Source organism: Hypanus sabinus, chromosome 15 (genome assembly GCF_030144855.1).
Source record: "Hypanus sabinus isolate sHypSab1 chromosome 15, sHypSab1.hap1, whole genome shotgun sequence".
Taxonomy (NCBI): Eukaryota; Metazoa; Chordata; class Chondrichthyes; order Myliobatiformes; family Dasyatidae; genus Hypanus; species Hypanus sabinus.
This window is the reverse complement of record NC_082720.1, coordinates 22,143,104-22,390,348: the sequence shown is the minus strand read 5'-3', so window position 1 is coordinate 22,390,348 and position 247,245 is coordinate 22,143,104. Positions and strand designations below refer to the sequence as shown.

The 247,245-nt window shown below is 38.8% G+C and overlaps 1 protein-coding gene across 5 annotated transcripts; it reads right to left on the bottom strand.

The window, feature by feature from the left end:
- Positions 1 to 6,945: 6,945 nt before the first annotated feature.
- On the bottom strand, positions 6,946 to 222,837 carry LOC132405366 (histone-lysine N-methyltransferase NSD2-like). 5 transcript variants are annotated; one of them, XM_059990116.1, is made up of 25 exons: positions 222,788 to 222,837; positions 222,132 to 222,362; positions 178,959 to 179,662; positions 169,831 to 169,969; positions 151,010 to 151,179; positions 140,923 to 141,615; positions 121,740 to 121,890; positions 119,793 to 119,893; positions 118,090 to 118,969; positions 114,675 to 114,793; positions 109,664 to 109,751; positions 103,745 to 103,854; positions 98,809 to 98,925; positions 61,443 to 61,566; positions 58,857 to 59,057; positions 56,952 to 57,131; positions 54,641 to 54,797; positions 53,249 to 53,454; positions 52,089 to 52,201; positions 44,748 to 45,017; positions 37,503 to 37,619; positions 33,994 to 34,135; positions 33,201 to 33,307; positions 20,370 to 20,574; positions 6,947 to 16,637 (listed from the first exon to the last, which is right to left on the bottom strand). In XM_059990116.1, exons 3-25 carry the CDS (start codon positions 179,643 to 179,645, stop codon positions 16,372 to 16,374), a joined length of 5,343 nt encoding a protein of 1,780 aa, XP_059846099.1. In that variant the 5' UTR covers positions 179,646 to 179,662; positions 222,132 to 222,362; positions 222,788 to 222,837; the 3' UTR covers positions 6,947 to 16,371. The 5 variants fall into 5 exon arrangements, with proteins under 5 accessions (XP_059846100.1, XP_059846099.1, XP_059846098.1 ...); XM_059990115.1 differs by lacking the exon at positions 222,788 to 222,837 and adding an exon at positions 222,629 to 222,776; XM_059990117.1 differs by lacking the exon at positions 222,132 to 222,362 and having other exon boundaries at positions 6,946 to 16,637.
- Positions 222,838 to 247,245: the final 24,408 nt, after the last annotated feature.

The following is a 247,245-nucleotide window of genomic DNA, read 5'->3' as shown; positions in this document are numbered from 1 at the left end:
GTATGTTAATCAGGCATTCATTTGCAAAATGTGGCTTGGTTTTAAATGGAAAAGAGTTCAAGGAGCTTTAGGAAAGTTGTGAACATTCAGCTTTTGTGAGAATAAGAACCAGAGTTTACTCAGCATGTATTAAGGTTATTGCATAAACTTCAAATGAGAGACAAAAAGCTGCCTGTAAAAGTAGATGGCAAAGACCAAAGCACAGCTGGATAAATGGAAATTCAAAAAGAATGGAGTCCATGGGGGATATGAAAACAGGATTTGTCAAATGATTTTGTGGATGAGGAAACCAAGAGGAGAGATCAGATAGTAAAGGGAGCAATAGAAGAATTAACAACAGTGAACTAAATGGACTTTTCCAAGATCAAGATACACAAACTAGAAGAGAAAAGGATTGAAGTAGATCCAGCGAGAGAAAAGGAGAAGAAAGGTGTCCCGAGCCATCAGAAATCACTTCCTGCAACCACCATGGAGGAGGCCCTAGAAGCTGAGATTATTTCACAACCACAAATCTCACCTATCAAATGGATTGATCCCCCCATCAGGAAAGACCTTATCCCACAACAGTAAGAAATCCTTCACAGCAATTAAATCTTTAGGCCTAAAAGGAACCATTTAAAATTTACTATTCTGTGGTTATCTGTATATAGTATTTGTATTATATAGTATACTGTGTATATAGTTGAGATGCTTTCTAGACTGAGTAGGAGTTTATAGCTAAGCAGGCAGGAGTGTATTTTGATAATATTTGAGTAATCTTGTGTATGTGCATTCTTTATTAAAGTAATTCATGTATGTTTTCTGTATATGTATAAATCAGTGAATTGCATATGTCATCACACTACCACTATATGTGGGCACCTTACTTAAAGTAAACTCGAATTTCAGAGGTTTCAAAGGTACACTTAATATCAGAGAAATGTATACAATATACATCCTGAAATTCTTTTTCTTCGCAAATGTCCACGAAAACAGATGAGTGCTCCAAAGAATGAATGACAGTTTAATGTTGGAACCCCAACCCCCCCAACTGCCCCCTCCCACATGTAAGCAGCACAAAGCAATGATCCCCCTTCCCCCACCAGCAAGAAAAAGCATCAGCGCCCCCCACCAAGCACTCAAGCGTGCAGCAAAGCATCAATAAAGACACAGATTTGCAGCACCCCAAAGGCTACTCGTTCACCCAGTAATTTGCTCTCTCTCTCTCCCCCCAATAAAGGAAAAAGAGTTGTCTCCATTTCACAGCGAGAGGGGAGACGTAACAAGCAACTCGCTGATTTACGATGTTAAAAGTCCATTGTGTCGCTTTTTCCAAGCTCTGTGCCTAAAGAATCCGGGTCTCTGTGCACACAGCCAGCAGCCAGCTCCATCTCCCATGAAATGCCAACTTCCTGCGGAGGGACCAACCTCGAGTCCACCCACCTCCTGGAAACCTGAAGGGGGGCTAGTCTTCTAGGCCACGTCCTTGTATATCAAATAACTGCCAGTCGTGAGACCCCGCGAGTGGGTCTGATTCCCGCAAAGAACCGAAGTCACCGTGTAACACTAGGTCAGGGTTTTCAAAAGAACTCTGAAAGGGAAAAAGAGATATTAAAGATGGAAATGGAGCTGTTTCTGAAGATACAAGCAAAGGAATCGCCGTTAGGCACTGTCATCCTAAGCTCCGCCTGCATTCGAGACTCTCACGTCTTCCTTTGAATTAGTTTAATGTTTTGAAGTTACAAAACATAACACCCTCCACTTCAGATGCTGTACAGTTCCCACCTTCCTTGGAGGAGAGCCCAATAATTCAAAAATTTGAGACCCTCGCTCCTGTATCGTCTCCTTAGCCACATGTTAAACTGAATTATCTTATTTCTGGCCTAAAGATGATGCAAATATCTCTGCAGGGCCCCTTAAATTTCTTTCATAGCTTTCCAGACTTCTAGAAACACCTCTCCTGTGATATAGGTATGATCCAAGACATTACTGTTCATTTCCCTTAATTGCTGAGTTTCCAACAGATAATCACTTTGATCCTAAGGGAACATATTCTCCCTTTTAATACACCTATAAAGTCTCATTGGATTTTCTTCTACCTTATGTACTAGATCTATCTCATCCCCTTTTTTGTCCTCTTGACTTTTCTGTCTTGGATCTACCATTACATCATTTATACTTAAGGGATTTATTTCCTTGATGGCTATATATTTATACACACATATATATATATACACATAAACACACACACACACACACACACACACATATATATACACACACATACACACACACTCATATATATATATATATATATACACACATCTATAGCTCCTTTTTCCTGATGAAAACTTTAATATTCCTTGTCAGTCAGGAATATAATAATACCAATTCCTTAATAATATCAGCCTTGTCTTTCACTCTAACAGGAACATGCTGGCCCTGAATTCTCTCACTTTTAAAAGCCACCCTCTTGCCAGTCATCCTTTACCTACCAACAGCCCCTCTCAATCACCCTTTGCAAAGTTGTGTCTAATGTCTTAAAATTTTACCTTACCCCAATTAGGACTGGTCCATAAGTTCAAAAAATATGTCTAACTATTTTACAAAGAAAAGAATTATGGCCACTGGTCCAAGTGACAGGACAAACATCTACCCTATGCTATTTACCAATAGGTCCAGCGTCCTTCCCAGTCCCATGTCCCTCTCGTAAGGCCGGCTGTATGTTTTGAGAAAGCTCATCCAAGTCCTTAGCACTGCTACAATGAAGGAAGTTGAAATTACCCTTTACTTGCAGCTATCTGCCATCTCATACATTTGTTTCTCTAATTCCCACCATTGAATGGCCTACACTGCAGTCCCAGAGATTAATTTCTGAATTACACCCACATAGCCTCACTAGATTTTCTCCCAAGTACACCCTCCTCAAATACTGTCATCATGCAGCCCTTAATTGGAAACACCACCCCTCCCCTCTCCTCTTAATACCATGCCTACAACATTTGAACATTGGGCTGGTAGTCCTGCCCATCCCTTCAGGCTATGAAACCCAGTCCCTGCAAGCAGTCCATGCTGAGTTCCTCTGCTTTACCTGTCGGGCTTTCTGAATTAAAATCAATGCATTAAGTTTGAATGCCAGTGCTTATTCCATCTACTGAATGTGCTCACTTGTATGTTTATATTAGTCTCAATTTTCCTGTCTGCACACTACTGCCCTCCAACGCACTTGCCCTTGCCAGCTTAAATACTGAGTATCATTAAATAGCTCTCTCCACCGGGATATTGGATCCCCTCCAGTCTGGGTGCTAACCTGTCCCTCAAGTCCCACTGCCCTATGAGAGCCCAATGATTGATATTAAGGAACATTCTCTTCCGCACCAACTTCTCAGCCACACATTTAACTGCACTACCTTACGATACAGGGAGTAATCCTGAGATTGCAACCCTAGACGTCCTGTTTTTTTTTAAAAACAAAATCCCCCTATGTTCTGCTTGCACATTGTCATCTTCTTTCCTGCTTATGTTGTTGGGTTACCACAGATTCTAGCTGCTCATCCTCCCCTTTCAGAATGTTCTGCGCTTAATCCTCTGACCCTGGCACCAGACCATCTTAGAGCCTCACTTGCAGCTATCTGTGCCTCTGAGTACATTAAGACTGCTTTTCTGGCTAACCACCCTAGGGAGGCTATTACCCTCCATGCCCTCCAACCATAAAGCCCAAATACTGTTCAAAATGGTGTACTTGTTAGAGAGGGGAATGGCCACAGAATACTTCCATACTACCTGTGTACCTCTCTTGTAATAATGCATCTTATGTAGCGAGCCTTTGGTGTCAGCACTTCCCGGAAAATCCTCTCTATAGCACTCTATGCCATATACTTTGAGTCGGGGACTGATGAGAGCTCACCAATCTTTCCACAGGCCTGATGAAGGCCCTCAGCCCGAAATGTGGATTGTTTATTCATTTCCATAGAAACTGCTGACATGCTGAATTCCTTCAGCATTTTGTATGTGTTTCTCTGGATTTCCAGTAACTGCAGGATTATGTGTGCGTGTATTGAGTTGAGCATTACAGCATTTTATTGTATTTCAGATTAAATATCCAATGAATGCATCCTTTGGAATGTTTCTCAAAATACCCAAAATAATGAAATGAATTTTAGCATACCTTTTCAAACATGAAGATCCTAAACTTATTGGTCAGTCTCTTGTTGGCCGTTTCCTAGCTGCAGACATTGGATGAACATACAAATTAAGGACTGTAAAGCTGTAAATCTTCCAACAATATGAGAAGGTACATCTACTGAAAGAACACAAACATGTCCCCTTAAAATATTAACATCTTAACACATACAGTACTACATACTCCCAATTAATAATGCATTTCATGCTTTCAATCTACTAATTTTCAATTCTCTGACCCTGACTGCTTCATTTTCATCATGCATGTCCAATCCCTATGCACTTATATTCCCCAACAAAAATACTTTGATTCTCCAATTCTTTCTCAAGAAACAACCAGTTCCCTTCCTCCACCACCCTCCTGCATTTGGTAGAACTGGTCCTCACTCTCAACAGTTTTTCCTTCACCTCCTTCCACTTCCTCCAGACTCTTAAGGACATTGGTAAGGGCCCCAGCTATGCTTGCCTCTTCATTGGCTGCGTAAGAACAGTCCATGTTCTGAGCCTTTCTAGCAATGCTCCTCAACTCTTCTTTCACTACATTGACGACTGCATTGGTACTGCTTCATGCACCCATGCTGAGGTTGTCAATTTCATCCAATTTGCTTCCAACTTTCAACCTGCACTTAAATTCACTTGGTCCATTTCTATCACCCTTTCCCCTTTCTTACCCTATAAAGTCCAATTTCACTCAATCTCTGGAGACAAACTTAATGGGCAACTTTTATAAACCTACTGATTCCCATGACTATTTTCACTATACCTCTTTCCACCCTGTCTCCTGTATAATTGTTATTCCTTTTTCTCAGTTCCTTCATCTCCACTGCATCTACTCCCAGGATGTTCTCTTTCTTCAAAAAATGGTGTTCATTGCAAACACCAATGCCCTTGAATGGAAAATCCTACATAAAGTAATGGATGTGGCTGAGTCCATCATGGGTAAAGCGCTCCCCAACACTGAGCACGTCTATTTATGTTAAATGCTGTCACAGAAAGTAGCATGTATCATCAGGGACCCCCACCACCCAGGACACGCTCTCTTCTCACTGCTGCAGGAAGCAGATACAAGAGTCTCAAGACTCACACCACCGGTTTCAAACCATTAGGCTCTTGAACCTAAGGGGATAACTACTCGCCCAATCATTGAAATGTTTCCACAACCAATGGACCCAAGTTTCAAGGAATCTTCATCTCATGTTCTTGATACTTATTATTATTGTTTCTTCTTTTTGTACTTCCACAATTTGTTGTCTTCTGTATTCTGGTTGAACACCTTAGTTATGCATTCTTCCATTGAATTGGTTATAGATATTATTCTATAGATTTGTTGAGTATGCCCTCAAGAAAATGAATCGCAGGGTTGTATGTGTACCTTGATAAAGTTTACTTTGAACTTCCCCTCCTCCACCATTGATTCTGCCCTCACCCACATCTTCATTTCCCAAACATCTGCACTCACCCCATCTTCCATCACCTTAACAGTGATAGACTTCCTCTTCACCTTACTTACCACCCCATGCTCCTCCACATCCATCATTCTCTGCAACTTCTGCCATCTTCAAAGGGATCCTTCCACCAAACATATCTTCACCTCACCCCGTTTTCTGCAGGCATCGCTCCCTTTGTGATTCATTTACCCAAAAATTTTCCTGCAAGCAGCCAAAGTGAAACTCCTGCTCATTCACCTCCTATCTCCATTCATGGCCCTAAACCACAAGACTGTAACACGTAGGAGCAGAATTAGGCCACTTGGCCCATCGTGTCTGCCCTGCCATTCAATCATAGCTGATCCTTTTCTTTCCCCCTCCTTAACCCACTCCCCATAACATTTGATGCTGTGGCCAATCAAGAACCGATCAATCTCCACCTTGAATATGCCCAGTGACCTGGCCTTCACAGCTGTGCTCTCTAGCCCCAATTTCTCCTACCATGGGAAGCATCCTTTCCACATCTACTCTGTCCAGCCCTTCCAACATTCGAAAGGTTTCAATGAGATCACCCCCCATCCTTCAAGATTCTAGCAAGTACTGAACTAGAGCCATCAATCGCTTCTCATAGGATGAGCCTTTCATTCATCTAATCATCCCTGTGAACCTGCTCTGAACCTTCTCCAATGCCAGCACATCTTTTCTTAGATAAGGGCCTCATTACTCAAGGTGAGGCCTCACCAGTGCCTTATAACATCTCAGCATCACATACCTGCTTTATGTTCTCAGCCTCTTGAAGTGAATGCTAAACAGTCCTTCCAGGTCCTTCTACTTAGGTCAGCTATTGTGTCTGGTGCTCCCAATGTGGTCTCCCCTACAGTGCCACAATGAGGCCACCCTCAGGGTAGAGGAGCTACACCTTATATTCTGTCTGGGTAGCCTGGAAGCTGATGGCTCGAATAGTGATGTCTCTTTCCAGTAAAAAAAAATCCCCTCTTCCATTCCTCTCAGGCCTCCTACCTCTTATCTCTGCTTGGTGCCCTTCCACTTTTTCCTATGGCCCCTTCTTCTCTCCTATCAGATTCCCTTATCTTTAGTCCTTGCCTTTCCTACCCACCTATCACCTTTCAGCTAGCCCCCTTGCCCTCCCCTGCCCCCACCCTTTTATTCTGGCATCTTCCCTGTTTCCTGTCCAGTCTCTACTTAAACTGTTCTGTTCGTTTCCATAGATGCTGCCTGGCCTGCTGAGTTCCTCCTGCACCTTGTGTGTGTTATTTTTTATTTCCAGCATCTGCAGAATTTGCTGTGTACTTATTACTCTCCAGAACTGGATGAAGATTATGATGTGTAATCCAATAACTGACAAAAGTAGGTCCAACAGTAACTTGTAGTTCTAACAAGTGAAAAAAAATTGTCAAAAAGGAATATAGCAAATAGCATCAAACTTCTGAAATTTCAGTAAATGTAACTTTTATTCTCTGACTGCATTTTCACCATGTACAAATACATAAGATCTATGTTATTTTGGTTGTTTCACAGGACAGCCTTGCTTATGAACAGTTATTTAACCACAGAACACATCCCTCACTATGGAACATGATTTGGTTTAATGTATTTCTGGTAGACATCAAAATGAAAAAAATAATAAACAGGCTTGCCACCAAAGATCAGTTGGCCTTTAAAACAGGCCTTAAAGGCAGGGTGTAAAATTTGACTACAGAGCCATACAGTCACAATAAAGCAACAATTAAATGTATATTGAGCTTTAATTATTGTACAGCCAGAACAATAGAGCAAGTTGTGCAGACAATACAGCTCAAAAACACTGCATTCCAACAGGCAGTACTTCAGGTTGTTAAATGACCTTATTAGTCTACGATATCCAGCACATTAAGTCCAGTGCAATTTATTTTATAATCAATTAATGGGCTATTTGAACAGCGTAGGTTGTTGATCCATAGATAATGACAAATCCTATTTCATTTAATAATGCCCTCATAATTACTTCGCCCCCTTCTATCCTAAGTTCTATATAATTCCAAGTGTAACAGAAGTGAATTATACAATGTAACCCTGTAAAGATAAAACTTATGGAACAGTACTATTTATTAGATTTCCACTACAGTATATTCAAATGGCCAAAATAGTTTTAACAATCACAGCCAAGATGTTAAATCAAACAGTAATTTATACTTGAGTTGGCTCCCAATATTTTCAATGACTGATCTGATAATGTCTCAAGCTTCTATGGCATTATGCAATTCCTCTTCAGTGAGGCTAAATGTACAACTGTGGCTTTTTGCTTGTAACTAGTGCTTTAAAATCTTCAGACAGCAGCTACCAACATCTCAAGAGATGTTATGAGCAGTCAATGCACCAGTTCTAGTCAAAGGCAGGAAAGTTAGAAATTGTTTACTTAAAACTGAAATTTGCATATTACAAATTCCAGTAATACTGACCAGATATTCCCCATTATACAAATAATCCTCATTACAGTTCATCAAAATTCATAAATACTTTTAAGTATTTCAGCTTCCCATAGTAATTACTTTTCAAGTCACTGAATTACATTAAGATTATCTGCAGTCTATGACAGTATCTTGCAGTAAAATCACTTGGCTACCACTGGAAGTGTTGCAATTTATTCTTGTTCACAACTTTGAAAGAAAGCACAATATGCCTAAAACTAAAGCTATCTCAAATTCAACTCCATACAATGCTAGATATCAATCAGATAGAGGTTTTCTCCATTCCTTTCTCTTTGCTACTTTCTTTGTTTGGGTGCAAAACTATGAATGCTCTCTTTGAAAACTTGTCCATTCTTTAAAAAGCCACTTAAAAATGTCCCCTCTCTCTCTCTCAAACACACAAAACATACCTTATAGCATGCATCAATGGATAGTGATCAGGGCAAGGGCGTTGGCTATTGCCCATTCAAATCTAAATGTTCTAGTTTTTTAAAAACAAATTAAGTTTCATCATTTTAAAAAAAGTCAATTAGGCAGAATTCATGTGAACAGCTGAGCAAAACATCTTATAATAGTTTGCACGAGTCAAATAAAAGCAAATATAATCTGCATTTAATCCACTCATAATTAATGATGAGACAGTAAATGTGTTTTTTTTATAAAATATAACAATCCTATTCCAAAATAGCATCTGCAATATCACCAAAAGTAATATTATACTAATATATTCATAACTTTATGTTCAATTAAAAACCTGTTCAGCGATAGCCAAAAGCTGATGTTGCCTTTCCCCCATTCCACGATTTATACTCTAGTGAATTCCCTTAAAGGCAAAATATATATTTCAACTTCAATTAAACTTGTGAAACTCAATTTTGCTTCAAATAGTTGACTATCCTCACCATATGGATCATATTCATAAAAGCTTCTGAACCAAATGCAAATAGTTCAAACATTTTAAAATTTCATGTTTGCAAAAAACTGATAATGCGAGTTTGGGATGAGCTTGACCTAACAAATCAGTTGGCAGAGTTCCTGAAATGATTTTTTTTTTGCTTTCATTTGATATACAACAAATAGGAAATTGCAGGTCTCAGAGGCAACACACCCAAAATGCTGGAGGAACTCAGCAGGTCAAGCAGCATCTATGGAAAAAAGAGGTACAATCGACATTTCGGGCAGGTTCTGCTAAAGGGTCTTGGCCCAGAATGTCGACTGTACTTTTTCCATAGATGCTGCCTGGCCTGCTGAGTTCCTCCAGCATTTTGTGTGTATTGCTTGAATTTCAACATCTGCAGATTTTCTCATTTGAAATCTCAGGAGTGGTGGCTTGCACCATTGTGAAACTAGGCACAACTCAAAAAAAATCACTTACAGTACCGATTGTAGTACAAAATCCTGTCAACTAATTTAATTTATAATCTGTTAGTCTTTCACAACATTGGACCACTAACAAAGCAACATTAAGTAAATATTTAGATGTGAACTAATCCATATGATCTTTGAATTCATGAAACCAATAATAAACTATGTATCAGACTTATTAAAATAGATCATCCCATGTCTATGCAGTTTAATAATCACATTATTTCAAAAAGTCTTGTCCTTGACATTTAGCTTATTACACTCCATAAAAGGTTGGCATCACAATGTTAAAGTATTTATTTAAAAAGAAAATCCATTCATTTTAGTTAAATTTTTGTTCCTGTTACTCAGACATCTCACAGAGTGCTTTGTGCCCATAAAACTAAGAGCATCTTAATTTCACTAATGCAGAAACAAAACATTTCATTAGAAGTGCCTACTCTCTTACTAGAATAACAGGTGATTAGATTCTTAGGTTGATATTTGTATGTGAATTAGAAATATGGCATATATATTTCGATACCTCAAGTTTGCTTAGGGTAAAAGTAACTTGTGGTGGGGGGGAAGAGGATCTATTTTCAGTTATTAATTACAATATATTTACCTCATATCTTTGGATTCTAATGGTTATCACCAGAGCATCTTACAGGAAGCCATGGTGGTGCCAATGCTAATGTATGAAAAGCTTGATGGCATGATGAGAAATGAATAGAGTTGGTATTCTGGGAGGAAGAATCAAACAAATTTTTTTTTGCTAAAATGATCGTGTGTACTCCATCAGATTCTGATTAATGTAAAATCTACCTTCACAGTAGATTTTAAATCTGCCAAAATAATACTAAGATATAAATACATTGGTTCTCTGTAAACTCTATAAACTATAATGTTCCTTTTAATTGCATCTTTAATAGATCTCATGGAAACCATCTTTTCCATTATTATATTTTCATTTATTATTCTTCCCCATAACTGCCTAAAGTGATTGACCTTGTTATTTGGAAAGCCATTGAAAGCAAAAACATAATAATGCTTATTCACTGTAAATAAAATTTTGCGTAGCTATGTTATTAACTCTGTACTTCACTAACCTACACTAGCATTTTGAAAATAAATTACAATTGTTCAATTCCTGTTTTAAACCTGCTCAAACTCATTGAGCATACAACTGTAACATTCCCTCTTTTCAAAATAGAAAGGAAATTCTATCATGTGAACTATGTTTTATTTTACCTTTCAGAGTCAAATGCAACTGTACATTAAGATGCACTTCCACGTGAAACTGACAATGTTAATTTCTTGATTTCTCTATTTCTGAGAAAGAAATTAGAACAGGGAGGACCAAATTGATTTTCATTTGACTGTCACCTAGGAGCTCAAGCATTGAATCAAGGTGGTTCAGTGCACTGAAGGAAATAGGAGCATCATTTTATATAAACAATGTTCTATTATTGGATTAGGAAGTCTCAAAGTACCCCCTTTCCCTGAGTTAAAAGAATGCTGGATTCTCTTTTTTTTGCAGCTTCTGTTGCAAATGGCTGTGTGAGAATATCAATTCAGAACAGGAACAGAGAAGGACTCCACTTAGTGTGCTTACAAATATTGGAATGTCAGGTTTAATAGTGAATAATAATTACTTGCATAAATAAAAATAAATTGGAGGAACTGTCTCCAACAGTGAGGATATTATAACACTTAGGAAGTATGAAAGTTTAAAGCACTAAGAAAAAAAAGCAATAAATAATAAGACCAACTGGATAGTGAAAATGTGAAAGTTAGTGAATGGGACATCTCAGTGTAAATGGGAATGAACTCGAAAACAAAAAGCCAAATATTGCAGGTGCAAACTTAAAATTACACATCGGAACGGCTAACTCAGGCAGCAACTGAAGAAAGGAATGCAGAATATTTTTGTTTGAATACTTCTCATCATAATTGATTTAAGGCCAACACTAAATTAGTTTGCACGAGTGAATCTGCAGATGCTGGAAATAAATAAAAACACAAAATGCTGGCAGGACTCAGCAGGCCAGACATCATCTATGGGCGGAGGTAGTGAAGACGTTTTGGGACAACACTTCGTCACTACCTCCTCCCATACTCTCCTGATGAAGAGTTTCGGCCCGAAACGTCGTCACTATCTCCTCCCATAGATGCTGTCTGGCCTGCTGAGTTCTTCCAGCATTTTGTGACTAAATTAGTTTGTCTCAGTTGTCCTATATTCACACAATGGTCATTCCCAACCAAGAAGCGGGTACTGGCAGTGTTGTTTTTAATGCAAGGCGTTAATATCCAAGTCTTATCCTAATCTTAATATACCCTCACTTTTCAGTAACCAGAATCTAGAACCCTGAATAAAATTTACTTGCCCTCTTCTGAGGAAGCACTCTTTAATTGCACTTTTCTGTTGCAATCAATAGACCCAGTGTAGACAAAAGAATAAACTACGTCATACAGTATATACTGCAATTGTCATACTTGATATATCCTTTACACATTATAAGCAAGAACTGTTTTGCAGACTTAATAAAATTGAAGAAACATAGGGGGAGAAAATCCTTGATTTAAGCATCATTTACATAAAGATGATGCACAAGTACATCTAAATCACATGAACATTTATTGACAAGTGTAGCAATGTTTTAAAATTATGTCATCTTTTTAAGACCCCTGGTGTATGGATCCAGATTACCTGCTTTAAATAATTGCAATATAATTGATTATAATTTTTCTTTTCTATACAAGATTCCTGTTAATATTTGCCTAATAAATTCAAATTATTACTAACACTGAGAGACTCAAACATATTATGTATAATAGTTTTAGCATTCAGTGCTTAAGGCGGCCAAAAGAGATTTGATTCAGTTCAGTATGAAAATGCTAATACATCTTAAGAAATGACAATTCAGACAGTACAAAGTTCACAATTCCATTAACAAAGAACTAAATTATTTTCCACTAATAATATTACCATGAAATGGGTTTCAAAATATAAATGGAACTTCCAATGTATAAAAATTACAGGTTTCCAACTGTTTCTCAGATAGCCAACATAACCAGAATCAGTCCTTAAGCCATTTAAATGGAAATCAATCCATTGGTTACATATAGAAATAACATTTCAAGGGGGTTCTCTTGCTTACAATTTGTTGTCTTTACTTTCCATTTCAGTGTAGCTATTTAGGTCTCGGACAAAGAACTGTTAATTATTAACATGAATTACACTATTTGGCTGAAATAATGGCATTACATAATTATCTGGGATACCAATCAACATACAGATAAGCCACTTGGATCTTTAGAGAGTCACTGCATGATGTATTTGAACAAGGTGCAACAGTATATCCCAACTTAAACACTGAAATTTATAACATCATGTCATCAAATAGCTTGGGGTGCAGTTGACGTATAGGCTTTTTAAAAATATGTACATATTATATGTAATCATTGCCTCAAAGTTCTTTACTATTTCCTTAACAAAGGTTTAATTGGATACAATGAAGGAAAGGGAATGCATTTGGAGGCTGTCATGAAAATAGCTCCATATGAATAGTAACATTTAAGCCTTTTTGATTGGTCAGTTGAAAGCTTGTCAATAGAGAAACTACTTAAAATGAAGGGGGAGAAACAAGCACCTGTTCTCTTCCATCTGACAATGACCAGTCATTGAATGAATTGTATATTTCAGAACATCAAAGTTTGGTTTTGATTTATTGCATCAGCTGCCATGGTGTCTTACCACTACCACAGCAGCTGGTATCTCTTAATAAGAATTTATGGGTCAACTCTAGCAGTAGTTTTCATAAAGGGTTCTTTTGGAACATAAACCCTTTGTTAAATATTGGAGTAGTGGCAACTTCATTGCATACAAATTTTTACAATAAGAGCTGAATTGGGATAAAAATTTTATCCATCTTTATAAACTTGTGGTTTTTGCTTGATTTCAATTTACATGAGGCTCATGATTATCACCACAATTTGTCAGGCAATTTATGGATTAAATCATGGAAACAGGGTTTCTTTAGAAAGGAATTAATAAGACAAAGTGTTTTGACAAAATATTCCATTGCTTCTTGTTGGCTGTGGATTCGAGATCAATGTGTAATTGTGGCATTTGTAATTAAATTTAAGTGATAACCAAAGCAGAAAGTATACAATATTAATGACAGAAACTTCTTAAAAGAACTGATGAGCAATATCACTTTTGGAACTAAAGTACATCTCCAAATTGATCTGGGTTCAAAATTTAGAACATCTTAACTTAAATTTTTAATTGGCATCTTTAATGCAAGATAGTTTGCAACTATTATTTGGTGAGTAATTTCACTATTCCCCAATGCTAACTAATATATCCAAGAGAAATGTAGAAAAGCTATAAAGAAATACTCAGGACAATACCAAACACTAGGGGCAAGCATTTCACTGGTAGAATATATAAAGCTTATTTTAGTTGGGTGACCATTCTTCCAGTCAAGACCATCCGTAACATATAACATCCAACTGTCTTTGAAGGATGCTCATAAGAAAAAAAAAGAATTACAATTACTGCTGCACTGAGGACTGAATGCTAAATTATTTCCTTGAGCTTTAATAAAAACCTGAACACATATCCACCAATAAACAAGCCATTTTGCATTTGGACTAATTTAAGTACAGTGGAAATTATTAGTTACTGTTGTATTCATCAGAAAGTGCCAAGGAATGTGACATTTCCTATACTGGGGAGCATGCACTGATGATTTCCTGGTCGAGTTGATTAGTTGCAGAATAGCTGTTGCAATATCCGATATCCTACAGTTCAAAACTCAGGAATATTTATTTCATCACTATAACATTATTTTTAATCTTAGCCTCAAAGTAACAGACACCTTGTGCTGTATAAAGGTATGGGGAATAATAAGTCAGAGTACAAATGAGATATCCAAAGCTCAACCCATGTAAGCTGTATAACATTCAGTTGGTAGAAAAGATATTCATCCTTCAGACTAGAAAACATTTGAAATTTACTTTCAAAGGCATCTAATCCACTACATTATGTCATTAGCTTACTCTAATTTACAGGGTTAGCATGAGCACTGACTTGTGGAATGGTTAAATCTCAGGACTATGTCTCTCATGTCCAGAGACAATTCCTGATAATTAAATGTTCTGCAGGGAGGTAAATTAATGTAATAGCAATCATGTACGCATTCCCGCACTCCTGAGAATCAGTCTCCTTAGGATTGTGGAAATTTAGAATAAATACAAGTTTACACAATGCTGCAAAATATGAAAGACAAACTATTATTTTGAACGACCTTATGATTTACAATCAAAATATCTAATTGCACAGCAATTTCAAATGAAAAAGCAAGACCAGTCAAAAGTTTGAATGGCATTCACGTTCACTTAGGAAAGACTGCTCAACAAACAAAATGATTTTGACTTGGAACTGCTCTTAATACCCAATTTTTTTTTTTATTAGCAATTTAGATATATTTCCTTTTGTTAAAGGGATACTGGCAATTTTTTCCCAACTTTGTATCTTACTTCCAGGAGAAGAAGCATGTGAATAGAACGTAGCTATATTTTCATAAAATATGAACTTCTTTAAATACTGAATCATCTTAATCTAAATTTTTAAATAAAGTTCAAAAAAAAGAATTAAGTTGCTGTTGGATACTTTAAAACTTAACACTTCAAAATGCTGACAGCAAAATTCTCCAGTTACATCTGCCTTCACCATCGACTGCCTAGGTTGACTGAAGTTGGCAGAGACACCACATCTCAGTAAAATACACCAGACATTTAGCATGAAACTGGCAAAGAAATATCACCTCAGCAAACAGGTGATGTTATTTGAACACCAAGGCTGTGATTTTTGTCAGCATGTTGTAGCTCAGCTAAACTTTCCACCAATGCTTAAAAAAATAACTTCTGCTTTAATATTTATTTTGTAAATGTATGCTCACAATGAGGACCAAACACACTCATACAATTTTCTTGGTTTTTTTTGTTACACTGAGGCTTGGTATTATCCAGGGAAAATTCAAAACAGTATACCCAACTTTATTGTTCCATCAGCAATAAGTTCAATTCAGTGAGCAATATGATCAAGATTTAGTGCTGGATTCAGAGACAATTTAAACTTGGATCTTGATTGGTAAATGCTAATTCTGCACAGGTTGAAATAGAACTTTGCTTCCTGCATCTAAGCTAGTTTCATGACTACTTTCCAGAATAGATTGGACAAAGTTCTAAACCCTTGTTCTGAACAAGACATGGAGAATTTCGTTCTTCTGAAATGAAATAGATTTGAACTTGATTCTTGAAGTGAAATAAAAATGCCCCCTAACTTTGTACCATCCACTTCCCGGGCAACAAACTTGAGTGACAGATAATGATTTTCATTTATCAATTTAAATGAAGTGTTACTATGATGTCATTGTTGAACAAGTGCTAGGAGAAAGCAGATTTAATCAATTAATCAAATTTACTAGTCCACAAGATGCATTGATTACAGCACATGGCAACTACTGCTTTCAGTGATCACCTACTTCTAGGTATGGAACTAGAATAAGCATACAATTCAAAAACATGCTAGATGAATTTCCTGATCCTATGTTAAGTGAGCATTATAGTACATCACATTAAAAAGCTACACATAACTAGGTTCACTGGGGTCAAAAAAATAACTGGCCTTGCTGTTGGTTTAACCAAAATTCTTGTTTGACCTGAGTATGCCCGTTTTATGTCCCAGGTATAAATCCAAGTATAATTGTTCTGAGGATATTAGGAAGGTGAACATGTGGTTTAATTTTACATTGTCCAAGTTCATTTAACTCAGTACAAGTAACCTATAGCTAATGGAATTATGCATCTTGCATCTGCCAACTAAACTGACTCCATCCATATGTGTACACTGGCACAAATGCACACTCCAGCAAGAAGGACTGCATAAATGGGTACTCCATTCACCGAACATACAGTGATTCTGATGACTGTAAAGTCTGTAATAGATGGCTGTTAGGTGGTGGCATAATCTCTCTAATTTCTCCTGGTTCCAAAGGAACTGGGCCACATGGATCATGTTCATTACAGCTAAGTCGGCCATCTAGTTTGGAGATGAATAGTGCTCCGTCCCTATGATCCGTGCAGAAAGAACTGGGGCACAGCTCACAGAAAGAAACTGCCTCTTTCCCACACACGTCGCACTGATGCCACGGACATTCCCATTTACCTAATAACAAAACAGGAGAAGTGATCAGAAATTTTGTGTAGGCAGGAATATATGTCTACATAATGTGCACCAAAAGCACTAGAAATCATACAATAATAGAAATTGCTTTCTCCCCCACCCCTCGCTTCCTCACAAACTGACACAAGGATAATCTGTAAAACTTGTCATAACAATAATAAGCTAACTTAACTCACCAGCAGTCATCGCATCAAAAAATCAACCAATTTATGCACTTCACTACTTTACTCAACTTTAAAAATTAAAAAAAAAACTGCTACATCCAAATTAAAGCCACTGTCTCTAAGGAAACAGCATTTTCTTAGACTGACATTTTCAGTCAAGGATTCTAATTCATTATGTTATGTGCATCAAACAGGAATAAAAGTGAAAAATTTAATTTTCTGGCTTCTGGAAGGTCAAATTTGATCTACATAATAAGGAACCTGTTGTTGTTGTGGGAGGTAAGCTCTTAATTCAGTGACAATCCAAGGAGGAATTTAAATGCAGAATTAGTAAAAGCCTATAAGACTAATGATGTGAGAGCATTTAAGTTTAAAGAGCAAATCACAGTTTAGCACTTAAGTAATTTTATTTTAAGAGATTGGTTACATTTAGATGTTCAATCTGATCAAACTCTGGACCAGTTACTCTTTTTCCTTCACTGCATTTATAAATAATTGATTTGCAGATATTAAGCAGGTGTTGATGTGGTTCAATATCCTGATATGGATTCAGGAAGATAAAGAAAGACAAGGCCAAGCCAGGATAGAGAAAAGCGGGAAAATTAGGTAGTTAGTCTTTTTGAATGAATGAATGAATGAATGAATGAATGAAATTAATTCATCAATCTATTTATTTAGGTCAGTACAAACATAACAAAAAGCATCATTTACAATGATGATTTCATAATGATAATTTCATAGGCCAAAATTACAACAAAAAGCATAGATATTCTTTGAAACAGACCAAAAGGGTGTAGGCTGAAGCTACAGCTTATTACGCCTGCACTTCTTACTTATACAACATATTTGATGACAATCATCACATCAAAAACAAAGAATTTCATATAATCTTTTAACACAAAATCCAATTCCAAACATCATTTATTTACATTGCTCCCATTCATTTTAAATCATGTATATTTGTTCATTAAATAATTTTTTAAACTTAAGTGCAGTGTATGTTTAAATTCTTACAACTGTTCCATAGATTCACCCCTCTGACTGAAATACAATGATTTTTTACATTTGTTCTTGTCCTTTGTTTTTGAAATATACATGTTCTTCTCAAATCATGTTGACTTTCTCTCATTTTAAACAACATTTGGATACTCTGTGGTAGCTGTTTCTTTTACTATTTCTATAGCAAAACATACTGCTTAGACAATACAAATAAAAATCCAGAATATTAGAAGATAGGAAAATTAAAAGATGAGAAAAGAAAGATGTGATTGAGTTTTAAGAGATAACACCAGCATATCGTGGAAATTAGAGCATTACAAAATAAATATGTTCATCAATTTATAAAAGGGTTGCATCCCTGGAAAACATTTAAGCAAAAATTCTTCAATTGAGAAGGCTGGATGAAATCCAGTGTGAGAACAGTATACTACTTTGAAAGCGAGAAATTTTGTAATGGCTTTGCAAATCAATACTCTCTAAATAATTTTTAGTATTTTGATCTAACTTGATGAATTCCCATATTTAAAATAGCCAAGATTGTTCAGCTCCCATGGATAAGCAAATTTAGGCATTTACTTCCATCAGTAGAGAAAAACACAAAAGTTCAACAATAACAGGTGAGTAAGTTACCATTTATGGAATTACAAATAAAGATTGTCACAACATGAGGATAAAATTCAGCAACTATTAGGAATGAATTACTTAATTTTTTTGCATGGAGAGACCCATTTCAGATTAGAGCAGAGAAGATAACCCATATGACAAACTGGCTATATAGATGTTACAGCAGAATGGTAACAAATCATATCTGACACCACTTGCAAAATTGTACCACACTTTTCAGACCTCAAAGTAGGCGTCATTGAAAAGCTAAGGTTTATTTTGGCATCAAAGAGATAGATTCCATCTGGACCATTGTCGGGGTCCCTGTTGTAAAGTTCTTCCTCCGGGTTGATGTCTTTGTTATTACTTCACCAATGATGTTCTGAGTACCTACTCCACCAAGTTCAATCATACCTACACCAACAATGAATCTGTATGATCACTTCCAACCCTCTAACATAGTTTCTGAGATTCTCCTGCACTCCCTCTCTCATATTGGGTCTGCAATTCTGAATGTATCAGACTCCAGTCTGGTAGTGATACATTTTCTTTACATGACAACAAAATTGACGTTTCACTGTAATCAAATTTGATTAGCAACACCTACAATTGGAGAGTAAGGGTCAATCTAAGTGGATCCATAAGACCATAAGACATAGGAACAGAATTAGGCCATTCAGCCCATTGAATCTGCTCCACCATTTGATCATGGCTGATCCCTGATCCCATTCAACCCTATACACTTGCCGTCTCACCGCATCCCTTAATGCCCCGACCAATCGGGAATCTATCAACTTCCGCTTTAAATATACGCGTGGAATTGGCCTCAACCGCAGTCTGTGGCAGAGCATTCCACAGATTCACCACTTTTTGGCTAAAATAATTACTCTTTACTTCTGTTCTAAAAGGTCACCCCTCAATTCTGAGGCTGTGCCCTCTAGTTCTGGATACACCCATCAGAGGAAACATCCTCTTCACAACCACCTTATCTAGTCCTTTCAATATTTGGTAGGTTTCAATGATATCCCCATGCATTCTTCTAAATTCCAGTGAGTATAAGCCCATAGCTACCAAACACTTCTTATATGTTAACCACTTGATTCCTGGAATCATCCTTGTGAACCTTCTCTGGACTCTCTCCAATGACAATGCATCCTTTCTGGGATAAGGGGCCCAAAACTGTTAACAATACTCCAAGTTTGGCCCGACTGGTGTCTTATAAAGCTTCAGTATCATCTCCTTGTTTTTATATTCTACCTCCTGAGAGTCTTGCACAAAGATTCCGAAGTCCCTTTGCATCTCTTGGCTCCATGCTTCCCCCCCACCTTTGCAGAAACCTCATTCAAACACAAGTAACTATTATTTAGTAATAAACCCCAAGATCACTAATGGTGCAGCTAAGGAATAAGCACAAGGTATGAATCGGAGGACCATAAATATGCCAGGGTTGTTACAGAGATCAGCTTAAGTTCACAGAAAGATTTGAGCAAAGTGATGCTTTCAAATTTTACTTAAAGTTATAAGAGGCAAGAATTTTCCAATGGGACATTAAATTCAAGTGTTTCGAAAGTACAGTATCTAATTACTCAGAAATCTGAAGGTCTGGTGACTGGCTCACCAGGCTATGTTTATATTACCTCCTTTCCACTGCCTGATTATAATTATTGTAATTATAATGCATTATTTATAATAATGTTAACACTTGAATTCACATCTAAAAATGTGAATTCAAAGCGTGTTAGTGTAATCTATTAAATTTGTCGTTTGGCAGCAAAGTCTAGAGTATGCTGGATTCGTGGAATTTTAATGTACTGGTATTTTATTTAAAATTGCAAATAATTTCAATTAATTACTTTTAATCCTATCCTATGATTAATTATTGACTACTGAGTAGCAGCTTTATTTTTCATCTTTCGTGCAAAGTGGAGAGATGTGTTCAGTCACTCACCAGCAGGGCGCTTACTCAAGACCAGACAATCTGCATGGTACACCTTAGGACATCCAGGCTTCTTGCAGATGACCAGTTGCCCACCATCTCCACAACGGAAACATTCTTCCTCATGATCTCTCACTATTTCAGACTGCTGTTTGCGCTTTCTTGGAGGCATTTGCCTTTTCTTTACCTTCTTTTCATCTGCGGAGCTTGGTATATTCTAATCAGGTAAAAAGATGGGCAAGTTATTAAAAACATTGAGTCAGAAGTTTTTCCCAGAAACTCATTAGCTTCATTATAGAAATAGTAATTATTTTTACTAAATCAACTTATCTCAGGTAATTAATGACAAAAACAATAATTCAACATTCTAAGTACATTTTATGGGTAAATGTTTCATACACTCAGTGAACACTTTATTAGGTACAACACACCTTATTGTTAATATCCAATCAACCAATCCTGTGGCAGCAACATAATGCATAAAAGCATGGGGATATGGTCAAGAGATTTGGTTGTTGTTCAGAGGAAACATCAAAATGGGGAAGAAATACGACTGTGACTGTGGAATGATTGTTGATGCCAGATGGGTGGTTTAGGCACCTGAGGAACTGATCTGGGATTTTCCACACAAGTCTCTAGAGTTTATAGAGAATGCTACAAAAGAAAGGCAACAGTAACTCAAATGGCCACTTTACAACAATACTATGCAGAAAAGCATCTTGAAATGTACAGCAAAGTCAATCCTTGAAGTGGATGAGCTACAACAGCATATACTCAGTGGCCACTTTATTAGGTACAGGAGGCACCTAATAAAGGCCACTGAGTACATGTCAGAAGTGCAGGTCATGATACTTGCTCTGAATATCATGGAGGTTCAACCCTTCAAAAAGGGTCTTTACCAAAGTAACCTGACAGAAGCAAATAGATAGTACAGTTGCTATTTAAGATAGAGCAGGAAGGAAATGAGTAACTTCCCTTTTCACTACTCATAATCACCACCTTTGTTCATAAAATATATGATAAGAGTATGAAGCTATATACAAAGGAGTCACAAGGATTTGAAGACTAGAGTGAGAAGGTCATGGAAGTGTTGACCTCCAGGATTTAATTGGAGCAATTCAGGCAAGTTACCATGACTTCAATGATAGGACAGATCCAGCACTTAAATCTACCCTCCAAATACAAGGCCTCCTGTTCCAGCACTCTGTGACATACCCTTCCTTCTTGAACTCCCCCCCCCCCCGCAACCCAACACCCCATAACCATCACCTCATCCACACCAACACAATACATCCACACAACCATATATATTGAACTATTGAGATACAGCGCAGAACAGGCCCTTCTGGCTCACCAAGCCGCGCTCCAACTCACCTAGCCTAATCACAGGACAATTTTTAATGACCGATTAATTAACCTACCCACCAGTATGTTTTTGCACTGTGGGAGGAAAATGAAGCACCCAGGGGAAACTCATGCTCACAGAGGAAAAATGTACAAACTTTCTCACAGACAGCACAGGAGATGGACTCCATATTGTAATTCCCCCAACTGTAATAGATTTGTACTAACCGCTATGCTACCATGGTGCCTCAAATGCAGAGTTTCTCACTCATAACAAATACAAATATGTAGTTTTATGAATTTAGCAATGTCATTAGTTAATTACAATGACAGCAGTGAATTATTTCCTATGTATTTCAGACTAATGGTTTCAGTAAACATGGACCAATGAGAGAAGAAAGATCCTTCTATGCTCAGTGCCTGAAGGCTGAAGGGCAAGGTTTTCTCCCTCCTTAGTCAATGTGCAACCCAAGTGAAAGGTGAGGCTGAACACAGGACACTGCAAATCTACACAGTTAACACATGTTTATATCAGAATCAGAATCAGACCTTAATCGCCAAGTCCCTGTGCCATACAAGGAATACAAGGAATTTACTTCCGGCAGATGTTGTCTCTCTGTTCATAACAATAATAATGATAAATATAAATGAAAATATAGATTATACACACAAGTAGTGCAATCCAAGTAATAGTTAGCCGACAGTTAACCGACATATTACCTCTATTCACCCATCTATCCCATAATAAAATCTTTGTTCACTTTTGACACGCACTTACACTGTTGAATTTCCTAAGGAGTACCAGACACACACCTTTTAAATATGCTTGCCTTCATTGCAAGTGATCATGTCAGATCATATTAATTTCATATTAGTCCTAACAACCTCCCCACTATAAATCCCCTTAACTTTACTCCCCAATCCAAATGTATTGGGTCTGACACCTGGAGTAATATAGTCAAGCGCCCCTTGGCCCTCCACACTAATCCCAATCTTTTCGTCCACCTAATTTATTCTATTTGCCTGTATCCAGATTGTATCCTTCTATAGCGATATGAAGCAAGATGAATAAAGGACAGGTGGGGACTACATGGTTCCGGAATATTAAGTGTGTAGTACAGAAAGGTGAGGCGGAACAAGTGATAAGGAGGACAGATGTACAGAGGGATGGTCTGACGGAACATGGAGTTAAATGTGCAGAAAGAATAAGTAAATTTAGGAAGGACAACAAAATTCTAGGGGCGTATAGCCCAATGGGAGTTCGGGGAGCTGGGTTAAGCACAATAGGCAGAGATTCAAACAGAGAGAGGAGAAATGGGCTAAAAATTCTATATCTGAATGCACTAAGTGTCAGAAATAAGGCGGATGAGCTTGAAGCTCAAGTGCGAATGGGTAACTATGATGTTGTTGGGATAACGGAGACATGGCTGCAGGGAGATCAGACCTGGGAAATGAATGTACAAGGGTATACGTGCTATCGTAGGGACAGAAATGTGGGCAGAGGGGGTGGGGTGACCCTGTTGCTGAGGAATGAGATTCAGTCCTTTGCAAGGGGGGACATAGGATCAGGAGAAGTGGAGTCTGTGTGGATAGAACTGAGGAACAGTAAGGGCAAAAGGACCCCAATGGGTGTTGTCTATAGGCCACCAAACAGTAGCATGGATATTGAGTGCAAGTTGAATAGGGAGTTAACATTGGCATGTGGCAAAGGTAATGTTGCAGTAGTTATGGGGGATTTCTACATACAGGTGAACTGGGAGAATCAGGTTGGTGCTGGACCCCAGGATAGGGAGTTTGTAGAGTGCCTAAAGGGATGCATTCTTGGAACAGCTTGTACGAGAGCCGACCAGGGACAAGGCTATTCTGGATTTAGTGTTATGTAATGAACAGGATTTGATAAGCGATCTTGAAGTAAAGGAGCCATTAGGAGGTAGTGATCATAATATGATAAGTTTTTATCTGCAATTTGAGAAGGATAAGGGCAGCTCGGAGGTGTCAGTGTTGCAGTTGAACAAAGCAGACTATGGAGCCATGAGGGAGGAGCTGGCCAAAGCTAAATGGACGGATATCCTAGCAGAAAAGACAGTGGAACAGCAATGGCAGGTATTCTTGGGAATAATGCACAAGGTGCAAAATCAGTTCATCCCCCGGAGAAGGAAGAATTCAAAGGGGGAAAAGGGGTCACAGTGGTTGACAAAGGAAGTCAGAGATTGCATAGCATTAAAAAAAAAGGAAGTATGACAGAGCTAAGGTGAGTGGGAGGACAGATGATTGGGAAATTTTTAAGGAACAACAGAACTTAAATAAAAAGGCAATACGGGGAGAAAAAATGAGGTACAAACGCAAGCTAGCCAGCAATATAAAGGAGGATAGCAAAAGCTTTTTTTTTTATTAAGGTATGTGAAGAGAAGGAAGATAGTTAAGAACAATGTTGGGCCCTTGAAGAATGAATTGGGTGAAATTATTATGGGAAACAGAAATGGCAGAGGAATTTAATAAGTACTTTAGATCCATCTTCACTAAGGAAGACACAAGCAATCTCCCAGATGTATGGATGGGCCAAGGACATAGGGTAACAGAGGAAATGAAACAGATTGACAATAGGAAGGAAACGGTGATGAGTAGACTGATGGGACTGAAGGCTGACAAATCCCCAGGTCCAGATTGTCTGCTTCCTAGGGTACTAAAGGAGGTGGCCCTGGAAATTGCGGATGCATTGGTAATCATTTTCCAATGTTCCTTAGATTCAGTATCAGTTCCTTAGGATTGGAGAATGGCTAATGTTATCCCACATTTTAAGAAAGGAGGGAGGGAGAAAACAGAGAACTATCGACCTGTCAGCCTAACATCAGTAGTGGGGAAGATGCTGGAGTCCATTATTAAAGATGAAATAGTGCCATATCTAGATAGCAGTGATAGGATTGGGCCGAGCCAGCATGGATTTACCAAGGGTAAATCATGCTTGACTAAACTATTGGAGTTTTTCGAGGATGTAACCAGGAAGTTAGACAAGGGAGATCCAGTGGATGTAGTGTACATTGATTTTCATAAGGTATTTGATAAAGTCCCACATAGGAGAATGGTGGGTAAAATCAAAGCTCATGGCATTGGGGGTAAGACATTGACATGGATAGAAAACTGGTTGGCAGATAGAAAGCAAAGGGTAGCGGTGAATGGGTGTTTCTCGGAATGGCAGGTGGTGACTAGTGGGGTGCCACAGGGCTCGGTATTGGGACCACAGCTGTTTATGATTTACGTCAACGATTTAGATGAAGGCATTGAGAATAACATCAGCAAATTTGCTGATGATACTAAGCTGGGTGGCAGTGTGACACGTGATGAGGATGTTAGGAGAATTCAGGATGACTTGGATAGGCTGGGTGAGTGGGCAGATACTTGGCAGATGACGTTTAATGTGAATAAGTGTGAGGTTATCCACTTTGGGAGTAAGAACAGGAAGGCAGATTATTATCTGAACGGTGTAAAGTTAGGTTAAGGGAGAAATATAAAGAGATCTAGGAGTCCTTCTTCATCAGTCACTGAAGGTGAATGAGCAAGTGCAACAGGCAGTGAAGAAGGCTAATGGAATGTTGGCCTTTATTACAAAGGGAATTGAGTACAAGAACAAGGAAATCCTCTTGCATTTGTACAGGGCCCTGGTGAGACCACACCTGGAGTATTGTGCACAGTTTTGGTCTCCAGGGTTAAGGAAGGACATCCTGGCTGTAGAGGAAGTGCAGCGTAGATTCACAAGGTTAATTCCTGGGATGTCAGGACTGTCTTACGCAGAGAGGTTAGAGAGACTGGGCTTGTACATGCTGGAATTAAGGAGATTGAGAGGGGAATCTGATTGCAACATAGAAGATTATTAAGGGATTGGACAAGATAGAGGCAGGAAATATGTTCCAGATGCTGAGAGAGTCCAGTACCAGAGGGCATGGTTTGAGAATAAGGGGTAGGTCATTTAGGACAGAGTTAAGGAAAAACTTCTTCTCCCAGAGAGTTGCGGGGGTCTGGAATGCACTGCCTCGGAAGGCAGTGGAGGCCAATTCTCTGGATGCTTTCAAGAAGGAGCTAGATAGGTATCTTATGGATAGGGGAATCAAGGGATATGGGGACAAGGCAGGAACCGGGTATTGATAGTAGATGATCAGCCATGATCTCAAAATGGCAGTGCAGGCTCGAAGGGCCAAATGGTCTACTTCTGCATCTATTGTCTATACTCTGAATATTCAAGAGCCTAGCTCAGACACTGGCACTAAAAGGCAAAAAAGATAACAGGTTGGACTTGTGCAGTGAGGGAAGAGGTGAAAGATATCTGGTGAGAGGGATTGCATCTGTGCTCTTCAGGAAGAATGAAACAAGGAATATGCTAAGGAGGCAGTAGGTACGTGTTTACAATGATGATGAATCTGTTGTTACACCTACCTGGTTAAATCCATTCTCCAAGTCGTGTCCTGGTCCAAATGCATCAATTCACACTTATCAAAGCTGAAATCCATTCGCTAATCCCTCTCTCACCTGGACAGGGTCAGTGGTGCTGTGAGGATTACATCCCTGGACTTCTCTAGTGCCTTTAACACCATCCAGCCCAGGATCTTAAGGCACAAACTAACGGAGATGGGAGTAGACTCACACATGGTGGCTTGGATAACGGACTACTTGACAGACAGACCTCAGTATGTGCGGTTGGGAGACTGTAGGTCTGACACGGTGGTCAGCAGCACAGGAGTGCCGCCGGGGACCGTGCTCTCTCCGGTCCTGTTCACCCTGTAAACATCAGACTTCCAATATAACTCGGAGTCCTGCCATGTGCAGAAGTTCACTGATGACACGGCCAGAGTGGGGTGTGTCAGGAATGGTCAGGAGGAAGACTATAGGAAACTGATACAGGACTTTGTGATATGGTGCAACTCAAACTACCTGCGTCTCAATATCACCAAGACCAAGGAGATGGTGGTGGACTTTAGGAGACCTAGGCCTCATATGGAGCCAGTGATCATTAATGGAGAATGTGTGGAGCAGGTTAAGACCTACAAGTATCTGGGAGTGCAGTTAGACGAGAAGCTAGACTGGACTGCCAACACAGATGCCCTGTGCAGGAAAGCACAGAGTCGACTGTACTTCCTCAGAAGGCTGGCGTCATTCAATGTTTGTAGTGAAATGCTGAAGATGTTCTATCGGTCAGTTGTGGAGAGCGCCCTCTTCTTTGTGGTGGCGTGCTGGGGAGGCAGCATTAAGAAGAGGGATGCCTCACGTCTTAATAAGCTGGTAAGGAAGGCGGGCTCTGTCGTGGGCACAGAACTGGAGAGTATGACATCGGTGGCAGAGCGGAGGGTGCTGAGTAGGCTACGGTCAATCATGGAAAACCCTGAACATCCTCTGCACAGCACCATCCAGGGACAGAGAAGCAGCTTCAGCGGCAGGTTGCTGTCAATGCAATGCTCCTCAGACAAGATGAAGAGATCATTACTCCCCAACGCCATTCGGCTCTACAATTTAACCACCAGGGGCAAGACATGTTAAAGTGCCGGGGTTAGGACTGAGCTTAAGTTACCATTCAATGAATAAAGTATCTATCTATCTATCTAATTCATCCCCCTAACTGATTGTGATCTTTTTCTGGTTCATTGTAACCTGCAAGGCTTCCTAATTTAGTATCATCAGGAAGCTTGCTAATCATACCCTGTACATTCATATCCAAATCATTTAGATACATAAATAAGTAACAAAAATTCCAACACCCACCCCTAGGGTACTCCACTAGTCACAGGCCTCCAATCAGAGAATTAGCTTTCAACCATCACCCTCTTCTTCCTATCATTGAGACAATTCTGAATCAACCTTGCTAGCTTCTACTGAATCCCATGTGCAGTTCAGCCCATCACGTAGGATCATGTCAATGTTCAGCATTCAATACCATCATCCTCTCAGTATTAATCAACAAGCTTCTAAACCTGGATTTCTGTACTTCTCAAAAGCAATCCTCAACTTTCTCATTGGGACACCATGGATAAGGAAGTTGAGAATCGCTCACTTACAATCAACAAAGGTGCATCACAAAAACGTGCGCTTAGCTCATTGCTCTACTCTCTCTATACTGTGTGGCTATGCACAGCTCAAACAGCCTCTGTAAATTTGCAGATGACATCACTGCTGTTCACAGAATCTCAGATGTCAACGAGGCTGTGTTCAGGAATGAGTCAGATCGACTAAAGGAGTGGTGTCGTAACAACAATAAGTATTCAATGCCAACAAAACCAAGGAGCTGACTAAATGGCTTCAGAAACAGGAAGTCAGGAGAACACATGCCAGTCCTCACTGAAAATTTTCTTCACTGAAATGTGTGAATTGCTTTAAATTAGTGGGTGCCAACATCTTGGAGGATCTGTCCATTACCCAACACAAAGCTACATGCAATCACGAAAAAGTTACTTAAAAGCAGCTCTACTTCATTAAGACGTACAAACAAGATGGATGAACTCAGCAGGTCGGGCCAGCATCTGCTGAAATGAGCAGTCAATGTTTTGGGCCGAGACACACTGACTGCTCATTTCAACAGGTGCTGCCCGACCTGCTGAATTCATCCAGCTTGTTTGTACGTGTTGATTTGACTACAGCATCTGCAGTGTACTTTGTGTCTACTTCATTAAGTGTTTGAGAAGATTTGGTATATCACCAAAAGTTTCTTGCAGCTTCTATAGCTGTACAGTGGAGAGTGTTCTGACTGATTGCATCACCACCAGGTATGGAGGCTCCAATGCACAGGATTGCAAAAGGCTGTATAAGTTTGTAGACGCAGACTGCTGGATCACAAACAGAACCCTTCCCATCATGGACGACCTATTTAAGAAGTGGTGCCTCAAGAAGGCAGCACGCATCACCAAGGACCATTGCTCACCATCTGGGGACTTAAACCGCTTTTTATTACTACCATCAGACAGGTGGTACAGGAGCTTGAAAGACCATAGTTAATGATTCAGGAACAGTCTTTTCCCTTCCAACATCTGATTTCTGAATGTTATTACTTTTGTTTTGCACTATTTATTTTGTACCTTATAGTAATTACTAATTAATATGTGAGAGAGGTAATAAACCCGATTCTAACTCCAATGGTAGATGGTTCCAGATATCACCCACTCAACGTGCAAAAAAACTGTCCTTTGAAACTCTTTCCTCTTATCTTGACACCGTAACCATGGAAAATACATTCTAGCTACCTACCCTGTCAATTAATATGTACTGTGCCTAGAAAAAGTATTCAATGCCCTTAGAAAAGTTCATGCTTTATTGTTTTACAGTATTGAATCAGTGGATTTAACTTAGCTTTTCTTAACACTGATCAACAGAAAAACTTTTTTGTGTCAAAGTGAAAACAGATCTCTACAATGTGACCTTACTTAATTACAAATATAAAACACAAAATAACTGCTTACTTAGGTATTCATTCCCCCCTCCCCTTAATATGATACACCAAATCATCACTGGTGCAGCCACCTTTTTGAAGTCACATAATTAGTTAAATAGAAATCAGCTGCGTACAGTCAAGGTGTTTCAATTGATTGTAGTAAAAATACACCTCTAGCTGGAAGATCCAACTGCTGATAAGTCAGTATCCTGGCAAAAACGACACCAGGAAGGCAAAAGAACACTCCCAGCAACTTCGCAAAAAGGTTATCAAAAAGCATCAGTCAGGAGTGGGATACAAGAAAATATCCAAGTCACTGAATATCCCTTGGAGTACAGTTAAATTAAAAATCAAGAAATGGAAACAGAAACATAGGAAACCTACAGCACAATACAGGCCCTTCGGCCCACAAAGTTGTGCGGAACATGTCCCTACCTTAGAAATTACTAGGGTTACCCTTAGCCCTCTATTTTTCTAAGCTCCATGTACCTATCCAAAAGTCTCTTAAAAGACCCTATCATATCTGCCTCCACCACCATTGCCGGCAGCCCATTCCACTAAAGAAACTGAGTGACCATGCAAAAGGGGACTAGTGAGGGAGGCCACCAAGAGACCCATGACAACTCTGGAGGAATCACAAGCTTCAATAGCTGAGATGGGAGAGACTGTGCATGCAACAACTGTTGTCTGGGTGCTTCACCTGTTCCAGCTCTACGGAAGACTGGCAATGAGAAGCCACTTGGAAAAAAAACACTCACATGAAATCTTGGCTAGACGTTGCCAGAAGGCATGTGGGAGACTCTGAAGTCAGCTGGAAGAAGGTTCTATGGTCTGATGAAACCAAATTTGAGCTTTTTGGCCATCAGTCTAAACGCTATGCTTAGTGTCAAACAAGCCAAACACCACATATAATCAAAAACAAATCATCCCTATTGTAAAGCTTGCTGGTGGCTGCATCATGCTGTGGGGATACTTCACCGCAGCAGGCCCTGGCAGGCTTGTGAAGATAGAGGGCAAAATGAATACAACAAAATGCAGAAGGAAAGTTAAAAGTCCTGGAGTGGCCAAGTCAGAGACCAGACCTCAATCCAATTGAGAATTTGTGGCTGGACTTGAAAAGGGCTGTTCACTCATGATCCCCATGTAGTGTGACAGAGCTTGAGCAGTTTTGTAAAGAATGGAGAAAAATGCCATATCCAGGTGTACAAAGCTGATAGAGACCTATCCACACAGACTCAAGGCTATAAATGCTCCCGAAGGTGTATCTCCTAAATATTGACTTGAAGGTGAGTAATTATGCAATCAATTATTTTGTGTTTAATAACCATAACAAATTTAAACCAATTTGTAGAAACTTATTTTCACTTTGACAGAAAAGTGTCTTTTCTGTTGAACAGTCTCAAAAACGCCAAATTAAATCCAGTCTTTCAGTGCTGTAAAATATGAAAACTTCTTTGGGGGGGGGGGGGGGGGGGGAGAATACTTTTTACAGGCATTGTAACTTTTTCAGGTCTCCCCCCAGTCTCTTTTGTTTCAGGAAAAACACGCTGAGCCTATCCAATCTGGGATAATCCCATAACTGAAGTCCTTTTACCCAGCCTGTTAAATTTCCTCTACATTCTCTCCAGCACAACCACATCCTTGCTCTAGTGTGGAGACCAAAACTGTACACTATACAAGTGCAGTTTAATCAGTGTTTGATAAAGCTGCACTTTTCATCACTTTTCTATGCTTTCACCTGTAGAGATATATCATCACCCTATCTACAGGTGTTGCCACTTTCAGGGAACCCCCAAGGTCCCACTGTACATCAACCTCTTTAATGCTCTACCATTTGTTCATGCCTAGTAATTCTCTGTGCACCTACTTCGGAAGCAATTTATAGATGTTAATTAACATATACAGTGGATTCCAGTTCATTGGACCATTGGTTAATTGGGCAACCATTTATTTGGAACATTTCTTAAAGAACAATAACTAGTCGAGAAAAGAGCCTGCATTCCCCGTTTATTTGGAAAACTATTCTGCTTAATTGGGACAGAAGGCTGTTTCCAAACAATTTTGAACTAGCATCAGTCATGTACACTCTGTGGCCAGCAGACTATACCGTGCTCAGAGCAAACAGTTTTTAAAGTAGCATCAGCTGTGTGTATTTGTGATCAAAAAGCAGTGATTTTTGTCACTATATTGTTGGCAAGAAATAAGCAGTAAGACAACTCAGAACTGTTTTGTTCACCGTGACTTCAAGCATCTAGGCTTCGAGATTCCAGGAACAGCCATTAGAAAATACAAAGCAAACAGTTTTTAAACAGGGTCAGTTGCATGTGCTTTGGACTGAATGATGCAGACTCAAAAGCGATTCCTGATCATCTTGGGTTTTTTTTAATATCTACTTTATGCAGAAAGGAAAAGAAGGTAGTCCATTATCTGCACTAGGTGTCTGCACTGATTTTGCTCATTTTCAGTCAAAAGAACATCGCAGCAATTTCATTTAAATGCACAATTTGTAACTCAGTTAAACCATATTTTGTCTTTGTGATGCCTTTCAATTATTTCCATGAAATTCTGGATCATGGGGCAGTTGCTTAACTAGTGTCCCAATTAACCACAATCTGTATATTATAGAACTTGTTTGGGGGGGGGGGGTGGAGAAATGCTCACAATTACATGGATAAGGTGTAAGCTTCTCCACAGACAGCTCTGAAGATCGAAGCTATGGGGCAGCAGCACTCTCTCCTAATCAGATGCTTTTGTATTCTGTACAGATTATTCCAACACATTAATGCTTGGTTGAGCTGCTAAACCCAGCCATCTCCTCCTGTTCAAGAAACTGACATGAAATAAAGAAAAGGATCTCCTAGCGTTCAAGTTCAGATTAATTTTATAGCCTGTAACATCAAAAGCAGATTAACTGGCTACCTATCTATTTTCCATGTCCAAATTGGCTGCTATGTCTTTCTACTAAGTCAAGGTTCAAATTAAGTATTATTACCAAAGTATATGTAACTTGAGATTCACCTTCTTGTAGGTAGAAACAAAAGAAGCACAACAGAATCCACGAAAAAAAACATCCACACAACAAAGACCAACAAACATCCAATGTGCAATAAAAACAAAAAAATCCAGCAAGCAATATATTAAAAAAATAAACATACACAGAACATAAACTGCAGCCTCTCCAAAACTGAGGCAACAGCCATGGAGCCAGTTCAGTCCTGAACCAAATGAAGCCAGTTCAGGATAATGATGGCTGCCAGCCATTGCTGCAGAGTCTGTTCAGCACTGAGGTGAGTAAAGATGGTCCAGGAATCCAATGGCCACGTGACAATAACTATTCCTGAACCTGCTGGCATAGACCCAAGACTCTTGGCATCTCCTGCCTGATAACAGCAGCGAGTACGCAGGGATGGGTCAACCCCAGGCAGATGGGACAGGTTCAGGTGGGGAATTTTGGCTGATACAGAGAAATAAAGTGAATACCCGTTCAACTTCTGCCCACTGCACCTTAATCATTTAATCTGGCTCAGCGCTTAAATCAGCTTAACATCAGTTCATTTTTCACTTTTGGGCCCAATACTTCAATCCGGCCCGAAGTCTGCCCTGGTAACACCTGCCACAACAATGGTGTACCTGCATTCTCAAGAGTCCAAATTACTGAATCCTTCAGGAGACCACAAAAACACCAGATTGTTCAGACTGCTTAAAAGCACTCCCTCAAAAGAAAATACAGGCTGTGGAGTGCAGTGGTCACAGTTCATAAGTAGTATATTTAGTAAAATAGCTAGTAGTTTTGTAAGCTGCCTGCAAAACATTGCCATATTGCCAGTGTCATCTTGGATAGTATTCAGTTGGCTAGTAGGTACATTAGAACAATCTACAGAAGTGAAAAGCTGCGATGTGATTGCAGTGTTTTTGTATTCTTGTTCTAATTCATAGCTAAGTTTAACCTCTACCATATAGAAAGCTAAAGTGGACAACGAAGGAATAAGTATTCAAATTTGTCTTTAAGTCACTGTATTACGAAATACATCTAGCTTAGAAAGTGATGTACCTCAATAGTTATAGCAAGTATGAGGAACTGGACATCCTACCTTAGGCTGCACGCCTAAATAGCCACTGCAGTTTGGAGCTCCACATTTACATACTGTCTTTCCAGTGCCCAAACATTCCAAGTGATAATTAAACGTTAGCTCAGATCCTGCAAAAAGTATTAATGCCATTAGTTTTATACTTGGACTCGCTGCATAAGTGTTGATAAATAAACTCAAACAATAGCATCGAACTTCCTAAATGTTATAATTGTATTTTCTGATGAATTAGCTAAGTTGAAGGTACATGTTTGGATATTATTTTTCAGCATTAAACTCACATCACAGAAATAAGGTACACCTCAGAGATTATCACTTATTAAAATTAATTGAGATTTCTTATAATAAAATAGGAGACTATTTGGCCCATTAAGCCCATACTTGCTCTCAGGTTAACAATCTCAATTGAGTCACGATGTGCTTTCATTCTATTGTGAATATTCCACAGTGATCACATGCTGCAGTTAGCGAATCCAATTTATGCCGATAAGGCGTTTTGCACATATTATTTACTACCCTCAAAACAGAAAAAAAAACCATGTAAGTGCCATAAGTAGTTAGCAATTGGTTTAATTTCACTATTTCAATCAGAAAAATGTCTCCAGCACTATTTAAACTGGGTAATGCTGTAACTGGACAGTGTAGCACCCAAAAACAGATGCTATACTATTAAACTTCTCTTCTCTATTATTAGTTTGGGATCTTACTCCATCTATTTCTGTATTGAATTCAATTCCATGTATATTCTGCACGGATGTACGTCTTAAACCCTTAACCATATAACAATATTTCTTACCAACAGCAATATCACACAAAGCAAACAGTCCAACTCTAGTGTCACCATTCACTGTCCACTTCTGTGTCTCACAGTTTGGCTTGCAGCTGTGATTCATGAAGCGTGAATAATTTCCTTTTGGGCCTGCATCAATTATACGATCCTGTTAATAATAAATTTACAGGTAAACTTGGCCTCATTTTGTAGAATTTAGAAATTCACAATAGAAACTTGTCAAAAACTGTTTGGAAGTCTGTATTATAAAGAGTTTTTAAATGTCTCTAGTATAAACATAGTAATATATAAATACTTACAAAATCAATACCTCAAAGGGATAGCGACAGAACAGATATGAAAATGATTTTTCAATAACAGTTAATGATACACAACAGCTTGGTTACTGTGTGTAGTTTTAATCACAATACATGAAGGGTATAATTGAACAGGAAAGGCAGCAGAGGAACTTCGCCAGGATATTGCCTGGGATGGAGTGTTTCAGTCAAGAGAACAAACTGAATAGGCTGAGTTTACTTTCCTTGTGTTTGTTTGGGTAATATTCTATACAATGACCCTAATGTATTTTGGAAACCTTTGGTTTCAATAGGTTGAGGGATCTTAAATGCTGGCAAAATGGTTAACTGGAGCAGAGTATGGTGAGGATGGAGGAAAAAAAAATTCAACAATGAACTCATAATCCCGAAGACAGTAAAGGTACGTGTTGTGTGTTGATGCTTAGGATCAAAATTTTAAAAAAGAATGACAGCTCAGATACAGATGATTGCTTAAGGCAATATAGTTACAGTGAATGTCAGGCCATTTTATCCTTAACAGTAAATTATCTGATTTCCTTGAAAAAGCTTTCCTTCATAACTTTTGGCTTTGTAGCCTCTCAGCTTTACCCAGTAATTACCATAATGATGAATAAACTCTTCTTGAGCTTCCAGCTGGATACAGGTATCAATTATAACTGTCATTTTTACGACAAGCTCTGCCATCTTCTTCCAGGGATGATGCTTCGGCATGTGCTGGCCTGTGGTACTTACACCCCCATAGTCTGTCCCTCCTGATTGGACAGTCCTCATCCAATCAGGTTTCTGCTCTCCCACCTTGCTTATAATTGAATTCCAGTTCTTACTTAAAGCGAGACCTTTGTCTTTGTTAAAGTTCTTTTCTTCTAGTTTTATTTCAATGGCTTCCTTTACCAGGCAGTTACAAAAGCCATCTGCAAATGCAGATGGCAAGGGTTTGTCATTGAAAGTCAGTTATAATCAATTAACTATACCTAGCTGGAAGCCAGAGAAGAGTTTATTCATCATATATACCAGGAAAGCATTAGATCCTTTTTTTACTGTAATGATACACAAGCAGACTTTTCCCAGATTTCTTGTTTGACACTATTTACACAAACTTATTTCTTCCTAATTTGACTTCATCCTTTCTTTCCTACTCCAACCACTTCCCACTAAAGCCATTACATTTTTGATGGCCTCCTATTATTTTGATTACTATTCCCTGGCAGAATGTGGAGTGTGTTTGACTGGGTGGTACTGACTTTACACATATTTCGGGAACATTTGGTTTCAAGAAGCTGAAGGGTTATTTAACACTGGTGAAATGCCCAACTGCTTATTTAAGATTTGGAATATTCTCTCCGGGTGATATCAATCTCCGCAACTTCATACATAGCACAATCTTTCTGAAATTACTTCTTATTGTGATTGAGGAACAGCTTTATGCAATAGAAACAATTGTGTAGTATGTGTTTCCCAATCCTAATTGCCCATGGCAAACCATCTTCCTGAACAGCTGCAAAACATCTAGTTCATATTTTCAGACTGCTACTGGGAGCGAACTTCAAAATTTAGACCCAGCAAGGATGAAATGGCAAAAAAATTTCCAAAGTCATAATAATTGTGAATTGGGACTGGAACCTTCAGCTGGTTCTGTTCCTATCATTCCATTCCTCTTGAATTCTGGAAGTGTTGGGAGGTAAAGTAGCTTTGTGAGTAAATGTAGCAAATTTGTAGATAGTCATGATGTGCTTCTATCCATGGAGTGCAGATCACAGAAATTGCTTTCTCTGAATAAACTGTTCTTCAGTGCTGTTGGCGCAAGACATGTACTGTATGAGCAAGCTGCGGATACTACATCATAAGACCATAAGACAGAAGCAGAATTGGGCCATTTTGCCTATTGAGTCTGTTCACTCATTCCATCATGGCTGATCCCTCTCAACCTCATTTTCCTGCCTTCACCCTGTAACCTTTGATGCCCTTACCAATCAAAAATCTATCAACCTCTGTCGTAAATGTACTGTACTCAATGAATTGGCCTCCAAAGCTGTCTGTGACAATGAACTCCACAGAATCACCACCCCCGGCTAAAGAAATTCCTCCTCATCTCTGTTCTAAAAGGACATCCTTGTAATGTGAGCCTGTGCTCTTTGATCCTAGACATCCCCCCCACCAACCTATAGAAAACATACTCTACATGCTACTCTGTCTACGCCTTTCAATATTTGTTATGTATCAATGAGATCTGCCCTTACTCTTCTAAACTCCAGGTGCAGCCCCAGAGTCATCAAATACATCTTGCATGTTAACCCTTTCATTTCTGCAGTCATTCTAGGGAACCACATTTGGACTCCCTCCAAAGCCAGCACATCCTTTCTTAGATAAGTGGCCCAAAGCTGCTCACAATACTCCATGCGGTCTGACCAATGTCTTATAAAGCCTCAACATTACATTCTTGCTTTTATATTCTAATCCTCTTTAAATGAATGTTGACATTGCATTTGCCCTACTTACATTGTATTCCATCTACCACTTCTTTGCCTGTTTTCCTATTCCAAGCCCTTCTGCAGCCAACCTGCTTTCTCAACACTACTTGCCCCTCCATCTGCAAACTTGGACACAAAGCCATCTATTCTGTCATCCAAATCATTGACATGTAACATGAAGTGTTCCTAACATAGTCTCCAGCAGAACACCATTAGTCACCAGCAGCTAAACAGAAAAAGTCCCCCTCATTCTGCTACTTTGCCTCTTGGCAGTCAGCTAATCTTCTATCCATGCTAATATCTTTCCTGTAATATTAATGGCTCTTATTTTGTTTAGCAGCATCATATGCAGCACCTTATCAAACTAATGACTTGTGTCTTGTAGTAGGTGAAAAATTTTAGATTGTCAGGAGGCAAAATAAAAATTGTCACAGATTGCCTAGTTTTTGACTTGTTAGTATTGATGGTCAAATTGAGGTACTGATCAGTGCTAGCCTTCAGGATATTAATGATGGCTCAGCAATGATAACACCACTGCCTACAAAGAATATTCTCTGTTGTTTAAGATGGTTCCATAACACCCCTTAATTATGAATCTTTGTGGCAAACTAAGTTTGCATGGATTCATTCTTTCTCACCGAGAATTATTGATTTTCAAGACCCATCTTTCAGATTTTGCTTACTGATTAGTGTCCATCTGTGTGGGTCAACACGAGTTGAATTCATAGTTTTATTACTTTCAAGTTACTACCTTGTCAAGAGTTAGCATGTAGAAGTTGGTGATGTCATGTTCCTGTGCATATTTGATTCGAGCATAACACTCCTCTTCATCTATCACCTCACCAACATATTCATTCACAAATTGTCCCTGTAAAAGAGTTACATTTAACAATGAAAATAAACATGCAAGTTATCAACACTTAAAATCCAAACTAGAAATAGTGGTAGAACTCAGTCAGTCAACCACATGCTGAGAAAAGAGAAACCGTTTAACAACTTGGGTCACCAACCATTTCTTAGAACTATGGAAGATGATATAATTTCCACAGCTATCAAGAATTTTGTTATTGGAAGATGTTTTAAATAAAAATATAAATAACAAACTGCTAAAATATTGTCAAAATTATTCCTTTGAAATTTGCAGGTTCTTACAAACTTCAGATCAAAATAGTGTTAGTTTTAATTCAAACTTGAAAGGCTGGAGAAATTATACGAAGAATGATTACCTCATTCTAAAATACAATTTTTAAATGAAATGGATAGTTTGGTCCAAGATGAGAGTTTATACTTTACCTAAGCTTTCTTCCATATTTCCATTGCATTGCGTTTCATGTCTAGCTTTTGAAAGCTTACAAGATATTGGTCTCACCTACGCCCTTTACAGTAAACTAACTGCTCCAAGAAATGCTTCCAATTTGCCCATTATCTACAAACATCTTTTATTTATGCTTTGTTTTAGATTTACTCAAATTGAAATATTCTCTTCATATCTGATTTCCATCAAGATTTCTGAAAAGTTTCACTTCTAAACAAAAAACAATAATAAATTCCCAGCCTATTCATTATTTTCACCACCCCCTGAAATTCATAGAATAGAAACCAGAACCGTTGACTTTCATTCAATGTAAAACTATTACAAACATGCTCCAAATTCTGAAGGTTTTCAGGTAAGGGCATTACTGATGTAAACCACTTATGTTAGGATGTTGATTTTGGAAAGAGTGTAATTTCTACTCCCAAGTTCCTGATAGCTTTGCCATTACCACTACTACAAAGAGGCCTAAACTTCATTTTCCTGCCTGATCACTATAATCTCTTTAGAACAAATATCCATCTGTGAGGGAGAGGGAGGGGGAGAGAGGTGGGGAGGGGGAGAGAGGGGGGGAGGGGTAGAGACGGGGAGGGGTAGAGACGGGGAGGGGTAGAGACGGGGAGGGGTAGAGACGGGGAGGGGAGAGAGAGAGTGAGTGTGTGTGAGAGTGAGAGAGAGTGTGAGTGTGTGAGAGTGTGAGAGAGAGAGTGAGAGAGTGTGAGAGAGTGAGAGAGTGTGAGAGAGAGTGAGAGTGTGAGAGTGTGAGAGAGTGTGAGAGAGAGAGTGTGAGAGTGTGAGAGAGAGAGTGTGAGAGAGAGTGTGAGAGAGAGAGTGTGAGAGAGAGAGTGTGAGAGAGAGAATGTGAGAGAGAGAGTGTGAGAGAGTGAGTGAGAGAGAGTGAGTGAGAGAGAGTGAGAGAGAGAGTGAGAGAGAGAGTGAGAGAGAGTGTGAGAGAGAGTGTGAGAGAGTGTGTGAGAGTGGTGTGAGTGTGTGAGAGAGTGTGTGAGAGTGTGTGAGAGAGAGTGTGAGAGTGTGAGAGAGTGTGAGAGAGTGTGTGAGAGAGATTGTGAGAGTGTGTGAGAGAGTGTGAGAGTGTGTGAGAGAGAGTGTGAGAGTGTGTGAGAGAGTGTGAGTGTGAGAGAGAGTGTGAGATAGTGTGAGAGAGAGTGTGTGAGAGTGTGTGTGAGAGTGTGAGAGAGAGTGTGAGAGGGAGAGTGTGAGAGGGAGAGTGTGAGAGGGAGAGTGTGAGAGAGAGTGTGAGAGGGAGAGAGTGAGAGAGAGAGTGTGAGAGAGAGTGTGAGAGTGAGAGAGAGTGTGAGAGAGAGAGTGTGAGAGAGAGAGTGTGAGTGTGTGAGAGAGAGAGTGTGAGAGGGAGAGTGTGAGAGGGAGAGTGTGAGAGGGAGAGTGTGAGAGGGAGAGTGTGAGAGGGAGAGTGTGAGAGGGAGAGTGTGAGAGGGAGAGTGTGAGAGGGAGAGTGTGAGAGGGAGAGTGTGAGAGGGAGAGTGTGAGGGAGAGAGTGTGTGAGAGAGAGTGTGTGAGAGAGAGTGTGTGAGAGAGAGTGTGTGAGAGAGAGTGTGTGAGAGAGAGTGTGTGAGAGAGAGTGTGTGAGAGAGAGTGTGAGAGGGAGAGTGTGAGAGGGAGAGTGTGAGAGGGTGTGAGAGGGAGAGTGTGAGAGGGAGAGTGTGAGAGGGAGAGTGTGAGAGGGAGAGTGTGAGAGGGAGAGTGTGAGAGGGAGAGTGTGAGAGGGAGAGTGTGAGAGTGAGAGAGAGTGTGAGAGAGAGAGTGAGAGAGAGAGTGTGAGAGGGAGAGTGTGAGAGGGAGAGTGTGAGAGGGAGAGTGTGAGAGGGAGAGTGTGAGAGGGAGAGTGTGAGAGGGAGAGTGTGAGAGTGAGAGAGAGTGTGAGAGAGAGAGTGAGAGAGAGAGTGTGTGAGAGAGTGTGTGAGAGAGAGTGTGAGAGAGTGTGTGAGAGAGTGTGTGAGAGAGAGTGTGAGAGGGAGAGTGTGAGAGGGAGAGAGTGTGTGAGAGAGAGTGTGTGAGAGAGTGTGTGAGAGAGAGTGTGTGAGAGAGAGTGTGTGAGAGAGAGTGTGTGAGAGAGAGTGTGTGAGAGAGAGTGTGAGAGGGAGAGTGTGAGAGGGAGAGTGTGAGAGGGTGTGAGAGGGAGAGTGTGAGAGGGAGAGTGTGAGAGGGAGAGTGTGAGAGGGAGAGTGTGAGAGGGAGAGTGTGAGAGGGAGAGAGGGAGAGTGTGAGAGGGAGAGAGTGAGAGGGAGAGAGTGAGAGGGAGAGAGTGAGAGAGAGTGTGAGAGTGTGTGAGAGAGAGTGTGAGAGTGTGTGAGAGAGAGTGTGAGAGATTGTGAGTGTGTGAGAGAGAGATTGTGAGAGTGTGTGAGAGAGAGTGTGTGAGAGAGTGTGTGAGAGAGAGAGTGTGAGAGAGTGTGCGAGAGAGAGAGTGCGTGAGAGAGTGCGTGAGAGAGTGTGTGAGAGTGTGAGAGAGAGTGTGTGAGAGAGAGAGTGTGAGAGAGTGTGAGAGAGAGTGTGAGAGAGAGAGTGTGAGAGAGAGTGTGAGAGAGTGTGTGAGAGAGTGTGTGAGAGAGTGTGTGAGAGAGTGTGTGTGAGAGAGCGTGAGAGAGAGTGTGTGAGAGAGTGTGTGAGAGAGTGTGTGTGAGAGAGTGTGAGAGAGAGTGTGTGAGTGTGTGAGAGAGTGTGTAAGAGTGTGTGTGAGAGTGTGTGTGAGAGTGTGTGTGAGATTGTGTGAGAGAGTGTGTGAGAGATTGTGTGAGAGAGTGTGTGAGAGAGTGTGAGAGAGTGTGTGAGAGTGTGTGAGAGTGTGAGAGTGTGTGAGAGAGAGAGTGTGAGAGAGATTGTGAGAGTGCGTGAGAGTGTGTGTGAGTGTGTGAGAGAGTGTGTGAGTGTGTGTGAGAGAGTGTGTGAGAGTGTGTGAGAGAGTGTGTAAGAGAGTGTGTGAGAGTGTGTGAGAGAGTGTGTGTGAGAGAGTGTGTGAGTGTGTGAGAGAGTGTGTGAGTGTGTGAGAGTGTGTGCGAGAGTGTTTGTGTGTGTGTGCGTGTGCGCATATAAAAATAGAAGATTTAGCATGACATCTCAGCAGCACAAATTGATTCACAGTCCTCACTGAAGAACCTAATTTTTACCTCAACCTTAAATAGACCTTTTTTCCTGAGATCCTGAGACCCATAATCAAAGATTCTCCCACTCAGGGAAGCATCCTTACAGGATCTCATGGAACTTCATAGTTTATGCCCTTTGACCCACAGTGTGGTGGTGACTTTTTAAACCTACTCCAAGAAATGTTTCCCTCCTGCATAGTCCTCCAGCCTTCTTTCATCCATGTGCCTATTTAAGTCTCATAAATGTCCCTAAAGTATCTGCCTCTACCACTACCCCCAGCAGTATATTCCATGAACTTACAACTATTTTTTTTAAAACTACCTTTGACAACAATATCCTCCCCCATTCTTTCCTCTAATCACTTTAAAATCATGCCCTCTTATTTAAGCCAATTCCACCCTGAAGAAAGATGGCCTCTCATCATCTTATAAACTTCTATCAAGTCATTCTCATCCTCCTTAGCTCCAGAGAAAAACCCTTGCTCGCTCAATCTATCCTCATAGGGCATGTCTCTAATCCAGGCAGCATAATGGTAAATCTCCATTGCACCCCCTCTGAAGCTTCCACACCCTTCCTATAACGAGGAGACCAGAACTGAACACGCTATGCCATGTGTGGTCTAACCAGGGTTTTATAGAGCTGCAACATTACCTCGCAGCTCTTGAACACAATCCTCTGACTAATGAAAACCAACACGACATGCCTTCTTAACCACCCTATAAACGTGCAGCAATTTTGAGCAATCTATGGGTGTGGACCCCACCATCTCTCTGTTCATACACTTTGCTAAGAATCCTGCCATTAACCATGTACTCTGGCTTTAAAGTTGACCTTCCAAAGTGTATCACTTGACACTCCTCCAGGTTGAATTCCATCTGCCACTTCTCCACTCAATTCTGCATTCTATTAATGTCCTGTTGTAATCTACGACAACCTTTTACACTATTCACAACACAACCAACCTTTGCATTCATCTACAATTTTGATAATCCACCCTCCCACTTCCTCATTCAAGTTATTAAAAAAAAAATTCACAAAAAGTATCCCAGAGCAGATCCATGTGGAACACCACTGGTCAACAACCTCTATGCAGAATATTCTCCATCTACTACAAATCCACACAGTCAAGTTTCCCTAGATTCCATGCCATCTGAGTTTTTTGAATAAGTCTACCGTGGGGAGCCTTGTCAAGCACCTTACTAGAATCCATATACCACACACAATTCCTTTTAGAATTAAATCAGGCTTGTGAGGCACAACCTGCTCCTCACTGTGCTAACTATCTCTAATCATACCATGCTTCTCCAAATGCTATTAAATCCTGTTTCTAAAACTCCTCTCCTATTACTTTCCTTGAACAAAGGAATACTATTTGACATCCTCCAATCTTCTGATACTACTCCTGTGGCCAGTGAGAACACAAAGATCATTACCAGAAACACAATGATCTCTTCCCTCGCTTCCCATAGTAACTTGGGGTATAACCCGTCTGGCCCAGGGGACTGATCGATGATAATGTTTTCACAAGTCCCAGCACATCATGTTTCTTAACCTCAACAAGTTCCAGCACATTAGCCTGTTCAACAATGACCTCACATATGTGGTTAGTACACACTTTACAGTACCAGCGACTTGGGTTAAATTCCTAATGCTGCCTATAAGGTGTTTGTACATTCTCCCTGTGACTGCATGGATTTCTTCAGGGCTCTCCGGTTTCCTCCCACAGTCGGTTAGTAGGTCATTGTAAATTTTTCTGTAATTAGGCTAGGATTATTCAGGGGATTGCTGGGTGGCGTGACTCGAAGAATTGGAAGGGCCTGTTCTGTGCTGTATGTCAGTAAATTTCTCTATAAAAAGTAAAAAGATCCCTTTACTGGTGAATACTGAAGTATTCTCAAAGGACCTCACCTACTTCCTCTGACTTTAGGCATAATTCCTCTTATCTCTGATTGATCCTACCCTCACTCTAGTTATCTTCCTGTTCTTCATGTACATTTAGAAAGCCTTGAGGGTTTTCCTTAATTCTTCTTGCAAAGGCTTTCTTGTGCCTCCTCCTAGCTCTCCTAAGACACTTCTTAAGATCCTTCTTGGCTACCTTGTAACTCTCAAGAGCTCGGTCTGACTCTTGTTTTCTAAATCTTTACTCAATCTAACATCTTTTTGCAATCATTAATCCTATTTGTCTATATTCAATTGTGGGCAATGGCTTTTTCACAACCTGCGTCCTTACCTAACTTTGTGTTATATGCAAAGAAGTGCATATTTCTTAACATAGACTCTAAAATAGCAGGGGCCCGGCACCAATTCTCAAGATATCCCCTTAATCTTAACTTTCTTTCTTGACACTGATCCATTTTTCTCATCGTGTTTTCTGTCTGTTAATGAAACCTGACTCATAATTGCCCTCAACCTCAAGCATCTTTATCTTGTGCAGTAACTTCTCATTTGGGCCTATACTGAATACCATTTAGGAATAAAAAAATCTTCACAATCTTTAAATATTCTGCTATATACATCTTCAAAGAATTAATAACTTTTTTAAGTTCTTTATAAAAAGAATTTCTCTCTCAGATAAAGTTCAACAGTGTTTAAGCATGATGGGTTTCCTGGGAACTTTGTTATTTGATGGATTCTACCATTTTTGAACTACTGTTTCGCATTTTCTTTCTCCATTCTTTCTGTTGGACAATCACAATTACTACATCACATCCATAGACTCAGCAATTATTTTAAGAATATATCATATGGTCTAAGGGACTTATCTGTTTGTAAAACCTGTAATTTATCTGCCAAAAAAGCTGTAACTTTTGAAATTAAAACTACTTTTAGAACAATGATAATAAGGTAATTATAATTACCTTAAACATAACCATTTACAATATTCTGAAAATAAATCTTTTTTCCAACAAGACGTCACCCCACAAAGGAAGTTACTATCTTTAATTTAGGCAAAAGTGCTCATCCAATGGAAAGCAACTTGTTATGGCTCAACTCCAAATTATTTCAAGTCTCCTCGGAAACTATAACTACAAGTGAGATATGCAGTGGACTCCAGTTTCCAATTTGTATGGAAAACCATAAAATAGTGAACCACTCTAAGACCTCATCTCTCATGTAACAGTCTATTCTTTCCCAAATGCAATTTCTAATTGCTTTCAATATTCAGAAAGATGTGAAGGTACATAGCTTCCCACCCCCACCCCCCCAGGTGTGAGCTCCATGGTAACGTAGTTGTTAGCATGATGCTATTACAGCTCAGGGTGTTCCGGAGTTTAATTCTGGCACTGTTCTGTAAGGAGACTCTGTATAGAGCTGGATAGATATCTGATGGATAGGGGAATCAAGGGATATGGGGACAAGGCAGGGACTGGGTATTGATAGTGAATGATCAGCCATGATCTCAGAATGGCGGTGCAGACTCGAGGGGCCGAATGGTCTACTTCTGCACCTATTGTCTATTGTATGTCCTCCTCATGGAATGTGTGTGTTTTCTCTGGGTGCTCAGGTTTCCTCCCACAGTCCAGATACATTCCACGCTGTATTGCTAAATAAATATCTCACCTTCTTAATATTATATTTTGCAAGTAAACCCCATCCTCTCCCTGGAGTTCTTAAAATTTCCACTTCAGGATACTGCCGCTTGGTGAAGCACTGGTTTTGACATTTTTCTCCTGCAGGACATACAGCTGGATGGCATTCATACATTAACATTCTGTTCAGGCATTCAGAGTCTACCCCACAGGGATTCTCATCAGTTGGCTTACAATTACATCTTGGAATCTCAGAGAGATCAGCAGTGTAGATCTGAGCTTTACCCACGGCCTTGTTTACCTTGACAAAAAAGCAGATAGTTAAACCTTGAGGTCTTAATTGAGTATCTCTTCACATTTCCTATGAAAAGGAAGTTAGTTAAGTTGTAAAATATTGCAATGTGTCTTTACTCGGTCATTCACTAAAGTAAAAACCAGCTGCACACCAAGGTCTTATCTATATAAAAAAAATTGGATTCATCTATAAAAATAATCTGAAATATACACCAAACAATGATGCTTAAAACACCTAACTATGTGACTAGGGATGCTGTCTGGCCTACTGAGTTGCTCCAGCATTTTGTGTGTGTTGCTTGGGTTTCCAGAATCTGCAGATTTTCTCTTGTTTGTAAGTATGCGACTGTCAATCTATAGTAAATGGTGAGATTATCATCTTTTTTCTTTTTACAATATTTTTATTCAGAAGAAAAAAAACAAGATTTACAGAGTGCAACGCATAGATACATCTCAACATAAATTGTGTATATTCATATATTGTAATAAAATTGATCAAAATGTTATAGCATAACACATAAAGGTATACCACTCTGTAATCAAAAATTTAAAGATAGGTCATACATCATAAAATAAATTTTTTATATAAAAAAAGTCAACCCCCTACCAACTATCAAAGAAAAGAGCTGATGGATGATAATGGATAATTAGAAAAAAACATTCGCTTAAGAGGAGAAGATTAAAATATACATAAAAGTCTGTGCACTGCTAAACATAAATTGGAGGTAATTTAGGAAAGGTCCCCAGATATCATAAAAAAATTGTTTCAAATTTAAGACTGAGCAGCAGATCTTCTCTAAATTTAAATAAGACATAATATCACGTAGCCATTGAAGATGTGTAGGAGGGGTAGACTCCTTCCATTTAGGCAACATTGCTCTTCTTGCTAAAAGAGAGGTAAAAACTAAAACCTGTAGGTTAGGAGTATTTATTTATATCTTCATTTGCAATAATACCAAACAAGGCAGTAAGGGGATTTGGACCCTAAATAGTTGTGAGAAGGTATGGAATACTTCCCGCCAAAACTTTTCAATTTTAGGGCAAAACCAAAACATATGAATTAAAGAGGCATCAGCAGAGTTGCATTTATTACAAAGTGGAGAAACATTCAGATAAAAACTGGACAGCTTGTGTTTAGAAATGTAAGCTCTATGAACCACTTTAAATTGTAGAAGAGAATGACAAGCACAGAAAGATGATTTATAACCTGTTTAAGAATCTTATTCCATTTATCATCAGAAATCTGACTATTTAAGTCATCCTCCCAAACTTTTTTAATTTTATCTAAAAAGTCTTGTCTAGAATCAATCAACAAGTTATAGATACCGGTAATAGAACCATGAACAAAAGGTTTTAAATTTAACAGATCGTCCAGTAAATATTTATCAGGACCTATAGGAAAAGTAGTTAATTGGAAACGTAAGAAATCTCTAATTTGAAGATATCTGTAAAAATGTGCTTTTGGGAGTGCAAATTTAGTTGACAATTGGTCAAATGAAGCAAGAGATCCTGAGATAAACAGGTCCCAAAAACATTTAATACCTAGTTCATCCCAATCCTTAAAGACTTTGTCAGTCATGGAAGGGATAAAAAAAAATAATTAAGAAGAATGGGAGATGATAATGAAAAATACGCTAAGCCAAAACAATTTCCTAAATTGAGACCAAATCCTTAAAGTTTGCTTAACAATTATGTTATCTGTTATTTTATTTGCTGAAAAAGAGTATGATCCAAGAAGAGAGACAATAGAGGAATTTTTTTTTTTTTTTACAGAATTAACTTCTAAGGAGACCCATGATGGGCAATCTTTACGATAAATAGGACCAGAAAGTAATTTTCCTTATATTGGCAGCCCAATAGTAAAACCTAAATTTGTGTAGGGCTAATCCACCCATCTCTTTATTTCTTTGTAGGTAAACTTTATTTAAACGAGCTTGTTTATTATTCCAAATATAAGATGTTAAAATTGAATCTAAAGAATCAAAGTAGGTCTTAGGAATAAAAATAGGTAAGGCCTGAAAAAGATATAAAAATTTAGGAAGAATCTTCATTTTAATCGAATTAATTTGGCCAATTAAGGATAAAGAAAGAGGAGACGATTTAGAAAGCATCTTTTTCACATAGTTCAATAAGGGGTTTAAGTTTTCTTTAAATAAATTCTTGACGTCTTAGGTAATTGTTACACCTAGATATGTAAATTAACGTAACAACTTGGAACGGAAATTTGGCATTTGATGACATTAGGTCATTTAAAGGAAATAGCTCACTTTTATGTAAGTTCAGCTTATATCCTTAAAAAGAACTAAACTGGGAAATTAAAGAAAGAACCGAAGGTAAAGAAGTTTCAGTGTTAGAGATAAAAAGTAAAATATCATCAGCGTATAATGAAATTTTATGAGTCATACCTTCCCTTAGTATACCAGAAATGTCCTTGGATTCTCGAAATGCTATTGCTAAGGGTTCTATAGCTAAAGCAAAAGGTAAAGGACTAAGAGAGCAACCTTGTCTAGTTCCCCGCTGTAGTTTAAAGGGCTTAGAAATTTGAGAGTTTGTAATGACCTGCACGGTAGGAGACAAGTAAATTAATTTAACCCAATGAATAAAATTCGGCCCAAAATTAAACTTTTCTAAGATCTTAAAAAGATAATTCCACTCAATCCTATTGAAGGCTTTTTCTGCATCTAAGGATAATATACACTCTGATATTTTCTTGGATGGTGAATATATCACATTCAATAACCGACTTATATTAAAATGTGAGTAACGATTTTTAATAAATCCTGTCTGGTCATGTGATATAATAGATGGTAAAATATTTTCAAGTCTTCGAGCTAAGATTTTGGATAAAATTTTTGCATTAACATTTAATAAAGAAATCCATCCGTATGAATGACATTCAGCTGTACTTTTTTTTTAAGAATAAGAGAAATAAAAGCTTCATAAAAAGATTGAGGGAGTTTACCTGATTTAAAGGACTCTGATAAAACAGAGGATAAATAAGGTGTAAGTAACGTAGTGAAAGTTTTATAAAACTCCCCAGGAAAGCCATCAGGTCCTGGGATCTTACCAGAATGTAAAGCATGTATAGCCTCAGCCACTTCTTCATTGGAAATAAGCTGATCTAACTGTGTTAGACTATCAGCAGACAATGTAGGAATGTTGATATTACTGAAAAAAGCATTCGTATAGGTATCATCTGAAGAAGAGTCAGACTTTAAGGTAAAAGTCTTTAAATACGTTGTTAATTTCAGAATGGTCGGATATCTAAGTACCATTATCTTTAAAAATTTCTGTGATTTGACAATTAACTGTAAAAGATTTTAAGCGATTGGCTAATAACCTGTTCTATCCCCGTGAATGTAAAATTGAGTTTTATCTCTCAACAGCTGTCGTTCAATTGGGTAAGTCAGTAGAAGATTATACTTGGATTGGATTTCAATACGCTTATTGTACATACTTGGATCTGGAGATAGGGCATACTTTCGATCAAGATCTTTTAATATCACTGCTAGGTCAGACCTTTCTTTGTCAGCTTTTTTCTTTATATAGGTAGAGTAAGAGATAATTTCTCCATGAATATATGCTTTAAAAGTATCCCAGACTATAGTACCAGCAGTATCTCCTTTAAAATTTTCTTTAAAGAAAAAAGTAATATGGTTTTCCAAAAACTTTAGAAAATTTTTATCAGATAACAATGATAAGTTAAAACGCCAACTTCTATTTGGCACAGAGTAAACAGGTAATCTTAAACCCAGAAGCACAGGTGCATGATCAGACAAAGCAATCTCCTTATAATCACAGTAAGTACCAGTGGAAGCAAGTTTCTATCTATAAAAAAAGTAGTCAATCCGAGAATACATATGATGAACCTGAGAGAAATATGAATTTCTTGGGGGTGTAAAAAACGCAACACATCGAAAATACCACATTGAAATAGAAAAGATTTATAAAGTAGGACTGATTTATTAGTGACAGGGGTTTTACTTGAAGGGCGATCTAATATAGGGTCAAGCCAAAAATTAAAATCTCCACTCATCACTAAGGAATACCGATTCAAATCAGGCAAAAAAGAGAAAAGTCCAAAGAGAATATCATCTAACAAAAGAGGCCTCAAAACTGGTGCTCGAAGCATATAGGAAGGAGATTGAAAATCTGGCTGAGTGGTACCATAACAACAACCTCTTACTCAACGTCAGCAAGACCAAGGAGCTGATTATTGACTTAAGGAGAAGGAAATTTGAGGTGCATGAGCCAGTCCTCAATGGAGGATCAGAGATGGAGAGGGTCAGCAACTTTAAATTCTTTAGTGTTATTATTTTTTGGAGGATCTGTCCTGGACTGAGTACATAAGTGCAATTACGAAGAAAGCATGGCACGGCCTCTATCTACTTCCTTAGGAGCTTGTGAAAATTCAGCACGTCATCTAAAACTCTGACCATCTTCTATAGATATGTAGTAAACAGCATATTGATTGGCTGCATTACAGCCTGATATGGAAACACTAATGCCATTGAATGGAAATTCCTACAAAAAGTAGTGGATACAGCCCAGTCCATCACAGGTAAAGCCCTCCCCACCAATGAGCACATTTACATGCAACACTGTCACAGCATCCACCTTCATTATCACCAGGGACCCACCAAAACATGCTGTCTTGTTGCTGCTGCCATAAGGAAGGTACAAGAGCCTCAGGACTCACACTACCAGGCTTAGGAACAGTTATTATCCCTCAATCATCAGGCTCTTGAACCAAAGGGGATAACTTCACCCACCCAACTTCACTTGCCCCATCACTGAACTGCTCCCACAACCTATGGACTCACTTTCAAGGATGCTTCATCTCATGTTATATATTATATATATTTCTTTCTCTTTCTTTTTGTATTTGTTGTTTGTCTTTTGCACACTGGTTGAACGCATCCAAGTTCGTGTAGTCTTGCATGGATTCCACTATGGCCATTATTCTAATATGGACTTGTGGAGTATGCCTGCAAAAAATCCATCTCAGGATTGTATATGGTGTCATATATTTACTTTGATTCTTGCACCCAAGAGCTAACTATCCCAATTACAATAAACCTTGCACTGGGCTTTTCAAAAAAGCCTGACTTGCATCACTAATTCACCTCATAGTGAAGTACTACCATGTAAATTAACATTAGTATAGCAACAAGTTGTGCTCATTCCTTATCTTGTTAGCTTACGTCTAACTTCCATGCTTGAAACTTTGAAGTCAAGTTAAACTCCATAAGGGCCAGATACATCTTGTATTTGACCCCTCAGCTTTGAACAGACTTACTGCTCCAGCTTGGAAAGTTAAGTAATTATGTGGTTATTTATTTTTCTATTTTATCTTAATGCTTTATATTTCCAGAACTTCAAGATACTTTTAATTAAACATTTATAAATTAGCTGTCAAAAAGCCATCAGGACAGTCCAGGGTGGGACTTGACAACACTTGCTTGGTAAGCCTTCTGTATTCAGATCAAGTTAAGGTGGGCAGGCAGATGTTGGGTTGGATCCAATATGATCTGGCCCACTGACTCAAATTCAGCATTTCACTATAATAAGATTATGATCAGCAAACATTGTAAACATAATCAGATCAAAGGTCAAAGGGTTTCAAGTAGCTAGAAACAGAACAAAGAGTACAGTAGTCTTTGTTAATGTTTCAATTTATTAGAAAAGTAACTTAATATATAAATAATCTGCTTGTTAATAAAATTATTTAGCTTTTGTCAAGCTATTGGAAATTCCAAAAACTAGAGAGCTGCAGCAGGAAAGAATTTAATAAAGAACAAGAGAATTTTTCTCCCCTTTTTCATTCACTTAAATTCACACACCATTTACAGAGATATGCTAAAAGGTTTTGTTAAGAAGGACTGACAGAGACAACACACCTGCAGATATAACATTATGCAAACGTTAACAGGAAGAGAGGTATTTTAGAGTACACGAATGGAACTGGAAGGGTTGCATGCCATTTGTTATGATACATGTCAAAAACCCACCAAAGGATAGGGAAACCAATATCTGGTTCTCTCCCAGGGCAAAATTCTCAGCATTGGGTTCTGATCATATTCACTAAGTTGAGCATGTAATGAAAGAACTTTTCTGAGAGATATCCCAAGTTATCTCCTCTGCTCAAGTTCAAGGCATACACTATGTGTTTAGCATAAACCCATGAGGAATTTCTTAAATTAACTTCAGTTGTTCTGTCAATCAAAAGATCTAAACAATAACTTGATAATAATTTGTGAGAACCAAAATTAAAGCCAAATGAATATGAATGTAACCCTAAGAATCTAATTGCAAAACTTAAAAGAGAAATAGTGTTGTTTGACATAATGCATTCAGGACACCAATCTTTACTTTATAAACCTGATTATAACCATCATCAACAATAAGGTCTTTCATTACAACAGGTTTAAATATTGTTAACGTGGCAAATCCCACATGATGATATACAGATAGTGCATATCATTTCAGTAAATGTCTTTCAGGTAGTTTTCAGATTCTCATCCCAGGCACATGCAAAAGCCACTGGTATTAACATTTTGTTGATAACACAATGCTGACACATAGTGCAAACGTTGCAAAGAAGAACAAGATCCATTACATTAAATATTTTTAAATTTCTATCATTTACACCATCATAGCCTCTCCACATCCTCAGAGCTGGAAGTTCCAAAACCATGCCATTTCCCATTGACTTATGGGTCTATTTAGTATCTATAAGGTGAACTTCTGCTGTTTTCCCCAATTTCATGTGAGTGATTCTGAAAAGGGCAAGCCTGTTATTTTTACATGAGACTTGGAACTAAATGGCTCAGAAGATGTAACAACAAACCTGATACTTGCCCCAAACTCCAAATTAACCCATACTTAAAGTGGGGCTTGGGATGCCGGTTGGTGTGTTTTAATAAACACACAATGCTTCGAGGTATTTACAATATTTTTATCAGCATCGTACTGCTACCACCTTTGTGTACAAGTTATACAGCTTCAGCACTCGGAATGTGCACCTAATGCAGTACATTCCATCCATTTATTCTAGGAGCAATTGAAAAATCACTACCTTTATATGTTTGTATGGTGGTGGTTTTTTCTCATTCCGTTTGTCTTCCTGCGCCTGTCTCGTCTCTCTTTGAGCTTTCAACTCCTCAAATCTTTCTGCCGCTTCTTGTAGTGCTATTGAGAAGCCAATGTAAAATCTCAGACATACTACTGCAGTTACAATAGCATTAATAAAGATTACAACCATGCCCCGTCATCTTGTGACTATATACTCTCCTCGATTAATTATGAGAAGGGGAGATCAAGGAAAAAAGGATTGGATAAGGGACTGTTGGAGATTTAGGTGACTTTTTTTTTCCTCTCTTCCATTTCACAAGGGCCACCTGGAGGGATCAGTCTGTTGCTAAGAGTAAAGTGGAACAGAAAGCTGAAAAAGAATTCCAAACAATGCTAACTATGCAAAATAACAATTTACATAGCATGTATGTCAGTTGTAATATACAAAAGGTATTTCCCATTCAAATGACAGCCTGAATGCAGAGAATGAGGGTGGAAACATTCAACTGATTTTTAATACAGGGAAAAGGCAACCAAGAGAAATAAGACTTTAGGAGGTTATTAGTTATTGACAGTGTGCCAGTTTAATCATGCTTGGAAAGTTGCATTTAAAATACTAGTTTATTTCAAGAAAAGGACTATAAAATGCAATAATTGTAGTCTCTAGCAAATATAAATTTTGGAAAAGATAACCAGCAAAAATGAAATCCTCTAGTCATGTTTATTACAGCCAAATGAAGAGTCCAATGATTAGAAAAGTTTCCTGAGTAGGCATGAAAAACTTGAGCAATACTTTAAAATACTGAAGACAACAAAAATTACAGCTTAAAAAGCATAATTTGTGATAAACTGTCCTTTGCTTGTATAGAATCAGAATGATAGTATTTGAAAACAAGCCATTCAACTCTTCTAACCTAACACGACCATCAACCCATTTACATTTATCTCTGGTCAAGTTTTAAGCATTCCTCTTGCTCCAAGCATTTAGAACCCAATACCGCTGACTATTTAAAAACCCAATTATTAATGATACCTCGCAACAAGTTATAAGAAACTTTCCCTAATTCTTCACATTGAGATAGGATGCTTGAAATGGTAGAGTTCCATTAATTCTAAATTCTGATTTACATAAAATTCCCCAAATGTTCCTGTAATTAATATTACCTTTTTTAAAAATGGTGTTAAGACCTTTGCATTTTTTGTCTTTGTTCCCTTTGTCCCCTTCCATATACGAAAACACTCGTGCCTGGTAGGTCCAGAAGTAGTCATTGGATCCAAAGAAGCGGACAGGAAACTCGCCAATTTCATGTTTCATCTTTTGGATATTTACAGGTACGTTTTTGGGATGACAAATTTCAGCAGGCCACCATCTGACACAAAGGTTTAAAATACAGTGGAATTAAAATTGATGCAAAATTTGTTGTTCATGACCAAAAAACTGAATCTCAGGAAGTAAATGGATGGAGAAGTTAGGTGAGTTTTTGCCAATTCTACTAATCAATGCGTGGCTCTTCAGTGCAGCAAAAAGCAATTCAAGTTTAAATATGCCTACACAAATTCATTCACATCTTCCAAGAATGTTTCACTACAGGTATTAGTCCAATATTAGGGTTTTATTATGGAAATATTAAGTACTGTGATATTCAAATACTTTAGCATTCCCTTAATATTAGATTGCTATGTGGAACATATTTTTTTAAGTAGAAAGATACAGCCTACAACAAAGGAAAATTGTGTACATTGAAGGGTGTATCACCAGATAAGACAATGGTGTGAATATAATTGTATTACTTGTTTCATATTTGCCATTATGTTTGTGAAAATATCCTAAAAGACTTAAAGAATCCTAGGAAGTAAATGGAAGGAGAAGTTAGGTGAGTTTTTGCCAATTCTAATAATAAATGCGTGGCCCTTCAGTGCAGCAAAAAGCAATTCAAGTGTAAATATGCCCACCACAACATCCAAAATAACATTTTCTACTTATTCTGCTTTGTTGCTACTGAAAATTAGAACAGTGCCACACAATTTGAACATGACATCTGCTGTCATTTCTGTTTACTACATGATTCAGATCTCTTTTTTATTCCATCTCCAACCATGGACAAAAATATTCACATTTTCATTAATATAATGCCCACCAAAAGGTTTAACATGAGATATGCTGGAGTGAGTAATATAGGTGTCAATTATTTAAATTGGATTAAAAACACAGAACTGAGGTTAGCAAAATAAAATATTAAATGCCTCCAGTAAAATCTTAAATTTCATTACATACAACAGAAGTTAATAAATAAATTATGTATTTTTGTTTTTTAGTGTAGCAAAGTTAAATATGACAAGACTGACATTAAGGTGAGTTCTTGAAGTGAGAGAAGCTAGGACATAAAGACTGATTTATTCTATGATTTTGATAAAACAAAATATAAACCAGTATTCAGAAGTTGTGAGATTTCTTTATTTGGCTAGGAGGAAAGTCTATGAAAACTTTTCTAGTTCCTTGCTTCTGTTTTATTGAAGAAGTTATCAGTATTGAGACTTTTCTTTTTCAAGACTGACCTGTATCGACCAAGTTTTACCCAGATGATGTCCTTGTAGTGCGGCTTTTTTCCAGCTTTACAGTCATTACAGTACCATTTTCCTTTAGGCATCTCAATGTTCAGGCACTCACGGTGAAATGCAGCAGGACATGACTCACAGCAGAGCAAGCTGCCACCTGACAATAAACAAATAATTTACAATATAGATATCCAAGCAAGATAAGGTGAAACTATGTTTGGATTAGACTGTACAACTACTCAGCATTGAGTCATATATTTGTCCTGATAGGCTTTATCATAATTTGCACCTCTCTTACTTGTATAAAGACGATCATTAATAGAGTAGATCAAACTCAAGTGTGCCTACTTGCAATCTACCTAACAATGAAAATATTCCTATGAATACATTTTGATATTTTCACAATTTATGTAGTTTTTTCAGATTACTTTATACTTAATGTAGATACCACAAGTTTATCTTGCCTCTAAATTTTTAGATGTAATGATTCTAAATGTGTGGTTTAGAATCAAGTGGGGGGGGGATGTTGGATTAAACTGCATAATTGTTACTTTCTTTGAATTTCTTATGCCGCTTCTATTTCATTTATTATATAATTAGCCATGTATATGCAACTGTTCAGTGTGTTTCCTAGCAGTTACAGTTCTTTGAATTAGGAAAGCAACATAAGGAAAAATATGGCTTCATTGCATACATCAAGCTGTAGTCGAGTCTAGAAAACGAGCAGAGAAAAACTCCAATCTGTGTAAATGGGTCAAAGAGAACATCTATGGGGTATACAACATAATTACCAAAAGATTCCATTGTGAATAGAGTAAGAACATTTACAGTATTTTACTAACAAAAAAGGTATTTGAGGAGTATGAAAGTGTTTCGATATTTGAGGAGGATTAATAATATCAAGAACTATTATCCTTTGACATTTCAAAGTTCAATGTAAATTTATTATCAAAGTACTTCTATGTCATTATATACTACTCCAAGATTGATTTTCTTACAGGCATTCACAACAGAACAACAAAATACAATAGAATACAACAAACAATACTATCTCAAGCATATTCTTGACAGTCAAATTCGTTGAGTCCTCCTAGAGATCATAAAATCACTAGTTTGATCACTATGATGATCACTAGAGATCATAAAAACCCTGAAGTATGTTTCTTAAAAGGAAATTATAGGCTGGGATCGCAGCAATCACAGTTCGGAAGTATATCTAGTAGTTTTATGAGCTACCCAAAAAATGTCACCAGCGCCATCTTGAAAAATACCTACCATTTTAAAATCCACCAGTGCTCATGCCTAGAGGACTGATCTTCAGCAAAAAATTGCTGAATCTTCACTCAATTTAATGTGATCAAATTTTCCAACTTAGTTGCTCAGATATTGCAGTAGTTTGGTACTGCATGAACTCTACGAGTAGTGTTACAATGATAGTGATAATAACACCTCAGGAAATCACGACTTCCATATCTGCATGAGCTCCTTTTTAAATAATTCAGACTATTAATAATACATGCTTAAAAACTTGTTCACCATTTTTCTATGTCTACTCCAGAAAACTATTTGAATAGTAGGAAAATAAAATGGAATTTTAAGAAGAGCGATTCACAAGATAATGAATAAACACAGCTAGTAATACAGAGAACAAAAGGGATGATTTAAGATAATAATGAGAAACACTGAAATAATGACAGCTACCTTTCACTGAATGAATTGCATCTGCTCATCTTAAACCCCAGACTGTTTTCCATGTTGGGGGAAGGATTAGCATTATACCACAATACTTAAATGCACTGAAATTCATAATGTACAAGATGTATCTATGATTCTAACAGAAGTATCAAATTTGTTATATTGATAACATTAGAAAACCCCAAGGGATTTTGACAGGGTAGATATGGAGACTATGTTTTCTCTTGTAGAAAATCTAGATGTGGGAGAGTCATTGCTTTTTTTTAAAAAAAGTTTCCCACCTAAGGCAGGTATCAGATGAAATATTTTCTCAGTCACGAGTCATTTTTTTTCCCTCAAAGTCTCTTTGAAGCAGGATCTTTGAATATTTTTAAGGCAAAGGTAAATAAAACGCAAGGAAATGAAACGTACAATGATAGACAAGCATATAGAGTTGAATTACAATCTGATCAGCAGGTTTGAGTGGTCCCAATTCATACGTTTGTAAACTATCAGATAAGGAATTGTGTCAATTAGCACATGAATAATGAAATAGATCCAAGATATGGAAAAGTAAGCTTAATATGGATAGAAGAGTATCAAAAGTACCAAACATTTATTTCCAGTTTTATCTTACCTTCAGAACACACAAAGCACCAGCTGACATTGACATGGCCATGATGTCTGCAACCCCTCCTTGCAGTAAAGTGGTTAGTACAGATGATACTGTTTGAAGCCAGGACCACACATCCAGCTGCCAGACAATTATCACTAGCATGATAAGCGACAGGACACCGTACACAGCGCATCATTCGACCTGATCATACAAAAACACATGAATAGAATCAATATTAGATAATAGAGTGGATCCTGGTTAATTGGGACACATCGGTACATTTTGGTCCGATTAAGCGGCTGCCCCAATTAGCCAAAATTTCACGGAAATAGTTAAAAAGGTGTAAAAAGGACAAACTACTGTTTAACTGAATATCAAATTTAATACATTTACATAAAATACAGAACAAATTAGAACATACAAAAGTTACTACAGTACTATAAAACTATGTATCAGTTCCTAACAGTTACTGATAGAGGAATCCATCCAGTGTATGCTGCTGAGCAAGGGTGTCCAGGGAGGGGGTAGCACACTCACCTTTGGTCCCCACCAGACACTCAGCTCTCACCTGTCACTCCAAGTAGCTGTTTGCATGTGATAGTGGTCACACCCTGGTACACTGCTTCCAAAAGCAGGCCAAACCAGTTGAGGATAACTGATGGGCCTCATACACTGGTGAAACAGGGACATGGCTGTCCTAGTAGGTAAAGTCAGCTCTGGCGCACTGGGCTGATGAGAAGAACAGTGAGATCCAACGTTCAAGAAGGTGGTTCTGCGATGCTTTGTGGAGAGCGAGAAACATGAGAAGGAACAGAAATAGTCATGGCTATCCACTGTAATCGAGGAAGCCCCCAGTTTGTGACGACTACTTGTACCACTGGGCACGGACTTCCAAGGTCGAGAGAGTGGAACTGTCCAGTGCAATAGCCTTTCCACTTTAAAAACAGGTTTCACTGTCATTATTGACTACGACAGTCAACCAAAATACTGCCATGTTCTTTTGATAAGTAAATAATATTAGTGCAGACACTGAGCGTGGATACTGAACTGCCTTCATATAATGCTTTTGATGACTGCATCGTCCAAATCTTCATTTTCATTGTAACATGTCAATACCGTCAAATTCTTTGTAGTTCCTAACTTGAGGTGAGTATTCATTTCTAGTATCTCCAAGCCTGAATACTTGAAATCGCAGTAGACAAAACAATTCTAAATTGTATGCTGCTTATTTCTTGGCAAAAATCGGTGACAAAAATCACTGCTTATTGAACAGAAACACATGCATCTGATACAATTTAAAAACTGTTCACTCTAAGCATAGTGTAGTTTCTAACGGCCATACAAGTTCCCATGACTAATGCTAGTTAGAAACCAATCAGCAACTACCTCCGGTGCCAATTAACCAGTATAGAGTCCCAAATAAACAAATGGAATCCCAGCTATTTTCTCAACTAGTTTTTGCTCTTTAAGAGTTGTCCCAAATAAGTACCTAGTTAACCGATGGACCAATTGACCGGAGTCCACTGTACCTAATTTTGGCTCATTCTATTTTGATACTGTATATGGCTGTGGCGATACCTTACATAATGTTAATTTGCTCTAATTATAGTATTACAAAGCTATGCACGCATTACTCAACATTTAATACAATGGCAACTTATATTAATACAGTATTGTTATGATAGCCCAAGATTCCAACCTGCCTTCCAGAAACAGTATCTGATAAAGCATGACAGAGTAAAAAAATATATTACTCAGGTTTAACCAATGATTAAAAAATATCTTAACAGTTCAACCTTTAGCCAAGAAATGCAATAAAACAGATCATAGCAGAACCTTTTCACAGTATGAAAGACAATGTTTTTAAATATTAATTTTTCTATAAAATTTATCTTATTTGTAAAGATCATTTTCTCTGTATTGTACCTTTTGTTGCTCTTGGATTGGAAGGGTTGCAGGCATAACAAGATAGACAAACATGGATTGAGCATCTGAATCCTTTGTTCTGCAGTACAGTAGGGGAGTACTTCTTAATGCAGTCCAAGTGATAAAACTTCCCACAGAGTGGCATAAGACATCGCTTCACATCTTTCTCATTTTCTTTACATACAAAGCAAGTATGAATACCTAACAAAAACAAACACAACCATTACTTTTTGAACTAGTATAAGTGAATTTAGAGAGAGGATCATCCAATGACAGATGGTTTCACTTGTGAAGATAATCCTGTATAACAAACGAAATCGGAGCAAGGCAGCTGCGAGTGAACTGTTGATTTTTTGGAGCGAGGTGAGTTTTTTTTTTACAACTGGGGTTAAAGAGAGGCGAGACTGCGCAGGCGCGTGACGTCAGCCAGTAGAGCGTGGAAGTTTTAAAAAGAAGGCCGCCATATCCAGTGGGCAACAGAGTGAGAGGGCTTTGGCTCAACGGGATCAGCTGGTAATGGAATGAGGCAAGTTAGGAAGTATGTATGTGAGGCCAGTTTTCTGTGCTCAGTGTCAGATGCAGCTCCTGAGGGACAGAGTTAGGGAACTGGAGATGCAGCTCCATGACCTTTGTCTGGTCAAGGAGAGTGAGGTGGTGATAGAGGGGAGTTTTAGGCAGTTGTCACACCGGGTCCTCAGGAGACAGACAAGTGGGTCACAGTCAGCAGAGGGAAGGGGAAGAGTCAGGTACTAGAGAGTACCCCTGTGGTTGTACCCCTTGACAGTAAGTACTCCTGTTTGAGTACTATTGGGGGGGGAGAACAGCCTACCTAGGGATGCAGCAGTGGCCGTGCCTCTGGCACAGAGTCTGTCCCTGTGACTCAGAAGGGTAGGGAAGGTAAGAGGAAGGCAGTAGTGATAGGGGACTCTATAGTTAGGGGATCAGACAGGCGATTCTGTGGACGCAGGAAAGAAACTCAGATGGTAGTTTGCCTCCCAGGTGCCAGGGTCTGGGATGTTTCAGATCTCATCCAAGATATCCTACGGTAGAAGGAAGGACAGCCAGAGGTCGTGGTACATATTGGTACCAATGACATGGATAGGAAATGGGAAGAGGTCCTGAAAAAAGACTATAGGGAGTAAGGAAGGAAGTTGAAAAACAGGACCGCAAAGGTAGTAATCTCGGGATTACTGCCTGTGCCACATGACAGTGAGAATAGGAATAGGATGAGAAGGAGGATAAATGCGTGGCTGAGGGATTGGAGCAGGGGGGCAGGGATTCAGATTTCTAGATCATTGGGACCTCTTTTGGGGCAGGTGTAACCTGTACAAAAAGGATGGGTTGCACTTGAATCCCAGGGGGACCAATATCCTGGCGGGGAGGTTTGCTAAGGCTACGGGGAAGAGTTTAAACTAGAATTGTTGGGGGGTGGGAAACGAACTGAAGAGACTGGAAAAGAGTAAGTTAGCTCACAAATAGAGAAAGCTTGTAGACAGTGCGAGAGGGAGGATAGGCAAGTGATAGAGATGGGACATGCTCAGACCAAGGGCTTGAGATGTGTCTATTTTAATGCAAGGAGTGTTGTGAACAAAGCGGATGAGCTTACAGCGTGAATCAATACTTGGAGATATGATGTGGTACAGGACCCCAAGTTATACAAAAACAGATTCAGGAATAGTTATTACCCCTCAACCATCAGGTTCTTGAACCGCAGGGCATACTTCACTCACCCCAACACTGAATTGATCCCATGATCTATGGACTCATTTTTAAGAACTCTACAACTTGTGTTCTTGATGTTCATTGCTTATTTATTTGTATATTTTTTTATTTTTGTACTTGTACAGTTTTCTTTTGCAAATTGGTTGTTTGTCCATCTCTGCCGCGTGCAGTTTTTCACTGATTCTGTTGTGTTTTTCTCTATTTACCTTGAATGCCCACAAGAAAATAAATCACTGGGTTGTATATGGTGACATAATGTATGTACTTTGATAATAAACTGTGTACTTCAAGGTAACAGGGCAGAGACAAGAGACCTAGCAGATAACTTTTTTTTAATAACACAGAGTATAATGAGGGCCTGGAATGAGATGCCAGAGGAAGTGAACAAGGCACGTACAACTGCATCATGTAAGAGACATCTGGATAGGTAAGTGAAGAGGAAGGGCTTGGAAGGTTGTATGATTACGATAAATAGCTCATTTTATAAGCATTCCAATAGCTAAACAAAGTCTTTCCTCAAAGACTTACAAACAATATGGTCTAAGTTCTCGTGATGAACTAACAAATAAATCATTTAATTGTGCAATACACATCATTCCAGGAAGCATCTGATTGAACTTCTCGGAACATCCCAGAAATGATCAATTGTGTATCTTTAAATAAAACTGAATTATAAAATTGAATTTCTATGTGCTTCTCTACTGATGTCTTCATAATAGTGAAGGCCTTCTTTAGGTAAATACTCAGCCTCTCCCTTTGATGATCCCAAAGCCTTAAGGCAGAAAAAAGTATCTAATTTGACTATATGTACAATCTTAAACTTTTATTGCACAGGAAGTGTTATATTTTAATTCTATATTTTACCTGTAGTACATTCACTGCACATAAATTTTCCTTCGGGCATTTTGCTTAAACCTAGGCACGTTAAGTGGAAGGCACCACAGCACTGTCCCTCACAAAGCAGTAGCTCCCCAGGTTTCTCACATAGCTTTAAATAGAGGGAGGAAGACAAGCTGTTAAAATATTTCAGCAGCATTGGAGGTAAATTCCAATAAGTCAAAGTCAGCAATTAATTGTAGATGTATTAAGTGTCAGAGTTTAGCAGTTCAATCTTAAGTCATTTAATAGAACCTTTCTTTATCAATCTTTTTTATTGAGTTTCGAGTATATAAACATAACAATGATAATGATACAAAGAGATCGGGATTATATTAATGGCAAACACAAGGAAATCTGCAGATGCTGGAAACTCAAGCAACACACACAAAAATGCTGGTGGAACACAGCAGGCCAGACAGCATCTATAGGGAGAAGCACTGTTGACGTTTCAGGCCGAGACCCTTCGTCAGGACTAAATGAAAGAGATTTGAAAGTTGCAGGGGGAGCAGAAAATGCGAAATGATAGGAGAAGACCGGAGGGGGTGGGGTGAAGCTGAGAGCCAGAAAGCTGATTGGCAAAAGGGATACAGAGCTAGAGAAGGGTAAGGATCACTTCTCTACCTTCCGTTAATGCCCCTCCTTCCCGTCTTACCCCATCCCTGATATATTTAGTTTTCCCCCCTCCTTTTTTCTTCTTTCTCTCTCTGCCCATCACTCTTCCTGTTCTCCATCTCCCTCTAGTGTTCCCATCCCCCTTTCTTTCTCCCTAGGCATCCCGTCCCATGATCCTTTCCCTTCTCCAGCTCTGTATCCCTTTTGCCTATCACCTTTCTGGTTCTCAGCTTCACCCCACCCCCTCCGGTCTTCTATCCTTTCGCATTTCCCCTCCCCCTCCTACTTTCAAATCTCTTACTATCTTTCCTTTCAGTCAGTCCTGACGAAGGGTCTCGGCCCAAAACGTCGACAGTGCTTCTCCCTGTAGATGCTGCCTGGCCTGCTGTGTTCCACCAGCATTTTGTGTGTGTTGCTGGGATTATATTAATAATGGTTAATGTATACAGAAACAGACTCTGAGTAACATGTGTAATCTAAGCCTGCCAATCTCTTAGTAACTAAACGTGAAAAAGATTCAAAGAAAAAACTTAATTCCTTTTATATAACCTATTAATCAAAAATTCCAATAATGCTATTTCAGAAACAAAGATTGAAGTCAAAATGTCTAAGCATTTAAAATGTCAAAATATAGGATGGGAAAGGATGAGTAATTGTCTGAGTTTTGTTCTAATATTCTGGATAGAAAGCAATATAATTAGGAGATTGTGAAAACAGTTTATGAGAATTTATAAGCATGGAACTCCGTGTATTTTGAAGAATGACAACGCAACAGAATTCTTAATAAATCACGAGAATTCCAGAACACAAGTCTAACAAAGTGCAAACATAATTGGATAAAGCCATTTAAAAGAACTGTTTGACCTCCACAAAAATGTACTGAATCTAAACCACTTACAATTTCAGTAGAATGACAGCAAGGAAGGAATCAAAAGCCAGGTAACTTAATAAAAGCAGTTAGGAGACCAGTTCAATGTAAGATACAGAAGGACGGAAGCAAACCTTCATATAGTTCAACTTCATACATTTACAAATTTAAGATCAGGAGCAGAATCAGGCCATTCAGCTCGTCGAGTTTGCTTCGCTATTTCATTATAGCTGATCCATTTTCACTTTCAAACCCATTCTCCTGGACGTCACGTGATGACGTAGGATTGAGACGTGGGAATCCAGCTTTCCCGTAAAAAAATCAGTAAATTAGTGTTTAAGTGAAGAAAAGTTAGTAAACACTTTCTAAAAGTTACTTATAAACTACTCCGGATTGTTTCAAACTATGTCTCATAAACAGTAGCAGAAGAAAACTATTACCATATAACCATAAAGCAATCACAGCACGGAAACAGGCCATCTCGGCCCTCCTAGTCCATGCCGAACTCTTAATCTCACCTAGTCCCACCTACCCACACTCAGCCCATAACCCTCCACTCCTTTCCTGTCCATATACCTATCCAATTTTACCTTAAATGACACAACTGAACTGGCCTCTACTACTTCTACAGGAAGCTCATTCCACACAACTATCACTCTCCGAGTAAAGAAATACCCCCTTGTGTTTCCCTTAAACTTTTGCCCCCTAACTCTCAAATCATGTCCTCTCGTTTGAATCTCCCCTACTCTCAATGGAAACAGCCTATTCACGTCAACTCTATCTATCCCTCTCAAAATTTTAAATACCCTGAAGACAACACAAGTTGGAACAGAATCAAGGTGCGCTGCTACGAAAGAACTGCGGGCTCAAGTACATCTTACCTCCAGCGATACAGAACAGGATACTGCGGCAACATCAACCATTTCTAAAGAAAAAGACCAACAAGAATTGCGCAAACGTGAAGGAAGGAGCATGCACAAACGCAAGCAACCTGAACTACAAATCCCAGTTACGACTGAAACTGGAAGTGAAAGTGAATCTGAGGTAGATTCAGATTCTCTGGATAAATTAGACGAAGATGGAGGTAAAAGTTTTTCTGGAAATATAGGAAAAACTTTGATGCAAATAATGCATAAATTAAAAAAATTTAAACGCATTAAAAGCAATAAAAAAGATGAAAAATATGAAGATTATGTTTGACAAAATGGTAAAAAGACAGGACAAAATGGATAAGAGAATTACAGACTTGGAAGTAACAACGGAAGACATTGTTGAAAGAATAAACAAAATGGAAGATAATATCTCTGCCTGGACATCAGAAAGAAAAGAGTTGTTGGAAAAAGTGGATATGCTTGAAAATTTTAGCAGACAAAACAGTATTGATTGTTGGACTTAAAGAAGATATAGAAGGAGAAAATCCAATAAATTTTTTTCAAAAATGGATCCCAGAAAACTTGGAAATGGACGAAGGAACTCTCTTAATTGAAATTGAAAGGGCTCATAGAGCCTTACGATCAAGACCTCAAGTTGATCAAAACACAATCAATTTTGATAAAATGCTTAAGATATCAAGATAAAGAAAAGATCCTGAAGGCAGCTGCCCAATGTGCCAGAAAGAGAAACGGGCCTTTGATGATAGAAGGGAAAGCAGTTCTTTTCTATCCTGATATAAGTTATAGCCTTTTGAAGAGAAAGAAGGAATTTAACCCAGCGAAAAAAGTTTTATGGGAAAAGGGTTATAAATACATAATACGTCACCCGGCAACACTGATAATTTTTTTGGAGGATGGAAAAAGATGATTTTTTACTGATTAGAGACGTGGAAGAGTTTGCACAAAAACTCCCAAATATTCGCGAACTACACACAAAGATTTCAAAGCGAAACGGATTAAAGATGAAGACGGACAGTAAATGGAATTGATGGACATTTAAGGACAGAAGAATATTTAAATATATTCTTAATTATATGATACAGGGGGAGAAAGGTAAAAATCTGAGAAATATTAATTGAGAGTAGTGATTTTTTTTTCTTCTTCTCACATATATACTTTTTTATGTTGCGGGGGAGCTTCGGATCGATTGCTGCAGGACTCACGTGTGTAATCATGGCGATTGCCATGACCCATACAACACAGGGGTAATGTTGTAATTTTTTTTAATCCACAACGTTAGTAGGGGGGTATTTTGTTTTTTTTCTTTATAATCCATTTTTCTTCTATGTTTCTTTCTTTGCCTGGATGATCGGTGGGGACACACATAGCAACACGGAGAATTTTAAAAAGACTCCCCAAGGTACCACGAAAGTTGAAAGATTAGGTATTATTATAGATTGGAGTAACCCAATTAAAAACAATGACTAATTTACTGAATTTTTTTTAAGTTTTAATGTGAATGGGCTTAATAGACCGGTGAAAAGAAAAAGTATTTTAACATACATTAAGAAAATGAAAATGGATATAGTTAAGAAAATGAAAATAGATGTAGCTTTTTTTTTACAAGAAACACACTTAACAGAGATAGAACATCAGAAATTAAAAAGAGATTGGGTTGGAAATGTTATTGGGGCTTCATTTAACTCAAAGGTGAGAGGAGTTACAATTTTGGTTAATAAAACTTTACCAATTAAAATACAAAGTGTATTAATTGATTCGGTGGGGAGATATGTAGTGATACATTGTCAATTTTTTTCAGAACTATGGACTCTTATGAATATTTATGCACCAAATGAAAATGTTGTAAAATTTATGAGATCTTTTTGAATTTGGCTGACGCACATGCCAAATTATTATAGGTGGAGATTTTAACTTTTGTCTAGATCCAGTTTTAGATAGATCAACAAGGGTTGTTACAAAATCAAAAGTAGCAAAATTAACTTTATCATTGATGAAAGATTTAAATTTGATTGATATATGGAGAAGAATTAACTCAAAAGAAAGACATTATTCATTTTATTCAAATAGATATAAAACTTATTCAAGGATAGATTTTTTTCCTATTAACAACGAATATTCAAGACAGAGTGAAAAATATGGAATATAAAGCAAGAATATTGTCAGATCATTCTCCTTTGGTAATGACAATGATAGATAAAGAGGAATCGATTTATAGATGGAGATGTAATTCAATATTATTAAAACGTCAAGATGTTTGTGGTTTTATGAAAATGAAGATTCAGTTTATTTTAGATACAAATTCACATTCAGTTGATGATAAATTTATATTGTGGGAAGCAATGAAGGCATATTTGAGAGGCCAGATAATAAGTTACAGCTCTAAAATTAAGAAGGAATATATGATAGAAATAGATCAATTGGAAAAAGAGATTACAAAATTAGAAAAAGAATCTCAAAGATATATGACAGAAGAAAAACGAAGACAACTTGTTAACAAGAAGTTACAATACAATACACTGCAGACATATTGAACAGTAAAAGCAATTATGAGAACTAAACAGAGATATTATGAACTAGGTGAAAGATCACATAAGGTTCTGGCTTGGCAGTTAAAAACAGACCAGACTTCTAAAACAATAAATGCAATCAGAACAAGAGTAAATAAAATTACTTACAAACCTTTAGAAATTAATCAAACTTTTAAGAATTTTTATTGCGAACTGTATCAATCAGAATCACAAAATAATAATGTCAAGATAGAAAGGTTTTTAATCACAAATAACTCTTCCATAATTGAATTCTGAAGAACAGAAGGGATTAGATATGCCTTTTACATTAAAGGAGGTCAAAGAAGCTCTAGGATCACTTCAAAGTAATAAATCCACAGGAGAAGATGGTTTTCCGCTGTATTTTACAAAAAGTTTAAAGATTTACTAATTCCTCCTTTCATGGAGTTAATACATCAAGTGGAAAGAATGCATAAACTTCCAGAATCTTTTCCGACAGCTATCCTAATAGTATTGCCAAAAAAGATAGAGATCTTTTAAAGTCAACATCATATAGACCTATTTCTTTGTTAAACACTGACTATAAAATAATAGCAAAACTTTTATCTAGCAGATTGTCTAAATACTTACCAAAATTAATACATATGGATCCAAAAGGATTTATCAAAACAGACAAATTGACAGATAATGTAACCCAGTTACTTCGCATAATTCATTTGGCACAAAAGAGGGAGGAAATGAGTGTGGCAGTTGCTTTAGATGCAGAAAAAGCATTTGATAGATTGGAATGGGATTTTTTATTTAAGGTATTGGAAAAATATGGATTAGGAGTATCCTTTATAAAATGAATTAAAACCTTAAATACTAATCCCAAAGCTAAAGTAGTGACAAATGGTCAAATTTCAACACCATTTCACTTAACAAGGCCAACTAGGCAAGGTTGTCCATTATCACCTGCTTTATTTGTGTTGGCAATAGAACCATTAGCTGAATTAATTAGAATGGACCCAGATATTAAGGGTTTCAGAGTTAACCAGGATGAATATAAGATTAACTTATTTGCTGACGATGTTCTGCTTTATTTAACAAACCCATTGTACTCGCTGCGTAAATTATCTTCTAGATTGGAAGCATATGGGAAAATATCAGGCTACAAAATAAATTGGGATAAAAGTGAAATTCTACCTCTCACTAAAGGAGATTATAGTCAATGTCGATTAATAACTCAATTTAGATGGCTGATAAATGGTATAAAATATTTAGGAATAAGAGTTGATAATGATATAAAGAACATATAAATTAAATTATTTACCATTATTGAAAAAAAATTAAGAAGATCTTGATAAATGGATGATATTACCAATAACATTAGTAGGTAGAGTAAATGCTGTAAAAATGAATATATTCCCCAGATTACAATACTTATTCCAATCACTACCAATACAACTACCCCAGAAGTTTTTTCAAGAGTTAAATAAAATATATGAGGAAGTTCCTTTGGAAAGGTAAGATGTCAAGAATATCGTTGGAAAAATTGACATGGAAGTTTGATCCAGGAGGGTTACAACTTCCAAACTTTAAGAATTATTATAAAGCAAATCAACTTAGATTTATTGCATCTTCTGCATGGATTAGAATAGAACTAAATAAAATAGGAGAAAATACACCAGAAGATTTTATATATAAATGGGAATCTAAATGGATATGGGAAAAGAAAAAATCTCCTATAATAAAACATTTGATTGATCTATGGAATAAAATAAATGTTGATGATGAGATAAGGAAATCTTTATTAGCAAAGAGATCTTTAATTCAAAATAAACTTATTCCTTTTACAATGGATAATCAACTTTTATACAACTGGTTTCAAGAAGGGATTAGATATATAGGAGATTGTTTTGAAGGAGATATATTAATGTCATTTGATCAATTAAAGAATAAATACAAAATATCAAACAACACTCTTCTTTGTTATTTCCATTTAAGGGCTTATTTAAGAGAAAAATTGGGTCAAACAATGTTATTACTGAAATCTAATGAAATAGAAACTTTAATTCAAAAAGGAAAAATTTAAAAATTTATTTCTTGTATGTATAGTTTGATTCAAAAACAGGCAATTAAACAAGGAATCCATAAGCCAAGACAAAAATGGGAAACTGACTTGTATATTAAAATTGAAGAATATTGAATTGAAGAGTTGAAGAAGAACTAGTTGTTCAAGACTATGTCTTGATAGCATGACAAATACAACAAATGTCTGGTTAAGATTAGTGCAATATAATTTTTTTAATATGTAATATAATATTACACCACAAAAAATAAATAAACCCAAATTTATCTGATCAATGTTTCCGATGTAATCAAGAAATTGGTACTTTTTTTAAATTCTACTTGGTCTTGTTCTAAAATTCAACCTTTTTGGTCAAATTTAAGAGTTTTACTGGAACAAATTATTGGAACACAACTTCCACATAACCCAACATTATTTTTATTAGGTGATATTGAAGGGATAAAACCGAAACCCGAATTGAATAAACATCAGAAAGAATTCATAAAAATTGCATTGGCAGTAGCCAAAAAGGCTAGGAAATCGGATTCATACTTAAGTATAGATCGTTGGAAGAACAAAATTTCCAGCTGTATTCCACTTGAAAAAATTACTCATAATTTAAGAGATTAATATGAAACATCTCTGAAAATTTGGCGCCCTTATTTACAAAAGACAGGATTAAATATATAGGTGCTCCGAAGATAAAATAATTGGTTATTTGGGGAAAGAAATACATATATATACTAAAGCTATTATGAACTCCATGGAGCATGTGGGGATCTTCCGATATCCAGGCATTCTTTCTTTCTTTCTTCCTTCCTTCTTTCTTTTTCTTTACTTCTATAGGGATATGTTAAGGGGCAGGGGTTAAGAGGAGGGGGAAAGGGTTGATTTTTTTTTTCTTCTTTCCGTAATCATTTGAAAACTCAATTAAAAAAATTTTTAAGACTCATTCTCCTGCCTTCTCCCTGTACACTTTCACACCCTGACTAATCAAGAACCTATCAACCTGCGCCTTAAATACACCCAATAAACTGGCCTCCAAAGGCAAAAGAAATTCCTTTAGATCTCTGCTCTGAATGGATGTCCCTCTATTCTGAGGCTGCATCAACGACTCCACCAAAGGAAACATTCTCTTCACATCCAATCTACTTAAGCCTCTCAACATTTGATAGGTTTTCATGAAATCCCCCCCTCCTTCATTCTTTTAAATTCCAACAAGGACAGGACCAGTCATCAAAAGCTTTTCATACGATAAACCTTTCATTCCTGTTGACTTCCTTTGAACCCTCTCCAATGTCAGCACATTCTTTCTTTAAAAAAAGGGATCCAAAACTGCTCACCAGTACCTTAAAAAACCTCAGTATTACATCTTTGCCTTTATGTTATACCCCTCTTGAAATGAATGCTAACACTGAATTTGCCTTCCAATTCAATCTGAAAATTAACCTTCTTTAAGAATCCTGCATGAGGATTCTCCAGATAATTTGCACCTCAGATTTTTTGCATTTTCTCTGTTTAGAAAATAAGACTTTGCTTTTATTCCTTCCACCAAAATGCATGACCATACACATACTGACACTGTGTTCTTTCTGTGACTTTGTCCATTTTCTTATTCTGACAGAGTCTTTCTGCAGCCTCCCTGCTTCTACAACACAAGCAGCCCCCTCACCTATCATCCACAATCTCGTTCACAAAGCCATCAATTTCACCATCAGTTCTAACATGACCCCTGAATTGACAATGGCTGCTGGTGATCAGAACACCACTAGTCACTGGCAACTAATCAGACAAGGCCCCCTTTATTCCCACTTTTTGCCTCCTAATCACTCAATGGTCTATCCATTTTTCTTTCTTTCTTGTAATACCATAGGCTCTTATTTGGTTAAGCAACCTCATATGCATTATCTTGTCAAAGGCCATCTAAAAATCCAACTACACAACATCCATCAATTTTCCTATGTCTATCCTGGTTGTTATTTCCTCAAATAATTCCAACAGATTTATCAAGCAAGATTTTCCATTGCAGAAACCATGCTGACTTTGGCTTATTTTATCATGTGCCGCTAAGTACCCCAAAACCAATTGATTCCAACATCTTCCCTACCACTGAGGTCAGGCTAACTGGCCTATAATTTCCTTTTTTCTGCCACCCACCCCCCACCCCAAACTTCATGAACTATTCCAGCGATTCTTATAAAAATTATTACTAACACCTCCACAATCTCTTCAGCTACCTCTTTCAGAACCCTGGAATGTAGTCCATCTGGTCCAGGTGACTTATCCAGCTTTAGACCTTTCAGTTTTCCAAACACCTTCTCCCTAGCGATAGCAACTGCCTCGAAACACTCAAACTTCTGGTATGCTGCTAGTATCTTCCCCAGTGAAGACTGATACAGTTCAACTGTCATTTCCTTGTCCCCTATTACTACCTCTCCAGCAGTCCAATATCTACTCTCACCTCTCTTTACTCTATACATCTGGGGAAAATACTTTTGGTATCCTCTAAATGCTGAAGTTTTGTTTTAGGTTAAAATTGTCTAATAGACAATAGAAGAGTGGAAGTTTCAAGTCTATAAACATTCAGAAATAGCTACAGAGAGGGAGTCTCTCAAAGGTCAACAGTTTGTAGATTTTAGTTGGTGTTTTGAGTGCCGAGGAATAGGGAGGATGGAAAATCATTAGATATTAGAGGATGTTGTTGAAGTTCAAAAAAATTTGGTGAGAACCTAAGTAATTAGGTAATTGTAAAAAAAAAGGCAACTAAAGAAGATTAACTAATTGCAGTATCAAATCCCAAGGTACAATGCAATGAATTCCAAGGTTGCAGGGGTTTATGTAATTATAATCTGTCTGGTTTGCTTTATAAGTAGCAGTATCACTTCAGAACTCATATTCCCCAGAAACTTAAAGACTTGGCTCTACAGATCCCAACGATCTAGACTAGAACTTCATTGCAGTACTGAAAGTTCTGCATGAGAATGAGGTACTGTGAATTGATTATTTAGCTCATAGATTCTGTGATAACAATTAATTGAACAATGGTTGATTTATACCTGTCATTAATAACATCCTTTTGAAAATTTGACCAGATAAAAAGTTATCTAACTCAATTCTGAAAGTATCAAATAGTCCTTACCCACTACATTTGAATAGAAAAATGCCCCTTCACATTTTGAGTTTGAAAATGTGTTCTTTAATTTCACACCTGGAACAGCTTTAACATTAAAATTCTGGGTAACTTTCTTTCTAGTTATACAAACTAGCTTCATTAAGCAAGCCTATGCATCTTGCTGACATTGTTGAAGATTTTAGAACCAAGCACTCCCCACCCCCCCCCCCCCCTAACATTTCAGGAGGCTATAAAGGAACTTTGAAGGTCATGCTGTCTATAAATTAAGTTTATTTTCTATAAAACAATTATGAACTTACTTCAAAAAACTATTTAAGAGACTAGTCCACCCAAAGCTCATACAGCAGAATATTGCAAAAGCTCAATTACCAGCACTTGACTAACAACATTTCAGCAACCAGTGCTTCTGAGCCAACATGAGGTTAGCGCAGATGAAGCTGCTGGCTAACACTAGTTTAAATGACCACATTCATGTCAGCAAATCCCAATTAACAGAACTATTTTTTGTATAAGCGCTTCTCTGTAAATGTTTTAATCCATCACAGCAATAAATCCTGGTGGCACAAAACTGAAGTGTATTGTAAATCCCAGCCATTGAAATAAGCAGATAAAAAGATACATGCCAAGCCAGAAGAAGTGGATATGATTTTGACTACTTCCAGAATGGCCGAGTAGAATATTTCTGAAATTGAAAACTTGTTTAAGGTACAATGTTATCTCTCATAATGGAGTGAAGCTGACTGATGCTCAGAGTACAGTACATTATTTACCATAATATGCTTCAGTTTGCATTTTGTGTCTCTTTCAGATTCTATGCTTGCTACTCCACCTCCTACATTTACGTCACACAAAATAATGGAAACAATCACTAATAATCCAAGTTACTCATTTTGTGAATACTTAGCTAAGATTCAGGATTTTGATTCATAGCAGTTATGTTTATGGAAGAATATCTGTGCTAAATAAATAAATTCTACAAATTTATGCAATGAGTTCTGAACAAATTTATTGATAATTTGCCAAAAGTGCCACATCTAGCAATTTATGAGAAGGTTTATAATAGATATATATCCCTCAATGTCTTGTAAACATAAAGTTAAAGGAAAAAAATGATTGGTAACTTGTATAAGAACATAACGCAAGCTCTATCAGTTAATAAGCCGACTTTCCAATTTCAGTTATGAGAAAAACCAATCTAATAGTTCTGTTGCAGTATCTAAAGAACCACAATTTATAATGATCAAACTAACACTATATTCTAAAGAGACCTAGACACACCATATTCACAATTACTATCATTTAGCCACATGAATCCCAGCTCGCTTAAGAACGAGGAAATCAAGAATCTGCTGAAAAGCCTATTGCCATTTTGTGGCTGAAGTTCCCCAGCATTTCAATTCAAGGGAATCTGGCACGGCTCACTTATACATTGCAACTGTAAAGTAGCAAAAGTATCAGATGCTTTACAGAACATTTTGAACCAATTAAAAATAAGAATTCTCAGATATGAAAAGACAAAGCAGTGTTTAACACTTAAATACAATTATTAAATAAAAATAGTTTTGCTTCAGGGCCAAATATGTAGTTTGACAACAGTTACGGTTGATAATCCTGACAACTTAAAAATCATATAGCTAATGTTACTCAGCATGAGATTGCCAGGGTACTTTACAACTGGGTTATTTCATAAATAAATTCATGTCTGTTCAAGAGACTTTATTTTGACTGCTGTGGAAAAGATTGTAAAAGAAAACCAACCTGATGAGATGTGCTAATTCACTGACTCCACACTTCAGTTTGAAAAAAACAACACTACACAATAAGTATCTTATTAAGCCTGCAAAATCTGAGATAATATTTGAATAGTACAGTAAGTGGTCCTCACTTAGCTTTTGTCTTAACGCACTGAGCATTATACGAATACTTTCTGACTTATTTTCACCTTACTAACTGGGTTAGAAGTGATAATGCAGCTACAGTGCCAATAAGTATTCACCCCACCCCCACAGAAGTTTTCACAATTTATTGTTTTACAACACTGAATCACAGTGGATTTAACTTAGCTTTTTTTTTTGACACTGATCACCAGAAAAACTTCCATGTCAAAATGAAATCACATATCTAAAAAGGGATCAAAATTAATTACAAACATAAAACACAAATTAACTGATAAACATTCACCTCTCTGCAAGTCGGTATTTAGTAGATGCACCTTCTGGCAGCAGGTACAGCCTTGAGCTGAGTGGATAGGTCTCTTGTCAGCTTTGCAAATCTGGACACCACAATTTTTACCTATTCTTTACAAAACTGCTCAAGCTTTGTCAGATTGCATGGGGAGCACGGCTGAACAGCCCTTTTCATGTCCAGCCACAAATTCTCAATTGGTTTGAGGTCTAGTGTGACTCAACCACACTAGAACATTATTTTTGTTGTATTTAAGCCATTCCTGTGCATCTTTGACTTTATGCTTGGGGTCATTTCTTGCAAGTCACAATTCTTTTGCAGACTGCATCAGGTTTTCGTCCAGGATTTCCCTGTATTAATTTTACGCTCTACGTTCACAATCTTTCCAGTGCCTGCTACAGTGAAGCATCCCCATAGCATGATGCAGCCACAACCATGCTTCTTAGTACGGATGGTATATTTTTGATGATGTGCAGTGTTTGGCTTACATCAAACAAAACATTTAGTTTGATTGCCAAAACGCTCAATTTTGGTTTCATCAGATCATAGAAACTTCTTCCAGTTGACTTCAGAGTCTCCCACAAATGCTTCTGGCAAACTCTAGCCAAAATTTCATAAGTTTGTTTTCCAACAGCAGCTTTCTCTTTGCAACTCTCCCATCTCAACCACTGAAGCTTGTAATTCCTCCAGAATTGTCATAGGACTCTTGGCAGCCTCCCTCACTAGCCCCCTTCTTGCATGGTGACTCAGTTTTTGAGGATGGCCTGTTCTAGGTAGATTTACAGCTGTGCCATATTCTTTCCATTTCTTGAAGTTTGACTCAACTGTACTCCAAGGGATACAGACATACTTTTTTTGATCCAGAGGGAAATTGGGTTTCATTACAGCCACACCAACCAAGAATAGTGAAAAAATATAGCAATATCAAACCATAAAAAATTAAATAATAAGTTAATCATGCCAAGTGGAAATAAGTCCACAACCAGCCTATTAGCACAGGGTGTCTGACACTCTGAGGAAGGAGCTGTAAAGTTTGATGGCCACAGGTAGGAATGACTTCCTATGATGCTCAGTGTTACATCTTGGTGGAATGAGTCTCTGGCTGAATGTACTCCTGTGCCTAACCAGTACATTATGGAGTGGATGGGAGTCATTGTCCAAGATGGCATACAACTTGGACAACATCCTCTTTTCAGACACCACCATCAGAGAGTCCAGTTCCACCCCCACAACATCACTGGCCTTATGAATAAGTTTGTTGATTCTGTTGGTGCCGGGAGGGGTGGAGTTTCAAGATGGCGACGTAAACATCTGCCTTTAGGCGCTCTTCATTTTTTCAACTATAATCACCCCTTAATTAAATTTTTTCGAATTTAATCACATGGGTTGATACTTTTGATTAACTTTTTCTTCCTAAAATAACATTTGATCTAATCTCGACAAACTTAAAATGGCTACAAGCAAGAAATCGTCTAAGGAACCTGTATCCATTGACGCAATCTCTGCTCTTTTGGACGCTAAACTGGATATTAAACTGTCGAGTCTGGAAGGCAGATTGGATGGTAGATTGGGAAGCAGACTGACAAGTTTGGAAAATAAGCTTACCAGGAAAATATCCGAACTTGAAGAAGCTGATAGATCGTTTGAAATTAAACTTCAATCGCAGGCATCGGACATTCAGCGGCATGAAGATAAGATCGCGACTCTTGAAAAATCCATTTGTGCAAAAGTTCGTACAATTGAAGCGTTGGAGAAGAAGGTAGAGTCGAATGCTAAAACTATGGATCAGTATAAGTTTAAAATTACTGATCTCGAAAATCGATCTCGTAGACAGAATTTGCGTATCATCGGGTTCCCCGAAAAAGTTGAGTCCGGTGATTTAACTGAATTTTTCTCTAATTTACTATGGGAAACTTTCAGTGCTGAAGGTTTGCAAGCTAAACCTGTTATCGATCGTGTTCACAGAGTTGCGAGATTTTCGGCTCTGTCTGATAAACCACGAGCGGTGATTGTTCGCCTTCATTATCCTCGGGAGAAAGAGCTTTTAATTCGATTAGCTCGTAAAAAAGGCATGATTTCTTATAACACCAATTCATTTCGAATTGTTGAAGATTATTCTTTTGAAGTAATGAAATCAAGAATCGCTTTTAAACCAGTGATGGCAGAGATTTATTCGATTGGCCTTAAACAAGCTTTAATGTATCCAGCGAAGCTCAGAATTACGTTAAACGACAACAGTCAGCAATTTTTCAAAACACCGGAAGAAGCGAAGAAACTTGTTGAAGAATATAGATCTTCTAGTGCAACTTGAACTTTGTGTCATGTTGAAGATTCCTCGGAGAGAGGGTGCCATCTCATTTTAAGTAACCTACGAAGTTGGGTTATAACTTTCTATCCCGTTCCACGGGTCTGGCTCTTATTTTTCATTATTATCACTATTTTATGGATGCTTTTTTAACTTTTACAATATTTTTTAATTCTTTTTTCTGTTTTAGATATATACATCTATATCTTGTAATAATCATTTATTTTTTTCAAGATGTCGTTTCTTCTTCCCATAAGACTCTGCTTTTTATAAACATTTATTTGTTTGCCTGTACTTAGAAATGGGACGAATGTTTTGAATTTTTTTTTAGTTTTTTTTATATATATTGTAGTGTTTATTGAATCTTTTTTGATCCTATTTTGGTATTTTTTTACTATTAAACTTTTTTAATAGATTGTTGAATCTACATTCATATTTTGTAAGATGGCTTTTTCAAAATGTCGTTTCTTCTTCCCATAAGTCTTTGCTTTTGAAACGTCATCTTTCTTGCATTTATATATGAAATTTTTTTAAAGGTATATTACACTTAAATTTTGATGTTTATTTTTTTTGTTAAAGATTGTTTGTTTTATTATATTAGTTTTTTTCATTCTGATTGACATATATTTTCTTTTTGCAACCCTATATTTAAATATGGGTGTTACATAGTTTTTCTTTAAAAAACTTTTTATGGAGCTGCCATCTTGAAATGGGGGTAAGGTTAGTGTTAGATTATGCGCCTGCCGCTTGGCTTTTCTTCGAAGGGTGGGGGGAGGGGGTGGGGATCTTTTTTCACGCTTTTGCGTTTTTTTCTGCTTTTAGTTTATGGGCCAACTTTAAATTATTAATATTGTTGAGGTGTCATGTTCTCCGGTTGCTCCTGAATCTATTTTCCTTTTTCCTAAATTATGGGTTATGTGTCTTTTTAACCTATTATGATATACACAACTAATATTGGCATGATGGATAAATCTATTAATTTTATCTCTTGGAATACTAATGGTTTAAATCATCCGATTAAACGTAAAAAAATATTTAAGGTATTCCATAGATTGAATGCTAATATTATTTTTGCACAGGAAACCCATATTAGGAGGGAGGATAATCAACGTTTTTTTAGTTTCTGGAAGGGTCAACAATTTCATTCGAATTGTACCGCTAAAATTAGGGGTGTGTCTATTTTTATAGACCCCTCAATTTTGTTTATACATCACGAAATTATTTCTGATCCGCAGGGCAGATTTTTGTTGATAACTGGTTCACTTTTCAATCGGAAAGTGGTTCTAGTTAATATTTATGCCCCAAATTTTGACTGCCCTGAATTTTTTAAACGTTTATTTACTTCCCTTCCTAATCTGAATGAATATATGTTGATATTGGGTGGAGATTTTAATTGTTGTTTGAATCCTTTGATGGATAGATCTAAACCTATTCGAACTCTTCCGAATAGATCAGCCTTACTTATTAATTCTTTTATGGTTGATTCGGGAATTACAGAAATATGGCGGTTTTTGAACCCTAAAGATAAAGAATTTTCATTTTTTTCACATGTATATCATAGTTATTCTAGAATTGATTACTTTCTTATTGATCATCGGTTATTAACGGATGTTATTGATTGTAAATATGATTCTATTACTATTTCGGATCATGCACCTTTGAAGTTATCTATTAAGATTTCGGACTTTTCCAATAATGTTAGATCTTGGAGACTTAATGCTACTTTGCTTCAAGACCCAGAATTTGTCATCTATATAAAGCAGCAAATTGATTTGTTTTTCTCAACAAACTATACTGAAGAAATCGACAGAGGAATACTTTGGGACTCTTTTAAGGCTTTTATCCGTGGACAAATTATTTCGTATTCCGCTGGTAAAAGGAAACAAAGATATTTAGATATTGCTTTATTGGTGGATAAAATTAAGGAAATTGATAAGATTTATTCCGTGACTCCTACCATAGAACTTTATAAGAAGAGAGTTGAGCTTCAAATGGAACATAGTTTATTATTATCTTCTTCAATTGAAAATCAATTAATTAGGACTAGAGCTCAATTCTATATTCACAGTGATCAAATTGGTAAACTGTTAGTTAATCAATTAAAAGCTATTTCGACCAGGCGACAAATTATTAAAATTCGTAAACAAGATGGTAATTTAACCACTGATCATAAAGAAATCAATAATACTTTTCAAGATTTTTATAAATCTTTATATCAATCAGAATTTGATGGTGATCTGTCCATGATGGATAATTTTTTTAACAATTTGAATATTCCTAAACTGATTGGTGAAGATCGTAGCTTGTTTGATGCTCCTATTTCTATGGCCGAAATAGGTGAGGCTGTCTCATCAATGAATTCAGGAAAAGCTCCTGGCCCTGATGGTTATATTGTAGAATTTTTCAAAACTTTTTCTTCTTTGCTTTCCCCTTGGTTATGTGAAATCTTTAACGATGCATTTGCTAAGAAGAGATTACCTCAGTCTTTTTATGAAGCTACTATCTCTCTAATTCTTAAAAAAGATAAAGATCCTACTCTATGTACATCTTATCGCCCTATATCACTATTAAATGTAGATTCTAAGAATCTTACAAAAATTTTAGCCACTAGATTAGAAAAGGTATTACCACAGATTATTTCAGAAGATCAAACTGGTTTCATTAAGAATCGGTATTCTTTTTTTAATGTTAGAAAATTGATTAATATAATTCATACTTCATCACCCACAGTCCCAGAATGTGTTATCTCATTAGATGCTGAAAAAGCCTTTGATAGAGTTGAATGGACATATTTATTTAATGCTTTGAGAAATTTTAATTTTAGTCCTAATTTTATATCATGGATTAAACTAATATACTATAAACCTGTTGCTTCTGTTCTTACAAATAATTATAGATCCTCCTTTTTTCAATTATCTCGTGGTACGAGACAAGGTTGTCCTTTAAGTCCTTTATTATTTAATATTGCGTTAGAACCTTTAGCCATTGCTATTCGTGAATCTCCTAATATTTTTGGTATTACTCGTAATGAGAAATTATATAAATTATCACTCTATGCTGATGATTTGCTGTTATATATTTCTGATCTTGATAGATCTATTCCCACTATTTTATCCTTGTTGGCTCAATTTGGTAGTTTTTCTGGTTACAAATTAAACTTAGATAAGAGTGAATTATTCCCTTTAAATGCGCAAACTTTATTGAATGACAGGATTCCATTTAAAGTTGTTACTGATAATTTTACCTATTTAGGTATAAAAATTACCAAGAAATATAAAGATTTATTTAGACTGAATTTTTTACCTATGCTTCTTCAAATACAACATCTTACTACAAGATGGTCTCCCTTATTCTTATCATTAGTTGGTCGGATTAATGCTATTAAAATGATGATTTTACCGAAATTTTTATACTTATTTCAAGCCTTACCAATTTTTATTCCTAAATCCTTTTTTGACAACATTGATTCAAAAATTTCCTCATTTGTGTGGCAAAACAAAAACCCTAGGTTAAGTAAAAGGCAATTACAAAAATCTAAAAAAGATGGTGGTTTAGCTTTGCCTAATTTTAGATTTTATTATTGGGCGAATAATATTCGTAATCTAACGTATTGGAAATTGGATTTGGACTCATTATTGTGTCCGCAGTGGGTAAATTTGGAATGCAATGAAGTAAAGGGATATTCTTTATTCTCTGTTCTTGGTTCTTCTCTTCCTGCTGATTTAGTTAAATTTAATAAACAGATATCTAATCCTGTTATTAAACACACATTACGAATTTGGTTTCAATTTCGGAAATTCTTTACTTTGAAAAACTTTGTGCTTGATAGCCCTATTTTATTTAATTTTTTAAACCTTCCTTGACAGATCAAGCCTTTAGCATATGGAAAAGGAAAGGTATAAAATGTTTTCGTGACCTTTTTTTTGAAGGTACTTTGATGTCTTTTGACCAACTTTCCAATAAATTTAAATTACCTAAATCTAATTTCTTCAGATATTTACAAATTAGAAATTTTTTACATAAAGTTTTACCATCTTTTCCCAACTCAACTTCAACGGATTTCTCAGATTTGATTTTTACCTTAAATCCTTGTCAGAAGGGATTAGTTGCTTTTATTTACAACATGATTATGAAGATACAACCAGAAATGTCTGATAGAATTAAACAACAATGGGAAAAAGAACTTCGCTACAATATACCAACAGATAAATGGAAAAAATTTTACAAATGGTTAATTCTTCTTCTATATGTGCTAAACATGCTTTAATACAATTTAAAATTGTACATAGAGCTTATATGTCTAAAGATAAACTTGCTCGATTTTATTCTCATATTAACCCTCAATGTGATAGATGTCATTCAGAAGTGGCTTCACTGACCCATATGTTTTGGTCATGTCCTACTTTACATAATTATTGGAAGGACATATTCGTTACCATTTCCTCAATTTGGAACATTGATTTACAACCTAACTTTATTACTGCAATCTTTGGTATACCAAATGAGGATGGTAATCAGTTTTCTCCTTCAATCAGACGAATGATTGCTTTTGTAACATTAATGGCCAGAAGGTCTATATTACAAAATTGGAAAGAAGTAAACCCTCCTACCACGTCTCAGTGGCTTTTTCAAACTATTTCTTATCTGAGTTTGGAAAAAATTAGGAGCACAATTTTTGACTCATCAATTAAATTTGAAGAAACTTGGGGACCGTTCATCCGACGTTTTCATGTGAATTAATTTGGCCTTTCCCAGACCTTCTCTTTGTTTATTCTTGTTCAGGTATGGAGTTCCGGAGTTCTTTGACACTATCATATACTTATAAACTGTTATTATTGCCCATGTTAGTTTTAGTTTAGTGCTTGTTTCATATATATATTTTCTTTCACACATTTTAAATTTTTTTTTTCTTTTTCTTTGGATGATTAGTTTTGTTTTTTTTCATATATAATTATATAGACTTGATTGATTAATGTACTTTTTTGTTGTTGATGTTTAATAGAATATTATTATCCTATTATTAATATAATCTTAAGTCTATTGTATTCATAACCTATTCATTATTTTGTTATGTTTTTTTTATATTTATATGAAACTCAATAAAAAGATTGAAAAAGAAAAAGAAGATTCTGTTGGTGCCTGCTGCCCCAGAACACAACAGCAAACATGATAGCACTGGCCACCACAGCCTCGTAGAACATCCTCAGCATCTTCCGGCAGATGTTAAAGGGCCTCAGTCTCCTCAGGAAATAGAGACGGCTCTGACCCTTCTTGTAGACTGCCTCAGTGTTCTTTGACCAGTCCAGTTTATTGTCCATTCGTATCCCCAGGTATTTGTAATCCTCCACCATGCACATACTGACCCCTTGGATGGAAACAGGGGTCACCGGTGCCTTAACCCTCCTCAGGTCCACCACCAGCTACTTAGTCTTCAGTGACTTTGGAAATTTTCTTATATCCATCTCCTGACCTGTGCTTTTCAATATTTATTCACAGAGTTGCTGGGTGTGTTCTTTTGTCTTCATGGTGTGGTTTTTGCCAGGATACTGACTTACTGGCAGTTGGACTGTCAGAAACAGGTGTATTTTTATGACAACCAATCTAAACACCTTGACTGCACACAGGTCTCCAAAGCAGATCTCCATTTAGCTAATAATGTGACTTCTAAAGCCAATTGGCTACACCAGTGATGATTTGGTCTGTTATATTAAAGGGTGGGAATGTATACTTAAGCAATCAACTATTTGTGTTTATATTTGTAATTAATTTAGATCACTTTGTAGAGATTGTGGAGTTTCAAGATGGCGATGTAAACATCTGCCTTTTAGGCGCTCTTCACTTTTCTAACTATAATCACCCTTTAATCTAATCTTTTCGAATTTAATCAAATGAGTTGATATTTTCGATTGACTTTTTTTTCTTTTAAAACTATATTTGATCTAACTTTGCCGAACTTAAAATGGCTACAAGTAAGAAATCGTCTAAGGAGCCGTTATCTGTTGAAACAATTTCTAATCTTCTGGACACTAAACTTGCAGGTTTGGATAACAAGTTGCAAAGTAAAATGGCAAGTTTAGAAAGTAAAATGGCAAGTTTGGAAAACACGTTTACCACGAAAATGTCTGAACTTGAAGGAGCTGTTAAATCGCTTGATACTAAGTTTCAGTCGCAGGCATCGGTTATTCAGCGGCATGAAGATAAGTTGGCGACTCTTGAAAAATTAATTGTTGAAAAAGTACGTACAATTGAAGTGTTGGATAAGAAGGTACAATCGACTCTTAAGACTGTAGATCAGTATAAGTTTAAAATTTCTGATCTCGAAAATCGATCTCGCAGACAGAACTTGCGTATTATCGGGTTTCCCGAAAAAGTTGAGTCCGGTGATTTAACTGAATTTTTCTCCAATTTACTATGGGAAATTTTCGGTGATGAGGGTTTGCAAACTAAACCTGTTATCGACCGCGCTCACAGAGTTGCGAGGTTTTCGTCTGTGCCTGATAAACCACGAGCGGTGATTGTTCGCCTTCATTATCCTCGTGAGAAAGAGCTTCTAATTCGATTAGCTCGTAAAAAAGGTATGATTTCCTACAAAAACTTTCAGTTTCGAATAGTCGAGGATTATTCTTTTGAAGTAATGAGAGCCAGGATCGCTTTTAAACCAGTGATGGCAGAGATTCATTCGATCGGACTTAAACAAGCTTTAATGTATCCAGCGAAGCTTAGAATCGTGCTGCCCGACTACAGTCAACGATTTTTCAACACTCTGGAAGAAGCGAAGAAACTTGTTGGAGAATTTCGATCTTCTACTGCAACTTGAACTATGTGTTATGTGGAAGATTTTTCGGAGAGAGGATATCTTTCTATTTTAAGTTTTAACCTATGAAGTTGGGTTATAACTTTTTATTTTTTGATCTATGGGTTCGGTTTTTTTTTACTAGCTTCATTGTTTATAGATGTTTTTTTTTTAATTTTGATAATATTCTTTTTTTTCTTTCTGTTTTGGTTATATACGTTTATATTTTGCATTAATGATTTATCTTTTTTTTTAAGTTGTTTATTTTTCCCGTAAGATTCTGTTTTTTTACAAGCATTTATCTGTTTGCCTGTACTCAGATATGGGACGAATGTTTTGGACTTTTAGTTTTTTTTTATATATATGCTGTACTGTACTATATCCCTTTCTTTTTAAATGTTATTTTGTCTTTTAACAGATTGCTGAACTCACATTTGTATTTAGTAATATGGTTTTTTCAAAATGGCGTTTCTTCTTCCCATAAGTCTTTGCTCTTGAAACGTCATCTTGTATTTGAATATGGGATTTTTTTTTAAAGGTATACTACACTTTTAAATTTTGACGTTTATACCTTTTTTTTATTAATGATTGTTGTATTATATTAGTTTTTTTTTATTATTCTGATATATATATTTTTTTTGCAACTCTATATTTTAATTTGGGTGATATATAGTTTTCTTCTAATCTTTTTTTTATAGAGCTGCCATCTTGAAATGGGGGTAATATTAGTATTAGATTATGCGCCTGCCGCTTGGCTTTCTTTCGAAGGGTGGGGGGAGGGGGTAGGGATCTTTTTTCACGCTTTTGCTTTTTATTTTTTTGCTTTTAGTTTATGGGCCGACTTTAAATTACTAATATTGTTGAGGTGTCATGTTCTCCGGCTGCTCCTGAATCAATTTTCCTCCTTCCTGAATTGTGGGTTATGTGTCTTTTTAACCTTTTATGATACACACAATTAATATTGGTATGATGGATAGATCTGTTAACTTTATCTCCTGGAATACTAATGGTTTAAATCATCCGATTAAACGCAAAAAAATATTTAAAGTATTCCATAGACTGAATGCTAATATTATCTTTGCACAGGAGACCCATATCAGGAGGGAGGATAATCAACGTTTTTTTAGGTTCTGGAAGGGTCAACAATTTCATTCGAATTGTACCGCCAAAATTAGGGGTGTGTCTATTTTTATAGATCCCTCAATATCGTTTACACATCATGAAATTATCTCTGACCCACAGGGTAGATTTTTGTTGATAACTGGTTTACTTTTCCATCGGAAAGTTGTTCTAGTTAATATTTATGCTCCAAACTTTGATTGCCCTGAATTTTTTAGACGTTTATTTACCTCTCTTCCTAATCTAAATGAATATATGTTGATAATGGGTGGAGATTTTAATTGTTGTTTGAATCCTTCGATGGATAGATCTAAACCTATTCGCACTCTTCCGAATAGATCAGCCCTACTTATTAATTCATTTTTGGTTGACTCGGGAATTACAGAAATATGGCGGTTTTTGAACCCTAAAGATAAAGAATTTTCTTTTTTTTCACATGTATATCATAGCTACTCTAGAATTGACTATTTTCTTATTGATCATCGGTTATTAACGGATGTTATTGATTGTAAATATGATTCTATTACTATTTCGGATCATGCACCTTTGAAGTTATCTATTAAGATTTCGGACTATTCCAATAACACCAGATCTTGGAGACTTAACGCTACTTTGCTTCAAGACCCAGAATTTATTACTTATATAAAACAGCAAATTGACTTGTTTTTTTCTACAAACTGTACTGAAGAAATCGACAGAGGAATACTTTGGGACTCTTTTAAGGCTTTTATTCGTGGTCAAATTATCTCATATTCTGTTGGTAAAAGAAAACAAAGATATTTAGATATTGCTTTATTGGTGGATAAAATTAAGGAAATTGATAAGATTTATTCCGTGACTCCTACCAAAGAACTTTATAAGAAGAGAGTTGAGCTTCAAATGGAACATAGTTTACTATTATCTTCTTCAATTGAAAATCAATTAATTAGGACCAGGGCTCAATTTTATATTCATAGTGACCGTACTGGTAAACTGTTAGCTAATCAATTAAAGGCTATCTCGACTAAGCGACAAATTATTAAAATTCGCAAATTAGACGGTAATTTAACTACTGATCATAAAGAAATTAATAATACCTTTCAAGATTTTTATAAATCTTTATATCATTCAGAATTTGATGGTGACCAGTCCATGATAGATAATTTTTTTAACAATTTGAATATTCCTAAACTGACTGATGAAGATCATAGTCTGTTAGATGCTCCTATTTCTATAGTGGAAATAGGAGAGGCTATTTCATCAATGAACTCAGGGAAGGCTCCTGGTCCTGATGGTTATATAGTAGAATTTTTTAAAACTTTTTCTTCTTTGCTTTCTCCTTGGTTATGTGAAATTTTTAATGATGCGTTTGCTAAGAAGAGATTACCTCAATCTTTTTATGAAGCTAATATTTCTCTAATTCTTAAAAAAGATAAAGATCCTACTTTATGTACATCTTATCGCCCTATATCATTATTAAATGTAGATTCTAAGATTCTTACAAAAATTTTAGCTATTAGATTAGAAAAAGTACTGTCTCAGATTATTTCAGAAGATCAAACTGGTTTTATGAGGAATCGGTATTCCTTTTTTAATGTAAGAAAATTGATTAATATAATTCATACTTCACCACCCACAATCCCAGAATGTGTTATTTCATTAGATGCTGAAAAAGCTTTTGATAGAGTTGAATGGATATATTTATTTAATACATTGAGAAATTTTAATTTTAGTCCTAATTTTATATCATGGATTAAATTAATATATCATAAACCTGTTGCTTCTGTTTTTACGAATAACCACAGATCCTCTTTTTTTCAATTATCTCGTGGTACGAGACAGGGTTGTCCCTTAAGTCCTTTATTATTTAATATTGCATTAGAACCTTTAGCTATTGCTATTCGTGAATCTCCTAATATTTTTGGTATTACCCGTAATGAGAAGTTATATAAATTATCTCTTTATGCTGATGATTTGCTGTTATATATTTCTGAACCTGATAGGTCTATTCCTGCTATTTTATCCTTGTTGGTTCAATTTGGTACTTTTTCTGGTTATAAACTAAATTTAGATAAGAGTGAATTATTTCCTTTAAATGCACAAACTTTATTGACTGATAGGACACCATTTAAAGTTGTTACTGATAACTTCACTTATCTAGGTATAAAAATTACCAAGAAATATAAAGATTTATTTAGAATGAATTTTTTACCTATGCTTCATCAAATTCATCAACTTACTACAAGATGGTCTCCCTTGTTTTTATCATTAATTGGTCGGATTAATGCTGTCAAAATGATGATTTTACCGAAATTTTTATATTTATTTCAAGCCCTACCAGTTTTTATTCCTAAGTCTTTTTTTGATAGCATTGATTCAAAAATTTCTTCATTTGTGTGGCAAAATAAAAACCCTAGGTTAAGTAAAAAGCAATTACAAAAATCAAAAAAAGATGGTGGTTTAGCTTTACCTAATTTTAGATTTTATTATTGGGCAAATAATATTCGTAATTTATTGTATTGGAAATTAGATTTGGATTCACCACTGTGCCCACAGTGGGTAAATTTGGAATGTAATGAGGTAAAGGGATATTCTCTATTCTCTGTTCTTGGTTCTTGTCTTCCTGCGGATTTAGTTAAATTTAATAAACAAATATTTAATCCTGTTATTAAACATACATTACGAATTTGGTTTCAATTTCGTAAGTTCTTTATTTTGAAAAACTTTGTTCTTGATAGCCCTATCTTATTTAATTTCTTTTTCAAACCTTCCTGGACAGATCAAGCTTTTAACATATGGAAAAGGAAAGGTATAAAATGTTTTCGTGATCTCTTTTTTGAAGATACTTTGATGTCATTTGATCAACTTTCTAATAAATTTGAATTACCTAAATCTAATTTTTTCAGATATTTACAAATTAGAAATTTTTTACATAAAGTTTTACCATCTTTTCCTAATTCAACTTTGATGGACACTACAGATTTGATCTTTACCTTAAATCCTGGTCAGAAGGGATTAGTAGCTTTTATTTATAATATGATTATGAAGATACAACCAGAAATATCAGTTAGAATTAAACAAGAATGGGAAAAAGAACTTCAATACAACATATCAACAGATAAATGGGAAAAAATTTTGCAAATGGTTAATTCTTCTTCTATATGTGCTAAACATGCTTTAATACAATTTAAAATTGTACATAGAGCTCATATGTCTAAAGATAAACTTGCTCGATTCTATTCTCATATTAACCCTCTATGTGACAGATGTCATTTAGCAGTGGCCTCATTGACCCATATGTTTTGGTCATGTCCCACTTTACATAATTATTGGAAGGATATATTTACTACTATTTCCTCAATTTGGAATATAGATTTACAACCTCATTTTATTACTGCAATTTTTGGCATACCAAATGAAGATGGCAATCAGTTTTCCCCCTCAATCAGACGAATGATTGCTTTTGTAACATTAATGGCCAGAAGGTCTATACTACAAAATTGGAAAGAAGTAAATCCTCCTACTACATTTCAGTGGCTTTCTCAAACTATTTCTTATCTGAGTTTGGAAAAAATTAGAAGCACTATTTTTGACTCATCAATTAAATTTGAAGAAACTTGGAGACCGTTTATTCGACATTTTCATATGAATTAATTTGGCCTTCTCCGGACCTTTCTGCTTATTCATGTTCAGGTATGGAGTTCCGGAGTTCTTTGACACTATCTTATACTTGTAAACTGTTATTATTGCCTATGTTAGTTTAGTTTAGTGTTTTATTTTTTTTTAATATATATTTTTTCTCACATATTTTTTAATATTTTTTTTTCTTTTTTAATGGTTATTTGTTTTTTTTTCATATAATCATGTGGACTTGATTAAGGTATTTTCTTTTGTTGATGTTTAGTAGGATATTATTATCTTATTATCAATGTGATTTCAAGTCTATTGTATTTATAATTTACTTATTACTATGTTATTTTTTTTTGTGTATATGTGAAAATCAATAAAAAGATTGAAAAAGAAAGAAAGATCACTTTGTAGAGATTTGTTTTCACTTTGACATGAAAGCCTTTTTCTGTTAACCAGTGTCAAAAAATGCCAAATTAAATCCACTGTGATTTAATGTTGTAAAACAACAAAACATGAAAACTTCCATTGGGGGGGGGGGGGGGGAGTGGAATTCTTTTTATAAGCCCTTATCTACAGTGATCCACGCAAATAGCTAAGGGGAAAAGATGTACAAATGTGATCATCCTCTAATTCTAGACTTTTTCTAACAAATGCTGCATGAAATCTCAATTTTGTGTCACAGAGCTTATCCAAAAGTGGATCAAGTGGATATCTTGCAAGGCGCTTTATGGACTTCAGACAATTGATACTTACGTTACAAATACTGCAAGTATATGATCAAGTACAAGAGAAATAATTATACTAAACTTTGTGGTTTCTATGTAATGAGCTGAACTTCCAGCTTATGCATCTACCTCTTGCACATTACTCATCTTATTTGCACCTTAAAATCTGTGTCCCTTACTTTAGAAAAGATAAATACTTAGGCTTATACTAAATTCAAATTGATCAGAGTTGGGTAGGTTGCTTGAGCGTTTAAGAGCCACAACCTGCTTTTACAACTAACATTCATGAACATATGGATGTGTTTACTGGGATTCAAATATGCCCTCGGCGTTGGTGCCTCTAGCATGAACTATAAAAGAATAAATAGTATAATGGCAAAGAAATGCAGTAAGAATTAGCGAATACTTAGCAATGTTATGCACAATAGTGATAAGAATTTCAGTCCTCATGTGCCAATTTACAGTGGATGGTTACAATGCTAAATGCAACTGACTAGTGGTATTCCACAGGGATCAATGTCGGGACCACTTCTTTTCATGTTATACACTAATGATTTGAAAGACAGAAATGATGGCTTTGTGGCCAAGTTTGCCAGGTAGTATAGAAGTAGCAAGGAGGTTAAGAAAGGACCAGACATATTAGGAAAATGGTCAAAGAAGTAGCAGATAGAATATAGTAGGGAAGTGCATGGCAATGCACTTTGGTAGAAGACATACAGGCATTGACTATTTTCTACAAAGGGAGTATAATCAGAAATCAGAGGTGCAAGGCGACTTGGAGCTCTCATGCAGGATTCCCTTAAAGTTAACCTGCAGGTCGAGTCAGTGGTAAGGAAGGCAAATGAAATGCTAGTATTCATTTTGAGAGGAATGAAATACAAAAGCAAGGATGTAATGCTGAGGATTTATACGGTATTGGTCATACTGCACTTGGAATATTGTGGGCAATTTTGGGCCTATTTTCTAATAAAGGATAAGATGGCATTGGGGATGGTCTAGAGGAGGTTTATGAGAACGATCCTGGGAATAAAAGGATTGGCATTTTAGGAGTGTTTAATGACTCTGAGCCTGTACTAAGTTTAGAAAAATGAGGTGGGGGAGGGGAGGAAATTGCATCGAAACCTATCAAATAGTGTAAGTCCTAGATAGAGTGGACATAGAGAGGATGTTTAATAAGGAGGTCTAAGACCAGAGGGCACAGCCTCAGATTAGAAGGATGTCCCTTTAGAACATAGATGAGGAGGAATTTCTTTAGTCAGAAGGTGGTGAATCTGTGGAATTCATTTCCACCAACTGCTGTGGAGGGCAAGTAACTGGATACAGTATATTTAACCTGGAGGTTGATAGACTCTTGATTAGTAATGGCATCAAAAGTTATGAGAAGGCAGAAGGATGGAGTTGAGAGGGATAATAAATCAGTCATCACTGAATGGCAGAGCAGACTTGATGAGCTAAGTGGCTTAATTCTGCCCCTATGTCTTACAGTCTTAATTTTATTTTAATGTAGCAACTTTGAAAAAAATATGTATACTTAGTATTTGTAATCTCTATGAAATAATCTTTATTGCAAGTTCATTATGAACATTCACACTTCCAAAGAGGGAAGATGACAAGAAGTTAGCTTGTTGTTCCAGTTAAAGAATTAACATTCATTTTTCACTTTATTGTATCATGTCTTTTTAATATTAAAATCTGCCAGTCAACTTAACCATTTCCTTAAAATCAAAAGCAAAATGCCACAGATGCTAGAAATTCAGAATTAAATCAGGAAATGCTGAGGACGAATGCTCACCGGGTCATAACACATCAGTAGAGTGCTGAACTGAGAACTGAAAACTGAAAAAAACAAACATGGTTTAAAGTTGCAGAAGTGGAGGGAGGTCAAGCTTGCACATGTGGCAAAATTGTTCGTAAAGATGAACAAGGGCAGTAAAAATCGAAACAGAAATAAAACATCTGCTGACACTATAAGATGATGAACACGGCATTTGCTGGAAATCTGAAATGACAGAATTCTGTTATTTCTGAGGAGCCTCAAGTGGCAGCAGAACTCTCAATGGATATGATCGAAAATTCTATTTCAGCCAGATAACAGCTAAAAATCACAACTGCTTCCAAGGTCAGTGGAGTTAACAAAGATGTCTTAACGCGATTAAATGAGCTATCACTGGTTAAAACTGACAGAAACAAAGGTGATTGTGGACATAGTCTTCACCAGATTTCATATAGGAAATGTGGCTGCAGGTCAGATATACAAGTGAATTTAAGGAAATGGGAATTTAGACTTCCAATACTGACCATCTTGCTACAAACATGCAGTCTCTAATGAATAAAATTGACAATCTCAGAGCTAGGGTGCTGAAACAGAGGGACATTAGGACCACATGTGTCCTTTGTTTCATGGAATCCTGGTTAACCGCTTCCAAACCGGACGCAGTGATTCAGATCAACGGATTTACTATACACCGCCATGATATATCTAGAGCCTCTCAAAAGCAGAGATGCAGGAATATGTCTCATGATCAATTCCTTTTGATGCACAAATATATCAGTGCTGTCCCAATTCTGCTCGCCAGACCTGGAGTATCTCACAATTAAATGCCATCTATTTTACCTACCACGGGAGATTTCCATGATCATTTTGATATTGGTATACATTCCATCTTAGGCCAATGTAAATCAAGCTTTGGATGATCTGGGTAATGAGATCAACATGCATGAAGCAGCGTACCCTAACACCTTCACCATCATCTTGGGGGATTTTAACCAGGCCAGTCTGGGGGAAAAAAAATCACTAAACAATTACCATCAACAGAACAACTTGAAATACCAGAGGAAACAAGACCTAAGACCATTATTAGACCACCATCAAGAATGTCTACTGTGCTATTCCACACCCTCATTTCGGGAAGTCTGATCACCTGGCTGTACTTCTACTCCCTGAGTACAGGCAGAGACTGAAGACTGCAGCACCTGTGGTTAGGACCAAGAAGGTACGGACAAGGGAAGCACAGGAGTGCTTACAGGACTGCTTTCACTCAGTGGTCTGGACTGTATTCAGGGATTCATCTTCGAACCTGGATGAGAATGCTGTAATTGTTACTGACTTCATTAAAACCTGTATGGATGAGTTTGTGCCCACAAAGACTCACTGTACATTCCCATCCAAAAGCCATGGATGAACAAGGAGGTATGCTGTTTGCTGAAGGCGAGATCTGTAGTATTCAAATCTGGCGACCCACGCCTGAACCAGAAAACCAGGAACGACTTGTGGAAGGCTATTTCAAGGGTGAAGAGACAATTTTGAAAGAGGTTGGAGGTGACATCGGATGCACAGTAACTCTGGCAGGGTTTGCAAGACATTACTTCCTACAAGGCGAAACCCAGTAGCATGAATGGCAGCGATGTTTCACTACCAGATGAACTCAATGCCTTCTTTGCCCGCTTTTAAAGGTAGAATATAACTGCAGCTGTGAAGATCCCTTCTCCACCTGGTGATCCTGTGATCTCTGTCTCAGAGGCCAATGTTAGGCCGTCTTTAAAGAGGGTGAACCCTCACAATGTGGAAGGCCCTGGAAAGCCTCTGAAAACTTGTGCCAACCAAATAGCAGGAGCATTCAAGGGCATTTTCAACCTCTCACTGATACGGGCACAAGTTCCCACTTGCTTCAAAAAGGCAACAATAATACCAGTGACTAGAAAGAAGAGAGTGAGCTACTTTAATGACTATCACTCAATCGCACTCACATCTACAGTGAAGAAATGCTTTGAGAGATTGGCCATGGCTAGACTGAACTGCTTCAACAAGGACCTGAACCCACTGCAATTTGCCTATTGCCACAACAGGTCAACAACAGGTGCAATCTCAATGGCTCTTCATTTGGCTTTAGATCACCTGGACAATACAAACTATGTCAGGATGATGTTCATTGACTATAGTTCATCATTTAATACTGTGGCGACCCATTTCCTGGCGCATCCGAACCGACTCACAATTAGATAGCCTACGGGGGTTTGCGAGCACAGAGCTTTGGAGCCTCTGCGCCATGGGGGGCCGGTTGAGGGAGGCTTAAAAGTGAGGCTGAAGTTTTCGAATAAAGTTTTTTCCTTCGACTGCAGTTACCGACTCCATGTCGTAATTTTAGCGCTGCGTGTAGCACACCGCTACAATTGGTGACCCCGACAGTCCAAACGATTTTTGGACCAGAAATGACCGACGCCGCCTCTGTTCATGCGGTTTCGTTGAAACTGCTGGGTTTCTGGACACAGCACCCGGACCTATGGTTCCAGCAAGCCGAAGCCCAATTCCACGTTCACCAGATCACCTCAGAGGAAACCCGCTACTACTACGTGGTGAGCTCCCTCGACCAGGACACAGCGGCCCAGGTCGCGGAGTTCGTACAGTCGCCCCCGGCAGACGGCAAGTACACGGAATTCAAAGCCCTGCTCCTCAGGACTTTCGGACTTTCACGGCGCGAGCGGGCTGCCCGTTTACTGCACCTGGATGGCTTGGGCGACAGACCTCCATCGGCTTTAATGAATGAGATGTTGTCTCTGGCCGACGGACACACATGCCTCATGTTTGAGCAGGCATTCCTGGAGCAGCTGCCCGAGGACATACGCCTGCTGCTGTCCGACGCGGATTTCAGTGACCCCCGGAAGGTGGCAGCCCGGGCGGACTTGCTGTGGAATGCCAAGAAGGTGAGTGGGGCGTCCAACGCACAGATCTCCCAGCCACACTCCTGGCAGCAAACCAGTCCAGACCCGGCCGCAGAGCCCGCCAACCCCCGGCCCAATGAACACTGGTGCTTCTACCACCAGCGGTGGGGCGCAGAAGCCCGCCGTTGTCGCCCGCCCTGCAAGTTCCCGGGAAACGCCAGGGCCAGCCGCCGCTGATGGCTACGCCGGCTGGCCATCGGGATAGCCTCCTGTATGTGTGGGATAGAAGGTCGGGACGCCGGTTTTTGGTCGATACTGGGGCTGAGATCAGCGTTTTACCTCCGACGAGTTACGACACCCGCAGCAGGGCACCGGGTCCCCCCCTGAGGGCCGTGAATGGCAGCACAGTAAGGACCTATGGCACCCGTCAGGTGCAGCTACAGTTCGGCTCCAGCCAGTTCACGTGGGACTTCACACTGGCCGCCGTAGCCCAACCGCTTCTGGGTGCAGATTTTTTGCGGGCTCACAGCCTACTGGTCGACCTGCCCAGGAAGAGACTGGTACACGCCGAGACCTTTCAGACGTTCTCCCTGGGTGCAGCCCAGTTGCCAGCCCTACACCTCGGCTCCATCACGCTGTCCGACAACGACTTCACCAGGGTCCTGGCGGATTTCCCATCGGTTCTGGCACCGCAGTTCACAGCGGCCATGCCCAGGCACGGCGTACAGCACCACATCCCGACCCAGGGACCACGCCTCCACGCCCGCACTCGGCGGCTTCCCCTGGACAAGCTCCGACTGGCGAAGGAGGAGTTCCAGAGGATGGAGGAATTGGGGATCATCCGGCGGTCCGACAGCCCATGGGCCTCCCCCCTGCACATGATGCCCAAAGCGACGGGGGGCTGGAGACCGTGCGGCGACTACCGCAGGCTGAACGAGGCTACCACACCGGACCGCTACCCTGTGCCGCACATTCAGGACTTTGCAGCAAACCTGCACGGCGCACAGATCTTCTCCAAGGTAGATCTCGTCCGAGGGTACCATCAAATCCCGATGCATCCTGACGACGTCCCCAAAACGGCTCTCATCACCCCTTTCGGCCTTTTCGAGTTCCTCCGCATGCCGTTCGGCCTGAAGAATGCCGCACAGACGTTCCAGCAGTTAATGGACGCGGTGGGACGGGACCTGGACTTCGCGTTCATCTATTTGGATGACATCCTCATAGCCAGCAGCAGTCGTCAGGAGCATCTGTCCCACCTCCGTCAACTCTGCGCCTGACTGAGTGAGTACGGTCTTACAATCAACCCCGCCAAATGCCAGTTCGGACTCGATACCATTGACTTCCTGGGCCACAGAATTACTAAAGACGGGGCAACCCCTCTGCCCGCTAAGGTAGATGCGGTCCGCCTCTTTCCCCGACCCACCACGATCAAAGGCCTTCAGGAATTCGTAGGTATGGTCAATTTCTACCGCCGCTTCCTCCCTTCAGCTGCCCGGATTATGCGCCCCCTGTTAGCCCCGATGTCGGGTCCGAGCAAGGACATTACCTGGGACGAAGAGTCCGCCGCCGCTTTCGTTCAAACGAAGGAAGCTTTGGCGGACGCCGCAATGCTAGTACATCCCAGAATAGACTCCCCTACCGCCCTCACAGTGGACGCATCAAACACGGCAGTCGGTGGGGTGCTGGAGCAACTCATCGCAGGTCGCTGGCAACCCCTGGCGTTTTTCAGCAAACACCTGCGACCACCCGAGCTTAAGTACAGTGCTTTCGACCGGGAACTGTTGGCGCTCTACCTGGCAATCTGGCATTTCAGGTACTTCCTAGAAGGTTGGCCCTTCACCGCATTCACCGACCACAAACCGCTTACCTTTGCGTTTACGAAAGCGTCCGACCCCTGGTCGTCCCGCCAGCAACGCCACCTGTCCTACATCTCTGAATACACGACGGATGTCCGGCACGTCTCAGGTAAGGACAATGTCGTGGCGGATGCGCTCTCTCGCCCTACCGTTCATGCCCTTTCCCAAGGGGTAGACTTTGAGGCACTGGCAGAGGCGCAACAGGCGGATGAGGAGATTCCGAGTTACAGAACCGCAGTCTCCGGTTTGCAGCTCCAGGACCTCCCCGTGGGCCCAGGTGAGAGGACCCTACTCTGTGACGTCGCCACCGGCCAGCCCCGTCCAGTCGTCCCGACAGCATGGCGGCGCCGCGTTTTCGACTCCATTCATAACTTGGCGCATCCCTCCATCCGGACAACTGTCCGGATGGTTTCCAGCAGGTTCGTTTGGCACGGACTCCGCAAACAGGTCAGTGAATGGGCCAAAACGTGCATGCACTGCCAGACGGCCAAGGTGCAGCGGCACACCAAAGCCCCACCGCAGCAGTTCCATCCCGCCCACCGGCGTTTCGACCACATTCATGTGGATATCGTGGGCCCCCTGCCAGTGTCGCGCGGAGTGCGGCACCTCCTGACTATCGTGGACCGGTTCACAAGATGGCCAGAGGCGGTCCCGCTCACCGACACCACCTCCGAATCTTGCGCCCGAGCCCTGATCGCCACCTGGATATCTCGCTTTGGTGTACCAGCCCACATTACCTCCGACAGAGGCGCCCAGTTCACCTCCAGCCTGTGGTCAGCTATGGCCAGCCTTTTGGGGACTCAGCTGCACCACACAACTGCCTACCACCCACAGTCGAACGGGCTAGTGGAGCGTTTCCACCGTCACCTGAAGTCGGCCCTCATGGCCCGCCTGCGAGGAGCCAACTGGGCGGACGAGCTTCCCTGGGTTCTACTTGGCATCCGCACAGCGCCCAAGGACGACCTGCACGCCTCGTCGGCCGAGTTGGTATATGGCGCGCCCCTGGTCGTCCCCGGGGAGTTCCTACCAGCCCCAAGGGGGCAAGAGGAAGAACCCGCAGCAGTCCTGGGCAGACTACGCGAGAAGCTCGGTAACCTGGCCCCCATACCCACTTCACAGCACGGGCGGCACCCGACCTGCGTACCCAAAGACCTACAGAACTGTAAGTTTGTGTTTGTACGAAGGGGCGGGCATTGGCCGCCGCTGCAGCGGCCATACGAGGGGCCGTTTATGATGCTCCGGAACAATGGGTCCACGTTCGTGCTGGACGTTGGGGGGAAAGAGGAGGTTTTCACGGTGGACCGCCTCAAACCGGCCCATGTCGACCTGGCGCAACCAGCCGAGTTTCCGGCGCCTCGGCGCAGAGGCCGACCTCCCAAGCAGGTTCTGGCCCAGACTGTGGACATTGGGGGGTGTATCGCCGGTTTTGGGGGGGGTTATGTGGCGACCCATTTCCTGGCGCATCTGAACCGACTCACAATTAGATAGCCTACGGGGGTTTGCGAGCACAGAGCTTTGGAGCCTCTGCGCCATGGGGGGCCAGTTGAGGGAAGCTTAAAAGTGAGGCTGAAGTTTTCGAATAAAGTTTTTTCCTTCGACTGCAGTTACCGACTCCGTGTCGTAATTTTAGCGCTGCGTGTAGCACACCGCTACAATACCATCATTCCCACAATCCTGATTAAGAAGTTACAGATCCTGGGCCTCTGTACTTCCCTCTGCAATTGGATCCTCGACTTCCTAACCGGAAGACCACAATCTGTGCAGACTGGTGATATCTCTGCCTTGCTGACAAGTGACACTGGTGCACCTCAGAGGTGTGTGCTTAGCCCACTGCTCTACTCACTCTATACCCACGACTGTGTGGCTAGGTACACGTTTCCCCCGCTATCCGAAGATAGAGCGTTCCTATGAAACCATTTGTAAACCGAAATGGCATAAAGCCAAGAAGCAATTACCATTAATTTATATGGGAAAATTTTTTGAGCATTCCCAGACCCAAAAAATAACCTACTAAGTCATATCAAATAGCTCATAAAATCTAGATTAACACTAACATATAGTAAAAGCAGGAATAATATGATGAATACACAGTTATATAAAGTAGAAATAATGTATGTACAGTGTACCTTCACTTATCAGAATCGGGAAGATTGAACCAAAACCGATTTGTAGGGAGAAAAAAAATCAGTACGTACACTTATACGCAAACACCTGTCCACGCAAGGCTTCAGTGGTCATGGTAGTCTTTCTCAGGGTAAACACAAGTTTAAAGCGGGCGTCTTTTTTCATAAAAGTGAAAATCCTCTTTCGGTTAGCAAAAGCAGGTACTAATGTAAGTCTTTCGTAAAAGTGAAGTTGCATAAAGCGAACGCTCAGAAAGCAGGGGACACCTGTATAGCTATAAATTTGCTGAGGATACAACCATTGTTGGTAGAATCTCAGATGGAGACGAGAGGGCATACAAGAGCAAGATATACCAACTAGTGGAGAGGTGTCGCAGGAACAACCTTGCATGCAACATCAGTAAGACGAAAAAGCTGATTGTGGACTTCAGGATGGGTAAGACAAAGGAACACATACCAATCCTCATAAAAGGACCAGAGGACCAGAAGTTGAGAGAGTGAGCAGTTTCAGGTTCCTGGTTGTCAAAATCTCTGAGGACCTAACCTGGTTCCAACATATTGATGGAACTATAAAAAAGGCAAGACAGTGACTAAACTTCATTAGGAGTTTGAAGAGATTTGGTATATCAACAAAAACACCCAAGACCTACAGATGTACCGTGGAGAGCTTTCTGACAGGTTGCATCACTATCAAGAATGGGTGTGGGGTGGCGACTGCACAGGACTGAAAGAAGCTTCAGAGTTTCATAAATTTAGTTAGCTCTATCTTGGGTACTAAACTACAAAGTACCCAGGGCATCTTCAAGGAGTAGTGTCTCAGAAAAGCCAAGTCTATTATTAAGGACTCCCAGTACGCAGGGCGTACCCTTTTCTCATTGTTCCCATCAGGAAGGAGGTACAGAAGCCTGAAGGCACACACTCAGCGATTCAGGAACAGCTTCTTCCCCTCTGCCATCTGATTCCTAAATGAACATTGCTCCCTCACATTTTTAATATACATTTCTGTTTTTGCACAATTTTTAACCTACAACATTCAATATACATATATACTATAACTGATTTACTTATACTTTTTTTTATATTATGCACTACATTGAACTGCTGCTGTTAACAAATTTCACAACACATGCCAGTAATAATAAACCCGATTCTGAATCTGTTATTTCAGTCTTACTCAACCCATTCCCTCATTCAGCTGCTTGTTTAGACTCCTCTGGACATATCAGCAATGTTTAGCTTTCATTTCACTCTCCAAAAACAATTGAGTCATTTGCATATGTTGATGATCAGCAGGTGTGTCATATGCATGACTTTGGTATTCCCTTTGTTCTTTCCATCTAATCTTACCTTGATACAACTTAAAACATGTCTGCTTTCACTCTTTTCCAATCCTGATGATGGTTAGGTGACTTGAAACATTAACTCCCTCTACTCATACTGTTGAAGATCCATATTTTTTATTTCATATCCTCAATCTTAAAAATAAATTTGTAATATTGAAAAGAAATTCTGCAGTGCACAACCAATGTCAGGAAGTTTCAAAAGTTGCTTTGTTATGTAAGTTAAGAGATGTGACAACCAAATTATGCACAGTAAGTTCCTACACAAAAAAATGCCATTCGGCCTTGCAACTTAAAAATAAATGCTGTTTAGCACAAAGGGAATAACTTGCCTGCTCTTTTTAAAAATATTGCTTTAGGATCTTCTGCCTGAAATAGTGGACTGAGCATTAACTTAATGTCTCATTGGAATGATAGTACACTTAATAAACTTTTTCAGTACCATACAGAAGTACCAGAATTTTGTATCAAGTATCTGAAACAGGATTTGAACCTACAAACTTTCTAGTCAGACACAAAGATGTTAATCACAGAAGACATAATGCACGCTATCACAAGAAATATACATAACATACCTGACAAACATTTTCCTTTTTTGCTGCCCCTCCACCACGTTCCACTTGTGATTTCCTTGATGTTGAAAGAAGTCCATCCAGGTCATTTTCATCAGCAGAGTCTAGCTGATTATCATTCTGTATGTTTGGCATGGAATGATAACCATAAAAAATATAAACAGAAGAATAAAATAATTATTATTCTACCATTTCTAAATGAGATGCAATGACATCATTTGTTACAACAACATGATGATAATTTAGTGACTCATTAACCTCTCACGACATTAAGAGGTAATGAATACAGTTGGAAGTGGGTAGAGGGGAAACAAGCAGATTTGATATTTTCCAATTTAAAAGGCAATATAGACATATTAAAAGGATGATGTTTAATTGAAGTAGAGTTCAGAGTTTAATTTTGCCCAGAATATGGAACAATTCTCGTATTAGCACTTGTAATTTTCAAATCACAATTCCAAACTTTCGGGGGGAGGGGGGGTGAACATTGAATCATCAATGTACAGTAGAGTAAGGTGGAAAGAAAAGGAATGGCCTTTAGTGCAAGTGGAAGGTTAGTGGATGTGGAGTGAGACTGTGAGGGGATCTGATATAGAGGATGTTATTGCCTAAAGTATCAAAGGGAAGCTTGGAATATAAACCTCAGAACCCCAATCCAGTGCTGAGCAGTGAAGATCTGTATCCCAGGATTACCTAGTGTTTGTTGTTCCTGAGAAAATTCATCTAATCTCATTGTTTACTTTATGTGACCATCTTCAAGATAGCACTACAATGAGTACTGTTCATAAAGAGATTATCCATTTATTTATACACAGCTTTTACACACCTTCCAACTCTCTCAATCAGCAGTGTTTTTATCAGTTGTCTGAAACAGCACCAACATGACCACCAAATCTCTTAACACTATAAAGCTCTTATGCCATAATTTATTTTTTATCATTTATGATTAATTTTATTCCTTACTCCATGTTTTAAATATGAGTCCAATATCACTCTAACACTATATCATTTTTTTTAATCAAGTGAGCCTATTTCATATTCTCTACACCACTCATTTTCCCTTAAATTATTTTCCTCTGATGCTTCTTGTTTCGAAATTGCTGTTCTGCTACTGAAAACTTAGGAGATGATTTTCTTCTGATATTAATTATTAATTTTAAAGTCTGGAAGAAGATAGTGCCAGTGAACAATGCTACCAAAGGCAACATCCTCAAGACAGGACACAAAGCAACTCCTTTCATATTTTACATCTTTTTTTAAATTTCAGATGTGCTTCTGCTACTGTTAGAGCCCAGTATCTACATTCTGGCAGTGTGATTTCAGGCCAATAGGGCAATCTGGCACTTTGCTGTCCCCAAGAGCATTCCACGAAGCTGTGACCAAAGTGTGCATCATGGTGGCCAGGAGACTTCATCCCTGACCGACTAAAGTGCTGAGGAAGATTGAAATCCATCGAAGCAGGTGCAGAGGGCGAGCGAGTATTCAGCGCCGTATACCAGCCTCTTTGCTCACTGGTGCCAGAGAAGGTGACTGCATGTGGCGGTCTCTCGATCACTGCTCCCAAAGTAAGGTACTTGCATTCGAATGATCACTCTTTCCCACGAAGCTGTTGGTGAATGCTGCTGGAGCAAGGTTTAATTGACGTGGATTGTAGATTTGGACTCTAATTCAGGTTTAGGATGTGTTCTACTTTCTAGTTCTAGTTCTGCCATCCTTTCTTATTACTTTTGGGCAATTCTTGAACCAGGGCAGCATGCAGATAATGAACATTGAGCTAAACTGTACTGAACTCTGCCCTTTGATTTTGTGTTGATATTCTGTGTTTTCAATTTTTTTTGGGTTGCCATTTGTGCGATTTTTTTTAGCATAGGGGTTGGGGAGGTTTGATGTTTTCTTTCTTGTTTTAGCCAGTTTCCAGGATACAAACTGAATTTACGTAAGAGTTAACTTTTTCCTCTGAATAATTTGTCATCAATTCATACTAACCTTCCTTTTAAAATTGTAAAAAATCAATTTACCTATTTGGGTGTAACAATTACCAAGAATTATAAACACCTATTTAATGAAAATTTTCTTACCTTACAGAATTTTGTAAAAAGGATACTATCAAACTGGTCGCCTTTTTCGTTATCCTTGATTGGCCGAATCAACTCTATTAAAATGAACATTTTACCTAAATTTATATACCTTTTTCAGGCATTACCTGTTTTTATTCCTAAATCTATTTTTGATTCTCTCAATTCTATTATATCTTCTTATATATGGAAAAACAAACATTCTCAACTAAATAAAGTTCATCTTCAAAAATCTAAAAAGAATGGAGGTTCAGCTTCACCAGATTTTAGGTTTTATTATTGAGAAGTCAATATACGAAATCTTACGTTTTGAACATATTAACCATGAGGACTGTCCGATATTGGTTTCTTTAGAAACTAACTCTGTTAATAAATCTTCTGTTATTTCTCTTCTTGGATCCTCACTCCCTTTATCTTTTGGTAAACTAACTGAAAATTTGGTAGTTAAACATGCTTTGAGGATCTGGGTACAATTTAGGTAATTCTTTGGTCTATTGAGATTTTCTTTGTCTAGTCCCATTTGTTTTAACTATTTTTTTAAACCTTTGATGACGGATTCAGTTTTTAAAGAATGGGATAGATTGGGTATTAAATGCTTCCAGGATTTGTTTGTGAGAGGAAGTTGTCTTTCGTTTGAGCAAATGTCAGCTAAATATAGTTCAACCAAAATTCTTTTTTTTTCAGTATTTACAAATTAGAGACTTTCTGTGTTCTCAACTATATACATTTCCTATATGTTCCGAAAAGGACTTAATAGATGTAATTTTTAATTTGAAACCTTTTTATAATGGTTCAATATCCAATATTTATAGTATGTTGCTAGGAATGAGAAATGCTCCTATAGATAAAATTAAAAATCTTTGGGAACAAGATTTACAGACTTCAAATTTCTGAGGATACTTGGAATGAAATTTTTTAAATTGGTTAACACTTCATCATTATGTGCCCGTCATTCCCTTTTACAATTTAAAGTGGTTCATAGGGCTCACATGTCTAAAGATAAGCTATCTCATCTTTATTTGGATATATCTCCTTTCTGTGATAAATGTAATAATGGAGAAGCTTCACTAATCCATATGTTTTGGACATGCCCGAGCCTTGAAAGATACTGGAAGGAAGTATTCCAAACTTTCTAGGTATTTTCAAGGTAAATTTTAAGCCTAACCCTTTGACCGCATTATTTGGTATTGTTGGAGGAAAAGACTTTATTTTGGAGACACCTGATTTGCATATTTTGGCTTTTCCTTCTCTTATAGCTAAGAGGGCGCTCTTGCTTAAATGAAAGGGTGCTATTCCGCCTACTCATTCTCAATGGTTACAGGATGTTATGTCATGCTTAAATTTAGAGAAGATCCGATGTTCAGTTTTTGAATCTAGCCAAGACTTTTATACATTGTGGGGGACCATTTTAAAGTTATTTTCAATATCTTTGATTTGTTGTAAAAGTACAAATTGTAGCTAATAATATATTTTATTATATTATGAGGGTTTTTCCCCATTTTCTTGCTTTTCCTAACAGCTCTGACTTTGGTAGTGGGTTTAGATTTTCTTTTCTGTATAATAAAATTATTATATTTCAATATAATGATTTAAATTTTTATGAATACAGTTATGTGACTGTAACTGTACTTTTAATACAATGTATTTGGTACTATTTTTTTTTTCTTTTGACTTATAATATATATCTCTGCGTACTCTGTATTCCTTTATGCAGAAACCAATAAAAATATTGAAAGAGATGTTTGATTTCTTTTTTGTAGAGATTGGCTCTATGGTGGCTCTTTGTTTCATGACTGTCTGTGGGGAAGACGAATTTCAGGGTTGTATACTCCATACATACTTTGATAATAAATGTACTTGAATCTTTGAATTATTATGTGCAGACATAATTCTACTCTGCTCACCTTAAATGACTGTTCGACATTAACTACTCTACTGATTGCAGTGTTACAGGATACTGCTAGCCTTGCATGTCAAAACTGTAACTATTAATTACTCCCTCAATGATTCACTTGTCCATTCGTTCCTCCCCAGTCTCCCTCCTGGCACTTATCCCTGCAAACGAACAAGTGCTACAGCTGCCTATTCACCTCTTCTCTCATCTCCATTCAGGGCCCCAAAAAGTCCTACCAGGTGAGGCAATAATTCACCTGCTAAACTGTTCGGCTCGCCTATTGTATCTGGTATTCCGGATGCAGCCTCCTCCACAATGTTCAGACTCAAAGTAGACCGGGGGGGGGGGACTGCTTTGTTGAGCAGGTTGAGCTCCATCTGCAACAAAGAGGATTTTCTGGTGGCCAACCATTTTAATTCCAATCCCATTCTGACATGCCAGTCCATGGACTCCTCTACATCCACCTGACTTCACGTATCATCTTTTAGCTTGTACTCCTCACACCTCCCCCCCACCCCCCCGCCACACACTGTTCTAGCTTCTTCCCACTTCCTTTCCAGTCTAGATGAAGGGTCTTAGTCCAAAACGTCAACTGCGTATTCATTTCCATAGATGCTTGACCTGCTGAGTCCCTACAGCATTTTGTGTGTGTTACTAGTAATTACCGTTTTCCTTGAGCCTCTTGTACTTCCCTTCTAATATTGTTCTATATTTTTTCTGTCATACAAAGGAAATATTAATGATGTTGTTTCCTGGATTCATCACCCTAGAAAGAATGTGAAATGTTAGCCAGTCATACTCTGCAATGATAACCTTTCAAAGTGCTTATGCATAGCTTTTCAGATCACCCTGTCCAACAGAATAATGTCTTCAGAAGCCTAATTACACTGCATTTTTACCTCTTCAATGCTAACAAGCGCTGAAACGGTTACTTTGATACTGGCTAGCATACTCATAGTAAGTAAAATACCTTTTTTTCACTTCCAGATCTGAGTTGAATTTGGTCCTTATTGGAAGATGAGATTTGTGACTTCTTTTCATTTTTACAAACCGTTCTTCTGCTTGAGATACTGTTTTCACCTACAATATATAGTCTTGTGTCAGATAAACATTCAAGAGGAATGGAAACATATAGTTGTGAAATCCATTGCACATATTCATTAAAAAGTTGTCAGTTTCCTTCTTTGCATTATTTCTTACCCCCTATCTATCGCATATATTGAATAAAGAGAACATAAGCACAGATGCAAGAAAAAGTTTGTGAACCCTTTGCCATTGCCTGGTTTTCTGCATTAATTACTTACAAAATAAGGTCTTATCTTCACCTAAGTTACAATAGAGAAACACAATCTGCCCAAACTAAAAACACACAAGTGATTACACACCTCATGAATGTATTGGACACATTGTTTAATCATTCACAGTCCAGGCTGGAAAAAGTATGCATTTAATAACTGGTAGAACCTCCTTTAGCAGCAATAACCTCTACCAAATGTTTCCTGTAGCTGCTGATCAGATTTGCGCATTGGCACGGAGAAATTTTAGATAATTCCTCCATAGAAAACTGTTTCAGTTCATCAGTATTTCTCGAATACCTTGCATGAAGAACCCTCTTCATGTCATGTCACAGCATCTCAATCAGATCGAGGACTTGGCCATTCCAAATCATAAATTTTCTTCTTTTGAAATCATTCTGTTGATTTACTCTTGTGTTTTGGATCATTGTCTTGCTGCATCATCCAGCTTCTATTAAGCTTTAGGTGACGGACTGGTATCCTGACATTCTCCTGAAAAATGTCTCAATACAATTTTGAATTCATTGTTCCCTCAATGACTGCAAGCTCTCCCAGCCCTAACGCAGCAAAGCAGCCCCAAACCATAATGCTCCTTCCACCATGCTTCACAGTTGAGATGAGATTTTGGTGTTGGTGTGCAGTGCCCTTTATCTTCCAAACATAGCAGTGTGCATTTCTGCCAAAAAGTTCAACTTTTGTCTCATTTGTCCACAGAACAATGACCCAGAGGCCATGGTGGCCTTTGAAAAACTTGAGACATGCAGTAATTTTTTTTTTGGAGAGCAGTGGTTTCTTTCCTGTGTGGTGTCCTTCCATGAACACCATTCTTATTCAGTGCTTTTCTTATAGTAGACACATGAACAGAGACTTCAGCAAGTTCTAGAGATTTCTGCAGGTCTTTTGTTGTTACCCTTGGGTTATTTTTCACCTCCTTCAGCATTGCACGATGTGCCTTTGGTGTGATCTTTGCAGAAAACGCCCACTCTTAGGAAGAGTAGCAATAGTACTGAATTTCCTCCATTTGTAGGTAATTTTTCTTACTGTGGACTTATGAACACTCAGGTCTTTAGAAATGCTTTTTCCAGCTTCATGCATCTCTACAATTCTTCTTCTAAGGTCCTCTGAAAGTTGTTTTGATTGCGGCATGGTGCACGTAAACAGATTATTCTTAAGAACAGGCTCTGTCAGTAACCTGACTTTGTGTCTTTTTTTTAATATAGGGCCGGGCACCTCTACAACCCACACCTCCAAACTCATCTCAAAGATTGTAATACCCAACTCCAAATAGCTTTTGTAGAAGGCATTACCCCCCAAAGGTCCACATACTTTTTTGAATGTAGACTGTGATTGTTTAAATGGCGTACTCAGTATTGATGAGAAGTACAACTGTTTGTCTGTTGTTAGTTGTTTGTCTATTATTGTGACTTAGATGAAAATCAGAAGACATTTTTTGAGTAATTAATGCAGAAAACCAGGTAGTTGCAAAGGGTTCACAAACTTTTTCTTGCAACTGTATTTCGCAGCTATAATTAATATGAATAAGAGAAATACCATCAAATTCCATAAAATAAACAAGAAAAAGACCATTCGGCTCCAAATGATTTATCTAAAGCTTGTAGTTTATACAGAGCATAATTACTTCACTCCATTCAATTCACAAGGCACAACTATATTTAAGAACCCAGATGCAGCAATGACATCTCGTGCTTTGGAAGTTACTATACCTTTAGTTAGACTACTTTGGTACAGCTAACCACTGATACCCATCTACCAATATAGGAAACTGCCCAGATAGAACTTGCTCATAGAGGAGGACAGATTTAATCTAGCCAAAATCCTTCTTTCAAAACAAACTAATGTTTTAAGTCTAAACTGGAGTAACTCCAAAGATAATATACATCTATCCTCAGACACGCAGACCACAACTGTACATGCCACAATAAAATGTGGACTCAAGACCTTGCACCATCTTAAAAGAACTTGTATATCTTTGATTTCTAACCTCTTTGCAAAGAAGGCCACAGTACAATTTGCTTTTCTAAATGCACATTGTAGTTGCATGTTTGTTGCACAATTTTCCTGAAACAATATACCCATATCTTCCTATACATAAATATATGCCATGTTCCTCCTGCTAAACAAAAACTTTTTTCTTTCCTAACAAAGTGCATTTTCCCTTACTCTATTAGTTACCACTTTCTTGTCAATAACCTTTTGCAGACTGCCCTCCTTCACCATTCGCTTTCCTTCATCAGGTAACTGTCTTAGGCACACATATATATAGCTAGGGTGCCCAAGAGCTTTGCATAGTACTACATGTATAACGTGCTTGTCAATATTAACAAGAACTTAAGACTTGCAGATACTGCTGTTTCCAGGGCAAATATAGAATGGAGATTAATGTCCTTCCATCATGTATATTCAAGGCAGAGGTTGATAGATTCTTGACTGGTCAGGGCATGAAAGGATACTGGGAGAAGGCAGGAGATCGGGGCCAAGAAGAAAATTGGATCAGCCATGATAAAATGGCAGAGCAGACTATGGTCAAATGGCCCAATTCTGCTCCTATTATCTTATGGTATTATTTTATATTCTAATCATTTCACTTATTGCATTCAGATCATCCCTAAGGAATCTGCAATAACATTTTGAATATGGAAAAAATTTCAGTGGTAGGCCAGCAGAAATTGTGCATGTTTGCAAATGGGGAGGCAAGCAATTTTGATGCTAAAAATATTAAGTGGGGGACATTCAGTGCCATACATCAAAATGTCAATTTGACTATGAGATGGTACAATGTGCACTTGGCAAAACACTGTTTCCAACAAGAAATACAGAACCCTTGATCCTATAGCACTGGGTTTCTCACAATACAGGCTATAATTATATAGAGCAAGCAAAATGCTATAAGCAAACATTTAAATAAAGCCAATCAAAGAAAAAAGCAATTGTGCATGAGTATTTTATTAAATAACAGTATTATGCAAAAGTTTGAGGCACATAATATTTTTATATACACACACACACACACACACACACACACACACACACACACAGCTGGAATACCTAAGATTTTTATGCAGTACTGTAGTTATTCTATGTATTGCACTGTACTGCTGCCACAAAATAAATCATGCCATATATAAGTGATGATTCTGATATGGGTCTCTTGTGAACTGAGAGGGGAATCATGGTTGAGGAAAGGGGAAGAGAAAGGGGTGGCAGCAGGAAGCACCCAAGAGACATTCTGTAATGATCAATAAACCAATTGTTTTGCAATCAAATGACTTTGCCTCGTGTCTCAGCACCCATGCCACCCGCCACCCTGGCACTCCGTTTCTGCCACCTGTTCCACACCCCACTTGCAGCGCTCCACCCTCACCATTCCCAACATCCTTTGCTCCTGCCAGACCTAGACAAATAAAGCACTGTGCAAAAGTTTTAAACACCCTAGTTACATATATGTGCCCACGACTTTTGCACAATACTACAACTCAGAAAACATCAGCAATATTTTAAGCATTTTCTTCATTTGAGTTTCTGTATTATCCAGTGAGGCATTCCCCATCATTATGTTTGACAATTGAGAGTAGGTATTTTCTGTGCCCTCTCTCAACTTGATATCTTTACTAGTGTTTGGTTACCAAAATTCCCACACATACAGATACCTGAATTAGGATAGGGCCTGCTTCACATTTAGTAAAATTGTGCCTGATTTTAACCTTGATTTTACATTCCAAAACTTAGCTTTCAAAAAATCATTTTTTGGCTTTGAATTTCTTGGAGATTGTTTCCATCACCCGGAGGATGAGCTCCAAAGACTAATGATCCTCACTGTCTTAAAAATATTATTTTAAAGCAGTGACCCTGGTTCTAGATTCTTCCATAGAAGGAAACATCTTCTCCATATTCGCCCTGCCAATCCCTTCAGGATTTTAAATATTTCAGTTAGTCCTCTCTCACTTAATTCTGGAAGGTACACCTTGAGCCAGTCATCATCAAACAATACAGTCCAATGAACTGATGCATTTACATCTCTCCTTGAGGAGGTCAGATGACTGAGCTTCCTCTTTTTGTTTTTGCATTTAATCTTCCCATAAATAAAAAATTTATTTATGTCATTAGAACACCAGGAGAGGCAGATCCTTTTGCACCACAAAGCTCTGCAATCTTTCATATGCATTTTAAAAAATTTATTCTGCTAAAATGGACAGTTTACCAGATCTTTGCCTACCCACTTCGCGGAACTGTATCATTTTGTAGTCCTTTTTAGTTCTCTTCACAATTTACTGAACTACCTAGTTTTTCCATTGGTACTTTAATCCAAGTTTATAAATTTATAAAATTCCTGAAAAACTAAGATCCCAACACCAGTCCCTGTGACACTCCATTTTTTATAACTTACCAATTAACAAATAGGTATTCATACCTGCTGTTTCCAGTTAGCCAACCAATCTTCCATGCATGCTAATGTTAGCTCTTACACCATGAGTTCTTATTCTAATAACCTTTGGTGACATCTCATAGACTTGCTACAATATCACCTAGGTGAATATCTATAAATATTTGGCCAGATTACCCAATCCGCTATCATAACTTGTCAAGTAAGGAGTGAAGGGGCAATACCTTATGACTGTTAGGTTATCAAACATTTGCCAGACCATCGAGCTAATATCAATTTTCACTCTACCAAATGAAAATGTTGTTGAGTCAAGAGAAACCAAAGGCTATGATTGAAACAGACAAGGCATAATATGACTCCCAACAAGACACCATGAGGAGCAACATTTAAAAAATGATCAGTGTTAATACTCTAAAAACAAAAGTGTACAGCAGGTTTTAAATAAACATTGAGGGCAACTGCAAAAGAAAAAAATAGCCATTTTGTAGTTCCTGCCTTGGACACACAACTTTAAATTTGGAAAACTGGGCCAAACAATATCACTGATGCACTCATCCTTCACATTCATAAATTTTCAAATTAGCAGAATAATATGAAGCAAAGTTGCTGAGAATACTTCTTATCATATGAAAATGTATTTCTCAAATTCAACTGCAACAAAACAATTTAACCTGTCGCAAATGCAAACAAAATTTGATTGTAGGTATATTAGAATCACAGAAATGGGCCCTTTTTTCCCTGGCCCATGTTATTCTCCCCAAATTTACGTCAACCTCCCCCCACCCCCGATTCTACAACTTATCAACATTCTAGTGGGTGATTTATAGTGCCCATTAGCACTGTGATACAGCAGCTCTATTAACTGCTCCACTGTGCTGCCCTATTAATAACCTTTTAACAAGCTTTCAAACGTGCGTAAATTTCAACAAAATGAAGGAAGGGAGATCATGCATACAGTGCTGTCGATATTGTTTTGGAGAGATTAGTATTTTCACTGACTGCACCCCCCTACCACCCCCACCCCAGGATTACTCTTGCAAAGTATGAAAGATGCTAGAAACACGAAAGAACACAGACAGTAATATACATGAAAAAACTTCAGCATTCAAAAATACCTATTTTTAATTATTGAAAGGAACCACACCCAAATAACTGATAAATGCAACATGATCACAACACTTAGATTACTTACCTAAACAACACTTCAAAGACTGTGGTACAGGACTATTTACCATTGTTTGAACATTCTTTGTACTTCTGGCTTCAGAGTGCTGAGAAGGCTGGAGGGAAGAATAATATTTAGTCAGTCTCTCAGAATTTACTAACGCAATCAAAAATCAAACTGAAACAAGCATCTAAAAGAATGCCAGCTGTAAGTAATTTGGATCCATTTGTCTTGAACCAGGGCTGCTTCAACTACCCCAAACATTAATTCCCTCCGTCGCTGGTGCATCATACCTACGGTGCATAACCTCTGCAAACCTAGCAGATTAGCACCTCCAAAACTTTCAACATCTGCCATCAAGGAAAAAGGACAATCCAGGTATGGGAGTCCCACTGGTTGTAAAGTATTATATTATTCATCTTTACTGGAGTTAATTCATGGAACTTATTATCAGGCAGCTCTGTGAGTCACCTTCACTAGAACAGCAGTGTTTCAGGACAGCACCTGGCTATGCAATGAGCAATAAATACTAGCCTTGCTAGTGACCAGCACATTCCCTCAATACTGAGAGAAAACTTAGACCAAAACATCCAAGTTTCAAGCAACTCAATTTGGATCTTATACGCAATTTAGACAATCTTGTTTCTCAAATAAAAGAAAGAGGAGTTTGGACTGCATGAGGGATGCAGATATTAACTGGAAGTGTATATTGTTTGAAAATCGAGGGTTGAAGACAGCACATTTGATTATCCTTTGCATAGTTCCAGGTAGCAAGAACAGAACTAAGACATTTACAAAGATGGGGGCCATCCAGCTAAAATAAGTGCAGAGTAGGAAATGCTTGTACCAAGGGAAGCAGTGTGTTTTCTCAACACTTAATAAATTGCACCAAAACTAATAGACAATAGATGCAGGAGTAAGCCAATTTGCCCTTCAAGCCAACACCACCATTCACCGTGACCATGGCTGATCATCCACAATCAGTACCCCGTTCCTGCCTTCTCCCCGTATCCCTCGTCTCCGCTATCTTTAAGACCTCTATCTAACTCTTTCTTGAAAGCATCCAGAGAATTGGCCTTCACTGCCTTCTGAGGCAGAGCATTCCACAGATCCACAACTCTCTGGGTGAAAAAGTTTTTTCTCAACTCCATTCTAAATGGCCTACCCCTTATTCTTAAACTGTGGCCTCTGGTTCTGGACTCCCCCAACATTAGGAACATGTTTCATGCCTCTAGCGTGCCCAATCCCTTAATAATCTTAGATGTTTCAATCAGATCCCTTCTCATCCTTCTAAATTCCAGTGTATACAAGCCCAGTCACTCCAATCTTTCAACATACGACAGTCCCACCATCCCAGGAATTAACCTCGTGAACCTACGCTGCACTCCCTCAATAGCAAGAATGTCCTTCCTCAAATTTGGAGACCAAAACTGCACACAACACTCCAGTTGTGGTTTCACCAGGGCCCTGTACAACTGCAGAAGGACCACTTTGCTCCTATACTCAACTACCCTTGTTATGAAGGCCAACATGCCATTAGCTTTCTTCACTGCCTGCTGTACCTATATGCTTGCTTTCAGTGACTGATGATAAGTGAATGATCATTTGGCATTTCAAAATTCGCAAATATTTTAAGGAGCTCATTATATAGTTGTAACAATTTTTGTTATTCATCTTACATCCCAGTCAGACATTAATAGTTAGTTAGAAATGGTGATCACAGCCCAAGTTAAACAATCTCCTTGGATTCACCTAAAAAGGGTTTACTGAAAATCACCAAGGTTGCATTACTTAGGCACTAAAATTTCAAGCAGACACTAACTGAACTTAAACACGAGACTCCTCAGATGCTGGAAATCCAGAGCAACACATACAAAATGCTAGAGGAACTCAGCTGGTCAGGTAGCATCTACGGAGACCAATAGTCAACGTTTTGGACCAAGACTGTCAGGAGTGCTAAAGGATCTTTGCCAAAAATATCCACCGAGCCTGACTGAGTTTGTTTTTAGTAGACAAATGACACAGAGAAAATGTTTTAGGATTTCAAAATTATCACTAACTACGTAAAATTTTCCTGTGCCCACAACTCAATTTGTTGCTCAAATCATGCTGCACTAAGAAGTTAAGAGTAATTAAAGACTCTTTGCTGCCAACATAAAAGATAATTCACAGATGGCATCTGTAAACAGATAGAATAATTTTCATTTTAAGTCTTTCAACTTTTCTTGCCTGAGCCTTCAAAACTGTTAAATCTTGACATAAACTACTCTAATGCTCAACAGAATATTTGCCTATTACCTCCTTTACCTGGCATGATACTTTGGTGACCAAGGCCATTTATGTATTTTTTTTAAATTAAGACCATCATCCCAGAAAGGTTAATTACTTGGCTCCACCTATTTCTCAGTCACAATGTGTTTTCAAATAATACCATGCGGCATGATGTATTATAATTATAATTTATAATTTGTTATTATACAACTGATCAGATGATTCATTTTCTTTTAAACTAGTCAGACACTATTAGCCATTGACTGACCTGTCACTTCTACTTCTTTTTCATTCATTCTATAGTGCCTGCCATATTGTGGTTTTTGAGAAACTTTCAGAATAATTACTAAACAATTCCTCTGTTGCAGCACTGGAAATCTGTTTGCTCTGTTTTACAGAAAGGAATATTAATCTTAATCACATTCATTCGGAACGTGCACAAACTTTGGAACTACCCATTCATTCTTTAATTGCGTTCGATTCATCTCACTTCCAACTTTAAGAATGACATATTTTGAAATTGTACTTTGCATGTGCAATACCATGTTTAATGATCAAGGCCAGATTTCTCAATAGTGCACAGCATTTATGGTCACAGTCTCACAGCTTGAATTGATAGCAAGTTTTAACATTTAGCCTCTTACATACATGAGCGATAGAATTGGCAAAATGGAGGGATGGCAATGTATTTCCAAGTCAGCGTGATTAGGAAATGGAAATGAACTTGCATATCTTGTACCAATTACTTTCACCTTTCCCTTCAGGATGGTACAAGACTGCAAGTTTTGGAATATGCTTTTAAAAAAGCAGCAGTGGAGTACGATTGCAATATATTATAAATATTATAAACTCTAGCCACGATGTGCTGGTGATGGGAGTGTGTGAACGTTGAGGGTGGTGCACATGCAAAATGATTAGGGTGTGTTTCAGAAGTATTAACAACCTATATTTATTTCCCCAATAATGTTAAAGGTGCTATATATTAATCAAAATTTCATTCTCAGCTACACAATAGGGTCAATAATTAAAAACTTAGTCAAAAAAGTTTTTAAAAAGCATCAAAATGTTGAGTGTTTGAGTGGAAATTCTGGAGCTGAGGGCATGCATGGATAGTGGAAGCTACACTTGACATAGGACAATCTATTTACACAGAAATAATATCCAACATGTTTTGTTTAAGATTTTGGTCAACAGAAATTTTTTTTTGAAAAACACAATGAATGTTGGCACTTGTAAGGAAAGTGACAGTGACATCTCAGCCTAAAGTTAGCTGCAGTGTTTTGCAGGCATGATGACCTATGGGGGAGGCAACATGGGTTATGTGAAAGCAATGATCTTCCAAGCATCCCTATAGAGGAATATTTTAATTTTAGTTGTGTAAATGGGATACAAGGAGCTGGACATCTAACTTTAACCTCATGATTTGTGACCTCAGAACCTTCAACCCTTCAGACATAAAAAAATTTACTGAATATCTTACTTTCCAGTGATACTATTCTCTTTCAAGTGTCTACTAAATTTCTTTAAACCTCATTTATATTTCTTCTCATGAAAGAACCTGACTACAATATGTTGTAAGAAGCAATATAGAAATTAAAATTTGGTTTAGAAGACGTGTTTTTCCATAATAACTAAATTTCAGCCCTATATTTAAAACATAATTGAGGACAGGAGGAAGGAAAAAAAATCTCTGCATACAGTTTTTGGACATCCAAGTATTTAGAATGCTCTCATAATAAAGCACATCATAGTGTTGATTAGTTGGGTAGAAAGTAGCAATTTAATCCAGAGAAATGTGATGGAATCCATTTAAAGAGGTCCAATAAAGAAAGAGGATATATAGTAAAGGAAGGATATATAGTGGTACTGAAGCACCTTGGAATATATATCCGTATTTCCTCAAAGGGCAGCAGAATCAGTTCATAAGATGGTTAAAGAAGTAAAAACGATACCTTATAACCAAAGTATAAAACTTCCTTGTTCAGAAGTTATTGTGGAAGTAACGTTTTTTTTTACTCTAAGACCCTCATCATCCAGGACACATCCTCTGAGTTACTACCATTGTGGAGGAGGTATAGTATCCTGAAGATCCACATTCAATGTTTTAAGAACAGCTTCTTCCCTTAAGCGATCAAATTTCTGACCAGTCCATGAATCTATGAACACCACTGCACTATGTCTTTTGCACAGTTCATTTACTTTTTATTCACATAATTTTTATTCTGCCGTACTACAACCAATTTCATGACATATGTCAGTGATAAGCATGATTCTGAATCACACTTAATACAGTAATCTGTACTGGAAGAGCTGTGACCTGATTATTGTTGGAAGGAAGGATTATAACAGAGAGCTCATTCTTAAATGGCACACACAGGGTGGAGTAAAAGGCTGTTTTCTGCACCATAAACTATAATTCAGTGAAGAAACAAGTATTGTACTCAAAGAACCAGCTGCACATACATGTTCAGGGAAAGGCTATTAGAATAATTTTAAATGTTTTTTCATTTGGTACTGTTGTTTCAAGGTTTCAGTGAGTCTCAATGTGAGGATGTTGTCTGAACAGAAAACGTGTTTCTACACTGTTTACTACTACATACATTGCTTGCAAAAACACGAGCTTCTATTTAATAATATTTACTTCACTTGTTAATACAAACGTGGAGGCCAAAAATTAAATGGCAGAACATTCATATCATGTAAGTTTGACCTGTGTGGAAAAAAACTTAAAAGGTAAATGATTTTTAAAAAATGTCAAAGCACATGCCTTAAATGAATGAAGGCTCCGTTTAAATTTCTTCTTTGGAATAAACAGCTGATCAAAATCTTCTGTTGATTCCAACAGCTTCTTAGTAGGCTTTCTCTGTCGTTTTCCTTCAGCATTTCCTATAGTAGAGCAAGCAATTTTATTGTAACACTTCTGTATTCTAAATCATATAGAATCTACATAATTTTAAATGTAGAAAGAAAATATTTAAGTTTACTTATTTTCTAAGTGTAAAAGTTTAATCACAAAACAGCCATGTTGCATTTGATGCTAAAAATAAGACCGAATGCAGATAAAAATCATTGCATCATAAATGGGAAACAACCGGGAAATACAGTTCATTTGATATTAAAGGGCAGTTCTTTGATCTAAATTCCTACTATTGGGGATATTGTGATTAGTACAATCTTGGTCACACTTTGCAAAATCTCACCTTTGATTCTACCAAGAATGTCACATCAAAAATACAGATGACCTACCTTATGGTCACCTTTCTTTCAAGTACTACCATCATAAAAATAATCTCTCTCCAAAAAGGTTTTTAATTTCATGTGATTGCCCTGTTATCAGAAGGATATGGAGGCACTGGAGAGTGTCCAGAAAAGATTTTTGAGAATAGTTGTGGGATAAGGGACCATACTTACAGGGGGTAGAAGGGAGAGGCTGGGATTGTTTTCTTTGAAGAGAAGGTTGAGGAGAGATCTGAAAGTATATAAAATGTTGAGAGATTGAGACAGTGGATAGTGGAACACTGTTCCCTTTGAAGTAAAAAATAAGAGGTCACAGATATTAAAAAAAGGGGAAGAACTCACTGAAAGAAAACACTTTGCTTTGTGCAGATGTGCTGTAAACAGGTACTGCAGCTTTCAAGAGTGTTAAAAACATGATAGGGAATTATTTGCAAGTCTATGGAGAAGGGGCCAGAGGTGGAACTAGTTGAGTTGCTCTGATAAAAGTGGCAATAGAAACAGTGGTCTCGTACTGGGCAGTAACCATTCCATGAGAATCACAATTCCAAATTTCCCCTACTGTATTCTAATGGAGTGTTTCTGCAAAGAATTCAAAAAGGTTCATATTTCATGTACCTTTGTCAACTCAAGGACAAATAAATGAGCATCAATATAGCATTACAGGCAGTTTACTACTACAAGAACAACTGGCATTGTAAACTAAATAATCATAGTTATTTTCATTATTTGGAGCATAGCAGAACTTCAGTCCATAAAAGCACATACCTGTGGCAGCCAAAAAAAATACACTGAATGCACTAAGAATGTAGATGCTGTAATCTATTACAGGAGGAACTCAGTCAGTAAGGTATCACAAAGTCAGGAGTACCTCAGTTCCACTCTGGTAGTGGCACACACTTGTTTAAAGAGCTCATCAACATACTATCAAACAGCAGGTGCCATGAAAGCACAGGCAAGGCTACTTGCCGTCTCAAATGGTATCTCTTCACAATCAGCAAAAATATCACTCTAGAACAGCCTGAATTCCTCAAACAGCAGAGATGTCTGCTGAAGAGATTACTGTTCACCACGTGCAAAGATGTCAGTAGCCTGCAGTTTTCCAAAAGAATTATTGCGCCTATTGATTAAATGAAAGTAAATCTGCAACAAGTTTCTGTAAAAGCTTTTTCTGTAATTTGTTTACTCTACTAAACAAATGGCCACAACACAAACGACAAATCAATTCCTTTTCTTCCCTTTCCCCATTTTATCTTCTATTGTGCCACACTCAAGGCAGAGCAGATACCTGTGCTTTTATTTAGTAAGGTGGCAGATGATACCTATGTAGGTTCAAATGCTATGAGGTCTCAAGAAAGATTATCAATGCTGTTCAAATAGTGAGCACTTCATAACTCTGCTGCAGAAATGTGAGACTGATTCCATACCTACCATATAAATATACGGATAAAATAAATGACTGGTTGGTTCTTCTCTTCCAAACTTTGCTACTATATGGGCTTGATACTGCACTATTTAAATGAAGGACTCCTACAAAAGGTTGAAAGATATTAACAAAGTAGAAGTGCAAGCTGTTGCAACTACAAAAAGGCACTCCTTCACTGGTTCATCACATCTGCAAGCTCTTCAGAGTTGGATCAACAGATCAGTTTATGAGTGTCTGCAGTGATTGCTTGAATGTAAAAATAGTCACATTTAAGCTTGAAGAGAACATAAATTTATTATCCTGGACAGGTGATGACAGGGCAAGTGGGTCTACAAATAGGGATGACAGCTTCAGATTATTGGGGATAACAAGAATTGGACAAGAATAAATTTCACCAAAGGATGGTGAACCTATGGAATAGAAGGCAGGGGAAGTCAAATAACTATTTAAACATGGTAAATATATATTTTAAACACAAAAGACAACAAAGAGCATGAGGAGAGAGCAGGAATACTGTATTGTGAAAGAGGATCATCAATGGTTGCTTTGAATGGTAGCACAGGTGTAAAGGGCCCATTTTTTCTTGCTCTTATTTTCTATTTTTAAGCCAAAAACAGAATATATAATGATTGAGACTTAAATTTTGGGCATGATAAGCAAGTATGCAATAAAATTGAACATGTGGGTGACAAGGAATGCTTTTGACTGGAAAAGAACAAGGTGGATTCAGTGGGCAGAAAGTCAGCAAATGCAGTGAAGTAAGATTTGTTCTACTCTGCTACTCTATTTTTCAATGGGAACATTCACTAAGAGCATAGTGGTAAAATAAATGATGAATTCCAAGTTTCTTGCATAACTTCTCAATTATCACATGGTATCATTGCATAATCAAGGTCAGGCCTGGGATTTGTGACTTTTGCATCCAACTTGTTGCAGGATGTTAAATCAGCTCATTTACCCCCGAGTAAAGCTACCACATGTCCTCAAACAACGCCATTTCAATCAACAGACAAAACAATAATCTAGATCTGCACCTTGTAACCTTCAAAGTTTCTTTTCTTAAAAATATCCTTTTGAGTCAAATTCCCTTATTATTTCCAACTCTCCTGCTACAAATGTGCATCAATTTCCTAAACCTTTGTTAGATACTTCAAACTCAGTACTTAGAAATTGGCAATTTTATGCTAAAATATGGAATTAAACTTGAAACTGATTTGCATCTTTGGAAAGGAACCTTTTTGTTTATTATTGAAGATAATTCTAAAAGCAAAAGAGCATAAGCTGTAACTTCAAACTCTGAAATTAACTTTACCAAATAGTACATATGGCAATTTTGAGTTTCATGCATAACTTGAGATTGCTGCATGTTTAGGTTAATTTCAAAATAAAAAAGATAATTTATAGACATATAATAAATCCAGAGATTGTTCTTAGCCTTTCCAGAATTACATTTTCATTTTGCAAAGTTTTGAAATCATTTCAATCTAAAGCTTATGTAGAATATTGTGAAAAACGTTTTTACCAGGTGAAGAGGTCAGTTGTGTAAGTATTGCTTCTGATTTAGCCTCAAGTGGTGCTGGAGTATGCAGATTGGTTCTACGATGCCATCGCTTCTGTAGAGGAGTATTTTTTTTACATTCTTGTGAATCTGCTTGTGGTGGAGCAGTTGAGGGAGCAGGTTGCTCTACTGGCAAGGACTGGAGATATTCTGTGGCTGGAATAGATGAGCCCTCGTTTGCAGATGAAGACTGGAACAGTTCCTTTTCTAATAAAGACTGGGACTGATATTCCGCAGTATGGGAAGGTGACGGATTTGCTGTAGAAACAGGCAGGCACCCTGCTTCCACAACAGTGCAATGGTGTTGTTCTCCTACTGGCGTGGACTGGAATAAATCATCTGCAGGAATGACCTGTGATTGTTCCCTCTTAGGAATGGACTGCAATGACTCCATTCCTGATGTGGTCTTGGATTTTCCTAATTCATTTCTGGACTGAAGGTCTGTAACATGCCTGGTCTGGGAGATCTGTACCATAGGAATGGGCCGCACACCCTCACCGCCAGGCACCGACTGCGCACCCTCAGCGCCAGGCACCGACTGCGCACCCTCAGCGCCAGTGCATTGTTTCAGCATAGGTTTCAATGGAGTTGGTTTTACTGCTGACGTAGAGAGAACAAGTTGTGAAACATCTTGGGCTGCCACAGGTGTGGGCAAAGCTTGACAATGAATAGATTGTGACAAGACTGAATCTGCTACAAGTTTAGATGGAGTTGTCTTCGGAGTAGAGGATTTCTCGGGGTGAGTCAAATTCTTTTTACATTGTTGTCTTTTTGATTCATTCTGGCAGCTTCTAAAGTCCTGTGTTTCCGTTTGACGAGTTTTTCCTAAACAGTGTGATGTGCCCTTTGAAATAAAATAATCATTATTGTCTAAATGTTTAAAGACAAAACTACAAAAAAGACCAAACAGAAAATGCAGATGTTATCACAAATGTAACACTAAATGTATGCTACTGGCATAAAAGCTGAACCATAACTTGCTGACCTGTTCAAAAAGGAAATGAACTTGTATTGACATGACACACACAAAATGCTGGTGGAACACAGCAGGCCAGGCAGCATCTATAAGGAGAAGCACTGTCGACATTTTAGGCCGAGACCCTTCGTCCTGACACGTTGACAGTGCTTCTCCTTATAGATGCTGCCTGGCCTGCTGTGTTCCACCAACATTTTGTGTGTGTTGTTTGAATTTCCAGCATCTGCAGATTTCCTCGTGTTTGTATTGACATGATTTTTTTCAATGCAGTAAAATTCCCCAAAGCTTCAATAGCATATCAGCCAACAAACGCTGACAGTGAGAACCTATTGATATGGGGGGGGGGGGGGGGGGGCAGGTTAAGGAGTTGGAGTAGGGACAGTGTGAAGGGGAAAGAGAATAAAGGGAGGGGTAGATGACAAGGAGACATAAGTGCGCAGATGCTGGAAATTTAAAATATACACAGAAAAAGTTGTAAATATTCAGCAAGTCAATCAGAAGCCGAGGAAAGAGAAACGGAGTTAGCATCTTCAGTCTGAAATGTCAACTCCATTTGTTTCTGCAGATGCTGCCTTATTAACCAATAGTTCCTCTTTTATTATCTATTCTGCTGTTTGCTCACTGACACCATTTCATACCAAGAAGAATCTCAACAACCAAAGATTGCACACATATAGGGACGGCTGCATACCTGGTGAAAGGGAGGTTTCAGTTTCTTTTTTGGAATAAACAATTGTCCATAATCTTCTGTCGATTCCAACAGTTTTTTACTGGGTTTCCTTTGACGCTTGCCTTCAGTGATTTAAAGAAGAATTAAGCTTATGTTAAAATTATTGACACAATAGTGTTACCAAATTTTCTTTGTATACACTATAATCACATATTATTTTCAGTTAACTACTACAGAGATCCAACGTAACAAGCTCATTTACCCCCATCTACCTTGTCTCGAGTCAACCGCAGGTCCAGTACAGTGGTTAAAATATAGCAAACACAGGAGTCACCTGTTGAATCAGTAAGGTCAGGGGTCACATGCTATTTTCATGTTGAGGGCTAACAGTCCTTTCTGTTACGAAATTGGTCAGGGTTTACATTTTCTGCCATTAACTTCACAGGTGTGCAGTCACCACTCCATAAAACTTCAAGGCAGCCATATGCAAATTCATATGCCAATACAGCCCACCGCACTCTAGTGAAGAAAATGATTATCTTGCTTTTGGACAGTGCCTCCATAACAGCATGAATGCAGAAGTGACACATGGCAGGTGTCAACCGTCATGGTCACTGAAACGTGAAATAACCAAGAGACTAAAAGAATTCATACCAATAGTCTTGATTTCTAAATTTTGTTAGCACATGGCATGCAGTGCCGCCCCTCAATTTATTAACCACCACACATAATATAAAAATACCTAATTATCTTTACTGCTAAATGAAGCAGCGAATGATTTTTTTTTACAACCTGAGAGCAGCAGGATGTTTTCACAGGAAATGCCTCATGCCATTTTGAGAACATGTGACAATGGATGATGCATTTTGAAATCCTCACAGACCTGGTGTACACATCAATACTTGAACAGTAGATTTACTGATTAAATGAATGTTACATGTATAACTCCAAAAAGGATATAAAGAAAATTGTCATCCTTATTGCACCATCAAAAGTCTCACTGAGAGAATGATTATTTTCCTTTCCCTGGTCTTTTATGAACATATACTTAAGGTTATAATTTCATGTTCACATTTCCTATGATATACGTGAGGTATAATACTCATTCTTATTTTTCAATTGTTGTATTAAAATATTATTAATAATTTTGAACAGGTTTTCTAAAATGCTTCAATTTTAGAAAATGGTAGTGTCAAAATGAAAACAGATCTTTATAAATAAATTAAAATTATAAAACACAAAATTGGTTGCAGAAGTATTCAACCCATTTCTTATGACATCCCAAATCATTGTTGCTGCAGCCAACTGGTTTTAGAAATCACTAATTAAGTTAAATGGAGATCATCATGTACAGTCAAAGAGTTTCAACTGATTATAGTAAAAAATACACCTGTATCTGGAAGCTCCAATTGCTGGACCTATAAACTCATTTACTCAATATTTATTGCATATTTATTTATTATTAAATATTTTTTTGTTTTGTATTTGAACAGTCTGGTGTCTTTTGCATATTGGTTGTTGTCTACTCTACTGAGTCCAGACTTACACTGATTCTATTGTGTTTCTTGTATTTGCTGTGAACATCTGCAAGCAAATGAAACTCAAGTGACCTATATATATTTGATAATAAATTTACTTTAAACTTTGGAGGGTCAAAAGTCTCAATAAACTACAGCACCCTATGGGCGTACTTTCCCCTCTTCCATCTTGCTGCAGATACTTTATCCCAATTAAGATATCTTCATGTGGTTGGATAATCTACCACACTGAATTCTAAAAGCAGTTTTCTCAAGGTATGCAAGGATTCTACATTCCAGCTATATGTACTTCACTTGGTAACCCTTCTGATATCACCTGAATGAGAGATCATTCCTCTCAATATGCAACTTTAATTGAATATAACCCCTTCCACATCTTTCATAAAATTGAAGTTTCTAAACTCACCACAGGATTGGGAACATTCTTTACCTAATGGAAAGATCTGTTTTAGTTCGGTAATACTGGACTGTGCAGGTTCCATTCTTTTCCATACTTTTGGTTCAGCTTTCTCTTCAACATTGTGGGTGAGAACCAGCTCATCCATCTGCTGTATACAATGATCTGTATCCTGTGTACCTAACTGTGAATAAAGCATATGCACCAAAAATTACTAAATTACAAAAACTTAATTATTAATAAATAGGGACATAAATGATATTTTAAAGTTAATTCCAATTAAAATGACATTGTTCCTCAATGAACCTAAAAATGAACTTTATAAGCATGGAATAATCTCTAAATCCTTTCATTTGTTACTAGCTTAGAGCAACTCAAATGAAAGATACCCATTTAGTCAAAATATACATTAGCTGTCAGAAGTCCACACCATCTCATTCTAGGAGCTCAGCTCCAGAGACATGTACTTCCAGTGTAATAGTGCACAAAGAACCACAACTTATGCTGGAACTAAGAAATAGCAATGCACAGAAAACACAGAGTCATTTACAGGACTCAAAATATTTGTAGCAACATAGAGCATGATACAACTTTGAAAACCAAAGGTGCATTTAACAAGGTTAATATAATAATCATGGTGACATTACATACAGTACTGTGCAAAAGTCTTAGGCACATATATATAGCTAGGGTACCTAACACAGGCCTGTATTTGTCAATGTGGAATGACATGGGAGGGGTGTAAGACAGGTGGCAGAGAATGAGTTTCAGGGGCGGGGGGTGATGCAAGTGCAGACACACCCAGCCCCGTGACAGCAGGTAAGGTAATTTGATTCCAAACAAATGGTTTAGTGATCATTACAAAAAGTCTCTCTGGTGTTTCCCACTCTGTCCCCTCTCCTTTGCATTTTTCCTAACCATGATTCGCCTTTCCCTACCCCTTTCCCAGTCTCAGTCCATAATATAGACCCATATCAAATCAGCTTTAACATCACTTACATGCATTACAAAGTATAAAAGATAAATCAGCATGGTTAATTGGGAAGTAATTATATCATAAAAACGTAACATTTGAAAAATTAATACACAGCTTACAACAAATATACATCATTATAAGGCACTACAGTAGTAATGAAAAATGTGGTCTACTCATAGCTAACAGACAGAGATACCATTCAAAGGCAAAAGCTTATAAAACTACGAAGGAATGGTAAAAATTTGTGCAGGCACTTAATGCTACTGACTTATTGCTCTGCTGATCTGGATTCCATCAGGACTTTTGGTGCTCTATGTAGAGACAGCAGGCTTTCCAGTGAGCCTGAGCTCTGCTTTCTTCTGAAACCTCAAAGGTCTGCTGGTTAGTAGACTGACTACTATAAAGAACTCAGTCATTGTAAATTAATCCTGATGGATAGCCATCGTGGCTGATCCCGAATCCCACTCAACTCAATACACTTCCCTTCTCACCATACCCTTTGATGCCCTGGCCGATCAGGAAATTATCAACTTTCGCCTTAGTTATACCCATGGACTTGGCCTCCATAGCAGTCTGTGACAGAGCATTCCACAAATTCACCACTCTCTGGCTGAAAGATTTTCTCCTTACCTCTGCTCTAAAAGATAGCCCCTCAATTTTGAGACTGTGCCCTATAGTTCTGGATACCTCTACCACAGGAAACATCCCCTCCACATCCACTCTATCTAATCCTTTCAACATTCGGTATGCATGACTATGAGGAGACTAATGCACAGGCAGCCACCACACATTTCTTGAGAGATCAGGGTCAAAGTCTAGTAGGAGTGCAAGTTAATTGGGGAATCTTCATTGTTGCAGCCTTCCTCCACCTTTAACTGCAGTTGGTTGCTGTGTCATTTTCCGTCAGCTCCACATTGGTTGAATCGTTTTTTTGTCTGGAACCTCCCCCTTGACCTCACCATCCTGGGCAATTCCACCAGGAGCTAAACGCCAGAAGGCTTTGCTCTTGAGATCTCAGGAACTCACAAACTTCTCCACCACGATAAGGTAATGATCCTCAGAGAAGAAGGGGAATGAGATTGCTTTAAGAGCTGGCATAAACCCAATGGGGCAGACAGCTTCCTCCAATATTAGGAAAACTGAAACCAAACAATTGAAAAAGAACAAAAAGGAAAGTCAGCAAGCCAGCTTGAAACAAATGCAGACCACCAATACACAAAAACAAAAAAAGATTAAAAGTTAATGTGGATCAACTGCAGTCTGGAAGAGGAAAAATAGAAACTACAGAATACAAATGTCATGTGTACTTAGCCCCCTACTCTACTCACTTTACACTTATGACTGGGGCTAAGAATAGCTCCAATGCCATTTTTAAGTTTGCTGATGACTCAAAGGTGGTGATGAATCAGCATATACAAAGGAAGTTGAAAATCTGGCAGAATGTTGTCATAACTAATTTGCATCGTCCAAATTTTCATTTTCATTGTAACATTCAGATGGTTGTTGATACCTTCAAATTCTTCAAAATTTCTAACTTGAGGTAGTGAAATCACTTCATTTTCTCTCCTAGCCACTTCTGGCAAATTGTCTTACAGCTTGTTACTCATCAACTATCAGTGACAAAAATCACTGCTTTTTAAATAAAAACACATGCAACTGATGTCATTTAAAAACTGTTCACTTGAAGCATGTGTAGAGTCCGACAGCCACACAACATGCATGTAACTGACACTAGTTAAAAACAGTCTGACTGTCTCCTGTCCAAATTAAGCAGCACAGTGACCCAAATAAAAGGATATATTAGCTATTTTCTCGATTAGTTTTTGTTCTTTAAAAATTATCCCAAATAAGCAGCTGTCCCAATTAACCAAACTGAATGTACTAAATTTAAAAAGGGCAAAGTTCAATTAGTAAAATGTGTTCAGAATTATCACTCCACTGAACTTAACTGACTAAAAAAAATGTGAGAACAAGGCAAGAGCTGCAATTTCACATAAATAATCTATATTATAAATGGGGCATTTCTGATGCCCTTAACAATTATCATTGCAAATTATCAGGGGTTCTCCTGGATCAAATACTTTAATAAACCTGTACTGCAGGATCTAATTAGTGTTGGGATGAATAGGGCAGAATTCTATTTTCAAAACTGATAATTGTTGATTAACCTTCAAAGAATAGTTCAAAGAAAAACTATTTCCATCATTAGTAATAAAAGCAACACACACAAAATGCTGGATGAGCTCAGTATGTCAGGCAGCATCTATGGAGACGAATATTTAGTCAACATTTTGGGCCGAGACCCTTCTTCAAGACTGAGAAGGAAGGGGGTAGATGCCAGAAAAAAAAGGTGGGGAGAAGGGAAAGAGGCTAGTTGGAAGGTAATAATTCAGGTGGGTGGAAAAGGTCAAGAGCTGGAGAGGAAGGAATCTGATGGAGAGGAGAGTGGACTATAAGAGAAAGGGAAAGGGACATGGGGAAATAATAGGTAGGTGAGAAGAAGTAGAAAGTCAGAGTGGGGAATTGAGGAGGCTGGGAGTGGGGTTAAATTAGTTTACCGGAAGGAGACATTGATGTTCGTGCCATCAGGTTGGAGGGTACCCAAAAGGAATACAAGGTGTTGCGCCTCCACCTTGAGGGTGGCCTCACCTTGCCACAAGAAGCGGCCACAGATTGACACATCAGAATGGGAATAAGATTCAGAGTTTAAATGTTTGGCTACTGGGAAGTCCCAACTGTGGTGGATGGTGCGGAGGTGCTCAACAAAGTGGTCCCCCAATTTATGACAGTTCTCACCAAAGTAGAGGAGGCTGCATCGGGAGCACTGGACACAAAAGACAACCCCAGCAGATTTGCAAGTGAAGTGCTGCCTCACCTGGAAGGACTGTTTGGAGCCCTGAATAGAGGTGAAGGAGGAGTTGTATGGGCAGGTGTAGCAGTTAATCAGCTTGCAAGGATAACAGCGGGGAGGAAAATTAGTAGGGAGGGATGAAATGGAGAAGGGAATCACGGACAGAGCGATCCCTGCAGTAAGTGGGGGGAGGGGAGAATGGAGGGAGCTGGGAGGTAAAGATACATTTAAAGGTAGGATCCCTTTGGAAATGCGGAAGCTGCAGGGGATAATGTGGTGGATGTGGAGGCTGATGGTGTTGTATGTAAAGACAAGAGGCTGCAAAACGATGGAGTGAGTGCACATGTACAGTAAATGGAGGAGACGCAGGTGAGGGCAGCGTCAATAGTCAAGGAAGGAAAAATCCCACTCTTTAAAGGAGGAGGAAATCTCTGATGTCCTGAGAACAAATGGGTTGGAGGCGAAGAAACTGAGAAAAAAGCGTTTTTACAGAAGACAAGGTTGGAAAAGTTACAGTCGAGATAACCATGGGAATCAGTTGGATTATAAAAGACGCTGGTTGACAGTTTGTCTCCAGAGATGGAGGAACAGATCGAGAAAGGGAAGGGAGAAATCAGAGATGGACCAAGTGAAACAAGGTTGGACTTGATGGACATTTATATAAAAAAAGTAGTTGAGGAGTATTAATTGGGAGTAGAGACATTAATTTTTTTTTTCCTTCACTAAAACATTTTCTTTTTTTTTGCAGGGGAGCTGGAAGAGCTCCCGATCAATGGCTGCGAGTTTCACGTGTACAATCATGGCGAATGCCATGACCCATAAAATGGGGGGGGGGGGGGGTAATGTTGTGTTCTTTTTATTCGCAACATTAGTGGGGGGGGGTACTTTGCTTTTTTTCTTATATATTAGTTACCTTTCTTCTATTTTGCCTGGATGGTTGGAGAGAAACTCATAGCAACATGGAGAATTTTAAAGAGTTCCCAAGGTATTATGAATGATTAATTTACTTAATTTTTAAAGTTTTAATGTTAATGGAATTAATGGACCTGTGAAAAGAAAAAGAGTTTTAACATATATTAAGAAAATGAAAGGAGATATAGCTTTTTTTTTACAAGAAACACACTTAACAGAAACAGAACATGAGAAATTAAAGAGGGATTGGGTTGAAAATGTCACTGCAGCTTCATTTACCGTAATTCAAAATCGAGAGGAGTTGCAATTTTGGTTAATAAATCTTTACCAATTAAAATACAAAATGTAATAATTGATTCTGGGGGAGATATGTGATTATACATTGTCAAATTTTTTCAGAATTATGGACTTTTATGAACATTTATGCACCAAATGAAAACGATGCAAAATTCATACAAGAAGTTTTTTTGAACTTGGCTGATGCACATGATAAAATATTAATAGGTGGAGATTTTAAATTAATTTAATTTTTGTTTAGATCCAGTTTTGTATAGGTCAACTAAAATTGCTACAAAATCAAAAGTAATAAAACTAACTTTATCATTAATGGAAGATTTAAACCTGATTGATATATGGAGGAAAATTAATCCAAGAGAAAGAGATTATTCATTTTATTCAAATAGACATAAAACTTACTCAAGGATTGATTCTTTTTATTATCAAAAAATATTCAAGATAGAGTGAAAAGTGTGGAATATAAAGCAAGAATACTGTCAGATCATTCCCCCTTGATGATAATGATGGATAAGGAGGAATCAATTTATAGATGGAGATTTAATTCAATTTTATTAAAACATCAAGATTTTTGTGATTTTATGAAAAATCAGATTCAATTTTTTTTGGATACAAATTTACATTCAGTTGAGGATAAAATTGTATTATGGGAAGCGATGAAAGCATATTTAAGGGGTCAGATTATAAGTTATACATCTAAAATTAAGAAGGAATATATGGCAGAAATAGATCAATTGGAAAAAGATATCATAAAGTTAGAAAAAGAATCTCAAAGGTATATGACAGAAGAAAAACGAAGACAACTTGTTAATAAAAAACTACAATATAATACACTCCAGACATTTCGTACAGAAAAAGTAATTGTGAGAATTAAACAGAAATATTACGAATTAGGTGAAAGATCACATAAAATTCTTGCCTGGCAATTGAAAACAGGATAGGCTTCTAAAGCAATAAATGCAATTAGAACAAATGTAAATAAGGTTACTTATAAACCTTTAGAAATTAATGAAACTTTTAAAAAATTTCATACTGAACTACATCAGAATCAAAAAAATAAGATTGCTGAGATAGATACATTTTTAATTACAAATAACCCTTCCAAAATTAAATTTGGAAGAACAGAAAGGATTAGATAGACCCTTTACATTAAAAGAGGTTGAAGAAGCTTTAGGATCACTTCAGAGCAATAAATCCCCAGGAGAAGATGGTTTTCCACCTGAATTTTATAAAAAGTTTAAAGATTTATTAATTCCTCCTTTTATGGAATTAATATACCAAGTGGAAAGAATGCATAAACTCCCACAATCTTTTTTAACAGCGATCATAACTGTATTGCCAAAAAAAGATAAAGATCCTTTAAAACCAACATCATATCGGCCTATTTCTTTGTTGAATAGATTATAAAATAATAACAAAAATTTTATCTAATAGAATATCTAAGTATTTACCAAAATTAACACATATGGATCAAACAGGTTTTATTAAAAACAATCAATGGATAATATAACCCAGTTACTTAGTATAATTCATTTGGCACAAAAAAAAAGAGGAAATGAGTGTGGCAGTTGCTTTGGATGCAGAAAAACCATTTGATAGATTGGAATGGGATTTTTTATTTAAGGCATTGGAAAAATATGAGTTAGGAAAATCTTTTATACAATGGATTAAAAACTTAAGTACTAATCCTCAAGCTAAAGTAGTTACAAATGGTCAGATTTCAACACCATTTTGCTTAGCGAGGTCAACTAGACAAGGCTGCCCATTATCACCTGCTTTATTTGTATTGGCAATAGAACTATTAGCTGAATTAATTAGAACAGATTCGGACATTGGGGGCTTTAGAGTTAATCAAGAAGAATATAAGATTAATTTATTTGCTGATGATGTTTTGATTTATTTAACAAACCCATTGCAATCTTTGCAAAGATTATCTTTTAGATTAGAAGAATATGGTAAAGTATCAGGGCATAAAGTAAATTGGGATAAAAGTGAAATTTTACCCTTTACCAAAGGAAATTATAATCAATGTCGATTAGTAACTCAATTTTGATGGTCAATAAACGGGATAAAATATTTAGGTATTAGAGTTTATAATGATGTAAAAAATTTATATAAACAAAATTATTTGCAATTATTAAAAAAATAAGAGGATCTTGATAAATGGATGATGTTACCAATAACATTAATAGGTAGAGTTAATGCTGTAAAAATGAATATATTTCCTAGATTGCAATATTTATTTCAAACTTTACCAATACAATTACCTCAGAAGTTTTTTCAAGAACTGAATAAATATGTAAGGAAATTTCTTTGGAAAGGAAAGATGTCAAGAATATCATTGGAAAAATTGGCATGTAAATTTGATTTAGGAGGGTTACAACTTCCAAATTTTAAGAATTATTATAAAGCAAATCAACTTAAATTTATTGCGTCTTTTTTTGATGAAGAAAAACTGGTATGGATTAGAATAGAATTAGATAAGATAGGAGAAAACATACCAGAAGATTTTATATATAAATGGGAATCCAAATGGATACGGGAAAAAAAAAGAATCTCCTATATTAAGACACTTGATTGATTTATGGAATAAGGTAAATATGGATGATGAGATAAAGAAATCTTTATTAGCAAAAAGAACTTTAATTCAAAATAGGCTTATTCCTTTTACAATGGATAATAAACTTTTACATAATTGGTTCCAAAAGGGGATTAAATATATAGGTGATTGTTTTGAAGGAGGTATATTGATGTTGTTTGATCAATTAAAAAATAAATATCAAATATCAAATAACACTCTTTTCTGTTATTTTCAATTAAAAGCCTATTTACAAGAAAAGCTGTGTCAAACAATGTTGATACCAAAACAGTGAAATAGAAATATTAATTCAGAAAGGAAAAATTAAAAAAATTACATCTTGTATGTATAATTTGATTCAAAAACAGACAATTAAATCAGGAATTCATAAATCAAGACAAAAATGGGAATTTGATTTGAATGTTAAAATTGATGGAAAAAACTGGTCAAGATTATGTTCTGATAGTATGAGACATACAATAAATGTTCAACTTAGATTAATACAATATAATTTTTTACATCAATTATATATAACACCACAGAAAATAAATAGATTAAATTCAAATATGTCTGACCAATGTTTTCGATGTAATCAAGAAATTGGTACCTTTTTACATTCTACTTGGTCTTGTTTTAAAATTCAACCATTTTGGATAAACCTAAGACTTTTATTGGAACAAATTATTGGAGAACAACTCCCACATAGTCCACTATTAGTTTTATTAGGAGACATTGAAGGGACAATACCGAAACTTAAACTGATTAAGTATCAGAAAAAATTTGTAAAAATTGCATTGGCAGTGGCCAAAAAAGTTATCGCAATTACTTGGAAATCTGATTTATATTTAATGATGGATCGTTGGAATAATGAAATACATAGTTGTACTCCACTTGAAAAAATTACATACAATCTAAGAAATGAATATGATATATTTTTGAAAATTTGGCTCCCATACCTACAAAAGATAGGATTACATACATAGGTCCTTTGAAGATAAAATTATAAATTAATTGGGGAAAGTAAAAATAAATATTAAAATTATTTTGAACTCCATGGAGCATGTGGGGATCCTCCGATATCCAGGCAATCTTTCTCTTTTTTTTTCATTCTTTAGATAAGGGTTGGGGCGGCGGAGGGTTAAGGGGAGGGGGGAGGGTTAATATTATTTTTCTCACTATTTATCACCACATTTATTCTTTGTAATTTTCTAAAATTTAATAAATAAATATTTTTTTAATAAGAGTCAGCATGGTTTCCTTAAGGGGAAATCTTGACAGACAAGTCTGTTGGAATTCTTTTGAGGAAATAATAGGCAGGATTGACAAAGGAGAGTCAGTGGATATTGCTCGCTTGGATTTTCAGAAGCCTATGGCAAGGTACTGCACATGAGAACACTGTGCAAGACATGAGCCCACAGTATTACTGGCAAGATACTAGCATGAACAGAAATCTGGCTAACAGGAAGCAGTGGGAATAAAGGGGGCCATTTCTATTTGCCTGCCACTGATTAGTGGTGTTCCACGGGAGTCAATGTTAGGACTGCTTCGTTTCATGTTATATGCCAATGATTTGGATAATAGAATTGATATATTTGTGTGCCAACTTTGTGGATGATAAAAGATAGGTGAAGGGGCAGGTAGGGTTGAGAAACTAGGAAGTCTGCAGAGGGACTCAGACAGACAATGGGCAAAGAAGTAGCAGATGGAATATACGGAAGTGTATGGTCATGCATTTTGATAGAAGCTATATAGATGTAAACTATTCTCTAAATGGGGAGCAGACTCAGAAATCAGAGGTGCAAAGAGATTCGGGCTCTTGTGCAGGATTTCCTAAAGGTTAACTTGCAGATTGAGTCAGCGGTAAGGAAAGCAAATGTAATTTTAGCATTCATTTTGAAAGTGCTAGAATATGAAAGCAAAGGTGTAATTCTGAGGCTCTATAAGGCATTAGTCAGACTCTGCGTATTACAAGTAGCTTTAAGCCACTAACCCAAGGACATATTGGCATTGGAGAGAGTCCAGAGTCTCACAAGAATGATCCCAAAAACGAAAAGGTTAGTGTGCGAGGGGCTGAGGGGGAAACTGGATCAGCCATGACAAAATGGCGAAGTAGACTTGACAGACCAAATGGCCTAATTCTACTCCTATGTCTTACGTGTGCAGGAAAGGTGTCCTGTTGCAGGTCCTGATATATTAGCTTTGGTCAGGCTTATGAAAAAGCATCCATGGTTTTGAGGGCAATATAGATATCACATTTAGCAAGCCTATCACCAAACTCAATGCTAAACTAAGTGGAAAAACAAATTGCACAGAAAATACAGACAGTCTCCAGAGAGATATAGATAGGTTAAGTGAGTGGGCAAATAATGTTGGTAAATGCAAGGTCATCCACTTTGGAAGGAAAAATGAAAGAGCAGATTATTATTTAAATGGTAAAATAAATTGTAGCATACTGCTGTGCAGAGGGACTTGGGAGTGCTTGTACATGAAACACAAAAGGTTGGTTTGAAGGTGCCGTGAGCTGTAAAGAAGGCAAATGGAATGTTGGCCTTCATTGCTAGAGGGATTGAATTTGAGCAGGGTGGTTATGTGGCAACTGTACAGGGTACTAGTGAGGCTGCACCTACAGTACTACGTGCAGTTCTTGTCTCTTTTCCTGAGGAAGGATATACTGGCTTTGGGGGCAGTGCAGAGGAGGCTCACCAGATTGATTCCAGAGATGAGAGGGTTAGACTATGAGATATTGAGTCGCTTGGGACAGTACTCACTGGAATTCAGATGAGAAGAGATCTTGTAGAAACAGAAAATTATGAGATAGATACAATAGAGGCAGGAAAGTTATTTCCACTGGTAGGTGGGACTAGAACTAGGGGACATAGCCTCAAGATTCAGGAGAGTAATTTTAGGACGGAGATGAGGAATAACTGCTTTTCCCAGACAGTGGTGAATCTATAGAATTCTCTGCCCAATGAAACAGTGGACGCTACCACAGTAAATATACTTAAGACAAGGTTAGATAGATTTTTGCATAGTAGGGGAATTACAGGTTATGGGCAAAAGGCAGGCGGCGATGAGTATAAGGGCAGATCAGCCATGATCTTACTGAATAGCAGAGCAGGCTTGATGGGTCAGATGGCCTACTCCTGCTCCTATTTATTATGTTCTAAACATCAACTGGACGTAGAATCAGAAAAACTAATGGATGACCAAAACTCAGAATAGGAGTCCTGTGACCAACACCCTCTCAAACAGATATACTATTCCAGATATTGTTGTGAATGATGAGCTCTCAGAGGAAAACAGCAATTGCCAAGGTAGCGGCACAATGGTCAGCTCTACCACACTGGAAGAGATGAAAAGTTTACAAGAGTTGTAGTGATAGGGGTTCAGTTGGAAAGGGAACTGACAGGACATTTCCATGGCTGCAAATGAAATTCCTCAATGGTATATTGCGCCCCTAGTACCATGGTCAAGGATTTCTAAGTGGTAGTAGATTGTTGCCTCTGTGACTAGTGGACTGCCTCTGGTTTGGTGCTGGGTCCATCGCTGTTTGTCAATATTATCTATGATCTGGATGATAAAGTGGTTAACTGGACCAGCAAATCTGTGGATGGCACCAAGATTAGGGGTGTAGTGGACAGTGAAGGCAGCCATCATGGCTTACACGGAAATACTACAGCACAATACAGGCCCTTTGGCCCACAAAGTTGTGTCGAACATGTCCTTACCTTAGAAATTACTAGGCTTACCTACAGCCCTGTATTTTACTAAGCTCCATATACCTATCCAAAAGTCTCTTAAAAGACCCTATTGTATCCATCTCCACCACCATTGCTGGCAGCCCAATCCATGCACTCATCACTCTCTAAGTAAAAAACAACTTAACCCTGACATCTCTGTACTTACTCCTCAGCACCTTAAACCTGTGTCCTCTTGTGGCAACCATTTCAGCCCTGGGAAAAAGCCTCTGACTATTCACACGATCAATGCCTCTCATCATCTTATACACTACTATCAGGTCACCTCTCATCCTCCATCGCTCCAAGGAGAAACTGACAAGTTCACTCAATCTATTCTCATAAGGCATGCTCCCCAATCCAGGCAACATCCTTGTAAATCTCCACTGCACCCTTTCAATGGCTTCCAGATCCTTCCTGTAGCGAGGCAACCAGAATGGAGCACAGTACTCCAAGTGGGGTCTGAACAGGGTCCTATATAGCTGCAACATTACCTCTCGGCTCCTAAATTCAATTCCACGATTGATGAAGGCCAATACACCATACGCCTTCTTAACCACACAGTCAACCTGCACAGCTGCTTTGAGCATCCTATGGACTCAGACCCCAAGATCCCTCTGATCCACCACACTGCCAAGAGTCTTACCATTAATACTATATTCTGCCATCATATTTGACCTACCAAAATGAAAGACTTCACACTTATCTGGGTTGAACTCCATCTGCCACTTCTCAGCCAAGTTTTGTATCCTATCAATGTCCCTCTGTAACTTCTGACAGCCCTCCACACTATCCACAACACCTCCCACCTTTGCGTCATCAGCAAACTTACTAACCCATCCCTCCACTTCCTCATCCAGGTCATTTATAAAAATCACAAAGAGTACGGGTTCCAGAACAGATCCCTGAGGCACTCCACTGGTGACCGACCTCCATGCAGAATATGACCTGTGTTCAACCACTCTCTGCCTTCTGTGGGCAAGCCAGTTCTGGATCAACAAAGCGATGTCCCCTTGGTTCCCATGCCTCCTTACTTTCTCATGAGGTACCTTATCAAATGCTTTGCTGAAATCCATACACACTACATCTACTGCTCTTCCTTCATCAATGTGTTTAGTCACATCCTCAAAAAATTCAATCAGGTTCATAAGGCACAACCTACCCTTGACAAAGCCATGCTACTACTCCTAATTATATTATACCTCTCCAAATGTACATTAATCCTGCCTCTCAGGATCTTCTCCATCAACTTACCAACCACTGAAATAAGACTCACTGGTCTATAATTTCCTAAGCTATCCATACTCCCTTTCTTGAATAAGGGAACAACACCCAGAACCCCTCCTGTCTTCATTAATGATGCAAAGATCATCCCCAGACACTCAGCAATCTCGTCCCTCGCTTCCCATAATAGCCTGGGGTACATTTCATCCGATCCCAGTGATTTATCCAACTTAATGTTTTCCAAAAGCTCCAGCACATCCTCTTTCTTAATATTCACATACTCAAGCTTTTCAGTCTGCTTCAAGTCATCACTACAATCACTAAGATCCTTTTCCACAGTGAATACTGAAGTATTCATTAAGTACCTCTGCTATTTCCTCTGGTTCTATACACACTTTCCCACTGTCACACTTCATAGGTCCTGTTCTTTCATGTCTTATCCTCATGATCTTCACATACTTGTAGAATGCCTTGGGGTTTTCCTTAATCCTGTCTGCCAAGGCCTTCTCATGGCTCTTTCTGGCTCTCCTAATTTCCTTCTTAAGCTCCTTCCTAGTAACCTTATAATCTTCTAGGTCTCTAACATTACCTAGCTTTATGAGCCTTTTGTAAGCTCTTCTTTTCTTCTTGACTAGATTTATTACAACCTTTGTACACCACGGTTCCTGTGCTCTATATTGGAACGTACCTATGCAGAACTCCACACAAATATCCCCTGCATATTTGCCACATTTCTTCCATACGTTTCCCTGAGAACATCTGTTTCCAATTTAAGCTTCCAATTTCCTGCCTGATAGCCTCATAATTCCCCTTACTCCAATTAAATGCTTTTCTAACTTGTTTGTTCCTACCTCTCTCCAATGATATTGTAAAGGAGATAAAATTATGATCACTATCTCCAAAATGTTCTCCCACTGAGAGATCTGACAACTGACCAGGTTCATTTCCTAATACCAAATCAAGTACAGCCTCTCCTTCTTGTAGGCTTATCTACATACTGTGTCAAGAAACCTTCCTGAACACACCTAACAAACTCTGCCCCATCTAAAATAAACCCTTTGCTCTAGGAAGATGCCAATCAATATTTGGGAAATTAATATCTCCCATCATGACAGCTCTGGTATTACTACACCTTTCCAGGATCTGTTTCCCTATCTGCTCCTTGATATCCCTGGTACTACTGGGCAGCCTATATAAAAAAAACACCCAGTAAATTATTGACCCCTTCCTGTTTCAAACATCCACCCACAGAGACTCCATGGACAATCCCTCCATGGCGCCCAACTTTTCTGCAGCCGTGACACTATCTCTGATCAACAGTACCACGACCCCACTTCTTTTGCCTCCCTCCCTGTCCTTTCTGAAACATCTAAAACCCTGCGCTTGAAGTAGCCATTCCTGTCCCTAAGCCATCCAAGTCTCTGTAATGGCCACCACATCATATCTCCAAGCACTGATCCATGCTTTAAGCTCATCCGTTTTGCTCACAACACTCCTCGCGTTAATATAGGCATACCTCAAGCCTTCGGTCTGAGCGTGTCCCTTTTCTATCACTTGCTCATCCTCCCTCTCACACTGTCTGCAAGCCTTCTCTATTTGTGAGCCAACCTCCTCTTCCCCAGTCTCTTCAGATCGGTTCCCACCCCCACCAACAATTCTAGTTTAAACTCTCCCCAGTTGCCATAGCAAACCTCCCCACCAGGATATTGGTACCCCTGGGATTCAAGTACACTCCATCCTTTTTGTACAGGTCACACCTGCCCCAAAAGAGGTCCCAATAATCCAGAAATCTGAATCCCTGCCCCCTGTTCCAATCCCTCAGTCACACATTTATCCTCCACCTCATTCTATGCCTATTCTCAATGTCGCGTGGCACAGGCAGTAATCCATTACTATCTTTGTGGTCCTGCTTCTCAACTTCCTTCCTAACCCCCTGTAGTCTTTTTTCAGGACCTCTTCCCTTTTCCTATGTCATTGGTACCGTTCTCCCTCCTACTGCAGGATATCTTGGGACGAGATCTGAAACATCCCGGACCCTGGCACCGGGGGGCAAACTACCATCCGAGTTTCTTTCCTGCGTTCACAGAATCGCCTGTCTGACCCCCTAACCATAGAGTTAGGCTTGCAGCAGGATCTGGACCAGCTGGAAAAACGGGCTGAAAAGCTGCACTTGGGATTTACTGCTAGTCAAGTTATGCCAGATATTGTATTTAGTACCAAAGTTGCTAAAAACATTTTTTTAAATTTTACTTGAACTGGAAGTATTATTTACACCACATTGTACCACTTTACTAGCCCACATAAGCATCTTAAGTGAGAAATGTCAGGTTGCTTGGCTCAAATTTGTCCCTTTGAAAATCAGAACTGCTTAACCACCACACACAAATGAGGTTTCTAAAATGCAAATCTCCAGATCTAGCTATTTTAGTCATTTGTCAGGAGCACTGTGGTCCCAGGAATTAGCCTACTGAATCTCTTCAGGATTGCCTCCAATACTAGTATATCCCCTCTTAAAATAAAAACGGACCTAACTATGGATCACTGCATGTGGCCTCACTCACAACCTTTAATATTTTTCCAGATCTGAACTTGAAATTCCTTGTAATAAAAGTTAAAATGCTATTTTCTTTCCTAATCATCAGCTGCTTCTATACACTAACACTATATTTGTACAATAACACCTAGATCCTTTAGCATGGTACTCATAGTGACAAATGTCTCTTTTGATTCCTTCCTATACAAATGCATGACTTCACTCTTTCATCCATTAAGCTTCATTTGCCAAGTTTTTGCTCACTTAACCTGCCTGCAACCTACTGGATCTCAAATATCTCTTCATAGCACATCCTCCCATGTATTTTCATATCATCAGAAAACTTAGGATACCTTGCAATCTGTACCCTCAGTCATTTATACATTTAGTAAAAAAAAAATAAACCTAGGACCAAGACTGAAACTTAAGGTACCTCACTGCTTATATCCTTCCAAACTGAAAAATACTCACTTATTCCAACTTCAACTTCTATATGATAATTGGTCTTCAATCTATATCAACACACTTCCCCCAAAATATTGAGAGCTCATATCTTACCTGTCTTACCTGTGGTATCTTAGCAAATGTCTATTGGAAATCCAAACATGCTTCATCCAATTTTTCCTCTATTGATTCTACTATTCTAATAATTTTGTCTAACAAAAGCTTCTTTTCATAAAATCAGGTTGACTTGGTTTGATTACATCATCCTTCTTTCAGTGACTAGGCATTTCTTTGTTGTTTACAGGCTCTAGCATTGTACCAACATCATTTTCTGCTTTTTGTCTCCCTCCATTCCTGAACAAAGGAGATGCATCTGCCACATTCTCCAATCTGCTATTGTCCACCCAGAACTCAGTTTTGAAAATCTTCAATCTATGGCTTTACCATCTTTAAGCCACATCCTATAAAACCCTTGAATGCGTCGATCAGTCCCTAATCAAAAGTTAAAAGTTCAAAGTAAATTTATTGTCAAAGTACATACGTGTCACCTTTATATGTAACCCTGAGATTCATCTTCTTGCGGGCAATCACAGTAAATACAAGGAATGCAATGGAAACAATGTAAGACCACTCCCAACAGGGTGAACAAAAAAATCAATGTAAGAAGACACAAAAAAAGAAATAAAAAGAAATAATCAATAATTATTGAGATCATGAGATAGTGTCCTCGAAAGTGAGTCCTGTTCAGTGATAAAGAGAGTGAACTTGAGTGAAGTTATCCCCTCTGGATCAAAACCCTGATGGTTGAGCGGTAATAACTTCCCTGAACCTGGTGGTATGGGTCCTGAGCCCCTGTACCTGCTTCCTGTCAGCAGCAGTAATAAGAGGAATAAGATGGTGGAGTCCTTGATGATGGATGCTGCTTTCCTGTAACAGCGCTCCATGTAGATGTGCTCAATGCTGGGAAGGGCTTTACCTGTGATGGACTGGAGTACATCCAGCAAACATGACAAAATCTGCAGATGCTGGAAATTCAAACAACACACAAAAAATGCTGGTGGAACACAGCTGGCCAGGCAGCATCTATAGGAGAAGCACTGTCGACGTTTCGGGCCGAGACCCTTTGTCAGGCCCAAAATGTCGACAGTGCTTCTCCTACAGATGCTCCCTAGCCTGCTGTGTTCCACCAGCATTTTGTGTGTGTTGTTGGAGTGTATCCACTACCTTTTGTAATCTTTTCTAAAAGGGTATTGGTGTTTCCATACCAATCCATGATACAACCAGTCAATATACTCTCCAGCACACATCTATAGAAGTTTGGCAAAGTTTTACATGACATGCCGAATCCACACAAACTTTAATGAAGTAGAGGCATTGCCATGCCTTGTTTGTAATGGCACTTACATGCTGGAACCAGGCCAAATCCTTTGAAAAGATAGCATCAAGGAATTTAAGGTTTCCCACCCTCACCAGTTCTGATCCCCCGATAAGGATTGGCTCATGGACCTCCAGTGCCCTCTTCCTGAAGTCAATAATCATCCAAAATGGTGACCTGTCTACCTTTAGTTTCATTAGCTTTACCAATATAGTCTAAAAATCCTCAGCATGATAGATAAATTTGCAGAGTAATGGCTCTAATTATTAGCCATTTCTTTGTTTGCAGCTATTGGTTATCCATTATCACCTACCAAAACCCACTTACCTCAGCTACAATATTCCTTTTTATATTTCCATATAATCTTGTTACCTGTTTAGTTATTACCAATTCTCTCTCTCATTAGCTTTTTAAACTTTTCACTGCTAGCTCCTGAAAAATATAGTTTTTGGAACTACCAATAGCCTTCATCACTTTGGATGCTCTAATTTTTGTTTTAATAGCTCTCTTGACCTTGTGTTAACCGGTTCATCCTTCTCATCAATTCTCTTTCTAACCAGGATAATTTCTGCTGAGAATGCATGAACTAGCGAAACACATCAGAACATTAGTGTTCAACTGAAGGAGAATAATTAGCCAAGTCAGAACAAAATCTGGGAGTGGAGGAGCACGAAATGTGAAAGAAATTCAAGAGAAGGAATTTGCAAGTACAAATATGGAATGAGAGCAGAACACCGCTAAGACAGTGTGAAATGCACTGGCCTGATATCACTAAGAATATGAGTGATAACAAGTTAATTGACATAAAAGTTAGCAAAGTCGTCTTTGCACAAATATTGCCTAACAAAGAAATCCCAGCATTTTATGCACATTCAATAGAACAAAAACAGAAATCTAAATTAGTAAAGCAATGTTGAAAGGTAACATCCTTGTGCAAGCACATTTGCAACTGTCAACCATAAAATATAGTACCATCTTCTTTGGTAGAACATACTACACAAATAAATGTTCAAAGTTCTTTTGGGAAGGATGAGAAAGCAACAAAGAAATCTTTATTATGAAGGGTTTGCACTTGAAGAATGCTCAACTAGCACATCACTAAAGGCAATCCCTGCATTTGGGCGGGGGGGTGGTAAGAGTGGGGGGTTCTGCAAAAACCAGCTTCTTGATTTTCCATAATGCAAAGCCTTTGGAGAAACAAAGACAGCTGAAGTATGCAACATCTGGACTTTGAACTGTATTGAATGTCAAAAGTTTATTTCACAACCATTTTCAGTAAATATGCTTCACTAAGATTGAAAAAAAATCTATCACATTTCTTTCCCCTCTCTCCACATAAATTTCAACTCTCAAATTTTTGAGGAGTGATTTGTGAATTTTCAAAGACAAAGTTCCGTTACTCATATAGCCACAGTGTGGGAGTCGCCCGCACTAATATGCAAGCATTAAATTATGGAGAGATTATATAAAATCACATTTATATTTCCTAACATTTAGAAGATTTAAATGTTTTAGAACATTTAAAACTTGCACAACCATGCAAGTTTTAAAGGACTTTTAAAAGCATTCCATTGGGCAGATAAGAAGTCTTTTCCCATTTGAAGGGGACAAGAGGTTAGTTAAAAAAAGACTGGCTTTCATTGGTAAAGGGAGTATTAGAAATTGCTGTTCTAGAAAGAGGATCATACACATGCAACACACAAATTTAGAAGATGCTATCCAAATTCATAATTTTAAAAAATCAGTGATAATTTGATTCCAGGATACAAAAGGGAATGAAACCTAAGCTGTTTGGGAGTTATGATATTGGTCAACATATGGTTCCAATCTTAACAGGTTTAGAGTTTGGGCTGAAACATTTGAGGGAATGCCTCACACCTCTGGTAATGTGGGTGCAATACCCTTCCCAAATGTTATCTATGGGGTGTCTGCACTCGCACCTCAGACATGCAAGTTGTAAGGTGAACAGACTATGGTAGGTTGCCCTCAGTGTATAGGAGAGTGATTTAATTATGGGGGTGGGGGGGGAAGAGACAATACTTGGATTTTGGGGAAATTGAGATGGGAATCTAATGATCAGTGCAAACTTCATTTGCCAAGGGACCTGCTTCTGTGCAATATGATCTTTTTGTACTATTGAGCTAACAACTGTCTTAAGACAAGTGGATGTCCTGAGTGTATCAGGGAATTGGCTTGCACAAAGTGAAGTACATTACAATGGCACAGCCAAAATTAATGCAATAACACAGCTACTTAATTAGTACCATTTAAATGATTAAAAGTTCCACAAACCTGTGTATTCTGGCGAGTGGCTTCAAATTGTGTTCCAGTCCCATTACAGACACTATAATGTTCAGATTTAGTTTTTGCCTTGTGTTCAATTGAAGTTGTACCATTTTCTACATTAAATGGCTCCCTAGGAATTCCTTCATCTGACCAGTTTAATACTGCAGTTGCAGCCGAAACAATCTCGGATGTACTTATATTATTATGGATTGATGAATTTTCAACACAATTCAATTTTGGAGTTGTGCCCAAGACCATCTCAGTTGACTGTTCTACAAAGCCATTTAAAAAATTAGCTGAATTGACTGGGATATCATTTCTTGTATTATTTGCACACAAATTTGATTCTTTAATGTGAACTTTGGATTTTAAAAGCTTGTTTTTCGTTCCTTTTCTGATTTTACAGTCAGAAGGACATCTAGTATTTGAGGATTTTTTACTCATCTTGATTTCCCTATTTGTATATGTCGAGAAACAGTTTTCAGATCCTTTGGATTGACTGTTAGAGACTGCTGAAGAATGTAGCACCTTGGACTTTGAACTGTACTGAATATCAAATGTTTCTTTTGCAGCCATTTGGAGTAAGCTTGCTTCACCAATCAGACAATATTTAGATATCCTGTCTTCAAGAGACATTGAAAGTGCTTCTTCTGCCTGATCAACACCAGCTTCCCATCGAGCATGGAGTTTAACAGAAACCTAGATTAAAAGATTAAATCATTCAATGTTGTACACAAAAGAAAATAAGCACTATATGGGACAGAACACTTAAAGTGTATCACAGCTTAAAGTTACTTGATAAAAATCCAGAGATCTACACAAATACCCAGTAACTAGAGCTCTGAAATTCCAACATAACAGCTACAAAAATGGTGATTACTTTACATAATAAAAATATACAAACGTTGTAGAATTGAAGCAAACATACTATCAGTAATAATAATCATGAAACTAGAATGTCTATTAAAAGTATTCACTTCAAAAGTTTTCATGGTTTATTGTTGTACAACATTGAATCACAGCGGATTTAATTTGACCTTTGACATTGATCAACAGAAAAAGACTTGTGTCAAAGTGAAGATAGATCTCTTTAAAGTGATCTAATTACAAATATAAAACACAAAATGATTGATTGCATAAATATTCACCTCCTACAAGTCAGTATTTAGTAGATGTACCTTTGGCAGCAATTATAGCCTTGAGTCTGTGTGAATAGGTCTCTCTCAGCTTTGCACATCTGGACACTGCAATTTTGCCCCAGTTTTCTTTAATAAACTGCTCAAGCTGTATCAGATTGAATAGGGATCATGAATGAAAATCCTTTTTCAAGTCCAGCCACAAAGTCTGAATTGGATTGAGGTCTGGACTCTGTCTTGGCCACTCCAGTACATTAACTTTGTTGTTTTTAAGCCATTTCTCTGTAACTTTTGCTTAATGATTGGAGTCATTGCCCTTCTGGAAAACAAATCTTCTCCTAAGTACCAGTTCTCTTGTGGACTGCATCAGGTTTCCTCCAGGATTTCCCTGTATTGTGCTGCATTCATTTAATCCTCTACCTTCACAAGCCTTCCAGGGCCTTCTGCAGTGAAGCATCCCCACAACAAACTGCAGCCACCACCATGCTTCACTGTAGACTTCCTATGTTTTTGATGTGCAGTGTCTAGTTTATGCCAAACATAGCATTTAGTCTGATGGCCAAAAAGATCAATTTTAGTTTAATCAGACCATTGAAATTTCTTCCAGCTGACTTCAGATTCTCCCACGTGTCTTCTAGCCAACTCTAGCCAAGATTTCATAAGTTTCCCCCCCCCCCCCCCCAACAGTGGCTTTCCTTTGCCACTCTCTCATAAAGCTGCAACTGGCTAAGCACCCAGGCAATAGTTGTTGCATGTACAGTCTTTCCCATTTCAGCCACTGAAGCATGTAGCTCTTGCAGAGTTGTCATAGGTCTCTTGGTGGCCTCCCTCACTAGTCCCCTTCTTGCACAGTCACTGAGGTTTTGAGGATGGCCTGCTCTAGGCAGATTTACAGCTGCGCCATATTCTTTCAATTTCTTGATGATTAACTTAACTGTATTCCAAGGGATATACTTTTCAATAACCTTTTTGCAGAGTTGCTTGGAGTGTTCTTTTGTCTTCACAGTGTAGTTTTTGCCAGTATACTGACTCACTGGCAGTTGGACTTTTAGATACAGGTGTATTTTTTACAACAATCAGTTGAAACACGAGTCACCAGGAGATGCTCATGGAGTGAGCACTGTTTTAGATTCGCTCCATAGCCTTTACTTTTTTAACCTATGATCACCCTTATTTAACTTATTTTTATCTACACCAGAAGATTCTTGTTACTTTTTTGGACTTATCTTTAAGAGGGTGCTCTGAATTTTGAAGAAATGAGTACTGAAATGGCTTTAAGATCTAAAGGCCGAGACGCTGGAAAAGATTCTAAAGGCAATGGAATGAAAAAAAAGACTGATCCTAAGTGTTCTGAATTGACTTATGATACGATATTGGAGCTCTTGAATGAAAAATTTGAAGAACGACGACAAACTTTCAAAGCAGATTTAAAGGTTTTCCAGGATTCCCTGGATAAGATTGATCATGAAGTTATACAGCATCAAACTCTAATCGCAACTCTGCAAGAGGATGCACGGAAGCGAGACTTGAAAATCGAGAAACTGGAGCAGAAATTATCTTCGGCGATTAAACAGTTGGAAATACTTAAAGCCAAGAGTGTCGATTTTGAAAATCAGTCTAGAAGACAGAACTTACACATACTTGGTCTCCCGGAAGGTATCGAACAAGGGGACCCCTCGAAGTATTTTGCTCAACTTTTAAAGGATGCGTTCCCTTCTGTATTCCCAGATAGTCCTCCGTTACTTGATCGTGCCCATAAAATTATGCGCCAATCACCAAGTTCTTCATCTAAACCACCTGTTGTAATTGTTCGATTTCATTATGTGCATGTTAAAGAGCACTTGGCCGAGCATTTGGCTCGGCGTTTAGGGATAGTTAAATTGAGATAATTCCAGTTTCAGCTTGTGGAGGATTTCAGCCCAGAAGTGATGAAGATGCGGCTCGTTTTTAAACCTTTGATGTCCGAATGTTATGAGAAAAACCTAAAACCAGCACTTTTATACCCTGCGAAACTTAGAATCTCGCCTTTGAATGCACCATGACGTGTTTTTCTCTCCACACCTGATGCTCGAAGCTTTCTGGATGAGAACTATCCTACTGCTTCGGATTCTCGTCTCTAATAAATGTATGGTTTTGATCGTTACAAGATAGTTTTTGTTTCCAAAACCAGATTTTGTTTCTGACTATTGGTGTAGGTTTATTTTACATTTTATATTCCAATTAAAGTTTTTCTTTATCGACGTACTAATCTTTTTAATTTACTTACTTTAACCATTGTATTTTAATTTTTGTCATTATTATTAATCCTTTGAAGGTGAGTATTTTTTAACATTTTGATATATATCTTTTTCATTTTTTGTGTAACTAAGATGGCGGTTTCTTTTCTAAAATATTTCTTGCTTTTTTTTATTTCGCTTTTTTTTGACGTCTTCTTCCTATAATGCCTTTCTTATCACATCCTAACTTTTATTTGTTCGGGTTTTAACCCGATTTATAAGTTACCAGTGTTTATATTCTTTTTGGTTTTTTTAATATATTAAGAAGTCTGTTTTAGTATAGTGTTAATTACTTTTTAGGATGTTGGGTGGATTCTTTTTTTTCTCCTTTATATATCTGAAGTCGCCTTCTGGAGACATGGGGGTAGATTTAGTTTCACAATTTCATTTTTTCCTGGCCTCCTTCAGGCTCAGGAGGGTCTCTTTTCCATGGGCGGACGGTTCCTTTCTAATTCTATTGCTCTTTTTATTAGTTTTTCTAGTTATTTCATTTGGGCTGATTTCAAACTACTAAAATGTCCGCCGTGTCATCATTTCCGGATCCTCCCCTTATTTTATTCCTCTTTCGGGTGCATGAGTTCATACTTTGGTTAACTCTTTATATACCAAAGGGTTGATTTTAGAAATATGGCTCAGACCATTAATTTTGTCTCTTGGAATACTAATGGCTTAAACCATCCTATTAAACGGAAAAAGATTTTTAAAGTATTCCAAAGACTGAATCCGCATATTATTTTTGTACAAGAAACTCATGTGAAGAAAGAGGACAATCAACGTTGTAATTATGACATCATAGCCATCTCCGATCATGCTCCAATTAAACTTTCTATTAAATTAATGGATACAGCTTCTAGTACTAAGCAATGGCGATTCGATTCTACCTTACTGCAAGATCCGGATTTCATTAAATTTATGAAGGAACAGATTGATTTCTTCTTTTCAACTAATTCCACAGATGAAATTTCCTGCGGAATACTTTGGGACACTTTTAAAGCATATATATGTGGACAGATTATCTCCTGTTGGTTTGAGAAAACGAATTAAGAAGGAAACTCTTTTATTGGTTAATAAGGTTAAAGAAATTGACAAGAAATATTCGATTGTTCCTAGTAAGGAGCTTTACAAAGGGTTGAGCTTCAAATGGAACACAGTTTATTACTTACATCTTCAATTAAAAATCAATTAATGAAAACCAGAACTGGTTTTTATATACATAGTGATAAATCGGGTAAACTGTTAGCTAACCAATTGAAAAATGCTTCGGTTACGCGTCAAATTATTAAGATTCGTCAACAGAATGGTGAACTGACAGTTAACCATGATGAGATAAACAAATCTTTTCAAGATTTTTATACCTCCATGCATCATTCTGAATTTCCTCATGATTATAATACCATGTATGATTTTCTTCAGAAATTGAATTTTCCAAAATTATCATCAGTAGAACTTTTAATATTAGAAACTCCTCTATTACGGATGTAGAAATTAAAGGTGTTATTTCCTCTATGAATTCTGGGAAAGCACCAGGTCCAGATGGGCATACAGTGGAATTTTTTTTTAAGTGTTTTTCCTCTACTCTTTCTCCTTGGTTATGCAAGGTTTTTGAAGAAGCAATTAGACTAGGTAAATTGCCACAATCTTTTTATAGAGCTTCCATTTCTTTAATATTGAAAAAAGATAAAGACCCTACTGATTGTGCATCCTACAGACCAATATCCTTATTGAATGTAGATTCCAACATCTTTTCCAAGTTACTAGCGATCAGGCTGGAGAAGGTGTTACCTCAAATTATCTCAGAGGATCAAAAGTTTTATTAAAAGTCGCTATTCTTTTTTCAATATTAGGAGATTATTGAATATTGTTTATGCTCCTTCACGCAGCACCTCAGAATGTATCATTTCATTAGATGCGGAGAAAGCATTTGATAGAGTTGAATGGCCATATTTACTTACTGTGCTTGAGAAGTTTAATTTTAGTCCGACATTTATATCCTGGATTAAATTGATATATCATACTCCAGTAGCCTCGGTTCTTACTAACAATCAAAGATCTCCCTTTTTTCGTTTATTTCAGGGTACCAGGCAAGGTTGTCCTCTTAGTCCATTATTATTTGATATTGCTATAGAACCTTTGGCAATTGCTATTAGAGAATCACCTAACGTTTTTGGCATTACTTGCAGGATGGATATACATAAGTTATCATTGTATGCAGATGACTTGTTATTATATATTTCTGATCCTGAGAAATCCATTCCTGCAGTTATATCATTGTTGGCTCAGTTTAGTAATTTTTCTGGGTATAAATTGAATCTTAATAAGAGTGAATTGTTCCCCTTAAATAGACAGGTTCCAATTTATGGAAATTTACCTTTTAAATTAGTTAATGACTTTTTTTATATATACTTAGGGATTAAAATTACAAAAAAAATCATAAGGAGTTATTCAAGGTTAATTTTTTTACCCTTAATTGATCAGATTAAATGTTTGTTCACTAAATGGTCACCATTGTCTTTATCTCTGATAGGTCGGATTAAAGCTATTAAAATGATTATTTTACCCAAGTTCTTGTATATATTTCAAACGGTACCAATTTTTATTCCGAAATCCTTTTTCGAAAATGTTGATTCGAAAATTTCCTCATATACATGGCAGAACAAACATCCTAGATTAGGTAAAATATATTTACAGAAGGCAAGGGAGAAAGGTGGATTGGCATTGCCTAATTTTAGATTTTATTATTGGGCAATTAATATTCGATATTTGAAATGTTGGTTGAGGGATTGGGATTTATCTCCTAGCCCTCATTGGGTAAATCTGGAGATTAAATCTGTACAAGGATTGGGTTCTATTTTAGGGACTTCTTTCCCCTTTGCTCTTTCTAAATTACATAAATGAATTGACAATCCGATAGTCAAACACAATTTACGTATATGGTTTCAATTTCGGAATTTTTTTGGGTTCAATCAATTTGTTTTAACTATTCCTATTGTATCCAATTTCTTTTTTCATCCTTCTATTATGGACCAAGCTTATTCAGCTTGGAAGACTAAAGGAATACTACAATTTTCTGATCTATTTTTGGATAATTGTTTTATGTCTTTTGAACAATTATCTAATAAATATAATTTGCCCAGATTTCATTTTTTTTTAGATATTTACAGATAGGAATTTCTTAAACACTGTACTTCCTACCTTTCCAAATCTTGATTCTTCGGGTATTTTGGAGAATTTGTTAGAACTAAATCCTTTTCAGAAAGGTATAATATCAAATGTTTACAATATAATTATAAAAATATGTTCAGAGGCCTTTTATAAGATTAAAAATGATTGGGAAAGAGAACTTAACTTTATTATCCCTATTGATAATTGGGATAAAATTCTTCAATTAGTTAATTTATCCTGTATATGTGCTAAACATTCATTGATACAGTTTAAAGTTGTGCACAGGGCTCATATGTCCAAGGATAAATTGGCTCGTTTTTATTCCCATATAAATCCTATATGTGACAGATGTCATTCTGAGATAGCTTCTTTAACTCACGTGTTTTGGTCATGTCCGCTTTTGAAAAAATATTGGAAAGACATTTTCAATATTATTTCCACTGTATTGAACATTGATTTACAACCTCATCCTATTACTGCAATCTCTGGTTTACCAATGATGGGTCAATTCATTTATCTTCTTCTGCTTGTCGGATGATTGTATTTCTTACATTAATGGCTAAGAAGATCTATTTTGTTGAATTGGAAGAAATTAATCCCCCTACCGTATTTCATTGGTTTTCTCAAACAATGTTATGTCTAAATTTGGAGAAAATTATAAGTGTCGTATATGACCCTTCCATTAAATTTGAAAAGATTTGGAGGCCATTTATTCAATATTTTCACATAATGTAATTTGACCCTGTTCCAATCCTATTTTTCCAGTATATATGTTGAGAGGATCGAAGTTGGGGACACTGATGATTTTGTAATTTTTTTTTATAGATACTGTAAACAGCCCTTTTTTTCTCTACTTTTCTTTTTTTTTTCTTAATAGTTAGTGGTTAGTTTGTTAGTTTAGTTTTTCTTAGGGTATTAATATTTTTTTCTTTTTCTCTTTTCTTCTTTTTCAACATGAATTACTTAGTTTTTTTTTGTTTCGTTTATATGACATTTGTATCATTCATAATTTGGGAAGACTTAACTATAATGTACTTATTGCTTGTGTATCCCTTTTTGTTCATTTTAATTTTGTAAGTTTGTAATCCCATTATCTATGTTGATATTATGTTGATATTAATAAAAAGATTGAAAAAGAAAAAAAAAATCGGTTGAAACTCCTTGACTGCACATAGGTCTTCAAAAACAGATCTCCATTTAACTAATTATGTGACTTCCAAAGCCAATTGGCTACACCAGTGATGATATGGTATGTCATATTAAAGGGACTGAATACTTAAACAACAGATTATTTTTGTGTTTTATATTTGTAATTAATTTAGATCACTTTGTAGAGATCTGTATTAACTTTGACAAAAGTTTTTTTTTCTGTTGATCAATGTCAATAAAGCCAAACTAAAAATCACTCTGATTCAATGTTATAAAACAATGAAACATGAAAACTTCCGGGGGGGGGGGGGGGGGGGGGGTGAATTCTTTTTACAGACACTGTACTTGACTTGTAGGAAGAGACCCAATTAGTAATTGACATTTGATAGAAATTTGCTATGTTTACCTGATCCAGACTATATAAACAAGACCCATTTATAATATTTGATTAACAAGGCCATCTCAAAAGGAAGCCTTGACTTGCAAACCAGTCAATTCAGGGGTTACCGTAAATTCTGGTGTACAAGCCGAGAACTGGGCCTTATACATTTTGGTCCTAAAATTAGGGGGTCAGCTTACATAGAGGGTGCAAACTTTGGAAAAACGAATACAGGTCGTATTTATTGGCTGTTTGAGTCAAATTCATTCCACTGTCAATGCATGAATTCTTAAAATGGTCTGTTTAAACTCACATCTAGTGGCTGAAGCACAGACATCAAACCACTGGGGATGACTGCAATGTCCATATTTTCAGCTTTCAATGCTGCTTTTGTCTCACCTGACGAGCGTACTTTGAACATGTCCCAGACAAGTAGCAACTTTCCCTTCCTGAAACCTTCAGGATGTCGACGCCACACCTCTTTAACCCACTTCAAGCAACCTACTTCGTCCATCCAGCAGTGTTCTTGAACGTAAGCAACAACACCCTACGGGAATTTTCTGAGCACTCTTTGTTTTTTTTTTGTCTCAACACAACATCACATCTATTCATAAATTGGGTGCACCAACTTCGCGTAGCTTTGAAATTTTTGCTGACCTCACAGTGTATTTAGTCCCATTTCAATGCTTGAACTCGAATCATTTCTCCGGTAACAATGTACCCAGACAATCGCTGGTGATTCACAAACTCTAAAACTTTTTCTTCTAGTTCTGGTCACTGGCATGTTTTCCCACGGTTTGAACATTTTGTCTTTGGCATTTCCCTCAGCATGTCCTCTGCCTTTCTCCACTCTCTCACTTGTTTCTTGTTTACACTAAACATCTTAGCAGCTGCAGAATTACTCGTTCCTTTAGCAAAATCAACAACCTTCAGCTTGAAGCCGGCTTCATATCGCATTCATTTTAATCTTTTGTACATGGTGGTCGCAAACACAATACTGGGTACACGTATTGATCCCGCCACCCCGTGTTAAGCTTTAACGAGATTATGATGGGCACTTAATGGTTTCACAGGAGTTACATTTCAGAGAATTCTTTACCATTGGGAGCCTAATCCAAAACTTCCCTCCCTGATTTATTTATTAAGAATTCGTTTATAACACTCTACAATGTGTAGGCCTGTTTTCTTAACAGGTACTGGTTCACGAAATTTCCCAGTTCTGGATCCCGCAAAGCTGAGTATCAGCATGTGAGATCTTGTGATCTTTTCTGGTTATATTAAAAACCTCTACAAAACGGGTTGGTTTATACAAAGATAAAATGAAAAAGTCATTTTTAAACTTTGAAAATGGGGGTCGGCTTATACTCCGGGTCGGTTTATACACCGGAATTTACAGTAATTAGGAATTGACAAATGCTGACCTATGAAGCAACATTCACACTGTGTGAACAACTAAGAAATCAAGTGATTTTTCTTTTAAATATTGGAGCAAGAACAGCTGTTTCAATTAAAATGCAAACACAAGAGTATTGTGTAAAGCAGTAATCACTAAATCAATATCACAAAAATTTTAAGTGCCATTTGCTTCAAAGTAAAATTGTAATAATTTCAAGTTGATGACAGACGTTGAGAAAATGGGTTATTTCTTTAGTAAAATGAGAGGAAATAATTCTGAACCTAAAGCTAAAATAGTTCTGCCTGTAATTCTTCATTATTTAAAACTATGTAAACATAGGCAATACACTGATGATTTTTTTTCTGGGAATCTCTATGTTCAGTTTTGCATTAAAAATTACCTTAGGAATTATCTGCCAACTCAACAGTATGCGATGGCATGTAACTAGCAGCATCCAAATCTTTAAATTCAAGAGAAAAGAACTTAACTGTAAAATCATTAGTTTACCAATATGACATTGATAAATTTCAGTTTGACGAGTGGTTTTGAAGTTTAACCTGATTGTAAAGTGGAAAGGTTCAGGTGTATACAGCACCTTATTTCTCTGTGCATCACTTTCTGCTTTTTTGGCACTCCTTTGCACCAGCAGGTCATACTGATGTCTTCCTTCGAATGGCTCAACCATTGCCGAAGCAACCCATGCATGCTCTGTAAAGATGCCCAAAAACTGAACGTGATACTGTCGACAAGGCCTTCTGCTCGGATCTAATTAAAGTAAATAAAGCTATAAAGAGTAACTGAAATTCAGTAAGAAAATGATCAAAATTGCATTCTGTAATTAGTCATAATTTCTGAGTCTAGTATCAAAGTTTTGTAAAATGCAAAACTATTCAACAAACTACAATTCTGTGAAAAGTAATAAGAAAAAACATCTTTGATGGGTACATTTTTTCACATGACAGGTATCTTATGTTAAATGTTGCACCCTTTTTTTAAAACATATAAAGTCCTTTATTATCAAAAGCTAAAAATTGATCCGTCACTCTCATTTATGCTACAATCCACAATTCAAACATTAATATAATGTGAATATTAGCAGGATTAGTATCTATTAAGCAAATGTAACCCTCCATGAATGATGGGGAACAAAGTTCTTCAACCACGGCTTTGCATCATGAAACTACTCCCAGTGGTATAACATGAACCAGAGGATCTTGATGACATGAGAGCAAAAGGATGGGTAAGAATTGTATCTCAGTTGTTGGGTATTCAACTAATTTGGAAGGCAGACCATTTGTTACTTGTATCTATATTGTAATTCATGATAAAGGAAAGATTGTCTTCAAACAGGACTGAGAACCAAGTGTGGTATGTTGCCTGGAGCAAGTAACTATAATTACTAGATCTAAAGAGGAAATGCTGGAAAATTTAGCAGATAAGCAGCAGCCATGAGAAGATAAACAGATCTGAAGTTTCACTTTAAAGGGATTCCATCAGAACTGGTTATATCATACAGTCCATATAGATTTTATTTTAAACAAACATGGACCAGCTTCTATTGCAAAGGATGATTAAAATAATCATAAAAAAAATTAAAATAACAAAGGAGATAGATCTGATTGAGGAATCAGTGAGGCAAAAATAGCACAAATATATTTGTGACGACCTGGGAAAGGTTTTCCCTGCTGATGTAATGGTTTCTCTGTAGCGCGGTGTCTCAGTTATGACTAGAGATAACGGGGGCTTTGGAACGTGCGCTAGACTAAAAGCACCTACACAACACTGTATTGCTAAAATAAAATAAATTTAAAAGATAGAAGTTCAAACTGAATGAATTACAGGCACAAATTTAACGTGGTGCAATGGGGCAGTAACCATTACTCATTCGTGACACTGAGGACTACAACCAAGTAAGCCATGCTAAGAAATCAACGGGAAAAGGAAAATGAAGTGAGGGAACAGAAACTATCAAAAATAAAAATAAATGTGCTTTTATGTATTATTTTGTATGATGAGGAATTAGAGCAATGGAGAGCTAGACATCAAAAATAGAGGGGTAATTAAGAGTACAGTGAGTTTCACATAGGCTTCTTAGAATGATTGTGAACCAGTGCAATGAAGAAAAGTATGCGTGTAATAATGAAAGAGCAAATTTAATGCTAAAATTTGCCTTTCACCTAGATTGGGAGAGAAGGTATTTCAGAAAGGAAGTCAATTTCAGGTTTGCAGATAGATTTATCATTGATTAATGTGTCAAATTTAGTTTTCAGTTCAACACTGTGTGATTATTACAACAAAAATGCTCAAGGAGACCAGATTGAATGCAGTGTTTGAGAAAAAACAAAGAAACAGGAACCAAGGAGTCTATATTTAGGGAAGGTAGACATCAACAAATGCAATGAGGCAAGTACTATGTTAGGCTACACAGATGTGTGCAATGTCAAAAGATCATGTGTGTACAAAATAAAAATAAGACACCCGTCTTCCACTTTTGTAAAAAAACCTCATATGACTATGATAAAAAGAGCAGCATGAAAACTGAAAGCAACAGGAGTACTGATGACAAAGATAAAAAGAAATACATATTTTGGAATATTGGAAAGGATGTCCCCAACCACTTTATATCGAAACAAGGTGGTGTTGGTCAGAGAAATATGAATCATTTGTAAAAAGGTAATGGAATTGTGAAAACAGGTAATAGAACATAGAATGTAAAACAGTACAGCACAGTGCATGCTCTTCAGTCCATGAAGTTGTGCTAACCCTTATAAGAACACAAGAACACAAGAAATGGGAGCAGGAGTACGCCATCTGGCCCATTGAGCCTGCCCCACCATTCAATAAAATCATGGTGGATCTGTCTGTAAACTCAGCTCCATCTACCTGCCTTTTCCCAATAACCCTTACTTCCCCTACTAGTAAAACACTATCTAACTGTATCTTAAATATATTTAGTGAGGAAGTCTCAACTGCTTCCTTGGGCAGCGAATTCCACTGATTCAACTCTTTCTGGGAAAAAGTTTCTCCTCATCTCCGTCCTTGACCTTCTCCCTTGAATCTTGAGGCAATGTCCCCTAGTTCTAGTCTCACCTACCAATGGAAACAACTTTCCTGCTTCTATCTCATCTATCCCTTTCAAAATTTTGTATGTTGCTATAAGATCCCCTCTCATTCTTCTGAACTCGAGAGTACAGTCCCAGGCAACTCAATCTCTCCTCTTTGGTTAACCCCTTCATCTCTGGAATCAACCTGGTGAACCTCCTCGGCACTGCCTCCAAAGCCAGTATATCCTTCCTCAAGTATGGAGGCCAGAACTGCACACAGTACTCCAGGTGCAGCCTCACTAGAACCCTGTGTAGTTGCAGCATGACCTCCCTACTCTTGAATTCAATCCCTCTAGCAATGAAGGCCAACATTCCGTTTGCTTTCTTAATAATCTGTTGTACCTGCAAGCCAACTTCTTGTGATTCATGCACAAGCACTCCCAAGTCCCTCTGCACAACAGCATGCTGCAATCTTTCACCATTTAAATAATCATCTGTTCTTCTATTATTCCTTCCAAAGTGGATGATCTCACATTTACCAATGTTGTATTCCATCTGCCAGGCCTTGGCCCACTCACTTTACCTATCTATATCCCTCTGCAGATTCTCCACATCCTCTGTACAATTTGCTTTTCCACTCAGTTTAATGTCATCAACAAATTTTGATACGATACACTCAGTCCCCTCTTCCACATCATCAATGTAAATGGTAAACAGCTGCAGGTAAACAGCACCGACCCCTGCAGCATTCTACTCACCACTGACTGCCAATCGGAGCAACACCCGTTTATACCAACTCTCTGCATTCTATTGGTTAACCAATCCACTACCCATGCCAATACACTGCCTCCAACTCCATGCATCCATAGGTTATTTATAAGTCTCCTGTGCGACACCTTATCGAACGCCTTCTGGAAATCCAAGTATACGACATCCACCTGTTCCCCTCTATCCACTGCACTCATTATGTCCTCAAAGAACTCCAGCAAGTTTGTCAAACAGGACCTGCCCTTTCTGAATCCATGCTGTGTCTGTCTATTGGAACCACTCCTTTCTAAATGTTTCACTATTTCTTCCTTAATGACAGTTTCAAGCATTTTCCCAACTACAGATGTTAAGGTAACTGGCCTATAGTTACCCATCTTTTGCCTACATCCTTTTTTAAAATGTGGTGTGACAACTGCTGTCTTCCAATCCACCGGGACCTGCCCAGAACCGAGAGAGTTTTGATAAATAATTACCAACGTGTCTACTATAACCTTCGCCAATTCCTTCAGCACTCTGGGATGCATCCCATCAGGACTGGGGGACTTATCTACCTTCAGGCCCTCTAGTTTGCTCATCACTATCTCTTTAGTGACAGGGATTTTATTGAGGTCCTCACCTCCCATTTCGTCCATAACATCCTTCTTTGGCATATTAGACGTGTTCTCCACTGTGAAGACTCACACAAAATAGTCATTCAATACCTCAGCCATTTCCTTTCCAATATCAATTTCCCCTTCTCATCTTCCAAGGGACCTACGTTGACCTTAGCCACCCTCTTCTGCTTTATATATTTATAAAAACATTTGCTATCTATTTTTATATTTTGTGCTAATTTACTTTCATACTCTATCTTCCCTTTCCTTATTTCTTGTTTAGTTGTTCTCTGTTGCTTTTTAAAGTTTTCCCAATTATCCAGTCTCCCACTACTCTTTGCAACTTTGTACACGAGCTTTTAATTTGATACTATCTTTTATTTCCTTAGTTATCCAAGGCTGGCTCTCTCCACACTTACTGTCCTTACTTTTGACTGGAATATACTTTTGCTGAGCACTGAAAATTCTCTTTGAAAGTATTCCACTATTCCTCAACTGTCCTAATAAATAGCCTGTGCTCCCAATCCACATTAGCCAACTTCTCCCTCATCCCATTGTAGTCTCCCTTGTTCAAGCATAATACACTAGTTTTAGATCTATTTCGTCCTCCATCTGAATGCAAAATTCAATCACACTATGATCATTCTTTCCAAGAGGATACCTGACTACAAGATCATTAATCTTACCTGTCTCACTGCACAGGACTAGATCCAAGATAGTATATCCCCTTGTAGGTTCACTAACATGCTGCTCAAGAAAGCCATCACGGATACATTCTATGAAGTCCTCCTCAAGACTTCCTTGACCAACCTGATTCACCCAATCTATGTGGAAGTTAAAATCCCCCATGACGACTATCATTCCATTCTTAGAAGCCTCAGTTATTTCTTGGTTAATCACCTCTGCAACTGCAATATTTTTATTAGGTGGCCTACAGACAACATTCACCAGTGATTTCTTCCCTTAATCTCTACCTAGATGGAATCAACATTCTGCTCCATTGATCTTATATCGTCTCTCACAATCGCCCTGATCTCATTCCTAATCAAGAGCACCACCCACCTCCTCTGCCTTCCTGCCTATCTTTCTGTATTACCTGATACCTTTGGATATTTAATTCCCAGTCATCTCCACCTTGCAACCATGTTTCTGTAATGGCCACTAAATCCTATGCCTTGGTATTGATCTGTGCCACAAGTTCACTAGCCTTGTTTCTAATGCTACGAGCATTTAGATAAAGTGCCCTTATACTCATTGTCCTTTTAGAATCTAGTGACTATGAGATTTTTGCTTTTCACTTTTATGCACACTTTGAGGTCCTACTCTTTATCTCCTAGCTCCCTAAATTCAGCTTGTAGGACCTCATCCCACTGCTATATCCTATATCATTAGTACCTACATGCACCATGACAGCTGGCTACTCACCCTCCCCTTTCGGAATGCCCTGCAGCCTCTCCAAGAGATCTCTGACCCTTGCACCCAAGAGGCAACACACCATACGGGAGTCCCATTTGTGGCCACAGAAGCTCCTCTCTATTCCCCTTACCATGGAATCCCCTACCATTACAGCTCCCCCACGCTTCTTCCTGCCCTCCTGTGCAGCAAAGCCACCTACGGTGCCACGATCCTTACTACTGCTGCCTTCACCTGATGAGCCATCTTCCCCAACAGAATCCAAAGCAGTATACAGGTTTTCCCTGCTATCTGAAGGTAAAGCACTTCTATGAAACCATTTGTAAACCAAAATGTCATAAAGCGAAGAAGCAATTACCATTAATTTATATGGGAAAAATTTTTTGAGCATTCAGACCCAAAAAATAACCTACCAAATCATGCCAAATAACACATAAAACTTAAAATAACACGACCATATAGTAAAAGCAGGAACGATACGATAAATACACAGATTATATAAAGTAGAAATACTTCATGTAAGGTGTAGTTTCACTTTTCAAAAACGGGAAGACAGCGAGCCAAAATCGAGTTGGAGAGAGAGGGGGGGGGTAAAAAAAAAAATCGGCATGTACACACATGCCCCCACAAGCTTCACAGTCATGGTAGTCTTTCTCGGGGTAAAATTGCGTATAAAGCGGGGGTCTATTTTCCTTAACAGCGAAAATCCTCTTTGGTTAGCGAAAACAGGTACTAATGTAGGTCTTTCGTAGCAGCGAGCTGTCGTAAAGCGAATGTTCGAGGAACAGGGGCCACCTGCGTCTGTTTTGGAGGGAGATGACTTCAGGAAACTCCTGTACTCCTTCCTGCTACTACTCTTCCTGTTGGTCACCCATTTCCATATCTTTCCTTAGATCCTTGAACTGCAGTGTGACCAACTCACTAAATGTGCCATCCACAATCCCCTGCCATCTCGGACGCTCTAAAGAGTGTCCATGTGCAGCTCCAGTGCTGCCATGTGGTCTATAAGGAGCTGCAGCTGGACACACTTCCTGCACACTGTCAGCCTTCCTGAGTTCCCACGTATCACAGGAGGAGCATGGCACGGGTCTGAGCTCAACTGCCATGACAGAGCAACCAATGTTAGCAGAAGAGGACCATGAGAGAAAGGGAAGAGCCCACTGGGGAAGTCAAAGACTTATCTGTGAATCTCTGCGATTCATTTCTTCACCTTGACCCTTCTTCGCTGAAGCTCCATTGAGCCAAAGCAAACTCACTCTACTACTCTCTCACTCCACTGTCCGCTGTATATGGTGGTCTTCTTTGAAATAACCAAATCCATTTCAATCTAACCCATCCCTCCTACACAGCCTTTCATTTTCCTTTCATCCATGTGCTCTTCAATGTTCCCACTGTACCTGCCTCCATCATCATCCTTGGCAGTGCATTCCACGCATCTACCACTCTCTGTAAAAAAAACCTCTGATATCCCCACTTTATGTTTTCTTCCCAAATTGTAAAAGTTACCCCTCCTTCTATATGCATTTTTTGACAATTCCATCAAATTGCACTACTACTTTAAAGGATCTGTAGACATGGAGCTGAAGATCCCTCTGTTCCTCCACGCTCCTCATAAACAAACAGCCCCACAAACATCATTTAACAACTTCCCCAATCAGAAGCCCCAGATGAACTATAAGATCAGCAATCTGCTGTGGCAGGGCTTCAATGCTATAACCTGTTACAAAATGAAATCAAGCAACATAGTTAACAAGGCTTTGCTTTCAGGTGAGCTCAATGCCTTCTATGCTCACTTTGACCATCAAAGCATGGAGAATCTTCATGAGCTCCCACAGCCCCCAGTGATCCTGTGATTTCAGTCTCCAGAACATCCTCCAGGAGGGTGAACCCATGGAAAGCATGTGGCCCAGGTGGGGTATTTGGCTGAATACTAAAGACCATTAGTACTCAGCCAAATCAATTACAGCTCAGCATTCAATACTATCATCCCCTTAAAGTTAATTAATAAGCCTCAAGACTTTGGCCTCAATACCTCCTTGTGCAATTGAGTCCTCCAAATCCTCACTTGCAGACTGCAGTCAGTTTGGATTAGCAACAATATCTCATCCATAGTCTCCATCAGCACTAGGTGCACCATAAGGCTGTGTGGTTAACCCCTTACTTTATTCACTTTACACTTGTGATTGTGTGGTTAAGCAGAGCTCCAATGCCATCTTTAAAAGTTTGCTGATGGCACTGTCATAGGCTGAATCAATATAAAAGAGGGATATTGAAAATCTGGCTGAATGCTGCCACAACACCCACCTTTTACACAATGTCAACAAGAGTAAAGAACTGATAATTAACTTCAGGAGGAGCAAAGTGGAGGTCCATTAGCTGGTCCTCATTGGGTGATCAAAGGTAGACAGGGTTAGCAACTTTAAATTCTCGGTGTAATCATTTCGGAGGACCTGTCCAGGGCCTAGCATGCAATGCAATTATGAAGAAAGCACAGCAGCACGTTTACCTCCTTAGAGGTTTGATGATTCAGCACAACATCTAGAACTTTTGACAAACTTCTATAGATGGGTGGTGGGAGAATATATTGACTTGCTGCATCATAGCCTGCAGTGGAAATTACCATTGCTCTTGAACAGAAAATCAGACAAAAAGGAATGGATACAGCCCAAACCATCATAGGCAATTCCCTCTTCATTATTGAGCAGATCTACACAAAGCGGTCTCACAGGAAAGCAGCATCCACCATCAGGGACTCTCTCTAACCAGGTCAAGCTCTCTTCTCACTGCTGTCATTGGGAAGGTAGTACAGGCACCTCAGTACACACACCAGAAATTTATTACCCGTCAACCAACAGGCTCTAAAACAATATAAGAGCAGGAATGTGCTATTGAGGCTCTATAAGGCACACGTGAGACCACACTTGGGAGTACTATGTGCAGTTTTGGGCTCCGTATTTTAGAAAGAATATACTAACATTGGAGGGGGTTCAACTCCCATCTGCAACTTCAAACCCCAACTCTACATCATATCAATGTCCTATTATAACAAACCTCTGCACTACCACAACACCACATACCTTCATATCATCTACAAATTTATTAACCAACCTCATTTCCTCATCCAAGACATTCATAATAAAAAAAAAATCACAAAGAACAGGGGTCCCACAGCAGATCCCCATGGAACACTACAAGTCACAGACCTCCATGCAGAATATGCTCCATCTACTACCACCGCCTTTTATGTGCAAGTCACTTTTGAATCCACACAGCCAAATTTCCTGGATCCCATGCCTCCTAACTTTCTGAATGAGTCTACCATTAAGAATCTTGTCAGATGCTGTACTAAAATCTATAAAGACCAATCCACTGTTCTGCTTTCACTGGGTGTAACATATAAAATGCTGAAGGAAATCAGCAGATCATGCAGCATCTATGGACAGACAGGAATAACAGTTGACATTTCAAGCTAAGACTCTTTATCAGGTCTGGAAAAGAGGTGGGAAGAAACCAGAATAAGGTGGTGGGGGTGGGGGAGGGAAGGAGTATAAGCTAGAAGATAATAGGCAAAGTTAGGTGGGTGGTAGAGGGGAGAGATGAAGCTGGAAGATGATAGGTGGAAATGGTAAAGGCTCTGACAGGATAGGAGAGTGGACCATGGGAAAAGGGGAAGGAGGAAGGACATCAGGGCAAGATAAGAAGACATACAAGAGGTGAGCTAGAGTGGGAATGGAAGCAGGAAGTAGGACGGAGAAAAAAAGTTATCAGAAGTTAGAAAGATTGAGATGGAATATCAGATGCTACTCCTCCAACTCGAGGTGGTCTCATCGTGACAGGACTGGGAGCCATAAAACAACATGTTGTAATTGGAATGGGGAATGGAATTAAAATAGTTGGCCACCAGGAAGTCGTGCTTGTTGCAAATGGAGTGAAGGTGCTCAACAACCTGCCCTCCACCCACCCATCCTAAATCTACACAGGGTCTCACCAAAGTAGAGGAGGCCTCAAGGGGAGCATTGGATACAGTAGATAAACCCAACAGATTTGCAAAAGTGTTGGCTTACCTGGAAAGACAGTTTGGGGCCCTGAATGAAGGTGAGAGAGGAGGTGAATGTGCAACTGTAGCACCTCTTCCACTTGCAGGGCTAAGTGCCAGAAGGAAGATTTGTGCAGAGGGACATATTGACAAGGAAATCACAGACAGAGCAATCACTGCAGAAAGTGGAGTCTGGGTTTGGAAGTAGGATCCCACTGAAGATGGTGGAACTTGCAGAGAATGATGTACTGGACGAGGGGACTCATGGGGTGGTAGGCAAGAACAAGGAGTTCTATTACAATTAGGGTGGCAGGATGATGGGATTAAGGCAGATATCCAGGAAACAGAGGAGATGCCGGTGAGGGAAGAATCAATGATGGAGGAAAGAAAATGCCATTCTTGGAAGGAGGAAGACATCTCTGATCCTCTGGAAAGGAAACATAGAAAACCTACAGCATAATACAGGTCCTTTGCCCACAATGCTGTGCCGAACATACCCTTACTTTAGAAATTACCTAGGGGTACCCATAACCCTCTATTTTACTAAGCTCCATGTATCTATCCCGGAGTCTCTTAAAAGACCCTATTGTATCTGCCTCCACAACAGTCACTGGCAGCCCATTCCACACACTCACAAATCTCTGCATAAAAAAAAACTTACCCCTGACATCTCCTCTGTACCTACTTCCAAGTACCTTAAAACCATGTCATCTCATGTCAGACATTTCAACCCTGGGAAAAAGTCTGTGACTATCCACACAATCAATGCTTCTCCTCATCTTATACACCTCTATCAGGTCACCTCTCATCCTCTGTTGCTCCAAGGAGAAAAGGTTGAGTTCACTCAACCTATTCTCATAAGGCATGCCTCCAATCCAGGCAACATCCTTCTAAATCTCCTCTGCACCCTTTCGATGGCTTCCACATCCTTCCTGTAGTGAGGTGACCAGAACTGAGCACAGTACTCCAAGTGGGTCTAACCAGGATCCTATATAACTGCAACCTCTCTTCCCCTAAATTCAATCCCACGGTTGATGAAGGCCAATGCACCATATTCCTTCTTAACCACAGAGTCAACAAACGTAACAGCTTTGAATGTCCTATGGACTCTGACCCTAAGATCCCTCTGATCCTCCACACTGCCAAGAGTCTTACCATTAATACTATATTCTGCCATCATATTTGACCTACCAAAATGAACCACCTCACACTTATCTCGGTTGAACTCCATCTGCCACTTCACAGCCCAGTTTTGCATCCTATCAATGACTCACTGTAACCTCTGACAACCCTTGATACTATACACAACACACCCAACCTTTGTGTTATCAACAAATTTACTAACCCATCCTCACTCGGGTCATTTATAAAAATCATGACGAGAAGGGGTCCCAGAACAGATCCCTGAAGCACACCACTGGTCACTGACCTCCATGAAGAATGTGACCCGGCTACAACCACTCTTCACCTTCTGTGGGCAAGCCAATTCTGGATCAACAAAGCAATGGCCCCTTGGATCCCAAGTTTCCTTACTTTCTCAATAAGCCTTGCATGGGGTTAACTTATCAATTGCCTTGCTGAAATCCATACACACTACATCTACTGCTCTACCTTCATCAATGTTTAGTCACGTCCTCAAAAAAATTCAATCAGGCTCGTAAGGCACAAGCTGCGTTTGACAAAGTCATAGTGACTCTTCCTAATCATATTATGCCTGTCAAACGTTCATAAATCCTGTGTCTCGGGATCTTTTGCATCAACTTATCAATCACTGAAGTAAGACTCAATGGTCTATAACTTCCTGGGCTATCTCTGCTCCCTTTCTTGAATAAGGGAACAACATCCGCAACCCTTCAATCACCTGGAACCTCCCCTGATCCCATTGATGATGTAAAGATCATCACCAGAGGCTCAGCAATCTCCACCCTCGCCTTCCACAATAGCCTGGTATACAACTCGTTCAGTCCCGGTGACTTATCCAACTTGATGCTTTCCGAAAGCTCCAGCACCATCTCTTTCTTAATACCTATATGCTCAAGCTTTTCAGTCTGCTGTAAGTCATCCCTACAATCACCAAAGTCCTTTTCCAAAGTGAATACTGAAGCAAAGTTTTAATTAAGTACTTCTGCTATCTCTTCTGGTTCCAAACACACTTTTCCACTGTTACAATTGATTGGTCCTATTCTTTCACATCTTATTCTCTTGCTCTTCACCTACTTGTAGAATGCCTTGGGTTTTTCCTTAATCCTGTCTGACAAGGGATTCTCATGGCCCCTTTTGGCTCTCCAAATATCATTCTTAAGCTCCTTCCTGCTAGCCTTATAATCTTCTAGATCTCTATTATTAGCTAGTTTTTTGAACCTTGTGTAAGCTTTTCTTTTCTTCTTGACTAGATTTAAAACAGCTTTTGTATACCACGGCTCCTGTACCCTACCATCCTCCCCATCTCACTGGAAAGTACCTATGCAAAACTCCACACAAATATCCCGTGAACATTTGCCACATTTCTGCCATACATTTCCCTGAGAACATCTGTTCCCAATTTATGCTTCCAAGTTCCTGCCTAATAGCCTCATATTTCCCCTTACTCCAATTAAACACTTTCCTAACTTGTCTGTTCCTAAAGGAGATAGAATTGTGATATCTCGAGAATGCTCTTCCACTGAGAGACCCGACTCCTGACCAGGTTCATTTCCCAATACCAGATCAAGTACAGCCTCTTCTCTTGTAGGCTTATCTACATATTGTGTCAAGAAACCTTTTTGAACAACCTAACAAACTCCAGGAAGATGTCAATCAATATTTGGGAATTTTAAATTTCCCACCGCAACAACCATGTTATTATTATACCTTTATTACACCTTCTGTATCCTTATCAGGTCACACCTGTCCCAAAAGAGGTCCCAATGATCCAGAAATCTGAATCCCTGCCCCCTGCTCAAATCTCTCAAAAACACATTTATCCTCCACCTCATTCTATTCCTATACTCACTGTCACGTGGCACAGGCAGTAATCCTGAGATTATTACCTTTGAGGTTTTACTTCTCAATTTCCTTCTCAACTTCCTGTAGTCTGTTTTCAGGACCACCTCCTTTTTCCTATCTATGTTTTGGGTGCATGAAGCAGCATAATGCAGTCAGTAATACAGCGCAGAAAGAATTGGGAAGCATTACTAGAGGCTTGAAACATGGAGTGTTCCACATATTCAATGAAAAGGCAGCATAGCTGCGGCCCATGGCTATACCTTGGGTTTGGAGAAAGTGGAAGGAGCCCTCCAAACAGTGGAGGGGAGAGTAACTGGTCAGGTCTGTTGAAAGAAGCAGAAACCTTTAAGGCCTTCCTGCCTTCTTTGACATTGTCACTTCCTCAAAGTATTCAATCAATCTCATGAAACATGACCTGCCCCTCACAAAACCGCATTCACTATTCCTAATCAGACTTCTCTAAATGTTCGTAAATCCTGCGTCTAAGAATTCTCCAATAGTTTGCCCACTACTGATGTAAGATTCACTGGTCTATAATTACTAGCGTTATCCCCATCATCTTTTGTTAGGGAACATTTTGGAGTTCTGTGAATACAGCAGATATTAATTCAAAGAGCTAGTCTTCAGTTCTGAATGAAGATTGTAAATTGCAAGTGAAAAATTGAAGTTAAGGGAACACATTTGCAAATAAACAAAAGATTTGGTATGCAGAGACTTTATAATTGGCCAGGTGCAGGACAATGGAGTAATGTTAATTGGCCTATATCAAACCAGGCAACATGACTAAGTTATCTTTATCACTGTAAACAAGTTCAAGGAAACTCACAGATCTGACTGCTTTTATCACTTAGCACATCAAATAGCTGACCTATCAAAAGTTGGGATATTTGTGTATTCAGAGTCAGTCCTGACAGCATTAATTTTTGGTGTCTGGAATCTCTCTCTGTCTCAGCAAAAGTGTTTGAACATTCAGGGGTTTCTCCCACTGCAGATATGTAATTCAAAGGAAACACTGTTATTCAAAATATTAAAGTAAACAATGTCATTGTAACTACTGAAATTGTGTTGAATCAGCTACTGCTCCGTTGATTTTAAGGTATAAAAAAAATCTGATGAGTTTTTGAAGCTCTACCAAGAGGGTCTCCAGAAAGATGCCTGCTTGTGATGAATAAACACCTTTTTATCACCAGCTTCAGTGTCTCTCCAGTGGCTTTGATCACAGTCATAACATCCTTCCTGAACAAAGATTGCCACCTCCCAATTTTTTAGCACTACTCCTGTGGCCAGTGAGGATGCGAAGTTCATTGCCAAAGGCACAGAAATCTCTTCTCTCACTTTCCATAGTAACCTGGAATTTGTCGCAACTGGCTCCAGGGATTTACCCATCCTAATATCATCATAGAGTAACAATACTGTGAATTAAAGTCAAGATGGCGCTAAAGGGCAACTCCATTGCTTGTATCTTCGGAAACAACTCTGTTTTTATCTTTGATATCTCTTTTTCCCTTTACAAGATTCTTCTGTAAGCCCTGAACCAGAGTTACAGTCCGACTTCGGTTCTTTGCGGGAATGGGACCCACTCCCACAGCCTCATGATCAGCCACTTTTTCATATTCCAAGGACGCAGCCTGGAAGACTAGCGTGCCTTCAGGATGCCGTATTTTCATAGCTCTGGAGACAGGATGATTCAAGGCCAGTGCCCCTGACTGAGGTGTCGCAGGAAACACGGAACATTAACAGCAGCAGGTTAACTGCGGGCTGTGTGTCCAGAGACCTGAGCCTTTCCAGGGCCAATTCTCTGGGCACAGAGCTCAGAAAAAGGGAAGCAACAGACTTATCATAATCAGCGAGTTGTTTGTTATGTCTCCCCTCTCGCTGTGAAACAGGGATATCTCTTTTTCCCTTACTGTATTAGGGAGAGACAGAGCCTGTGGTATGTCAAGTTACCGGGTGAACGAGTAATCTTTGGGGTATTGCAAGTCTGTGTCTTTACTGATGTTTTGCTGCATGCTTGAGTGCTTAGTGGAGGATGCTGATGCTTTTTTCCCCTCGTTGGGTGGTGAGGGGGGTTGTTGCCTTGCTGCTGCTTGTGTATGGGAGGGGGAACTGTGAGGGGTTCTAATTTTGAACTGCCATTCATTCTTTGGGGCACTCTTGTTTTTGTGGATGTTTGTAAAGAAAAAGAATTTTACAATAATATGCTGTACACATCTCTCTGACATTAAATGTACTTATTGAACCTTATTGAAATTGTAGACATGCTGAACAATTAGTAAGTCTCACAGCTTACAATGAAAGAATAGCATGTTCAACATTCCAGGAAGACTCGAAGATGGAAGTCACTGAAATTATAAGTAATATAACAAGGAATAAAAAATCTCACTGAAGAGTGCCCAATACTTATAACCGGATGGTTCCCAATCCAGGAATTTACAATTAATGAAAACTCTGTAGTTGTTCCAACTATAATCTCCAAAACCATCTAATACAGAAACACACAAAATGCTGGGGGGAAAAAAAAATCAGCAAGTCAGGCATCTGAGGAGGAGAATAAATAGTCGATGTTTTGGGCTGAAAACCTCCATCAGGACTGGAAAGGAAGGAGGAAGAAGCCAGAACAAAATAGTGGTGGGGGGGCAGGGGATAAGGGAGGAAAGGAGTATAAGCTAGCACAGGGGTGGGCAAACTTTTTGACTTGTGGGCCACAAAGGGTTCTAAAATTTGACAGGAGGGCCGGACCAGGAGCAGATGGACGGAGTGCTTTGGTAATAGACCTCATAAGAGAAAATAAAATATCATGGGATATGTAGAAAACATGTGCTTTAATTTCAATTGAAAATGAACAAATGCATTACAACAAAATATCTGTCTTTGAAGTCCCATGGTATTTAGCTATTTATTGAAATGACTTTTAAAACACTGAAAATTAAATCAATAAAATACAGCTTTTTTTTTAATAGTAACAGTTATTATTTTAAAGCACTGAAAATTCTGTTATCCTTCAAGATATTATCATCATCACTCTCCTCCTGACTGTCTTTATTTCAAAAACGGTAGGAGATGCAGGTCTACTTGTCCTGCTCCTTCTTATTCAATTGTCCCGTGCCAAAACTCAACAACGACCAGCACAAAGACAGAACAGTGACAGCGCGCCAGTATGCGGAGCGCGTTATTTGATCTGGAGTGCATTTTTTATTTTGAGAACATACGTGCACCTGCGCACTACTCATGTCCATCACTTAACAGAAATGACATGCAACATGTAAGGCTTATTGAAAAAAATATTTTCAAATGCATTTTTTTTTTTACATAACACAACGAAGAAACTTATTTTTAATTTCAGTGGGAACAGTGTTGTTGGTCTCCCTTTTTAGCCAGCGCATCAAAGTCTGGATTTAGTTTTGTTGTGGCGATTCTCAGGATGGATCTGAGGTGTTGGTCAGTTAACTTGGATCTGTGGCTGGCTTTGTTGATGTTCATGACGCTGAACGCCTGTTCACACAAATAGGTCGAGCCAAACAAAGAGTAAAGCGCAAATGTGGAGTAATACGTTGCACCTCAACAAAGGTCAATGTATATAGAGTGCGTCATCTATTGGGAAAACGCCAGAATTGCGGGGAAAAAACATTAACAAGGTTTATTAATATAATTTCAGCAAGTTCTGCAGGCCGGATTAAAAAGCTTAAAGGGCCGCATATGGCCCACGGGCCGTAGTTTGCCCATGCCTGAGCTAGCAGATGATAGGTGAAACCAGATGGGTGGTTGCAAGGAGTGGGCAAGGTAAAGTGAGAAGCTGGAAGGTGATTGGTGCAAAAAAGGTAAAGGGATAAAGAAAAAAAAAACCAAGGGAGAAAGAAGGAGGGGCACCAGAGGGAGATGATGACCAGTTGAGAAGAGAAAGGATAAGAGGGCAGCCAAAATGGGAAATGGAAAAAGAGAGGAGGGGGAATAAATTACCAGAAGTTAGAGAAATCAATGTTCATGCTTGGGTTGGAGGCTACTGAAGGGTTGCTCCTGGAAAACTGATTCTCAGTCAACATTTAAGGCAAGAGGGTTTCAACAGAAAATTATACATTCATTATCTCTGTATTTCAGAAATGAGGAACTCAAATTGTTGTGATGCACTAATAGTCTGTATTGGAACCACAAAAGTCACCACTTTTGTGAATGATTATTTTACCAACTTGGGCAAGACAGAGTTCTATTCGCTGAAGACACATGCAAGTAAAATCTTAAAAAATACATCAGAATTTTCAGGGACCCAGGAAAACTGTATCTCAAGGAAAGAAAATGATAGGAGTTGCAAGTTGATCAATTTCTAGGTATTAACTGACCTATCAGAAACTGCCCATTCCTTCAATTCCCTAGCAAAATGGTTGATAGCTTTAATTTCCCAAATTCACTGGATTCAGGGAAGATTAAATGAGATTGGAAAATAGAAAATGCAACTTTTATTCAAAAAGGGGGGTAGGCTGAAAGTAGGAAGCTCACACCAGCTAGCTTAAACATCTCAGTGGAAAAGTATGCTTTTAAAGACATTACAAAAATTCAAGACAGTCAAGCAAAAATAGTCAATAGCTTTGTTGAAGGTAAATCATGATTCAGAAAAGTACAAACACTGCCATGTCACAGCTACTTAGCTTACACAAGGCTGCCATCATACAACTCACAAATCTCTACCCAAAAATTAAGGTTCATTCTCAAGGAATTGTGTGTTGGGGGGGGGGGGGGGGAAGTAAATCAAATCACTGCAAAAAAAATGTTTATTTTTTAATTTCTTGGGGCATGCACAGATTCATGTTACAGAATAATCAACCCCATCCCATCTCCAGATCCCAGCCTTTGAAAAAGCGAAGTCTTTCAAGGGGAACCAGTAGATATCTTATGCTTTCACAATCACATTTCATAAGGGGCTGTAAACAAAGGCATTTGTAAAATGCAAAAGCTTATGGTGTAGGACATAACATATTCACGTGGAAATGCAAATTCCTATCTAATGGGGAAAAGGCAATAAAGGATCTTTTTTCTGATTGACAAAATGGCATTCCATTGGGATTGGTTGGACTGGGAATGTATTATACAAATGACCTGAAAACAAAAATTATACTTGTGCTAAATTTGGTGACAACACAAGGTGGGTAGAAAAGTAAGTTGTGAAGAAAATATAAAGAGGTTACGGAGATACATACAGGTTATATGAATGAGCAAGAATCTGGCAAATTTGGGAAATATGAAATTTTGGTAAGTAAAATAAAAAGGCCATTAACTTGGGGAAGCACAGAAGTGTAGTGGTTAGCACAATGCTTTACAGTATAGGTGACCTGGGTTCAATTCCCGCTGCTGCCCCAGTGTAAAGTTTGTATGTTCTCCCTGTGACTGCATGGGTTTCCTTTGGGTGCTCCAGTTTCCTCCCACAGTCCAAAGACGTACCAGTTGGTAGGTTTATTTGATCACTACAAATTGTCCCATGATTAGGCTAGTGTTAAACTGGGGAGTTACTAGGTGGCATGGCTTGAAGGGTCGTAAAGGCCTACTCCACACTGTATCTCAAATCAATCAATTAATGATGAGGGACTGTAAAATACAGAGGGAAATACAGAGGGATCAACCTATCCTAGTGTATAATTTGCATAAGGCTACTACTGTATACAAGTAACCATTATACATGTAATTAGAAGAAATAACAGGACATTACTATTATTGCCAAGTGCACTAAATGCAATAGCTCAGTAATCTCTTTAAAAATTTGCGATCTGACAACATTGAACTGAGGAGCAGGCTCAAAAAGCTGAAAGCTCCTTCATTGACACCATGAACATTAGACTGCCAAGCTGCTCTAGTTCAATTTATAGACAGCACAAAATGCAGCAACACTGCATTTATAGTGAAGTATGTGGACATACAAGGTGGTAGGTAGGATGCAAATCAAATGGAGTCCTTAATTCTCAGTTTTGAAGAACACCGAAGAGTTAATCTACAACATATATTAATGATTTACAAGAGTATTTCATCATTCCTGACTTGAAGAATGTTATGAAGAAAGCAGAAAGGAATCATGAGTCGATATGCAGACAGGTTAACTATGACTTCCTTTTGTAACCAGTGTTTCTGTGAGCCCATAAACTCTGGCCATGCTCTAAACTAGAGCAATGTTTAATTACTGATTGTGAAAAAACGCCGATAAAACCATTCATGGTCAAGGCAGGGAAACGAGGCTTTTACTGAAGATGGGCATTACTTGGGATTTGTCTAGTACAAATTTAATTTGCCATTGTAGCCAAGAATGTTGCAGAAAAGAATGGCTGCTTTGATATTTGAAGAATCATTGATTCTTCTTTTAGAGAAATCACATTTTATTTTCTAATTGCTGGAAGGCCACTGATAAAGCTTAGGGTATCACCATGAGGAAAAGTAGCTTTCATGGAAAGGATGACTCGGGGGAAAATCTGTAGTTAAGAAAGAAAAAAAATATCATATGTCTTCAGAGTTTGATTAAGATTGTCCAATTCTTCTAGTGCTCATAAGTGGCACATAGCTAAGCAACAACCAGTTTCACATCTTGTATCCAAATACCTACCCTTCATCTTGGTGTGAATCTTCAGCAGAGGATCAAGACAGACAGCACTGGGCCACCAAGGACGTCTACTGAACTTCACCCATACCAAATCTCCAATCACATACTTCACAGGAATCACTTTTCTTCGCCTTCCAGTAAACTGAAACCAATGTGACTTGGTCAGAATAGTATTTAATATAGTATTGCTCTAATAAATCTTACCACGCAGTTTTCAATTATGACTGAGACAAACTGGTCAGGTTATTTCATTCTAAATTCAAATGCTGCTTTTTATTATGGGATCCTCACATAGGGAAACTTTTGATATATACCACATAAACTTAACTTTTATATTTCATTCCATTTAACAAGCCTATATTACAAGAAAAATATCCCAAAACATTCCAAATTTCAACAAAATAGAATAGTTCCACAAAATGAAAGGTGGCAAATATAACTCTGCCATTTCACAAATGTGAGAGGAGCAAAAAGGGAACTGTTGATCAGTTAACCTGATATTACAGGGAAAATAGTGAAATTGTGAAGGAAGTGATAATGGGGCATTATAAAAATAGCAGTATTAGACAAAGTGAAATGGACTTAGAAAGAGAAGTCACATTTGTTAGAAGCTTTTTTTTAGGTTACAACCAGCAGAACAGATGAGGACAAGCTGGTGGATATGGAATACTTGGATTTCCAAAAGGCCTATAAATAAAAGCGCCATACAAAAAAATGAATGAAGTTAGAGCACACAGGGTAATCAGGGCTATATATTGCTATAAATAATTAACAGAATAGAGTAGTATTAGTCATTTTCATGTTGGTGACTTCCCCTCTAGCCACTGGAGTGATGCAGAAATCAGTAGTCTGGCCCATTAAAGACAAGGATGTTGGAAATGGAATATAATGCAAGAAAAATGTGATTTCATCCTCCTAAGTAGAAAAAAAATCTGCTCTTTTTATATCAAATGATTAAAAGTTTTAGTCTTCAAAGGCACCAAGGTGTCCAGTTTACTGAATCAGAGTTAACATTCAAGTATATCAAAAAAACACTAAGTTGGCTTTCATTGCAAAAATGCAAAGAAGTAGAAATGCTGTGCTCCAAATATGTGAGACCACATCTGTAATATTTTGCTAGCTCTGGTTTTCCCAAGAAAGGACATATATGTTACCAAGATTCACAGATTGTGGTTTGCCTTATATAGAGAATTAAGCACACATAGTCTGTACTCTAGAATTTAGAAATTATGAGAGATTATCCTGTGGTAACAAAAAATTTCTTACTGGTTTGACAGTAAATGCAGAGTTCACAGTTTCAAACAAAAAGGCTTTGTCATTCAGAAGAAATTTATTCAAAGGGCAGTGAATCTTGGGTAGAGATTCCAAAGATGCACATGGAGTCTTATTTGCAGAATATATATAAAACAGAGATCAATACTTTGTTTTGTAAAGAGGGAAACAAGGAAAGTGGCACCGAGGTGAAACTCAACAATGATTGTACTGAGTGGCAGAGAAGGCAACAATTGAGTGGCGTAATCTTCTTTCAAGCAGCAAGTTATTTATTACCTTTCATAATAATTGATAATGAATTGAAAATTGGTTGACATACAGGAAACAGCAGGAATACTTGTTCTTTAAGGTTGGCAGGTAGAGACCAAGAGTATTACAAAGATCAGTGCATGGGCCCCAGCTGTTCACAATTGAATGTAAAATCTCTAAATGTTCACGATGAGGACTTGAAATGGATGCACTGAGGCTACAAAACAATTTCAATTAAGTGGGTTGAAGGGCAAACACATGGCACATTTACTATAACAGAGATAAACATGAAGTTTGACCAAGACAAAAAAGCAGTATATTATTTAAGGTACATAGGGAACTGAGATGTACAAAAAGATTCAGCTACCCTTGTACATCTATTACTAATGCAGGTATAACAACCAGATTTGATAGTGGGGATGAAGGGAACCATCATTTAAGTGGAAAGATTGGGTTGAATGGGCCTGCATTTATTAGCATTTAGGAGAATCAGAGGGGAATCTTATGGAGATGTACAAAATTCTAGTAGAATTCAACTGACTGGATATTCGGAAGGTGGGTTGGTCTAGAAGTCAAATTATCAGGATAAGGGCAAGACATGCAGAACGGAGGATTGTCATGTTCCCCCCTCCTCCCCCCCAGTAGGGTACTGACACATGGAATTCTCTGTACCAGACATTCTGAAATCCAATCATTGAACGCATCAAGGAGATACACTGATATATTGACTTAAAAAGGGTATGTTTCAGGCTCAAATGTCTGAATCAATCCTGACCAGATTTCCAGTCCTTAATACTGAAAAATTATCACCATAGCATGATGCTTTCTTTGCCTTTCTTTATGGGAGGGATTGTGTTACCTGGCTGATGCACAGTATTAAGATTTATGCCGCATGGGCCACTAAAATAAGGCATACAGACTTTGCAAAGCATCACTTAAAGATACTGTAAAGATGTAGCAGATCTTGAAGTCATTTGTGACTAAAGTGGAGCTTCTTGGTCTCAACACTAAGTGGCATGTGTGGTGTAAATCTAATACTGTACATCAGCCAGGTGACACTAGCCCTACTATAAAGTATGGTGGAAGAAACTTCATGCTGTGGGTATGTTTTTCAGTAGCAGGGACGGGAAACCTGGTCAGGATTGATGGGAAGATGAATGCTGCTAAATACAGAGATCTCCTGGATAAAATCCTCTGCCAGAAAGCTTAAACTGGGGAGGAAGTTCATCTTTCAGCAGGTCAATGACCCAAAGCACACTACCAGAGCAACCATGGGGTTGCTTCAAATCAAGAAAACTGATGTCCTTGAGTGGTCCTGACCTTAATCCAATCGAACATCTCCGGCAAGACCTCCGGATTGTTGCTCTCTCCCATTCTCCAACTAACATATCACAGCTGGAGCAATTTTGCAAGTAGGAAAGGGTAAATTTTGCTCTAACATGATGTGCAAAGCTAATAGAGACTTATTTGAAAAATATAACTGGCTGCATAGCTGCAAGAGGTGGTTCAACTAAGTACTGAGCAAAGGATGAATACTTTTGAAATGCTATTTTAGTTTTTGAATTTTTTTCATGCTTTACAATTTGCTGTCTTTTTAGGCTTGACTGTGAAAAAAGGATCATAAAAAGGAAATAAAAAATTATTCAAAATTGATCAAAATCCCTGGTTGTAATATGCATTTATATGAACAATGGCTTATGGGCTGAATACATCTTCAAGGCTCTGTATTCTTCAGTCAGACAAACAAGTAGACTTTCCCTCTTCCTGCTAGCACTGGGATGAAGGCAGAAACAACTGCTACATCAGTTACTAGAGACAGCTATCAAAACCAATCATGTTTTTAGAACAGAGAGCCATGATGACAAATAAGAAAATTGAAGGCAAAAGGGTTGGAATACTGCATATTTAAATCAACTCCAACATTTTATTTACTGAAAAGTCCTAATGATTTCAAAAAAAAATTCAAAGGATATAGACATACAGAGTTCATCGTGATGGCACTTAAAAAGGTGGCTTTCTTCCACATTAAATCCAATGACAAACGTCGCACCTGCTATGAATAAAAAGCTGCTTAACATTACACATCTGTCATTAATTAACAAGAATTTTTTTTGTTCTGCTTCAAAAGACCATATGGGTGCAAGGTGCTTTTGGAAAAGATTTACATATAGTGCAGTGCAAAAGTCTAGACTTTTTAATAAATTTTGTTTCAGATTTTTATTTTTTATCTTCTGCATTAGTGCACAAGGGGAAAAGAGCAAATTTTAGATTTCCAAACATTCAGAGAAATCTTTTGTATCTGATGAAAGGAACTAACATTTAAGTAATGGATCACTTCTCAAATATAAACTTGATTAGTTTGTAGGTATATAGCCGTGCATGATTGAACAAAAATAAAAAACAGGCACCAATGATCAATGACATAATGAGCTGAATAAACTAAACTGATTAACTGAGAAACACAAATGATGTAGAAGGACAACCAAACTAAAAGGTGAAGATGTGTCAAATGTGACAGTTTAACCTTCAAATCATCAATTCTTACACCATGGCTAGAGTGAACATACCAACAAGACACAAAAGTGGTCATCCTGCATTAGCAAGGTCTCTCTCAAGCAACAATTTCATGCAGACAGGAGTTCAAGATGTGTTGTTCAAGCTCTTCTGAAGCACGAAAAAACAGACAACACAGAGCACCAGAAAAGCAGTAATACAGAAACTGAGCACAGCAGATGAGAGATACATCAAACTCCTGTTCCTTCAGAAAGGAAAAGGTCCAGCACTGCTATTGGCTCTCAGTTCACAGAAACCACTGGAACCCGAGTACACCCCTCTACAATCTTGTCAGAAGTAGTATTCATGGAAGAGTTGCTGCTAAAGAACCATTCCTCTGGTGGAAACAAAGCCTAGAGACTCACCTACACACAAAAATGCAAGGACAGGGGCACTACCAATGGCAGCAAGTACTCTGGACTGACAAGTCAAAATTTGAAATTTTTGGCTCAAACAGGAGGCAGCTTATCCATAAGAAGAGCTGGAGAACTCAACATGGATGAGTGTCTGCAGCCAATAGTGAAGCATGGCAGAGATTCCCTGCAGGCTTGTGGTATATTGTTTCAAATGGATTTGGTGGTCTAGTTAGAATTAATGAAATCCTCAAGCTGAGAAGTATAAGCAGATTCTCATCTATCACGCAATTCAAAGGAAAAATGTAGTCACACTAAATACAAACTTGATTCAGTTTGTTACTACATACTGCTCTTTGTAGCAAATTTTTTATATTTAGGAATTTTCATTTCATTATTTTTGAAAGCATCTTCACTTTACAGAATTTATTACATGTGTCTAAGACTTTTGCACAGTACTGTATATAGATCAAACAATTAAATCAAGCTGAATTCAGTCCACTATCAACAACTGCAGTCCTGTCCATTCATACTCATTTGTTATGGATTTCAAGTGCAGTGTGCACTAACCTGTCAATTTGAGAACTGGGCAGTCAGGCTGCAGGAGTTACTTGGCCTCAGCATTGTGGCATTGGCAACTGAACAACCTTTGCAGAAGAATGTAACTATAATATAGCTTAATTTCCCGAAGTAGGAAAACATGTTTTTACTATTTTTAAGTTGTCTCAGCATATCCAGACTCCACTGTTGGATACCACATGGAGTGTAGTAACAGTGAAGAGTGCTAGGTGAAAGAAGGCTGTGAGGGAACGACTGACTTCCAGAGTGAAGGTGGGTTTTACTACTCAGGGTAAAAGAGAGGCAAGACTCTGCATCTGCGTGATGTCAGCCAGTAGAGCACGAAGGGTTTAAAAAGACCACCATATCAGCAGGCAGCAGAGTGATAGGGCTTTGGACCAATGGGCTGAGGCAGTAACAGGAAGAGGTGAGGTAGGTCTACCTGTGTTATTTGCGGAAAGGAGGAAGTATGTGTGTGAGGCCAGTTTTCTGTGCTCAGTGCCAGAAGTGGGAGATCCTGAAGTCTCCCAGCCTCCTGGACGACCATATCTGCACCAGGTATGTCAAGCTGCAGCTCCTAAGGGACCGAGTTCAGGAACTGGAGATGAAGCTCGATTAACTTCACCTGGTCTGGGAGAGCGAGGTGATACGGAGGAGTTACAAGCAGGTGGTCACACTGGGGATATGGGAGACAGACAAGTGGGTCACAGTCAGGAAGAGGAAGGGTCAGATGCCAAATATCGACTGTCATCTCCCTATAGCAAGGGGTTTAGATGGGGTGGAGTTTGTTAAGGGTGTTCAGGAAGGTTTCTTGACACAATATGTAGATAAGCCTGCAAGAGGAGAGGCTGTACTTGATTTGGTATTGGGAAATGAACCTGGTCAGGGTCCGATCTCTCAGTGGGAGAGCATTTTGGAGATAGTGATCTTAATTCTATCTCCTTTACAATAGCATTGGAGAGCAATAGGAACAGACAAGTTAGAAAAGCATTTACCTGGAGTAAGGGGAATTATGAGGCTATCAGGCAGGAAATTGGAAGCTTAAATTGGAAACAGATGTTCTCAGGGAAATGTACAGAAGAAATGTGGCAAATATGTAGGGGTTATTTGTGTGGATAGGTACGTCCCAATGGGACAGGAAAGTTATGGTAAGGTACAGGAACCGTGGTGTACAAAAGCTGTAATAAATCTAGTCAAGAAAAAAAGCTTACAACAGATTCAGAGAGCTAGGTAATGTTAGAGATCTAGAAGATTATAAGACTAATAGGAAGGAGCTTAAGGAGGAAATTAGGAGACCTAGAAGGAGCCATGAGAAGACCTTGGCGGACAGGATTAAGGAAAACCCCAAGGCATTCTACAAGTATGTGAACAGCAAGAGAATGAGATGTGAAAGAATAGGACCTAAGAAGTGTGACAGTGGGGAAGTGTGTATGGAACTGGAGGAAATAGCAGAGGTACTTAAATGAATACTTTACTTCAGTATTCACTATGGAAAAGGATCTTGGTGATTGTAGTGATGACTTGCAGCAGACTGAAAAGCTTGAGCATGTAGATGTGCTGGAGCTTTTGGAAAGCGTCAAGTTAGGTAAGTCGCTGGGACCGGGTAAGATATACCACAGGCTACTGTGGGAGGCGAGATAGGAGATTGCTGAGCCTCTGGCGATGACCTTTGTATCACCAAAGGGGATGGGACAGGTTCTGGAGGATTGGAGGGTTGCAGATGTTGTTCCTTTATTCAAGAAAGGGAATAGAGATAGCCCAGGAAATTAAAGAAGAATGAGTCTTACCTCAGTGGTTGGTAAGTTGATGGAGAAGATCCTGAGAGGCAGGATTTATGAACATTTGGAGAGGTACAATATGATTAGGAAGTCAGCATGGCTTTGTCAAGGGCAGGCCGTGCCTGACTGAAGTTTTTAAGGATGTGACTAAACACATTAATGAAAGAAGAGTAGTGGATGTAGTGCATATGGATTTCAGCAAGGCACTTGATAAGTTAACCCCATGCAAAGCTTATTGAGAAAGCAAGGAGGCATGGGATCCAAGGGAACATTACTTTGTGAATCCAGAACTGGCTTGCCCACAGAAGGCGAAGAGTGGTTGTAGACGGGTCATATTCTGCATGGAGGTCGGTCACCAGTGGAGTGCCTCAGGGATCTGTTATGGGACCCTTACTCTTCGTGATTTTTATAAATGACCTGGATGAGGAAATGGAGGTATGGGTTAGCAAGTTTGCTGATGACACAAAGGTTGGAGGTGTTGTGGATAGTGTGGAGGGCTGTCAGAGGTTATAGTGGGACACTGATAGGATGCAAAACTGGGCTGAGAAGTGGCAGATGGAGTTCAACCCAGATAAGTGTAAAGCGGTTCATTTTGGTAGGTCAAATATAGTATTATGTAGTATTAATGGCAAGACTCTTGGTAGTGTGGAGGACCTGAGGGATCTTGGGGTCCAAGTCCATAGGACACTCAAAGCAGCTGCGCAGGTTGACTCTGTGGTTAAGGCGGCATACGGTGTATTGGCCTTCATCAATCATGGAATGGAATTTAGGAGCCGAGAGGTAATGTTGCAGCTATATAGGACCCTGGTCAGACCCCAATTGGAGTACTGTGCTCAGTTCTGGTCGCCTCGCTACAGGAAAGATGTAGAAGCCATAGAAAGGGTGCAGAGGAGATTTACAAGGATGTTGTCTGGATTGGGGAGCATGCCATACAAGAACAGTTTGAGTGAACTCAGCCTTTTCTCCTGGAGCAAAGGAGGGTGAGAGGTAACCTGATAGTGGTGTATAAGATGATGAGAGGCATTGATTGTGTGGATAGTCAGAGGCTTTTTCCCAGGGCTGAAATGGTTGCCACAAGATGACACAGGTTTAAGGTGCTGGGGAATAGGTACAGAGATGTCAGAGGTAAGTTTTGTTTTTACTCAGAATGGTGAGTGCGTGGGCAGCCGGCAACAGTGGTAGAGGTAGATACGATAGGGTCTTTTAAGAGACTATTGGATAGGTACATGGAGCTTAAGAAAAATAGAGGGCTATATATAAGCCTAGTAATTTCAAAGGTACGGACATGTTCGGCACAACTTTATAGGCCGAAGGGCCTGTATTGTGCTGTAGGTTTTCTATGTTTCTATTTTTCACAGGGTAGGTAAAATATATCTCAAATACTCTATAATGTAGATCGAAAACTGTTAAAATAATAAAATCAAAATCTGTATTTTGCTTTTCATTTTCTGTACAAATCTAAAAGTTGTTTTGGAAACAATGAGAAGATTCTTATATTAAAAATGTTTAGCTGATTACAATTACAACAACAAACTGTATATTTTATGGACTTACTAGACAGAAAAATAATAGCAGAAAGTCCCTCTGATATTCACATGGTCATGACTGCTAAACTCTGTCAGTTCTATTTCCAAAAATCACATCAATCTTGGGTTTTTTTTAATATAGTGATTGACTAGGCATTTATGGGTCTTTCAGGATTAAAATATTCCAAAGATTCACAACTGGCTACATGAAAAAATATATTTTATTCTAAATATTAAAATGCTCAACTTAAGTTGATTAGAATAAGAAGCCATTCTAATATAATTTTATTCAGTTAAGAAACTGTTTGAAAAGGTAGACAGTGATGTGTTCCTAGTTGGGGGATCTTCAGTCCTGAATAAAGGAGACAAATATTCCAAGTTAAAAAGAACATACATAAAAGACTTGCACGTGAAAGAGAGAGCAGTAGGGCAGGGGTGGGCGAAGGGGAGCAAGCATGAGAGGGAGCGAAAGCGAGAGGGAGAGCAGGTTATGTGGGTTTAGGGATACCATGAGAAAAAATGAATTAGCAATTGGCTAAGTATGGGCGAATTATTAAAAATCGCATGATTTTATAAAAGGAGCACCATTTGAATGCAGTTTAGATTGATGGACTTTCAGAAAGCATTGAGAAATATAACAATCTTATCAGCTTTAGTTACTTCACCAAGTAGCACAAAAGCAGAGAATACAGATGAAGAGATTACTTTCTAGTTTGCAAACTGGGGGAAGGGGAGGGTGTCTCTGTGTGTACACGCGCACATACATTATTTTATTTATATAGATATATATACACACACACACACCTGATACAAAAATTCATTTACACTTCAGTAATACTTACATTCTTTCTTCCTTCTAATGAAGATGGAGACAAAATCATTGCATTGTCTTCTTGCTGTTCAGATTCATGAGAAGGACTGTATTTAACACTTTTCTTTCTCATTCTTTTTGCTCTGTGCAACATTGGTAGTTCAACATCTTTGATGATTGCAAGTTGTTCTTCAGAATCCTTTGCACCTTCTTTATCCACCTCACTACAGATGGACGATTCAAACATCATTGTTCCATTCATAACCATTTTAGTTATTTTTAACTTCAGTTCCGGTGAAGCATTCTGTGTAATTTCAGGCTCTGTACCAGTGTCACTGTCTTTGCTAATTGTGCAACAGTCCTGAATTGGCGAGTTCTCAAGGGACTCTGACCATTGTTTTATCTCTGGAGATTCACCAGAGAATCCACTAGGAATCATGGAAGCTAAATCTTGAAGTTTGCGCAAAGGAATATAGGATCGTACAGATGCATGGCCATTAAATGCAGGTTTTGCTTCATCCCGTGAATCAGTGGACTGCTGAACACCACTTCCATCCTGCAGATTGCAGCTTTCTCTTGCACAAATACTCTGACCAGTCCTGCTGTTTGGACCATTGTCCTCAGAAATATTGAAACCCAGTGAATTTGAAAGTTGTTGTGAATTATCAAAGGGCAAAATGCTACCCACTGTCAATTTATATTCACAGACACGATCCATCTTTCCTGATCTCCCACCTAAGAAGAGGAAGAAAAAAAACAACCAGTTATGAAACTGCTGCACACACTGGAATTGTCAGTTCAGCTGGAACATTTTTACCAATCATTTATGAAAGACTTAACATCACCTGGCATTGCCATAGTGATTTGTCATCAAAAATACTAATAATTCTAAAAATGTTTGTAAAAGTTAGGTTAAAAAAATCAAAACAATATTTGATATTTGAAGTTATAAAGCAGTGGTGTAAAATAGCCTACCTTGCTAGACAATGAAGATAATATTTTTTCTAAACTTGAAATTTCCTACAATAATGTGCAAGCATCTGTAAAAATAATGGTCAGGTTGACGATGGATATTATGTCCTAGCTGCCTGCACGATATGCAATTCAGTATGCAAGCCAGTGCAGTACTATATGGAGAGATGCCGTTGCCCATGCAGGAGGCTCCCCACACCCCTCCAAGCAGCTGATGAATCCAAAGAAACAGCTCTGCACCAGTGACATCGCAGGAATTATCAATCAGCGTTGAACTCAACATAGTCCTTGGGGACTTCAACCTCGGCTATTTCTCTCAGGGTTTACTCCTGAAGCCTTCATCATGAGTAGGTACAGTCACAAGGTAGTGGAGCATTGACTATTGTAGATTTTAAGATATCAAAGGCAAATTCAATTTTGATAAATCCCACAGAAATTTCAAATTCACGCAAGTATACATTAAGGACACTTAAATTACTTTACCCAATGTACCTTATGATTTGGTATTTGTGACCAGCTCAGAATGTTCAATTGAAGTTGGTTTTAGCAACAGCACCCCCTTCAGATGATAAATTAAGAAGTGAAGGCACCTGAAATTGTGGTTAAAACTTATCACTTCTGGCACTGATTTTGTTTGCCAAATAATACTAAAACAATGTTAGAGTGACTTTTGGGTTAAAGACATATCCATTTAACAACTGACTTTGGCTACCAGTCTTCACATCTAAAAATATATTGTGCATTTAATTTAGAGGGCAGCTCTGAAAAATGGCTTCCTAAAAGCTGTGAATCAATGCTGATTAAAATTCATTTAGGTGTCTGTGGTGTGGAGGTAAATCAGGAGGTGTGAAGGTTGTATGTAGTTTCAAGGAAAGCATTGTCCATACATTTATGGAGTTGTCCTTTGACGTTTGGCACATAAAATATGGAGCCTCACATTGAGCCAGCACACCTTGCCACTGAAAGCATCTCCATATGATGCCTGTAGTACCTTGTTTTGTAGAATAAAGAAGCTGCTTTGTACCTACCAGTAATTTTCTTCGGCGATTTCATTCATGCAACATTTGGTGTCAGAAATGGGTTACCTTCGTGACCCATCGTGTTCCCAGTGATTTTAACAGTCTAAGTATGTGAGTATTGTTTTTTAAAAATAGCACTCACACTTGAATCCGTCCAGGTCAGTGGTACACGGGAACACGAGGTATCACAAACACAGAGAGCTGAACTAGTAGATATAAAGGTAGCGTGTGCGCTTACTTAAATGGGGAAAACTTTGCATGTTAATTTAGTGAGACAGGGCCACCAGTTGCGAAGGGTGGTTACCGAAGGCTGGTCCCAAAGGGGTTGTTTAGTTTGCCAGTGACCAGGGCACAAAGCAAGGAACTGCTGGGATAGACATGGGAGGGTAAAGGAGTTGATATGCTACAAGTGCAGCCTCTTGGGACATGGTTGGAGGCAGTGTCCAAAAAAAGAGGAAAGAAAAACAGGTGAACATCACAGCAGACAAGCAATCTCTCACCCCATTGGTACCCAGTCTGACCAGCAATCGGATCAGATCATTGAGCTAGTAAAGATAGCTCCTAGGTCAGAAAAAGATGTGGAGGCCGCCCCCACTGCCGGTGCTGGTGGCCTGCAGATGGACACAACAACATTGTTAGGGGGCAGGCAATGCGGTATGTTAGTGGACATAGGGGCATCAGTATCAGTAACTGATCCACCCTTGCCAACAACAGGACAGGCCATTTATATTAGAGGGTAGGAGGGAAAACAGTGAAAGCAGAAAGAAGCGAGTCGCAAATACTCGAAATCGATGGAGTGCAGCTTTCAGTGTATTGCTGGGTATGTCCAAATAATGAGGGCACTACCCTTGGAATAGACGTCTTAAGGGAAGCAAAGGCCGTTAAACATTTCGGGAAAGGGAGAAATAATATGGACAAATCAGAGGCAGCGAACATGTACAACCAATAGAATACACAACCTAGCTAGCATAATCACAGCTGCTCCAATCTTCAGAGACTGGAGCCAACAGAACCCAGCAGTATGGGCTCAACACAATCAAGATTGTGGTCAAGTAAAGATAAACCCAGTTAAAAAAAGAGGGGGCCTGTATATAAACTCCATAAGCAGTAGCCTATAAAAACTGACCGCTGTCCAGGGTATAGTGAAGGAACTAAAACACCTGCAGATACTCAGAGAGCAGCATGTACTAACTCGCCTAGATGGCCAGTAAAGAGGACCAATAGATCATATCAATTAACAACTGGCTATCGAGCTTTTAAGACCATCCTGAATGGCCTATCTCCAGAACATAAAGTCCTGGATATTGCTAATGGATTTTGGGGGCTCCCCTTCACACCCGAGTCCCATGACCGATTTGCCTTTACCTTGGGTGGGCAGCAAAATACATGGGCCAAATTACCCAAGGAATTCCAAAATAGTCCAGTCATTGCTCATAAAGTCTATGGAAAAGCTCAATCTAATTAATGCCCTCCCAATCGATATGCTTATAGTACGTAGATGATCTACTAATTGTTTCAGAAGAAGAAGATAATTTAGGGATGATAGCCAGTGTTTTAGAGATATAGCAAGAAGAAGTGACAGTAATTTATTAGCTCACCAGAAAGGAGAGAATAAGGAACGACAGTATAAAATGCTGAGCTGTAGTCAATGAACAGCATCCTGATGTAGGTGCTTGTGTTGTCCAGGTGGTCTAAAGCCATGTGGAGAGCCATTGAGATTGCATCTGCCATTGACCTATTGTGGCGATAGGCAAATTGCAGAGGGTCCAGGTCCTTGCTGAGGCAGGAGTTCAATCCAGTCATGACCAACCTTTCAAAGCATTTCATCACTTTCAATGTGAGTGCTACAATTTGATAGTCATTAAGGCAGTCCTCATTATTCTTCTTTAGCACTGATATAATTGTGGCTTTTTTGAAGTGGGAACTTCCACATGTAACAGTGAGAGGTTGAAAGTGTCCTTGAATACTCCTCTAGTTGGTTGGCACAGGTTTTCAGAGCCTTACTAGGTACTCCATCAAGACCTTCCACCTTGCGAGGGTTCACCCTCTTTAAAGACATCCTAACATCAGTCTCTGAGATGGAGATCACAGGGTCATCAGGTGCAGCAGGGATCTTCACAGCTGTAGTTACGTTCTCCCTTTCCAAGCGTGCATAAAAGGCGTTGCATTCATCTGATAGTGAAGCATCGCTGCCATTCATGCTATGGGGCTTCGCTTTGTAGGAAGTAATGTCTTGCAGACCCTGGCAGAGTTACCGTGCATCTGATGTCACCTCCAACCTCGTTCAAAATTGTCTCTTCACCCTTGAAATAGCCCTCCACAAATCATACCTGGTTTTCTGGTACAGGCATGGGTCACCAGACATACAGATCTAGCCTTCAGGAGACAACACACCTGCTGGTTCATCCACTCTTTGTGGGCACACACTCATCCACACAGGTTTTAATGAAGTCAGAAACAACTGCAGCATACTCATCCAGGTTTGATGATCAATCCCTGAATACAATCCAGTCCACCGATTCAAAGCAGTCCAGTAGGCACTCCTGTGCTTCCCTTGTCCATACCTTCTTGGTCCTCACTAGTGGTGCTACAGTCTTCAGTCTCTGTCTATACTTAAGGAGTAGAAGTACAGCTAGGTCAGGGGTCAGCAACCTTTACCACTGAAAGAGCCACTTGGACCCGTTTCCCACAGAAAAGAAAACACTGGGAGCCGCAAAACCCGTTTGACATTTAAAATGAAATAACACTGCATACAACGTTTTGTTTTGCCTTTATGCTATGTATAAATAAACTATAATGTGTTGCATTTATGAAATTGATGAACTCCTGCAGAGAAAACGAAATTACATTTCTGCATGCAACAAAAACATTTTGAACTCCGAAAAAAAGACGTTGGGTTGAAGGTTACTTTTAAGTAAAATACTCAACGTCTATTTGAGTCCTTCTTGTATTTATGAAAAACGCCAAACTTAAATTTGCCGCCAGCAGCAAACCAAAAATAACGTCAGCCAGCTGTCAACCTGAAAAATAAAAGGACTATTTCACTGAACAATGAAAACATATGAATATACGTAAAATAATACGCAATTAAAATATTTATCATACTTCTTCAGGTTGACTCACACCTGACAATGCAGTCGTATTCAGTAGGGATGGATCGATGCTTAGGGGAGTGACCGGGAAGGATAATGTGTTTTTTTCCTCTCTGTACTCACAGAAGCGTTTCCCAAACGATGTTTGCATTGCGATGATTGCAGAATGTAAATACTCCGAATTTATCATGTCGTGACATTGTTTGAACTCTCTCAAATTGGGGAAGTGAGACAATGTGCCTTTCTGTAAATCTCTGGCAAGCAACGTCAACTTGCGCTCGAATGCAAAACATCCTCCAACATGTGCAGGGCTGTACGTCCTTACCCCGTTGAAGAGCTGTGTTCAGCGTGTTCAGGTGCGCTGTCATGTCTACCATGAAGTGTAGCTTTTCCAGCCACTCTGGCTGTTCCAGCTCAGGAAAGTTGAGCCCTTTGCTGCCCAGGAAAGTTTTCACTTCTTCCAGACGCGCGACAAAGCGTTTCAGCACCTCCCCTCTGGACAGCCAGCGATAAAAACACGTTGTAGCGGTTGCTACACGCAGTCAGTAAACTGCAGTCAAAGATAGCTTTATTCGAACTAAACAGCCTTGCTTTTAAGCCTCCCTCAACCCGCCCCCCATGGGCGCGGATGCTGCAAAAGACACGTACTCACAAACCCCCGTAGGCTATCTCCCTTAGCCTGAACGCTGGCTAATTGTGAGCCGGTTCGGATGTGTCAGGAAATGGGTCGCCACAACGTCTTATTTAGATTGTACAAGATCACCATAATCTTCAAATTTAGATTTACATTTCAAAAACTAACAAACTAACATAAAATACATATTAATTAAATACTGATCATGTAGCGGTGTGCTACACGCAGCGCTAAAATTACGACACGGAGTCGGTAACTGCAGTCGAAGGAAAAAAACTTTATTCGAAATCTTCAGCCTCACTTTTAAGCCTGCCTCAACCTGCAGAGGCTCCAAAGCTCTGTGCTCGCAAACCCCCGTAGGCTATCTTATTGTGAGTCGGTTCGGATGTGCCAGGAAAAGGGTCGCCACAACCAATTATTTCCCAAAGCAACAGGGAGCCGCAGCACAGACGTAAAAGAGCCACATGTGGCTCCGGAGCCGCGGGTTGCCGACCCCCGAGCTAGGTGATCAGACTTGCCAAAGTGAGGGCATGGAATAGCAGGATAGGCACTCTTGATGGTGGTGTAACAATGGTCCAGTGTGTTGTGTCCTCTGGTATTGCAAATGATCTGTTAATGGTAGTTGCTTAGTGATTTTTTTCAAACTGGCCTGGTTAAAATCTCCCAAAACAATGGTGAAGGTATTGGGGTGTGCTGTTTTGTGCACGCTGATCCCATTGTTCAGAATATCTAAAGCCTACTTGACATTGGCCTGAAGTGGAATGTAAACTGCTACTAAAATTACCCCAGAGAACTCCCTTGGTAAGTTAAAAGGACAGCACTTTACTGCTAGATATTCCAGGCCTGGTGAGCAGAATTGGGACGGCACTGATATATTTCCACACCAAGAAGAGTTGATCATGGAGTATACTCCTCCATCTCTGCTTTTTTGAGACTCTATAGATCTATCCTGACAGTGTATAGTAAACCCGTCAATCTGGATCACTGCATCCAGTACAGGTTAACCAGGATTCCGTGAAACAAAAGGACACATGGTCCTAATATCCCTCTGATTCAGCACCCTAGCTTGAGATCACCCATTTTATTCATCAGAGACTGCACATTCACCAGCAAGATAGTTAGTATAAGGAGTTTTAAAAACCCCGCTTCCTTAAATGCACTTGTAACTCCGATCTACATCCGCGCTTCCTCCAAGGTGTCCTCAGTGGGCACTTCTGACCACAATCAGTGTTGTTTCTCTCGGTTTTAAGCAGCAATAGTTTGTTTAAACTCATTAAGACATCCTTGTTGACTGTACTGACCTTGGATGCAGTTGTGCATTTTAGCTGTATCAGGCTGAAACAGGAATACTTAATTCTATCCACTGAGACTACTGTTGCTACTCAGGTTGTGCCTAGGTGCCCCGGAAGTAGAAAATGAGTGGACAAACAGTACTGTTGAGAAGGGAGCAGAGAAACAAGAGGCAATTGAAACTGCAAGTGTGCAGGAAGAAACAACGGAAGCCACTTTAGTAAAATTATATGAAGAGATGGAAGCAGAAAAGAAGGAGGGACCATAATGGAGCTGGTCACAATGGGAGGAAGGAGTCGTGGCACCACCATGTATTCAGCAGATACCACTGAAGTTATATCATGGGCTGATGCATCGGGGAGGCAGAACATGATCATGACCCTCCAACAGGACTGGTGATAGCCAGGGATGTTGAGAAATTCTGTAACCGTTGTTTAAACCCTTCGATGGATCCAAGCCCACCCAAGTTCTTCCGAATAAATCGGCCTCTCTTATCAACTCTTTTATGACTGATGCAGCAATTTTTGAAATTTGGCGTTTTTTTACACCCCAATGACAAAGAGTTTTCATACTTTTCTCATGTTTATCACAATTATTCAAGAATTGATTACTTTTTCATTGATCACCATTTACTTACAGATTTTATCAATTGTAAATATGACTTACCATTTCTGATCATGCACCTTTGAAGTTATCTATTAAGATAATGAATTCATCTATTAATGCTAAATTTTGGAGGTTCAACTCTTATTTTATAGCAGGACTTAGACTTTGTCAATTTTATCAAACAACAAATTGATTTGTTTTTCTCAACAAATTCTACAGCAGAGATCTCTAGTGGAATCTTATGGGACACTTTTAAAGCATTTATTCATGGACAGATTATTTCATACTCAGCTGGAGTTAGGAAACGAAGTAATTCTAAAATATTAACATATTAATCAAAGCAATTGATAAGATTTATTCAGTGACCCCCAGCAAAGAACTCTATAAAGAAAGAGTGGAATTTCAAATGGAGCATTGTTTGTTATTATCCTCTTCGATTGAAAATCAGTTATTTAAATCTAGAACCCAGTTTTATGTATATGGAGATAAGTCTGGTAAATTATTGGCTAATCAAATGAAAACTGCTTCGGCTAAACGACAGATTACTAGGATTCGTAAACAAGATGGCACTTTGATGATCGACCATAAAGAGATAAATAAAGCCTTTCAAGATTTTTATAATTCCTTATATCAATCAGAATTTGCTGAGGATTCTTCTATAATAAATGAATTTTTAAGGAAATTGAATATTCCAAAATTAACAGTAGAGGATAGTGTATTCTTAGATACACCTATCACGGAAACTGAAATAAAAAAGGCTATTTTTTCAATGAATTCCGGTAAAGCTTCTGGTCCAGATGGTTATTCTGCAGAATTTTTTAAATCTTTTTCCTCTATACTTTCTCCTTGGCTTTGTAAAATTTTTAAAGATGCCTTAGTTATAGGCAAATTGCCACAATCTTTTTATGAAGCTTCTATTTTTTTAATTCTTAAAAAAGATAAAGACCCTTTTGAATGTGCATCCTATCGGCCTATATCCTTGCTGACTACGGATTTTAAGATTTTTAGTAAAATTTTGGCTACTAGATTAGAAAATATATTACCTCGAATCATTTCTGAAGATCAGACTGGATTTATTAAAAATCGCTATTCCTCTTTTAACATTAGAAAATTAGTATTATTTATATTCCTTCACCTAAAATACCAGAATGTTTCATTTCTTTAGATGCTGAAAAAGCATTTGATATAGTTGCATGGCCATATTTATTTAATACGCTGCAGCATTTTAATTTTAATTCAAAATTTATATCATGGATTAAATTAATATACCATAAACCCTTGGCCTCGGTTTTTAACAATAATCAAAGATCTCCTTTTTTTCAGTTATTCCGGTGGTACAAGGCAAGGTTGTCCTTTAAGTCCTTTACTATTTGACATCGCTTTAGAACCTTTGGCTATAGCCATTCGTGAATCACCTAATATTTTGGGTATTACCCATGGGGAGGGGACATATAAGTTATCATTATATGCTGATGATTTGTTACTATACATATCTGACCCTGAAAGATCTATTCCTGCTATTTCGTCCTTGCTTGCTCAGTTTAGTAACTTTTCTGGTTATAAATTGAATTTTAATAAGAGCGAATTATTTCCACTAAATATGCAAGTTCCAATTTATAAACATTTACCATTTAAGGTTGTTACAGATTATTTTACTTATTTAGGTATTAAAATTACTAAAAAACATAAAGATTTATTTAAAGCTAACTTTTTACCCTTAATTGACCAGATTAAGCAACTTGCTATCAGGTGGTCTCCACTATCTTTGTCATTGGTTGGTAGAATTAATGCTATTAAGATGATGGTATTACCCAAATTCTTATATTTATTTCAAGCATTACCAATTTTTATTCCTAAATCTTTTTTTGATATTATTGACACCAAAATATCTTCTTATCTGTGACAGAATAAAAATCCTAGACTAGGCAAAAAAATATTTACAGAAGCCTAAAAAGGAGGGTGGTTTGGCTTTGCCAAACTTTTGATTTTACTATTGGGCAGTTAATATACGATATTTAATATTTTGGACACAAGAATTGATTACAGCTGCTTGCCCACAATGGGTAAATTTGGAATGTAAATCTGTACAAGACTTTTCATTGTTTTCAATCTTAGGATTTTCACTTCCTTTTTCTTTATCTAAATTGAATAAACAAATAACTAATCCTATAGTCAAATACACATTGCGAATTTGGTTTCAATTTCGTAAATTTTTTGGTTTGAATAAGTTTATTTTATCATGCCCTATAATATCTAACTATTTCTTTCTGCCCTCTTTTATGGAGCAAACTTTTCTTTTATGGAAAACAAAAGGTATAACATGTTTTCGTGATTTGTTTTTGGATGATAGTGTTATGTCCTTTGAACAGCTAATAAATATAATTTACCTAAAACCCATTTTTTTTTAGATTTTTGCAAATTAGAAATTTTTTGTATAATGAGTTACAGTATTTTCCGAAACTATGTCCATTGGACATTACGGAAAGAATTTTAGCTCTGAATCCTTGTCAAAAGGGTTTAGTAGCTGTCATTTATAATATGATCATGAAAATACAGCCAGATGTATCAGAAAAAATTAAGAAGGGATGGGAAGAAGAACTTCATTGTCTTACATCCACTGAACAGTGGGAGAAAAATTTACTATTAGTCAATTCGTCCTCTATTTGTGCTAAACATGCTCTAATATGATTTAAGGTTGCACATAGAGTTCATATGTCTAAGTATAAATTTGCTCGATTTTATTCTCATGTTAATCCAACCTGTGACAGATGTCATTCTGATGTTGCCTCATTGATCCATATGTTTTGGTCTTGCCCTTGTTTACAAAATTACTGGAAAGATACTTCCAGTATTATTTCAAGAATTCTGAATATCAATTTCCAACTGCATCCTTCTACTATAATTTTTGGTTTACCAATGGTGGATAATAGTCGTTTATCCTCTTCATCTCAACAAATGATTGCATTTGTTACATTAATGGCTAGAAGATCTATTTTATTGAGTTGGAAAGAAATTAATCCTCCAACTATATTTCAGTGGTTTTCTCAAACTATTTCTTGTCTGAGATTAGAAAAAGTTAGAAGCGTTGTTTTTGATCCTTCAGTTAAATTTGAAGAAACTTGGAGACCATTTATTCAACATTTTCATATGAGTTAAATTGTCTTTTCCTAAACCTTACTTTTATTATCCCTAATTATTTGGATGGAGGTTCGGCGTTCTTGGCACTACTGTATGTACTTAACATTATGCAACGGCCCATGTTGGTTAGTGTTTTTTTCTTCTTCTCTTTTTTTGGGTGTTTTTTTTTCTTTTGTTCATAAATACTATGAGTTTGGGAGGCTATATATATTTATTATTATATATTTGAATGTTTACTTAAACTATCAATTATGTACTCTCAAACACTTTGTATTCATGTTTCATTTGTTTGTTTAAAAATTAATAAAAAGATTTAAAAAGAAAAGAAATTCTGCCGCTGTTGTATCATTTGTGCCCAGCATAACCCTGGTAAAAGCAGAAAACTACAGCTGGCAGATCAACCACAGTCAAGGGGACCCAGAGAAAATATCCAGATGGGCTTCACAGGGCCCCTACCCAAAAGCAATGGGGGAAGCTACTTTCTAGTAATTGTGGATCACTTCACCCAGTGGGTAGAGGCTTTCCCAACAAGGTACTGTACCACCAGCACCGCTGAATGGATTCTAGTTTAGGAATTCCTTGCAAGGTGGGAAACTACAGTTCAGGTGAACTCGAATCACGAATCAGGAAAGTGGTGAAGGAAATGTACTGACTGTTAGGGATTGGCCCAGTACACTACTCATCGAGTTCAGGAATGGTAGAAAGAATGAACTGAACAATCAAGAATGCCTTAGCCAAAGCTATAGCTGAGACAGGAAGGACATACATTGATTTATTACCAGGAATCCTGATGAGATTACAAGCAACACCAAATAGCACACTGAGTTTCTGCCCCTATGAATTACTGATGTGACTCCCTTATGGGGTAATTACAGGTTATGAGGAGCCTGGAATTTACAAGGATAGAACGACACAGTACGTGGAAGACTTATGTAACCAACTTAGTGTTCAAGGACCGAGCAAAACAACATCAGCTCATTGACAATCAGAGAGCTGGGGGAAAAGGAGTTAGTTCTCCCATAGGCAACCAAGTCATGGTGAGGGTACTGCCTGAAAAGGCAGGGTTTGCTCCAAGATGGATAGGACCACAGATGGTACTTTTTACAATTGACACCGACTTTGTGCAGACTCAATGAGGCAGCCAAAGGAAACACTGGACTCAGGTTAAACCATATAACTCACCTTATTGTTGCTCCCACAGATAGAGTAAGGGATCAAATGTACCCAGTAACCATGTGATTACAGAGAACCTCAGAGACAACCACCAGCCAGCTACACCAGACCTGACCTCAGCTGATGAAAACATACCCAGAGGAAACGCGAAGGCAGAAGACACCGAGAACGTGACAGAAACCCATCAATAAAGTTAAGGTGTGATGGTAGTCTGTAATGAAGGCTGCTTGCTGAAGATACAGGACTAGTTTAATGGAATAGAACTGAAATAATATTGGGGAAAATAGAAGAGCAGGGATTTAAGTTAAAGCAGAGACAGGAAGTTCCACAACTTCAATGGCATTTCAGGCTGAGAAAGACTGCACATGGCATCTGAAGGAAGTCACTCCCAGCCTGAATGAGGAGTGAATACAAATGAGCTGGGCCCTTTCAGCAGTCGGGCCTGTGATTGACTGGACAGTTCAGAAGGGGATGCCACCAGGGAGAGGTCCTTGCAGTCATTCAAATAGAGACCACCCCATCCCTTCCTGTACATTGATGAGAGGGGCCCATGAGCCTCATGCACTTACCTTGCTGGTGCCCCTGGAAAGAGAAGAGTTTTACCAACCAGAGAATGAAGGGTGAAGACAAGGAATGTGATTAAACTGCAATTGGCCTGCAGGGGAAGAGCCAACAGGAATATGAAAGAAGCTGAATTTCTAAGACTGCTGTTCAAATTTCTGGAACAATCTCTCTGCTTAGCATTTTGTAGGTAGTGATTAGGGATGATAGGGTAGGCGTGGAGGCATTGGGGCTGGGGAATTCAGAGGCAGGGCATTTTTTTGCTGTCGTATTTGAGTAGATCCTCCTTTAGGTTGGTCTTCCCTGGTCCGGGAGGGCCAAGAGGAGAGACTGGTAGAGTGATTTTTGGGTTAAGGAAATATACATTTAACAATTAACATTGGCTACTAGTCTCCACATCTGAAAATATATTGTGCATTTAATTTGGAGTGCAGCTCTGAACAATGGGCTCCTAAAAGCTGCAATCCCAGACCAGACAATGCTGATTACATTTCATTTGGATGTCTGTGGTGTGGAAGTGAATCAGGAGGTGTGAAGGTTGTATGTAGTTTCAAAGAAATATTATTCATACATTGTAAATATGGAGTTTGGCACATAAAATATGGAGCCCCAGATTGGGCCGCCAGACCTTTCCACCAGAAGTGTCTCCATATGATGCCTTGTTTTATTGAATAAAGAAGCTGCATCTGTATCTACCAGTAATTTTCTCCAGTGATTTCATTCACGCAACAAAGTGACCCTTTCCTGGCTAGGGTCATATAATGATTAAGGCCTTATTCAAGGAAAGCCCATCATAAAGCATTTGGAAAAAAGCTTATATCTTAAAACATATTTTTAAATCAAAGAGTCAGTCGCAATTTTTGCGAAGAGGAAATGGCCATTTTGGTCTTCGAATTTTATAATCCAAATAAGGATATTGATACTAGTGATACTGCTCTACCATTTAACAAGACACTGCCTAATCTTTGGCCTAACAATCCACAACCACTGCCAAAGCTTAGTGGGTGACAAATATGGTGGTGAGATGAAGCAGAAAATGTCAATTTGATGAAGTGACAATTATGCTGTATAAGACAATGCAAGAATGCTAAATGTTAATAAAAATTTCTTTCATATGCATAAGCTTTGATTGGAGTATTATGCAATGCAGTAGAAGCATTCCCATGCAAGTCTGGTGAAGAGCTTCAACAACCCAGCCTCCATAAGAGGGGTACCGTTTAGTGGAGTGGTTATCATGGGAGTGGTTGTCGGAGTGGTCTGAGTCAGAGTGGTAAGGCTTTGGCTCAACAGGGCTTCTGCAAGAACAGACAGAGGCAAAGCAAGTAGGTAAATTCATTCCTTATTTCTTATTTAACTCTTGAGAAAATAGGGCATATGTCTACAGAGCCAGTGATCTTTTCTGGGTGTCAGATATAAGTTTTCCCAGGAGACTCTATAGTTAGAGAGACTAACAGGCAATCTTGTGAACGCAAAAAAGAAACACGAATGGTAGCTTGCCTCCTAGGTGTCAAGGTCCACGATGTTTATGAACATGTCCACAATATGCTGAAAAGGAAGGATAAGCAGCCAGAAGTCATGGTACACATTGGTACTAATGACATAGGTAGGAAAAGGGAGGAGGTCCTGAAAACGGAAAACAGGGAGCTAGGAGGAAAACTGAGAAGTGGGACCTCAAGGGTAATAATCTTGGGATTGCAGCCTGTGCCATGTGACAATGAGGCCAGGAATAGAATGAGGTAGCAGATAAATGGGTGGCTGAAGAATTGGAGCAGGGGGTAGGGATACAGATTTCTGGATAATTGGGACCTCTTTTGTGTCCTGTACAAAAGGGAAAAGGGACAGGTTGCACTGGACACGAAGGGGGGGGGGGGGGGGGGGGAGGGAGGAGAGGGAACCAATATTCTTATAAGCAGGTTTACTAGAGCTGTTGGAGTGCTTTAAACTAATACAGGTAGTCCCAGAGTTACGAACATCCGACTTGCGAACAACTCGTACTTACGAACCAAGGAAGGAGTACGCCGTCCACCATTTTAAGTCAGATCAGGATGCTATCCGCCATTTTAAGTTGTTGCCATTGACACTGTGTTGAATGTGTAACTTCGTATTTGGCTTAAATTTTTCTTAGCAAGATTCACCTTGACCATGCCCCTCCCCCCTTCCAGTCAGATGGTGGCGCAGTGAGATCAGTGCTGGGCTCAAGAACAGAGGTTCCCGAGTTCAATTCAGTGACAGACTGCTCCTGAATGCGCTCTCCATTCGTGCTGGGTTGATGTCGAGCTCACAACTCAACCTCATGAAAAAAAAACACACTGCCACCTCCAGTTTAAATTCCCACAAGGAATATTGTGGTGGATCAAATACCAAACCCAGCATAGCACCCCCCTTGTCCCGTTTAACCTGTCTCAGTGCTGTGGACTTTAGGACCTGGGGAATTCAGTGCGGCGGTCTTTAGGACCCACCGGAGCTCGGGACCCACCGCCCGCAGTGTTACTGTTCCGTTGATGGAAAGTGATCACGATTGAAAATAAAGTAGAAATAATAAAGCGTTTGGAAAGAGGCGAAACGTCATCAGTCATTGGAAAAGCATTAGGCTACAGTCGGTCAATGATCGGAACAATTTCAAAGGATAAAGTGAGAATAATGGAGTATGTGAAAGGCCCTGCCCTGATGAAAGCTACAATTACTTCTAAGCAACGCAGTGGTTTAATTATTGGAATACATATGTTTCTTCAGTGTTTTATATGCATAGAAAGGTAAAATATATACTCTATACCAAGACAAACGTTTGACTGATGCTAAATAATACCCAATGTACCTGTTCGGACTTACGTACAAATCCGACTTAAAGACGGACTCAGGAACGGAACTCGTTCATAACTGGGGGACTGCCTGTATGGCAGGGGGATGGGAACCAGGATGATAGAGCTGAGGATTAGCCAGCAGGTTTACAAGTAGATGAGTGTAACATGAATGAAAAGAAGGACGAGTCAATGATTTGGTACAAATGCAGCCAGAGTAAAGAGTTACAGTGTATCAGAGGCAAAATTCAAAAAGGCAAAGAATACAGGATTGAACATGGAAATGAAAACTGTTGGTTTGTGGCAGCAGTATTAGAAACATAGAAAACCTAAAGTTCTGCCGAACACGTCCCTACCTTAGAAATTACTAGGCTTACCTATAGCCCTCTATTTTACTAAGCTCCGTGTACCTATCTAAAAGCGTCTTAGAAGACCCTATCATATCCATCTCCACCACCATTGCTGGCAGCCCATACCACGCACTCACCACTCTCTGAGTAAAAAACTTACCCCTGACATCTCCTCTATACCTATTCCCCAGCACCTGAAACCTGTGTCACCTGTGGCAACCATTTCAGCCCTGGGAAAAAGCCTCTGACTATCCACACGATTAATGCCTCTCATCATCTTGTACACCTCTAACAGTTCACCTCTCATCCTCCGTCACTCCAAGGAGAAAAGGCCGAGTTCACTCAACCTCTTCTCATAAGGCATGCTCTGCCGTCCAGGCAACATCCTTGTAAACCTCCTCTGCACCCTTTCTATGGCTTCCACATCCTTCCTGTAGTGAGGCGACCAGAACTGAGCACAGTAATCCAAGTGGGGTCTGACCAGGGTCCTACATAGCTGCAACATTACCTCTCGGCTCCTAAATTCAATTCCACAATTGATGAAGGCCATATGCCTTGCATTGTGCAAAGACAAATCTAAAAATAACAAAAATAAATAGTACAAAAGAAAGGAATAACAAGGTAGCATTTACGGATTGTTCTGAAATCTAATAAGGAAAATTGTTGAATGCAGGTCTTTATGCATAATTGTGAAGAGTTGCCCCCCTCCAAAACACACGTCCTTGTCTTGTGCCATATCAATATAGTATCAATCCTACTCAGCTTCCAGCCATTTATCCAGTTTACAAACTGATTCAAATTTGTCTTCAGCTCTATCATGTTCCAACTTCATTAAAATGTCAACAACATTGCTAAAAATCTGCCCGTCATGAAATTCAGTCAGATTTATTGAGCACAATTAACTTATTACAAATCTGTCCAAATTCAGTGATCACTTAATAGTAAGCCCTTCTGACAAATGTCAAGCTCAGTAGCAACATTCTCACTTCTGAAACAGAAGTTTTTTGTTTAAGCACCACATTATGTCAGTCATCTGCAAATCAATGTTCCATTAGCACACAAAGCATTTTGGGGGAATATTACTAGGACTAATACAAGACTATAAGAAAATAAATAGCAAGAATGTGGGAAAGGGTAATTACACGCTTTCCCATAGCCCTGCAAAATCTTTTCTTTCAGATACCCATCCTACTCCCTCACATACCCAACAGTTGAAATAGTCTCCAATATTTAATAGTGGCTTTCAGCCCTAACCACTGTTTTCTTCACTATTTTTGAAACCAGTCACCATTATTCTACATCTCCTGCTGCATAACACTTTGCCAATACTCTCTATTTACTTCTTATTGTACTCAATTTTCAAAGTATCACTATACCCTTTTGTCACCTGCCTTATTTAAGGACAACTGTTCTGCCCTCTCCAGTTTATTCAAATAATTAAAGTTCCTCATCCAAAAACTGATTTTAGTAAACATCTTGTACACTCTACCCAAGACGCTTGAGATCTTTTTCTAAAATGTGGTAACCTCAACAGAATAAAATATTCCAGTTGTGGCCAGATCAGTCCTTTATAAATGGTTGCTAACTCCCTGGCCTTTGTACTCCATGCCTCTACTTATGAAGTACAAAATCCTGCAACAGGCTTTAAAAGAAAAGCCATCCTGCCAATTTCAACAAGTCCCCATGTTTGATTTTGTACTCACTAGATCAATTTTTCTGTTAAACACTTCTCTGGTTTTGGCATAAATTTAACTTGCCAGTTTTATCCCAATTCCACAAAGTTGTCCATCCTCACTTAGAGATGTAGTACTTTCATAATACCAAAGGTTTGTGTCATCATTTCAATGTAGACCACAACTTCAGTACAAAATTATGCATCCAGAAAGCATTTTAACAACCTAGAATTATGTCCAGTACCATATATACAAAATCAGTTCCATTAACTTATATTTTTAAAAAGGCAAACATTTTCAAGTAAAATAATGTTAAACACTAAAACTAAACAAATTTATTTGCAGGGAAATTTCAGACTAAATAAAACTAGAGGGGGAAAAAAGACAAACACAAAGCATTAATAATGCAGCAACCAAAGTAATCTGTAATTTTAAAAAAATCAAAATTCTTAACTTCCATTTTAGGATTAGAAGTGGGGCTGTTTGCTGCTAACTACACAATATTCAGATTTTACTTCTACTAGGTATCCTGTGGCAAATGCTTCAGCTCGTAATAGTCCATAATACGTTTATCACTTTGTCTACAAGCTTGTAAGCAAAAAAACTTGACAGAATACTCTCTAACCATGAATGCAGCTCCAACTCACAAGTTCAATAACATCCAGTTAATACACCTTCCTCCATCACTGATGTACTTCAGCTACAGTGCATGCATCCACAAGATACAAGTGTTAGCCAATACACTCAGACCCCGCTTAACACTGATGATGCGTTCCTCAAAAGGTGGAGCGGTATGTAAATCAGCGCTATGCGGGGTCATTATAACATTATGTAAATGGACGTGTATCTGATATTAAAAAATCCACGTATGTGAATGCTTTCTCTAGACCCTCAATGGAAGTTGCAGGCCATTTTCCAGACATTATGAGTGGAAAAAGAAGAATAAGTTGGTGAGGGAGCAAGAACATTTACACACGCGGGGAGCAGAAAGTGAATAATATATGTTGGCTGTGAGTGGCTCAGAGTGTATGTAAAGAGCTCTCATTGGCTGACTGAATGTTTACTGTAATGGTGGCCACTCTTGAGAAGTGTTATTTAGAATGAATTAGTCATTTTTTAAAATTTCCATAAAGAATTGAATAACTGCATTGTAATGAATCAGTGTTAAGCAGGATCTGAGTGTACCAAATTCATCTCTCTGGCTGTCCATTCCATAGGATGTTGATGGGACCTAATTCATATCTTCTTGCTCAATCTCTACCACTAAGTGCAAAAGGCACTGGGGACCACATTCCCCAAATAACACAACATCCTAATTTAGGGTTAGATTGCTGTTGTCAGCCTAAATCCAGAAAGGATTAGTTTACAAAGGCAATTAGGGATGGCCTCTATCTTCTTGTTAAATTGTCATTGAATAGCAAGTCTTGGATGTTACTTGGTTCCAAGGGCAGGATGGATCCAAACCTGTTGGAAGCATACATTGCTATTCACTGATCTGACAACATGTCAGAATACACAAGGAAGGGTATTATCAGCCTCATCTGCAAGCAGGTGGAGGAGCAGGAGAAAACCAAAAATTAGAAAACCACCTCATCCTTAAGTACAGAAAAGATTGAAGATCACCAATCAAGTTGCTCTGGCCCAGACTAGATCTGTACTATACACAGCAGCCTTACCAACCTTACCAGCCTTATACCAATCACCTGTGTGAAGAGCAGGGAGGCGGCGAACAGTTGCTTGGTTAGCTCATAACAGAAGACCTTTCACAGAATACTACATGATGCAAAGCATATTGTCTCCAGATGGGCTTCTATCACAAAGGGGAATCTACAATTGGATAGAATGCTCTATTATATACACAAGTAGAACAATCCAAACTAAAAGGGGGGATGGGCGAAAATGAGGCTTTCTAATCAAATCTGGAGTGAGACAAAATTGCTCTCATCCTTTTTCTTTGAGATGCAATAAAAAGGTGATAATCCCAGGCAGCAGGGGTTTTGTATATACCATAAATTCCAATGTATAAACCAACCACTTCTGTAGAGGTTTTTGATTTAACCAGAAAAGATCACAAGATCTCACATGCCAGTCAGTACTCAGCTTTGCTGGATCTGGACCCGGACCCTGGAAATTTTGTGAACCAGTACCTGCTAAGAAAATAGGCCGACACATTATAGAGCATTTAAGCAAGTTCTTAATAAATAAATAAATCAGGGAGGGAAGTTTTGGATTGGGTTCTCAATGCTGAAGAATCCTCTGAAATGTAACCCCCATGAAACCATTTAGTGCCCATCGTAATCTTGTTAAAACATAACATGGGGTGGCAGAATCAGTAAGTGTACCCAGTATTGAGTTTGCAACCACCACGTACAAAAGATTAAAACCAATTGCGATATGATGCTGGTTTCAAGCTGAAGGTTGTTGATTTTATTAAAGGAACGAATAATTCTGCAGCTCTAAGAAATTTAGTATAAATGAGAAACAAGCGAGAGAGTGGAGAAAGGCAGAGGACATGCTAAGGGAAATGCCAAAGGCGAAATGTGCAAACCACAAGAAATTATGCCAGAGACCAAAACTAGAAGAAAAAGTTTTAGAGCGGGTGAATCACCAGCAATCATCTGGATACATTGTTACCAGAGAAATGATTCGAGTTCAAGCATTGAAATGGGACTAAATACACTGAGGTCAGCAAAAATTTCAAAGCTACGTGTAGTTGGTGGAAGTGTTCAAGGTCATCATCAATCTCTCACTGCTGCGGTCAAGAGGTACGCACGTGCTTCAGAAGTCAATAGTCATACCAATGATCAAGAAAACAGGGTGAGCTGCCTCAATGACTATCGCCCAGCTGCACTCACATCCACTGTGATGAAGTACTTTGAGAGGTTGGTCATGGCCAGAATCTACTCCCACCCAAGCCAATGCCAACCCATACATTCCAATGCCTGAACCCATTGTAATTTGCCTATCATCAAAATAAATCTACAATGGATATAATGTCACTGGCTCTCCATTCAGTCTTAGATCACCTGGAAAACAACAATATCTATGTCAGGCTGCTGCTCATTGATTACAGCTCAGCTTTCAACACCATATTTATTGCTTATTTATATTTATTTCGGTTACTTTTTGTATTTTCACACTTCACTGACTTTTGCACATTGGCTGTCCACCCTGTTATTGACTTCATGGATTTTATTATGGTTACTGGATTTATTAAGTATGCCTGAAAGAAAATGAATATTAGGGTTGTATATGGTAATACATATGTACTTTGATAATCAGCTTACTTTGAAATCTCAGTGCTAATCAACAAGCTCCAAAACCTGGGCTTCTTCAGTGCAGATTGGAAATAACATTTTCTCACTGACAATCAACACTGACACACCTCAAGGATGCATGCTTAAACCCACTACTCTACTCTCACTACACCCATGACTGTGTGGCAAGCCACCGATCAATTGCCATCTATAAAATTTGTCAATCACATAACTATGCTTGGTAAAAATTCACGAGGTGACGATGAGGCTTAAAGGATTGAGCTAAATCAGCTGGTTGAGTGATAATGTAACAACAACCTTGCATTTAATGTCAGTAAGACCAAGAGATTGAATGTGGACTTCAGGAAGGGGAAAATATAGGGAACACACACCAGTCCCCAGCAAGGGATCAGAAGTGGAAAGGGTGAGCAGTTTCAAGTTCTGGGTGTCAACAACTCCAAAGGTCTCTCCTAGGTGCAACATATTGATGAAAACACAAAGAAGGCATGACAATGGCGGAATTTCATGAGGAGTTTGCAGGAAGTTGGTATGTCACCAAAGACTCACAAATTTCTACACAGATTTACTAAGGAGAGCATTCTAAGTGATTGCATTATTGACTGGTATGGAGGGGCCACTGCAAAAGACCGAAAAAGTTGAAGAAAGTTTCAAACTCAGCCAGCTCTAGTATGGGCACAAGCCTTCTCAGCATCAAGGATAGCTTTGAAGGCAATGCCTCAAAGAGGAAGCATTTGTCATTTAGGACCCACATCACCCGGGACATGCCCTCTTCTCATTGCTACCATCAAGGAAGAGATACAGGAGCCTGAAGACACACATTCAACATTTTAGGAACAGCTTCTTCTCCACCGCCAGATTTCTGAATGGACAATAAACATATGTACACAACCTCACTGTTTTCCCTTTAGCTCTCTTTTTTGCAGTATTTTATTATGTACGGCTGCTGTAAAATAACACATTTCATGACAAAGGCTAGTGATATTAAATCCAATTCTGATTCTATAGCCTCTCAAACATTACACTGAGGAAGTGTTTGGGGCTACTTCATTAAATCACCTGTAAGCCTGCTCATTAATTCAAATAGCTAATAGTCAATCATGTGACAGCAATTAAATGTATAAAAGCATGCAGGCATGGTCCAAGTTCAAGAACATGAACTCAGCAGAGCAGGCTACAGAAAGGAATAAACAATTGATGTTTCAGACAGAGACCCTGATTCCCTTTTATTCCTCTTCGTAGACACTGCCTGACCAGCTGAGTTTCTACTGCATTGTGTGTGTGTTGCTCTCCAGATTTCCAGCATCTGCAGAATCTCTTGTTGTCAAGATGTTCAGTTGTTGTTCAAACATCAGAATTAGGAAGAAAAGTGACTTTGACCTTGGAATGATTGTTGCTGCTAGACTGGGTACTTTGAGTTTCTCAGAAACTGATCTCCTAGGATTTTTAAGCAGAACAGTCTCCAGAGTTTACAGAACATGGTTCAAGAAACAAAAAATATCCAGTGAGCAGCAATTCTGTGGTCAGATGAGAATGACCAGACTGGTTCAAGTTGAAAGGAAGGCAACAGTAACTCAAATAACACCTGTTACAACACTGGTGTGCAGAACAGCATCTCTGGATAAACATGTTGAACCTTGAAGTGGATGGGTTACAGCAGTAGAACACGACAAACATACACTGAGTGGCCATTTTATTAGGCACATGGGGTTCCTAATAAAATAGCCACTGAGTATGTATTAATTTCAAAACTGTATTTTTAGACAGAAGTTTCTTAGGTTAAAGAGTGCATTATAATTGTAATGCTTAAGGCTCCTTGTGTAAAGTAAAATGTGCTTCTGTTGTACAATCCAATGCAAAAGTAGCACAGCAAAGATCAATTCAGGAGATGACAGGCTATATAGATTAGACACCTGAACCAGCATGAATAACTTCACCCACCTCAACTCTAAGTTGATTCCACAACCTTTGGATTCACTTTCAAAGACTCTACAACTCATGTTCTTAGTATTATTATTATTATTACTACTACTTTGTATTTGCAGTTGGTCTAATTTTGCACATTGGTTGTTTTCAGTCTTTGTGCAGTTTTTTCCCCCGTTAATTATATTGCCCTTTTTTGTACTCTGTGCATCTCAAGGTAGCATATGGTGATATATATATGTACTTTGAAATTAAATTGACTTTGAACTATGAAGCTTGCTCAGAAATTGGAACACGTCTATCTGTATTGCAACTTCATTGTGTTTCAATGGTTTTACTTTTGTGTGAATTTTTAAGTGAATTATTAGCATATTATATGAGAGAAAGATCCTATTTAATATTATTGTGTTTATTTTTCTCCTTATTCAAACATATCAGTTATTGCAATGCATAATTTATTCATTTTGTCTGCAGAAATTTGTCTATCAACTTTCTACAAAAACTAAAAACACTGGCATATCTTCTGTAAAGTGTTATTTTTGTTATGGATGCTCTTTTTGGTAAACTTCATTGCAATATTTCAACATTGTAAGTAGGGAATTCAGGAACATTACATTATGAGGAGATTCAACACATTAATTGATAATACACTGCCAGATGAATTTCAAACCAATTATGTGGAAGATCACACACTATCCAGACACAACAGCATGTTCAAATAGCTACACACAGTGCCTTGTAAAAGTATTCAGCCCCCAATCCTTTGATCACATAACAACCAGGAATTTTTGGTTAATATAACTGCGAGGTTTTATTTGTAAATCACATATTTTTATCACAGTAGAGCCAAAAAATATAGGGAAAACTGTAAAACATGAAAAACTAAATATTCAGCAACTGAAATATCTCTAGTTGCAGCCACTGACTTCAGCAGCTCTCTCAGAGTGACTGTTAGTATCATAGTAGCCTCTTAAAGTGCCATTCTTCTCCAGCAACTAGGTTTAGAGGGGTGGCCTGACCTAGACAGCGTGGCTATGATTTCACATTTTTTCATATTTTCAAGATGGACTGCACTGTACTCCAAGGTATGTTCAATGCCTTTGAAATATTCTTGTACCTGTCCCCAGATTGGGGCTTCTCTATTATCATTTCCCTGACTTGCCCTCACTGCCTTCTTGTCTTCATTTTGGTTGGTCTGTTGAAAATCTACCATACTGTTGCATCTTATATAGAGAGGAAGTACTTATTCAGGTGACTCTCCGATTTTCTACTTCAACAAATTGGGTGTGCTGGTAAAGAAAGTTGACATAGTAATTACAAAGGGGATGAATACTTTTTCAGCCTCACAATGTTTTTAATTTTTAGTATAAACTGTTGATAGGCTGTAGAATATTTCTTTTGTTTTGACATGATGCGCCATGTTTTATAGATTACATCAAAAATTCTACTTCAATATATTAAATTTAGATAATGAGACAGTAAAATGTGAAAATGGTTGTGGGGGCTGAATACTTTTTCTAGGCACTATATAATGATTCTTATATTCTCATGTACATTGCCTCTCAACCCAATTTTTATTCCTCCATTTGATTACATTCTTTACCATGTCAAATTATTCACTTTGCTATTCCAATTACAAACTTATGGGTTCTCAGTTTTTTTTTAAATATTCCACAGTTATCAAGTTTTTCCAATTCTGATGAAAGGTTATCACACCAATTTTGTTCTCCCCCAGAATACTGTCCCCTGACCCAAGTTTTTGTTAGAATTTGTTTCTTTTTCTTTAGAGTTCAAAGTAGTAAACTTATTATCGAGGTACTTCTATGTCATCATACACAATCCCTAGATTCATTTTCTTGCGGATATACTCAATAAATCCAATAAACATAATAGAATCAATGAAAGATCTCACTAACAGGGCAGATAACCAGAGTGCAAAAAAAATTTTTAAAAATAAATAATAATAAATAAGCAACGAATATCAAGAATATGAGAAGAGAGTCCTTGGAATTGAGTCCATGACACTGGAATACTGCCCAAAGTATGCTCTGTCCACAAAAGACAGGCCAAATCCAATCTTGCTAATTACTACCCAATCCACTTTTTTATTAATTTTTTTATACATTTTACAAAATAAAAAACCCCAAATCACAATGAGAAACATTAATACAGTGCAAAATTAAGCATACAATGACAATATGATACAAAGAAAGAGAATTTTTAAAAAAAGCACCTAAATTGAAGACAAGTAAACTTAGTATCCTCCCCAAGCCCCACAACACAAAAAGAACTCCAGACCAACCACAACACAATATGGAGAATATAAATCAGGACAATCAAACTCCCAGACTGTGAATACACTTAGCAACAGAGGATAATAATGCCTACTACCAGAAAAAAAAAGGGAGTTGAAAGCAAGGGACCGAAAGGAAAAAAAACCCTAGTCAAGAGGAAGATTATGAAAGTACTCGATAAAAGGTCCCCAGACCTTATGGAACTTTAGGTCCGAATTAAGAACTGAATAATGAATTTTTTGAGGTCCAAGCAGGCCATAATGTCGTTAAGCCATTGAGCATGAGTGGACAGGGCAACATCTCTCCATCTAAGGGGGATCAAGCATCTGGCCAGGAGAGAGACAAAGGATAATATTCGGCATTTGGTCGGACTCAGACGTAAATCTGTCTCGCCCCAGAAACCGAACAAAGCAATTAAGGGGTTTGGTTCTCGGTGCTGATTCAGAATATACGATAACGTAGTGAAGACATCCTTCCAAAATTTCTCCAAGCTAGGACAGAACCAGTACATATGAATGAGAGAGGGCTCGCCCCTCTTGCATTTGTCACAGAGCGGACTAATGTCAGGGTAGAATCGAGATAGTTTAGATTTAGACATATGGGCTCTATGAACAATCTGAAACTGTAAAAGGCAATGGCGAGCACAAAGAGAGGTTGAGTTAACCGATTTGAAAATCGAGTCCCAGCTCTCATCAGATAAGGAGGTATTTAAATCCTGCTCCCATGCCATTTTAATTTTATCCACAGGGGCCCGTCGTAAGGCTGCTAATTTATCCCAAATAATTGATATTAAACCTTTACCTAGTGGATTAATGGAAAGAAATAAGTCCATAGCATTTTTTGCTGGCATTTCAGGAAAGTTAGGAATTAAAGGAGCAATAAAGTGTCTAATTTGGAGATATCTAAAAAAATGAGCATTGGGCAGATTGAACTTAACAGAGAGCTGCTGAAAAGAAGTGAAGCGATTATCAATGAAAAGATCTTCAAAATGTCTAATGCCCTTCCTATACCAAACATGGAATGCTGAATCGTATGTAGTAGATAAAGAAAGGTGATTATGTACAACAGGGCTGGAAATGGAAAAACCTTGGAAACCATAGCATTTCCTAAACTGAGCCCATATACGCAAAGTGTGTCCAACAAGAGGATTAGCTATTAATCTGGACAGACTAGTAGGGAGTGCAGAGCCAAGAAGTGCAGAGATAGATAATTCTTTAGTGGAGCTCAACTCCATTGCCACCCAATTAGGGCACGCGGGTTGGCCATGGAAGAAAGACCAAAGGTAGCACAACGTATATTAGCTGCCCAATAATATAAACAAAAGTTAAGTAAAGCCATGCCCCCCTCTTTTTTAGATTTTTGGAGATGGATTTTATTAATTCTAGAGTACTTATTCTTCCACAGATATGACAAAATAATAGAGTCTAAGGAATCAAAAAAAGATTTAGGAATAAAAATTGGGATAGATTGAAATAAGTATAAAAATTTGGGGAGAACATACATTTTAACAACATTAATACGACTACCAAAGACATAGATAGAGGTGGCCATTGTACCAGACTCTGTTTTATAGTATATGAAAGATTGGCAAAGTTTTCACGAAAGAGATCTTTAAACTTCCTTGTGACTATAATTCCAAGATAAGTAAATTGATTATGGACTACTTTAAAAGGGAGATCACGAAATGTTAATTCTTGTGCTTCTTTATTAATTGGGAAAAGTTCACTCTTACGTAAATTAAGTTTATAGCCAGAGATCTGGCTAAACTGGTCAAGAAGTGAAAACATTGGAGGTAATGATGTAGACGGATTTGAGAGATAGAGTAATAAGTCATCAGCATAAAGAGAAACTTTATGCTCAACACCCCCTCTCCAAATCCCGGTCAATTCAGGACAATTTCGAAATGCTATCGCCAAAGGTTCTATAGCCAAATCAAAGAGAAAGGGACTTAAGGGGCATCCCTGACTGGTGCCACGTTTGAGATTAAATACCTGGGATTTCTGAAAATTAGTTAAAACAGAAGCAGTAGGACACAGGTACAGCAACTTGATCCAAGAGATGAAACTTCGACCGAGGTCAAATTTTTCTAAGACTGCAAAAAGGTAGTTCCACTCTATACGATCAAATGCTTTCTCCGCATCGAGGGAAATAACACATTCAGAAATCGAAGTTGGAGGTGAGTATAAGATATTAAATAAACGCCGAATGTTAAAAAAAGGGAGACGGTTTTTAATAAAACCTGATTGGTCATCAGAGATAATGGAGGGAATAACGGTTTCTAATCTATGAGCCAAAACTTTAGCTAAGATCTTTACATCAACATTGAGCAAAATCGGCCTTTACGAGGAACACTCTGTTGGGTCTTTGCCCTTTTTTAATAGAAGAATAATAGATGCCTCATTGAAAGAGGGTGGCAATTTGCCGTCATTAAACGAGTCAGATAATACTGAAAGTAACTGAGGAGAAAGAAGTGAAGAGAATGATTTATAAAATTCTACAGGGAACCTATCAGGTCCAGGAGATTCAATCCACTTTTAATCATTACAATAATAATGGAATCTATCACCAGTACTGTCCAGCAACACCTACATATTATTACCTAGTCTTTCATGCTCATACTGGGCTCATGGAACCATTTGTACTCCAGACTGCATCACTGTCTTGGTCTAAACGTGGACTAAAGGGCCAAATTCTAAAGACCAGTGAAAGAGGTTGGCTTTGGCATCAAGAATCCTTGGTAAAACTGGGCTTTAAAAGGTGGAGTCAGACTTTTCAAAGGACAATATATGTGGTTGGTGGATGTCTGTAACTCCATTCTGAGGACATCACCATACAATTCATCAGGGCAGAATCCTAGAATCAACCATCTTCAGCAAGTTCAATGACCTCCCAGAAATGGTATGTTCAATTCATTTCATGACGCCTCAGAAAATAAAGCAGTTCATCCTTGCATGGGTTGATGAATGACAAAAAAAGATTTGCATTACCACAAGCAATCACTTCCAACAAAAAGAATCCAACAACCTACTTTTAAGATAGCCAAGTTACTTCCCATAAACATCCTTGGGAATTACCATTAACCTAAAACAATCTGATTGGTCTCATAAATGCCATAACAAGAATGGGTATCTTCCTATGACTGATTTATATACTAACATCCACTTTCCACTATCAAGTACAGGTTATAAGGGAGGCACAGTGATGACACTAACAGGGCTGTTGTCTCAGAGTTCCCGTCCTCCATTGCTATCTATGGAGAGTTTATACATTCTCCTTTTAACCATCTGGGTACTGCAAAGTGCCTTTAGTCTGCAGGTCAGTAAGTACCCCTTATCCAAATGCTTGGGCCTGGAAGAGTTTTGGATTTTTTAAAAAAATTTGTTTTTATATATACACACTCATAAATTAATAAAATTAGATGGCTTGGGATTGCCATAATTTTTGTCTCAGAATTTAAGTTCTACTTGTAAGCAGTTTTTGTCATACACTTGTTCATCACGTGTACTTAACAGCAAAAATTATTATATACCATTAATATAATGAAAATATTAAGTCTGCAGGGTAACAAAAGCAACATAGCAGCAGAATCAGAAGAATACCTGAATCAGCTTTGAACAGTAACAACAGCAGGCTTTCAGTCTCCATCTATAATGCTGTGTTTTGATTAAAAGGTTACATACACTGTATTTGTATTTTACTTTTTTTTTGTTTTATATTTTACATAAAACCTATCAGCATTGGAGACTTGTTCTGGTGGTAGATTTTCATCAACACTTTTAAAAAAATGTAATGCCATTATGTAAATTACAAAACCATACATCATAGCACCAGAACAAGTCTATATTTTCATGATCAGCAGACGCTTCAAAAATTCAAAGCCGTGCCTTAGAAAGCATGGCAGTGCCTCTACTTCCTTAGGAGTTTGCAAAGATTCAACATGACATCCAAAACATCTGACAAGCTTCTAGAGATGTGTAGTGGACAGTATACTGACTGGCTACATCACAGCTTAATATGGAAACTCCAATGCCCTTGAACAGAAATCCTACAAAATGTAGTAGATACAGCTCAGTCTATCACAGGTAAAGCCCTCCCCATATAGAGCACACCTGTATAAAACAGTGTCACAGGAAAACAACATCCAGTTCATGCTCCCTTCTCCCTGCTGCCATCAGAATGGTGATACAGGAGCCTCAGGACTCATACCACCATGTTCAGGAACAGTTCCTACCCCTCAGCCATCAGGCTCTTGAACCAAAGGGGAAAATTTCACTCAACCCCATCACTGAACTGTTCCCATAAGTGATGGATTTACTTTAAAGGACTCTTCATCTCATATTCTAGATATTTATTGCTCATTTACTACTTATTGTATTTGCAGTTTGTTGTCTTTTGAACGCCCAAATTAATGCAGTTTTTCATTGGTTCTGTTATGGGTATTACACTATTCTGGATTTATTGACAATGCTCTCAAGTAAATGAATCTCAACATTGTACACAGTGACATACATGTACTTTGATAATAATTTACTTCAAATTTTAAAATTTCTGCAACCAGCCTGCTGAACATTCACAACTACCTTAATGTTCAGTTCGTTGTGATATTTTCTTGTTTCATGAGCAGCACACCGTTAGTCAGCATACACTTGCTCTGTTGCTGACAAATTCACTCTTTCAATATATGATCAAGATCTTTTTCCGCTTTATGCAGTTTTTCTATTTTTCATTAATGTCTATACATTACATATGATAGATCACTGCTCAGAACTGTATGTGGTGTGCAGAGACTGCGCATCGCCTAGGAACCTTTCCAGCGTCATGTAGAACTTTCCAATTGTGACATCATGTCAGTGCTCAAAAAAAACTATACTTTGGAGGTTTTTGGGTTTTGGAATTTCAGATAAGGGGTAGTCAAACCTACAGTAGAATCTGGGAAAATTGATGGGAATGCAACGAAAATAAATCGGGATCAGTGTAAATAGGTACATAATGGTTGATGCAGGCTTGGTAAGCCAAAGGGCCTGCACCATGCTGTATGACTCCGTGATTCAGGAGCAGAATTAACTTCTTTTACGCCTACATGAGTTTAACCCAAACTATGTTTGAGCAGCTTGATACCATCCAGGACAAAATAGTCCTCTTAAAATCTCCCCTACTCCACCACCAGTGACACAGAGGCTGCAGAGTTTACCATCTACAACATGCATTGCAGATGCTTGCCTAGGCTACTCAGACAGACTTCAAGCTTGCAGTAACTGCATATCAAGTAGGACAACGGCAACTATCTTTTCACAGCATGAACCCTTCCAGGCTGCACAACATTTGGAAATGTACCACTGGTCAATTTTCTCTGGATTAAAATCCTGGAACTCCCTGCCAATAGCACTATGGGAATACCTTTGACAACTCACCTAAGCATAGTGTTTCAAAGCAGTGTCTAAAAAAAGGTATTCTTAAGAGCAATAAACACTGGCATTGCCAGCATTTACCAGATTACAAAAGAGAAAAGGAAAACACTTTTAGCAAAAAAGAACAACAAAGATGGGAGTAGGTCAGATGAACTTAACTGTAGATTAACAATGAAAAATAACAACTGAGCTTTGGAAACTTGAGAGGATGTAGCTTGGGTTCAGTAAAAAAAAAGGCAGGGGCAAGCAGAGCAGCCATTGATGGAGAGACCATCAGTCACAGCAGGTAGTTTGAGGCTTTAGCTCTTCAGCCAGAGAAGCCAAAAAAAGTAACTGTACATAGTTTTTTTGTTCTCCAGTTTGTTGTTTTTCTTTCTTTACACTTGCAACTTTTAACATTCCACATTAAGGAGCTGGAAATGGAAGAACTTCAAATAATTTGGTAGGCTATATAGAGAGGTAATTACACCAAAGGTGCAGATACATAAAACTAGGTGACAGTCAGAAAAGAGAAAGGAATTAAACAGGCAGTGCAGAGTGTGCCTATGGCCATCCCCCTCAACAACAGGTATACCACTTTGGATACTGCTGGGGTTGGTGGGGGGGTGGGGTGAGAAATGACCTAGCAGAGGAAAGTCACAGCAGTCAGGTCTCAGACTCAGGCACTGAATCTAGCTCTGTTACTCAGAAGGGAAGGGAAAAAGAGGAGAGCTCTGGTGATAGGGGATTCATCAGCGGAACAGAAAGGAGGACCTGTGGATGAGAACGAGATTCCCAGATGTCATACTGCCTCGCAGCTGCTGGAACGCTGGTCATCTCAGATCGAGTCCTCAGCATTCTTAAGTGGGAGGGGGACAGCCAGAGGTCACAGTCCATGTAGGCACCAATAACATAGGTAGGAAGAGTGTTAAGGTTTTGCAAAGTGAGTTCAGGGAGTTAGGTACTAAGGGCAGGACCTCCAGATTGCTACCTTTGCCATGTGCTACTCAGGACAGAAATAAGAAAATTATGCAGTTTGACACTTGGCTAAGGATTTGCGTAGGAGGGAGGGCATCAGATTTTTGGATCATTGGGTGCTCTTCCAGGGAAGGCAGGACCTGTACAGAAAAGATGGTTGGTTGATGATTTGCACCTGAATTGGAAGGGAACTAATATTTAGTAGGAAGGTTTGCTATGCTGTATTGGGGGTGTGAAGGGGGATGGTGTTAAAACTAGAGTTGCAGGGGGATGGGATCCAGAGTACCAGAACATATAATGGAGACATGTTGTTAAGACCTCAGACAATGTCAGGAATCAAAAGGCAGAGCATGGTGTGACTAATGTCCTAAGCTGCATATATTTCAATACAGGCAGTGCTCAGGTTATGAACGAGTTCCGTTCCCGAGTCCATCTTTAAATCGGATTTGTACATAAGTTGAAACAGGTACGTCCAGTATTATTTAGCGTTCGCTAGTCAAACATATGTCTTAGTATATAGTACATAGCTTACCTTTCTATGCATATAAAACACTTAAGAAACATATGCACTTCAATAATTAAACCACTGCATTGCTTAGTAATAATTGTAGCAGGGCAGGACCTTTCACATGTTCCATTATTCTCACTTTATCCTTTAAAATTGTTCCAATCGTTGACTGACTGTAGCCTAACGCTTTTCCCATGATCGACAGCGTTTCAACTCTTTCCAATTGCTTTATTATTTCCAATTTATTTTCAATCATGATCGTTTTCCGTCAACGGAACAGAAACACTGCAGGCGGCGGGTCTCGAGCTCCACTGGGTCCTAAAAACCACCACACTGAGATAGGTTAAATGGGACAAGTGGGGGTGATGCTGACTGGTACAGGTTGCGGGGGGGAGGGGTCAAGGTGAACCTTGCTAAGAAAAATTTAAGCCAAATACAAAGTTACACACTCAACAGTGTCAACAGCAACAACTTAAAATGGCGGATGGTGCCGTGAAATGACAGACAGCATTCTCCTTCCTCGGTTCGTAAGTACGAGTTGCTCGTAAGTGGGACGTTCGTAACTCAGGGACTGCCTGTACAAGCAGTATCATAGGAAAGGCAGATGAGCTCAGGGCATAGATCAACACCTGGAATTATATTGTAACCATTAGTGAGGAGCAGGTCTGGCAGCTCAATATTCCAGGATTCCAATGTTTCAGATGTGACAGAGCAGCAGGGGTTAAAAAGAGGAGGGATGGTGATACTAGTCGGGGAATATGTCACAGCGGTACTAACTGGAGTACTCGTCTAGTGAAACGTCAGCCAGTAGAGCAGGAAAAGTTTGAAGAGGCAGGGTACCTTCAGCAGTTTTTGATTTGAAGCAAGAAGGCTGCAAGTGAACAGCTAAGAATTTCCGGAGGGAAGGCATTTTTACTACACGGTAAAAGAGAGGCAAGACTGCGCAGGCACATGACGTCAGCCACTAGGGCAGGAAAAGTTTAAAATGAAGACCGCCATATCCAGCAGGCAGTGGAGTGAGAGGTAGCAGAGTGACAGAACCTTGGCTCAACGGGATTAGGCAGTAACAAGGTGAGGTACGTTTACCTGTGTTAATTGCAGAAAGGAAGTATTATGTTTGTGAGCAAACACAAGGAAATCGGCAGATACTGGAAATTCAAACAACACACACAAAATGCTGGTGGAACACAGCAGGCCAGGCAGCATCTATAAGGAGAAGCACTGTCGACGTCTCGGCCCACAACATTGACAGTGCTTCTCCTTATAGGTGTTGCATGGCCTGCTGTGTTCCACCAGCATTTTGTGTGTGTGTTATTATGTTTGTGAAGCTGGTTTTCAGTGCTTGGTGTCAAGATGTGGTTGGTCCTGGAGTCTCCCAGCCTCCCAGACGGCCATATCTGCACCTAGTGTGTCGAGCTGCAGCTCCTAAGGGACCGCATTAGGGAACTGGAGCTGCAGCTCAATGACCTTCGTCTGGTCAGGGAGAGCGAGGAGGTGATAAAAAGGAGTTATAGGCAGATGGTCACACCAGGGCCACTGGAGACAGACAAGTGAGTAACTGTAAGGAGAGGGAAGGGGAAGAGTCAGGTACTAGAGAGTACCCCTGTGGCTGTACCCCTTTACCCCTTGACAATAAGTACTCCTGTTTGAGTACTGTTGGGGGGGGGGGTGACAGCATACCTGTGGCTCAGAAGGGTAGGGAAAGGAAGAGGAAGGCAGTAGTGATAGGGGATTCTATAGTTAGGGGGGTCAGACAGGCAATTCTGTGGATGCAGGAAAGAAAATAGGATGGTAGTTTGCCTCCCAGGTGCCAGGGCCTGGGATGGTTCAGATTGCGTCCAAGATATCCTGCTGTGGGAGGGAGAACAGCCAGAGGTTGTGGTACATATTGATACCAATGACATAGGTACGAAAAGGGAAGAAGTCCTGATGGGACGAAAAAATCTGGAGATGCTGGAAATCCAATCAACACATACAAAATGTTGGAGGAGCTAACCAGGCCAGGAAGCATCTATGGAAAAGAATAAACAGTCAATGTTTCCTGATGAAGGGTCTCAGCCCGCAATATCGACAGTTTACTCTTTTCCACAGATGCTGCCTGGCCTGCTGAGTTCCTCCAGCATTTGTGTGTGTTACAAGAACGAGATGGGATTGAGTTGGTCAAATGTGCTGTCCCAGACCTGTTCACCCAATCAGGAACATCTCACAATCAAGTATTGTCCATTTTGTCTGCCGCAGGAGATTTCAGTGATCGTCTTGGTAGTGTACATCCAAATTGGTAAATTTGTCAAACAGGCTCTAGACAAACTGAGCGATACAATCAACAGACATGAAACAACGAACCCCAATGCATTCCTCATCATTTTAGGTATTTTAACCAGGCCAGCTTGAAAAAGTCTCTAAATAATTATTACCAACAAATCACTTGTAGTACCAGAGGACCACTGGACCACTGCTACACTACCATCAACCCAGAGATGGAAGTCTGCAGCATCAGTAGTGAGGACCAAAGAGGCAAGGACAAGGGAAGCCAGGAGTGCTTACAGGATGGCTTTGAACAGATGGACTGCACTGCATTCAGGGATTCATCTTCAAATCTGAATGAGTACGCCACAGCTATCACTGACTTCATTAAAACCTGCATGGATGAGTGTGTGCCTATGAGAACATACTGTACATACCCAAATCAAAAGCTGTGGATGAACCAGGAGGTTCGTTGCCTGGTGAGGGCTAGATCTGTGGCATTCAAATTTGGAGACCCAGAGTTAGACAAGAAAATGAGGTATGGCTTACAGAGGGTTACCTCAAGAGCAAAGAAACAATTTTGAACAAGGTTGGTGTCAGAATCAAATGCATATCAACTCTGGCAGAGTTTAAAGGCCATTATTTCCCACAAAGCAAAATCCTAAGATCATGAATGCCAACAATGCTTCACAATTTGAAAGGGAAAATAAGGCTACAGCTATGAGGATCCCTGCACCACCTGGTGACCCTGTGATCTCTGTCTCAGAGGCCAAAGTCAGACTGTCTTTCAAGAGTGTGAACCCTTGCAAGGCAACAGGCCCTGATGAAATACCCAATAGGGCTCTGAAAACTTATACCAACCAAATGGTGGATGTATTCAAAGACACTTTCAACCTCACTGCCTCAGTTGGAAGCTCCCACCTGCTTCAAAATGGCAACAATCATACCAGAGCCCAAGAAAAGCAGGATGAGCTGCCTTAATGGCTTTCTTCCACCATCATCTATGGTGATGAAGTGCTTTGTAAGGCTGATTATGGCTAGAATTAACTGCTGTATCAACAAGGTCCTGGATCGATTGCAATTTGTCGATTGCCACAATAGATCTGCGGCAGATGTGATCTCATTGGCTCTTAACAAGTCTTTGGAGCACCTGAACAATGCAAATAACTATGTCAGGATGTTACTTATTCACTACAGCTCCATGTTTAACACAATCACTCCTTGAGTTCTAAAACCTGGACCTCTGTACCACCCTCTGTAACTAGAACCTTGACTTCCTAACCTGAAGACCATAATCAGTGCAGATCAAAGATAGCATCTCCACCTCACTGACAATCAACACTGGCGAACTTTGGGGATATATGCTTAGTCCATTGTTATACTCTTCTCCACACTCATGACTGTGTACAGCTCAAATGCCATCTGTAAATTTGCTGACAACACAACTACTGTTGGCAGAATTTCAAATGACTTATAGGAGCAAGCTATGTCAGCTAGTTGAGTGGTTTTGCAGCAACAACTTTGCACTCAATGTCATTAAGACCAAAGAACTGACTGCGGACTTCAGAAAGGGTAAGACAATGGAACACACACCAGTTCTCATAGAGGGATCAGAAGTGGAAAGAGTGAGCAATTTCAAGTTCCAGGTGTCAATTTCTCTAAGCATCTATCCTGTTCTCAACATATTGATGCAGCTACAAAGGCGGCAGGACAGCTATACTTCATTAAGAATTTGGAGGAGATTTGGTGTCATGCAATATCTCAAAGACTCACACAAATTTCTACAGATGTACCGTGGAGAGCATTCTAATTGGCTCTATCACCATCTGGCATGAGGGGGGTGGGGGCAGGATCTACAGCACAGGATCAAAATAGACTGCAGAGACTTGTAAACTAGTCAGCTCCATTGCGGGCACTAGCCTCTATGGTATTCAGGACATCTTCAAGGAGCGATGCCTCAAAAAAAAAGAAATGTTTATCATTAAGGACCCCTTTCACCCAGGATGTACTCTGTTCTGATTGCTACCATAAGGTAGTACAGGAAGCTGAAGACACACACAATGATTCAGGAACAGCTTCTTCTCTTCTACCATCCGATTTCTGAATCCATGAACAATACTTCACTATTTTGTTTTATTTTTATACTACAGACAGTGCCTATTAAAAGTATTCACTCCCATGGAAGTTTTCACATTCTATTGTTTTACAACATTGAACAACAGTGGATTTACATTGGTCTTTTTGACACTGATCAACAGAAAAAGACTCTTTCAAGTCAAAATGAAAACACATCTGTACAAACTGATCTAAATTAATTACAAATGTAAAACACAATTGATCACACAAGTATTCAACCTTCAAGTCAGTATTTAGTCGATGGACCTTTGGCAGCAATTACAGCTAGCCTCGAGTCTGTATGAATAGGTCTCTACCAACTTTGCACATTTTGACACTGCAATTTTCCCTCATTCATCACAAAATTGCTGAAGCTCTGTCAGATTCCATGGGGATCATGAGTGAGCAGCCCTTTTCAAGGCCAGACACAAATTCTCATTTGGATTGAGGTCAGGACACTGACTTGGTCACTCCAGGACATTAACTTTGTTGTTTTTAAGCCATTCTTGTGAGGCCATGGCTTTATGCTTGGTGTCATCTTGCTGGAAAACAAAAGTCCTCCCATGTCGCAGTTCTCTTGCTGACTACATCAGGTTTTTCTCCAGGATTTTCCCATATTTTGCTGCATTCACTTTACCTACCTTTACAAGCCTTTCAGGGCCTGCTGCAGAGAAGCATCCCCACAGCATGATCCAACCACCACCATGCTTCACAGTAGGGATGGTGTGCTTTTGATAATGTGCAGGGTTTGGCTCATGCCAAACACAGTGTGTAGTCTGTTGGCCAAAAAGCTCAATTTTGGTTTCAGACCCTCCAGCTGACTTCAAAGACTCCCACATGCCTTCTGGCAAACTCTAGCTGAGATTTCATGTAAGGTTTATTCCCCCCCCCCACCCCCCGTGGCTTTCTTTTTGCATTCTTACATCAAACTGCAACTGGTGAAGCACCAGGACAACAGTTGTACATGCAGTCTCTCCCATCTCAGCCACTAAAGCTTGTAACTCCTCCAGAGTAATCATTTGTTGCTTGGTGGCCTCCTTCACTAGTCCCCTTCTTTACAGTCACTCAGTTTTTGAGGATGGTCTGCTCTAAGCAGATTTACAGCTGTGCCATATTCTTTACATTTCTTGATGATCGACTTAACTGTACTTCAAGGGATATTCAGTGGTTTGGAAATTTTCTTGCATCCATCTCCTGACTTATGCTTTTCAATAACTTTTCGCAAGTAACCGTTTGTCTTCATGACGTAGTTTTGGCCAGGATACTGACTCACCAGCAGCTGGACCTTCCAGGTGTATTTTTACTACAGTCAACTGAAATTCCTTAAAGGCACACAGTGATCTCCATTTAACTAACTATGTGATTTCTAAAACCAATTGGCTGCACCATTGATGATTTGGTGTGTCATACTAAAGGGAGTGAACACTTATGCAATCAATTATTTTTGTGTTTTACATTTGTAATTTAGTTCACTTTGTAGATATCTGTTTTCACTTTAGACAATAGACAATAGGTGCAGAAGTAGACCATTTGGCCCCTCGAGTCTGCACCGCCATTCTGAGATCATGGCTGATCATTCACTACCAATACCCAGTCCCTGCCTTGTCCCCATATCCCTTGATCCCCCTATCCATCAGATATCTATCTAGCTCCTTCTTGAAAGCATCCAGAGAATTGGCCTCCACCGTCTTCCGAGGCAGTGCATTCCACACCTCCACAACTCTCTGGGAGAAAAAGCTCTTTGACACAAAAGTGTATTTTTCTGCTGATCAGTGTAAAAAAAAGCCAAATTAAATCCATTGTGATTCAATATTGTAAAATAATAAAACATGAAAACTTCTGGGGGTTACATACATACACAAATATACAATAGTTAAATAAGTAGTGCAAAAATAAAAAGAGTGAAGTTGTGTATACACACACACACGCATACAGTAATTCACAAGATTTATTCTCTATTTTTATGTATTGCTTTGGGCTGCTGCCACAAAGACAAATTTCACGACATATGCTGGTGATATTAAACCTGATTCTGTAATTTTCTTTAATCATACATAGAATTTCCAATGAGAAAGTGTGCAATACTTGATCTGCTATCAAGAAATGAAACAGGGCAGGTGACAGAAGGAAACACCTTTCATCTAGTGATCATAATGCCTTTATTTTCAAAATAAATTAGCAAAAATATAGGTCTGATCTATGGGCTGAGATTCTAAATTGGAGAAAGGTCAATTTTGATAATATCAGAAAGGATCTAACAAGTGTAGATTGGAACAGACTGTTTTCTGACAAATACATACTTGGTTAGTGCAAGGCCTTCAAAAATGAAATTTTGAGAGTACAAAACTTGTATGTGCCAGTCAGAATAAAAGGTAAAGATAACAGGTGTAGAAACCTTGGCTTTCAAGAGATATTGAATTCCTGATTAAGAAAAAAAAGTAAGTTCATTGAACTTATAGGCAGGTAGGAACACGAGGTATTTCGTCGTTTGTCCATCGGAATCCGATGACAACATCCACTCCTTTAACCGTGAGACCTTTGATAACTATACAGTCCTATCTTGGACCCACAAGTTATGGAGTACAAGAAATGCCAGAGAACTCTTGAGAAAAAAAAATCAAGAGGGCTAAAAGAAGGCGTGAGGTTGCCCTAGCAGACAAGGTGAAGGAGAATCTTAGGGGTTCTACAGGTATGTTAAAAGTAAAAGGATTGTGAAGGACAAAACTGGTTCTCTGGAAGATCAGAATCGTAATCCATGTGTGGAGCCAAAAGAAATGAAGGAGGACTTAAATGAATTTTTCACACCTGTATTTATTCAGGAAACAGACACAGAACCTATAGAAGGACAGCAAAGCAGTGCCAACTTCATGTACACTAGAAGAGGAGGTGTTTGCTGTCTTAAGGCAAACTAAGATAAATCCCCACGGCCTAACAAGGTGTTCCCTCAGACCCTACAGGGGGCAAGTGCAGAAATTGCTGGGGCCCTAGCAGAGAAACTTAAATCATCCTTAAAGACAGGTCAGGTAGCAGAGTATTAGAGGATAGCCAATGTTGTTCCACTGTTTAAGAAAGGCTCTAAAAATTAACCTGGAAATTATAGGCCAGTGAGCCTGACATCAGCAGTGGAAAAATTACTGGAAGGCATTCTAAGGGTCGTGATATATCAGAATTTGGATAGACATGAACTGATTAAGTAAGGATAGTCAGCATGGCTTCATGCATGGTTGGTCACGTCTAACCAGTCTTATAGAAATTTTCAAGGAAGTTATCCGGAAAGTTGATGAAGGCAAGGCAGCAGATGTTCTCTACATGGACTTTAGCAAGATCCCAGAAGGAAGGTTGGTCAAGAGGTTCAGTTGCTCAGCATTCAAGATGAGGTAGTAAATTGGATTAGACATTGGCTTGTGAGAGAACTGACTGGAGGTCTCTGGCTAGTGGAGCGCTACAGGGATCAGTGCTGGATCCGACATTGTTTGTCATCTTTATCAACAATCTGGAAAATGCGGTTAAATGGATCAGCAAATTTCCATCTTTAATATCTCTATTTTTCCCTTTCAGGGTTCTTTTGAAGACCCTGGCCTGGAGTTAAATGTTGACTACTGTTCTTTGTGGGAGCGGGACCCACTCTCAGGGTTTCACGAATGGCCGTTATTCAGTATGCGAACGGCCTAGCCTAAGGGCTCAGCTCGCCTTCAGAGGTCCAAGATTTTGTGGCCCTAGAGACCAAAGGGGTGGGGGGGGGGGGGGGGGGGGGGTCGGTTGGTGTCCGGACAGATCGGTATGTTGTGGGAGATGGAAGATCAGAGCTTGGAAAAAGTGACACAACAATGTTTTAATATTGTAAACCAGCGAGTTGTTTGTTATGTCTCCCATCTTGCTGTGAAACAAAGACATCTCTTTCTCCCTTATTAGGGAGAGAGCAAGCCTGTGGTACATCGAATACTGGGTGAACAAGTAGTCTTTGCAGTACTGCAAGTACTACAAATCTGTCTCTTTGCTCACACTAGAGCGCTCGGCGGCGGGTGCCAATTCTTTTTTCTGGTTGGTGGTGGGGGGGGGGGAACTGCTGCTTGCTGTTGCTTACGCGCAGGAGGGAGGGAACCTGGGAGGACCTTTGGGTTTCTAACATATAACTGTCATTCATTCTTTGGGGGCACTCCTCTGTTTTCGTGGATGGTTGCAAAGAAAAAGCATTTCAGGATGTAAATTGTATACATTCCTCTAACATTAAATGTACCTTTGAAACCTGCAGATGACACCAAGATTGGAGGTGCAGTGGACAGCAAGGAAGAATGTCTTGGCTTGCAGTGGGATCTGGACCAGCTGGAAGAATGATCTGAAAAATGGCCAATGGAATCTAATACAGACAAGTGTAACATGTTGAACTTTGGTGTTTTCAATTTCAATTTCATTGAAAGTGGTGTCACAGGTGGATAGAGTTGTAAAGAAAGCGTCTGGCACATTGGCCTTCATAAATCAAAGTGTTGTGTACAGAAAATGGGATGTTATGTTGAAGGAGTACAAGAAATTATTAAGGCCTAATCTGGAGTATTGTGAGCAGTTTTGGTCACCAATCTACAGGAAAGATGTAAATAAGGTTGAAGGAGTGCAGAGAAAATTTACAAGGATGTTGCCAGGTCTGGAGGACCTGAATAATAAAGAAGGATAGTATATGTTAGGACTTTATTCCTTGCAGCATATAAAATTGAGAGGAGATTTGATAGAGGTATACAAAATTGAGGGGCATACTAAAAGTAAGTAGGCTTTTTCCACTCGGGTTGGGTGGGGATACAACTAGAGGTTGTGGATTAAGGGTGAAAGGTGAAAAGCTTAAGTGGAGCACCAGGGAAAACTTCACTCAGAGGATATGAGAGTTGGATGAGCTGCCAGCAAAAGTGGTGAATGCAAGCTCAATTTCAACTTTTTTTTAAAGATGTTTGGATAGGTACATGGATGGAAGGGTATGGAGGGCTATGGTGCTGGTGCATGTAGATGGGTCTAGGCAGTTTAAATGGTTCAGTTCAAATAGATGGGCTGTAGCTTCTGTGCTGTACTTTTCTATGACTTTATGAAAGAATGCAAGGAGCTGAATACCCTAGTTTTGTTCTTATGGTTTAAGTAGTTCCAATAAACCATCACACAAAAGTTATCAAAGTACCTTTGCATCAAACCATTCATAACAGTTGTTCTATTCATAACTTCCTGTCACGTACAGACTGTCCCTAGGTTCAGAATGCCCAACATGACAACATCCTTCATATGACCAAGCAATGTGAACTTCAAAGCTCTTGTATAAATATATTCGTTCATTCCTACACATGGCAGAACCAAATTCCTCTCTATTTTTAATCATTATTCTTTCTTATTGGTCGTGTGCTTTTTGAGGCTATTCATTACAATATGGTGGAAGTATGCTTACACAGAGTCCATAAGTTAGAAAATACACAAAATCAACTTAAGGGCACCCATAAAAAAATGGAAACCATATGTAACAAGGAACAACCTGTAGATTAACTTTTCAAAACTTAAATGTAAGTAATAATACAAATTTTAGAAAAATTTGCTTCCTCCAACTCTTAAAAAGGGATGATTTGACATTCCTGTTATTCTTTCATACCTGAATGTCATGTGTATGAACTTTCCAAATGTCAACAAGCTATCTGTGGCAGGTGTAACAAATGAACCTATCGCCAAGTCGCAAGACAGGATCTCAACCCAGTCAACCATCCCTTTGCTTCCACAAATACTGCGCAAATCAGTGAGTTTCTTTAATAGTCTACTGTTTGAACTTATCCCTCTCTATATCCAAGATTAATACATATTTCTTTAAAGAGCAATTACACATTGTAAATCACATCAATTTTCCCCTTGAAACGCAAACCCTACATGTAGTATTTCTACTGTCTTGATCAACAATGTTGGAGTTTGGAACCTGAGTAAGTCTGAATTACTCAGCCATTCATTTAATAAATACGCCAAATAGAATATATTTTGCAGAATTAGCACAAATAATTAAAATGCAAAATATACTGCATACTTTAATTCTGACTGCAACATGAATATGTTCATATCTCCCTAAACAGATACAAGCCACAAAAAGAGAGACAACAACTATAAAGCTCAATTTTGGAGTTATAAAGTTATTTCCAGTTTTTTAAAAAATGAAACCAACCAGTGAAGGACTATAACACTATTGTAATCATCCATCAGGATAAATTTATCCACATGGCCCAAATCTGCACCCAAAACATTTTCCTTTAAAGCAATCTGTTAAAATTCCTTTGCAAAGTTTGTATTTAATAATGTATGCAGAAATTAACTATCAGAAATTAAATTTGGACGTTACCTCTTCCCATAATGGGGGAGGAGGCAAACAGAACTTTTTTCCTCTTAAATGTGTTTCCATACAATATTCAAAAAGGGAATGCAGAAAGAATATTATACTAAATTTTCAAACTGCTGAATCCGAATTCAAACGTTTGCAGATATGGTAGGATAACTGGAAGGAAAACACCAAAGTAGCAAAAGTATATTCAAAATTGACAATCATGCAACATATATTTGCACATTTGACAATTCAAGTACAATATGTCCACAGTATCACGTTATACCAGGACCACAATTCTATTCCTCAAGTTTTATCACTCTTTGGCCATATCTGCTCAATCTATACCAAATCATTTTAATTCCCTTTCTCCTTTGATTTTAAAAAATGTAAGATTTCCTCCTATTTGTCTAAAAGCAAGGATATATTATGTATAATACCATTATAATAAGCATCAAACTAGCCATTCATAAAATCTTGGGATATTACCATCCACATTAGTTAGGCTTTCCAAATACATACTATTACTTTGTTATATTTATTTAACACCAAACCCAAAAGTATAAAATCTCAAAAATGGTAAATGGAAAAAAATGTTCGAATACATGAAATAAGAAACTTTCTTTGAAAATGCTCCATTACACAGCACATTATAACCACTCTTGTTCCTCATTGAAACGTTTTATAAACACTAATAAGTCTTGAAAAATTCAATAAAGTCTGCGATGAGACAATATCTTACCTGCCCATTCATTAGACAAGCCTTAAATTTCAGTTTAATTTGAACCTCGATTTACAAATTGCGTATGGAGACAACATTCTGACATCACTCTTGGGACTCCAACTCACCTTAAGCTTCCTTCTGATTGCCTTCAGATCCCGTGCTCTTTCGCTTTGCAAATGACAGTTCATTGAAACTTGCGATCTTTTTCCCCGTCAATTGCTTAAAGACCCTATGCTTCTCCTGCCCTCCCGAAAACAAAAAAATAAATCACTCCCGAGTTGGATTAAGGTTTAACATGAAAAGTTCCTGGTGCAACATGGCGGCCCTTCATCTTCAGCTGTTCTGGCACTCTTACACTATCAAAAGACGGAATGAGAACGTATGGAATAGAAGAATTTTTTTTAAAAAGGCACAAAACGTGACCCTGCGTTTCCCAGCACAAAACCCAAAACACGCCTCAAACCCCCACCCACTCCTAACCCCCCCCCAAAATTCTCAATACCCCTGCATTTCCATGCTGCTCCAGAACACTATTGGCTGACTGCCGTAGGCCTAGGCTGGTGGGCAGTGCCCACTCTACTTATCTGTCTCCCTTGCCCCCCAAAAAAAGCCAAAAACGGACCTATTTTACCGGAAGTACATATTCTCTAAACAATGCAAACATTGTGCAGCTGCAGTGACCGTCACCGGCCTTGTTTTCAGCATTGGCCGTGCAGAATCGGCATGGCCGTGCTTATTTTGCGCTCTCTCTGCCTTAGGTTTTTTTCCTCGCTGCACTTACCGACCTGTCTTGTTGTTGGTGACAGCACCGTCTGAGCCAATCAGCGCGCGTCCTTGCACCTCCCCCCTTCTTCCTCTTTCCCCCCCCCTCTCCTATCACCCCCCCCCCCCCCCAACGGACAACAGGCGCGATCCGCTGGCTGCCGCGAGCCTGAGTCCGATGTCGAGCTGCAGTTGCCAACGGCCAATCTGTCTCCACCTCAGGCATAGCTTCTGCTCCCAATCTATTTCAACTACCCCCCAACAAACTCTTTTGTGAAAAAAAATTAATGCAAAAAAGACCAGTTTCTCCTTTTTTTTAACAAAAAAGTACTAAGATACTTACTCCTTCCATCCCCTCCCCGCCATTTTGCGTCACTTCCGCCATCTTAGATTTTACTAGGGCTCAATTTATTACAAATAAAATGACTGATCAGTTTTTAAAAAAAACAGTTCAGTTCGATCATGTTAACTGTTTTCCCGTCGTTCTTGGTATGCTGGGCCATTGTGTTGCATGATGGAGGGGGGGTGGGGGTTGACATCGTCTAGAAATCAGTGGCTTGAAGTAGGAGCACTCTTTAGAGCAGGGGGTGCCATTGTGGGCTCTGACATCTCTTTCAGCCTCCATTTTCTCGTAGTCACACTCAAGAACGTACACGCATGCAACTTTTGACTTCCATTGGGTGCATATCTTTTTAAAGAAAACCCATCACGTCTATCAAGTTCCTGTCTGCAGAAGGTTCTAGCAATTCTGCCCCTGCAGAAGAACCAAAATCATGTTAAAAAAAAGACCTCGACGAGTGGGATGAAAATGTCACCCTGAGGGGCTGACACCACTTTAATTTGACATGCACCCTGCTCCTTTAAAATCAAAATAATCCGTACAGATTTTTATTTAAAGTACCGATTGAGACGTCCTGTCGTCTCAGAATTTGGAAGGAACATTACTTGGGCATTTCATTTTCATGTCATGTATGGCCACGGGTTGCACACGAAATGTGAAATACCAGAGATTAGGATGGGAGTTACAGGATCCTCATCTGCCCGTGAAGGACTTTGAGGATTTAGATCTCGAGTGGCTGGGCGGTACGGTTTAGGAGTACGGAAAATCTGCTGAAAATAAACCAAGATTTCAGGACAGAACAAAATGGATGAGTTCAGTAATTTTGCCTGATTTACATGATCCGTGCCGAAATAAAACAAGTGCACACGGGAACAAAACATGCAAATTATTTCCATCATTTTGTCTCAATGAACTCTGCTGCCCTATTATTTGCAAATATTCGAATCCTTGAGTGAAAGGGCGGGGGTGTCAGAAAGTCATTTTCGTTTTGGATGATCCATGATTTGAAACGTTTAATCTCCCTGTGTTTATTTGAAAGCTGTAGCTTCGTTGAGCAAAAAGGTGACTACCGACCACACAGCAAAATAAAAGCGTTTTACATTCTCTACATTTGCCACGTGTGATTAAATCTACCCCCCCCCCCCCCCCATCTTTCTACAGCAGCCTCCTGAATCGAGCTCGCTGCACATCTGGGCTGTTAGGTCCTCGGCCGGGAGAAGCCGTCAGCAGCAGTCAGCTCGCTATAAACGCCTCTAGTTATGTTACTGATAAACTTTTTCGATAGCCAGAGTTTTATTTTGGAAGTTTGTCCCTGATTCGTGTAAAGGTCGGATTGCTGTAGGATACAGGAGGAGTGTTTTTTTATGAAATTGTCGTGATGTACTGTAGACAATAGCGTACAGTTTGGTTAATGCGCAAAAGATTCACCTTTATGGCTTCCTAACGTAGCCTGGTTGACAAAGTGAACGAAGTGAATAGCAACGTTCCCTCATCATCGAACATTCCCATTCGTTCGCTGCACATAGGAATTCCTGTACCAATAGAAATTATTTTCTGGTGAACTCACGTAATTCTCGCCACTGATGCTGGGAATATCCAGCTAGTTTGTGCATATATCTTGGATGTTTAAGATGTTTATTTAGGACTTTACTCCAAGTTGCTCTCAGCTTTGAAATCAATCTGGACATTCTTGTATTCTTACTTATTTGTTGCTATTCTGTGCCAAACGATATTGATCTACATTTTTGACATAGTTTTAAAAACATTGTCCAGGTTATTCACCAGAACATAAACAAAATTCTACATCATATAATAGAGGTGAGGCTTATAGAAATCTAAAACTGTGAAGGACCAAAATTAAACACAGTTCAAAGCAAATATGGAAGTAATTTTCAATTCTTCACCGGACTGGATTTCTACCTTCCAAAATTTTATCAGGTTGAAAGTTTTATGTGTAAAATTATCCCAAATTAAATAAAATAAAGATGAAATGCAATTCTGCTACTTTAAGTGAACAAATGTGAATTCTTGAGTATTCTATTCTCAGGTGTGAGGAAAAAATATTTGGTAGAATTAGTAAAGGAGTTCCTATTAAGGGACTCAGCATGAACTAATCAAGATCATTAATATCCATACTCCACCCATAGTATACTGATCTTACAAAGGAAATAACATCATTTACTTCTTTCCACCAGTATTGGCATCAACACATGAAACAAGCTGACCTGCTTGTACCTGAACCCATCCTGCACAATATTGAGAAGATGTGGCTCGAATATCAACCTTCAACAAGAATGTGAATGGAAAGAAAGAAGTTGCTAATTCTTAATCCTAACTTTTTGTTTTAAAAGATGCTGAACATTTGCTTTCCACATCAGATGCCTCAGGTTAAAGAAAAAAAAGTTTTGTGTATCTTTCTTGGAGCTCTCGTGTAGCATGATATTTTGGGCAGTAGATGAGTTTATACCTTGAATATGTTTTTAAAGTATTAATGGAAAAGAACGAAAGTAGGAGGGAAGTACAAGTATGTCAAAAGTAATGGCAGAGACTTACCATAGCATAGTCTAATAATGTTGGTATACAGTGTCGCAGTGAAGTAATCTTATTCAGAATTCAAAGCAAATGATATTAACTAAGTTCATATATGTCACCATATATAACCCTGAGATTCATTTTACTGCGGGATACTCAGCAAATCTACAGAATAGTAACTATAACAGGATCGATGAAAGATCAACCAGAGTGCAGATGAACTGTGGAAATGTAAATATAAAAAGTAATAAATAATGAGAACATGAGATAGCAAGATAAAGAGTTCTTAAAATGAGATCTTTGGTTGTGGGAACATCTTAATGAATGGGCATCTGTAGTTAGTCCTTTTGTTCAGGAGCCTGATGGTTGTGGGATAGTAGCTGTTTTTGAACTTGCTGGTGCAAGTCCTGAGGCTCTTGTACCTTCTACTTGATGACAAGCATGAATAAAAGAGCATGGCCTGGGTGGCAGGGATCGCTGATGATGGGTGCTACTTTCCCATAACAGTTTCATGTAGACAGCTCAATGGTTGGGAGGGGTTTACCTGTGATGGACTGGACCAAATCCACTATCTTTTATAGGATTTCCCATTCAAATACAGCAGTGTTTCTACACTATGCCATGATACAGCCAGTCAATATACTCTCCACCACACATCTATAGGAGTTTATTCATATAAAGGAGCTGTTAAGCAACTTATTACTACTTTTCCTTCTTCTTGCGATTTGTCAAAAATATTAACTTACACAAAGGCCCTGATTCAGCAGTAACATCACCCAAGAAGCTATTTTTTACTTGTAAACCTGGACTGTGCTTGACCCTGGTGTTGGATGGATGGAACAGGGACAAGTGGTGGATAGGGGCAAGGGTCTCACTACTAAAATTGAATATATTTTCAATTTTTTTCATATATTTTCAAGGCCCTTTTGTCTTTTCAAGCCATTTTGCCCAGCAAACCCCCAGTTTAATCCTGGCCTAATTATGGGACAATTTACAATAATCAACTAACCTGCCAACCAGTACATCTTTGGACTGTGGGAGGAAACCAAAGCATCTGGAGGAAACAGGGAGTCACAGGGAGAACATATAACCACCTTAAAGGCAGCGGCGGAAATTGAACCCAGGTTGCTGGTACTGTAAAGTGTTGTGCTAACAACTACACTACGGTTAACGCTGTGGTGCAGCTACTAAAGTTGTTGCCTCACAGATCCAGTGATCCAGATTCGATCCTGATCGCCTATGATGCTGGTGTGGAGATCTCCCTTTGACCTTGGGAGTTACTTTCAGATACTCCAGTTTTCTCCCCACAACTCAAACCCATGGGATTGAGCATTGTAAATTAATGCTAGTGTGTATGGGGAATAGAGGAGTTGGAGTTTTGTTAAGGGAGATACAGGGAGAATAAAATGGGATTGATATATAGATGACATAGCTGACGATCAAGTGTCCAGTTTATGTTCTGTATGACATGACTCACCCACGTATTTATTTAAAATTAAAATGAAGAGGAAACCACTTCATGGTCTTCACCCCTGAGACAGTTTTAGTTTGCCCAACAACAAATTTGAAATTACCTGAATTTAGCGATTCCAGTCAAACTCCCTAAGCACTGAATTGGCTCAAGGAATCAAATGGCTTCTATAAATTTTGATTGAGATTGAGGCCCAACTGACGTTATTTATCAAGCTGGTAGCTATGGATAAAACTGCTATTGTTGGAATAGCCTTAGGGAACAATCATAATTGCAAAAATATAACTCCTTCAAAGTTCTGGCCTACTTTAATCTGCCTCTTTCTGAGTCTGTGCGGAACTATCAATATTAAAAAAAAAATCATGAATGAGTTGTGATTATAAAAGATAACTAATCACAAAATCAGTTTAAACTTCTGTTCCTTTTTTCCCCCTTATTTTTGTACTATTTTCCTGAAGTGTTGGGAGAATAGTGTGCAGTTGAGGGTTGCCACAGTATAAGAGTGTGATTAAGCTAGAGAGAGTGTAGAAATATTCACAGGAATGTTAATAGACATAAACAGGGTAGATAACCTGAATCTTTTTCCAAGAGTAGGGGGAGATTCAGATTATAGAGCATATAGAAGGTTTAAGGTGAGAAAGAAAAGGTTTAAAGGGGGCTCGATGGACAACTTTTTTACACAGAATAGCGAGTTTATGGAATGAGTTGCCAGAGAAAGCTGTAGAGGAGACTACAATTTCAAAATTTAAAAGATATTTAAACAGGTAAATGTACCTTATAGGAAAGGTTTAGAGGAATATTGGCCAAACACAGGCAAATGGGATTAATGTTGATAGAAATCTTTGTCACCATGGACATGTTAGGCCAAAGGCCCTGCTTCCATCCTATATAACTCTATAAATTATGAATTTGGGTTCTAAATCAGTAAATTTGTATTTGTTCATTATTCCAACTAAATGTTATTGTTTTGAAAAAAAAGGAAAAGCCTGGTGATTACTGGTAGAAAGGAATCAGTAATATAATTCCTACATTTCCCTATGACGAAAGATATCTTTTATATCTACGCTGCTGGATATTTTCCTGTTCTGATGAAGTGTCTCGACCCGGAATGTCTCAATTCCAATTTCTTTTCTTTGGTGCTGCCTGATCTATTGAGTTCCTCCAGCATTTTGTGTGTGTTTTTCCTCTTCTGTGTTGGTTTATAATCATGACACCATCACTCAGACAAATTGTTTATTTAGAGGCTTATATAAAAAACAAAATACTAGAAAGGCTCATTGGGTCTAGCAGTATCTATAGAAGGTGAAAAAGGTTAATGTTTTAAATCAAGCACCTTCAGAAGCTGAAAACTGAGAAAGCAAGTTAATTTTAAATTGCGTAGTGAATGGCACAGGGTAGGTAGGACAAGAATATCTCTGATGGAATGAAGATGGAATTGCCATGGTGATGTGCTGTTCACAGAGCTACCTGGTTGATAATGAGGGAGGATAGGCCGAGAAAACAAATGAACAACTATAAAACTGTGATGTGCAGGTCAAAGCTGTCACAGCAAAGTGAAACCAAAAAAAGAAAGTTGGAAATGCCCAGCAAATCAGTTTTGTGACGAGAGAAAAACTGAGTTAACATTGCAGATGGATAACCTTGTAACAGAACTGATCAGTTCTTACATAGACAGAGAATGACTGGAAATTGTTGTATTCTATAATGAGACCAGAAGGCTGCAGTGTGCCCAGAAGAAGATGAGGCACTACACATAAAGTTCACAGAATAGTTCTGAAGGCCACATACAGGAAGGAACAGAGTGGGAGTGGGTTGGAGAATTAAAACGTCCACTCATTCTAACATGAAGAACGATACCTCGTCTTCCACCGGTGCTCTTTGCAACATACTGGATCCAATACTGAGTTCAACAATTTCCAGTACCTCTCTTTCTCTGCTTGCACCTGCTTTTTAAAAATTTTATACCTGATGACTTGTTGTGCAGTGGTTTAACTATTTGGCTCTTATTTTTCAAAAAGACCATTTTGCATCCAGACTGGAAATCAGAGGGAGTGGAGGACACAGATAGCAAGCAAGGACTACCATACAGTTGAATTGTAAATCTGCCAAGGAAACTGAGAACACTACAGTTACATGCATTAACCTGCAGCAGGAGACTAGCTGATCAGAACAACAGGGTACATCAGCAGTCACAATTTGCAGTTATGTATCAATTTTAATGTGATAAAACATTCCATTATCATTCAGTCGAGCGCTTTCAAGCACAATTTGACACTGAACGACGTTACGCAGCTAAACCAAAGATTGGTCATGTAAGTGGGTTTTAAAGAAAGAGAGAGGGTCAAAAGGCAGAGGATACGAGAAGAAACTCCAGAGTTTAGGCTTAAGAAGCTAGAATCATATTAGAAGCAGCACAGAAGCACAGCAGTTAGTGTAATGCTTTAGAAAGCCAGCAATTGGAGTTCAATTCCGCCGCAGTTTGTAAGGAGTTTGTACGTTCTCCCGATGACTACATGGGCTTGCTTTGGGTTCCTCCCACATTCCAAGGATGTATGGGTTAGGGTTAGTAAATCATGGACGTGCGATGTTGGCACCTGTTGGCAAGTTGTGCTGGTTGCTGATGCAAGTGATGTATTTCACTGTATGTTTCAATGTACCTGCGACAAATAGAGCTAATTTTTAACAAATTGTTAGAAAGAGGAATCTTGAAGAGGAAGGGATTTAGAAGTAAAGGAGATTGAGGTGAGATTTAATAGATGTGAAAAAATAATGAGAGGCCCATACAAGGTGAATGTGAAGGATGTGTTTTCCAAGTCTATGAAAATAGCACATGGATATACATTAACTGGTGGAAGAATTAGAGGAGAAATTAGCAAATATCTTTCAACTAAAAACATTTCAGAACTGCCTGGATGATCATCTGAACAGCTGATTATGGACTAAATGCTGGGAAGTGGAAATAACCTAACTAGCCTAACTTTTGTGGATAAGATGGAAAACATGACCTCCTCTATATCATAGACTTAGATGAATCTATGGAAGAATGTAAAAATCTTGGTGTAGAATAAAAGATATGTTAATGGGGTTATAAGGTTTGACAGAAAAATAACTGGCAGAGTAAGGTTAGAGAAGTGATCTATTTTTATCAGAGGCTACAGGTTAAGAAGGGTGAAGGGATCTGTACAGTACGTACAGACTGTAAAATATGTAGTCATTGTGGGCCTAAGGACCTTTTCTTATATGGTACTGTTCTAAGTTCTAGCTTGATAAAAGGTAATTCTATGCCATGGCAGGGCTCTTAATTGGATGGATTGAAACATTGAGTTGCAGAAAACATTGGCATGAATTTAGAAGCAATAATACCTTCAATATTTTGGCAGAGTAAGGAAGTTTTGAAGTTCATTTGTAGTTTAGGCAAATGAATGAAGTCTGAGCTTTGTCTTTACTTAACAAATGGAGAAATAATGCCTAGTAACTTAAAAGAGGAACAATTAATAATACAGTTACTCTGAAGGCTAGGTGGAAAGTTAAGTAATTAGCATGTTGGTTTGGAGTAGACCAGTCAGAATACTGAATTTAAAATAGGTACTTTAAACTACTGAACTGAAATCCAACACGAGGAAATCTGCAGATGCTGGAAATTCAAACAACAACACACAAAATGCTGGTGGAACACAGCAGGCCAGGCAGCATTTTGTGTGTGTTGAACTGAAATCCATACAATTTTATTCTAAGGCCTAGTTAGAGTTCACACATTGATACAAGTAGATTTATAAAGATCGGTCAGTTCAAAATGTGAATAAAATCTCTCATCAGCCGATAAAATGGGGTTATGCACGTAAAACTATGAATACGTGAATTTCCAGCAGGGAGATGGCTTTGAATGAAGTCTTAGAGAGAGAAATAGGGAGTTTAGTTATTTATACTTTAAACTCATAATCTGAATATCAAAATAAACTGAAAGCCTTTCAAATTAGACCATATCCTAAGAATAGTATTGAGAAAGGAAAGTAGCTACAGATATCCAGAAGGATTTAAATGCATTATTGCACAGGTAAACATAATTCTGATAAATTAAGAGTGTAAAACAGACTGGATCTGAGGTTGAACATTAATTTCTCTAACTTATGTTAATGCCCCTCCTCCCCTTTTTACCCCATCCCTTGTCTATCTATCTATTTATTTATTATTTCCTTTTTTTCTTTTTCTCTCTCTCTTCTTTCTCTCTCTGTCCCTCTCACAATCACTACTTGCCTGTTCTCCATCTCCCTCTGGTGCTTCCCTCCCCCTTTCTTTCTCCCTCGGCCTCCCGTCCCATAATCCTTTCCCTTCTCCAGGTCTGTATCCCTTTTGCCGATCACCTTTCCAGCTCTCAGCTTTACCCCACCCCCTCCGGTCTTCTATCATTTCGCATTTCCCCCTCCCCCTCCCACTTCCAAATCTCTTACTTCCTCGTCTTTCATTTAGTCCTGATGAAGGGTCTTGGCCCGAAACGTCGACTGTACTTCTTCCTATAGATGCTGCCTGGCCTGCTGATTTCCACCAGCATTTTATGTGTGTTGCTTAGATCTGAGGTTGCCAGGATTCAGTCACATTTTGACAGAATATGAAATTAAGATCAACACAGCTATAGTCGCTTTCTTTGTCCTACCTTCTATAACTTCAGAGGATTGGTAAGTATTAAGATTAGGTAATGCTTTGGAGAATGCAGTTGCTAAACTATGAAACAAAGAAAAACTTTTGGAAGAACTCAGTAGGTCAAGTACTGTAGCGGAGGCTAAGAGATTGCTGACATTTTCAGTCAAAACCCTACATCCAGACTGTGGAAAACTTTTCTGCTTGTTTAAAAGAACATAATATGCAAAATTCACATTAATGGAGGCCTAATCTAAATTAAGTTAAACCAGGACCTAGGTGGACAAGAATTCCAAATTTGCTAGAATTGGATGAGTAATCCTAGAGGGAAATAATAATCTTCCAGTAAAGGAGTTGCTCCAGGTATAAGTGTACAATTTAACACAAAAACCACCCTCAGCTATATGCAACTCCCGAAGTTTCTAGTTCCTCTAGAAAAGAAAAATCAGGCCTTGGTAAATGAGAGAATCCTAATTGACTGATCTACAGTACTTGCCTTAATTTTACAGATACTTCCCTACTTAAACAATGTTATTACAGAAATTACAAAACATACAATATCAGGCCTGTACCACAATGAGCTATGTTATCAGGTCCAATGGTTTTCTTATCAATCATTCCTAACATCCCTGGCCTCCTTCTTGGTCAATATCCTCCATCAGGCATTCTCAGGGCCTCTGTACCCTCTCATATGTACTCCAAGTGTCTTTGTCAGCTGCCTATGGGTTCTATGTCCTCTCTCTTGATTTCTCCCAGAATATAAAAAATATACAACTACTCTCCCGGGCTTGAGGTCTGTCCACCCAGTCCTTGATCCATCTGTTGTTGCTGCACATTTTTGCAGATTCCCACAATTAATTCCACCCAACAATTTTGTTTGTCTTGTCCATAATGCAGTCTCAGTTTTGTGGTGTACCTTGTAACTTAGGTAGATCCTTAAAAATGAGCAGCATTTGTTATTCTGAACATATCAGATACATATTTCCATTTCAGATTTCCAACAACTGCAGTTTCAATAAATATCCCACGTTCATACTTGCCACGTTTAATACAAAAATCAGAAAATATCTGTCCAAGTTCCATGTAATGTTATTCCACTGGTATTTAAGAAGTTAGAAGACTGCTAGCAAAGATCTAGAGACATAAATTCACATTTCCACTATGACATTGGAGAATTTAATTTAAATTAATTAAATAGTCTGTATGGAAAAGGTACTATCAATTAAGAAGTCAACATTTTCATTAATATCCCAGAGGCAGCAGAGTGGTGCAGCAAGTAGAGGTGCTGCCTCCGTGTTTCTGGTTTGATCCTCATCGCCACCGCTGTCTGTGTGGAGCTTGCATGTTGTCCTTGTGATCACAAGAGTTTCCATTGGGTGCTCTGGATTCCTTCCACATCCCAAAGATGTGCAAGTTGGTATACTAGTTGCCCACAGTAAATTGTTTTTAACATTGGTGGGTGGTAAAATTTGAGATGGAAAAAGTTAACAGGTGTGTTGAGAGAATAAAATGAGATGCATGTAAATCAGTGGTAGATACAGAGGACTTGGTAGGCCGAAGAGCCTATTTCCACACCCTATACATCTATTGTAAGGAAAATATAATGATCTTAACTGGTGTAGTTTTATTCAGGACTCTAACTTCAGAGCAATGGGCTTGGCCCCTAAATTCCCTCTAAAATTTCAGAGCAATTAATCCATTTCTACCAGTCTATTACGTCAAAAAATAATAGTAAAGCCAAATGGACCAACCAACATCAACCAAGGCAGAGGATTTAGATACAGCCATTGGACATCAAGGACAATCAACCTTCAAAATCTGGAAAAAAATCCTGAACAGAGGAAAAGCTTTTAATCTAATTAACGAGCAGATAAATATAATCATACTTGTTGAATTCTGATCACTGATTATTCCTGACTCTCGGTCAATATCCTAGATTTGAAATAGTTGAAATAAATGGTAGCTGAACAGTGGCCTATGAGCTGGATTAGACTGAGTATACTCACAGGACTCTGTGTGTGTGTGTGTGTGTGTGTGTGTGTGTGTGTGTGTGTGTGTGTGTGTGTGTGTGTGTGTGTGTGTGTGTGTGTGTGTGTGTGTGTGTGTGCGTGCGTGCGTGCGTGCGTGCGTGCGTGCGTGTGTGTGTGTGTGTGTGACTGTGGGTGTATTGATGTGTGTGTGACTGTGTTTATATGTGTGTGTGTTTGACTGTATGTTTGTGTGTGTGTCTATGAGTGTGTATGCATTTGTGTGTGAGTGTGTGCTTGTGTGGGTGTGCCTGTATGTGTGTTTTTGCCTGTGTCTCTGTGTTTGTGTATGTCTGTGTTTTGTGTGTGTATTGGTGTGTGTGAGTGTGTCTGTGTGCATGTGTTTGTGTTGTATGTTTTTGTGTGTGTGTCTATGTGTGTATATGTGTTTGTGTGTCAGTGTGTTATATCCATGTGTGTGTGATTCTAAGTTTGTGTGTGTTTATGTTTCTCTGTGTGCATGTGTGTATGTGTGTGTGTCTATGTATGTTTATGCACATGTGTGTGTATGTTCATCTGTGTGTGTGCTTGTGTGTATGTGTTTGCTTGTGTGTGTGTGTGTGTGTGTTTTTGTATGTCTGAGTGTTTGTGAGTGGGCATGTTTCTGTATGTTTGCATGTGTGTTTTATGTGTTTGTGCTTGTGTGTATGTGTGCCTGTCTCTGTGTATGTGAGTGTGTGTTTATGTGTGTGCTTCAGTGTGTTGTATTTGTGTGTGTGTGTATTTTGTGTGTGTGTGCACGTGCATTTGCCTGTGATTGTGTCTGTGTCTATGTGTGTGTGTGTGTGTGTGTGTGTGTGTGTGTGTGTGTGTGTGTGTATGTGTGTGCTTGTGTGCCAGTGTGAGTGTGCGCATCTGTGTATGTCTGTGTGTGTGTATTTTGTGTGTCTGTGAGTGTTTGTCAGGTTGTGTGTGTGTTTGTGTATTTGTGTGTACTTGTGTGTCTATGCATGTGTTTGTGAGTGTGTGTGTATGTGTGATTGTGTGTCAGTGTGTGCTTCTGGTGTGTGTGTTATTCTGTGTATGCATGTCTGTTTCTGTGTTTTTGTGTGTTTGTGTGTATGTCTAAGTTTGTGAGTGTTTGTGTACATGTTTTATGTGTGTTGGTGTGTGTGCTTGTATGAATGTGTGTGCATCTCTGTGCATATTGGTGTGCGTTAGTGTATGTGCATGTGTTTGTGTGTACATGCGTGTGAATATGAATGGGTGTTTGATTTGTTGTCACATGAACAGAGTTCCGATACACAAAAGGAAGTTGTCCACCTTGTCCTTGTCCTTCGCATTAATGGACTACTTGAAGGTTTGGGTAAACCTTTCAGCTAACCCACTCATTGCTGGATGGTGAGGAGCTGACCTGAAATGTCTGATGCCATTTTTCTTCATGAACAGTTGGAATTCTTCTGATATGTATTGTGGTCCTTTGTCACTCACAGTTTGTTCTGGTAAGCTGTTCTGTCGAAGATAGTCCTCAGAACGGAGGCAGTCTTTGCTGAGGTAGTTGACTTCATTGGCATAATCTCCGGCTACTTCGAATGAGATCCACAGCAATCAGAAACATGGAGTCCATGAATGTACCAGCAAAGTCAATATGTAGTCTTTGTCATGGTGACGACAGCCATTTTCACAGGCCTAATGGGGCCCGTGGGGGCTCATTTTGAACTTTTTGCCATCCTGGATAGCTTTTGGCCAGGTCTTCAATCTGTTTGTCTATTCCCGGCCACCAAATGTAAATCTGGGTGAGACTCTTCATCTTGTATGTACCCGGGTGTTCATCATGCAGATTTTCAATCACTCTGGTGCACAATTTAGAGGAAATCACAACATGAGGTCCACATGTAAGTGGTATTTGACATACCAACAGTTGGTCTTGTCTCGCTGGGAACTCTGGGAACATAGGGTTGCCATGAGCTGGCTATTCTTGCATGGTCATTTCATAGACTTTTGACAATGTTTGGTCATTCCCTGTTTCCCCTTGGATTTCAGCATTTGCTACTGGTCCACTAATGCTGTGTGGAACAACTCTGCTGGGTCACAGCATTAAGGCTTTCTTCTTCAGTTACCAGTAGTGGGAGACATGACAAGCCATCAGCGTTGCTGGGTTGTATGGTCCTTGTCACAAGAATAATCTCCTAGGAATAGTGTCCAACATTGTAACCAGGTAGTAGTCATCATTGGCATTCCCTTCCTGGGATTGAAAATGGACACCAGTGGCTGGTGATCTGTCACTAGTGTAAACTTTTGTCTGTAGGGGTAGTGGTGGAACTTCTCAATTCCCCATACTAGACTCAGGGCCTCTCAGTCGATCGGTGCATAGTTGTGTTCTGTGCTTGTCAGTGATCTTGAAGCAAATGCCATCAGACATTGAGATCCATCTTTCATAACATGTGACAGAACAGCTCCAATGCCAAAAGGGGACAGATTGCTTGCCAATCTGATGGGCAGAGATTGGTCTTAATGGGTGAGCAGTTCATCGGATTTTATTAGTTTCTTTGTTTCCTTGGATGCTTTTTCACATCTTTCTGACCATTCCCACTTTGCTCCTGTCCGTTACAATCGTTCAATGCATGTAGCACTGTAGCAATGATTGTGAAAAGCTGGTGGTAGTAGTTTACAAGGCCCAAGTATGACCTGAGTTGTGATACCTTTTCTGGTTTGGGTGCCTATAACACTGATTCAGTCTCCTTTTGTGACTTGTGCAAGCTATGTTTGTCAATGACATGTGAGTTTCTTGAAAAACTCACATTTTCCTCTCTTTGCACACAGACTGTACTCAGTCAGACTGGAAAGCACTTTACCAAGGTTCTGCAGGTGCTCTTCATCATTCTCGCCATTCACGATGATGTCATCAAGGTGACATTGTGTTCCTGGGATATCTTGTAACGCTTGTTCCATTGGTGTTTGTTAAATCACTGGAGCTGTTGCCACGCCAAAGATGAGACGGTTATCTTGGAACAGTCCCTTGTGAGTGTTGATTGTGAGGAATTTCCTGCTTGCCTCCTCATTCTCCATTTGCAGGTAGGCTGGTGACAAGCAAATCTTCAAAAGCCTCTCCCTGCTTGCCAAAGGTGCAAAAAATATCTTCTATTCTGGCAGGGAATATTGCATGGTAAGCAACACCCTGAAATCCCCACGCATACCAACAGCTCCGGCCTTCCCTTTCTGACGACCGGGAACAATGGGAACAGCAGGAACAGTTACTCCACTCATATTCTTAGGGTCCCAAACAGTCCTTCCAGGCGAGGCAACATCTGTGAATCTGCTGGGGCTGTCTATTGGATTCCAGATGCCTCAAAGTTCTTAAGTTTAGCATCCACTTTAGGATGCAGTGCGTAAGGCACAGGACACGCTTTATGGAATCTTGGTGTTGCTGTTTCATTCAATTCAACTCTGGCCTTCATGCCTTTGCGTTTACCAGTCTCCTTCTCAAACACCTTCTCATTAGCATTAAGCAACTGCCCCAGTCTCTGGTTAGTGGACCATGATAATATCACATGGAGAGGTTTGACTGAGTGCCAGCCTCAATCATTCACATGCAAAAAGTGTTGGCCCTCAACTTTTCAATACATAAAGCTCTAACTGTTGTGTTTGGCCTCCATACATCACTTTTACTTTCAGTTTGCTTTTGGGGGACACTTTTTTGCTTGTGTAAGTTTTTAGCATCTTTGAGGGCTTCTCTAATGGTACCTTAGAAAACAGTCTGTTGTAGTCAGCCTCTGGAATTATGGACAAAGCTGACCCTGTTTCTAGCTCGTTTTTAAAAGTTTTACACCGGATGCATCTATTGTGATCCAAATGACTTTGTGGTTCTGTTTCAGTTACACTACGCAGTTCTCAGCATGACAGTTCACTGCTGTCAGTCTCTATGTTGTCTGGTTCTGTTTTACTTTTTGTAACTTTATGCATTTGCTTAGTTTTGTGTTTTGAGATTTTTCACTCGGTTGTGCTTTTCGTCTGCCTTGCAAGTTCTCTCTATGTGACCTTGTCTGTGACACTTTCTGCAGCCTGTGTCTTTGAGCCAAGTCATTTGCATCATGGGAGGATTTGCCACATCAATAACATCTTTGGGTTTTTACACTATTCAGAGACATTTTGTGCATTTCACATGCTAACCTTTTCTGTGGTTCTGCTGCATCCTTTGCTGCAGTCTCTAATGATATTGCAATGGTCGATGCCTGTACTAAGATTAGGCCTCTTTCTACCAGTAGCCTCAGTTGAGTGCTTTTGACTATGCGTGCTACATACAAGCCTGTCCCTCAATACGTCAGAAAGCCCATCTCTGAATTCACAGTACTGGGGAAGTTTGTGCAGGTCTGCGATGTATTCAGAAAGGCCTTTATCTTTTGACTGGTCCCATTTGTAAAATCTAAACCTCTTAGTTATTGCCAGCAGTTAGGGCTCAAGCGATTTCATAAAATTGTAATTGTTTCATTGAACATCTCACTTGCTGGCTTTGCAGGGATTACTAAATTGCATATGAGACTACGTTCTTGGGCCCATTAAGCTAAGAGGTGCAGGGGCTTTCTTCTGCTCCTCCATGTTGTTTGCATTACAATGCAGTACAACCCTCTTGATATATAACTCCTAGCCTTCATTAGCGCTATCAAATTTGTCAACTTCCCCAAATGAAGCCATCGCCATGTTATTTTCACTTTAAATTCAGTGTGACTTTCACTGCTACTCATGTGTTTCTTGGAATCTGTGATGGCTTTTTCATGCTTTTTAACTCTCGCTGTTTCATCCACTAACTCTCGGTGCAGTTTGTGATATTCTCTGACATTCAGGTTTGTTCCACCGTCAATTTGTCTTGCCTGTACACAACTACATATCGATTAAGTAAAAGCATCAAGTAAGGGAGGGGGGGGGGAGAGAGAGAGAGAGAGAGAGAGAGAGAGAGAGAGAGAGAGAGAGAGAGAGAGAGAGAGAGAGAGAGAGAGAGAGAGAGAGAGAAGAGAGAGAGAGAGAGAGAGAGAGAGAGAGAGAGAGAGAGAGAGAGAGAGAACAATGCGCATGTGTAGAGACAACAACGCATGCACAGACTACAGATCAATTTGTGGTGCTAAAGAGGCGGGGGGGGGAGGTCATTGCTCTAAAAGAAACAGATCCATACATTACATGCCTTATTTTCTGACCTGCAAATGCTTTCCACCTGCCACAAAGCAGATCAGAAGTCTAATGGAATATTTTTCACTTATGCAGAGGAAGGCACCCTGCAAAATACACAAGAAGTTTGTCGCTATCCAGAACAAAGTAGCCCAATAATTTGGAGACCTCAATGCAATTGTGACCTGTCCCCGCCATCAGCGTACAGGTGCTGTGCACCATCTACTAAAGGCAGTCCAACAATTCACCCAGACGTCTCTGACAGTACTTGCAAGATATGCAGTCTTTACCATCTCGAAGGATATTCACTGGGATGTTATGGACATAATTACCTGTGAGCTTTCGTTGTCATGCAAGACTTTGAAGAGGAATCATGTCTGCAATCTTTCAACATCACTGTGGCAAACTCCACAACTTCCTCTCCAACAGCAGTGCGGGTAAACCCACACCACAAAGAAGGTGTTTTTTAAAAGAATGCAGCTTACTATACCTTCTCAAAAGTATTTAATGACAAACACTAAGTATTGGCAAGCTAATGATACTCTAAAATTTTATCATCTGATTTGTAATAAGCACCACAGAAAAGCCTGTTACCTTAAGTGCAAACAAATTTTTTCACAGATCTTTGAAATCTTGATAAGTACCAAACCATACCTATGGAATTGAAAACTTATTTTTGAAGATATACAATCTGTTCTGGCAGAATTACTGAAAATTCCAAACAAATATTTTCTTTTCTTTTTCTGTTTCCCTTTTCAGTCTTGCCTTTGTTTCATATTTCTTTTAAGAACCTAGAATCCTGGAGCACAGGAGCAGGCATTTTGGCCCAGGATATCTCTGCTGACCAGGATACCAATTTAAACTGTGGACCTGCCTCCACATATAGTACAATGCAAAAGTCTTGGCACATATATATAGTTACGGTGCCTAACTTTGCACAGAACTGTATTTGTCATCATGGAAATCTGGTAGGAGCAAAGGATGTTGGGAATGGCAAGGGTAGAGTGCCACAAGTGGGGTGTGGGAAAGTTGGCAGAGAAGTGCCAGGGGCAGAGGTGGTGCTGGTGTATGCACACCCAGCACAGAGACACCAGGCAAAGTCATTTGATTCCAGGCAATGGGTTTATTATTAATTACAAAATGTCTCTCTGGTGCTTCCCCTCGCGCTGGGGCTATACAGCGTTGAGGCGTGTCCCCTGGGTGGTGGATGGGGGGATCCCTCATGTGAGGGGTGCACCGGATAATATGGAAGAAGTTGCCGCGAACCATCATAGCCTAGGAGAAGGAACTCCGATTCCAAACCCGGGTAGATAGGACTCGTTAGCCTTGGATGGCAGCCTATCTAGAAGAGGGTAAACTCTGATTTCAAACCCGGGGAGGTGGAGCTCATTAGCATGGAAATGCCATCGCCTCCGGGAAGGTGACCCCCACAGAAAACCCTGGTCCTCCAGGTTGGGGGTTGTGCAATGGGCTAACAACCCGTTCACGTAAAACAAGCAATTGTTACAGAAACCATCAACAGATTGTCAACCACTAACCCAGATCTCGGGAAAAGCAGGGCCCCATTCAGGAGGCTGATGATGCGCTGCAACCAAACCCGTCAGGAAGCTGCAGGGCTGACAACCATCCTTCACCCGAGAAAAACCATAATGGAGGTTCCAAAGCTGCTCTCACAGAAGAAATCTATCCTAATCGGAACATGGAATGTGAGATCGCTTTGGGAGACAGGTAGGTGCGCACAGGCAGTGAAGGAAATGAACCGATACCACCTCACACTCCTGGGCATGTGCGAAGCAAGGTGGAATACTTTTGGTGAGACCAAACTGCAGACGGGAGAAACTCCGCTCTATTCTGGCAAAGAGAAAGAGGAAGACCCGCATGAGGCTGGTGTGGCCCTGATGTTCCAAAGAAGCAGCCAGAAGTTATCCGAAACATGGAGAATCACTAACACCAGCTGCAACAAGATCCAGACCTTTCTCAACAAATGCCTCCGGCAGATCCTCCGCCTCAAGTGGTACGACGGAGTGTCAAATCTAGACCTATGGAAGAGAGCAAACCAAGAGCCCATTGTATTCCAGATAAGGAGGAGGAAGTGGAGATGGGTTGGCCACACCTTGAGGAAGAGCCAGTCGAATGTCACTCGACAATCACTCAAATGGAATCCACAAGGGACAAGAAGAAGAGGTCACCCAAAGCAAACCTGGAGGCGTAGGCTTTTGGATGAACTGAAAGCCGCCGGCCAAACTTGGGAGACTGCAAAAACATCTGCTAGAGATCGCAGGAAGTGGAGGACTTTTGTTGAGGTCCTATGCCCCATAAGGAGTGAAAAGGATTAAAGTCTCTGGTGCTTCCTGCTCCCTCCCCTCTCCCTTCCTCTTTTCCCAACCATGATTCCCCTCTCCCTGTCCCCTTCCTACTCTCAGTCCACAATAGAGACCCACATCAGAATCAGGTTTACATTGATTTACAATTCACATGTCATTAAACTTGTTTTTCCTACCAGAGTAATACTGTGCAATATATACAATCAGTACAGTACTACGCAGAGTCTTTGACACCCTTAGTTGCTTGTCTAGATACTCTTAAAGGTTGCTATCATATCTGCTCCCACCATCTCCTCTGGTAGCACATTCTACGTATCCACCAGGTTCTTAATATTCTGTATTAGAAAACTTTCCTTGTAAATCTCCTTCAAAATGTCCTCCTCTAACCTTAAAGGTATGCCATCTAGTGTTTGACGTTTACTTTCCATGCCTTTCATAATTTTATACACTGCTATCAGGTCATCTACCAGAGGTATCTTCTGTATAGATCCAAGATTGAGCACATCTGTGAACAACTTAAGTAGGCATTGGGGACTCGAGTCAACCCAGGATGAGCGAGGTTATGCTGTCTGGCAACTGGCCTGACCATTCCTATATCCACTTCACAGTCAGGTCAGTCCATCTGAAGGTGCCAGGGATTTTGCTCAGAGGGCCTGAGGCACATAACAAAAAATGACTAGAGTGGATTGGGAAGCTCAAACAAAAGTTGGGTTTGTGGAAACAGCATTCTCTGTCGAGAACTGAGGAGAATTTGACCATCAGCTGTGATATGTTCTCAGTGCGGCTGAACGTGGTGCAGATATGTACAACATGGTGCTCAATCATAAGCATACTTGTGATTTTTTTTCTAGTCTTTGCTTTATGCTCAGATTGTCGATCCAGTTTGAAACAGTATCTCGATCCTCACCTCAGATGCTCCAGCATCTTTGTCCAAGCCACTCACATCAAGGACTCTCGTCACAACTCCCCTGCCTTGGTAATCACCCAGGATGATGCCCACTTTATCCAGGGGTTCAAGACACAGCAGGTCTGACAGGTTATGATGCACAAGTTCCCAGAGAATGAGGGCAAAAGTGTTCCCAATGTTGCCCTCATCCTGCTGAACAGGAGTGAAAATCAGAATCAGAATCAAGTTTATTATCTCTGACAAACAGTATGTCATAAAATTTGTTGTATTGCAGCAGTGGTATATTGCAAGACTTAAAAATTACTAGAAGTTACAAAACAAACCGCATTTGTATGTGGCTACATCAACAGTATTTGAGCACCAAGTTTCACTACGTGCTGATATTCTAACCTGTCCCTGGTGTTGTGAAAGATAGGCCTAGCCTCTTTATCACGCAGTGTCCTAGTTAGCTAGATATTGCGATACTATTTGTCCATTGTGGAAGAGCTCTTCCAAGTAAACATCTTTGGCCACATGTCCATTAGGGAGAGAGTTTGAGGGGAGGGAGTGTCCGGTGTTTAGTGAGGGTATCGGGGGTGGGGGGGGGAGAGAGTCTGCGCAGAAGGTACTGCAGTCTCTATGGGACCCAGACACTGTGTGCTCTGTGGATTTGGTCCCTGAGCAAACATTCCAAACTATCTGGCAGAATGAATGTCTCATCATCAGATCTGACCAATAAACACTAAGTCCTTGCTTGGTTGCCAGTGAGAGTTGACCTCCCAATCTGAGCATTCCTTGACAGACAACATATCATCCCCAATGTACGCAGCCTTTGGGATGGCTGCGGTGGGGAAGAAAGCATCACCCACCTCTTTGTTGACTGTGGATTTGTAAAGAGATTTTGGAGACAGATACAAGGTTTCATGTCCTGGTCCTCCCCAGCATCTATGTAACAGAGGACTCCTTGGTCAATAGTCTGTTCCTGGGGATACAAAACGAGACATCACTATTTTCCTGGAAGGTCAACTAAATCAGTGAAGGATGCCCAAAACTTGTTGGTATTCCAGCACAGTAATATGTCTGTAAGGGAATGCTGCATGCATAGTCCAGACTGTAGGAATACATGTTGAAGGATGTACTGAGGCTCATTACAGCCTTTATGAAGGCTTTGTGAAGAAAGACCACCATGTAGGCTCCTTCTGTTACCACACACAGAAGGGCAGAGTTGGGTATGGAAGCCCTTCAAAAAATAAAAGTGGTAAAATTTCAGGGAGCCATGTGAGTGACAATGCTTTCTTTTCTTTTCAGAGGTTTTCACCACCAAATGCAATGACCATGAATATAAAAGGTTTTTTTTGTGTTTTTTTTGGGTCTATATATAAATAAAACATGAATAAACAAATCTGAGCATAAATGAATAATAAAGTCTACTTTTGAAAGTTAAAAAATCTCTTAGTAAAAGAAAATACTCCAAATTTGTTCAACCTCTTGTTATAGTTAATACACTCTACTACAGACAACTTCCTGACACCTTCTGACACCTTTTCCTGAGGTCCTCTATCCTTTCTGTGATGCAGTGACAAGAATTGCACACAATATTCCACAGATGGTGGAACCAAAGGATTCCCATCTTTTCTATTCATTGCCCCAACAGATGGAGGCAAGCCCGCCATATGCCTTCTTTCCCACTTGTGATCCCATGTTCAAGGAGACCACAGGGAGCTATGGACTTGCATCTTCAGATCCCGCTAAGTACTAATGTACGTAATGGTCCTGATATTTACAGTACTATATCTTCTCTCTTTGGTTACTTAGTTGACTATTGAACTAAATATGGTAATTTACATTTCATGGTTTAGGCTGGGCTTGTAGTCTTTAACCTGATTAAGGAGCCACTTCACAGTCCTGCTCACACCTGTACAGGGAGCACACATGCTTAATATCTGTAATTATTCAATTTACTGTACGGAAGCTCAGAGAAAGATTGTGGGCAATTGTTTCTGTCATGAATTACAAAGACCATTCAATTGCTGCTATCCCCAAAATGTATGAAAAGTCATGTGTCAGGCATGACATTCTCCTCACCATCTTGATTTTTGAGGTTTTAGTCTTTATGTATGTTAACCAACTACAGGCCCTGCAGATTTCAGTGGACTAAAACGGCTGGGCATAGACTTAGGATAAGAGGGAAAAGATTTTAGGGGAAATGAGGAAAATGTTTTTTCACCAAGAGGTGGTTGCAATCTGATCTCACAATTTGAGTGGGTGCTAGCAGCAAGTACTTGTGCAACATTAAGGAGTACTAGGTAAGCACTTGAACCGGCAAGGCAATGAAGGCTGCTCAGCAATTGCTGTTAAATAGGATTTGTAGAAACAGGTACTTAATAGTCGTCATGGATATTGCGAGCTGAAGGGCCTGGTTTGGTGTTCCATGAATTTATAGTTCTTCTGTAAATTTAGCTGTGAAGTAAATTAAAATTCCTAATCTGAGTGGCTTCCACCTTGGGAATTTAGTGGGAAAAGCGGGTAGTGACAGCCTGATGTCATCAGGACCATTTGCAAAATGACCATCTAAAGGGAGCAGGTCTTGGTGGAATAAGGCAGGACGGAAGAAGTTGAGGCAAAATAAACTCCATCCAAAAGCAACTGAAAAAAATCTTTGGCACAGAGCTAATCCACATCAACTGGGTAAACTGGCTGTCAAAAAACATTAAAAACCAATTGAGCTACAGAAATATTAGAAAATTCAGAAAAACATAAACAGTTGATTACAACTTCAGAATTAAAAGTCTTAATATGTAAGCCCCGTTACATCAGGATATGTTGACTGTTTTGCATGCAACTACCAATATTTCCTTTTAAACTCTGGGCTTTAAATTTGGAGTTACACATTAGCTTTTCTCTTGGCACTAAAAATATCTTTGATGGAGCTATTTGCAACAACTAAACTTAGTTCTAGTTATTCACATTGGGAGAATCCTTTTTGATTATCTCATTACCAGCTACTCCTTAACTGAGATATCTTGGTCGAAAGTTATAGTTTATCCAGTGCCACAGTATCTCTGCAGCACACAGTACTTAAATTTTCATCTAGAACCAAAATGTCTTAAAAATAAGGTTGAAATTGCAGCTTGAATCAATTTTCTGTTTCATTGCAAATGTACAACAGCTGCCTCTGAGGAGGGTGATCCAGCTGTGTTTAAATGATATAATGACTTGTTCAACAAATTAGACACCAAGGGTAGGAATGATTATAGCAGTGGTTGCAGTGGTTTAACCTGGTGACAGTTCTAAATTTAAAGCACCACAAAGACAATAGATGAGATTTTATCAATGAAATAGTACTTTAAGGAATGTAAATGCATCTTAAAGAACAGAGCATATTTTGAGTGTTTTTGGTCAGATTATCCAAAAGCCATCAAACCACGAGTCCTGATAATTTACGATGCAGTTTTAGCTACTCACTGTACAATGACAAGCCTGCCAGGCTCTTGACTGGGCTTGGCAAACCCACCCCATCGCATTCACTGACATATCAAGGATGACTCGTCACTGGGCCTCTCTTTCCATTGATGATGTTACCTTCTTGGTTTCATCGGTAAAGCCCTGCTGAGGTCTCTCAACTGCATTTTGCTGAACGGTGTGGTGTAGTAGGAAGAAGCAGAAGTATGGAAAGTGCTGAGAGTTTAAAAAGGTTAGGATCATCTTCCACATTCAGTCGTTTACTTACAATTCATTTGGGAGCCTGCAGTACTATTTTGTGGAGTGCACAAGGAAGATTCTCAGGAAACGTCATTCAGTCCAGGCAAAAAAAACGGAGAATAACCTGCAAACAATTCTGCCCAATTGCACAACATGGATGAAACTGATGGAGAAGATCTGGTGGGGGGGCACCGTATTTTGAGTGGATAGGAATCTGTGGTGCTAGTATGGCACTTGTGGACCTATAGAAGCTCTTGGTTCAGTAAGGACATTTCTTCACCAACTAATATAGCAGCATTGTTGTGAATGGCATGTGTATTTGCATTCATCTGGAAGCCAAGCTAGTTTTATATTTAGCTGACCAACTACAAAGTTAACCTGAATAGAACTGTTGATGAGGAGCTGCATCCACAGAATACCCTGGAAGTTTCATTCACATTTTTAACAGGTTTCAAGACTTTCGTGAGCTCAATCTATTCTTTTCGGTTGAATATGGACCTAGAGTTGGAACTAAATGGTGATAAACACAGTAAGTCCCATGCTGTTCTTTTGTGGTTAAGTCAGTCTGAAAGACCTTACAATCTGTAAGGGTAAAATTCCTGCATATGATCTCAAGCTGCCCATGTAATCACAACGAGACCAACAGAAACAGGAGAAGGTGCAGAAAGAGCTTCTCAGCAGGTTACAGGAACAAAAGGTAAATCTGAAACAAAAGAAGTGTCAAACCAAAAGCTGTCTCGCTGGGTTAAGAGTCAACATGATTGGGGAGACACTTGTCTAGGAAAAGAGAGTGGTTATGTAGAATTTGGATGTTGCTGAGTTTCTCTCCTTCCTCTAGATCAGGCATGGGCAAACTACGGCCCCGGGCCATATGCGGCCCGTTAAGCTTTTTAATCCGGCCCGCAGAACTTGATGAAATTATATTAATAAACCTTGTTAACGTTTTTTCCCCACAATTCTGGCGTTTTCCCAATAGATGACGCACTCTATATACATTGACCTTTGTTGAGGTGCAACGTATTACTCCACATTTGCGCTTTTCTCTTTGTTTGACTCGACCTATTTGTGTGAACAGGCGTTCAGCGTCATGAACATCAACAAAGCCAGCCACAGATCCAAGTTAACTGACCAACACCTCAGATCCATCCTGAGAATCGCCACAACAAAACTAAATCCAGACTTTGATGCGCTGGCTAAAAAGGGAGACCAACAACACTGTTCCTACTGAAATTAAAAATAAGTTCCTTCATTGTGTTATGTAAAAAATGCATTTGAAAATATTTTTTTCAATAAGCCTTACATGTTACATGTCATTCCTGTTAAGTGATGGACATGAGTAGTGCGCAGGTGCACGTACGTTCTCAAAATAAAAAAATGCGCTCCAAATCAAATAATGCGCTCCGCATACTGGCACGCTGTCAGTGTTCTGTCTTTGTGCTGGTCGTTGTTGAGTTTTGGCA

What these genes read in the sequence shown, in the direction of transcription:
- LOC132405366 (XM_059990117.1), bottom strand. Translation starts at nt 179,645, where the DNA reads ATGGATCGTGTCTGTGAATATAAATTGACAGTGGGTAGCATTTTGCCC. An exon ending in ACAACTGACCTCTTCACCTG is followed by an intron (nt 114,794 to 118,089) that starts GTAAAAACGTTT and finishes GCTCTACTATAG; the next exon opens with GAAATGCTGAAGGAAAACGA. An exon ending in CTTGAGTAAGCGCCCTGCTG is followed by an intron (nt 16,638 to 20,369) that starts GTGAGTGACTGA and finishes TTTTGTTATTAG; the next exon opens with GTAAATGGGAATGTCCGTGG.